Below are 222,098 nucleotides of genomic sequence, written 5' to 3'. Positions count from 1 at the left end.
ATTGAGTTCATTAGTCCATGACTTTGGGCTCTGTCTGTGATGGCGGTCACTCAGGACAGGAGAGGTGGTGTGTTGTGTGGAGTTATTGGACACCAAAGCCAGCTCAGGTTGGGTCACTGCTGCACTTGCACTGCTTCTTATAAGGCTTGTCCTCCATTGGTTCAGGTGGTTCCTGCTATAGTCATTCCTATAACATGCAACTCAGATCATGAGTTACAATAATTTAAAGGTGTTTCCATCACAATCTCCACCCCATGTCCCTTTAGGCCAGGTTATAGGGTTTAACACTGCAATGAACTCCTCCCCTTGCCCCTGCTCTGGCTTGGACTTATTCACAGACTGCAGTACCTTAGGGGAAACCTGCTCCAAGTGGAGCTTTGTCTATGAGCCACAGGCTCTCCAGGGGTATACCTGCTGCAGCATAGACTTATCCACAGCCACAGTCACTTAGAGGTGCACTTGTTCCACTGTGGCCGTCTCCATGGGCCACAATGCCTTCAGAGATAGACCTGCTCTGCATGGCCTTACCCACAGCCACAGTCCCTCCAGAAGTACACCTGCTCCAACATGGCCTTACCCATGGCTGCAGTCCCTTGAGGGGAGTACCTGCTCTGTCATGGGCCACATGCTTTGGCCCACATGCTTTGAGGTGCTCCAGCATGACCTCATGCACAGCCACTGATGCTTCAAGGTGTAACTGCTGCAGCATGGACTTATCCTTGGGCCACAATCCCTTCAGAGCTATACCTGCTGGGGCACAGATGTGGCCACAGACATTTCAAGATGTACCTGCTCTGGCATGGGCTTATCCATAGCCACAGACGCTTTGGGGTGCCCTGCTCCCACACAGACTCATCCACAGGTCACAGTCCCTTCGACTCAAGTTCATACAGAGCTCCAGCCTGCCCAGTACAGCAGCAGAGAAACAGCACCAATGCCCTGGCTGTCTGCCAGCCCAGGCGCATGGCCATTACTGTTATCAAAACGTTCCCAGGCACAGCAGAGTAAGGTGATAAGCACTACAGCAAACAGTGAAAGCAAAAAGCATCCACTAATGAGCATTAGACTATTATACAGCAGGGCAAGCAAGCCCCATGGCAAGCACAGAAGCCTGCCAATTAATAGCTAAACAGCAATAACAGCTATAAATTTGATCTAGCACATTCCAGTCCAATCTGTTATTATCTTGAACCCTTTGAGCCCCACACTGGGCGCCAAAAACAACTGTTATGGTTTAACCCCAGCTGGCAACTAAGCACCACAGAGCTGCTTGCTCAATGCTCCCCAGTGGGATGGGGAAGAGAATCAGAAGGGTAAAACTGAGAAAATCATGGGTTGAGATAAAGACAGGTTAATAGGTAAAGCAAAAGCTGCACACGCAAGCAAAGCAAGGAATCCATTCACTACCTCCCATTGGCAGGCAGGTGTTCAGCCATCTCCAGGAAAACAGGGCTCCATCACGCGTAACAGTTACTTGGGAAGACAAACACCATCACGCCGAACATCCCCCCCTTCCTTCTTCTTCCCCCAGCTTTATATGCCGAGCATGACGTCATAGGGTACGGGATATCCCTTTGGTCAGTTGGTGTCAGCTGTCCCAGTTGTGTCCCCTCCCAGCTTCTTGTGCACCCCCAGCCTCCTCACTGGTGGGGTGGTGTGAGGAGCAGAAAAGGCCTTGACTCTGTGTAAGCACTGCTCAGCGATAGCGAAAACATCCCTGTGTTATCAACACTGTTTCCAGCACAAATCCAAAACATAGCCCCATACTAGCTACTGTACAGAAAATTAACTCTATCCCAGCCAAAACCAGCATACTGGAGAACCTACCCAGGAAGAAGCAGCATTCAACAGCCTCCTAGTCCAAGGAGGTTCATGTCTACATCTCTCACTCCACAGAAAACTGCCCTGCCCCTACAAATTATTGATGCACCCGAGAGCAACGTGAAAGTCCTGTCAACGTCACTTGTATTTGTGCCACAGGCGATATGAATGGGAGCTTGGCTTCATAGCATGTCTAGTCCATAAACATTCTCAGGAGTTGTTTTACGCTCCAGTGCTATTCTAACCCAGAGCTAGCGTTTTGAGCACTGCTGGTAATCATGACTGTTTTCTCAGTTGCTACCTAGTCTTGTGGGAACCACTACAGGGCTAAGATTTCTACAGGTGGCTACATGCAGAACCATCAGCTTGCCGAAGGTGCCAAGGGGATGTGCAAGGCTGCCCAGCCTAGCAGCCACCTCATGCATGACTCCCCATCTTTTGGGGTTTGGTTTGGGTTTTTTTTGTTGCTGTTGTTGGTTGGGGGTTTTCTTTATTGGTGATGCCTCATCTAGGACACATGCACCTAATGCTCTTCCCAAAAGACTAATAGGGAAAAAAAAAACGCAAGCAGCCACCACCTGCCTGATATGCCAATAGCTCATAAATTCATATCTCTCTTCCGCTTAGAGCTTTTGAGCCAGCCCTAGGCTGGTGACATCCAGGCTAACACACAGTAAGATCAAGTCCCTGAAGCAGTATTGCCACCTCACATCGTCATGGAAATGACAATCCACACACACAGGGTTGCCATGCAGTATATAGCCTATGCCACTTGCAGCTCTGGTACTACCTACCTGTCACTAGGCTGGAGGATCTCAGCATCACACAGCACTAACCCTCACCTCGTGATCCCCTCCAACGGATGGCTTCCCATGCCACATGGTTGTTCCTCTCTCAGCTGCCTGACTTTCCTTCCTTTGCACAGAGGTGTTCAAATGCCTGAAGTGTAATGCCAAAAATTGCGGTGCTTCAGCTTCCCTTCCAGGACAGGAATTCTACTGCTCAAGACAAAGTAAAACAAGTGGAATGTTTTTTCTATTACTAAATGCTATATTGCCTCACAAATTCAAATTAATCATAATATAGTGTTCGTCAACTCCATTTTGTTTCTGTAATCCAGTATACTGCATACATCTTTAGTGGTAAGACTTTCAGGTAATAAATAACAGGTTATGATCCTCCAGCAGGTCAAGACCTGTGCTAAAGTAATGTTTTCTGCACATTTATCTTAGTGTGTAATATACTGTTGTAGTTTAACTCCAGTCAGCAACCAAGCACCACTCATCCTCCTGCCCTGGTGGGAAGGGGGAGCAAATCAGAAGGGTAAAAGTAAGAGAACGCATGGGTTGAGATAAGAACAGTTTAATGACTGAAATAAAATAATAATGATAAACTGTAATGAAAAGGAAAACAACAAAAAGAGAGATGCCCACCCAGTCCCTGAGCAGCAATCACTGCCCCCCGGCCAACTCCCCCAGTTTATATGCTGAGCATGACGTCATATGGTATGGCATAGCCCCTTGGCCAGCCTGGGTCAGCCGTCCTGGCTGTGCTCCCTCCCAGCTTCTTGTGCACCTGGCAGAGCATGGGAAGCTGAAAAGTCCTGACTTAGTACAAGCACTGCTTAACAACAACTAAAACATCAGTGTGCTATCACATTATTCTCATACTAAATCCAAAACACAGCACTATACCAGCTACTAAAAAGAAAAATAACTTTATTGCAGCCAAAACCAGGACATATGTTTAGAACAGTAGCACCAGTAAGTGGCTATCTGATTCTCAAATGGTTTGGTAAGTACCTGGCCTAATCTCCTGTTAATGAAGTACTTCTTTCCATTTACTCATATCACTGTTATCCAGCAGTTTTCCTAGTCTGCTTGTGGCCTGTCCTGCCAGCTATCAGCCCTGCACAATTCCAACCCAATCCACCCAGAGCTTCACCCAAGCAGAGAGTGTCTAAACTGAGTTTTAAACACTGCTTTGCAACCTCAATGAAGGCTCATATCCATTTCAATCCATTGGAGAAATCAGAACTCCCTCTTAACCACTTCACAGCTGAGAAAGCCACCTCCTTTTTAAACATTTTATCACACAATACAACTGCAAGGCTGGTTCAATTTCCATTGCTTTTTATGGACTTACAGAGTCCTAGGTGACACTGGTTTGGTTCAGATTCCGTCTTCTGGCACAGCATGAGCTGGGTCTGCTGGGAATAGGCTGGGCCAGTTTTAGTTGATTGTCCTGAGCAAAGACAACAGGCAGCTAAGGAATAGACATTGGCCTGCATCAGGATGATTTTGGGTGGCATTTCCTCATGGCTTTCCTCATTCAGGTCCATCCCTCCCTCCCATGTCTGCCTATTCTTCGGGGGCAAGTGCTGTTGTGGGGTGGATACTGATGGAACAAGTGCAAACACACGAGGCCAGACAGAATTCCCACTTTGAACTTCAGCTGGCTTTTCTGCAGGATGCCAACTGGCTAGACAGGAGTTGTATCCCCAACCTCAGCATGCCCCTTGTTGCACAGGAAAGCCTCCTATCTCAGGGGCTGCCCTGACAAGTTATACCCTTCACATGCCGGTGCTCCTACCTCAGGGGCAGGCAGGCATGATCAGCCCGGGCAGCAAGACCTTCCTCTAAGTTATTTATTTAAAAGACAAACCACCATGCCTACACAACAGCCTTGGGTAGTTTCCTTCACTTAGTAATAACTACAGTTTCAGCTAGAAGTTTGGTCTCAGTGAGTACATTGGACACCAAGTCTTGTCCTTGCTATAGAAGGAAGCCCTAATAAATCCCAACAACTGCTACGTTTTTCTTCCCTCTCTCCTGGGTCTCTGTCATATCTAACTTCTCATGCTTAGATCCAAACAGGTGAATAAATTCAGAGAGAAAATAATAATAAAACAAACAAGCAAAAACCCCACAAGCCCACCTCACCAAAGCCTGCGTGCAGGAGGCTGAGCACACAAGGCAATTCCTGCATTCAAATCCTGGTCTGTCTCTCACATTCCCCAGACCCAATTCAGAAGCTCCTGCTGCTAAAGCCCCCTGGCCAGGTTTCTCAACAAGGTTTCTACCCAACCTTTACTGCCAGGTACTTCCAACATGAGCAACCATACTCAAGCTTCCCTTCCTTTGCTCCAACAGCTCTGGCATCAGTGATTGCCCCCTGTTCCTTACCCTCCCTTCCCCTGGTTTTCTCTGGTTTCATGAGAAAGCACAACAAGGGACTGTTCTTGTCCTGGCTTGCCTCTTGCTTTCCAATGTCCTTCACCTTATCTTGGGGGGGGGGGCAGGGAAGAGAAAAAAAGAAAACCTGCTCAGCAAACACAAATTCAGGTACCCTCCCCAAGCCACAGCTCTATACTCGGCTCCAGAGCTGTCTCCTCCTGTCCCAGCAGCAGGTTACCTCCTTGTGGGGGGCTGATAACAAACTTCTTGTTCCCAGGCTCTCCTTACCACCATGTCCTCTCTCCCCGATCACCCAGGCGCTGCGTGCAGCTTGCATCTGGCTGCAGACCCTTCATGTGCCATTTTTCTGGAGAAGAGGCTTCTCTATCCATCCCAGGCTAAAACTCCCAGCACTCAGTTCCTGCAACATTCTTTTAAATAAGTTGGCCGCACTGTGTAGTGATAGTAACCAGTGACATTTCATGCCTCTTTTTCCCCACAATAAAAAGCATAAACTTTCTTCAGAAAGACAAGCATTCTGCTCTGTATTTAGAAGCACCTAAAGCACAGAAATCCAATCGATCCCTGCTAAAGCATTATAGCAATAATGAGTCATCTGCACATGTAGATATCTATTGCCCTACTTGTTTTTCCTCTGCTAGGGACAGCATGTCTTAACTAGTGCTTATACATCACACCCACTACACAGCTCGTAGACAGAATTACAAATTTTGTTTGTACATGAAACCTTCACAGAAATTAGCTCATAACCAGGGAAGGCAGAGAAATTAATAACACTCCTACAATAAAAATCAAGGAAGAGAGCCTCAGTGAGTACCTCTTTCAGAACACCACTGATATGCCCAAGCAAAAGCATCCTCTCCTTACCCCAAAACTCCTCTGCTTCAAGAAAACACTCCGAATAGAAATCGCCTTCCCTTCTGCTATAGTACAATGGATTCAGACCAACTAACTGGTGCTAAATGATAAAAAAAATTAAACACTTACCTGCTTATTAAACAGCCACAGTCTTAGACTATGTATCTCCAAGACCATCCTTGCCTACCACAAGCTAATCTTCAGACACTTAAATACATAGCAGTTTCTGTATTATACCCTTAAACCAGAAGCTGACTGCCCATAACAAGGTTTTTCTTTTCCAGTCGCTTTTCAGCTGTTTTCTATCACTCCCTTTTGCTTTAAATCATCACCAGCTGTGCCCCAGGAGCCCTGATCTAGCTATTTGAGATACTTTGCCTCTCTAGGGCAGCTTTTCCTCATCCTAAGCTGAAAAGCTGCTTGAAGCTTTTAGGGAGGAAAAATTCCCCAGCCCATCTTGAATGGTGTTAATTTATAACTCAATAGATATTAGGTAAAATTTTGAGTGTTCATTTATTATTTTCCATTTCTACTTCATTTGTTTGTTTGCATGCGTGGAAATACATGTGGATATTTAAAAAACCAATCACAGCTCCTTGTGATATCTTACACAGCACCAGTTATCCTACTAGTCATTTGCAGACCTAAGACAAAGGTCTATCATATCATGCCCATCATACAACACGCACATTCAGGCATAGGCACACCTGGAAAGCTGTGCCCTACAGAGGTCAAGGTCAATGCCTGTTCCTGAGGTGAGCAAGGCACCTGGCCCAGGTGAAGCAATTTTAAATTCCTCTGGGATTTGCATCTAGGAGAATTGCCAGGACATCTCAAGAGATGGTGCTGAAATGGCCCTTTCTACTGATCAGATAGGAAATTCATTCTCAGTACTGTGATATTTTCCATCAACCATAGTCTGCTATGTTGAACATGCTGCACGTATGCTGAAGGAATTCTGCTGTCCAGTCTCCCTTGTCATCTTTTAAAAGGTTGCTAAACCTTTTAAATGTTAAATTTGATGTGAAAATGCTGTGTTCACTCTCTAGTGAGGAACGAGGCATTTCGCAAAACTGACCTATCTGACGTTTTGGCTTAAATCTGCTCCTGAGCCACAGAGAGGGGAGCCCCCACTGAGGTCCCTCTGCGTGCTGCCCCGTGCCTGAGCCAGCCCCAAGCCCTGAGTCCTGGTGGCCGAACCCCTGGGAACCAGGGTGTCCTCGGGACCCGACGGCTCCACCATGCTGGTGAAGCGAGTATGGGGACAGCCCCAGGAGGACACACCTGGTCCTTGCATCCTGCCGTATCTCCCAATTCTTCACTACCCTACAAATGCCCTAGTACACAACAGGGGTTATGCTTTCCCTTTGTGGATGCTCTGGCCAAGTCATCCTTCCAGCTCTCACCAGCTCAGCTTTTTGACCCAGAACAGCTTCTGCGATATTATCTATCATGTCCCTGTAGTAAGATTTTTTCATTGATTGACTCTCTCATTAATTACTTTTATTCAAAAACTACCCTGTGGTGTGTCCTGAAAGAGATTATTAATTAAGAGTGACAATGGCTGAGTAAACGTAGCTCCAAACATTCCTCCCAGTACGGCGCGACAGGTCTTCCCCTGCAAGGCACTGCTTCGTGACAAGCTGATCGATGTGAGAAAGGCCCAAAGCTTTACACTAAACTGCGGTATGCTGTGATTCAGCCCTGTCACCTGTTACACATGGCTGAGACATCTTAACAGCTTTAAAAGTTGCCTTTTGGGGCTTATACCTCTCTGACTCACATCCAAGAGGGGCAGCTGAATATGGCTTGGGAACAAGTTAGTTTTACTAGCAGAGGAGGAGTGTTCGTGCTGCTCCCAGGCAATATCCGTATCCATCACAGGACAACTAGTCGCAACAGTAGAAGACCACTTAACAAGCAGAATCTCCAAATTCACCAGGAACCAGAGCTCTCATTCTCTGAAGGCGCTAGTGATGACCTTTAATGACACACACAATTAATCTGTCCGACTATTTTCCAGTTATTGATTTCAACAGTGTTGCTTTCCTAGCTGTGTATATCTCAGCTTTATAGTCACTGGTGCCTGGCTACTTTTTCTCATGGGTCATTCTTCCAGCTGCAGATGTATGTCCTAAATGTACCAGCATGCAGCGCTTACACCCAACACATCAGCACCACTCCATGTGCGTATATACCCAAGGAGAGCTGGCCTGGCTGCTATTCTGCAGAGGGAGAGAGGTATCCTCCATCCCTCCCCAGGATGAAGCCCTGTGATGGGGTGCCCCTGAACACTGGGTTGTTTTCTCTCCTCAGCCACCTCAGCAAATGCTTTGAGTCCACTTTATTGAGGGCTTTGTTGGGATTGTGAATGCATGGCTGGTGGTCACCTACCTGACTGGGAGGCATGGACAGGAGGTGCTCCATCACATCCATGACCATGAGGCATCTGGAGAAGGACGGCCAGCTCCCTGAGCCTGGGCTTAAGATGCCTCGCTGTGCTCACCAGGTGTTTTGTTTCACTCCAAAGGAAGTAAAATGGATTCCTTTCCCTGCATTTCAAGTTAGTGTTGAAATTACTGCTGATGAATCCAAAGTGATCTCTTCCTGCTGTGATGTACATGCAGTCATTTAACGACCAGCTCCGACCTGTCACCTAGCCCCAGTATAAACTTCACCTCATCTGACCCCCAGAAGACCTGCCCTGTTTTGGAGCTCTGTTCCTCCAGCCCCACTCCTGCTCTGTCTGTGATTCCTCAGTCCTCAGCATCCCAGGCTTGCAATGTGGGGGAGGGAGGGGAAAAAACAAAGTATCATTCCCTGCCCCTATTTTTCCCAAGCTGGGTGAGCATCAGCTTGGGGGTTCCTTGGTTGAGCAGCGTTGGCATGTTTGAAGGGAGGGGAGAAGAGCTGTCCCGAGCACACAGGACTGAAGGCAGAGATGGGGTCCCACCTGAGCCACAATGAGCTGCTTGGGATTTTTCCTGCTCCTTTCCTCTTTCCCCTTTCCATGAGAGAGCTGTCAGCTCTGAGAGCAGTGAGGACATGCCAGGCTTAGCCAAAGGCAACAACCAGGCTAAACAGATTTCCCCAGGACACACTTAGACCTCCTAAGTTTCTTTCAACTTCCAGCGTACGAGCCCACGACCTGAGCCATTGTGCTGTGTTTTCATCAGAAATGCTCCTTGTGTCACACCTGTCCCCAGGTAGGCGCCAAAGGACGCTCTGCACCTAGCGGGTAGGAGTAGCCATATGCTTCCCACTCTGCTGGGGAGGGTTTGAGACTGGGTTCTATCACAGTCTTTGAGGAAGACAGAGAAATTACATTGATAGGTACCTTTAATAGTATCTTTTCAGGCAATATAACAGGTGGAAGCAACAAGCAAGAGTCCACACCACGTGTTTGTATTATACAGCAACACCAGAGCTTGCTTTCTGCTGGCAACCATTTGAGATCCAGTGCCTGAGGCCATCGCATTAGTCAGTTAAAATAGGGCTTAATGCTACTTTAGTTCACACGTGCACCAATTTTCCTAATGTCAATTATGGTTGCATGTTGCCTAACCAAGGGCAGCATTCGGTCCATAAATTGTTTGCATGCCCTGTAATTTGTGCTTTTTGCATTGTGTAAAAAACCCAATCTATCAACTGTGGTGTTGGTTGCAAAATATCTTCTCCTGTAATTACCCTGATTGTTTATGCTGCGGTAATGTGTCCTTAGACGTTGAGCAGTGTAAAAAGATTGATACACCCCAAAAGTGTAAATGGCAATTAGGGAATTTCATCAGGTGCTGAGTAAGACAGAATGCTTGTCATATTTTAATGCTAGCCTTCGCTCTGTTTCTCCGTCCGGTTGAAACACTCAGATCTCAGTTGTTAAGGGAAACCTGCTTAGGGACAGCTAAATGAAAATCAGTGTAATTACTATCCGATATGCAAAGTAAACACTCAGTTCTCTCATATCAATCACGTTTCCTTTGTAGTAGAATTGTAATAAAGGGACTAAGATCTACAGAGTATTCACCATAAAAATATCATGAGTGGGTTTACACGTACAGCGTCATGCCTTTGGCATGTGGCAACACCAGGACTGGCCATTAGCTAGAGGAAAAAAACCATCTGAACACAGATAAAACACTCGCATGGAAGCACAGCGTATTGAAATCACGCAACTGAAGTGTGGCCTGGCATTCCCTGGTGTCTGTACAGAGTGTATCCTCCCTTACACAGCTTCGGAAATAGTGGATTTTTGCTCAGTACTGCTCATTATTTATTTTTAACTGAGGGGGTCAGATCCTTGCTGTTGTGTGTTGGTTAAGCTACTGCCAGTGGTACTACAGCAGTCTGCACCCCCAAATAATTTTCTGTAAATCAGAGAACAGCCTTTTTCAGCGGTGTGGCCAGCGGCCACCTTGGGGACCTGACTGGGTGCCCACCACTACATGGTGAGCTGAAGAAAGAGATGATGAAGCATTTAACCTGCATTTCTGACTGATGAGACCCCTTCATGGTAGCAGGCTGCTGCAGTTAAGTGCAGCATTATCAAGAATTTGAAACTGGGGGAAGTGAACGTGAAACTTCAGCAGAGGGTAGAAAAGCACAGGAGCACCAGAAGGAGCTGTGGACAGCATGGTTAAGTCGCAAGCAGAGAGGAAGAGGCCTGCAACCAGCTGCAGGAGCAGCTAGGCAATTAGCCGAAGCATTATTTTGAAAGTTTGCAAGGTTTCTGGTCCATGCAGCATTTCATGACATGCCTGCTGTTAAATACCTATAAGCATTGCTGAACTTTGCTCTAGGAAGCTCTGCAAAGAGTTTGGAAACGGTGAGATGGATGGCACAACCTGTGCGTGTTTCCTGGATGCACTTTGATTCCTGATGGACAGTGAGTCATGGAGGGTGATGGCACACAGAATTACAGTATTTCTGCATGGGTGTAAGAAGCTGTACGTTTTAAGTCACGGGCCTAGGGTGCTTAGTGCTTACATTTTTAGAAGAAGACAGTTTACACTGTAGTGCATAAATATTTGTGTTCTAAGAAATACTTCTGTTATCTTCATTTCACTAAAATATGGTGCAGTTGGGAATGACAGTTGCTTTTGGGACTGGTTCCTCAGCTACTGTTGAGCTTATAGTTAGGAAGTCTAATGACCTTTTTAAATAATCTTTTAATAATCTTTTTCATTTAAGGAGTACTTTTTATTTCTCTTCATCTGCTTAATTTTAAGCTCCATAGGTCACGCGTGATTAAAAAAAGAGCAAGATGGCTATTTTTTTCCCAGTTTTAAGCCAGACATCACTCAGGTCACAGGATATAAGAAGCATTTTGGAAACACTCTGTTGGCCACCTTTCATGCAGAAGGGAGAATCTGAGCCTAGCATAGCGATAGATATAATTTTCTATAACTCCTCGTGCATCCTGTTGCTACAACAGCCCTGGCTTTGCTCTCCCACACTTACCTTCACTGCGGACAGTCTGCAGAACCCTGCCGGACTCAGGTGAAAATGCTGGGGACACAGGCCTCTGGTGGTTTTCTTTAGTGCTTGATGCTAACCTCATTTCTTGTACACTGCATCAGCTCAGGCTAGAACGTGTCTGCATATTTCTTTTTCTGCAAGCTTCCATGATATGTATATAAACAGATATTATGAAAAGATCTTATTTTTTTAAAACTTCTCTTTATTTTTACAGTCAATGCACGAGGACAGATAAGATGAATATTCATGAAAAAGTATAAATCTGTATACTGTCCTCAAAACAGTTAAAAGATATAGTGTTTAAGAGTTTAAAAAAGTATTTTAGAAACTTTGTATTTCCAAAATTCCTCATTACAGAAAATTCAAATCTTTTAGAAAAGTAGAGTTCAATATCCTTGTGCATTAAGCCATATTATGAAAATACGTAGGTGTTTTTCATCTTTACTTCAAGAAATATGTCTCTGTATTGCTAACAATCTTTACGTAACCCATTGATGGAGCCAACAGCCTCCACAATACGCAGTATACACAGTTACAAACAATTTCAAAAGTTATATTACAAAATATACAGTTGTTCCTTTTTACATTTTATAGATAAACATTGCATCGTTTTCAAATATGTAATATATAACACAATCACGAGCCTTTTTCTGTATAACTTACGAAAAATTCTGTACACTCAAATAATTATAAATAAAGTGTAATCTTTTGGTAAGAGTAGGGGGGAAAATATGCCAGGATGTTGTGCTGTCAAGTGTTAAACAGAAATCTTTGTCAGAATCTGCCTAAAACAACGGCACAATAGGGCCTGGAGCAAGGAGAGAGGAGAGTAAGACCTGAATATCCCATAAGGGAAATGTTACAATGAGGAACTATAACATACTGATATGTCTGACTATTAATTATTACCCTGATTCTTTTGTAAGAGCTGCTTTCCCACAGTTTTTATCACTGTGCTTGACGGTTTTACCTCAAGATGCAAAATAAGGTGCATGTTGTTTAAGAAATCAGTAGATTAAAATGTTTCCTGTTTCAATGGGTGGTCAATGGAAACTTGAGATAACTTGGAAAGAGTTCTGGATACTTTTCACATATTTTTCCCAAAGAAACAGAGCATAGGAAATGCATGCTGGGATTTAAAGAAACAGATTCTGAAAGCATCCAGAACTGTGAGAATAAAACAAAGAAGAATTATTGAAGGTATCAAAATTCCACTTTAAAAATGAGATGCTGACAAAATTCTGTTTCAACTATAGGAAGGACAAGGAAAATAATTTTTAAAAGAATAGTTTGGCATAACTCTGCTCTCTGTTACTGAACCCCAAAAAAGCAGAACTATACCAAATCTAGATGCTTTGGGAAATTCACTCTGATTCTAAGCATTTTATCACCGGCTCACAATTACAGAAACAGTTGGAATCTCAGTATGAATGCAATTTGCAAACACATTTTCAGCAACATAGTTTGCCAGTTCAAATGTCAGTGTAAAAAAGTAAATGAAAACCATTTTCACTTCTAAAATGTACATATTTACCTGATAGCCAAATTAAGCCTACTGAATTCCAGAGCTCTGCAGAAAACAACTATTCAGAAGTAAATGTGTTCTAGCAGCACTGAGTGGCTACGTTAAACTAAAGGTCTTCTCAGCATTTCCATTACAAATTTAATCTGCAACTCCGCCATGTAAACTGGCTTTAAATAACACTTGGTCTACACTCAGCCACCTGATCTTTTTTCAACGTTCGTGGTTGGACTTCAGATATTATCCCATACTCGCTGATATCTAAGCTATTGCAAGCCAGCAGAAGTACTCAGTGCATCTTTGAAATGCTCTTTTTCTGGCATTGAAATTATGCCTTGTGTCAGCCCATGATTCAGAGCAGCCTCACGAGCATTTGCTAAAACATCAGTAACGGGAAGGTTTGAGCACAAGCAGCTTCTCACCAAGTGCTACACTACCTATGGATTGACTACATATGGTAGTGACTACACTACTTATGGGTTTTATTTGGGATTTGGATTGCTATATACAATTGCAAGTAAAATTCACATTGTTTCCAAGGCGGGTGGTTCAGAGCACAAAGTGATGGTGCAGAGTGAACACTCCTTTCTCTCCAGTAAATGTTACCGTATGACCTGCGCCAGCCATAATCTGCTCTCCAGGTTCCCTCTTGTGTAGCTCTAAAGCCAGTCTCCACCGCTACTCTGAAAGGTCATTTTGTGGCTCAGCCAAATGGAGCCACAGTTGCACACAGATCTCCTGGCGTCAGCCCAGGCTTGGGCAGCTGTCTCCTCCTCTACACTGCACCATTCCTCTGATTGCGCGGTTACATGGTGAACAGGATTGGAGAGGACCATCCAGAGAGAGGAATGGCCACACAACCACATCCTGAGTCCATCAAGCCCTTTGGTAGCCACTCAGTGTCTCCACATGCGGTGCTTAACCTTCAGCAGGCAGAGGGATCAGCAATTACTTTTATGGACTTTAGCTTGAGATAATAAAAGATTATAACTCCTGTCCCTGGTGTTAAAGGAGACAGAGTGGGCTCAAAATGGCCTTATGCACACCCTTATGCCAAGGTAGGACTCCCAGAGCTTCTGAAGTGTGTCCAGCATTTTGTTTTCCTCCACACACATAGAATAGATTTTGTCCATACTGAGAAAACTACTATTTCCCATTTTGACCACTGCAAACAGGTCAATGAATATGTTAGGATTCTCTTTTTTTTTTCTTTTTTTTTCTTTTTTTTTTCTTTTTTTTTTTTTCCATTTCCAGAGCTTTTTAGGTATTATAAAGTAACTTCTGCTGAATAAGCCAGAAAGGGTGTTCTACAAGTGCATTGTTTGTTTGTTTGTTTTTTAATTAAGTTTCAATTGATCACCACTCCTTTCATCCTTCTCTTCATGGGACTACATCAGGATTTCTTTTCTTTGCTATTGATAGCATTGGATGAAGGTACTGCATAGGAGATCCTCTGTAAGCAAAACTGCCATTAGCTTTTCAACTGATCATAGATTGTCTAGGGACTTTGTCAAGCTTGTTTGACTCCATTCCTTGATGAGTGATATATCACTGGCTGCAGGAGCCTAACAAAATGTTCACTCTGTCCTCAGTGCATTGTCCAAGGTGGTTTTCAAGAGCCTGACTGTCCTATGCTGTATCTCTGCTAATATGGGTTGATCCGCTACTATAAGGCTGTGTTGTTTGTGCCTGTTATTTCAACACAAGCTGCAGCTGGTGCCTTTCTTCCACCTCTTTCTTCATCAGCCATTGCAATGGTGTTTTCATAAACCTCCATAGTTTTTAGCTGCTTCTCTTTGGCACCCTCCTGTTCTGCATTCACTTTGCAGCACTTGCAGAAGCCGCAGCAGTGTTTCCCGCAAAAGGAGAGCGAAGACATAATTATATTGTCCCAGGGCTCTAGGGAGTGCATCCAGATGGGTAGGAAATCCCAGTTTTGGAGCTTCTCAGGCAGTAAATGTGGTCGCTTCGACTGCATAACATTAATTATGATCACAGCAATAAAAAGAGCAAACAGGGGAAGGCAAACACCCAAAAGGACTGGCCAGCCTGCCAGTGACAGACCAAATATAAACAAAGGCAAGAGAAAGAAGCAGACGAGAAGATAAAATATAGCAAACCATCTGTACTTGGCTGTTATGTTTCCCAAGGTCTTGCACATGCGGATTGGCAGCCGGGTAAAAGGTAGTGGGTAAAACAGAATAATCCCAGAGATATTGAAGAAAAAGTGGCACAAGGCAATCTGAAAGCAAACACATTTGAGAAGTTCATTAACTAAGATGCCTTTAAATGCTCCTACTCACATGGTAATAACTTCCAGTGGCACTAAGACTCCATAGTTTCCCTTCCCACTGTTTTTTCTTGTCTTTGATGCCATTTCACTGCAAGGCCTTTCCTAGCACGAAGCAAGGACTCGGTAATACCTCATACCTTGTGAAGATCACTGCCTACAAACAGGGGACAGTGTTTAGAAACAAAGCAAGCCTAAAGGGGATGACATATCTCCCTGCAGATGGAGAAGCCTTAAAATGCAGCTTTCAACTGCAAGAAATGGAGTCCATCAGAAATAAAGCTGACAAACCAGACAGCTATCAGAAAACAGTCCTGTTGTCAGTAAGGCATGAGAACCACACGAGAACTGTTCATTATTGGGTTCTGCATCCTAAGTTTTCAATTAAAAGATGGGAAGTGTAAATTAGATATTGCATACAAGCTATTGAGAAATTGCTAATGGTACAAACCTGGATTTTCCAAAAAAATAGCTAAAAGCTTATAGGGCACTGAGGAGATTCCTGGAATGTGACTTTGTCTGGGTCTTTTATAATCATTTGATTCACATTCTTCAAAACTGTTTTTTTAAAAAATAAGTGAAGAGACACCTACTTGCTAAAGCTTTCAGAAGTCACTTAGAGAGTATAAGCATATACTGAACAAAACAGTACATTCCCTGCTCACCTTATCTTATTTTCATTCTGTAACTGTTATCAGACTAAAGTAAACATGAAAGTACATGGGGTTTATTTTTCAAGTATGTTATAAAAACAGCAAGTTATCATGAAATCTGAGCTTGGTCAAGATAGTATCTTCTCATGATTACATCTGTTATATCATGCCTGAAGAAAATAAAATTACTTCTGTAATTTTCTTAGTTTATTGTGGCTAGTAAAAAACGTTAATCGTATTCACAAAGGAAACTTCATTATCCTTCCCCTCTTTGATGCAGAGGGTAACTTTCAAATGTTATCTTCTGTCTAGAATGTTCTTTACTGGGTGGTAAATGGGAGCCCAAGGCCAGGCTGCCTATTTTTCAGTAGCCTGAAGCAACGAGGAATTCAGTAAAACCCATTCAGATTAGATTTACAATAAGAAAACAGATGTCATGACGCTCATTGCAACCTCAGGTAGGTAGACAGCTTGGCATCTTACGGATTTGTACAGCCTTCACTTAGGTTACAGGAGTCTCTATACACTGCATGAACAGAGTTAGGGTCCTGAGGAGGGAACTTACAGAAATTAGTAACCCTCATAGGGGACTACCTAAGCGGTCTGTCAGAAATGTGGGCACTGAATTCTAAGCTGCAGAGACCCCACGCTCGGGGGTCAAGTGGCCAACCCTGTCTCAATTCTGAATTAATTCAATCAGATCAAGCCCACTTTATAAAAGCAAGATTTTACTATATATCGACATTCTGAGAATGCTTATTAAAAGCTTTTTGCTCTAGTGGCTGAAATTAATGAGCTGACATTAATAGCTCAAAATCAAGCACGACATCCATGGCATATTTGCATCAGAGCCAATTTTGTCAGGTTTTTCTTCAGAGAAGTTGCAACTTCTAAATGAAGTCAAGGAAGCATTGGTTTATACTGACCTGTAATGAATATTTTAATGTACTCCCTGGACTTGCTAAAGCTGCAAGTATAGCTGTTGTGGTTGTGCCAATGTTAGCTCCTAAGGTAAGGGGATAAGAACGCTCAATGCTTATAACGCCAATGCCTAGGAGAAAACAAACAGGATTGAGGGGTTTCAGAATGATGGAGAAGATAAAACATGAATGAAGAATACAGTGTTGACAACTTACCAACAAGGGGTGTAATAGCAGATGTGAAAACAGAACTACTTTGGACGACGAAGGTCATACCAGCCCCTGCGAGCATAGCCAGGTATCCAGCCAGCCAAGTAAAAGGAAACGGGAAATCTAAAAAAAATAGAGGGAGAACATTGTCTTTAGGATAACAGAATGCTCTATGTAACAGTAATACAGCAGTGAAAAGACTATTAAGCATTTCAATTGCAGATATATTGCTTGCATATTGTCTCTTACATGACAATTTTGGGGTCAGAGTCAGTTCTACTACTCTAATTTACCCTGTTTGCTGTACTCCCTCTCCAGCCTTCCACCACTGGATACACTTTGAGATCGATGCTAGACTAGGTAGACATTTGTCCTGACCCAGAGTAGCATTTATGTTGTACTACAGTTAGGTACCAGAAATGTTTCCACAGGGGTCAACACAACACCTTCTAGGTGTCTTGAGTGCCTTGGTTTTGGCAACCAGGCACCTGTTGCATGGATTGGATCTTCAGAAAGCTCTGAAGAACATCCTGAGAAAATCAGGTTGTTTGTTCTAAGTAGTTTCAAGCAGATCACCTCCTAAAAACTCACTTGTTAACTCTTGCAAAGAAAAGCTAATCACACTGATTAGAGAAACTAGGCACAATGGTCCACCATGATCTGCAGATTTATGAGTGAGCCAAGAAGTGAGGACTTAATCAGTCAGGAAGATACAGAGGAACACAGAGTAGATCACAAATTAACAGTAATGGGCAGCTGATTACTTTCTACCCCTCATTTTTGATTGGGGTAGTGTTCTTTGCCCAGCAGAAGAGAAGACAGCACGGGGATCATTTTGTTGCTTTCTCCATTTCTGTGAACCCTCTCTTCAACCACAACCAGAGATGTCCCAGGACTGCTTTTCTCTGCGACAGTTCTAACCTCGCCATTCAAGGGAGGGTGAAGAAAAAAGCAGTCAACTGAAAAGTAAAAACATTTGCACTCAACAGATCCAGGCTGAAAAAACACCTGGAGAACACAGGGAAAGACAGAAAGTACCACTATTCAGGGCTGCCATATCCTTCTGAAGAGAGGGTTAAGGAGTGGAACAAGGCAAACAAAGGGAATTAAATCATAGAATCAATCATAGAATCATAGAATCATTTAGGTTGGAAGAAATCCTTAAGATCATCAAGTGCAACCATTAACCTGGCACTGCCAAGTCCACCACTAAACCATGTCCTCGTTAATCACTACAAACTTTTTTTCAACTTAGGTTAAAAGAAACATGCAGGCTCTGTGCCAGAGCAGGCAATCACAATCTCAGCACTTCAGCGCTATCTTTTGAGGATGGGACCATTACATTTCCAACAGCTAATGATTATACATCAAGAAACAGAGCCTGGACTTTGGTCTCTGTTGCTGTTAATTGCTGCAGTTCACAAGAAAGCTGTTCACTAATAGATTTTTAAAAGAAAGAAAATAACATGCTGAGGAGAAAAAATGTTGGGGAGGGGGACAATTTTGGTTTAATACTGTTTTCTTTAAAGTATTCTATAATATCTGCCAGAACAGGAGATATCAATAGACACGCTCAATGTCCTTGTCATTCCTGAAAACAATCTTCAGGAAAAGCAGGTAATTACCAGTGTTGATTGTCTTCTTGATAACACTCGCCACTTGTCCTTTAAGCACAGAGTTTAATAGCTTAACGATCATCACCAAACAGGAGCACAGAACAAGCAGGGACAAAGCCAGGAGGATGAGACCGATGGCAAGATCAGGCAGGTCTGTGTTTGCAAAGAGATGCCGGCCTGAAAAAGAAAAGGAAAATTAATTGGCCTCGCCACATTTTTGCTCTGATCCCAAGCCCAGCTCAGGTTTTCATACATACCCCTAAGAAAATGGGACCAAAGTACACACAGCTTGAGGGGGTGATGCAAAGAGTGAAACCACCACCTCCCTTGGTCCACAAAAGCTGTGCCTGAGGGGGGCAAGAGGGGCTCTTGTATGGACATGCTTATAAAATACACAGCGGGCACCCCCATGGGGCAAGCAGGAGCTGGGCATTCATGTGCAAGGGAGGGGAATACAACAGCGTGAGGAAATTTTGGTGTGCTCTGAGCCAGATGGTGGGTTGGCTCTTCCCAGATGTGGCTGTGTGCCTGAGAAGGGCTGTTCAAAGTCCTGAAGGACATGCATAGGGATGGAGATATCCAAGCAACCATTACAGCAAAGTAACTGTAGCTCCAAGTCACCTGAACAGCAAGGGTGACATGATACTGAAGACCTCAATTACTGATATCAGGGAGCATGGAAAGAGATCTATCTGCAGCAAGATACCATGATGATGATGCTGGCAACTCCAGCTGTGTAGCTATAACAGAGCACGGGCTGCTCTGACTGCACCTGCAGTAGTACCTTGTGCCCATATAGAGGCACGTGCCTCTCGATATACCTTTGAAGTGGTCCGTTAACACCATTAGAAAGCTATATACATTTGTAAAGATATTACCAAAGGAGAAATAGTTCTACTACTTACATTTACTGATATATTCTGTTTCAGTTACATTCTTGATAGCCCATGTCACGTTTCCTTCAGTCCAGCAAAGGTCAGGAGATGTGCAGTTTTCTGAAGGTGGAATTGTGACATTCTGCAGTGTCTAAAGATTGCCAGACAAAGCAGATAGTTCAGTCACCTACAATCCTTCATTAAGAGCTCATGCAAAGTGCTAGGTTTTTACTGCAACCAAGCATTCATCAACTAAAGGCAGATTTGTAAGCTGGAGCGTGAGCTGGCACCACATTAATGACAAGGCAAAATTGCTCGCAGTCTTAAAATAAATGGTTGTGCTGTTACCCAAGTCAATCAATACAACATTTAAAGATTAAAATATCCCCCAAACCTTCTTCATTGTAATAACCATAGCACTAAGTCATCAGTAGCTAAGAACCTTAACTGCTGATGTCAGGGTTTGTGGAATGAGGTTCATGTCTGGCTGCAGGTGGGGAACAGCGGCATTCCTTTTCCAGCCAGTGCCACAGTTTCCTTGGGTCAAAGAAAGACCTCTTTGCTGTCATCTTAACTGCAATTAACGGCCTGGTGAGTATCAGGACTGTGACTCAGAATACTACAATACTAGTGCAGCCTCTGTTGCTGGATAAGCACGAGCTGCTCACGTTGCCCTTCTGTGCCTCAGTTTTCCTATCTGTTGAAACAGAAGTGCTGCTACTACTTTACTTTTTAAAGCTCAAATGCTATCTAAGAGCTAATTACTAGCACTATGATTAGCATTAATATCACTGAGCTGAACCTGAATTTCTATCTATACTGCAATAAAAGCTTCTTTATAAGAGCTCCTAAGCCCAGATGTATAGCATTCTGATGCCAGGTCTATAAGTCCTTACGCAGATTAAGGAAAAGTTTGCTGACTGAACTGTACTTCCCCACAAGAGCAGCTAATAGCCAAACAGACTCCGAACCACACTGCTGAACAGGAGGAATCTTTAAGATGTGTTTGAGTGATTCTCTTTTGCAGAAACAGGGAAAGAGAAATCACATTTTCTTTGTGGGCACTGCCTGCAGACACCCGCATACGCATTCCCCCTCCAGCTGATACAGATGGACAAAGCCAGGGGTGGATGCAGTGCCCCCGCATCTTCAGGGAGTGCCCGGTCTCCAGTCTGCCCCAACACATCGGCCTCTACAAACTCAACACAATGATGTTTCTTGCCTTCCTGAAGTTTTTTCGGACATCTGAGTTTCAAAGCAGCTGCATTAGATCAAAATGTTTATCCTTATGTTTTGCTTTAAACGTATGGGGTCTGCATGTATTTATCCCTGCCGTAAGTCTGTTTAATCATTTTTGCCAGAAATGATCTTAACCATTTAGGAATGTAAATCATTTAAATGATCTTCCTCTTCCCTCACCAAGTTCAAGTCAAGCTTGTAGAGATTTCTTGTGTTTTTGTAATTTGACTATATGCTCAGGCAGTAGTTACACAGTCAAAACGTAGACAAACACAGAAAAAATTGTGTATACAGAAAGGTAACCCTCAGCCTACGCTTCCCCTGTAACTGCTTGTCTTCTAAGAGTGGGGGGACTGTAGGGCACAGGGGCTCAGACCTCACTGAGAGTCAGGCTGTGCCTGCAGAGGCAGTGCGGCGAAAGGGTAGCCAAGTGCAGGCTGGGGGGCCTGAAAGCAGTACAGCTGCCCAAGCATCATGCCTCCCCTGAGATGAAATACCCAGCTCCTAGCAGTGTAACCTGAGCAGAGTTTCACATTAGCACAGCTCTGCTCCTGGCACTATCTCCCTAGCTAGCGTTTCACTGGCCATCCAGACTGTCATTCAATAGGAGCCAGGCTCCTCTAAAAACCCAAGCTCTTAATTTTAACCTCTGCTGTGTGTCCTTAAATATCTTCTGCCTCAGGACTTCATGAATTACTTTTCCATACATACCAACAAGTAGAATAGTCTAATTAGAGATCCAACGGATATTTAATGCTCTAATTGTTAGTTAGCTGAAGAGCACAAACCGCTCAGCTCCACAGTTTACCAAAATACTCATTGGTGTTGACCTGGGCAGCAGATTCCTTCAAGCTGCAGTGTTGCTTGGGTGAAGAACAACGGGACGTAGTCCCACAGAGGCTTTCTCCGAGGGCAGCTTTCAAAGCAAGCTGCAAATAACCAGCTGCCACCAGATCACCATAACACACATAAGACTAGAGCTGGCTAGATGAATAGATAAATGGTGGGCAAAAAGATATTTTCTTTGGCCTATATTGCAGAGTTTTTCCACTCTCAGGGAGTCAGTAGGAGTACCGGAGTTTAAAGGCATTTGGATGTGAAAGGAGTAAAAGGCTTGGCTCCAGACCACCAGTTCTGATAAGCAAGGGCCTGCATGGTATTAAAAGCAACGAGGTCAAGCTCACAACTGGTATGACATCCTTGGTTTAAATGAAGAAAAACCTACATTAAATTGTTTTCATTCTTTTTCTGCTGCAAAAAAAAATACTCATTTAAAAGTCTAATTTCACAATTCTATGATAAGGAGTGTCAGTCACAGATCAGTAATGTATTTTCTGAGGAACCTGACAATGAATTTAGCATGATACTCACCACGTTGGTTTCAGTTACGCACCAAACTTTTACCAGGCTTTTGTTTTTTGCTGATTCATCATTTGTAGCAATTGCATTTATTACTGATTTATCAAGCTTTAAAAAAAAAAAAAGTAAAAAAAAAAGCATTATTCCAACTGGCATCATACACTTCTGTTCAACTCTACTCAAATAACTCCCTTGGGAAGCTCAGACACGTAAAGCCTGCGTGACCATCGCTAATGCTGGAGCTGCTGCCCAACAGATAGGAGGGGGTTTACTCCCAGAAAAAGGTACAACTCTATGCACACAAACACTGTGTCTCATTCTCCCCACATCATCCACCACCTCATCTCACCCTTTCTGTTTAAACAACTATGACACAACTGCCTAAAAGCATTTACTGTCATTTTAGGAGCTGTGCACATCCCCTCTGGCCTCCATCTGCCTCTCTAGATGTCTGCGAGTTTCCCATAATTTCAGTGTCATCTCTTCAGGTCCTATGCAGATTGGTCTGGATGGGCTAGGCTGTCGCAGCTAGTACTGTCTGCCAATGTTTAGGCAACAGACTGCCATCCCATCCATTCCACATGTCTGTAGTTGTCCTCACCTGCCTTCCCAGTCCTTTTAGCTAGATCTATCATCATTAAAGTGAAATGAGGGGGAAGCAGGAAATATAGAGCTGGGGCTTTATGAAATGTGAACAAAAAGAAGAATCCATCTGCTAATGAGCTTTACCCCGAGGACACAAAGAAGTAAGTGGGAGCCCCCCCATAGTCAGAGCATTTTGATTAGCTGTGACAGAACCAAGTAAACGGCTTCCTTGAAAAGAGAAAGAGCTTACCTCAATGATGAGCTTTGTAAAGGGGTCTGTGATAACTTTTAGTAGCTCAGGGGCATCCTCACCACTTTCAAGATGAAAGGACTCAACTATAGCATTGGTGAGATGGTAAAGATAGCCAGAAATAACTTCAATGGGCAACAGTGCAAACACAGCGAGCCAGTTAAAGAAATCATGGATTGTTGCCCCAGCAAAGGCCCTGCAAGAAGAAATTAAAAAACAGAGCTGCTTTTAATTAAACAACACGTGCACAACATCAGTTAAATATGAAATCATAGAGGTGGGGATGAAGCCCATTTCAAGATGGGAATCATTTCATTTCTGGGGTCACAGGAGATGGCTGCTTTGCTATAGAGCTCTGAGTTGTCTCCACACTGTTGACGGAGTGAAAGAGCCAGCCAAGTGAGTGAAACAAGACAAACTAGAAAAGGCAAAAGTGTTCCTTAACACGAGGCTGCCAAGAGTACTTGTCTGAAGAAAGAAGTGGCTGTACAGCCTACATTTGTTTTGCCTTTCACCCGTTTTTGGTACATTCTTAATCCTCAGGCAGACATTGCCTCTGGGACCTGTTCTCCCTGACTTGTGGGGGAAGATGGCTCTCTGCAGCCCTCACATGTTCTTGCAAACCACTGGTGTACAGCTCCCTTCCAGGTTCTCCTCCACAACCTGAGAAACCACTGCTCTTCCCTCAGAGGCATTCTTTCCCACCTTCCTAATAGCTGCTGTGGTCCTTTTAATTCTCTGCAATCTGCCTGTATTTGTTTTAAAATATAGCTCCTTAAATTAAGTGTTGTGAAGGAAGCAAATGTGGAGGAAAAATTCCTGGAAATGCTAATCCTGTAATTTACGTTCCCACTGACAAACTGCTTGAGAGGAAATCAGGGGGAACATTCAAAGTAGGCCAGCAAAACTGACAGTGCTACCACCTTCAGTTTACAGACTGAAGTGGTTGTTAATGATGTTAATGAATGTTAAAAATCAATTTCTTTCTCATTATTATTTAAATTCTTTTCCTGACCAGATACTAATAGGCTCCTTTGGTGCTGGAATTTAAGTGACAGAGAATAGCACAACCAAGGATTCAGAACAGTAAATCTTGGAGAAACATGCTTGGGCTAGGTGCATTTCATACATCTGGTATGCCATAAATGACAAGGTACCAAAGTCTCATATCCCTCCCAAGTTTACTGCCCATCTCCAGTAAGCCATGAGCTCTCCCAGCGATAATGTCAAGTGTCAGTCTGAAAGTTGTCACTGTATATATTTGACAGCCAGAACACTTCATTTCCCTACAGTTACCAGCTCTTTCTTACTGTAGACTTAAAAAAACTGTCAACATTGAAGTGTCTTTTAAGGACAGTAGACCAAAATACTGTAATATTAACTTCTTGTACAGCCCTCCCATATTTAAGAGATAATCAAAGGTGAGTGGTATTGTGGGAGCAGTTGAAAATTTATCCTTGTGTAAGATCCAGTTAAAAATGGTGGATTCTTACAAAAGCACAAAACTTTTAAAGGAACTCAGTATGCTTTTCTTCAAGTATATGAAGCCATATATCTAGACAGGATTTTACCTTAGCCATGGCCGTGCTTGCGACTTTCCTAACTAGTCATTCAAATTTTGGTCAATAGAAAGGCTGAAGGGCTGTAGTAGTGATAGGGAATATAGAAGAAAACTTACGAAGAAGGAAGAAAAGCAACTTTTCAGATCTAGTGTTTAAGGACAATACCTTCTAAATTCATTCCTGTCCCCGGCTTGCATGAGTGCCACAATTGTGTTTGTAACTGAGGTGCCAATATTTGCCCCCATTATGATAGGAATAGCTGATTGAACAGTCAGCACTAGAAAGCAGAAAAGGAAGCATTTAATTAAAAAAATGAGATCATCAGCAAGCTCTTTGCTCCAATGAAAATTAACATCTATTAATATCACTGGAACCCCGACTTCCCTTGATGTCACTGGGATTAGGCGCTCCAATCCCGATGCGTTTGCTTTAATCAAGCCCCCTGGGAACATGGTACTCCCATAGTCCCGTGACCCCCACTGAAATTGTGGCCCATGGTTATCCCTTTTCACCACATGTTGGAAGGACAGAGTAAGATAGTGTCTTTTTTTTTCCCAGGCATTTTCCTATTTACTGCAGAATTTTGAAATGATGCCACAGAAACAAACGAAGTTCAGTAACTGACTAACATGAGGAAAACATGCAGGTACTTCGAAAATTAATGCATTTAATGCCAAGGCTTCCAACAATTTTCATTTCAGTTATGGACTTACTAGTACTAGTACCACTACTACTATTTTTTAAAATTATTATTTTATATCTTATATAAGGGTAACAGCTGTGAAAATCTTTTCCTGCAGTCTCTACCCTTACACTCAAAGCTTCTACAACTTCAACACAAGTTTGCACCCCAGACCAAGATTTATGAGTGATCTCTAGGAAGATACTGTAAGCAGACTTACGTGTGGAGGACACCATGCTGACCACAATGGATGAAGAAGTGCTGGAGCTCTGGACCATAACAGTCACCAGAACTCCAATCACCAATCCCGCAACAGGATTAGACAGCACTGAATCATCTTTAAAAATGTCCCCTGCTGCCTTACCTACAAAAAACATATTCTCAGAGTGAGGGAAGTGCAAGGTAAAGTCCATAGGAACTATCAGAGCATTTAATTAAAGATCATTCAACCATTTAATTGATATATATATAGCCATGCCGCCAGCCAAAAAAATGTACAAGGTGATGTAGCCGAAGGATCCAAATTCAGGTCTTGAACTCTCAGCTTCTCAATTATCAGAGAATAATTTATATTCTCTTATTTCAGTGACTGAACAAGCTCTACTGAACTCTGCAGAGAGCCATTTAAAACCACAGCCATCAGAGGAAAGACTGTAGGACTAAAAACCACACGTGCATAGATTTAGATGTTATTACTGCCTTGATATTTTTGGTTACTGCATCAAGGAAAACTATTTAATAATCCTGAGTAATTCTGTTCCTGTAGCTTTCTGTGTGGCCAGAAATCCAAAATACTTCCACAGAAGCTCACATATTTCTCTGATAAGTGCTTCTGAATCCATCAGCAGAATTCAGCCCTTGGAGATAGGTAAATGTAAAAAAATACATTTCAATAGTTTTCATCTTTGAAGGATTTGGGGGACATTTCAGTGCTGGATGCTTTGATCAGGAGCACAATTTTCGTATTTCACCTTGCTGAAGTGTCTTTCACATGGGACAGACTTATGCATAGATGTATTCTTGTAAACTGTTACTAAAGTAACAGGAACCTACTAAGCAATCAGGGCCAATAAACCCTACATCAACAGCTCCTTGGAATTTGAGAAACAAAGGCCCTTTCAAAGAAATGAAGATCAGTCTTTAATCAGAGCTACTTCCTTCTGAATCTATATCTCAACACATAAATCTATGGAGAATGTTCTTGAAGAGTGATACTTGTGATTTAGTCACTCAGATGAAAATTACTGCCTCATTCATAGTTTATTCTTGATATTTTAGACATTTTCATACCTCCTACCAGTTGAAAAGCGGAGCTCAGTACATCCAGAGAACAGACAAACAAGTAGAGTAATCCAAGTAGCATAATAAACTTCCCTATCCCGTAGAGCACACGAATGATTTTCCCTTTTCTATCCAGTTCTGCAAAACAAATACATTACACATAAAAGACTTGCTTGATGTATCTGGTGTTCTCTTTGGAACAATCTAGCGCACAAACAGAGACTACAGAGTGAAAGACAGTGTCGTGACCCCAGTGTGTGATTAAACCCAAAAGTGTTCTTCTTAATCAAATTTTAACTGTAGAAGCAGGTAGTTCGTTTACCTAGTTTTACCATGTAAAAGCTTTTGGTATATGACAAAAGCCTTATGAAGCCTGAGATTGACCCTCAGTTTTACACAGTCATCCTACTGAGTAAAGAAAGACAAGTAGGAGCCTGGATATAAAATCATATTAGTTTTGGATTGTTTTCCATATACCTCCTTGTGTTTTAAGGAGGGTAAGCAGCATGATTTCCAGATTCTTCTTAACTAAATATACTATCCCCATTCACTGTTGGGGAAGGTGAGACAGAGTGTAGAGCCTACATCTGAAAACTTGTCAAATCTTAAATTCAGTTCTGCAGCAAATATCGTTTCAGAAAAATAACAGAGACAAAGAGAGCAGAAGTGATGGAAAAAGTAAATGCAGGTAACTTATTTACTGAGGAGTGGCTACCTGACCACTTGACCCCAGTGTCCTGCAGTTCCGGCAGAGCCCATGGGTCGCTTTCTTCTGGCCTTGTCTCATCTATCAAGGCTATTGTGGAAAATGCAGGTTGAATTTCCCCTTTATTTCCAAGTGAAGCCACGTTGCCTGATGAAATAGAACATTAAAAAAATGGTTTAATTACTTTCCATCTTCCCCAAGGAGCCCCAAAACTTCTATATCTCTGTAACTCACAGGTGAGCACACATTACCTTTGTGATTTTCTCCTTCTTTCCCAGCCATGTTCTGGTTTTGTTTGGAAGACTCCCCAATATAGTTATTGGTTTCAGGCTTTTCCACCTCAGGCCAGGGAGCCATGATCTGTCACTAACAAAGTAGGGCTGATTAAAATGCGCACACAGTCAAAATACTCAACTTACAACAGGGTGTATGAGAAATATGATTAAAAGCAAAAGAGATGGAAATGGAATGGAAGCAATTTGACCTTGAACACAGCTTTTTACTAATCTCTATGAATTATTACTTTATTTGCAAAATTGATTTCTCAATTATTTTTTAAATCACAGTTGATTTATTTGTGCAATTTACACAATTAAAAAAAAATATTTCCATCTCGTGCCTGTATTTTTGTTTACTTTTAACTGTCATGAAAGCAAAGATTCCTCTGCTTTCCAAACCTTAGGCACTTCTTTTCTTTAATTCATTTTATCGCCTTTCAGCAAAAAGTCAGAGGACTGTTTAACTTTCTTCCACCTTCTGGATTTAACTGACTGCCTTTACCAAACTGGTAATTCAATATACAGACCTTAGCAAAGAAAGTTCTTCCCTAAAGCACTGCCTAGTTTGGGTCATGTATGCTAAACAGTCTTCTTGTTGCCTTTGCTGATTCATTCCCATGGAAGCATGGAGGGGAGCGTGACCTTGGACAAGGTGGAGGAACCTTCCAGAGTTTCGAGCTCCAGAATGATGCTTGCTGAACGACTGGACAAGAGTGTAACTAGACAGCAGTTGCCATTTGCAGGTCCATATTTGCCTGTAACTCACAGCTGATGCTGCAAGTGAAGCTGAGTTAGTGGCAGCAAGGTCAGGCTCACCCATCTCACGTAGGCTCTCTGCCTGAACCCCTTCTTTCCTGACCCCTTTTGAGCACATTTGACATGCATTGCAATATTAACAAATAATAACTTAAAAAATAAGACATCACATGGCCAAATCCTGCTGGCACTGGTACAAGCACATGTGACAGACCTAGCCCAGGCACAAGCGGAGGAGACAGCGGTTCCTTGAACCAAAACCTGGAAGAGTCCAGCTTATTTACTTCACCAATATCAGAAGCCAGAGGGAGGGACACAAAAGAAGGGGAAGGTGACCTTGGGGAATGGAGGCAATATATGATAATACTTCTACCTTTCCAGGCTTGTAAGGCTGTTGGTTAGCTCAGCCAGTGTGACTGAAAACTCAGTGGAAAGGATGGGAGAAGTGAACCCCACCCAGAAAAGCCTCACCTTCGGGTCTGTCTCTTCCACCCTCTTTGCCACACGAGTCAGTCAGTGCCACGGGCAAAGCTGCCCCGTGGCCACCACGTCTGGCACCCGCATGGCTGAAACATTGGTAAGCGAATTGGCCTGCAATGCTCCTTATCAACAGGGCACCTGCACCCAGCCTCCAAAAGTCAGTGCCAGAGTTGGTATCATGCTCCCGTAAACAAGGTTCATCTGCATTTAGCAGCCACTCTAAGGGAGTATAATTAATCATTCGTTTAATCATAATCCTTTATGTAGCTGATGGTGAAAATATTTTATCCCTGCCCATGTCAATAAGCCACACATCCTCCTCCTTTAGCTGGGAAGGAAATGTCACACTCATGTCTTACTGTAACAGAGGAGGGCATCATTTTCCAGTGCTCCGCAAAGGAAAGAGTATCTCCCCTTCCACATTAACAGGAAAAATTATTCTACAATCCCATTAGCAAAAACTATGCTTTTATACATTCTTCATCTGTGGCGTAAGATCCAGAGCGGCTCCCAAGATACGCAAAGAAAGGTCTCAGAACAGATGAAAGAAAATCACTCTTACTTGTTTGAACAAGAGTTTCCATTTGCTTGGAGCAAATTCTCATATTTTCACCCATGCCAGAACAACCTCCAAGCCCCACCCATGCCAGAACACCTCCGTCTTGTTAAACGAGTTTCATTTATACATGTTCAGCATTTAAAGAGCTCTAAAAAAAATAACTGCTCAGCACAAGTGCTTCTTAAGTGAAATGCAATTGTGTAAATGCGATGGAAATTCGGATGTGAAGTTGCATTGACAACATATTCCCACCATGGAGAGAGACAGAATATGCTGGACACCACCAGCCCTAGAGATGCCATCAGTACTTTTACAGCTCTTCTGTTACACTCAGTATGGAAATGAAGGATTCAGCCTGCATGATTACTGTATGGAAACTGAGCTGATGCATTCACTGGAGAAACTGGAGCTTGAAAACTTCAGCAGACAAACAGCCTCTATGTCTCCTAAATAAACTCTCCCCATTCAAGAATTCAGCAGGGCATTTTTTCTTAATAAACACCTCTCATGTTCCAGAGGTGCTCAGGATCCCACAGGTATGTCATGTATTATTATTGTTTTTGCTTTATGTGATTAAATACCCTAGAATGAGAGGTGACCACCTCTGTGGAGGAAGTTTTTTTATAGGTATGTATATGAAATTGTTCATATGAGTCCTAGTCAATCTCTGATTTGGGAAGGTAGACTTGAATACCGGAGGTCTTTACAGTATTTGCCTTGTGCCTTTGGGTTTGCAGAGGTATTACTCGAACAGCCCATTCTGTGTGAGTGGTATCAAGGACTGATGAAAGTAGAACATCTAAATCCTTGAAGCACTACCAAAGCTGTCAGCTTTCTCCAGATCCCAACTTTTGTTAAGAGGGACGGCTGAGAAGATAGTTTACAGCCACCTGATACTCTGTTTGCTAGAGTCCTGGCCACAGCTACTTACTGTTAATTAATCGCTGTGCTACAAGGATAATCTACATTCTACAGTTTTCCCTTCAAAGAATTCTTCCTTGGCCCAAATACAGACATTAACATCTTCAGAAAATACTCAGAAGAAAATCTGGGTGCTGCAGAGGAGCAGAGCAGCGGGGTGACAAAGCTAACTGCAGCATTCCCTGGCAGCTCGTGTTAGCTGCATCTTTGGAAAGGCTGATGTCAAGCATGGTATAAAAGGCCAACATCATTTGACGCAAGATATAAATGACAATGAAAACCCTAATAGTGGTTTACTTTTGAACACCGAGGACATAACTACCCTGTGAAGGAACATGTTAGAGAACGGGCAGAGGATGGGCCAGTGACGACGCACGCCGCAACAAGGAGCTACGCTCAGCTGGATGCACCGGTCCAGGTCCAAAGGCAGGATAGCCACAATTGCTGGATGAGGTGCCCGGGGTGGTGAGCTCTGCCCATCCCCGTGCCAGCCCGGCTGTCTCAGCGCCGCGCGTCCGGTTCCCGCCTTAGCTGGCAGGACGCCAGCCAGGGTGCCTGCACCCAGGGCATAGTCGTGGAGCTCACGTCCGGATAAGCATTGGCGCTTTGGATTTCCACCTGTTCGGAGCTGTGCTGAAATGGGAGCTGATTTCCTCCTGAAAGTGGCAGGTCAAAATATGCTATGCATATTGCAAAGGTCTGAAAACTAATGCCTACACAAACTGTAATCCGGTCCGTTTTGGTGAACCTCGTGGCAAATCCTCTCACACCATCGTGTGTGCTCCTTTCGGTGTAAGTATAGTCTTTCCTCGCCTTCGGAAAATGCTAACTACGTGTGACACCCTTTCTAACTCCAAAAGAAACTGAAACTCCTGCTCCTAAGAGGGAGACAGACGGAAATGGTGGCATTCAAATTCTGAAATAAAATGTGAGAAAGTCGAAGCCAAAGTGGGCTCCCGTGGTTTTTATAGCCATATTCGCTCTCTCACTGCAGTATTTTAAAGAGTTAAAGTCTCTGGGGAATTATCTGAGCAACACTAGGTGTCATGCAGTTGCCCTATATTGCATTCCTCAGTGACTCATTGGACTGTAACAGCATTGCCTCAGTTGTAGGGCTAGACCCTCAGTGCTTTTCAGTTTTAAATCAGAAACAGTTGTAAATCTATTTATTTTGCTGGACTTAACAGAGAATATGAACTACCACTTGCACATGCCTGGACGGTATTGTTTGTACCTCTCCACCCGTGACAGCTCACTGAAAGGCCATGTTGTGCCTGAAATAATAACTACGAATTTCTTAAAGAAATCTAACCTCCAGGAGAACAGACCCAGTCAAACCAAGATGAAATAAAAGTACTGGAGAAAACAGCAGTATTTTCAAAACCAACTGGTAATAACTGCAACAACCACCAATGTGACCCTACATGTGCCTACAGGTTGCTTAAGCAGCTCCAAATCAAGTTTTGGGTTCAGCCAGGCTTTCCGCTCTCTCGCTCGCTCTCCTTCTCTCTCAGCTTTTCTACAAATACACATCATTTTCTTGCCATTCACCACTGCGCTACGGTTGTTATGTTAAAAACAGATTTATCAGCTAATCTGATATCTGACTGTATGACTTCGTAAATATGAATATTTACCACACATACTTCATAGGAGTAAATACCAAGCTACATAGCAATCCTTCTTATACACAGTTTGAAGAAATATTGGGGTTTTGCCCCTCAAAATTTATCATTTCCAACATAGAAGCACATTATGCAGAGACAGGAAAGGGAAGATCCTCAGCCAGCACAAATTCATTCAGTAGCTTTACATCAGCTGGCAATTTTGCCCCAGAACCTGTTCCATGGCAGCCACAAAGCCCCGGGTGCAACAGAACAGGCAAGGACTTAAATAAACACCAGCAATGATTCAGCCCTTCTAGGAGCAAGTCTTGCCTTTGCTCTGGCACCAGCTGCTTTCTTGGGGCTTTTTCTCTGAATAAGTTAGCAGGCTTAGCCAGGATGTAAACTTCCAACTAATGTAGTAGTAAAGGCAAAAATAGGTATGTGAAAGCTAAAAAAAAAACAACCAACAACATTGTGCTCACTGTTTATTCCTTATCGCTCACAAGCTTGAATCTAACACATAGTAAAACTGAAAAAAACATATAAAATGAGCTAGGAAAGAGAACTAATTTCTAAGCAAGCGCAGAGAGAAAACAAATCCCAAACATTAATTTTTGTGTTCACAACGAAGCAAAGCACTGGACCCTGCCACTGAGGAGCCAGAGCCAGGAAACATCGGTGAACTACTTGAAATGCCTACTCGGTATTTAAATAAAAGAATTACTTTTTTAGAATAAAAAAACAACAACAAAAAATAACCCCAATAATCCATTTCAACAAGGAAATACAACAGATCTACCCCACGCTGAATGCAAAACCCATAGTAAAGAATCAAGAGAGGAAAAAGTAATGACATTAAAAAGACTTACTGATCTAATGGCAGAGCTGCTAATAAAAGTTACTGAGAAACCAGTTGATTTCTGCCTACTGTCACATTAGTTGAGCTAACTACATTAGACTAATGTATTCCTTTTACCTCCATGTATCAAACCGAATTAGCATAAGAAAATGTTTCCATCAAGAACAGCCTGACACGGCCGTAGTGCAGCACACAGACTTTACGCACTATCTATGCTAAGGCACGAACTGACAGTATTTCCTTCCAATGTTTCATTAATCATATCCTAGACATTTTCCAGTATCCAATAGCACTGACTACTATGACTTAAAATCTCACTTCTTTTCAATCCAAATAGTAGTTAAAACAATACTTTCTTCTGCTATAGGCAGTTATTTCTGTTTTTTTCTGACAGCTGCTATAAAATGCTTTTTTTCTTTACCATATTCCATAAAAATAAATCTAGTTATTTGTAGAGAAAAAGTAGCACAGTTTGTTTTTAAAACTATGATTTTTTTATCACTTCCTTAAAATATAAATGCAGCCGAAAGAACGCAAGGTGAAAATGCTAACAAGTGGATGACATTTCACATGCCACTCCAGTTCCCCACATTAGTTCTCTGTTGCCGTTCCTTGAGCTGCAAAAGCAGAGCTTTGGATTTATAAGTTACACAAGTTCAAAAAAGAAGAAAAGAAAACTTGGTTTTAGTTGTTCTTACTTACCACTTCTTTATTCCCAGACAACAGAGCGAACGGATCAACTGGGCAGTCACTGAAACCTGCAATATATATAGACAGGTGTTGAGCAAAGTTTGCTTTCATCACTGCACACTAACATTCCTATTTTACAGTCCAGAGGCACTGCCTACCTGCAACTTATTGCTCACAATCAACCTTTTTTTAGCAGGAGTGGGCAGCAACCAAGACTGATAAAACTACAAGCTATTTCACACTTATCACATTCTAAAAAATGTCCCATCAACATTTAAGTACGAGTTACTGATGTGTTCATGTGAATGCTGGGGAACGGTTTGTTCCAGCCTGAAAAATTGCCGTCCGCCTGATCATTCAGTAATCTTTTTTCCAATAATAATTTTCCAAAAATATTTTGCAATCTCAAAAGTCTGTCAAAAGGGTGTGAAGAAGATGTAGTACTGTTATTTGTCTGCTCAGGTGCCTATTAATCTGCCTAAGAACAGAAGTGAAGGAGAATCAGATAAAAAGCGGTGTAAGTAGGAAACACGTAAGAACTTCTTTGAGAACAGAGGATGGAGTTTCATTCTCATCCGTGCTCAATGTTTACAATTAAGGCGAGCTCATTAGCATTTTGGCTGTGGCTCTCCTTCTAAATGAGATTTAAAGATGTAAGGACACCTTTGACAATGGCATTCAGAACGCTAGCGAGGAAGAAGACTATACGATAAATAGATACGTTATTCAATAAATACAGTATGGTATTGCAGATTAGACAAAGCAGTTACTAGCACTGCTGTCTGTTCTGCTGATGAGCTTAATGGGGAGCTGGGGGACGGGTCTGCATTAGGCACTGTAGCTTTATTATCTTTGATTTTTTTCTGTTTCAACAGTCAACTTATACCGAGAAAATAAGCTGTAAACCATCAGCCTAATCAGCAGATTGCTTTGTCTGCGTGTACGTGGTCATATCTCCCAGCAGCTTAGTGACTTAGTAACTTAGAAAAATAAAACTCTTGCTTTTTGCACCTTTCAGTCCCGCAGAGACGCCCAGCCTTTGGAGCTGTGAGTCAGAACTTACTCTTCACTTACGTCGGCATCAGAAATGTTTAATAAGTGGTGATTGTAAAAGCCTCCGCAGCCCCGTACGCAGCACTGCATCATGGCAGCGGAACCGCCGAGCACCTCCCCTGGCCGCAGTGGCTCTGCTGGTGCATACCCCACCACCCCCCATTTCCCTGGGCACGGCTGACGCTGGAGCCCAAGGATGAAAACACCAGCCCTGCCTCGCCCTTCCCAGCTGCAGTTTGCACAGAGATGGCTAGGGAAAGGAAACCGTTTTTTTTCTGTGAGAAACGGAGAACAGTCCAAAGTGGAAAGAAGTGATGGAAAATGGACCCAAGGTCCACCTTGGTGGTTCACAGGCTCAGTTTTCTTAACAGAAGTGTGCTTTAACATGGCATCTAAAAATAGCAGTTTTTCACTGATGCGCTACATGTAGGGAATCAGATTGAGCTTTTAACTGGGAACCCTTGTGTTTCTCTGAGCTGTGGCTTATTCTCCTCTGAGTCACTGTTTGTGAAACCCAGCTCTGACAGGGAGAAGGTAGGAGATGGGCACGTTCCAGGTACCCGGTTAGGGCTCAGCCAGCGCGTGGTGACGTCTTCCACAGCATTTTTATTCCAATGTTGCTCATTCCATTTGCTAAGCACAATCCTATGCGCTGACCATGTTAATGTTTTAGGAAGGCAATCCTAGATCAGACCCATTGTATTCCCAAAAAAACCTTTATGAAAGAAAAACCAGTTGCTCACAGAAAGGCAGGCAATCTACAGTCTGTCTTTGGAAGTCCAGGGTGGACCTTCTGCAGAGTCAGTCTGGAAGAGTCTCCATAAGGAGCTAGCCACAAGGGATGAAGGTGGGTGTTATTTGTCCCAGAAGCCTTTCCCTCATTTAGGATCAGAGGAGAAGAGGCTGAAATTCTTCCCAGGACACCAGGACAGTCAGAGAGATAGTCCAGAGCACTTTTCATGCATCCAGCACAGATTCAAAAGATGCTGCTGCTAAGGAAGAATAACCCAATGCTCTTTTTTCCCTCTTTAGGGTTTACTTTGAAGCAGCTGACCTAATTTCGAAAAACATTCTTGGATAAGGAACATTTAATAATACAAAGCAAGCAGAAAAATTTCAAGGCTCCCAATTTCCTATCACAGAGGTGCTGGATTACTCTGCAGCTACTTGGAATAGTACCTGCAATAGTCTAGTATTTAGCAGGAGGTGCAACCACAGAAAATGTCTCGAACACAGAATGAGAAAAAATTCCTGGCATGTGCAAATTCTGTGAGAGGTGAACTTTGTCCAGTCACTGTTATATGTTGCAAGAAGTTATAACACAGGCGGGAAACATGTCTACATAACAGAGATCTGCGCTACAAGCTCCCTTACAGATCTCCCACACAAAAGGGATACTTGCTGTGCAAGTGTCAATCCCATTCATCTTCAAGACCCAGGCCCTAGTACGGTAAACCAAGTGAACCTAAGTCACAACTAAAATAAAAATAATTAAAGGGAAGTAAAAGAAATGGTCATCCATCCTGCACAGGTATCAGAGCAGCCCAAGATATATATTCACTAACCATAATATTCACATGGTGAGGTTTGCTCTTTTAGTAGATGCAGCTTCAAAAGACAGCATGCATGAGCAAGACTCTCAGCTAACATCAGGAGAGAAACCATCTCTCTTACAGTTTAATTTAATTTTCAGTGATGTTCCACAAATCCAAAGAACGCACAGCTAAACACTTACTGTGCATTCGAGATGCTGGGACTCTAGAAAACAGTTACACAGCTCTTTACTGAAGAGAGTTGTTATTGTTTCCGTCGTTTGGAAACAACATTGTCTATTTTACCTTGTTCAGAAACCTTGAACAAATCTAGTTGTCTACATTTGGGAACTGCGTTAGTGTAAATTAGCCTTCGCTCTTCTGGCTATGTAAAACACAAAGCCCTGATCATTGAAGAGAGAGACCAGTGCTGATTTCTGTATGAATTACAGCCAGAACAGTTATTTGGTTAAGGACTTACCCCTGCTCAGCTGAAGAACACCTTCCTTCTTTGTGCAATTTAAGCCCTGGCTTTCTCTGTTGTCTGAAACGTATTCTGCAGGTAAACATTTTTACAATGCAGTTTATTAATGAAAACACACAGTCAGATATGTTTTGTGAATATTAAATTCCACATTGATATACACCTGGGTATTTACTAGGAATCAATATTTGTAGCAAACTCTCGCCCTGGCATTATATAGAATGCTTTGATTTTGGAACAGAATGTAAATGCTACATCTTTGCAGTCGATATTAATTAATTTATTTTCCATTAAGAAGTGTAAATTTGTCTTTGAAGCTTCAATGCCTACCAGGAAATTGTCTGCTTTTAGCTATCCTGTACTCTTCTGCTTCAGGTGGGTATGGCTGCCATGCATCCGCAGACCAATTTTTTGCCCAATATTTCTACCATAGTTGGAAATAGTAAAGAAGAACTCCTAAGACTACTTTGACAGCAATAAGAAAACACCTAATCTAATGTATAAAGAACCTGAATCCTATCACAAGGTTCTGTATTACAATACTGTGCATTTCGTCTCACACAAACGATACGCAAAAAAAATAATGGAGTTAGGTAGTTAACATACTTCCAGAGCTGAGTAATGAATAAAGTCACAAAGAGGCAGCATTCAACAGAGCCAATGCCAGGAAGAGGAGGGGGAAATAAAATGTGAAGTGAAGGAGTCACAAAGAGAAAAACTACAGGAAGGGCTTTCACAGATAAAAGGAAAAGAAATATTTCAATACAGGCAAGATTTTTTTATGAAGGAATAATATGGCCAACCAATTTAGGCAGATAGCCGTGTTTGAAAGGAAAAAGGGACTCTGTTTTGGTCTTACAATAATTGAGCAGCCCCTTCACCACAGAACCAGCTTATTCTCATTACAACCATGCCTCAAATGTTTTTGACAGTACAAATGCATCCTTGGGCTACAAGCTAGTGGGGTTATTTCGTTCACATCCTCTGTGAAAGCTGTGTTTTCCATTAAAGTCACATGTTACAGTTGTTTTTATTCTTCCTGGAGTATCTTATTTTAACTTCCTGTTTAGTCGATGTTTTGCTACTATCAGTACCCACTCTCGACATTTACCAAAATGTCAGGGACTGCTCACCCCGAGCCTGCGGTACAGGCACAGGGGGACCGTGGGTTCGGGGCGGTGGGAGCTCTGCCCAGCCCGGCAGTGAGACAGCAAGCGCTTCTTACCCTCTCCCTGGAGAGGCAAAATGACAGGCAAAAAGGCACAGACTAAAACATGGCACATGTAAAAAAAAATGCACCAGTACTAGCCTGAATTTGATTTCAGCTAGAATGCTGAAAATATGAATTTTTAGCATTTAGTATCACCTGCTTTGAAAACCAAAGCCCAGATACATTTTCAAAGCATTTTTTATCATAGCTGCTCTAAACTTTTATTGTTTGTTTTGAATGTTTAACTAAAAGGTTTAAGAAATGTCCATTAAAAAACCCCAACCTCAAAACAAAGATCTGCTGATGCTTTAGGGTAAGAAATTTTTAATCACAAAAGAAACCCAATATTATTCCCCTCTTGCTAACCTTTCCTTACTCTTTTTATAGTCTCTCCCCTTACCTCGCCCCCACCCACACCCCCTCTCCTCCCTGCTCCTCTTCACTCTCTTAACCAATCTTATATTCCACATCCTCCCGTTGCCTCCCCCTTTGGACACATATTCATGAATGCAAATAGCACCGTCCCAACAAAGAAGTAACGGGGAAGAGGAAGAAGAGAATAAGTGAAGGGAAATGTGAGAGCCCTTAAATAAATAATAATATTTACACTCTTATGTAAACCTTAATTTACAGATCTCAAAGTGCTTCGGGAAAGAAAGCGTTGTTGACTCCATTATTATTCACAGCCAGTTCAAAGATGTTTTTTTAAGAAATCCATTGTTTTCTTCCTACACAATTTGTTAACCCTTGGCTGACACTGGATGTGGTGTTGCCGGTAGCAGGATGAGCAAGTATAGTTACCAGCCAGCCAGCTGAGCGTGTTTACGCTGAAGAGAAGACTCATCTCACATTTCCAACCTGTCCACTTCTTCTGCACCAGCGTTGCACAGCCTGCTGGCCTCCACGCGCTGCCGATACAGCAGCTGCTCAGCTGCAACAGTCACACGCACAACACAATAAGCGTGCAACACTTATTTCTCTTCTACCTAAATGAATTCTGCCTAAAAGGTGGATTTGAGAATGACTTAAAATGAGGACTCTTGCCAAAATAAATACTCTCCCACAAACATACTACTCTTCCAAAGGGTATATATGCACTAATTCTATATAGAATCGTACATTCCAAATAAAGCATTAAACACCTCAAACTCTAGTTTAAACATTGCAAATTATTTCATCAATGACACCGTTTGTTACTTATTGTTGCAAAATGCTTGGCAGTATCTCCTTTCTTAGTCTTCATTGCTGAAACAGCCTTTGGACAACTCTAGTTGTTGAGTTACCTAAAGGCGATCTGTTGCCATAAGGTGAGAGAATAAATCTCTTTTCTTTGAACTTACTTTGCATACAGCTAATTATCCAACATACTAATTCTGTATATATCTTTAAAACTTTAAATCTTTAAAACTTTAAATCTTTAAAACTTTAAATCTTTAAACTAAATCTGAAAACTTGACACCAAAATTAAACCATTTGGTATTTAATAAATCTCAAATACAGTAACTTTCCTTAAAATATAGCTTATGAGCAATTACCTATTATTATCATCTACTATTTCTGCCAGAATAATCAGTAAAGGATCTCAGGTCAAGATGGGTGCAAGGACAGCCCTCTCTGGAGTGAGCACTACAGTAATTTTCTTACTGCATTGGGAAAACTAGTTTTGCTGCATAGTTGTGAGATCTCACAATTAGAAGACCTCTCTGTGCCACACATTGGAAAAATTTTCCCCTTTTGTCGTAGCAACTTCTCCCAGTGACGCCTGTGCCACCTAAACTGTTTTGATGCAATCCTACTGTCACCTGTAAAAACTGTGGCTGGTTTTGGAGGATTTTATTCTCGTAAGGATGACACTGTATGTGGTGCAGGAACCACCCCCAGCCTCCTTGCAGTTTAAACTGGATGTTGGTCCTCAGCCTCCACAACAAATTACACATGCAGAAATGTAATGCTATTTTTCTTTAACGTAATTCTGTTCCCATGGATTTCCTATAGGCTTCAGGTGCCTGTCTTTAAGATGCATGCAATGAGTGACTCTGCCGGAATAAGAAGATAGTCTCCATGTGTTAATGGCATAGCTCCTTGTAAAATATTGAAAATTAAAATCTACCACAGACACATAGTTACACTTCCTATTGACTTTTAGAAGAACTTACATATATGTATGCAAGACATCATATGGACCAAGGGCACACAGGCAGTAGCTGCTTTTTAATTGTTTACAGTTTACACTTTTACACAAATACTTCTGGCTTTATAAGGGGTAATAAAGGAAGTAATGAGACCAATATTTGCTTTTCCAAAGAAAGACTTTAATAGACACAACATAAACCTGAAGAGGAATCCAAGACAGAAAGCATTTCCTCACAGCCCTCAGCCAATATGCAGGGGTTTCCCTGCCTGTTTCCATTAAAAAACAGAAACTGATGCAAGTGTTTTTACTGAAGTTGTGTCTCTTTACAAGGAAAATACATAACAGCCTTTCATGCGGGGATACACAAGACAGAACTTAAAGGAATTGAATAAATCTCTGAACCTTTGGGCTCAGTGCTGGCAGAAAGAGGCTTTGAGCAGTGAGGCAGGGAAAAGTAACAGAGGGATTTAAAAACCACATCACAGCAAAATATTCTGTGTCCTGTTTTTAAGCTGAATTCATGGAACAGGAATTTGAACATTTCTTGGAAATACAGAGGGATACTTCAAGGACATGTAACTCCATCATTACCTTTTTTTCCTGAAAAGGCAAACAGATCCAAACTTTAGCTGATCACTCAAGTCAGAAGAGGTAATACTACAGCAGAGACCATCTTCTTGCTGTAAAAGGTGGATGTGGTTAACTATTAAAATAATTATGGACAATTCTTCTGCATAGAAAAATATAATTTTACCTCTCTAAAACAGATTGATCAGTAAACCTCTGGATACATAGTTTGGCTGCTCTCTAAAGCCTCTTCAAACTTAAGCCCAAATATGCTTATTGATGAGCATAAATTTCCTGGCATAATATGACCTAATAAGGTGTTGCTTTTGAGTCTTGCTAAGTATCTCTATCACTCTGTGGGAACACAGTCTTAATAATCCATTACTCGGTTAATGCACTTCCATTAATATTGTTGCAGTATCAATAAAAATGACAATATCACAAACATAAGACTTCCATTACTTTAAAATTTTTTCTTTGTTTAAGTAACAAGCATAAATTAGTGCAGCGAGAAGACAAGAATTGCTTCTTAATGGTACTGGAAGGACTTTTTTTTTAACCTGAAGGTAACAAGTGTCATTTTGCATACATTAAAATTTAAAGAGATGCCTCTGTTACAGCTGATGTGTAACTCAAGACTTACAGAGTTGTAAAACTGTAACTTTATGCTAATTTAAATAAATTATTTATAGCCCATTTACAAATACGTTACCTGCTGTCCTTGATCCCCACATCATGCTTGGATTGGTGTATTTAGTTATCGGCTTGGTCTCCACAGGCCTCATAAACTGTTACTGGTTACAGGAAATAAGATTTGACTTATCAGCCTTCTCCCCTGTTAGTCACAGCAAGGGTCTTCACATGCCATATACCACAGTAGCACTTCGGTTTGTTATTACGTGAGCTTGAAAAAAGTCTATAGAGCTGCTTTATTTGAAAAATGTAATTGAGTAAAATAAAAGAGGATGAAATATAGAGCTTGTGGTATTCAGAGATATTCAAAAGAGGCATTTCAGAATAATTATTATTTATTACTTTTCCACAGACTGAAGCCCTTGATCAGATTTTATTGACCCATGCTTGCAGTTATTCTTTTCACTGAAACTTAGCATCACGAATAGTGACCAAGACTTTTTTCAGCCCAGGTGCATTAAGGACAACAGGGCACACTGTGCCTGGGATGAAAGCCTGTCGGAGGCGCTCGCTGGGAACCGCAGCCTGCAGGAACAAACGGTGCTGGGGGTGTGGGTTGGAAGGAGGCACCCACCTGTGCTGCAGCCCCAGATGTGCCCTTGCTCCTGCGAGGATGCTTAATGCACACTCTGACGGCTACACAAAGGCCTGGGGGCAATTGAGCATCAGTTTCTAGATGTGGTGCCTTGGGAAACACATGGCTATTTCTTCATGAATGAATAAGTAGTGTGAGGGAGTACAAGCCATGGAAAATGGGAAAATGGGAACACAGTGAACTGTCAAGGTTTTCAGTGGAGGTTACAATGTGATTGCATACACCAAACATGTGGACAAGACTCGATCCAACTCCCTCCCCTTTTACTCATAGAAGAAGCCCACATAAATGCTGTTACCAGTTGCAGTTTGTCTTTCATGTCTGTGCTACGTCATGCACCTGCCTGCAAAGATGAAGCACTCTTATGTAGCAGGATATTACAGAGATGAAGACAGCAACCCATCACAGCAAAGGACAGCATGAGGAAGGAGAAATAGTTCCTACAACCTACAACAATAAATATTTGTAATAAGCGCATTATTGTGTCTCTTTTACTGACTTACTGAGAGTCGCTCTTGGCCAACAGCAAATCCAGCTGTGCTGTAATTTGTTGCCACGCAGAAACGTTCACCAGCTCTAATACAAAGTGTGAGACGTGCAGACCTCATCCTCCCTGAAGAGTTTACCACCGGCCAGAAGGAAAGAAAGTTCACAGACCTGGAGGTTCAAGGCATAATAAATGCAGGTTTTTGTGGGGTTTGGATTGCAGGGATTGCAAGAATTGTTTGCAAGATACAGCTCCACTTTTTCTTTATTTTTTCTATTCTCAATTAGGACAACCAGGATGCTAAGACCATTTCTGCCACAGTGTTAACTTTGGCAGGTGGAACAAGCCTCACTAAAGGAATTTTAGCCTCGGCTTGAGATTCAAGAAGTTAAATTGTGGCATTAGAGCTACAGTGGAGTTTCTAGTGTTGGAAGAGGACTCCTTCAGTGCTACAGAAGAACAGGGAGCCAGAATTGGCTAGATAAGCTGCTCTCCCTATACTTACTTCTCCAGGTAACAACAGTTGACTGCCATCCACCCATTTTGTATTTTATATACGTTTAGACTGATTTCTAGTACTGTAGTCCTCTGGGTTTTTTGGTATGATACTCCATGACTGATATACATCTGTCAGATACCTCTTCACCAACATCACACTTCTCACACTAATACTTCTCCTCCAGACTTAGATATTACTTCTGAGAATATCCTCACAGTTTCACAGGAACACGGATAAGGAATTCAGCAGGCCTAGAAAATAAATGTTTTTATTAAAAAAATTTGTGGGTTAGCACAACCCACCTGCACGTGACTTTCTGTTTTATCAGCCTCCATTTTTTAAATAATTCTTGCCTTAAAAATTGTTCTGAGACCTTGCACACTACAACATACCTGTATCGGTTTGATCCCTGTTTTCTCCCTTCTCACATGGATAACGTGCTCCACTTGTTATTTCTAGTCCTGTTGTCTTCCTCTTGGACTGGCAGAGTTTTAAGCTCTCTGACCCACAATTCCCTCTGCCCATTATTTCAGAATTTCGGCTCACAAGTAACCAGCCTCCCCAGTGCACTGCAGCTCTTGCTGCTGTTTCAGATATGGTCCACATATTCCCATACCTCTGACCCTAATAGCTACCCTATGTTTTCCCCCAGGAAGAGCAGTCTTTTTCTTTTTTCCCCTCTAAGATACACTGTTGACTTGATGATCAACAGGAGACACAGACACCCACATAGCCAAATTTCTTTTAGTGGTAAAAAAAGGAAGAAACCATTTGAGCAACATTTAACAAATCCACTTACCTAAAGCTCATCGTGGAGTAGATCCTCCCTGTGCTAGGTGTATAAGCAAAGACAAATTATCTGCTATTTCAAGACAAAACACACACCTACCATTTCCACAGCCAGAAAAGTGTTATACAGAGGATTTGTTCTCTTTTACACTCGTGAGCCTTTTAAGGCTCCAGGCTTTTGAACGTAATATCACTTTCTAAAATTCTCTTTTTTTAGGTAGATCTTGGAGATGAGAACTGCCTTATAGAGCACGTCATCACCTCAGCTGCTGTACATCAAATAACGTTTAAGAGCACACTGTATCTAGGATTGCACGTGCAGCATGGGAACTTGTTGGAAACCCTTATTCATGAAATGCAGTTGCGTACAAAGCAGTGTGTCAAAAATGCCTGAGAAACAAAATGGGGGACGCTTTCCGTCATTACAGTAAATACTTTCCTACCTGACAGCAGAGAAATTTTATTTAGTGTGTCATGCAGAGCAGCTGGCATAGCCTTCATCTGGCGCCAAGTCACACAGCTCGTGCCTCTGAAAGGTATCTGCTGAGTTCAGGACTACTGCTCACAGCCGAAGACACAAGCAGACAGAGCCAGCTCAGGATGGCTGCTAAACTTGCAGTGGCAGGTCTCCTGTGCCCACCCTGAGATGAAAAGACCAGGAGAGAGGAAGCCTCTAAGGAGGAGGAAACCATTCCATAGCCCTTGAGTACAAAACGAGAAGCTGGAAAAGGTCACAGGAAAGTCCTCCCACCTTTCCTAGGAACTTGGTCAGGCTTACCAGCACAACTTGAGCCTTGCCCAATACAGAAATCACCAGGCAGAAGAACCAGCATAACAGATATCAGAGATCCAGGAGAAGAAGGAAGCCACTCTACCACCCTCCACCTTTAAGCCCTTTCAATTAACTTTGGTTTTCTTACATTTGGTTCAAAGCAGCTTCTATAATTTATTACTCATATTTTGTAGAAGGCCAGCACACAGTGAACATGGGCTTGTATTCAACCATAGTGTACATAAAGGTAATCAGGAACTTGGAACTGAAATTAGATATGTCAAGCCACTCATCGAAGCTTGATGGAACAATATAATACTCCAGTGTCTCACAGGCCATATATTCAGGGTTTTGTTATTTGAGTGCTTCAAGAGAAATGGGAGCAGATCAAGCTGCCTTTCTGAAGCATTGCCTAAAACCCCAAGGAGTCAGGAAGGGAGGTTAGAGTTGGAGGTAGGTGATTGGGACCTTCCACTTCTTAGGGAATGCTGATTTCTCAAAACTCTTTGTGATTCATACATTTTATAATGATAAAACTTCTGAAGGAAAGGTTCCTTGGACTGGGAATTAGATTGTTGTTCAAAAAAAGAGGAAAGGTTTGTGGGATGTGAGCCCAGAAAGTTTAGTTCATGAGTAACTCCCAGTAAGGCTTGACTGTACATCCTCTTCTAACCACAGCTATTCCAGGCAAACATCTGTGGACAGGGTCATTTGCATAGCAATTTCTGGGGTCAAGAGCTACTTGAGCTCATTTTCACTTGAAAAGACTAGGAGTTGATAACCTGAGCAACTCAGCAGCAGAGCTGGCTTTGGAGCAGAGGCGGCCATCTAGCAGGGGCCTGAAGATACACCTCATTTAGCTAACGCAGTTGCCCTTCATACAATCAGAAGTGACTGAAATTTTCAATAGCAACCAGCATATCAAATTTTGTATGTTTAACACCAAGTACAAATTGCCTGGTGAGTAAGACTACAAAGGAAACATGATAAGATTAGAAGTGTAAATCTTATATTCACATAATGGTCAGAAAATAGAGAAAACAATAGCCTTTTGTTGTTGCCCATATTGGATGTGTATCATTCTTGGATGCAAAAAGAATTGAGGGCCCATGTGTGAAAGAAATTTTGCATCTTAATAATAGCAAGCCACAGCAAAGCTCAGGAAATTAAAAAAAAAAAATCACTTATAGGCAAATAAAACATACAGGTCATAATAAATGAAAGTTTAAAAGTTAGAAGTTCAAAGAAGGGAAGGAGGAGAGAAAAAAGATAATGGGTATAGACAATAATTACAGTACTACGTGAAGAATGTGGTTAAATACAAAGCTTAACATGCTTTTAAAAAAACCAAAACAAACAGATGTACAAAACAGAGTTTCCAATTTTGATCATTTCCTTAAACGTGTCTCTTCTACTGACTCATAGGAGTAATTTGAGGACAACGCTTTTAAGAGATGCTTCCATGGAAACACCTCCCTCATGCTGTTGCTTGCTGTATATTCCAGATACATAAGCAAACCGTAAGATAATTCCCCCTTTCTTTGAGCATTAATTCATGTTAAAATTCCCTTTTCTCAACACTACTGCTTTTACATTCACATGATTGAGATGTTTAAATCTGATTAGATCTAACAGTGACTGTTTATAGGAATAACAAGCAATTGCCAAGAAGAGGTAAAAAGTTCTTATGGATGTGATGAGTATCATCAAAGAACTCAGACATCTGTAGAGTTTAATAGCATTATTAACAGGTGGCATTTCTAGTGATATAGACCAACAAAAAAGTACATGACCTTTAGTGCTGATCTTAACTTCTTCTGTTTAGAAAAATGCAGCTTCTCTGTAAATCCCTTATTCCCACTGGAGAAGAACAAAAAGAAGATATTTCTAAATCTGGTATTCATCCAAATGCTAGGCAATGAGACAAAGTGAAGTCAGTTCTTGAAAATTTAAAAAATGTTGAGCTGAAGAGAGAAAGAGGTCAAGATTTCAGCCAGTCTTTTCAACACTGGAAATTGCCCTCTAGTAGCTTCTGCTCCATAGAACAGAAATAAAGGACATTATTGTTTTTACATGGAAACACATTGAATATTTACTTTAAAACCAGGATTTTAATTGTAATATATAGTTACTGATCTGTAACTACTTCCAATAATTTCAGGTTGCATTCCTTATTTCAAGATGACCTAACTACAGAAGTGATACATTTTGTTCTCATAGTTCTCTTGAGCTGGTTCCTTGTTCTCATCCTTTCCCTCATCCTCCCAAGTGTAAAGACCGTCTGACCACAGAGCAACAGAAATGCTTAGGTTCCTTTCTAGTCACTGGAGAAACATGGATACCTCCAAAAACTGTTTCAATCACCTACATAAAAAACTTTACCTAAAATAGATTGATCTGCCTTCTTGTTAACTGTAGGCAGCATGGACTACTACTGGTCTCTTCAGAGGCTAAGCTCTATGAAATGAATACTAGCATCATAGTCACTGTTTTGTCATAGTCTAAAAAAAAAAAAATCCTTACAAATTCCTGACATCTGTATTATACTTACCTCCACATGAGGACTCTCCCTTTCAACCTATGGATAAGAAAGCTATGAAAGCACTAAGCAATACATGAAGGTGCTGGAAGCAGTCCATCTGCATCAGCCTGGCATCAGACTGAGCCAGTCTACCTTCAGGTACTTGTATTATGAAAGTTCTTTATATAGCTTTACATTGAATGTGTTCAGGCAAAAATAATTATGGATTTTTTTATCATGTAGGGTTTGTTCTGACGACATATACCTTCACTGCAGAAAGTCTTGGGGGCAATTTGGAAGATGCAGCAGATAAAAAGGCACAGCAAGAATATTTGGCATCCAGAAAGAAAAGAGAAGCAATTGAGAATTGCAGAAGGGCACAGGGCTGCATGTTTGTGTTAAAATGACTGTTAGACAAGTGATGTAAAAAACCTGAGAACGAGTAACCAGGCACTGAAATAGCTAGCTTTAGCCTCACAAGGTTACTCTTGCTAGTTTCCAGTCAATCACAACCAATGGAGAGAGACCTGCTCTTCCAGGTGGTGTTCAGTGTAGCAACTTAACACAGTACCACTGCTTTTTTTGCTGCTAACTGAAGAGACAGCCTACAAACATTTGCTCATTTGAATTCTTTCCCTAAACTCATTTTCTGAACTAAATCAGTATACTGTGACCCCTGCTGACTGATGGGTTACATCAGCAGGATAACCTTGGTATCTTGAGCTCCTAGAAGGCAGTGATAAGCAACTTTCCTGTCCACTGGACTAGGTTGAAGGACTTGATGACTTTAGACATAGCATCAGTGAGGCTTCTCCTTGGGAGGGTGGGCCTTCCTGAAAGAAGAGGACTAAACAGACCAAGCCTACCCTTAAGGCAGTGGGGTAAGGCTGGAACAGAGGAGAAGCAAAGCACTAAGAATATTAAGGGATGGTCCCTCAAGAAGGAGAAGAAAATCAGGGGAAAACCTCCCACCATGTTTCCAGTTATGATGTAGGCCAGACTGCAGTTTAAGCTTGCTGTCTACCAATGACCTTTGCAGAGATCTGAGATAAGTTTACATGCCCCATGGAGTCAGTATTTATGTTTGTTGACCTACTGCCAAACCAGCTCCAGAACTAAAACAGTGTAACTGCATCACCTAAGTAGCGCTGCAGAGACGACATTTTAATTAGTCTGGAGATAGTGCCATCCTACAGCAGCAATACTCTTCAGGTGCCCTTGCGCTGCAGCCACATTAGTGCATTGTACCACACTCACCTGTCTTGGAGAGTTCAGCTAGGACAATGCACAGGGCTTTGCAAACATCAGCAGATATCACAGGGTGAAGAAAGATTGGGTGTTGACTTTTGAATTACACAGTTCAGGAAAGAAATGTCATGGGGTATTTAAACATACATAAACTCAGGAACTGTACTTTATGTCCAACTCACAAGAAGGAAGCAAATAACAGTGCCCCAAGCCTAGCGGCATGCAAAGCATGACAAAGGAAAGATTCCCCATTGCTCAGCTGTTGATTGTAGATGCTACAGAAACTTCAGCTTTGCCGCTGGTGACAAAGAGCATGCAAGGTACGAGGAGATTACAAGCCAACACTCTATGATTGCAAGCTGAAAAAAAAAAGAACGAAAGGATAAATTAGATGTTTCCTATCAAAGAAGAAATGCCATTCTCAGGAAAATGGCTAACTCCATAAATCATGTGGTGCAGCAGAAGTAGTTAAGAAGCTCTTCCTTCCCTTTTAAGTAGTTTGGGGATTACATCTCTGTACAGTTAAGGTCCCAAACCAAGCCAAACCTAAGAAAGTTTGCTTGATTTAAAGCAAGTGAGAGGAAGACTAGGTTTAAAATAGACACCCTAAAATATGTGTGTCTTGTCTAACTCCACTGTTTTTATGTCTCTGCAGTAGTAGAACTTTTTAGGTTAAAAAAATAAGCATAACGGCCCAATAGCATAACAGCCTCTTGTTCAATATAAAGAGTAGTCCAGCTTCACCATTCCCATCAGCTCAAGTTTGTAGTTTGGATTTTCTGTAGTGTATTTCTGATATTTTTAAAAGAACCTGAAAGAAGTTTCGTCAGCTTTGTGCTCTAAGGAGCTCTGCCTATTGCTCTGGATCTGTGTCTATGTTGCAAACTTCTTTTATACTTATTTTAACTACTGTTAAAATTCAACATGTATTCTAAAGCAGTTTCAGTTATTCCAGAAGAAACATTAAGACTTTAAATAGATGCTTTTACCAACTTTGTACACCATAGTGCTGATTAAGAAATACTGATATATGTAGGCCTAGATATGAGAATTTGTTGCTCCACCTGTAAGCCTATAAAAATGTATAGTCATGCAATATATGACACCCAACCCCAAATGTGTGTCTTTAGCCTATTTATTCACATTCAGAAATGTGATTATTGATTTCTGTTAGTCTTGTGCTACTTTCATAACTACACTGAATTTAAACTATACCCAATTGCCAAAATCAGAAACAGACTCTTTCCATCGACATCGGTGGGATGAGGTGTTAACAGCTTCTGGAGGAGCAAGTGCTGGCCAATGTTTGATGGGAACTTCAGAGTATTCAATACAAACATAAGACTCATTTGCATCCACAAAGTGGGAAGGAAATGGGCAAGTGTTACATATCTGTGGTTTTCTGTGTCAATAATAATTAATGCCAGACCCCTCTTTTTTTCATCCAAGTTTATTCACTAAAAGCTTCATCCTGCTCAGACTTTTCAAATGGACTCCCTGACTTCCACAGAACTAGTCTTATATCTAAAGCAAGTAGGACTGTAAGAAAAATTGCTTCATGAGATTACAGTGAAAGTGCCAAGGAGCACACCTAGTTGAACAGCAGTGTGTGTCTCAGGCTCCTTGCTTGCTTACATTGGTCTCCATGAGCTGCTGAAACAGAGCACAGATACCTCTGAGGGAGCAGAATTCAGAGGGATTAAGTGATGCTGCCACATCAGCGCTAAGCAGTGTCTGAACTACTAGGTCATATGTGATAGGGTGCAGCATTTCTCTAATGCAACTACCTTGATTTTGGATCCAAGCACCCAGTTCTGTGCAAAGGCACTGTTTACGAATAGATGAGCTTGGGTTGGCACTACTTCAAGTCTTTTTGTGGCTGGCGCTGACCTTTCCTCTGTGAATTAGAAGCCCAAATTCCACAGACATCTAATGAGACTGGTTTTGACATTACCAAGTGCTTCATTTTGCTGTGAGGTAGGCTGTGAGGTACAGCTCTCCACAGCTCTGTTGCATGGGCAGCAGGACTCCACAGTCACACCTTGAAGCCCCGCAGTTTCCAGAGCAACACAGAGGATGCTCATAATTAGCTGATGAGAGGCTTAACCCTTGAGGCATTGATGGTGGTAAATACTAAAATCTAGGCTCCATGCATTTGCTTGCACTTCAGCACAAAACCCCTGCAGAACCATCCGTCTCCTTTTCTGTGGCCCTATATCCCTGCTATTGACTTGTTAAGCTTTTCACCAAACACAGATAATAAATTTTCTCCATCATTTATAACACTCATGTTCGGAGGATTTTGCTAAGAGCTACTTGTTCTGCTTTTGTATTTTATCCTCTGTGCTGATAGCCTCGTAGCCAACAAAGCAGATGGAGCTGAAATACAGATGCAAATAAATAAGTAGAAAAGTGATATTAATGGATTCCCCCCATTTCACAGAATGAGAGAAGAACATGAAAAATATCTGCCAGAATACATTTTTTTACATCAGTTCTGCTTTTCTTCTATTTTGCAGTATCTGAATGACCAAACGCCTCCAGCTGGGGTGGCAATGCACCGCAGGTTCATTGTAAAGACAGACAAAGAAGCTGAGAAGCCTAGATTTTTTCTGGCCTCTGAAAATGTCAGATTCTATGGGCTAAGCCTCTCTTGAACATTTAACATTGCTTCATTCCTGCAAAGTATCACAGAAGACTGCTTTATGATCCAATTAAAAAAAAAGTGTTTTGTTTGAAAAGCTTGTTAGCCTTTCAGATCAAGTCAGCTTAGCTGCAAACCTATCTATCAAAGTTTCATTTGATTACAAATAAAAAATCTAAATAAAAAGGCCAAACAAACACCAGCCAAACCTGAAGACTTGCAGGGTTCCCAGATTCTCTCTTTGTTTTCTTTGGCTTTGTAGTCATGCTTATTCATTACTATTTTTAGCACCAGCAACCTGCTTCTCTGAATACTAACAAAACAAGCAGAGTTGCATTCCTACAATGAAAGGAAAGCCAAACAGACAATAGAGCACTCCAGCCTAGTTCTAGGAAGACTATGCACTATGGAAAGAGTAAGTCCAAGTAAATGAATAACACCCCCTGTGAAGTTTGCAAGTACTATGCCTTGACCAGACATGTGCAGGCACAAGCCGGCATATAATAGGACACAACTATCTTGACTCCTGGGCCAGTGATCAAAGGGCAGCGTGTTTCTCCGTCAGCAATGCAGGCTCACCACCCACTCACTTCTCAGGGAAGAGCTGAAGCTTCCGCCCTTGCAACCAAAAAGAAAACAATATCCAGAGAGATGGCTCTGGACAAAACCACCTTTGCAAGAAACTACTTTGGGAACAATAACAAATTAATGCTGTGTTTTAAAGCTGCAAAACACCCAGAACTGCAGGTATCCACAACACAAAACGGCATGCTCAGAATGTCTAAAGAATAAGTCTTATTTTGGAAAATTGAGAAAGTTGAGAGAGTACAAACCAGTGAGCGCTGCTTTGCATAACACACATTGCAGATAAGAGGGGCAGGTAAAGGGCTGCATTTTCATGTCCTCACTCACAGTAAGCGGCATTTTTCTCACTACAGTAGGCCTATTTAAATCACCTGGCCTATAGAAAAGATTTCTCAACATAAATGTCAGAATCTAATGGATGTATTTTCCGTTTACAGACCTGGACCTGCTCCAGAAAGACAAGAGGAAAGACTCCCCTAATAACCCAGAAAGGAAGAACAAGCAAAGCATCTTTAGGTGATTTGTCCCTGGTAGAGAAAGAAGCAATGGCACTGGCATTAGTTTATTAATAGGTTGGAGATTGCTATCCACTCTGCTTTCGCCTCCAAACCAGAGACTGCAGCTGTCATACCTTGTTGCTTAATTGCGATGATAATTTTAATCGTTTCAGTACCTGAGAATATGCACCATACCCTTGAAATACATTCAAGAAAGCTTAGTTCTATAAAAACAACAACTGAGGAAATATTTTGTATAGATATAAGAGGGAGTGATTATTTATTATCTCCTCTGATTTGCACAACTGCAGTTTCTGAATTTGACCAAATGACTTTCCATCAAACCCACAATTTTAGATTAAGTTGAAGTATCTAGCTTACAGAAAACACTTAATCTTTGTTTAAAGTGACTAGATTATGAGAAAGCCAATACATCCCTGAATTAACTGTTTCCAGGGTAAATGATCCCTCACAGTTAAAAACGTGAACTGTATTCCAAGCCTCTCTCTGTCCATCCTTAAGATCTTGAATAGTTTTCTTGATGCAATGAAATTAAATACCTGGTACTATTCAAGTTCTAGCTTAAGCATACTTAAAATTGTGTCTGCCAGCCTGCCAAACTGAAAAATTTACATAGGAGTTTAAAAGAAAGGATTTTAAGGGCAGAGCAAGTAATTTTTCCAAGATAATTTTTTTACTTCAGACCTGAATGCTATAGTCAAATCCATGCACAAATCTATTTTTCATTTTCTGTATTCATCCTAGCACGTTTATAGTTAGAAGATAAATTTAAATGGGTTTAAAATTGCAAATAGAGACATTCACAGATAAGAAATATAAATTATGCTATCATGTGGAAGAAAAAACATTGCAAAAATTAAAGAATAATTTCTATGTCTATTTGTTTTGTTCTCTGGTTTCTCCTCCATTATTTACTTTGCACATTCCTACTATCAGACCTTTCCCATGTCGGGTCAAATTTTGATTAATCTTGGCCGTGTATTTATATTGAAGACTACAACAGCAGTGGCTGAAAATTGGTACGTGTACTAACACGCTATTTCCATAGCTGGTAAAATTTTAATTCATCTCTGCCATGTATTTACATTTGAAACTGCATCACCTGGGACCGACTGACACCACCTATGCTGCCTGTTGGTCAACGGACTCATTTCCCAATGAGCAAGCAGCCAAATCACACAAACCTTGTTCGTATTTCAGCTCTGTTCTCCATCCCTCAGTTATAACGTCACCAGAGATGCACTGAAAGACTACATTATTCCTCACCTACAAAAGTGCTTCCTTCCAGAGACAGCAGATCGATATTGTGGCCATGGAGATAGGGCAGCCCCTCTACCTAAGAACAGATTTCTGTAAACCCACAGATGACAACCAAGCATCTTCTTTTGTTACTATATTTGCCTTTCTGTTATCTTTGTTCTTTATATAAAGTATTTATGGACATAATAACAAAGGGGAGTTTAGTAATAATGAGTGCCGGGTTATGCACAGATGCCCCAGAAGAGACATAGGGTGTGAGAGGTCCCTCCCCTGCCCGCACGGAGGAGGGTGGTGTGGCTAGAGACCCAAGGGTGCTGTAGCTCTGCACTTAGCGGCACAGCCCGAGCCAGGTACCCGGGCTCCCCTGCACAGGGCCTGCCAAGGACCGTGCACCTCCAGACGTTGCAGTAGGAGAGACCAAGAAATCCCCACCACACCCCGCAGAGCAGCCGCCCACTTCTAACCTCTGTGATGGGTGAGCAGGCAAAGGGTTTGTAAAGGGGGTCCCATACTGCCAGCCCACACCAGCCCACGTTTGTGAAAGGCTGGCTACTCCAGAAGCAGGATTTCTCAAACTTGTTGCTGTTACATCTGTACTTACTAAACAAAAGGTATTGGGCCACACCCTATCTCATGCTAGGTGACATTCAGATGTAATGCAATATTTAATTTCATGAAACCTGTCTTGTCAAAATTTGCAATGACCTCAGCCTAGGTGCTGCATCCTCACCTTCCTTTGACACAGGTGCTTGCACTCTCCTGCATAAGATGTTGCCTTTCTTTTGCTTCACTGCCAGCCTTCTGCTTTTTCTTTTAAGTCTCTTATAGTTCTGATAAAAGGTGTTTGCCTTTCTGAGTCTTCTGCCACTCTCCTCCACTTTCTATTAGCGTCCTACAGGCCTTTACCTTGGTTTCTTTCTCTTCACCTTCAAAAATTCCTCCTAGAATCTCAAGTGCAAACAAATTACAGCTACAATTTCTATGCCACTAAAGTGCTATGGGTAGAGAAGGTCTTAGGATTTTTTTTTTTTAAAGTTAAACTCATTCACAAAGTAAAAATAGCATCTTGTGTTAGAGAGCTCCTCCAATGTTTTAATGACTGGTTTTGTACGTGACTTCCCTAAAACTTTATATACAGTATAAAAAATTAAACAAGCCAGAGCTACTACAGAACTAATTAATTCATGTCCAGTCTTACAAGACGCACTTCAGTCTCACAGAATATCTTGAGTTAGAACGGACCCATAAGGATCACCCCCCCAAAAAACCTGGGAAAATAAAACCTGTCCTGATAGCATATTATTTGAGAAATGGTATGTTATATAACAGAGACTTACACATAATAAGCAGCAGCATAAATTTGACATGCGCAGGCTTACATGGCTGTATTTTGACTTCCGAGCACTGGCTACAGGCTTTTTATGCTTTCAGTTAATTCCTTGAGAAGTGCACCCACAGGTTACCTACAGAGATAACTGCAGCGTGCTATGCTTTGAGTGTTATGAGCATAGGAATAAAAAGCTATGACCGTTGTGAGACAAATCTTGGCCCTTCTGAAGCAGGTGTCAAAACCTCTACTGACAACTCCAGCTAGCCTTTCATCATCATGTTTAAAGCCAATGTAGCCTATTTTTGAAGCTTGATAGAATATGTACAGTCTGCACTAGATGAGAGTATTGCCATGCTTACAGTAACCATAAGCACTCCCAAAGAGAGCAGAACAACACAAAAGCCCTGAAGAATACCAAAAATAAAAAGAAGTAACGGGTTTTACCCTTGAAGTCATCAGAGCTGGCTCCATCTCAGCACAGCTTTGTACTCTGTGTGCTCCAGCATTGCAGAGCACACATCAGGCCAAAGCGGCAGGAGCGATGGCAAGTGGAACCAGCACTGGAGCTAGGACCGGGGAAGCCTGGTCTCCTACGCTCGTGGTGGCCTTGGTGATACTGCCCACCACCAGGGCAGGGAGTGCCATTTAACCTGAACAAAGGCGTGTAGAGACAACAGATCGGGAGAGGAAACAAATTAGAGTCTGGCAAGAATCGATTATCTAATAGTGAGGAGTTGCAGTCATAGTTGGTCATGGGGGTTGGCTAGATAGGGAGATTAGGGTTTAGAAACTGAATTGTCTAGGATGAGCAAGAAGGGAGACAGATCTGAGGAGGAGTACTGGTAAGGCTGGTAAAGACTGTGAGACAGAGCCAGGAAACAGGGAAGCTTTGAATGGAGGAGGAGACGGGGGAAAGAAATTATGCTTGAGAGGGAGGGAAAGATTAGGAAAAAGGGCAGTTAGGTGCAATAGGAATCAGCTAAACAAGCAAAATGAGAAAAAGATATTTGGGCACTGATGGGGGACAGGACAAGGGCACCCCAGAAAGGAGAGTGGTGTCTGGGGAAGGGGAGAGGTTTTCAGGTAGAAAGCTCAAAGAGCTTGGGTAGTGATTTCTGTAGTGAGCTCAGGAGGACATCTGGGACTGGCTGGAGAGGGACACCAGTAGAAGATACTTAAAGAGAACAGAGGAGATGACAAAGCAACCAGGGTGCACAAGGGACAGGGTTAGGTCAGGCTCAGAGATGCGAGCAGCTCGGGGAGAGGGAAGACATGAAGGAGCAATTGAGTCTGTGCCACCAAGCACACACTTTTCTTCAACCCCTGGGATGCAATCCAGCACTTAGGAGCCTTTTGAGCCTTTCCTCATATCCAAGCTACAGTGCTACCTTCTATTTTAAACAGCAGCACACTTGCTTTGAATGGGAGTGCCTGCAGGAATTAGGAGTTCATATCGTGTTATTAACCACCACCTCGCCCAGAAGCTGTTACGGATCTCTTACAAGAAATTTGAGGGTTTTTTGCACATTACTTCTTGATCTTTGAGTTTGAGTGGTGGTTTTTAACCCAAGTATAATGCTGTTTATTATACTAATGTTTATTATAGCAAGCGAGAACACAGAACTTGAAAAATTGTAAACAAGAACCATCAACATTATCTAATCATTCATCTAGCCTGGTTAAGGAAGATGTATAAATCATTAAGTGTATTTCGGGAGTTGGTTTGTCATAAGAGATAAAGCCAGACAGTTGACTTCTGCAAGGAACATTTTTTTCTCATTATTTTAGTCTTAGAAAAATATTGGAATTACAGAAAATTGTAATTAATCAAACCTGTTTATTAATTTCATTAGTGCGACAATGAATTAAATACAGTTATCAGAGCAGGAAAGCACTTCTAAATTACTATTTATCAAGAAAGATGAAGTTGAGCTCAGAAGAGATCATCTGAAACCAGACAATTAGACATCAGCTTGATGAATTTGTTAATTGCCTTTCTAGTCTGGCCAGCAGCAGTTACCAACAACTAGCTACAGGGTGAGAAGGTACAGCCAGTGCAGGGGGAGGAGGACAGGGCTGCACCTTGGTGACAACCTACTCTCAGATCAGTTTACACCAGCAATGAAGACTGACCCCTTTGAATATATGAACCGACTGTAGACCTGTATTCCAATAACTCTTATTTGTGCTTGAGAGAGCAGGCATTACATAAAACTGTTTCACTTGCATAAGAAACCATTTCTCTTGCATTTAGGGAAAAAAAAAAAATAGCTTTTTTAAGACCATACAATGACAATTTGAGGACCCGGTTTTCCTGTTATTCTTGGGATATATAAAACTTATATCTGGCAGGTAAATAGGAACAGTGTTGACAATAAAGTGATTTATTTTTTTGGATGTGAATCAGATTCTTTTTGCTACACGTATGTTTACATATACATGTGCAAGTGTTCTTTGCGAAAGACAGCTTGATAGCTGCACATCCAGATTGTTATCTTTCAGGAAGGGCAAAACCAAACTAAACGTACAGCAACCATAAAAAAGTGTTTACTCACTAACCTGCACTGATATGTTTATGCCAAAACCAGATGAGGATCATGCCCTCCCCTCAAAGGCGGCATTCATTATTTCAGGATGCCCTGTAAAATTGCAAGTTGTATCTCCTGGACTTTCCTGTCCCTCCCCTACTTACTCCAATATCTAGAACGCCTTTCCTTGTGCAAAGGCCCTCAAGTGGTGGTTTAAGGTTTTCCCCAGAGCAATGGGGAGTCACTCTCCTGTCTGTCCCTTGCAGGAGAGACATTTGTTTTTGGTCTACCCCAGTGTTGTCCTTTGTGCTATCATCATTCCCCACACTCACCTGACCATGGCCCTCTCACAAGGGTGTCTGAATACATCCTTTCCCCCCCCCCCCCCCCGCCCTCCCTCCAGATTTGCAGCCTCCAAACTTTGCTGTTATCACCCTGAGAGTCCTTGTCCCCTACGGTGCCAAATGATCTTAAAGACAAAACAAACAAAAGCTTATTTAGGAAGATTTCAGGTAAGGCTAGGAGACTGAAAACAAAAGTATCACAAGTGTAGAACACAACCCAGCTGATATTTAGCTGGGTACCTTCCGAGATGCTTTTGCCTCCCTTGCCTGAGAGTTCCCAGACGTATCTCATTAGCTGGAGCCAGGAACGCGAGTTTTACAGCACCAATGTATCAGTCACATGTGGGCCAAGTTATGAAATTGTCTAAGGCAAGTTAGAAGAGGAGGGAAGGTTGGGTCCCATCCTCTCCTCCCTCCATCAATTTTACAATTAGCATTACAACTGTAAGTTCTATTTAGTACCTTCTTCTCAGTATAAGCAGCCTTAATATTGATAAAGCTTCCTGACAATTAATTCTATGTCAGCTTTCAGTGTTCCCTTACTGTGTTTGGGGTTAACATCTTAAAAATAAACAAGTTGCTAGTTTTGCTTTGTGAGCAGGAAGAAACTCCCTGGATGACACCCTGCCTCTACTTTATGACTGTTAACTAATGCCTACACCTTATCATCACACTGAATTATCTGAAGACTGAACCCTGATCTCATGTAGAAGATATTGTTGGACTTAGCTTCTGTTCTGGGGTCTGATTTTCTCATTTAATGGCAAAAATTCTGATATCCTAGATACATGGCTTCATCCTACATCATTTGCTCATCTCACAGCAGTTACAGGTTCAAAACATCAGTAAAATTATCTGTGAATTTTTCCATGTTTAACTATCTTCTTCCAGTGATGATGTTTTCAAGCTTTTGTTTTATTTATTTATTTATTAAGTTACAGCAATATTGTGAAAGTTTTCATAACAAAGCATTAAAAAAATAATTTTCCTTCAAGGGAAATGCCTGGGTTAGGATGTGTATTTCCAGCAGCAGACTCCTTGTAACAGCAAATAAAACAAACAGAAATTATTAGTACAAATTCCTAATTCAGTTTCCTTCCTGCGACATCCCTCACTCCAGCCAAGTTCCTTCAGACTGAGACCTCGAAGTATAGGATAACACATAGTGGCTTCCTCCCTAGAAGAGCCAGGAAACAAACAAACAAACAAACAAGAATTGCTCTCATTTGTTCATTCTCCTTCTATTTGCAGCACCCTCTTCTTCAGAAACAAAGCTCTTATACCTTGTAGGTAGGAACTTGCCATCATCCCTCCCACACACTTGAAGCCCCTACTCTTTCTCTGGTACCAGAGCTACTGAAATCAAATCAGGTGTAAGGAGAAGACCACGGAGCATTGGCCCAGACACAGGAATCTGACCAGTTTTGTGCTTGGGCTGTCCCGTTTGACATGTACCAGAAAGTTGCTAAAACATCCTAAGAAAGATTAGCCACTTCTGGCTGCTATTACAGAATCTAGGGAACCAAGGACATGACTTTGCAATCTGAGTCTGCTTTACAATTAATAGCAACTTCTTTCAGGATGCACTTGCATCCACACGTAGGTGGACTGCAATCCAAATCAGAGCTGAAGAACATTGTTAGCTTCAATCAGGAATCCAACATTGGATCAACAGTGCTTAGCAACTCTGGAAAATCACCCCTAGAACAAATAATTCATAAAACTTGTGGTGTTTGGGGCTCCACATTCAAAAGGACACTGATTACTTTTATCAGTTACAGGAGGGACTAAGTGTGTACACTTGCTGAAACACACACAGTAAAATATACAAAACAGGCAGAAGGGACACAAGTGCTGTGCTGATTGGCGTGCTGAAGATTTTGTTTTTACCTCTATAAAATGAATTAATTTTGATCTACTTCTCCAACACAGCTACATTACTTTCATGCACATGCTGTGTTTCTGCTCACTCTCCTGCCTTTTACTTTAGCGGTGTTTGCCTCCTTCATGTCCGCACTTCAGGGATGCTGCAGAGCTCAAGAACTTAAATATTAGCAGTTACATATTCTAAGGAAGTATCAGGAACTGAGGATACTCACTCAAGAAACATTATGCATCTTACTGTCTGCAGTCTCCTCTGGAGAACAGTCGTCCTCCACCTCTTCCTCTGCGACCACTTAAAGAAGATGAATCAACTCATAACTTGACACGCCTAATTATTACATGCTGCTAACATTCAAGGATGCTGTCAGATAAAGAAGAGGGTGTAGCCTCCATGCAAACATGCTTTCCTGCTCTCAAATCAAAGGCCTTCCTTTAATTAGAGTCATCTAATTAATTTAGGTCCAAATGAAGCTTCACAGGCAAGGGCAAATCCAGATGAGGCATCATAAATAAGCAATACAAATCACTCATTCATCCTATAATTATTAGATGTTTTCAAAACAAGCCTTACAAGGAAGCTGAGGTCCCCTATTTTCTCTATCAGGAAAGGAAGAAAAAGCTTCTTTAATCACCTTATTTTGAAATATATTTATATAGCAGATGACTGAATGAATAAATACAGTAACCTAAAAAGTTTAGAAAGCAATTAAGAGAGACTTTAAAATTATTTAAAACAGCTAAAGCTATTAGAATGATGCACAATCAAATCCTTCCCCTTGAAACAGTTCTGGCAATTAGTCTGTATTTCCTGATTTCCTGATTCTGGAAAGGCTGCTTATATTTTATTTTAGGAATTTCTAACAGAGGGAATCATTAATCCACCCCAAACATCACATTTCACCGCAGTCAGAGATTTGTACTGGATGAGTTTACATATTAACTCCAAAATTCAGTGGTATTCTGGTACCGAGTGACGGGTCAGCAGGAGTAGATTATAAAGACCTTGGAAGATGGTCATTAAGTTTTTCCAAAAGGCAGGCCAAACAAATATTTAAAGAGAAGTAATATTTTGGGTTTTTTCAACCAATAATTTGCTGTAACAGACAAACTTTCAGAGACTGAAGCAGTGCTTTTCTTCCTTAAAGCGACTCTGCTTTTTTTCCAGCTACACCTATTGGTCTGATAAAATATATTAGTTTCTCCCTATAAATACTGCCTTTCAGAACATCACAGACATATCAAAATTACCACTACAATAACTGATTGTGATAGGTTTGTATACTAAAGAGCCATTTTAGGATAAACTGTGAAGGAGGATTAAACCTGTATTTCTGAAGTGCCAATAGTATAGCCACAGCATTTCAGACTACACAAATGAAGACCGTACAGATTTAAATAGGCCAAAGGAAGTTATTAGTAAGCAAAGTACATTTCCTCAAAGCACTTTTAGGATGAACTCGAAATGGTCAAAGCATGGGACGAGATTACTGACACTGGCTGACCTACACACCGTCGTAGCAGAAGATTCCCAAACACAACGATTAGGTCAATAGAGAAAGTGTAACGAGGCTCCAGCAGGTCATTAAGCAGAAGACACTGGCATTTGAAGTGCACGTCCGATATAAATAAAAACATTGGTTGAAGGCTCCCAGAAATACATGGTAGGAATTCAGTAGCAGCCTTTACAGTTAGAGAACAATGAATCCTGTAAATATTTTCCACTCATTAAAAACAAATCCACCTAATCTGTGTTCTCATTTTCTGCACTTGTTCTCTATTCTTACTATTGCAAATGATTTAACTAGGTGGAATATTTTCAGAAACTGACTTTTAAGCAATTACTACAAAGAGATCACTTTGAACTTACAGTGCTAAATATACACACTGAAAGCAGCCTGGACAAGCATAGCCTAAACAAGTTGGGGGAAAAAGAAAAAGCACTTCTGTGTAGTCAAAATATGCAAGTAATAAAAGTAATGGGTAGAGCTGACTTCTTAAGGCTCATATTCACTCCAGCTACATGCTCCCCCAGCTCCTAGTCTCCCCAGTAGCACGGTGGTTTGGAAACCAAAGAAGGTTTCCGAAATCAAACTTCACAACTTAATTCCTCCTTTTTTCCCCCCCTCCTGTTTCATACAACAGGGTGGATCTCATGGCTTCTTCTTAAACAGCTTCATCTGCTCAAAGATAAAAATGCTTTTGTCTTTCTTCTCCACTTGGGCTCTCACACTCTTAACCATCCCAGATCTATTCCTAGCTGGGTCTAACAAGTGAAGGACCAGCCAAGAAGGCATGGTAATATTCCTTTAGCATCACATCACAAATAGTCAGAAATGGGAAAGTACGGGTTTAATCAGAAATCTTAAGTCACAAACATGGTCTTCAGCTGAAATAGAAATTCCTTTATAGGAAAAAGGACAGTATCAAAAGCCCTCCATAGTTTCTGTCCCCTGGTACAAAGTTAAAGTTTGGCTTTGAGAAAGTAATGAACGTGCCAAACACCTGAACCTTCAAAATAATTGTAGTGCTTTACGTACTAAAACATGCATATTATCCAGCAGTCAGGAAGCAGTACCACCAAACTTCTGAGGGTTTCTTCCCATACAGAGCCTCTTCTTCCCCTCTAGGTATTTTATTTGGTCATTTCTCTGTGTTTTCTGGATGTAAGGTAACTGCTGCTCCAATGGGGCTATCAAGTATCTAGAAATCCTTGATAAATGGCCACTCTGCATATACAGACCAACCCTACAATGTGTGCACAGTCACTGCAGCAAGGAGGTTGAAGGCTGGCAATTTTTTATCCAGAGGCAGTAAAAATAAAAATCATGCCTTTCACCAAACCCTACACCAATCCGTTGCGAGCATGCATCAGGTACACACGTATTTCAGACGAGCTCATAACGACAGGAGCACGTGCCCAAATGCTTCAGTGCCATTCTCAGGAAAACATTCCTGACTGAAGCCCCGATTTTCAGAGGTACCTGCCTGGCGTGCAGAACCTCTCACAGACACGCAAACCATCCAGTTAGTCCTGGCGAACCCACGAATAACAAGAACCAATGTAGTTTCACATCATCCAACAAAAGTTGAGCATTTTTTCCTGCACATACTCTCCATGTGCTCATTAGAATTATACTAAAAAGAAGGTTCAGGATGGTCTTTTACCAAAAACAATTCTACTTGATAGAAAGATATTAAGATATGACTACCTAAATGAGTTGCTGTAAGCTAAGGTAGGGTGTGGATTTACGGCCCACTAGGCATTTCACAAAAACTGCCCTTGAGCATGGCCTTATCGCATGGTGCCAGTGAGCTGACACGTGCTACCAAATGAGAGTTGGGTATGTAAGCACTCACCAGCCAGTAAGCCAGTAGCTTTTTTTTCTTTTTTTTTTTTTTTTTTTTTTTTACACGTTCCAACGCTTCCACCACTATGCCGTATTTTGTTTGTGGATCCATACACACCGGTCCAGATTTTTAAAGGAACTTAGGCATTTAACTTGGCCATTAGGCATTTAACAGATTGGCACAAAGCAAGACTATGTTAAGCCACTGCATATGCTACAACAAGGACAACTACAATTTCGTTTTTGATTAAGAGATGCAGCACAGGACTTTTTAAAGCACAGCCCCACCTGCCTATGTGAACCTTTTGACAGGCAGCCTTATTAGCACTCAGAAACAGTACTGGGAGACACCAAAAAGATGTGCTCTATTTCAATCCACATTTTTCCAGATAGGTAAGAAACTTCAGTTAGATTTTAAAAAAGAGGCATTACCTATTTGGCGTTGCATTAGTATTATCAGTATTTGCCTACAACACTTTGAAAATAAACCTTTCATTATGTCCAGACATGATTTACAGATACACTCCTTCAAATAGAAACACTGTGTTAATTTTAAGACAAATCCTTTCTTATGTCCAGATCTGATTTATAGTTAATTTCCTTCAAATAAAAATGTATGACGCAGATTTCCATTTGCTTTCTGCCAGAAACTTCTATTTTTAGATGCAGGGCAACTTTATACTCCTTTAATATGCCTACCACTCCTGTATAGCAAATGGTGCACCTTAGCAAGGGCTGACACATTCTGTTAGATAAATAAATTTTGCAGAATTGCTGACAATATTGTATCAACATTGATAAGAACAGCAACGTGTTTGGACCTCCTACTTGATAGAAGTCTGCTAAAGAAAATTACTACTTTTTTTTTTTTTCCCTTTTCTTTCCCTTTTTTTTCATTTTTTAATTGTCATTTTTATATGTGGAAATAAACCAGAAAAAGAAATAGCTCTCTGGGTACACTCCATACTGGAACCAAATTGCTCTGACACAAAATCTCCTTCTGCATCTGTCAAGTTGGGGCTGCTCTAGAAGTCTTCACTGGCTCCCATCTTCAAGGCACGAGGTCTCATGTCATCAGCTTTGCACAATATTGTCTCCACCTATGTCTCTCCCATTTCCTCCCACACTCACGTCCCACTCTCCATGCTCTGCCCAAATTACTGATGACTGACCCTTTTGGATTCTTTATCCACTCCCAACTATGGACCTTCTTATATCTCACTCATGCTAGTAGAAACAACCTCTCAGCCAGTATCTACCATATATTTTCCCTCCATCAAGAGCACACAGAAAAATCCTGTTCTGAAAAACACTCCACTTTTAAAGATTATGGGGATATGTAGAAAACATGAAATTATATGTACTGTACCTTGTGTCTGATCCTTCCTCTGGCATAGGTTTGGTAACATACGGACAATACAGATAAATATTTTGCTAGCTAAAGGAAAGTACTGAAACAGTTTTCTTGTTTTGCTTTTCTGTTTCCTCAAGTGACAAAGCTAGGTTTAGTTTTTCAATAAAAGTGAAAATTTGGCCCACATTTGATACACATATATGGGTTTTTTCTTTTCCCTTCCCTATCTCAATATCAAGTCAAACGGAATTTGCTTGATTAGAAAAACAGTTGTTCTATCTGTCTTGTCTTCATGATGGCCTGTGTTTTATATTTTATGAAATGATGACAACTTCAAAAACATGTATTTGAATACATAATGTGAGAGGAACATGCATTTACTGCTCTTCCTGAAACTAAACAGCTTATTATCCAAAGTGTGGAAACACAAACAAAAAGGACCTCATTTACTAATTTCATTCTCCAGAAGGCCTCTGCAACACAAGTAATGTCAGAGTGCAGTGAAGATCACGCAACTCAAATACTGTGTTTCAGGGATCCGTAACACTCCCTGCTGCAAGCTTCTGGGAAAGAACCAACTTCTTCCGGTAAGAAGTTTTTCTTCTATTAGCTAAATGATTTTGAGTTATTTGAAACTATGAATATTTGTCCAAATGTTTACATTACTGAGCAAATGTTAGGTAAATTCCATCCAAACAATGAAGCAACTCCCAGCAATAAGTAACAGAAATAGTGCCTCCCTTACATATTTACTTCAGTAAATGTCTAAAAGCAATCCCATAATCAGGTATTGCAGTGAGAAACGAAAGACACTGGGAGGATCGCAACATTTGGAACAAAAACTCTTTCAGCATAATGTAGATAATGTCTGTGTAGGAAGAGAGACTTTGTACTCACTTTCATTTCTCATGGATGTTCTCACTTATCTATTCTTCTCAACACTTCCAAATTATTTCCTGCTTTGACAAAACAAAACTATTTTTAGAGAATTTCTCAACTCTGGAAAAGTGTTTTAAAATAACACTTGGAAAGCCTACTAGAATGAAAAAAAGACTTCTCCCCCACCGCCTCCCCCCCCTCCCCTTAGTCTAACTGGCATTATCAAATATTTCCCATTTTATTTAGAAAACTTCCATAAACTGAGAAAACAAGATTGTGCAAACAATTATACTTAAAATAACCCACAATTCTGATTGAATACAAAGTCCTTTGAAAACACAAATGCAATCTCCCTCACATTAACAACCAGTTCTTTCAAAATAATCTATTACAGGACGACAAGTGTTTAAAATTAAGCATTAAATTAAGATTTTGGTCAAGGATACAGTTATATAAGCATGTCCTTACTATTACTTGTGTTAAAATTGGAGAACATGAGTATGGAGTATGCAGAAAAAAAATCAGAACTGAGTTTTACCTGTAACCAAAAGTTTAAGTTAACTAAGGAACGTACTAGATCACAAAAATACTGTTTACTTGTTTTTGCCATATAACATTTTCTCTATTTTCTACAGAACTAGTGAACAAAGTTGAAACAAGAGCGTCACCTATGCAGCTTATACAGCCATCTGCAACACCATGAATATTTTTTCAAAGTCAGCGCCTGAAATTTTTGCTGGCTACCTATGACTAATACATTCCCTCACATCTCAAAACAGACCTCCAACCATCACAGAGCTACAGCGCCTTGTGTCAGCCCCACATTTTCAGAGGGCTTCGAGATATGTAGGAAGAGTACTGAGATTTTAAAATGAATGAAAGGTCTTCCTTCTCTAAAGCAAAGAAAAAAAATCACGTCATGATCTAAAGCATTAATAATAATGATGTGTGGTATTTAGGAACATTACTGTAAATAATTATGAAGTTTGCATTAGGATTAAATAAGGTTATGATAGACACAGTGGAAGCAGTTTCCAAAAATTAGACCAGAAATCAGCAAGCCAGTGCCCTGATTGCAGAAACCAGTACAGGATTTCCACCACTGCTGTTTCCCTTTGGGCAAATCCCAGACCCTTAGAGAAGGCAAATGCCCACCTCATATTAAAAGTTGGCTTGAGAAGCAGACTTTCACTGTAGAAGTCTGCTGTATCGAAGTAGCAGCTAGAAGAATAAAAGACGAGGAAGGTAACGTATGGCATGATCCATGTCCTGCGACAGTTGTTTCTCATCCTGCAAAAGAGATAATAATACTTCCTGACCTCAACGTGTCACAGTGATGATATTTTCAGATATTGCCAAAGTGCTGACACACAACACTAGTAACTCAAACTGTATTTGGCAAAGAGATTGAATTTAAAACAAAACTCTCTCTTGGGAGAGGGAGCTCCAGGAAACAATCTCAACTGACATCACTTCCCAGTGCTGACACCTTTAGTGACATAATACCATGATGAAGCTTTATTTTACTGCCAAGTCTGGTATCCTCTTGTGAATCTAAATTGAGTAAAGAGGTCATCTTCCCTGCATGCTTACTACTACTCTTCAAGCACAGGCAGCAGAAAAGTTCTTGTGAGCAAAGACACCTGGATCAGCTTATGCTGGATAGAAAGTGGTATAAGCAACACTGACTTGGCAATAGATCACCTAAGGAACAGTCACAAAATCCATCCCAGAAGTGATAGCAACAAACAAAAGGGCAATAGTGAAGTGCTTGGAAAGACAATATAGTTACCAAGGCAAACATATGTTCAACCTTTAGTGAAGAATCAAGGAAAAATGCTATCCCCTTGAAACACCAGTGGTGTTCTATGTAGCACCCAGAAGTCTCTTATTTGATTCCTGCCTCAGTCCAGTCATACTTAATTTCCGAGACAGTCACAGCAGTTTGCTATAAAATGCTCCCCAAATCCCTTTTAAGGACTGTTAGAGCTTTGAACTTATCTACCTCTTTTATATTAGGTTTGAAAATGAAGTCATAAAATTACCTGATAAAACACACATGCTATAAATCCATAGACCTAGATCACAAATGACACTATAATGGCCAACAAAAAGTGATCCGAGTTTAAAAAAAAAAACAAAACACCAAAACACACACCAAAAAAACCCTCACCAAAAAGCCCCACATGCAAAACATTCACAGAACAGCTCCATAAAGTTAAGTTGCTCTCATTCTGTACTTCAAGCACCCTAAGGTGTTCAAAGCCACATGACACCCAAATGCAAGAAAAAATATTGTCATAACTGGTAATACTGAAATCAGGGCATGAGCCTGGACCTTGCGGAACATCCATCAAGTGCTGATTTTGCAAAAGTAAACTGGATTCGGTCTGAATTTGCACATTCTCCTTGAAGTCCTGCGGAAGTGAGGCAAGTATACTTTCCAGATTTAAACCTTTCTCTAATGTCAACTCAATAGCTTGTGGTTTAAAATATCATTAGTTGAAGACAAACATTGGCTATCTCCCCAAGATATAAAGTGTGCAGAAAAAGAAGTATGTGTCCAGTCTCAAGTTGCAGAAGGATCCCAGCCTGAGAGAGAATTAAGAACAGTGAAGACAAGTTTCTGTTAAAAGCATTTGCGGATGCGTGCAAGGGGGCTACTTCATTCACTGAGAGCGATCTGCAGCTTCTCACATGATCAAAATATTACACTCAGGAACAGCCTGAGAATACAAGAGCTCTTTTGTGAGCTCAGGCTGTTGCCAGCACAACTTTGGAGCTGCAGGGCAGAGGACAGCAGTTTTGCTACAGCAAAGTCCCACCCATGAACCAGAGCTTAGGACCACACTGTATGTGGCCTGTAACACGACCTAATGAGCCAGCAATGCCACTTCCAGCCCGATGACTGCACTGAGAACTATTCTTCCTGTGTACAATACTCCTTGTACATACTTCGTGTAGTAGAAGGGGGACACAACCACAGCAAACTGAATTAACCTTGCTGGTGTTTAACTGAAAGTGGCTCACTACAGATTGGACAATCCCACTCTAGGAAGTCGAGTTCAACTCGGATTACAAATTCAACGCAGCAATAACTCAGCCGCCTATGCTGTTGTCATGAGTACACGCATGTTAGCATGTCTGAGAGACGTTATGGAATAAAAAGTATATATAATCTCTAACGCAAGCAGAAAAACTAAAAGGGAAGTTTGGGTTTCTTACAGAACCTTAAATCTGAAAGTCTCCAGTTGTAACACAGAGAAAGAACATTGTGGGAAAATGGAAGGTGTAAATTTCACCTACATTTGTTCCGGACCCCTCTCCAAATTATAACTAGCAGAGATGCACTAGTTTTGAAGTTCTGCCGTGGTTCACTTTGAGACAGCTCAATTCCAACGTGCCTGCAGGGACTTTGGCACAGCTTCGCTTCGGTAAGAGAGCTTTTGCGATTGGACCTCCTGAGGGATTTTGTTCCACAAAATATGTAATTGGTGCTTTTGTTAATGCACTTCATTTCAACAAATTGTAAACATTTTTCTTGTATTTGTTTACTACTCCTCTTTGATGCCTATTGACTGTAATGACTTGCAGATTTCTGCTGATGTTAATGTTATGAAGTGAATCAGATGCCTGATGACTCATTCACTGACGTCTTCTAAGCTTTGCTTTTGTAGCTGTTCAGTATTAAGCCAGGAGGGAGGAGAGGAGGGAAGCACTCTCCCCGTGTTGGGAGATCTCCTTCAACCAGGACTTTAGAACCAAAGGCTGACCCTGGACCAGTTTTTGCTGGGTTAAAGACAAGGTGGCACAGGACTTTGGCTAGAGCTGAGATCATGCCAGTAAAATGTCAATATAACCATTGACATATCTGACCATCACAGATAAGGTGGTTTCTTCACTCAGTACTGAGCGATCAAGATTCAGGCCGAGGAATTACCAGTAATCCACAAAGATAAAAAATACTGGGGAGACACGGAAGAGGAGACAGAGTGTCTCTTCACTCCCCTCCACCTGCCATTTGTTTAAAATCCCTTACACTTCGGTCATCTCAATCTATCGCCTCCCTGAAAACCAACTCAAACCAACTCTCAAGCGTCATTCTTCCTGAGCGAGCCATCAGACTCAGATCCATTGATTTAAATCAGATCCTACTTTCTCTCAACCTCCAGTAACTTCAAACTTCTCCAAAATACGGACCGCATCTTTATAAGAGGATATCACATCCGTTATTTGACATGTGATCATTTCAATACTTCTGCCAACTACAGGGATTCTTCACATCAAAAAATAGTCATTCTATTTTAAAAAGTATTTTAAATTTTAAGAGATAAGAAAAGGGAGAAAATCAAGGCACATTGTAATTAGCCACGTATTTATGGATCACCAGCAAAAGTCCTTGAACGTGAATCTCCCAGGTACAAATCATATCTTCTTATTTCGGAGCACAGCACACCTAGCACTGTAGATCTCCCTGCAGCTGAAATAATACTCGAAACTTGTAAGGAAGAAAGTAATCTGGGTGTGATGTAACTGAAAAATAAAAGCCCACTCATACAGTCACTTCTGATTTCAGATTAGCGGCTGCTTTTATTAGAAGGCAGAGATCAATCCTCAGACTTATCTACTAAGCAGGGAGCTTCAACTCAAAACATAGGTAGAAGTGAAACGTGTAGTTGGGAAACTGAAAGCCTTGGTCACTTGTTACTTGTAGGGCATCATTTTAGGAACATCAGTGTCTTATTAAATTCCTACGAAGCACTCAGCTCTGCTGGTTTGTATCTTTTTTTACAGTAGTCTGGACATCGATACCGAGTACAAGGAATTCTTTTTATCCTTTTATTCTAAGTCACGATATCATTGACCCTGCATGACCACAGTATGTCCAATCTCTGTCTTAAGTTCTGGTGAGAAACGAGATGAAGAAGTAGGTCTGATCTAACTGTTGCCATAAACATAGTAGGAATTTAACAAAAAAAATCTGCTTTTAATTGTGTCCAGGAGCCTCCAGTGAGCTTTTAACAGGGATAATCAAAGACGGAATTTGGCCCAGAGCAATTTGCTTTTAAGTTGCATTCAAACATCAAGATGATTAATAGATACCACGGAGAAATCAACATACCCCTAAACTCTGGACTGGTATTTTAAGTCTTCCAAAATGATCTCATCAGACACATTGCCAAAAAATCTTTGCATCCAGTTCTTTCTCTCCACTTTCCCTTCATGCTCTCTTTAGACTAGGTCCATCCTTTCAATCTGACTACATCCATCCACCCTCTTTGCCATTATTTCTTATGTAATCAATACTGCAGCAGCAACATAGCAAACCATAAAGCCAGGCAGTATAAGAAGGGATGCTGATTTCATTTTACAACAAAACTGATTCCATTCACTCACACCCTCATATCCACATACTTAGAAGCACCTGGAAGTGTGTGTCCAAGTAGTCCATGCAAAATTCAGGTGTCAAGACTCTTGAATCCAGGAGGTCTGTCTAGGACTCCTTGTGACAACGCAGAGAAAAAGGGACACCAGGTATTGAGCTCTTACCACTTCGGGCTCTTCTTAGGTTTTGGATAGGCCTTTTTGTACCCTTAGAGAACTGTCAATAATCAGTCTGCCCATCTCGTCCTGCCTCCAGGAGTCATGAGGATTTGCTCATTTGCTCAGGTCCTTTGCCTCCTGACCACCTGCACATGGACACATGCTAGGATTTTGATGACCTGCTAATCTAAGTGACTTCAGCATCTGCCATTCCTATAGCCCTTCTGCTGCTGGTGTTCCTTCTGCTACCTCCACTCCCAGACATTCCCATTCATGCCAGTCTTACATTCCCATTCATGCCAGTCTTAACATGTCTGTTACAACTCTCCAAAATTTCAGTGATCACCAACCACGGAAGTGAACTACAGAAATTAAAACCCTCTGCAGAAGAACAAAGCAGAGTACTTGTTTCAGTGCACAGCAGAACTGCACAGTATTTTAAGACAAGGAGTGAACCAACCATAATTTGGTCATAGGTTATAAACAGGTTGTCTTCTGATACTAGTTTCTTTAAGTCTTCTAATAAGACCATATGCATTCCATGTTGTCTCTCAATGCGTTACTATACATTGAAAACCATGCTAGAAAATAAGCTAATTTAGAAAAGATTTATTTCTAGGTACCACAAAAAATCCAGAACTCTCATCTGCTTTACTCAGTAGATCATCTTCCTGCCTTAATAATACTTTTTAAAAAAATAACTAGAGATTAGGGCAAACAACAGTAGTACGTTGTTTTTCATGCAACTGATCAAAATAACATCACCTCAAAATTAATATGCACTATCTGGAAACCACAGTGCCCACTGATGCCTTCTAGCCTCCTTCTGCATTTCAATATTCCGAACATTAGCTAAGTAGCTGGACCATGGAGCCTAGTATAGATTAGCTGCAAGAGAGGGGACATTCACAAATACCACACATTTCTAAAAGAGAAAGCAAAAAGCATTGTCCATTTGCTTCTAGTCTAGTAAGATTCCACTACAAAGGGAATATGATTAATTCAACATGTTGAAAGACAAAATTTATTGTTCTTCAGAATATTGTAACATTTGAAAGCTCTGGTCTTTGTGTTATCCTCAGGAAATCGTAGGTTACCTCAACAGTCTCAAATAAATACGTGACCAGATGAGCAAATTCCTTACCTTTGCCCCGTGGGTCTTATCTGTAGTGGCTGTTTAGAAGATGATTTTCACTGTGCCTGAGGACAAGTCTTCATCTTCATTACAGAATTTATATTTGAACTCTCTTGAGAATTACAAGAAGCAACATCAATCTCTGAAGACTTTATTTTAATAACTAATTTACAGAAAAAATGTACAGGGAAAAATGATGGCACCTCCAAATCTGTAAAAGAATCACTAGGGTGAGAAAAAGAGGGTTTTTTTTCAAATCCTATTTTCTGGTCACTTTGGAAGGCAGCCTCGAACCTCACTTTCTCAGGTGGCTAGCACATACCCTAATCTCCAGACTGTAGAATCAAACATTTTTCAGTCAAGCAAACAAATAATTGGTTTGTTCAAAGCAGAACAGATTCAGTGACCTACTAAGAGAACTCCAACACCAGATCCAACATGTAACAGCTCTACTGACATGGGACTGAATTCCTCTTGTACAACAGCAAGAGTATGGATTTGAAAATGGAGTCTTTTATTTCCTATACCAGGCCTTAAGTAGTTCTTTTCTTTTTTTCTTAGTAAGATTAGGCTCACTCTAGGAGGTAGGGCTCCGGGTGAGAGCTGTAAGAACTAAACCTGATAGGATTCTTTACTTTATCCTCTAGGTTAAGTGTGAAACTGCATAAAACCACCCAAGGTCGTCTGATTCACAGGAGCAGGCACAATTACATAGTTTGCACAGAGCTGCCAGCAGAGCTATAAAACTGCCAGCTAGGAGGAATAGCCGTATAATACCCCCTGGGGGAAGAATGCTGGAACACCCACGCTACATTTATATCCCATTATAACTTACTTCAACTCTGGACTTTGCTGGCAGCACTAGTCTCCAGACTGATTTGCTAGCAGGTCTATTACTTAACCTAAAGGTATAGTTAAAATGCATTTATTCACCTACAAGTGGCATTTCTTCTCTTCCACTTCCAGAGGTGGCGTGTTTGTTTTTTTTTCCTGAGAATGCCACTGTGGAGGAATTCTACATAGAGAGAGATGTCATTTTGCATCTCCCTCCTTGAAACTCACCCTGTGACAACTCCTTTCATCCTCTCTCCTCATTCATATGCATTCTCCTTACTGCTTATTATAAAGTGATCCATGGTGAAGTCTTCCTTGCCCTCTCCAAAATGTCCTTCTTAGACTGCTACCATTGCTCCATAGCACAAGCTAAGCCAGCTCTTCCCCTAAACCAGCTTGTGAAGCAAGAAATTAGAGTCATAACTCCAAGAGCAACAGCTAGTTTAAGGTACCAAGAGATATCTTCTCAGATATTACTGCAGTATGTAACAAGATACATGAGCCAACTCTGACTACAGATATTAACACAGGCCACAGAAACTTACTAAAGAACTTAAGTACTTACATAGATGGCTTTCCCATTCTGTCAAGGTTTACACATAGGCTTAAAGCTTTTTTTTTAAGTAGGTTTTTCAAAGCCAAGCAGCACTAGGACCAACTGCAGGTATTGTTACAAAAATACACATCCCTTCTCCTCTCTGCAAAAAGAAACAGTTAACTAAAGCAAGCTTTTGTTCACTATTTCTCTCCATCCAGCTCCTGTCTTTTTGAACAGCTGAAGTGGTCATTCATGAAGGCAGGTGTGAGTGTGCAATGAGATCCATATACGTGGGAGGCAACAGTACCATGGCATGCCCAGGTTGGGAAGCAAAACAGCACCAACTGGTGAGAGACTGAGACAGAAACTCAGCAATGTGGCAAGTTTTCAAGTCATGGAGATCAGTCAGAAAAGGCATGGACAAAACGTCTGGAAAAGGGATTACACAAGGTGAACAGCAGAAAAAAGAAAAGCTGCCCAAGATCTTTAAAAAACTAGAAATGCCACATACAAAACAGGTAGATGTTAAAAAAAGAGGCAGCAGTGAATGATTCTTAGAGACCTAAAGATTAATATTACAAAGAGTGGATTGCGTGCACACTTGCTGAGAATATAAGAGTTCTTTTGACTACAAAACTATCATGAAAGAATGAGAACTCACAGCAGAAAAAGGTTGAATGAGCCTTCAGTTAGCATAAAGAAAAGGATGATGAAGAAGAGATCAAAGTGGCAAGTGAGATCATCACGTCCAGACACCACCAAAATCCTGAAAACCTTCTAAATCAAGTATTCCATATCGCCCTTTTAAACACAGATGCATATGCACATTACTGACACATTTATTATTACAGAAATCTGGTAGCAAAATAAAAATAATTTCGACAGAAGGAATCAGCAATGCAATCAGAAGCACTGACCTAAACTGGTGCATTCATATCGTGTCACTATGAAATGTAGAAAGTGCACATGTACTCATCCAAGCCAGAAACAAAACTCGCATTGACTCAAGTATATCCAAGACTGGACTGGAAAGATGCACAGAATAACCTCCGGGAATATTTCTGAAGGGCATGCCCCTGTGGCACAGGACACACCTGCTATTAACACAAATTTAGAAACAATTATGGGCAGGACAGATCAGATTTCCATATGCCCATGGACTAAAACTACTTAGCAGAAAGCACAGCAAAACAATTGTTTCCAAGCACTCTAGCGTGACAATTCTTAAAGTTAGATCAGAAGCAAGAGTTTCCTGGAAGAACACAAGGCCAGGCTTAAGCTGAGTGGGTTCTGTTGTAGCAGCAATTTCTCATCAAGAGTAACTGCTCTACACAGAAAATCCACAGCACTTTTGAATGGGCATTTCTGCCCCTCCTGTCCTATAGCTTTATTGTGCCATCAGCCATTAGCATCTGTTAGATGAGAACACTGAACACAAGCAGCTTTCAAGGAGGTTGGTAAGGAAGGAGAAAAAAATAAGAAGTCTCTCTCAAAACTGAACAGCCTTGTTTACAACGGTGTCCCCCAAACAGTCAAAAAACTTCAAAAGTCCACTTTAAAAAAGTTACTTAAAAATGGCATATTTCAAAACAAGAGAAAGAGGATAAGTCTAGTGTTTGATTTTTGCAGTGCCAAATAGCAATTTCAGAAGATTTATTTATTTTTGAAGTACAGGATGGAGCACATGCATAAGACCTGGTCCTCTTCACAAATACAAGGTACACTCACTGTTCTGAAGGAAGATCATGCATTTAGCAGCATTGTTCATTCAAAGAACTGAGTTTTAAGTCAGCTAAGGCTCTGACAGCTAGTAGGGAAGAAGAAAACATTTTAGATTTCTAAACACTGTTTCTAGCTTTTACTGCTTAGCACTATGCCATTCCTACAGCAATATATAAATTAGCAAGGAACATGATTATGCTGAAGCCTATGCACGACATACAATACCACATCAGAATAAAAAAAAAATAAAAAAAATATATATATACTCTCTATTGTAACATTTCATTACAAAAATACCAGAGGGAGAAGACAGAAGTTCAGGAACAATCTCACAGAAACTAGGCAGGCTGAGACATGCAAACATTTGACAAAACATACACACAGAAAAATGTTGCACTGAGGACTAAAGAACTGCACAGATTGAAACACTGTGTTACTGAGGACAGATGTTATCAAAAGTTTTTAAAAGCATGTATTTAAGTAACAATTGCTAAATTTTGTTGTCTATGTTGTCTTATGCTGATCTGCAAGCTTGTTGTTGGCCATACACACTCTTAAATTACAGCTCTACAGGAAGCTTCTGTATCCATTACTAGAACACGAAGTCTGAGAAGAAGAGAATTCGGTCCTGAGTTTTGTTGTTTTCACATACAAGTTCATTTTATCTTCACAACCTGTTCAGTCCTGAATACTGTTAACTACAAAAACATCAGTTGGTATTTCTTTTTCTCCTCACCTATAAAAAAAAGGAAATGGAAAAGCTTTCAAGGAAATTTAGCTCATACCAAACCATGTGCCAGACAAAAAAGGGTCAAATAAACATACTCGAGAACACAGACAGCCTTAGCTGAGAAGCAATACAGAATTCTGACACACAACATCCTGCTGCAGCTGCTTGAGTAGGTACAGGATACATCATCTCAGCAGCCTGAAGTTAGATTACAGTCTTGTCCCTTTACCAGTATAAAAGCCTATGTCAAGGATCCAGACTTGATTCATGTTCTTCAGTTTCATCAGGTAGTTCTTCAGCAGGTGCACCACACACATTGTCCTGGTTATCTGCTGACTGGTTTAGCTCATCAGGTTCCCCAGCTGCGATCTGAGTTGTTTCTTCTTCCTCTTCTTCCTCTACTTCCCCATCATCCTCTACATCCATCTCAAACACCCTCACATGTCGGAGATTTGAACTGAGCTACGGAGACATTAAGAAGTTTCCGTTAATAAATAAATAAATAAATGCATGCACCAATACCATTTAAAATGTTAGCCAATGGCTTTCAAAATAGCCTTTATCTTTGAAATGGAGGTATCGGGGGAAATAGCCTTTTTTTTTTTTGCTCTGCAAGCTGAAAAGTAAAGCAAGTAGACCTATTAACTTCTGTTAAAGTTTTTCCATGTTGTCTTATGAGAGGTATGACTGTATCCTGACACACTTTTAATAGATTATGAGAGAATAATCTATTTTTTATTTAAAAAAGAAAGTTTTGATAAATCTCACTAAATTAGCAGAAGCAGGTTATCACTCTCCCCAGTCATAGTATGCTTTCTTTAATAGCTTACAGGCTTATTCACAGATACTGTACTTACCACACAGGAAACTTTTCTAATGCCATTTACAGAAACATACTGAGCTTTCATATTCTCCAGCACTCTCCACTGATTCTCCAAGAAGACAGTACGTGTGGATATCTCACCACTTTGCTCATCCAGCCTACACACAGCAAGAAGAAAAGCACAAAGCTAGTACATAAGAAACAATTCCAGTACTAAGAAAAACCTCAGTCAGGCCACTTTTTTATGCCTAAGTTTTATTATATCATATGCAACAAGCAGATAAGCATTTGAAACCATCATGACGCTGCTACAGATATTCTAGAGCAGGGGATCCAACTGTGGAGACACAGCATGTTTCAACTGAGATAAGATTACAGCAGGTAAGCAACAGCTACAGCAGGAGGATGAGGATGGCCTTCCTCCAAAACCCTCCTCTGCAAGAAGAGGAGTTCCTGAACAAAGTCCTGGAGGTGATGCCTCCACTTACACAGAAGTTTGACCTCCATGATCTGTCAAAGATGTATCACCCCAGTTCAGCCCCACTCATAGGGACTGTATGAAGGAACTCCCTGCCTATTACAGTGGCCAGTATTAGTTTGAACTTGCTTTTAATATTTTCTGTTCATTCTTCAATACACAATTTCTTTGTGGCATTAAAAAAAATTTACAGTTCAGTATGGCTCTTTAAATGTACCTTAAGCAATCCTATGCCAGAGAGGCATAGGGAGAAAAAACAAAAAGCAAGTGAGGCACAACAACTAAAAGATTGGATTCACTGCTTGAACTACATTGGCCTTTTCTGTGTGTGTTCACTTCCCCCAGATGCTCTCCCTTCCCTATGCCAACACAGAGAGAGGCACCAATTCTTATGTTTCAAGGCTAAGCTCACAATAGTTTTAAGTGTGAGTACCAGGGGAAAGACAAATAAATATCTGCGTATCTTTATTACCAGGCAGAGGTATATGATCAACTATGCTGAAAACATCCTAAATTCAAGTATTCTGACCAGCAAAGTTAGCATCCTCTGAAGAAAATAAGATTTCTGATTCTACAGGATGTCTTCAATTGGTCCTCCCATTTCACGAGAGCCATGTACACAGGTAGTATTCAGTCTCAAAAAAGCAAAACCAACCCCAGCCCAATCCCCCCCAAAATCACAAAACAAACTGTTTAGGAAGCTTCCATCTCCCCACCCCACTCTCCCTGGCACAAAAAGAGTTTTCATCTTGAAAATATTTACACATACACACACAAAGCATGAGTAACCGTACACAATTGGAATATTTGCTTAAACCGCTTTTCAGTTCTGCATTTTCAGACTTGCTGAAAGTTTTTCAGTACCTTTTGGTAGAATCCCAGATGAATTCCCCATCTTGGTCCTCATCGGTGTATACTGAAGATAAAGGCAGCTGAGCCAAGACTCTCTCCTTCTCCTCTTGTTCCACACTCTCCTTCAGTACTACAGTTACAGTTTCATCATCATAGAAATGTGCATCCAAACAACTGTAGCATCTATAGGAAAACAGTTTAGAAAGCATCAAGGAATAAAAGTGAATACAGAGCTAAAATACTTCTAAGCTGCACAGCATTCACATTAAAAAGTATTCAGTAGTTAACAGTGAGCTTTACTGTAAACGATAAAAAAGGTCAGTCATGCAGCTAAGACACTGAAAGACAGCCATAATCATGGCAGACTCCTGTATCATGCAGGAAAAATTATTCTGAACGACAAAAAAAAAAAAAAAAAAAAACAACCAAACTTACTAGCAATCTTATTTTTTCCCATTTCAGGTGAAATGTAAGAAATGGTAAACAAAAACACCAAAGAAAATTTAGAAACACAACTGAAGGTACTGAGGGCAATCACATCTGGCCTTTCCACATGAAAAGGATGAGCTTAGTCTGCCATGCGTTCTAAGATGCCTTCATTCAGGCACATTAAGTCTCACTCCATCTTACTTTAAGAACATCACAGATAAAGCTAGCTGGAAACAGCTCTTGCTTATGTTTCTTGCACGTATGCTAAAGCTCTAGTTTTCAACTAGAAAACTAAGATTTACTTGACCTTGAGATGAAGTGCAAAGTAAGACTCCTGCAATCCTGCAGCTTCATGTACTTGTGCCATTTCTTACAGCCTGACTCACCCAGGGACTACAAGCTGGTCCAGCATCTGAAGTAGTAACTTGCAGGATAAAAGCCAAACCATAATGCCCAATAAGTTAACTTAATGTAAAAATAAACAGTAGAAAACATGGTCTTCAATTTAGCAAACTGCAATTCTGGAAGAAAAATCAAATATACTGACCTGGAGTCTGAGCTCTCATTTATACTGTTATTCAAGAAGTTTCCAAAATCTACTGCAAGAATTCCATTACTGACAGACCTAGAAGAGCAGTGTTCATCATCTCAGTGACTAATTTCTTTTCATTCATAGAGAATCCAAAATCTCTAGCAACAACTGTGGTAAGAGATGGCGTAAGCCTGTCTGAGCTTAGTGCAATACACGGCTACATCCCAAAATGATGTAACTGGTGGATGGGAACCTTTTGATTTCTTCTGCCCCTCAGCAAAATGTGACTAATGGAGTCAAGCGGGGAAGCGCATCTGGCTTGTGGGATACAGTCCTTCTTTGCTGAACTCTTGGCTCAGTTGTCCTAGTCTCAGGTCTGTTAAGTTACTTGTTACTCAAATCTACAGAAAACTACTTTAGACTGTTTCAGACACCAATGAGGGAGGAAATAGGATGGAAACTATGCCACAAGGCTGTAATTTTGTCATCGGCAGCTCTCAACTGGAAACACAAAAGATAGCTTCACCATGTGTTTTCTTCAGCAGTCAAACTGCTTTAAAAATTCCCACCCCTATCACAGTTCATTATCTCCTCAAATTAAATGACACAGATTGTAAAAATCCGTATTTTAGAGAGAGAAGGAGTTTTTGTTGTTTTCTAAAGGCAGGTCATTTCAGTGATCCTACTGACAGAATGCATCCTGAACAGTTGTATAAGCAAAACTAGGCAGTGACAAACTGCATCTTGGACACAGAAACTCCTGAAAGTACACAAAACTACACCCCAAAGAGATGTATTTTATTTGTTACACCTATGAGTCCACCTCCCATTTTTCCTTAGAGCATTCAATTACAGGTTGCAAGGGGTTAATCAAAGAATAATATTTACAGTAAGACGAAGCAACACTGAAAGCATGATACCCTGTAATTTTTCACAAGTTTGCACAAGCAAGTAATTCTGTGAGGAGCAAAACTAAGGGAGACTGATTCTTTTTCCTAAGCCTAAAACCATCTTGGGTCTTATGATTAGATTTTATGAGTCTAACACAACACAAACTCCTTCTGCAGTTTCCTACTGCACTTCCTAATGTCCTCCTCATTTTTTCTAGTATCCAAGAAAGACTGTATTCATGCTGCTCATTTCTTCTTTTTACAAAAAGATTCAAACTGTAATTGTCTCTGGACACATGTGCCGAAGCTCACAAGCCACTTTTTTTCCCCTTTTTGGCTTACCTGGAAGTATCAGTATGTCTCCTCAAAATGTATATTTTAGAAATAGAATTTTCTAATATAGTGAAGAGAACATAATGTATATTGGATTTTTTGTCATTCCACCTGTAATGCAAGGGGAGGAAACAAAAATTTAGGTCAAGTTTTAATAATTGGTAAATTACACAGAAAAAGGAATAGCAGCATACTTACAGAAATGGTAGTTTAAACAATTGAGGTGTGGAATCTTCACTGAAAAGGAAAAAACAAACCAGTTTACAAAATGCTACTGTAATTTTGTGCAACTCAGCTTTAGAAATAGTGTAATGAAATACCTTTGCGAAGTTTTGTAGAGAGACATGCAGACTGCTTGATGCACTGACTTTCCAATTACATCCTAACAGATAAAATGAAAATAGGCCAAAAAATGCAGGCAGTTATTCATAATTATACACCTTTTTAAGACAAAAAACCCCAAACAAACAAACAAAACACCTGAGTACATCTGAAAGAAAAATCCACCAATATTTATGCTGGAATAAGCATCCCTAATGTAAACACTGCTGTCACTCGATACACTTGTTTCATGTTTCTTCATAATATATAGACTATTGTATTGCCAACTAACACAGTTATCTAGTACATAATGCATACACCAAGATAATTCATGTTAAAAGTAGATCCCAATAATGTGGGCATAGAAGACATGAAACAAAAAATCCCCCATTACGCTCGCCCTAGCCAAAGGCTTGAGACATCCCGGCAGCGGTGAAGCTGGGCTACATGCTACCACCTAAGTTGTAGGCACTTGAAGGCAAAGATTAAAACTTCAGGCCTTAATAAGCGTGACTACTATCTTTAGTTGACTGCTACCCCTAAAAAAGTTATCATTTATATAAACTGAACTTACCGCTGGCTTTTGTAAACACTGATCAATGATGCCTTCCATTTGCCTTTTGACAAAATGCAGTGATTTCTCAGGATAGTAGGGAAACAAAAGTGGACTTTCTGTAAACAGACAAAGTTCATTTAAAAAATGCTTGTATGTCTTTATAGACATACTACACTGTTATTATAGCGACAAATCGGAATGAGTCCAGTGGAGGGTCAATAAGATGGTCACAGGGCTAGAGCACATGCTTTACGAGGAGAAGTTGAGGGGGCCGAGTTCATTCAGCCTAGAGAAGTGAGGGCTAACAAGGAGGAACCTGTTGCTCTCTTCAGCTGCCTAAAGGAGGAGTCAGAGAAGACATAATTTTCAAAGCTCCACACAGTGAGAGGAGAAGACGTAACAGTCATAAGCTCCAGCAAGGGAAATTCCAATCAGGTATAAAGAAAAAAGTTTTCACAAGGACTAACTAGTCACTGGATCAGGGTGCCCAGAGAGGCTGCGGGGTCTCTATCCTTGCAGGCATAGAGGACTTGACTGCACAAAGCCTTGAGCAACCCAGCCTAGCTTCAAAGTTAGCCCTGCTTTGGTTGGATTAGGTGACCACCTCAATTATTCCCAGATTATAAATTCTAACTCAAGTAACTAAGTGGATTACAATATGAAACAAGGTAAATGAATGAGAAATGGATGCCTGCCCGCCCCTTCAGCTTTTCTTCAAAGTTCATTCAAAACTGCAAAAAGACAGAATTGCTTTTACCCAAGAACTAGAAACACAGTTGTCATAAAATATCTTGTTTAAGCAAAACAATTTCCATAATTTTTATAGTAGCTATGATTTGGCTTCAATAGGACCGATTCATTCTTATGAAATGAAATACTTTGTAAGAAGACATTTTGCTTTTGAGATAAATCTCACTACTTGTTTTAAGTACATAACCTGTTTCTTTTCCAATGTTTAGCTCGAAAAACGATAAAAATTACGTCAACCAACAAAGCAATATAAACCACCAAAGAAGGGTGGAAAGTGTCAATGACAGAAGCATTATTTGTCCTATAAACCTTACAGTTCTGAGAGCAAGACAAACATCTCAAAACTTGCCAAACTACTTACTTACTTAACTTACAAACAAACACTTACAAACCATCTCTACAATCAACCACAAAATCTTGGGTAGTAACAGAAATGACCAGTCAAGTAGTCTACACATTTGAAGTATCTAACGTATTTTCAAAGTATGTTTAAAAAGACATTTTCTAAATACTACTTTGCCAAACAAAAATGCTACTGCTTCCCCCCTTTTTACTGAATTAAATAGGCAGAAAAAGGCAGCTATAGCAAATTCTATTACAAGACAGCTTATGCTGTAGAAGTTTTACAGTCTATGGTTTCTAAAGTTAAACAAGAATCATTTTCACCATCACCTTGTTATAGTCTCTTACTTCTTTTTCACCACTAATTAACAAAATAGTCTTAGACTCCAGTCAAAGAGAACAAGTTAGGACACTTCCCCCAGGTATGACCTAAGCATAATTATTACTTCCTTGAACTGGAATTAAGATCTCCTAAAATAGACATCTCCTGGGATTCCTTCCAAGCCAACATTTCTGAAATCGGTACATAAAAGGTAGGAAACTCCCAATACTCAGAAAACTGTAATTGATTGGTGGTAAGCAGCTACATAAAAACTATAAAATAACAAGGCCCATTTATTTTATTCCACTCAGATGGAGACCCATGACTAACACTATAGAAATAACTCATAAGCATGAAAAAAGTTTACTCTTCTACATTTGTTACATTCTACGTATATCTTTGATTTACTTTTTCCTGAAGCACACATTACCTTTAAGATGAGTACTATTTTTAAGAAAGTTAAACCACTGGTTTCCCTCTGTATTAGGTGGCGATACAAGGTCATCATCTTCATCTTTCAAGTACTAGAAAAGAAACAGACATTTGTAAGATTGCATTTTAAGAATAAGGGACATTAAAATTCACCTCCAACATTGCCCCTCACGAGTCTGTTAAACACTTTGTCTTAATTTAACATGCCCTACTCTTGAAACTAAATATTCTACCCCTTCTTGAAACAATAAGAAAAATCAACTATTGTCTAAGTTCATATAGTGATATTTCCATAAGAAAGTGATTTTTTAATCACGTTTGAGCACGTTTTGAAATCCAGTGATTAACGGCATAAAGACAACAAACACATTTCAGTTTTACATTACTATTGCTGACTGCTAACAAGTTCCATCTTTTTCCTAAAAATACAGCATGTGTAAAGTAAATCTATGTTTTTAAACACTCCTTTTCCTAATAGTAATTAAAAATAATTAAAATACTCTCCTTTACCATTACCGGAATGTGCAACACGAAGCAAAAGGGACAGCGAACAAAAGCGAGCACAGCTTTAAAAGCTTCTCCATCTACAGATTTTCTCATTTATTCTTTTCCCATTTACTCCCTAGTTCTTTACCTGGCCAACTCTCTCCACATTGAAGTATTTTCCTTTACGATTGTAAAGTTCTGGTGCCTGAAAAAATAATGCAAACAAAACCATTATTTAAACCCAAAGTTAATGAGAAGTGGTGTACAAAAAGATGATTGTATTATTTTATTATAGTATTTTTCAGATTCAATTATTGGCAGCAAAATTACAGTCAGATGCTATACTTGGCAAACCAATACAACTTACTTCATTGAAGTGTTCAGTAAGAAAATCAGCAACAAATGTGATATCTTTTTGAGTCATCTAAAAGAAAAGAAACAGTGAGAAAAGCAAAGGATAAGAAATCCATTTCGATGAGCACAGAACACAGGTTCTGTAAGCTGAACAAGCACTGTTCCCTCAGCTTGTCCTCACAGGGCAAATGCTCCAGCCTGCAACCCATTTGGGAGCCCTCTGCTGAACTCACTCTAGTTTATTCATGTCTGTCTTGTAGAGGAGGGCCCCAAACTGGAGAAAGTATTCTAGATGTGATCTGATGAGTGCTAAATAAGGGGGTAACTACTTCCCTTGACCTCCTGGCCGTGCCCCTGTTAGTACAGCCCTGGTTCCTCTTGGCCGCCTTTGCTGCCAGGGCACACTGCTGGCTCATGCCCAGCCTGCATCCACCAAGATCCCCAAGTCCATCTCAGCAGAGCTGCTCCCCAGCCAGTTGGGGCCTTGCTGTGCAATTCCAGGGGGTTACTCTACCCCAGGACAGAACCTTGCATTTGTCCTTGCTGAACTTCAGGAGGTCCCCATCTGTCCATCCCAGCCTAACTATTTCCCTCTGGAAGGCACCTCTGCCCTCAAGCATATTAACTGGTTCACCCTGCGTGATGGTGTCTGCAAATCTGATGCAGGTATATTCTATCTCCTCTACCAGGGCATTGGTAAAGATGTTAAAATTCCATTCTGGTTAACCTAGTCATTTAGGGCATATAAAGAGCTGCTATACACAGAGGTCCCGCATTCACATATAGTGTACTAAAAAGAGTAGTATTAACAAAGAAAATAGAAAAAACAATTCATGCGAGACAGCACATTAGTGTAAATCTGCAGGCATCAACTTTCTCAAAGAAATGACACAGACACTATCCTTGAAGTTTTGGAACAAAAATAAACCTTTAATCTTGCCCTCTAAGTCAAGCAGAGTATACCACAACAGAGTATACCACCATTTATTAGAAAATGTTACTACTACCTTGTTCAGCTCTGGAAGCACATGATCTTCTGACATCCTCAACATGGCTGAGGGAAAAATTATATTCTTACTGCATTAATATGTTTTCCTAACATTCTTAATTTTCCATGGCTATGTAATAAGACACTGCTGATAAAATAGGAAAGATTAATCTGCCAGAAGCAAGAGAGTCTGGAATGAAGAATTATGAATGGAGACTGAAATTAAGCCTTATTTGCCCCACTAGCTTACAATACAAATCTTGAAGAATTTTTCTCTTTTGTCTCTTCCAACTGCATTGTACCCTCTACGAGACTGAGATAAGATTATTATAAAAAGGGTTCATAAGAATTTATTCAGGTATATCCTAAGAGTAGCAAAATAGATATATATAAAATACATGAATGCTGTCATGCCCAGAATAATGTGTCTTAAAAGAATTGCACAGAAGTAATTTTAAATCAGTGAGACTTAGATAAACAGTTCTCTGTTTAGTTTCAACACAAGGAAACATAGTGAACATTTAAATTATTAAAGTTCTAATGTTATGACAGAGAACTCTGATAGTTCTGCATTATGCAATTTTTAAATTTAAAATTATTATATTCCTGCTAGTAAGTGCTAACACTGCATTTCTGGTGCTTTTACAGTATCCGGTAAGACTGCTTAGTACTTTGTAAAGTAGTTCTAAAAAGATCAATTAAAAATTATAAACCTATTCATAACCACTTTATAAAAACAAGCAGGCTAAAATATAGCGTTCTGCACTTCCTTCTAACATTTTACCTGCAGCTACCCAGCTACAACTGGAGGTGGCTATTAAGTCCATCCGGACATTCAGAGACTGTTTACATCTGTGCATAACCTTACAGCTAACTAGGTCTCCATGGGAGAAAATAGCAAGTGACACAGTAAAGGACAGTGAGACTATACTTCAAATTTGGTGTAAATGAAATAAAGTCCTTTAATTTCTCCAAGTTAAGACCAGCAAATTGCTCACGAAGCAGACAACGGTTTGGAGTAACATTACAGGATAAGTATATACAATACCCATGGTACACACGCTAAGTTTAATTGAGAACTATCAAATTTATGATCTATGTGTTTAATATTATAATTATTCTTGCCTTATCAACTGTAACCTTTTAGATGTCCAGAAAGTTTCTATGATAGAAATAAATAGATGGTTATAACTGAAACTGGCTTAATTACTTGCCGACATTTCAATGCTTACAATACAAAACAGATACTGGATGCTTACTATGTCATCAAGCTTACCAACATACAGCCATCGAAAAAATGCTTTGAAGTTTTTCATACTACTGTCAATAACTCTGCGCAAGAAACAAGAAAAGAAATTACTAGATCTAAATGTCACAAGCTGCTCCAGGCTTAAGTCCCATCTTTACTATAGAAAGGCCTGCCAGCACTATCAATTTTTTTTAAAATGGCCAATGCAACCTTCCAAGTAAGACTATTCTTGGGGTATGAGTCTATGAGATGCAGTGAGACAAAAGCTCACCACCAACAGAGGAGCCTTGCTCTCCCAACTTCCTCTATACCCAGCCACATGCTTCCCCTTAGATACCAGACTCAATAGGCATGTTTTTAAAATTCTCCAGACTTCATACTTACTGAAGCAGCTCATTTGCTTTCAGGATGAAAGAACCAACAGCAGTAATAGCCTCTGCAAAAAGAGCTAACCATTATTATTAAGCTTTCAAAAATGAAATCAGAGTGGGTAAGTAGCACACACACTACCGTACCTTCAATTCCAGATGCATCTAATCCCAGAGACTCATATTTCTGTTTCCATAAAGCCATTCCTTTCAATTCACTCAAGTGGTATAACAGTGCCTCAGAGCCACTAGAAAGGCAGAGCAAAGAAGTATAATCTTTTAGTGACCCTTCAGAAATTCACTGCTTCACTGCATGCTACATTTTTATCATTTAATGTGCAAAGTGGAGAGCTTTATAAGATGGTCTGGCATATGAGTTCAAGTATCACTTCACAGAAAAGCAAATATTGTCCTAATGATTTTAGCCCCCACACAAAGTCGGTGTGAATATTTTGCATATATCCTATAAACACAGGAGGCAGTGATACAGAGGTGATGTGTCATGGAGATTGTTCAATAGCTGTCCATTACCCAAAAGTAAAATTAATACATTTTGCCACGACCACGGTTTCCACACCAGCACACCTACATACAAAGAATCACCAATACAGCATATTGCCTTTTAGCAAAGCATATAATATGCCATTTTATCTATAATTCATTGGACATTCTGTGACTTACCTCTGCAAATGACTTATGACCAACTTTTGTATACTGGAATAGGAAGACTCTATGGACTGACCCAGTTTTTTTAAACCCTGTTAAAAAAGAAATACGAACATATAATCATGTTCTGTTAACTTAACAGAACAGTGACTAAAAGATATTGAAATAGATTATTTTAATATGTTAAAAAATATTAACATACCTTTACAGTCAGTTGGTTCATTAGTAATGCCTGAAGTTCCAGACTAAAGAGGTAGGGGAGAGAACCAAATATGCCTTCATTTTGTATTTCAGTATCAAATGCAAATGTATGCTCAGACAAAACAACAGTAACTACCTTGCTTTGCCCCATAACAACAGCTGCATAAACTCATCCTGAACAGAAGTAGTTGTATTCTTTTCCTGTCAGTCAAAACGATTGAAATAGATTGGTAAAGAGATTAAATCCAGGCTACCAAATAATCTCACAAACACTTCAATTAAAGTATGTCAGAAAACCCACCCATATCCTTGAATGCTGAAATCAGACTACTGATCACGGGAAATCTTCTAGTGTTTTAAGTTATTTTTAATTGTATTACCCAGTAAAAAGTCTAAGCAGTTTGCCATCACCAAGACTCTCTTCCAAAAAAAAAAAAAATTTTTTTATTCGATTAACTTCTAGCCATGGTCAATGACAACAAAATTTAAGCAAATCCAAGAGCATCTTAATCATAGCTGTCATACATGCTCCATTCGACTAAACTGTAAGTGCTGGTGGGCTGTTACCCAACATTTACAGTATTCAGTTTATCAATGACTGAAGTACAAAGAGCACAACCTTAAATAGAAAGCAACTGATCAGTAGTTGTGCAAGCTGAAAACTATCACTTTTGAATAACTTAGGATAAATAAGTATCACAATACAATTGTGCTCGATGGTACTCAGATATCTTCAGTGTCAGAGCACTTGACACACAATAGGTTCCAGGTTGCCTCTGAACTCAGAGATTGTTATCTGGAGGCATTATACTTCAACATTAAGATATGCAGTATGTTAACATGAACAACAGAACTACTGCAAATGTTTTTCCAAAAGAATGGTTAATACTACAGTACCTGTACAAACTTTGTTAGCCGTGAGTCCATCTGCATCAATATTTCTTCCCACGCTTCACACATGCACGTCAATGACAACTTTATATACTGTAATACAGACATTAGTGTTATTCCCTTTTTCCCCCCTTCAAAACACATGCAAGAACTGGATGTTACAATACAAAGGGAAGATATACTGTAGATATTATATAAAATTTATTATCAAATTCCAAGTTAGAGCTCTACATTTACTTAAAACCAACTTAAGCTTCCTCCTATAAAACTTTTATTTTACTTGCATTAAGAATATCGAAGCCTGCAAGAACTGTGATATCAAAAAGATATCGTAACACAACTGTACCTGTAAAAGAGTTGAAATGTGAGTAAACTTCCGTGCCATTCGAGTTACCTCAGGTAAGTAACTTGATAATAGACTAGTGTCCAGCTATAACAAATGAAACAAGCAACAGTTAACAGATGATTTTTCTTTTAAGAAATTTTAGATTACAGAAACAAAAAGACAGACGGGGAGGACCCACAGAAAAACTGACATTTCTCATTTCCTTAAAGTTGATTTTAATAGGGAAATGCATTTAATTCAAAGGGGCAATAAATATTTTTAATACATCTATAAAAACTCCAGATGAAGTTCCTCATTTTGGAGTTCTAAGAGTAATAGTTTTAAGAATGACTGTTCTGGATAGACTGGATAATCAACAGCATTTCTCCTATGCCTTTGTGTGCAGAATGAAGAAAATCTGAACAACTGTAACTGAGTAAATGAATGTTGTATTTAAAGTAATATTTTAAAAGAATGCTTCAGATCATCACCGTCAGTCTCATCAGTGACACTGGTTGTTAACGTGATAAATCCAAAAGCTAAATCAGGGTGTATTTCAGAAAGGCTGGAAATAGTAGTTGTGTTTTTTCTGCAACTAATAGGAAAGCAATAAAGCTACCAGAAAGTAATTAAAAAAGCAGTTTTACTTTTAAAGAACATTTTAAAATTACTTTACTTGCCTGAAAATATGTTATCTCTGCTTCACTGTCTGAAGAATCTTGTATCTCTGTAATAACTGATAGTGATTTCAAATCACTAGACAAACATAGTCCACGACAAGAACCTGCCACCTGAAGGATTCCAGTTTAAAAGTTAATGAAATACTGCATTTCCGCTCAGATGTATTTACTGCTCTAACACATTCACACACAAAGAAGGCTGCGTTCAACGACATGTAAAAACAAAGTGGAATTTTCAGTTACTGTTCAGGAACAAAAGCACTCTTTTTACTGTGGATTAGCATTGAACTTTGTTTCATTTGAAACAAGATGTTAAAATCGACAGTTAGAATGTCTTTCCAACAGTAACCACACAACCCAAACAAGAGAAACAACTATTCCTTTCTTTAAACTTCAACAACTCAGTTTCACTTATGTGTAAACATGCGTATGTATTTTTTCATTCAATTCAGCTGTAGCTTGGCATATGATGAAGAAAAAACATGGAAAGGAACAGAACGTACCCCAGTTACTGTAGCAATCTTGAACATTCCATAAGCATAAATCTCAATAAATCCTGAGCTGCCACCAAGGACAAGAGCATTAAGCCTATAAAAATAGAAGAACACGTGTTGATGGGCATACTGAAACAAATTCTAATGTATACAAATGTGATTGTTAATACTTAAATTCCATCCCTTTACTAAAGATCCTCTAAAGAATCACTGAAAAAAAAAGAAACACTGTACTACTCTGTACGATTCAAGAAATTTAAGAAAAAAACCAATTATTAGCTTGGATTTCGCTGATAAGACCTGCCTCTAACATTTACAGAAAGAGTATCAATTACTAAATTAACTGAGAGAATAGGGAAAAAATAACACAATTTAGGCACAGAAGTCCTTCTTCACTAACTTTATACCTTCTAGAAGAAAAAAGTAACAGTTTCTAGCAACATCCCACCTACCAATAAAGGCTGCAAAGCATTCTTGCAAAGCTACTTTCGTATTCCCCTGAGTTTATACTAACTACATGCAGAGTAAGTTTGTCACAGTCACTCGGGGGCACTCCTCAGCAAAATCTCAAAGGCAATAAACATTTGAAATTGATGCAGCAGCAAAGAACAGCCAGAAGCAGACAGCATCAGAAACAGAACCTAGTTCAAAGACAGATTTGTGTTACGCTCACTTATTAAAGCCAACTTGCTACCATGACTTGGGAAAAAGCTTCTCTATGACCTCTCCCTTTTTGTCTATGTTTAAAATGTTAAACTTTGGACAAGGAGGTTGTCTATGGTCATCATACATCCATACATCTTCAACTACACATATTTGCTTACATTACAGTGAGCAGTAATGCTCTCCAACATAAAAAATGAGAATGTTTTGCACGTCCCCTTATAAATACAAGAAAATTAACTGCAACTTCTGCCTGTTACACCCCTAAATATATGTTAAAGGAGAATGTTTCTGTCAAAACCAAGACAGAACTTAACAAAACAGTATCTGAAAAACTTTTGTTTTGATTAATTGAATGGATGAAGGAGCACAGAATCCGGAAGGCTCCTACACCAAACAGCTGCCACATCTCTCTTTCTAGCAAGGAAGTCCTACTGTAAGAAGAGATACCAAGTCTTAAAAAGGAATAACTGGTGATAGACAGAGATGCAAATTTTGAAATAAGGAAGATGATTCTCAGTGGTGGGACTGTCAGGAACAGTGAAAGAAAGCAAATGGAAAAACAAGGCACAGAGGTTAAGCGCCCTCCTCAAAGATGCACTACAAGCATTCCACAAAGCCAGTCTCAGCCTGCTAAACTATACTTCCTCCAGCCGCTCCTCATGTGTTTCCTAGTAAGATACATTTACTTTATTGTAAAGTAACCCTAATACAGCTCATTTCAGAGCTAATTTTAAGTTTAGCTTTGTCACGCTCATGCAAACCCACAGAAATTCCCCGTCTGTAACAGGCATTCACAAATGTCTCCAAGACCAGCTTAAGTAATACAAACAACATGGCCTTCAAATGCACCCCAAGAAATCTTCTTCTAAGAAAAAGAAGATAAGGTACCAACAGCAGTTGCTGATAAAGTGCCTTATAATCCCTCTAAATTGAGGAGAAAAGGTGTAAGCTGATGGAAATTTTTTTTAATATATTCTTTGAACTTTATCTTTGTACATAAAAAATAGACATTCCATATCATTTCTCCAAGACCCTTAAAAACAGATTATGAATAACTTAAAAGTAAACCCACTTATCCATTATTTTATAGCTTCAAAAAAACCACCACCACCACCAAAAAAACCCCACCACAACAACCGACATATGGAATTTACCTTACATCACCCAGAAGCTTCATAATCTCATCTGACTTTTCTTCACTGAAAAGACAAAACACATGATTGGGGTTTACATAGGCTGTCTCAATACCAGAAAACAAAATAAAACAAAAAAACAGAGAGATATAAGATGAAAATTTCTTACCTGAAAATTTTTGCAGTGGTACTGTAACTGAAAACAAAATAATTATTCTCAATAACAACGAGCAGACATCTAATCCAAAGCATCTGTAGAGCATTAAAGGTGAATAACCAAAACAACGACAACAAATGACAAATTGTATCTTTTAAAGCTTATAGTATAACGCTTACTTTTTTGGTAGCGCTGGTAATTTAGGCAAAAGGAGATTTGATTCATCCTCAGCATTGTAAAAGGAAGTAAGAACACTGAAAAAGAAGTAAGACTGTCTTTACCACCCAAGCTGTAAAAATGAGGGGAAAGAGGCTTTCTTTCTAACTTCAAAGTTACAGCATATACTCAATACATCACGTATATTAAAGAGTTACAAATATCAGAGGGTAATCCCTTATGGGGCTTTTAATAATTTATCAAATGATCAAACTAATAAAATAAGTCTGATAAACTTTTTTTTTTACTTCCACCAAAAGAGAATATAAAGTTTGTATCTGCTGGCTCCATAGCTTGCCACCAAAACCCTCATCACCTGTAATGCAGTTACTGACTGAGACTTTCTGTTTAAACCCTGTACAACCCTGCAGTACAACCTACCTACACCTCAAAAAAGCTTCACTCTAAAGACACATTGCAGTGAGAGGAAGACTAAAGTGCAATACTTAATACCACGCCTCCGACATGCCAGAAGGATGAGAGTCCCAATAAGGAGATAAGTCTATCTCCATCAAGAGAATGCTAGAGTGATTTAAGATGTAGCTATTTTCTTGCTATTTTAAGATTGGTGTTTTCTGGAGGTGAGGGGAAAATCCCCAAGTCAGGCTTATACCACCTCCCTTTTTTAAATAAATGTTTTCCTTAATTATTATCTTGCACTGCAATAAGGTGCATATCAGAGGTTTTTGTAAGACCACAGAAATAGGGACCACAATGTCCTCCAGCTCACAAGTGTTGCTGAGAATTGTCTAATGCCACAGAGCTCAGGGTCACTAGGGGCAATGCGACTTCCTGAAGCCAGTACACCCACAACAGAGCTGTCACTGGGGCTGGATGTAACACCAAAGGCACATCGTGAAAGATGCGAGCACCAAACTAATGATCTTGAAAACACAAGTGAAGAAAAATTTAAATATAATACTTATTGTGACTAACAAAAATCGATGAATGTAATAACACTATTATAATTAGCTCAATAAATTAATTGGTATTGAAGTAAACTGGATCAGAAGACAGGCTGTACAAGCTAACACTAGATTAAGCAGCTCTTAAAAGGTGGGCGCTCAAGATCATGCTGAAATTTTTGTGTATAACCCAAAGAACCACAAGACTAAGATATCAGCACTAAAAATAAGCATACGAAAAGTGTCTATTCTAACCAAAAGGAAAATTTTAGCCAAGTGGTTACAAAAGCCAGAGCTACATAATATTATATTATTCTATATGACTGCTTATAACATACTAAGTATAAATTATTAGTAAAGTGGCACTACATAGCCCATAATTTACTTCTAGAGTTTTTCGGACTCACCTGCTTTCCTCAGTTACTTCCATCCAATGCATATAAGTAATAGATGAGTCCACGGAGAAGGAGTGCAAGCTTTCAGGTTTTTCTACATCACACAGAATAATCCGCTTGGTATCAGTGAGGCCAAAAGCCAAAACTAGAGAAAGATGAGTAAAACGTACGAACAATCAACATGCAAAACTTCATAGTTACTTTATACTGAATTAGAAAATAATGTGGCTTCAAAGCCAACTACTGGACAGAATTTTCTCTTTGTCTATTTACAGTCCTTCCAAATTCTCATTTGAAACCTACTCATTAAAATTTAGGTGATAAATTTAAGTCACCGGCATGATCCCACAACTATTTATCTACATGTTGAACTGAACACCCTTTTAACAATTCTAACAACAGTTCTGATAAAGCAGAGGCTTCAGTTTTTGCAAATTTGAGGCCAAAATTATACACAAAGACTGTCCACCAGGAAGGTTTGGGTTTTATTACAACAAAATACAGTTTAAGACTTGCTGAGCAACTTTTGTGTCACCTTCTTCTTAACTTTATTAATCCATAAAAGCATATGGCAGGCAAAGGTTTCCATGCTTACTTCCTTGTAATCACAGGCAACCAGCTTAAAAAGAAGTTTCATTAAACTCCTCTGACTCCACCATAAAACTATATAGGTATTTTTTACCTATGTCATGGAAGAAGATTGTCCCCATTCTCCAGCCTCAAATGGGTCAAAAAATTAACTAATGTCTAGCTTAGGTTTATTAAGCTACTAATTTCAACATTATTTCTGTCGATAAGGAAAAGGCTTCTTTTTCTTCTCTGGTGTATTATTAGGGCAATTTCAGCCTCTGAAGTTCAGTCTATGCTAAACAAGCTAAGCTCTTCAGTCAACCCTGATCAGACAGCCTCTCTCTCTACTTGAACAATAAATTTTGTCATTCATATTCTGCTTAGTTAGCAACTGGAATTTTTGCTATATCTTGAAAAGCAGTATTTTGGACATAAATCCACCTTGCAGAACTTTCTTGCAATTGATTTCAACAGTGTAACTCTCTCTATTACTCTGAATAAACGTATATAAAATTAAGCCACCCTTTTCTTTAAACACAGTTTACTTGAAAATTTCCTTCACAGATAAGAGCTATCATCACCACAACTTTCACTGATTTCCAGTGAGATTTTTATTGCACCATATCACCTCATCTACTTGACATTACTTTTGCCATCTGGTCTCCAAGCAAGAGCGGTCACTTCTTTCCCTGTATTTTCATTTGGAGGCAAACTCCACACTCGCTGAAAGTTTGCAAGCCGATGAAGTAAAACCTACAAAGCCAACACATTGAAGACAGAAAAATAAACCACGTTCTCCTGTTAATACCAGTTTGTAAATCAGTTCAAGATGCACTTTTTTTACCATTCTTTAATAACTCCTACATCTTAAATATCACTGCTCCTCTAGTAGATGATTGACTCCTATGTCATTTTAGAGGACAGTAGAGTGTTTACTAAACAGCAACGTGGAGAAACGAGCTGTGCCTTGTACAAGCCTAGAAGCCTGTAACCAGCAGGGGTTACCCACGCTTCCCCAGCAACGACGGCCCGAAAGCCCAACAGTCTGGCTTCACGCATGATCACGTACGGCAGTTCCAGGAAAAAAACACCTGAAGATAGATTTAAATTAAATAGGAAATTTCCTGTGCTTTAAAATCCCACTGACACAGGCGCTATCATCAGCAAATTTGTTTGGAAATCAGAAAGTAAAATGAAGAAGAGCGATAAGTATTGAGAAGCTTGATAAAAAATTTTCTGTTCCTAAGTGCCTGGCTAAGCTTACAAGCATTACGGCACAGGTAACAGCACAGGCATCTCAGCGGCCGCACGGAACAGGCAGCGCTCTCCTGCTAGCGGCAGCCCCCCGACCCCTCCTGCCAGCCCACGGACGCGGCCTCCGGCGCGGCCCCGGGCTCCCCCGCACTCACCTCCCCCGCTCTGTTGGCCAGGGCGATGAGGTCCCTCTTGGGGGACCAGGCCATGAAGACGACCTCCTGGGGCAGCTGCTTCTCCCCCACTTGCCGGAAGGCGGGCATGGCGGCGGGGCGCTCCGGCCGGACGCCGGCGGTGCTCCAAGCCGCTGCCGGGGCCCCTTCCCTTTACGCCGGGCGCCCCCTGACCCCCACAAGGCCGCCGGCCTCCCGCCCTCCGCTGCCGGCTTCCGGAGGCGGCGCTTCCCGCCGCGGCGCGGACTGGGCCTTGAGGGGAGCGGGGCGGGGGCGGCGGGGAAGCGGGTCCGGCTCTTCCCGCCCTGCTCCTGGGAGGGAGGAGGCTCCCGCCCGCCGGCTGCCGCTCGGCGGGGCAAGGCCGCTCCGCCGGGGACAAGGCCGCTCCGCCGGCGGGGCTCGGCTCCCTCCCCTCAGCGCGGCGCGGGGCTGAGGGAAACGCCCGCCTCCGCACCACCGCTCAGTTCCAGGTTTACAATATAACCCACCTCCGTCAGCAGCGCCAATCCAAAATATTGAAGCTAATTTTTTTTTTAAATTTGACTGGTGGAAGTAGTTTAAAAATAAATTTAAATATGCTTACAAGGTCACTTTTTCCACTTACCAAGCTTCTGAAGTACATTTAATTTTTTGTTCTTAGGCTTTTTTCCCGTTGGGAGGGAAAATTAAAAAAAAACAAAACCAACCAAACCAAACCCATACTGCGAGAGGACTGGACCTAAGAGCGTGGATTCCCACGAATTTGTGCCCTCCCACCCGCTCCCTTCCCCAAGCCCCCAGTACCCACCCCAGAGCCCCGGCAGCCACCACTGCCTCACCTCCCTGCGGTGCTCCTCCCAGCACTTCAGGCTCCCACTAAACCAGACAAATAGCTAACCCTAAACACATCAAATTGCTATGTTATACAAAGACACAGTAAGCGTGTGGTTTACTTAGCTTTTTTTTTTTTTTTTTGTGCCAGTAATGATGTAAAATAAGAGAACTGTCACTTTTAATTCAATCAGGTTTTATTTTGGATGTTAATATTAACATTTTTAGAAAATGGAATCAAAGGCTGGCCATAAAAAAAAAACCCCGATGTATCAGCAAGCAAAGTCACGTCTTTTTTTTCTTATTCTTTACTTTCTTTCTGGAGAATATGGCATGCTTCATAGCTGATCTTTTCCAGATCCCCATCCTTACCCTCTTCAGAGTTTTCTGCCTTTGCTTTTTGTCAGCTCTGTAAAGCAAAAAAGGAAGATACAGATTAGAATAAAACGGAGAACATTCTTCTGCATTTGCTGGTATTTTAAATAATCTGTCTCTTAAGTATATGAACTTAGAAGTACTGTCACAGAAAGTACAAGGAACATTTCATCTTACAATGTTATGACATTTAATCTTCCTAAAACTGTTTTTCCACTTTATTGCCATTCATTATTTTTCATTTATGCACTTAGTCAGCATTTACCTTTAAACAGATGTAGAAAACTTAAGAAATGCCACTGACCAAGTATAAAAAAGCACATACAGACTTTTGTGCTCAATATATAATGCATGAATATATAATAGAAAGGCTTAGAAGAAAGGACATAAAGTTTAACAACATTACAAAGACTCTTGCAAATACAGGACCTAAATAGAACTAGCAAGTGGATTGTTTTCTGTCTCTCATAAGGGATGTATTTCGTAACACAAAACATGGAATAATTTTAACGAATAAAACATACAGATGTTTTTATTAGAAGAAGAAACCTAAGTTATCTTCTGTAATAAATCAACAAAAGAAATAACTGATGGCCTGAAAGGACTAAACCATTCCAGTACAATATATACTTGACAGAAGAAACAGATGAGGTTTCATGAAGTATCCTTTTTACTTTTCTAAGCAAAGAAAAAAAAGGTTAAGGGAGGAAATTTTTAAGAGAGAAATGTAAAATGAAATATTGCTACATTTTAGCTCTAATACTCCATAAGCAAAACTCAGATTAATGTCACAGCAGGACAGGAAGCAGTACACCTGTACTTTTCTACCATCCAGCAAGCATCTGGTGACTCTCTTGATGCTGATCCAAGAGGTTAACTATCTGAATCTCATTATGCAACAGAGGTACACCTTTTGGGAGGGAAAGTTTGCATTTCCACTGTTACATCCATTCAAGTCAAGAATCACAAACAAGCCCACACACTCTGGAGAGGAAGTTACAAAAGTGTGGGCCAACTATCCCGAACTGGAAAGCCTGAGCCAACTGCTGGATCATTGCTTAGCAAATCCCCTCTCCTCTTTTCAGTTAGCTCCATCTGAAGACCATCACATGCAATTTTTTTTGTCTCTTGATACATACAAGTATGTGCTTGTGTATGTTACAGAAGCACAATCATGGCAGAATAAAAGAGCTTAATGTGCCCCTCTTTTAATAAAGATCTTACATGGTGGAGATTTAGGCCATACGACAGAGAGCACCTGAAATACCAGATGGAAAAAAGAAAAAGATGCCACAACACAGCAAAAGAAACATGAAGCAATAAAAACAGCGCAGTAACTGTTTTCACTGCCCTTTCATGAGGAATCCGAAGGGGACTAAAGTGTTTCATCACTTTAATTTTGAATCTTCTTGACAGAGCTATCCTATGCACCATTCACCAAGTTTGAGATCCGTATACATCAGTTTTGAAAAAAAAGCCACAGTTAAGGAACTGGGAACCAGAGCGAGTGACCTGCCTGGTTTTTTTATCATATCCTCCTTCAGTATGTACTCCCCAGCAATAGAGCAAGTGGACAATAGTGAAAGCTGATGACAGCACCCAAAGCCAAAAATTATCTCTTTCTAAATAATTTCCATGAAAAAAAGATCTAATCTCATCTGAATGCTATCTTTTATTACATTAATGCAATATCACACTTACTTGCAAGCTGTTCTGGTGTGGGAGAGACTGGGACAGGTACTGCGTTTGTGACCTGCCTTGCCACAGACAAAACAGCCGGCATCAGTCTTCTCACAAGTGTGGTTTTGAAGAGCGCAGCAGTTGCAATTGTTACAGTGAAACCAAGCTGCAAAATAAGTAACATGATTTATGATCTTGAAAAGGTTTAGAAAGATCATTCTGAAACTAAGCTTTAAATATAGGCGATATTACCAGGTTTTTAACTTTGCTTTAGTTTTACAGAGACGGATGTAGTCAGTTTCTAGTCCCTGACCACATTTCCTAAGGCAGCCAGGTACTTCATTAGATACATTGTGTAACTTTTTCAATATAACTGAATTATTTCGCCATTAGAACTATTATCCTGTATGTGATCTTAACATGAAAAAAAAGTCCAGATGTTACAATGGACTTACAAATTGCAATTTCTGTATCAGTAACAAAAATGAGTGCTTCCGCTATTTAAACACAGCTATAAGTACAACTGCATTTGTGTATGAAACATGACTTGATCATGCCCTCTCAAACACTTCAGTAATTGCCTGTTCATTTATAAAATTCTAATGAAAAAGTTTATAAGATCAGGAAACACTTGTACGACAAATCAAAATATTTAAGTTTCCCCGTAACAAATATAACCAGGATTTAGTATGCCTTGACAAGAATTTATCGCATTTCCACACAGTGCAAATACACCCAAGTTATCTAATGGCAACTCATGTGAAATTGAGACTTTTCCTTTACTCTATGTCTTCTGCATGATTACATTCTATTTCTTTTACAGAATATTTTCTCTTCTGGTTTGTCATCTCAGTTTCTTTGGACTATATCTTAAACAGTAAGTGTGTTTTTATTTAGAAAAGTATGGTTCTGTACTCACAGGGTTTTACACATTTTTTGCAAAGAACACAATGTTTCCATCGTCTACCATCCTACAAAAGATGAATAAATGCAGTTTGTTTGTTTTAAAAAAACACTGATTCTGTCTTAAAACTGAACTACTTATGTATGGCCCCCATTATTTACAGAAACAGGTCCTCTGTAGGAAGGACTGTAACTTAAAACCAACAGTCCTGAGAATCTGTGACAACTGCAGCAAAATGGCTGCATTTTGAAATTAGCAAGCTCTGCAACTTCTGAAACATAAGAAGAAATGTATGCGTCAACAGACCACTGATGAATAAAGTATGGTGTAAGTGGAAAGTAGTAAATTTTTCCTTTCCCCTTTCCAACACAAAGGAATTGGGGAAAGAGAAATTAATTCACAGGAGGTTATGAATGATGTCCTGTGAAGTTAATAAGTCTACGAAACTGAACTGTTTGCGTATTCCCAAGGAAATCGGTATCAGAATAAGTTTTTACCAGAACAAATATTACAGAAGTTATTATTTGACTACTGCTAAAACTGCCATCCAGAAAGAAGTCAAAATACTTACTTTTGATGTACATGAATTGCACGCCTCACAGTGCTGGTTACCAGAACTAACATACCGCTGACATACAGCGCAGAACCTGGAAAAAAAATTTATAAATGCACTGGTCCACTATTTGCTCACGAAGCAATATAAATTAATTTTATACAAGCTCAACAATAAATATAAGGATTGCAAAATCACTTTGCTAAATTAAAGATGACATTTTTAATGCATAAAATCACCACTTAGGCCCAGAGCTTCATAATAATTTAGACACAGTACATCCAAATAGTAAAATTCAGGTGCTTGAATTCAAATTAGCAACACTATCAGCAGTACATCGAACCAAATCCATTTTTTGTCCTTGACACTTCTCTTAGCATTCATTTTATTAACTACTGTCTCAACCAAGCTGATTATAAGGGATAGCTGTAAATGTCTGTCTCTCGTAGGCGTGCACAACATTTCCTATGGACTAGCTGAGGAATCCCATCATTCCACGCTGGAAAATGTAAACCTCTTTTTGGGTGCCCAGCTCTCCTACGCGTTGTTTATAAACATGCGACCTTAGAATGAGACAGAGAAATGTGCTCTTGAGCCTGGCATCCAAAAGTTAGGCATGACAACACTGAACAGCACCATCCCAAAGTCCTTTAGGGACTTTATGCCCTAATTAAGCACAAACTCACTCCTTCAGTCACTTGAGAGTTAACGCATCTTACCTATAGCCCTCTTCTACAGGAAGTACAATCATACTTGGGGTAAGGTTCGTGAAGATACGGACAGGGGACTGTCTACGACCTGTCTTGCCGTGTTTATAAAGTGCATGATTATCATAGTCTACCTATAAAAACAAAACCATAGAAAAAGAGTCTTAAACCGAATGCTAAGCACAGGCAGAACTATTGACATATTTATTATCTTTATATGTGTCTTAGAAAATTTTCATTTTTGCATAAAAGACTCTAACCCCAAATTAGATTACAAGTTCTACAGCAAGTATTTTGTCTCATTTATTTTTAAATTTGTGCAACCATAATATCGCGCTAGATTCAGGAAACTAAGTTCCCAACACTACAATAATCCTATTTTACTTATCCCTTTTTGCTCTTTTGCATAGGGATATCTGAGATAACATTGCACTTGTTTGTTCTACGAAAGAGCAACCCATTAAAAAAAAATAGAACTATACTGTCTGGTCTATCAGGCAGTACAAGAGTTGATGTGCATCTTAACCTATCTCAGAATAATTACAAAGGTGTAAATCCAATCAGCACTGCTTTTTCCAGCACTGCCTTCAGAGACTTCTCGCAAAAATTCTCATCTCTGAACAGCAGCAGGAATGCAGAGTCTAGCCAATCACGAGTTTCCAATTTTCTTCCACAAATTTCCATTCTACAAGATATAAATATGTTGTCCAGAACACCCACGTGAAACTTTATGCAGAGTTGTTATGCGAGAAAATAAAACTTTTAATATCATGAATACCCATGACTGATCTCTCAGGTCACTGACGGATACAATATTGGAGAAGCTGATACCAGATTACTGCGTTATCACTGACAACTTCATTTCTTACACAATTCCAAAAATTTCCATTGTTGTAATACTACTCTGGTCCCAGCAGTTTTGGAGATTAAAGACCTTGATTTTTTTTTTTTTTTTTAACCAGGGCTGGGCATTACCCACCAAGCTAATGACATTTCAACATCTGGGAAAAATGAAACACTCTTCTTCAAGTTACCTTTCACCTCTGCAATATGCACTTGTTGAAATTCGTGCAAATTTTGTCACACTGAAAACTTTGTAGAAGAAATTAGTTAATAGACAGGTGACAGATGAGTTAAAGGAATGTAACGAACTGTAGGAGTGTGACAAAGTTATCAAAGGTACGACTAATACAAATAGAGAATCTGGGCTTCAGATGATGAGCACCACAGGGTTTGCAGTGCCTCCAATGCAGTCAAAATTAAAGTTCAAGAAGGCGGCCCATCTACAGACAAGTGCTACCATTGTATCTGCTTTTATTCATATTCCTGTTCACACTGCACACAACTAAAATTTAGCAGATTCACTGGGTTCAGTTATACCTGGTAATCCATCATACTGAAGCTTGGGAAAAATTCCAGAATACGAGACTCAAAGAAGTATGGAAATATCCAGAACATGGGCATCTCCTGGTTGTTATGACCTACTAACGAAAAGACTTAGATGTACATTAAAGAAAAACAAGGTACATGAAGCATGAAAAATTTACAGTAAATGCATAAACAAGTATATGTATGTCATGCTGGGCATAAGAACTAGTTCCTTTAGGTGACAGAAAGTTTTGGTATATTTTATATATGCGGATCTGTAAGCTCCACTTAACTAACACCTCTTATCACCTGCCTACGCTGGTAAGAAATGGTACTGGTTTGACAGCTTATTCTTCTCTACCTTTAAAGTCCATTTTAATTGCAAAGTAGATTTTTAAACAATTTGTAAAAATTTTCAAGAGAGACTTACAGAACTGGGTATTATTAAACTAAAAGTATCAGGAGAGTATATGGGATATATGGTAGTTCATCTTTAGAAATTATAACATGAGTGTGTTCACATTCACCTGAGTAGCAAGAATCAGACTTTTAAATAGGTATTTTTTCTTACAGTGACATTACAGCTCAACCCTCCTATCTGGTTGTAATACATACCCTCTTTTTCTGGCTCCTTCCACATTGCCATCAGTTTTTTAAAACTAGAAGCCAGTGCTTCCACTAAACCTCCAAATGGGGGATCAGTTACCATAATGACTCTTTCACCATTGTCTTGATACAAGAATTTCCTACAAGTTTCATGTGCAGCCTACAAGAAACAGAGGTTAATTTCCAGAAATATAGATTCAAGAACTGTAAAAATATTGTATCTGACAATACAATGATTATTTTAGAAGTCTCAATTTTGAAGATGTAGCATTTAAAAAAAAAAAAAACAAACCAACTAGATTTGAAGCACTGAAAACAAGTGCCCTGTTCAGTTAGAGGTAACATTATCAAGGGCAGATGCAGTTCAAGCTTCCTAAGATAGTCTTCTTCCCAAGGGTACTAAATTTAACTTGGAAAAAAGATGTTACTCATAGCAAGAAAACAGAGTTCTGGCTTAGAATATATTTTATTCATGCCCTGTAACTTTAGTTTTATTCTGTAACACATTATCAGAGTAACAGGAAAAAATTCAGTCTACTGAAAACTGATTCAATCCATACTGGTTATAAAAATATATAGTGTTCAAATTTTAGCAATCCAACCTGGACTCTATTATTAAATGAAATGTAAAAAGTATGGATTCACTGCCATCTTGCAGTGCTCTCTCATCTATTACTTAGATTCTATTGCATTCCAAAAGCAGGTTTTTAACACTAATATGCATTCAAAAGTGCTGCAATTCAGTCCTTGAAGTGCCATTACAGGTGTCACCTTGTCACACCTTGAAAAGAACACTGCAGTGTTTAAAATGCAGATGAACAGTCTTTTGTTTTAATTGAAAAATACAAAACTTGAATAACATAACGGATAAAAAAATTCAAAGGTAAGGCTTTCAGACCAGCCTCACATTTCAATCTAGATGATTCTTTTTATTTTCAAGATCCCACTCAAAATTAGACTTTAGAATGGAAAAAAATCTGAAAATTACCTTCATAGTGTGAAAGGTATTACAATAGACATGTCTATGCAAATCAGTGGTGGCTTACTAATAATAGCAGGGGAAGAGCAAAGAGTGAGTGAGTATGCTATTGGGATAAATGTTTGAAATTCGTGTTTGGAATTGAATTACACTGTGATTCTCTGTACAAAGCTACAATAAATGTCCTACTGCAGCTGCAGGTTTCCTTATGAACTCAAAATTAAGCACTTAACGTGACATTTAAAAAGAAACAAGAAATTCAGCATTTTTTTAACCATGACACTAATTCAACCTCATTTTATGACAAAAAGGTTAATCTTTTGACCTTGCTCGTCTGGAATAAAGCAGGAAAACCTCCTCTTCCCTCCCACCTCAAGTACCAGTGAACAAGTCACATGGCAACCATTGGGCTTGTCCAGGCTGGGAATGAAACAATTAATTCTGTTGTAGCAACACAAGTACAGGGCTAATGAATACTTATAAAAGGCAACAACTCACAATGAATTGTCATTTTAATAAAAGCAGCAGTTAAGGTGTGTAAGTAACATTAGTTAGCATAAATTTAATAGGCCGCTTTATCTTTGAATCAAGTGGGAGATAATTACTGAAGAGGCACTGTTATTCTTTGATTTCCACTACTGTTGACCATTTTTATCTCATGGCAGTTGTTTTCTACTAGACTACTCATGACTTTCTTACAAAATTCTGCATCAACAACATGTACTTCTTTACAAAGCACTCAAGAAATACTTGGCCTTACCTCTCCACCAAAAAAATAATGATTAAACATGTTGTAGTGGCAGAATTCGTCTTCTGTGTAAAACTGTGAATACCTGTAAAATAAGTTTTAAGTAGTACAAAAATATAAACAACTTCTTGCCTGCCCTAAGGGGCATTTACAGTGAAAACAAGACCTTAAGAAAAACATCATCTTTGGGTTTTGATTACTGACAACACATACCAATGCTAAGAATTAAGTATAATTACTTTTCTGATAGACTGGATGTCAATTGTGTATGTGTGCAGGAACAGAGATGCAGAGACAGGAAAGGGAAAACCACCACCAATTTATCTTTTAAAGCAGTAAGAACACAAATCTTTGTACATACTCTTCAGACAGATAAATGTTTATCAAAACCTACCTGAAATCAATATCTAGCAGAAGGCTCCTAACCCTGAAATCTTCTTCTTGTGATGCTTTTGACTGGATCATTTCATGAAGCCTGAAGTGTAATTGGAGCAAAGAAATTTAACACATAACCATTGGCTTCAGAAATTATCTTGCAAGACAAGAATGTCTGGTACTTTACTAAACCTAAAACCAAACAGATAGAGAAAATGGAGTAACCTGAATTTGGATTATTCCATTTGGCTAATATTCAAAGTTAGAAAAACATGTTAGTCTTAAAAGATGAAAAGTCAGTGGAGCCTATTGGATCACCATGAACAAAACCACCCCAAACATAAGAAAAAAGAAACTCATTGTCACTTCTGTAAGAAACAAAGCAAGACATTTAAAGTGTGTATGTATGTGTGTTACTTGCAATGCAGCTACAGTCTTCTCCTGTATCTTATGAGCTCAAAGCAAGACCCCACTAGATGCTTAGATAATCCCAACCAATTAAAGCAAAGTGAACATCTTATTACAGGAGAATCCTTGATCATTTAACTATTAGTAAGCTGCAGTTCTGAGACAGAAATATTATTTAAAAGTGTAACAACTCTCACTGACGTACCTGGGTGTTCCAACAGAGAGCACTCGTCTGAACCCTAAATCAATAATAAGATCCAGTAGGAACTGGCAACTTCTGTCTGCAAATAAATACTGTGCATTTGTTTTTTTATTCTCCAGTGGATACAGAAGTTGACTGGGACTTTTTAACTGGGCAGTGGAGATATCACACAGGAACTGATGATCCGAGTGTTTCTCCCATTCAGCTGGCAACAGCAATTGCTGGCATTCCTGGCAAAACCTCCTCTTTGCTAACGGCAACAGAACAAAATTCTTGTACCTTTAAATGCAAAAGACAATAGGGAACAAACTTTGAAAAAGCCTCTACAAAACACATGAAGGGGAGATATGAAGGGGGTTTCATATTTTGTAAGAGTTCAATTTAAACAGGCAATGTACTTTAAGCTGCTCTTGCAAAACTCCACTATCTACATGTCAATGAAGTAATATTTATGAAAAAATATTCAAAGGACACTTTGAAAAAGCCTCCCCTGAAAGCAAGCAAATAATATGCTAGCCAAATATATTGAGAGTCACCATAAAATAACTGGATTAGAGAGTGAAGACTCTATATCAACAACCAGCAAGCAGTCTCGTATGTTTATACACAAAACTTGGAGATTATGTGTTACTGGATTACCTTTGCTTCTTTTCACAGTGTAAGCCTGTTACTTTTGCACACTGAAGTCATGAATAATTTTTGAACTGAAACTGCTACTGACCTGTTGGTAGCACATTATGAGCACTAACGTAAGAAGAACTATACATACCAAAAAAAAAAAAAAAAAGATACAGTTCCCGGGTTGGAAATATCATGCTCTAGTTAGATGTTTCATGCTATTTTCCTGTTACAGTCAACCAGTTCTTATTTTTCCAAGTCCCTCTGGCATGTTTTCATATTTTGAAGAATCCCGAAATATTATCCCTACATTCAGAGTACCTGAACTTGCATTACTTGATTTTTACTGAAGAAAATATACAGAACAATACCTTTCCACATTCTGTCTGTGTGTAAAAAAAGGCTGATGATTTCTATTGTACTCTTCACGTGCTGCAAGCCTGGTTTCTGACACCTATAAAATGTATGTTCATAAAAAGTTACAAAATGAACCGATATCGCTCTGTATTGTAGATTAAATCTCAATATTAAACAAAAAGGTTGCGTCGAAGGTCTCGTGCTTTAGCTACTCTGCATAGAAAAATTATCACATTCTTTGGATTGTTGTTTCAGAAGAACAAGCATGACTGCAGCACAGAGGCATGCTGCATAACAACATGAGTCTCATTGTGAATTTAAACTGCAAAAAATAAATAAATAGAAGCATTTTATTCTTCTACCACACGTAATACTCAGGGAAAAACTCAAAACACGATTATGATCAAGACAGAAAGAGGTATACTTTGCACTAATGCCTGCCAGCAGTTGCAGTCCCTCTGAAGAACTACGAACCAATCCTGGACAACTGATGACAGCGGAAACGTTGCCCAACTCTTTTGTGTGTTATTCTTTTAAAAGCATGACAGCTCTTCTCTGAGTCTTCTACTTCATTCCCACAAAACATACTCAACGGTTTCACAGTTTCACAGGGTTTCAAGACATTTGTGCAAAACTCATGCAACTGATTTGTTTGAAGGGGGAGACAGTAAAATTCAATAGAACAAAAGACACCTACAAAAGATACAAGTAACATTCAAAATGACACTTCACTAGGAATACCATTTAAATCTACACAACTGAGTGATTAACCACCTCATTTTCTCTTTATACAACTTTTCAGTAGTAACCAGCACAGCAATGAAATGCTTACGAACGCGATTAAATCCCAGCCTGCCAACCTGCTGAGGGCAATGACCGCAACACAAGATACTCATTTAGGAAAAAGTAAAGCAAAACGCAGTGGACAAAAAACACAGCAAGCTCTCCATGAATACATATCAATCCCTGTTTTGTTACCCTACAATTATCTGACCAAAGTTCTCTAGACAAAAAGAAATTGTTGCAGATGTTCTGAGACTACTGAGCATCACGCAGATCCCCACCGTCTCACTATTTTGTATATCCCATTGTTCGCCTGTATCCACCAGATTTTCTCTTAGTCATGGAAAATGAGGACATCTTGGGATCAGAACTATGCTATTTTGTTCAACGTTGCATAACAACGCCAAACTTCATAACCTGAATTCCTAAGTGTTTTGGCAATACTAGTTTTGCTCAAAATGTACGCAGCCTTCCTTGAAAGTTATACTTGGAACATGCTCTCCCGACAGAAATAAGTGCTCTGCTAAATATAAACTATTAGACAAAGCTTACAAAACAGCAATTGCCACAGATTTCCAGAAAAAAATATACTTCCCCCCCCCCCCAATTTTCTGTTAAATAGAGAAGAAAATCCCCAGTATTTACCACAGTTTTAAGCAGTGCTCTCTTACCTTCTCATCTTCCCACTGGAAAAAGTTACAATCTCTTCTATCCCTACAAGCTGAACAAGCATAAAATCTTCTTCCTTCCTCTTTTGCTTGGCCTACCTTTACAAACAGAAGAGCAGGACCTAAAGGACAAGCGTAATTATAAATGACACACGGGACACCAACACATCTGTTGCAATGCCTGCGCTGCAAGCGTCAAGCTTCCAGGACCGGACGCATTAACAAAGGCTGCTGTAAAACGCAGCCCCTCGCAGGGGAGCCCAGAACGCAGCTGGAGAGGAGCCACAGAGACGCTCAGGCAGGTGTCAAGCCCCCCACCCCCCGGCAACCGCGGCCGCCTCAGTCAGCCCCGTCAGAGCCCCCGGCCGGCCCCGCTCCTCCCCTCGGCGCGGCCCGCACCCCCATCCGCCCGAGCGGCCTCCTCACCGTGCGGGCAGCTGGGAGCGCCGGGCGCCAGGCCGAGCAGGGCCAGCCCGCCCGCCCCCGGCCGCTCCGGGCCGCACAAACCCTCCGGCTCGGCGCCCGCCATCTTACCGCCTCCTTCCCGGCAGCCCTCCCCACCCGTAGGGCAAGGCAGGCGCGGGGCAGCCGGCGCTGCGGCTCCCCCCAGCGGTGCGGCGGCCCCACCGCCGCGGCAGAGGACCGGGCTGGGGCCGGGGCCGGGGCCGGGGCCACCTGCGGCGGCACCGGCACCGGCACGGCCGCCCCGCCCCGCCCCGCGCGTTTGAGACGAGGACGTTTATTGTCTTCGGTGGCATCTCTGGTACATAAACATCGTCTTTACTATTTTAATAAACTGTTCGGGTAAAAACAATCACGGGAAGGTTATAGAGGTGGTCATTTCAGTCTTATTTTGATCTCCACCGTACAGTCAGTTTTACATTTAAGGCTCAAACCTTTCAGTTAATCATGTGAATTGCTGACATGCTACATCAATATTTACATCCACTCAAAATTATATAAAATACAAGCATTTCGTTATTTTTGAGTTCAACAGTATTGCTTAGAATTACAAAATACAGCAATGTCTGAAATTCTGGAAGTTTCATAAAAGCAGCAATTTTTCTCCCATTCCCAGTCTTAACTGTCCAGAAAATTACTAAAATAAAAATATCTAACATTTTACATAAGCCACAGATTTAGGAACATGACCATCAAGTCTTAAACTAGGTAACTTAAACATAAATGCAAATGGCAAGGGGCAGATGAGGATGACATTGCTAAGGGTATGATAATAAGTGTCTGTGCTCTAGGTATCACAGTCTCTTTTTTTTTTTTTCCCCAGTCAAAAAAATAACAGTGTGTTTAGATAGAAATTTAGAAGGCAGACTGGCTTTGTGATGAACATATCAGTGCTTCTGTCATTAGTAGTGCAGGACCACCTTGGTGACTACTGATGAACACATTCACGTGCACATGGCAAAACAAACCTACAACAACATGGTGCGATTCTTTCGTTGTGATGGATCTATAAAGAAATACCACAATTTTCCATACGTGTGCTTAAATACACTAAGTTGTAAAAGCTACAGGTGAAATTTCAACCTGTGAAATGTACACTCAGTTTATTTTGTCACAGTAGGAACTATGTGTACTTGCTCAGGTTGAATTTTGCTGTAATTCAACTATTTAACTATTTTTGGTCCCCACATGCAAAAAACCTATTTGGAGCATGCTTTCCCCTTCTCCCTTTCTTCACTTGTTTGTCAAGGATAGATTGATTTTTTATTTTTTTTATTTTTTTTTTTTTTAGTGCATGACTTTAAGGAACTAGCCTATGAAAATCTATAAACAGCTTAAAATATCAGGAAGAAGTTCCAAGGAAAAGCATTTTCACAATCAAAGATAACATTCTGCACTTTTTTTTAAAGACCATATAAAAAGAAATTGATAGTGTATAGGTTCTCACATTTATATTAAACAAAAAGAATTCCTGTTGTATTCAAAAGTAGTTTCTCAGCATATCCAAACTCTGTGTTCTCCCTTATTCAGAATACATTAATTTAGCCTATAAAAATACAATATGGACAAGTTCTTCTCATTCCCTGACATAAGAATTCACAATTTTGACACAAAAATTGTAAACTTTTATTACATTCAAAATACATTTCTTAAGTCTTTAGAATTTAAGTTCTGAGGTGTCGGCAGTCAGAGCTCTTGGTATACAGCAGAGGTACGTTATTGCAGAGCCTTTACACAGAAGTAGCTTTCTAAAGTTAAGAGGAACTTACTCTTCCCACATTTTTTTGTTGCTACCAGGAGGAAAAGAAAGGCTTCCTGCTATGAAAGGTCTGTGTGAACGCATTACTCAGATGAACGATCCGGCCCTGACTTCCAGTGCTACTTCGCTCCACAATCACACGTGGCATCTGAACAAGCTGAATGGGACTTTTTTCATCCTTCAATGCCTGAGTAAGGTTTAGGATCTAAGAGAGTAAAAATAGGTAAGGTGAGGGCACACAAAGAAAACTGTGGCTAGCAGGCTTATAAATTTAGGTGCCACTCTTAAATCAATTCTGTAGAGGATGGCGCTGTCAAATAAGTTATTTTTAAAAAAATACTCTATTGCAAGTAGAAATATTTTATTTATATGGTAACATTATGACATCCTACTGCTATCTGACTGTCAGTGCTAAAAGGCATCATTTGCCGATGTACTTCCAATCACATCCCAGAATAACTCATTATCTGCATTTCTTCCCTAAATCCGTGCCTGAAAAACCTGACATCTCCCACAGTGAAACATTCTTCTATAGCTAGAAATTTAAAACAAACAAACCAAACCACCACCAAAAAAATCTCTGCTGAAATCCACCTCAGGGAAAGGGTGTGGAGAAAGGGTCCAGATGCAGCCTTTATAGTGGGAAATCAGTTTAGACAACCTTAGCTAGATATCTCTCAATTATATAGATCAGGTTTTTTTCTTTAAGCCTTTTCTTAAACAACAGATTCCCTGTAGCCAATTGTCTCATCACAAAAAAGCTACTTAACACAGTTTAAGATGGATGAATACTTCAGAAGTGACCTTCCAGCGACTGCACAAATTTCTCAAAAAAGTTATTTCAGAAATAACTCCTATAATTCAATTTAATAAGTAAGGTTTGCTGGCTTTTGGCCACCACACATAACTAACGTTAACTGGGATTATGTTTGACTAAGCAGAGCTGCAGTCTTGTGCAAGGTACTTTTTGATATAGGAAACTCTACAGAGAAAAGGTCGGATTAAGCCACTCTAGGAATTGTGAATGTCCGGCTTTAAACTATCCATGTTGAATTCATGAACACAGAGAAGTCGGTTTCAATAAATTCAGGGCAAATGGGACTATTAATTTATCTAGTCTAATTCCCTTACATTTTCACAAATCACTATTTTATGCCTACAACGAACTAAATTTGTTCTTAGCTAAAGCTTATTTTTCAATACATCACACCAGTCTAAATTTTAAAACAGCAAGCAGATGGAAAAACCCTTCTCCTCTCTTGTTTCAGTGTTAACAAAAACCCCAAAACTTAATCATCAAATTTCTAATCTGAAAATGGCTGGACTGGTTCCAAGTATGGTTCTGACATTTGCTAGGATAAAGAAATTTTATTACGTAATATTGCTTTCTTGTGAAAGGTATTTCAATAATCAAGTTAACCCTCCAAAATGAAGTCACATTTATTTTAATAACATAACAAAATTAGCCACCAAATTTGCCATCGAAGTTTACGACTCTTCTCCAGTGTTTAATTTTTAAAATACCTTCTAAGAATACATAGTTAAGTCCTCCCCCATCCCCCACAAAACCAATAAAACCCAATTATTTACGAACATCTTCTATAAAAATCAAAAAAATCAGTATATACTTTCTGCTATCTCATCTATATGCAAATAAGAACAAACTCTAGAAGAAATTTAGTCTTCTCAGATGAAAATACTTTCAAGTGTCTTTCGATTCAACAGGAGTCAGTTTTTGCCACTCTAAAAAAAACAGCTGAGAAGTGATGACAAATTAAATACATAAATAAAAATGTAAAAAAGCAGTCTTACCTGCCCCCTCATAACGGACATTTGGTTTTCAAAAGTAGACTTGTCAAATCCTTTATCAGTCTTTATTAAAGAAAACAAACAGTTATTATAGGAAATGACCCATTTCTTTTTAGCTATATATTTAGCACACAAATTCATCAATTTCATAATACACAGCCATATTTACCAACATTATAACAATTTTCGGAAGCTTCCAATAGTCATAGTATGACCCACAAAAAGGTCTGTTTACTGCAGCAAGTTTACATATGTGAAAATGAAGGATGTTCTACATCCTAAGAGTAAAATACATCAGTGGATACCACTTCAGGGCATTGGTAGGTAGGCTTAATACCATCACATAACATTACACTGCTCTGTCTCTCACCTTTACTCGGGCAAATGAATACTTCCTCCTTCAGATTTATTAACTACTTCAACTTCCACTGGGTTTAACAGACAACCCAGAGTCACTCTGAATACAACTGAGTCAAAGATGCAAATATTGCGAATGTGTTTCAGGATCTAGTTTTGACGTTACAGCTGCATTTTCATTAAAAGTTTAAAGTTTCCATTTCTTTCCATCCTGATCATTTGGATTATTTCACTTGAACATCTGACACGATTGGTTATGGAATGTTTCAGAGAAGGACACTTCTTTTCATGTCAATATTGTAGCACAGTTTCAGTGTCTTTAAAATAAGTTTGACTTACTTTAAACATGGTCAAAATTTCAGCATCAACTTCACACAATATATGTATGTAAAATTAAGTATATGAAAGGTATGCGGGTACTTTAAGTTACATTAAATATGTGATTTCCTCAGGTTGCTACAGTTAAGTGTATACACACCACACAGGTATGTTAAATAAGAGTTTTTACACAGATTCGTGCTATAAAAGTTAACTAGCTTTAAGTGATTCTGTGAAACTTAGATATCTAAAAGGTAATTATTTTTTCAGATGAGCTGATTACTATCAGTTAGCTAGATGAGTGATATAGTTTCCTCTTAGTTATATAAACCCTTTCTACCATGCAAGTGTTAAAGCTAAAATAGCACAGTATCATGACATACAGAAGTTAAATTCATAAGAAGAAAAAAACATCTAACTGTTCCATTACAGGTATCAGCTATTTCAGTAATGCTCAATTCAAAGAACCGCTCAATTCACCTTAAATAGTTCATAAAGATCTTCACAAAGGTCCTGTACGAAGTTCATATCAGAAATGCGAGGAAGAACTAAGTCTCTGGTCTCCTGAGAGAAAGGAACTTTTGCTTGAGAAAGCCAAGCCCAGTGAAAGGGATCTAATGCGGAAAAACAGTACACTTAATCATTAACAACAGGCAAAAATGAAATTCTCAAGTGCTTACCACTGATACAGTACTCTGCTGCCTACTGGAAGATCTCAGTAACACACTATTTTTCACAACATTGTTACCCCATATACCTCTTTTGGCTACAGTTACAAAAGCAGCTTTGCAGCTACTCAGCCTTTTTTCCAAACAGTGAAAAAATATTTAAGTAATAAATATTTAGTTGAAACAGTAAGTAAAAGAAGTATATAAATTAAGTACTGTAAGCAACAGTAGAGGCCTTCTCCTAGTTTAGTAATGTAGTTTCCTTTGGAGTAAAATAATGGCTGCAATCAAATAGAAATCTTTCAGACATTTGACTCATACTGAAGAATTAACAAAAAAAGTAGCTACTATTTTTTAATAAAGTTTTTAGTTAATTAAAATGTCTTTGAAGCATGCTGAGAAAAACATTCTTAACTTTTCCCATAATTGCTATTAAAGAACTGTTTCAAGAGCTATTGTAGGAGTAATTAATATTATCACATGTTAAACAAGACACCAAACAGTATCAAGTCAAGGAAAATCAGTATTCATTGCCCTCCTCTCATCCACTGAACCAGTCATCTTATCATTAAAAGCTGTCTAGTCAGTCAAGTACAGTTTGGCCTTGTTAAATCCATGCTGGCTTCCCTATCACCTTCTTGTTGTTCATGTGTTTGAACATGGCTTCCAGGAGGATTCACTCCACAGTCTTCATGGGGACTGAGGTTAGACTGGCTGCTCCTTCATTCCTTGTACCCTGCATCTTGCCCTTCTTGAAGACGGATGTGATGTTTACCTTTTTCTAGTCATAGCAACCTCTCCCATTACTACAGTCTTTCAAGAGCGACGAGAAAACAGCCTCACAACATCAGCCAGCTCCCGTCATGTTTCCAACGCATCCCATCTACTCCTATGAACTTCCATATGTCCATTTTGCTTAAGTGCCCCCTTTCTTCTGCTTTGGGTGTTGTCTCAATGAATGACAACATTCATTCTCAGAGGCTCTGCTTATGAGCTCTGACACCTAAAAGCAAATCTTACAAGTGAAAACTGGGGCAAAGTCAGCACTGAATAACTTGTTCTTCCTTATGCCTTTTGCCTTTAGGTCCTTGCTGCACTTTTTCTCAGTCCCACTCTCACTTCTAATTTACTTAACCCTTTCTTGTTGCCTTATGTCCTCTGCTACCGTTACTCCAGCTCAGCTTTGACTTTCCAGACTCCATTCTTGCACTTTTGGACAAAGTCTCTATTTTTCCAGGGGAGCCTCCACAATTCATTTTTTTTTTTAAATGTACTTAATTTTTGTGTCCCAGTTCAGTCAGGAGTTCCCTGCTCATCCATGCTGGACCAACTTCCTCCCTTTTGGATAGGCTGTTCTCTGGCTTTGAGGAGGTTATCCTTGACAATCAACCAGCTCCAGTCATCAAGAAAACATGCTCTACCCCTCAACAGCCTGCAATTTTAAACAACATTATGCGACAAGTTTACCTTTCCAGAATTGTCACTTACTTGTCAAACTGCAAAACAATTCTAAAAGATCATCCAAGTTTATTACTTTTGATGCTGAAGTAAAAGATGGTATAAAATAAGCAATAATTGCCATGTCTCTAGAACAGCTGCAGAAGTGACTGTAGCCAGGAGATACATAGTACAGTAACTACTGAGTATCAAGATGTCTGGGACTATACAGAGCTCTGGGTGGGGTAATTAACTAGCCTTTTGACAGCAAAGCTAGCCCACACTTAACTGCCATAATTACCTGATTGGCTAATAGTCCACAGAAATAACTGTAAACCCTGTTGGGCACTTCCCTCTAAAACTATAAGTAATCAGAGATGTGGTCAGATGCAATCTTGCTTTAGCAGTAATACCAATTTTCAGTCTGCTCAAAAACACTAAAGATTAACTCCTACAAAGTAAGCTAAAGCTGAGAACAAGTAAAAATAACATGCAACTTGTCTACTCGTTCACCTACAACAGTACCCTTTGTTTTGAAATATAAATTTGGCCATTAGAGAGACAACTTGCATATCCTTGCACTCAAGTAACTTTCCACCATGGTTTTCAAGAAAACAGACATGAGAAATATGTTGCTAAATTTTTCCAATTCCACCATCAGTCAGTTTACATACAAACATAGTATGTTTATGAATACCTATGTATTAATATTGTTTAAAGGTATACAGGTAAAAAATATGAACAAGGACTAAATGACATATGCAACTGCAAAAATGTCATTTGTTGCTAACTTCCTGAAGTACCTTACTTAAAAATTCAGTATACAGTGATGTTTCTTAGTTTCTTACTACAACAACCCAAACAAAAAATACTTATTTAGAAGTTACTCTCCTGAAAGGAAGATGATTGAAGAATGCAATACTTACATGCCCTCCACTCGTCAGGATGCTTGAAAGGAAATGCTAAACCATTGTCAATTGCAGCAATTTTAATAGTAGATTCTTTAGTTATAGTCCATTGGCTATCCTACAGAAGGAATATTTCAAAAATAAGTGATACCTATGCACTTACAAAAATAGTGAAATACATTAAAAACACTAAATAATATACTTTTTAGCTTCACTGCTTAAAGTCAACTTAAACAATATAAAGGAGTATCCAAGTAAACTCCAGCACATATAATTCTTACTCTACCACCATTAAAAAGGAGCTCTTCCCCCAAATAGAAGATAAGCAGAGCATATAAATAGCTGAAAAAGTGTGCTTGAGCAACAGTGAGCAGTTTTATTATTATTATAGCCCAAGCTAGTAAAGAAAAAATACACAACAATAAAAACTTCTAGCACTGTTCTATCCAAACTAGTTTAATCCAAATTGCTTTTCCATTTATTCCTCCTAGAATAATTTGCAGTTATCATATTTCTTGAGACCATGCACCAGGATTAAAGCCATGCACTTAATCCCCTGCAAGACCAAGTTATAAAATTAAACAATTTAAAGAATCTAAGCTTCAGAGTACAATTTTCTTACCTTATCTGACAGATCAAGCCCATCATCTTGTTTTTCATACCTGACTAACCAGTTATCATTACCTCTGTCTTTAAACAGGAAAATGCATGTCACAATATGTCATTTATAAAGAAATCATCATCTAAAGTCACATACAACAACTAATATTGTAAATTGAGAATTACCAAAGTAGTCAGGCAAAACTGTTCAAAAAGTTTTTTCCATCGCAATACGTGTGTTTTAGCTGTGCTGAAATGTTTCAGGCAACTGAGTTACTGGAAAGACCAAAAATTTACCAAGTGTTCTTAGGCATGTATTACTGCTTTAGTTTCCCCAACTGGCAGCAAAATATCAAGAAGGCTAAGAGAAACTATTCTCATCCATTTTATGCAGTAAGATTGGCTGTAGTGTGCACTTTTCCTGGGGAAATAATTAACATACTTTACTGACAGAAATAAAGCATAATGAAAGTATTTGTTCTTGAATTCTTACATTGGTTAAAAATATCAAGTAACAGCCAAAAAGTGTTGTTTGGATTTTGTCATATTGCAATATTTAATGTTTGAATCCAAAGTCAGTTTTTTAAAGTTTAAAATGCAACATTCTGGCCTTCAATTATGAGAAAAGCATCTGAAATGCATTAAAAGCCTTCAGCAGCAGCTTTCAGCCAGCATTGCTTACCATTTCTGCCTACAAAAGTACATGGATACTGAGACACACTAACAAATACCTGTATTTCTGATGACATAATCCAAGATAACCAATCTTTCAAACTGTGACTGAAATTCTTTCCTTGTATTCTCAGGTAAAGGATCAGTTTCAAACTTCCTGAGCCAGTAGTCAGCTTCCTTATATCCTTCAACAAACAGCTGGAAGGAGCCAACCTGAAACATTAAGAAACTACATTTGGAAAATGCACTTGGGTAGGTCTCATAACTAATCTTAACATTAACAGAAAAACTGATTAGGTACTTTAAAAGTTCAGAACACAGGAAGTATGACGTTAAAAAAAAAAGATTACTAAGTGTTTTCTCTTTCATTCCGAAATTCTAAAAAAAGTAAGACTCAAATCATTAGGGTTTTTTCTAGATTTTTTGGTGTGTGTGGTTTTTGTTTGTTGGTTTTTTTTAAATATTTGTTTAAGCACTCAGCAAGTTTACCAGGAATAAAATGTAGCCAGACAGCTCAACATAAATTAACACTCAGTATTACAAACAACATTTGAAACAAAAGAGAAAGAAATAACATCTATTATCTTTTTCATTGGAAACACTTAGTTCAATAGTTCATAGGAAACTCACCAAAAGTTACAGGAGAAAAATCTTCCTCTCTGAAAAGCTTGTATGTTTCATGGACAAGAACAGCAGCATTAACCATTTTTCCAAGACAGACACTTTTTGCATGAAAATGGCTGAAATACATTTCCCAAAAGAGTCCAAGGAAGAAAACTACAGATGGCATAGGCTCCATATGTGTGGGCAACAGGAAAGGTGCTCAAGAGTAAAATTCAAAAGAGGACTTATATTTGAGAAGTAAAATGCAGATAGATGTACACATGCAGAGACATGGATAAACAGATAGCATGTAGAATAACCATGCTGATACAAGCTTGCATAATGTATGTCACATGGACCAAAATTACTGGGAACTGACACAAGTGGATTACTCAAGCTGTACATAACCTGTGTTTTAAAAGTTTAGGAGTAGAACACCATGGTGATATTTTGGGGATACAATAAGGCTCATAAGGCAAGAAAGATGTGAAGTTTTAGTCAGTGGAGTACTGCACACAAGATGAAAGGAAGGTAGGATGAACACAATAGGATGCCTAAAAGAATAAAACAAACAACAGAAGCAGGGGGCGGAGGGGGAGATTTAGGAAAAATGAAAGAACTAAATGAATTGCAGGGGAGAAAAAGTTAGGCAATATAAAAACATGACACTGAAAGGAAATGTACTAAACAGTCAGAAAAAACCACACAGTGAGCAATGTTGTACATTTTAGCATGTTACTACTCCTCCAGCAGAAAGCTAGACTGCAGACCAGTATAAAAAGTAGCGAGATTATTAACGTAGTTCAAACAAAGGAACGATGTAACAGAGTTAATAGATTTTGCATAGAAGCAGTCATTTATCAAACTTCAGTCATTCAGAGATAGTTTTCAACAAGCAACAAGGTTGTTCTACTGTTGAAGTTACCTATAAATATTCTTTTTTTTTTTTTTAATTCAAAGTTTTGTATAAGAATCGGGAAATGCACAAATCACTTATTGTTCCTCTTACCTTAGGAGGTAGTCCAATTCGATTAAACTTTTTAGCAACTTTTGGCACTTTCTCTAAAGCATATTTTTTTCCTCTTGACTTTGCACGATCTATTGCACTGTAATTAAAGGTCTCACTGACAAGCCAGACAACCTTAAAATATGAAAGTTAAAAACACAGCTCAGAATTCCTTATTATTTCAATTGTAAGTTTACAGTAAATTTTATGCTTAGTTGTCAAAAAAGCAAAAAGGAAGGATCATGCACTTCCAACAGACAAATTTTATATGACAAGGTGAATATTTGCTATTTTACATATCTCAAACAAAAATGTGGTAAAAGACGTATAAGTGGGAATCTTTATATGCTGCTTTTTGCAATGCTGATGCATCTCACCAAAACATGAGGCACAAAAGTGTCAGAAAATGCTAGAAACTGAAGTGATTCCAAAGAAGATATTCAATTCAGATCACAAACCTATCCTTTAAAACAAAAATCACAGTCACTATTTCTACACCAAGCCACTGTGCCTTTGGACTTGCAATAGTTTATAAATGACTTGGGGATAATGAATGATATACAAGCATGTCTCCACAACTACAGTCCAGAGACTGATGAACCTGTCACTATATATTTTTTGCATTCGATAATTTACATATTTTAACTTTTACCTTAGTTTTAGGTACAACTCCAAGCCCCAGCTTGTCATCCACAAGATAGGCACCAGCTTCAGAGAGGTATCCCTGATTTGGAACGAGGCAGCCTCTGCCAAAGCAGCAAGGACAACAAACTTTGTGAAAATATTTGGTCCATTTTGGATTTAGATGTCCATAAGGCTCTTCAGATTTTGGTTTGAACACTCCAATAATTTTCTAGGATAAATAATATAAAATTAAAGTATGAATGTTATGAGTTGCAGAAGATTAACCAATACTTTCAAATAACTAATTTCCGAGTACATTTTAGATACTATACATTGCATTTTACAGTTGCTCTTTTTAGATGATGAAATAATAAACTAACAAAATGGTATTCCAAATAAATTTATCATCAAATGCTTGTCTAGAAGTAGTACAAATTCAAAATAAGCTCTTCATAAGAGAAAATCAAAACCAGCTAACATTTACTGGTCTTTCAAAACTAGAGGACTGCATTTTAGAATATACTTTTTTTTATATTCTAAGTTTTTAAAAAAGGAGGTTTTAAAAGTAGTTTTAAAAATAATTTTGAGCCCGCCAATTAACTCATTGACAAGATATTTCAGACGAAGACATAATGATTCCAGGAAAGTGACAAACATACAGAATGCTAATAATCAAATGTTACCTTTACTCTTTTATATCTATTTTATTTATTGCTTTAAGTTAGAATAGATCTGCACTTCGCAATTCCAAAGAGTGGTGGTGTTTACCACTGCTGTAGATTCCTCAACTGAACACTGACAATGGTTCACACTACCAGCCACCGTTTACATTGGAGACATGTAAATGCTTAAAAGCTTAAAGTTACTCAGAGTACTGTGTCCAATTTTGGACACTACGCTTCAAGAAATCTGTTAACAAACTGGAAAAAGTTGAAAAAAACCAATGAGAATAAGCACAAAAAATGTGAATAATGAAAGACTGCATGAACAGGGATTGTTTAGCTTAAGAGAAAATGGGGCACAATGAACTATGCAATAGGTTTCTGTAGAGAAAAAAGGAACAACACATTTACTGTTAACGAGCCAAGAAATGATAGGCTTAAATCCCAGCAGATAAATTGCAAAGAAAAAACCCTTTTGAACCTTAAGAGTGGCTCAAGACTGGAACAGACTGCCAGGTTGTGGAGTCTGCAAAACAGGATGTCACAGGATGCTAACAGGTTAGTCAGACATTCATCAGGAATCATGTTAAGATGATCCTGCTCCACAACACAGGCATTAAATAGATGATTTCTCAAGGTGCCTCCTACACGATACTATATTTGTTAACTTCAAACCACAAGATTATTACCACACTAAAATATATAACCTTCCAATTGTCTGTGATAAACTTTAGCTTAGTACATAAAGTCCACGTAATGACTCTTCTATAGCTCAAGTGAAACGTTGTAGAAATGCTGTATCTTCATTCCTTCTCCCAGGACCATGGTAAGTAAATCAAATTCTTATCTAATAAATATTTAAGAACTGTTTAACAAGCATTTTCACATATTAGTACTTTCCTGAATCCTTATCAAAAAAGTGACTATCTCGATAAGCTAAACGCTGCCTGTTGTTGCACCAACATTCATAGCTGATTTACACTCTTGAGTCACTGACAAGTTTGCTGGCAGTCAGAAACGGGCATTCTGCTTCAGTAACTGCTGATTCAACTAGGTTAGGGAGAGGACCTGCCTAGTTGTTCTAGCTTCTAGAGAATTTTCACCCACTTTGTCCAAGACGATCTAACTAGTCCAAGGTTGTCCAAGACAATCATGCTTTGTCCAAGACAAACTAACTACAGAGAACTTTCATTCCATTTGTAAACAGAGTACACAAGACACCAGGTATCATCACCTGTCTTGCCCACCTATTTTGTTTCATTCCCATCAACCACCAGGAGAAATAAGTTACAAAATATCACTATTTGCATTCAACCTATAAAATAAGTTTCCTATGAATAGGGGCAGGAAACAAATTGACAAAAATTCTCTTGTTTTCAGCACGCTATTGTCCGTGATTCTAAGGTTACATTCAAAATCATGGGCAAGTTGTATGCAACTGCACAGATGCAATTCAGTTTAGACCTACACAAAAGGTTATGCTTACAATAAATATCCCACGCAATGTGAAAGGCCGGGATGTTCTCTGAACACTTTTTTTTTTTTTAAATCACAACACTTTGGAAACTGAATTTACTTGGTATACTAGTTTAGTCAAAATTCTAATGTTAGGTTTAGAATTGTTAAAAAGTTTTTTTTTTTTTGGTATTGAATCACAGGTATCTACTTGCTCAGAATAAAGCTAGCAGCTTTTTATTTCCCAGAAACATAGTGGTGTATTTGGTAATATATGCCAAGCCATTAATTATCTCTTTTCTGAATTGCTCTTTGGATAATACTTCCTACAAACTGCCCATTTTAAAAAAGAGCTTAGCTCATTCCATTACTTGCCTGGACCATAGTGTGCTATACTATCAAATCTAGATATGGTTTTCAAGGTTTCACTGGAGTTAGAACCTTGCTAAATTTTGCAGACACTGATGTTGAGGACCAGAGTAGAATCTGAAAGTTCAATATGCAGACAACCTACCAAGGCCAGTCTTAATGTTGCAAGTCAAAACTAATTTCTAGACTGACTCCATTGGCATTACCAACTAACCAATAGCTAAACTGCCAAAAACATGTTGCAGAACAGCTTGTAACAGACACAATGTCTTTTACTTTATTGGTTACACAATGAACAACAAATGCAGAAATATTCAACACTCAGCAACAGTGCTGCTTAAGTACTGAACTGCTTCATATCAGTATACAATTATGCCAATAAATGCAAAAAGTTAATAATTTTAATTAGGCAATTTTAGTTTTATCTTTCTGATAGACCCAAATCAGCAAATAAGATGACCTAACGGAAACAGGTTATTTTACCTGTAACTTGGTATTAGTGTGGGAAACACTTCAGAACCTGACCAGTAAGAAGGCCTAGCATGTCTTTAATAAGCTCTTTCCCAGCATAAGGAAGAGGAGATTACTCAAGGAGAAAGCAAGTCACAAAACTGGTCTGAAGTAGAATGATGCAATACTCTGTCAAATAGAATGTGAAATCCATTCTACAAATGGGAGTTGCACTATTGACAAAATGAAGTTTCATGAGACCTTTAATATGGATAATAAATTTAGATAAGCTCTAAATTTAGTGCAAAGAATAAAAGCAAAATTGAAAGTCTGCTAGGAATTCAGTATCGTTATTCTCAAAGTTCCATGTTGGCAAATACTTTCATATTTTGCAATGAAATTTTTCTGGCCCACTTAAAAAAAAATAATGGTGTTTTTTTAGTCTTCATTTCTCCTACTTACATTCAAATCAATGACCTGCATGAAGGGGGAGGGCAAGTTACTACTAGGAACAAAAACAACACTTCACTGCAAAACAGAAGTAAAACCAACAAGAAAAGCGCCAGGTAAGAAACAAGGAAATAAGGTGCTCCACCCAAAATACTATGGTTACAAAAATGATGTGTAAGTATTCTCTCATTAGCCCCAGGGCACAGTGAGTCTCTCAGGCAATTGCTAGTCACCAAAAAACTGCAAAATCAGTCTGGAGAAGTGTCAGACAAAACAGATTTGCACATATGGAAATCCAGAACAAGTATAATTTTTTCCAAGTAATTTCTCTACTAACTAACTTTCTAAAAATAAAAGATCTCAATTGCACAGCATTAAGAAAAACTCCAAAAAACCCCACTTAACCAGTCTTAAAGCATTTTTAGCATAACACTGTAGAATACTCTTTAGAGACATCACGCATGGCATTTTTGAAAAAATAGTGATTTAAACCAGTATTTGGTTACTTACTCAGATTTTTTTCCTGTTGCATATTAAATAAGATATAATCCTAATTTAAAATACCTTTTTAAAAACAGTATGAAGTTTGAATATGTATATATAAGCATGCAACCTGAAAACCTACAAAGAACTAAACTACTGAAGTAGGTAAGTGACCTGAAGTTTAAGAAGTCTGCTGAAACTTTGAACAGGTTTTCATATTAACATCTTTGTATGCGACAGCAAGAATCCCACAAAGCGATTAGAGAAAGAGTTGGTTGGGTTTTTTTTTTCCTTCCAGTTTCAAAAAGAGAGAGACCCTCCCTCCCAACCCTCTCCTCCACCAGAATGAAGGGAGTCATTATTAACAAATGTTCCTGGAACACAGGAGTATGAACTGCAACATGCAGTTCTTAGAAGATTTTGAAGAGGTAATTCTGCTGCTTTCCATCTTAGAATTAATACAAATAAATATATGAATTTATGAATTTATTTCTAAAAATCACTCACTCAAAGTGTAAAAACTATTATCAGAAAAGCAGCATTAAAACAAACCAAACATGTATGATAATGAAGTAGCAAACCAGAAATATATTCTGTAATGACCAATAATATGAATAAAAGCTAAACAAAAAAATAATACTTCCTAAACGAATGGGAAATGACCATTTTGGGGATGCAGGGAAGAACAATAATCTTGAATATGTTCTGAAAACCTAGGCCCTTAAGTGTTACAACTTCCATGTCCAACATGACTGGGATCTTTAGGATTAATGAATACCTACATCTACTTAAGACCAGAAGACTGCTGATTGAGCTTAAAATAAAATCAGATATGACAAAAGAACAAAGGTGTGAGGGTTGAGAGTCCTCTTTTTTGGCACAGGTCAGTAAGCAGACAAAGTATTTCTGATTTAAAGAAAACTATGTGAACGTATGTCTGAAACATCATTTTCTCCTACTAAATAATGCTAACCAAATGCTACTTTTCAAGCAAGATATTCAGGTAACTGTTACTTCTCTGTCTCAAAGTAACCTTAGGACACGTCTTCAATGATCACTATTCAAGGTACCATTTACCACTAGCGGAGGGGAAACCAAATCTTCCAAGTTAAGATTCCGCAGACAAGTACAAGTAAGAAGGTAGAGTTGTTTAAACCACTCTTCTTGCCCATCTACCAATCATATAGGAAGAAGGAGAGATGACCTAAATAAAAGACTATCTAAACAGGAAAGAGATAAAAATATAGGAGGCTTGGCTAAAGAAACCTAAACAGTATCCAAACCAGAAGCTCAGTTGTGTCAAAATCAATTAAAACATACAAAAGAATCCCTGAATTGTTTTCAGATGTTAAAGAGGCCCTTTTATTTTCTCCTTATTTCTTTGGTGCAGATCATTCAAAACATGGTAGAACTGCAACAGAGAAATAACAGTTATTTTGGCTTAGCTTATGCTGCAAGACATAATTAGAAATCTAAATATTACTTGCGTTGATTTTGCCAACATAGATGTTGGCATACCATAAATTATTAAACAACTTATTTAAATGAATTTCCATTTAAATAGAATTTTTAAATTTCCATTTTAAATTCATTGCTGATAGTGTCTCTGACTTTGCAGTAATATGCTCACCCCTTTTGGATCCTTGGCAAAGTAACTTCCACTGGATCCTTGAGAGATTCTTTCTGGAAAAACTCCACACTCTATAGCTTGTTCTGCTCTCAGAATAATTTCTGCAAATTCTGGATCATCTAAAAATATATTCATATCAGCAATATGTCCTGTATGGCCTGAAAAATAAGAAAACAAGCAATCTTAAGTGTAATTTGTACTATGAATTAAGAACATAAGTAAACACACTGAAAAGCTAACAGCCTTCCCTGCTAAGGCCTATTCAATAGCAGGCTGAAAAATTTGGTCCATTAAATCAGTGCAGGTTTTCCCACTCATTTACCCGCATCTAATCAACCTTTTGTTTAAAGTAAATCAGCCGAATCTGCAACAACTAATTTGAGACTACCACTGCAAAGCATTTATACTTTTCAAGGATTTTTATTTTTATTTACATAAGGAAACATATAAGAAAAAAATCCCTTCAAAATCATACCTGTAAAAAAATGCTAAAGATTTTTATTAAGATTTTTGTGTCCTTTTGTAGAGAAAGCTACCTGAAAGCAAACTGTCCATTACCCGCTAAGGTATCATACCATTTATTAAACAGCTTGGCTAACGTTCATTATCTGCTAAGTCACAGCGATGCCATGCACAAAACAATCTGTTACATGTAGCACTGACAAGTGGCACCAATATCCCAGTGAAGTACTGCATGCCATCACCATTCCAACATGAAAACACTATCAACTACTTGTAGAATTTCTTTGCATACCAACCAAAAGATCAGCTCTATGCAGGCATTTATGCAAACTCTATGCAAACATTTAGAAAGATAGCTAGAAGAGAAGTTGCCAGGAATAAACACTTCTATTGCTCTTTAAACTTTTTCAAACTATTTCTCTGCAAGTTTTGAAACTGTAGATTTCTGTACCTTGCTTTTAAGGCTAGGATTATTCCACATTCTTACTGAGTGCACTTTAATGCGTCTGTACATTAGGGATCATTTCTGCATTAAGAAACAGCTACATTACTCTAAATTAAACATTCACAGATAAAGTAGCCTTGTTCCCATTTCAGCACTTGAAGTGTAAGATAAAACAACACGCATACATTCTTCTGGAATGACAACTGACACAGAATCCATTCAGAAAAGATACTCCTAAACAGTCTGTGGATAGCCAAATAAAAAATAAGTAATAAAAATCACTCTTGTTGTTTTGGAACGCCTTTTTGTAGCACAGGGCATTCTTTCAAGTTTTCTAGAACATCATCATTTGCTTGCATGAACCACTAACAAATAACAACATGGCTTCCAAACAAAAAAAACTAAAAAGGATAAAGCATAGGAAAACTTTAGTATAAGTTGGCAACAGGAAGAGAAGCCTTAAAACTAGTAACAGCTCATTCTTAAGGATCAAGAACTACAACCCATTGGATCAGAATCTGTTAGACTACTTGGCCAATACTTCTGTGATAAACTACAGTTTAATTTTAAGACTTTTTTTGGGACTGCCAGGGACAATCAATAAACTGCATTTCATAGAGTCAGCCACCAAGAGAGAGGGAAAGGGTTCTAAGATTTCCCTGTCACAAAGTACTTAAGTGAGTTAGGGAAATAAACAAACAAAAAAAACACAATACACTTATTTTTATGGAAAAAAGTCACTTTGAATCAGTGGTTCTTATTTCATATTCAAGCCTCAACTATCTCTGCACAAGAAACATTACATCATACAGCTGAGCTGTGACTACTATACATTTTTGTCAGTGAATGCAAAATCAGGGTTGTGCATTATACCGTTACCAAACAAAATGCGACACCCATATTAACTTGTTCTGCACACTGATCTTCCAGATGAAGAGGACCTACAGATGAACTTTCTATCACAGGGACTGAAGTGGTCTATGCAGAAGACAACTTTCTCAGAGGTCAGGTTTTAATTTCTGTGCATTCATTCCAGAATGTAAAACCATAAGAAGTCTCACTGTCTGGAGGAAATTCTTCGACCATGTCTTTTCTAACATAAAGGATAACTGCAGGAAAAATATATTCAGTGAAAAATCAAACTAAAAACAAACAAACCGCATTATGCTGTATGCTCAAGGAAGAAGAAAAAAAAATAATTTTTGAAACTTATGATTTGTTCCTTATTGCTACTGTGCTGCTAGAAAGCCTTCTGTTACCACAGTGATATGGCCATACAAAAACATACAGGCTGAAAACAAGGAAACCGGCAGTTTTAAGAAGTTTCCTTTCGGTTTATCAACACTCTCCATTTTAATTGAAGCTGGTATTTGCTGAATGTGGCAGGGTTTTTTGAGTTGGTTTCTTCTCCAAAAGTTATTTTAATCAAGTTTTCCACTGTGAAAGTATGTTATGGTCAGAACTTACTCCCAGTACAGTCTCTAAACTTAGAATTCTAACTAATCAAGGTTTTTTTCTTGCAACCGCTCTTGAAAGCTACTCTTCTCATTAAACTCCCACTCAGGAGATCAGGGCTCACACATGCACAGTCTAACTACCAAGCTCAATAACTTTTTTCAAATTAATTTGGACAAGGCCTTAAGGCTGCGAAGCTGCTATACTTGAATGACGAGGACATGCCAAAGAAGATACAAATGCTATCATTCACGTATGCACCTCAACCTGTTCTTCCATCAAGTTAACATGACATAAGCTAAACTACGACACTTTGTAAGAGTAACATGTATGAACTCCTTCAATACTAAACCAGCTTTATACTATTTCATAACATTAACATAATTAAAAGTAGTCCCTTCAATCAATTCCATCTTTTTCTATACAGAGTCTCATATTCTGACCATAATTCCATTACGAAAACACTCTCCGTGTTGCAATAACATGCACAAATAACATCTGCTGCATGTTTGTTCCACCTGACACACAAAGCAATCCTGCACCTTCAAGCGTTAGACATACAGAAAAGGTGAGGACAAGCAAACAAGAGCAAGAGGTGAGATGCTGCGATCAATCACAGTTCTGAGATTTTCTTACATGCTCTTGGGGCAGACCCCAAGTAGTACCCTGCATTCACCATCCTAATTGCCCCAGTGGTGCAAGACCCACGGCTCTAGTCTCCACTCTGAAGCATTAACTCCTATGTTTTGCTAGAAGCACTGTCTCATTAACACATCTTAAGTCTTGTGGGAACAAGACAGGAGAACTCTTAACATTTTAATGGCATGTTTGCATTACACGTCTGGTCTATGCTTGGGACCATTGGTTAAACGATGAGATTTTTTTTTCTCTTATGGTTAAAAACAGTACACTAGCAAAAGCTCTCTATGGCTACTAAAAAAAAAAGTTACTAGCATAACTTATTTTGCTCAAATTGATGGGGGTTTTGTTTGGATTTTTTTTAAATGCTGTTGTTGCAAAAGGAACAATTTTTACAAGTCTCTGGCAAGAAATCCTACAGTATAATTACAACACTAAACACTATTAAGTGATAGAAGTCCACAGATTTCCGTCAGCAAACCTCTCCTAGATGTACATCTATTTACAAAGTTGTACAGAATCAGAAAGCTTGAAAGCCTAAAGAAAAAAGTAAGCAACAAATATTGTTTAGTTCATCATCTTGCCTGTATCTTTAGAATTAGATAGTGGCCATGCTTACACTTCTTTTCAAATTCATAACTAAGTTATTGCATTTCTGAATTTTCACTTGTTTCTCTCTTTAAGACTGGATTTCAAAACATGGAAAGCAGATTAATTTTTATGAAAACCAAAAGTATGACAGAAGAATCCACATCTAAGACTCTTAATACATGCGATGGCACAAAGAAGCGAACAGATGATTAAAGCAAAGAACAGAAATAGAGTAAAATTTTTTTACAGCATGAAAGGATGGGGGTCACAAGGAAGTAATTGCTGGAACAGGCAAGATAAATAGAAAACTTGACAGGGTTCGCCAAGTGTTCAGGAAGCAGCTGCCAGTCCCACCACAGAACAGAGTCTGTAAAACGTGCAAAGCCAGAAGTTTCAAAAAAATATCACAGAAACAAAGAAAGCAAGGCCCAACAAAACAGCAGACAGAGAACAAGAAGTAACAGTGGAGACGCTCATGAAGACGTAAATGAGTTCGTGCAGCGCTGCACATAAAGACAAAGCATTTGAATTTCGAGCCCTCCACAGCACTTTCCCCTCAGACGCTGTTAGTCAGCGAGCCCGCACGCCGAGCAAGGGCAGCGCACCTCTGCCCCTCGCTGATACGACGCCTTCCGATAAAAGCTGGTCGTGAGCCCCCTGTGACACCCCACGGAGGCACGGGGCACGGCACATCAGGCGGACTTCAGCCCCTACAGCTATTTTTTTTCCAGCCTCACCGGCAGGACAGGACAGGGGGTACCGCTCCTCTTGTCCCGGCGGCACCCAGGCAGCCCAACCCGGGCACAGCCCCCCTGCCCCTCGCCGGCGCACCCCCGCACCCCCCTCCGCGTTCGGCCGAGCCCGGCGGGGAGGCGGCGGCGGCGGCCCCGGGCCCTACCTGCGGCGGCTCGGGGCTCCTTGTCCCAGGCGGCGCCCGCTCGGCGGCCGCGGCCGGTGCCCGACGCCCGCAGGAGAGGCTCGTCCTCTCCATCCCCCTCGGGCCCCGAGTCCTCCTCACCCTCCTCCTCCTGCAGCCCCAGCTCCCCACACAGCCTCACAGCCCCGCCGGGGGCGGCTTTCACCCCCTGCGCCCCCCGCCAGGGCGGCCCTCCCTGAGGCGCCGGCTCCGCGAGGAGCAGCAGCCGCTCATCGGGGTCCTCAGCACCCGGCTCCGCCATGGGCGGCCGGGGCCCGAGCGCGGTGGGAGGCGGCGCCGCCGGGCGGGCTCAGGCCCCTCCGCCGCAGCCCATGGCGCTCCGACTCCTCCGCCGCGGCTCCTGTCACGGCCCTGCGCGTGCGCGCGGCACCAGCGCCCCGCCCCGCCGCCGCTACCTGCCTTAAAGGGGCCGCGGCCCCCGGCGGCAAACTGTCTGGCGCGTGCGAGCGGCCACCGACGCCGGGCCTAGGGGGGGGCCGGTGCGGGCTCCCAGGGCTTCCCCGGGCCAGCGACCGGCCACGGGGCTGGCAATCAACGCGCAAAGAAGTAATGCGCCGCGGCAAAACTGCAGCCGGGGAACCGGGGAGTTTGTGCGATGGAGCCGCTGCTGCGGGTCAGCGGGGAGGGAAATGAGCCCCGCAGCGGCATCATCCGCTCCCCGTCCTGCCGGGAGATCCCAGCCGCAGGCCGCCCTGCTTGCGCTGTTCTCCCCGCTCGCCGCTTACCAACAGCACCCCTGAAACTTCCCTGATCTCCGTGTCCGAAACTGGCCTCTCTCCCGGCCGCCGCTGGGCGCTGGCCAGCTGCTCTCCCGCCCCATACTTCAACCTCGTTGTTCTACACCACCACGGTAGTTTCCAAAAGGCAGCCTAAAAACAATAAATGTGAAAACGATGCGACTATATTGTCATTATTTCCACGTTCCCGCAACCATCCTTGCGTTATTAACTGGAAGATGGCGAATACAACTATAACGCCAACGCACTGCTTCGGGCCTTGGGGCGGATGCCTCCCCCCCGCCTCCCTACGGAAGAGGGGGTCTCCTCAGTGCGGTACTCAAAGATTTTGGTGAAATATGGGAGAAAGATGGGAGTACTCGCATAGAACTGGGATTCTGGGTTATACTGGGACCAAATCAGTTCTCAGCTAAATTAGTAATTGCGTGTATTTATTATTCATTATTCTCATAATTATTCATGATATAAGGATTCATTCTGTACATTACTGGGATCACGGAAAGAAAATTACTTTGCTTGGTTACTGGCAAAACAAACCTGACTGAAATGCTCGACTTGTGTTTGTCTCGGGTTACCTGTCAGCCAGTGGACTTTGGAACTAAGCAGAGTGTCATTCACTTGTGTAACTATTAATATCTGGAACACTTGATAAAATCTGTTCACACTTGCTTTTCTGTTTCCATTCCTTTCTATTACAAGTGAACATATTCAGTCAGCCGTGACTCCAGATGAATAGCCATTTTACACCTAGTAAACAAGTATATGAAGGTTACAGCAACTGGATGTAATTTTCTGTACAGAAGATTATACCGATGTTAATTCCTGTGTGAAGGAAACAAAAAGATCGGACTAAAATGGGAGAAGTGTGACATTTTGCCCAGCAGACCATTAAGGAAGACCACATCTCCCTTGAGCTACATTAGTTACGAGTGAGTTGTGGCTGTTCCAATAACGTTCTGTTAAACAGTTCATCCGTGGGTTTCTCAAAAGTTTGGAAGTTCTTTCTTTTGAATAAACTAAACAAGAAATAACTCATTAGTTATTTCTCCTGGTTTAGGGATTCATCTACACATGCTAGTGTATGTCTAAATGCAGTTCACTGTTAGTTTTCATCTTCTACTGCAATGAGAATTTTGTAACTTGCTCACAGGCCTTGATCTAACAAAGTCTTTACCTTGCCTCAATCTTCAGTAGTGCAGAGTTCAAACACAATGACAGCTCATGGTGAAACAAAATACACATCATCATCATAGTTATTAACAAACTATTAATTTTAATTCTGAGTAGCTAATACTCTCAATTAGCCACCTGGATTAAAATTACTAACAATTAAATCATGCAAATAAGTTGGATCATTTTTCCTCATGCTAACACTTTTGTCTCTATCCTTCTAATCCATAAAGGATACTTTGTCACCTGTTTATATATCTATCTGAGAAACACTGGAGTGGAAAAAACAGAAGGAAAAAAAAAAAGGGAACACATGCACAATCGTGCACTTTTAGCTTTAGGTGAGCGCCCTCTTGTGATACTTTAAAATAAAGAACAAGATGAATAGCTGCTCAGTATTTCTAAAGTAACAGCAACACGACACATAACAACCCAGATGCAGCACGACTACAGCGCCTAAGAAGCCGGACAATTCAATCTGGAAAGTTCTTTCCTGTTCAAAAGGACTCAGAAACTGTGTTGATTATAGTCTGAGCCAACAACTCAAACAGGTGTGTAAGATGACTCTGTCAGAACACCTGAAAGGTCCTGATCAGGCTAATTAAACCTACAGAAGCAGGTCGGTCACTATGTACTTTTCACATATTAATTAGCCGTTTGAGCTTAAAAGTGTAGAACAGAGGAATCAGATAAGACCTTCATAAACAAATTTAGTTGACCAGGTACAGGCTGGTTAAAACTAAACACTGGAACACACACACACTGTGTACTTCACGCACCTCTTCCATTTTTGCACGCTTCCTACTGGTTATTTTAGGAAGGCAAATGGCAATCCGCCAGGCCCCACGGCTGCCTGAGCGCAGAGGGCAGTGGAGGCAGCCAGGAGCTCAAGCGCCCTGAGGAGCCCCTGTGCTCAGGGTGGGCTTCCACTCGCCGAGTCTTCACCGGCAGTTCCCGGTAAAGGTGCAATGCCTGTCCCAGATTTCCTAGTGGCATGGCTGTATCTTCCCAAACAACGTGAAAAGAAAGCAAATTGGATCTCTCCCAGTGCTGCGTCTCTCTACCCAGCCCCGGCGGGTAGGCCGAGCCGCAGCGAGCGAGCGGGCTACCGCCGTTTGCCGTGGGCAGCCGCACAACCGCCTCCGCTCAGAGGGGCGCTGTGAGGAGCGAACGGCTCTTACCCCGACAGACGCCTGCAGGGGAGTTACGTGGCCGTTCTCAACAGCCTAATGCGACACTTCGGAGCTCAGGGAAAAAACAACCCAGGAACGGGTTCCTCACAGACAAGAAGTTTCTGGTGGGCTTCCCCCCCTGACGGCGGGAGGTCGCCGGCTGCCTGGGGAGCGCGGAACACGGAGGCCGCCCCCGCCGCGGCTCCGGGCAAAGGCCGCCGCGGGCCCGCGCCAGCCTCCGTACCTCTAGCAGGGGGCGGCCCGGGGGCCGAGGCCTCCCGCTGGCTGCGCCGGGCGGAGGCGGCCCCCGAGGGGGCTGCCCAGAGCACGGCAGCCGGCGGCGGGGCGGGCGCGGCCCAGCCTCCCTGAGGGGCGGGGCCCCGGCTCTCCTCGGCGGCTCATGCGCACTGCCTCCGCGCCGCTCCGGCGGGAGCTGAGCGGCTGGCGGGGCTCGGCTCGGCTCGGCTCGGCTCGGCGGCCGCGCCGGCGCTGACGGGGGAGCGGCGGCTGGAGCCCGCGCCGCCGGGAGCCCCTCGGCCATGAACGCGGAGAACTTCGGCTCCAGCGAGCGGCTGGTGACGGCGGCCTACGTGCGCCAGGGGGCGCAGGGCCGCCGCGCGCACGAGCTGCGCCTGCGGGCCCTGCTGGAGCAGGTAACCGGGGCCCTCCCCCCCGCCAGGCCCCCGAGCTCCGGGGCCGCGGAGCGGGGGAGAGCAGCACGGCGCCGCTCGCGGGCCTGGGCCCGCCCAGCAGCACGAGTGAGCCGCCCCCGCCTGTTCTCCGCCCGGCGGGGGCACGGCCGGAGCGTTCCCGCGCAGCCCCGTCGGCGCGCAGGCCTGCCCGCCCCCGCCGACCCGGGCCGCTGTGCCCGGCAGCTCCCGCGCTGGTTTTCCGGCCCCTTGCTCCCGCCGCGGCGGCGGGCCGCGGGCCGGGCGCGGCGGCTGGGGCCAGCTCGGCTGGCTGTACCGGGGTGGCGGAGACTGACGGAGCCCCGGGATGAAAGGGCACGTTGGGGCGTAGAACAGGTTGCCTTTGGCTGTGCGTTGGCTGAGAACGGCCCGGCAAACAGTTAAAGGATAGTAACATATTGTTACATGAGGTAAAAAACGATACTTGTAAGGTGCCAAAACAATATTTCTGTGTCTCCAACGTACAGAAATCACCAATGAATTCTCAGAACATCCCTAGTCACATCATCCACTGTTTCAAACTTCACTTTCGTACCGCGCTTCAGGAATGAATCAGTTTACTGAGTTCATTACTGTTACTGGGACATGTAAAAAAAAAAAGCCCCTGAACTGTTGAGCTTCGTGGTAGTAATGCTTCGTGGGTTTATGGGTACCTGTCCTCTGAGGACCTTTTCTGCAGTTTGCAAAGATGAGTGCGGTTCTTAACGCAGTAAAGAAGAGCACAAGAAAGAGCGTGTCTCTGGTTGCAGGCTTTGACATGTTATATTCTGTAAGTGGTTTCCTTACCTATTAGATAATAACTGGAAAGGAAAATATGCAGATAGGATGATGTGTTACAGGTGAAACTATATTTCCCTTCAGCTCATAATTAATATTTTTGGTTCTATAATACCCAGTTATCTCCCTTTCATCCAGTTTTCTCTGTTGAATTGCTGTAGTAGTAGATTCTTGTCTAGAGAATACATCAAATAATCTATAGTCTTCTAGGAAGTAATTAACATGTATGTGCCGCAGTGGTTTTGTGTGTACCTTAAAGAACACTTGAAAGTGAAAAATACCTGACTCTTTTAATATCAGGATATGCGAATGTAATTGCACTTAATATATGGAAAAATCATTATTTGACTTTTCTCTGAATACAGGTTTATAACATTACATAATATAAACCAGCATAATGAAAATACAAACTGCTGTTCAGTGTGGGAAAGAAGGGTAACATTCATCAAACAAGTTGCATAAAGTTTTGTTCATTTTTCATTTCCAAGTTTCATAGTTACCTTTATATTATTATTATTATTATTATTAAGGGAAAATGTCCTGAAGATGGATGGGATGAAAGCACCATTGAACTGTTTCTTCATGAACTTGCTATAATGGATAGCAATAACTTTCTGGGCAACTGTGGTGTGGGTGAGAGGGAAGGAAGAGTGGCATCAGGACTCGTTGCCCGAAGGCATTACAGGTACAAATTGTTGGCAATTTGAATTATTCAGATTTATTATTAATGCTTTCAGATGGCATATTGCGTCTTGTTATCTGAGACCTTGGTAGCATTTGAAAAGAACAATATAATGTGAATTGATACAACTTTCTGTGTTGAATTTTCATTAGTAACTCATTGGAAAGTCTTGAATGAAACAAAAATGTTTTGTCAGGGTTATGTCCTGTGTGCTGAACTGGTAGGAGCTTAAGACATTGAGTTGACTACATGTAAGGGAAGCAGAGATCTTCCTGTTTTAAAATAACCCATGCATTACTTGCTTTTTTCAACACTGTCCAGTTTTTTTTATCTGTATATTATTAAAAAACTACTGTGTATTGTAGTTGTAAAGTATCAAACATTCCTAGTGAACAGCTGTTTTTATTGTCTTGTATTCACTAATATCTTTATAATGTGATTAGTTGATATGCACATGAAAACCCAGTCTATCTATAATAGGTTTTATATGAAGTAAGGAGATCTATAAAGACAAGAGCTTTTAATAACTTGTAGCCCTTCTTACACTTGATGGGTATGTTGGGTGCTATAATTCTAGAGGTTTTGTGTTAATTTCTTTATAAATATACTTTTTTTTTTTTTTGCATAGAGTTCTGTGCCGAGTACCTTGCTGTGATGTTTTATCTAAGAGGAATGAAAAAAAGTGACATTTCCTGGAATGTTTCTCCTTGAAAGATTAGACAAAAACATATGAGAGACCAGAAATCTAGGAAGCTTTACCCTATGGAAGTTGAATTACTTAGGCTTAATGGCTTTCATAAGCCCTACAGTACCATGAAAAATTAATGAAGAAAGCCAGTAATACATCAGTTTGGCTTTTTTGTTTTCTGTGCTGCTCTCTAGTCTAGGATATGTGTGGTGAGGGAGGTAGAGGGGTCACACTGGGGAGAGTATCCGAGCAAGTATTGCTTTCTGACAATGCTGGAGAAAGCATGCCCAGCTTCTGGTACGAGAGAGCCTGGGCTGGCGTTTAGCTACTGTTGGTCTGATGCAGCTCTGTCTCCTGGCATCTCGCCTTCACCTAAGAGCGTCAGCAATAGCGAGGAAAGGCGCAGAGGTGTCCTCCACTCCACTTATTTCTGCAGTAAGTTTTACAGGTAACTTTGGGAGTGATGGAGGTAGCAGGAGATGGTTCTCAAGCTGTCTTTCCTTTCAGCTTAATAAATTCAAAGGGCCAGTCTTAGGGAGGGTTCCTCCTCAGGAACTGGGTACATATGTGCAGAAAAGAAAAAGTAGTAGTATGAGAAAGCTATAACGAACATAGCAGCAGGAACGAGGGAAGAAAATAATTTTGATGGAGTCAGGATTATGTGCAAGTTTCAATTAATTATCAAGCTATTATTGATTTCAACGTATAGCTTGAAATGGGTAAAAAATTTAAGCGGTAAAACTATGCTCCAGGAGGTCCTGAATTCCATACATTCATCAGACTGCATTTTACTCTATTCCTAAGACAAAAACAGAATTGAAGCCATCAATAGATGTGTGTTGTTACTAGCTTACTTGAGCAACTGCTGCATTTCAGCCATGGGTAAAGTCAGTTCTGTAAGCTTATATTTTATACACAATTTCAGGATCCTCCACTCCTGAAAGGTGCTAAATAATATCTAGCTTTTATAAATGCAGTTTATAAACATAATTTATAAACAGAATGCAGAGAGAGATGGTATTGCATGATGCATAATATTGAATAGTAGAATGAGGTAGATGAAGTGAAGATGTAGAAAAAGATGGGCAAGGTGATACATTAACCTAACTGTCTCTAAGGACGTTTTGTCACAGTGTGTATTATTTCTTTGCCCTGTGGAGATGAAGCATTTGTCAGGGGAGTATCTGCGTAATACCACTATGCCTATGGTATGCTACACTATAGGCAACTGATTTTTTTCTTGGAGTTGCGTGTCTGAACATGTCAGCATTTATAATGCTAATTCAACAGACATCCAGAAGTGCTGAGGTACACTTAAAAGGAAGCCTGCCAGATGCTAAAGGTCTTGCTACTATGGGTCTTCTCAAAGTTTTTACTAGCATACTGGAACATTGTTAATCTACTGTTAAAAAAAAAAAAAAGAAAATGACAATTTCATACGATTCTATGTAGTTTGTTATAATGGAACTCATCGTGGCAGATATTGATGTTGCATTGGTGCATAGGATACAGCATTTTCCACAATTGTTTATCAAATTAAATTATCTTCGGTCAGCAAGAATTATTGCTTTGGGATGTGAAAAAACTTGATGTATGTTTTCAACCTTTTTTGTTTAGGTTGATCCATGGAATTGGAAGGTCAGGTGATATTTCTGCAGTCCAGCCTAAAGCAGCAGGGTCTAGCCTTTTGAACAAACTTACTAATTCAGTAGTTCTGGATATTATAAAGCTGGCTGGTAAGTGTAAATCTGAAAATATCTTTCGTTTGTGGGGGCATGTCGTGGGTTCTTCATGTTAATTTCTGACTTGCTTTTTATGTGCAGGTGTCCGGACAGTGACCAATTGCTTTGTGGTTCCTATGGCAACTGGCATGAGTTTAACTCTCTGTTTTTTAACATTGAGGCACAAGAGACCAAAGGCAAAATACATTATCTGGCCACGTATAGACCAGAAATCTTGCTTTAAATCAATGATAACTGCAGGTAAGGAGGAGCTGACTGATTACGCAGTGTGTTCTTCTAACAGATATAAAACTTCATCTGATCCGTTCATATGCTTGCAGTAAGATCCAGAAAAGGCCTAATGCATAGTAGTTCTAAGTGCTTTATTTGTACACTCATGATTTCTAACGTGCAGTCACACGTATGAGTTTTCTTCCTAATGCCTTGTAAAATGTAGGCGTATGCTGAGGTACAGAGGTGTATAAAGTAGTCAACAGAGAACACAATACTAAGGAAGTTACAGTTCACTCTTGGAGTTAGACGCCTAATTTGCTGTCCTGAGAATTATGTAAAACCAAGGCTCAAATCTCTCTCTTAGATTCATGCAAAAAGCATATGTGTCCTAGGAATTGTGATCAGAAGGTAACAAGCTGTCTGATTTGCACATTCTTTTCTTTTAGAACATGGAAAGTGTTACCTCCCCTATTTGTTTTTAATCTTGCAGTGTCACTCAGCTTACTCAGGAAATTAGTTTGGTGCCTTTCCTAGTTTAAACCTTAATTTCTCTCAAATGGAGTTCCTTGTTTACCAGTCTATAAGTAAGTTAAGGGTAGAAGTCTGTCCCTGCACTGAAGCTGTCCCCTCCTGCAGACAGATGCATGGAATCAAGGAAAGGGCAAGTAAGGGAGACCATAATTTTCCAGCTCAGTGCACATACCTGCAGGTGGTGGCATAGATTCTGGTCCTAGTTTCTAGGACACATTTATTTTTTGCATAAAAGAATCATTAGATAAAAATGGCTAAACAATTGGAAGCAGGAACTGGATTCTGTCCAGGTAAGATGCAGCAAGGATTTAAAAGGAATCAGATCAGAACAAATAGGACGTGTATAGAAGAAAAGTGGGAGTGTTTTCAGAATATTATGCTCAATTTAGAACATCAAGCTAAAGAAATTATGTTTATAATAGAGAAGGTTGTGAAGAAATATAATTGATCTGTTCTTTTTCTTAATAGTTAAGACAGCTATCACAAAATTAATTCAAAGAACTATCAACTAAAAATAAGAGAGAAGCAGGTATCAGACATCTAACAACTGTCTATTAAATGCAATCTCTGTCTTCGGGATCACTAATTGAAAACAAGACTAGGGCTAACAATGCTAATAAATCATTCGAGTCCAAGTTCTTGTGTAGAGTTTGAGCCTTACATGTCAGTGTTAAGGCATGGTGTTGAGCCATGAAGGCAAAATTCACATAGCTGCTGCCATGTTACACTGCTTTGCAAATTACTCTTTCCCTTCCCCCCCGCCGCCTTCTCCTTTACTTTCATTCAGTAAACTGAACATCTCTCTGTTTTTTAGGAAAGTAATAGTCACTTCAGCTAGCATGATGTTGCTGCCATGCCACACCTGTTTAGGGAAGGGAATATATGGTTTCCAGTGTTCTATTCTGTAAACAAACCCCTTCTGATTGATTTATTTATTTATTAGCTAGAAATTTGAGCAACTACCATGACAGGCTCCCCTTGTTAAGATAGAAAACTCTTTAGGCGCTAGGTTAGATCAACCATGCTTTTGTCTAGCTGAATCTTGAAAATCTTTGAGGATGGAGATTCCACAACCTGTCTGGATAGCAGTTCCAGTGCTGTGCTGTCCTCTGAATGAAAAAAAGTTTTTCTTACTGTTTATTCTGAACCTCTCAAGCCAAAATTTGTTGCTGTTGCCTCTTACTATATCCTACCAAGGAGAGTTTGGCTCTCTTGTCTTTGTAATTCTCTTTCAGATGGGGGCTGCTATCAGGTATTCTTCTTAGCCTCTTCAGGCTTGAAAAGTCGAGTTCTTACAGCCTTTCTTTCTAAGCTGTGTGTGCTATACCGCACCCATCTCGGTAGCCCTCTGATGGACCCTCTCTGGTTTTTCAACATCTCTCCTGAGCAGCCCGTTCCAAAACTGGAAACATTCCAACATTTAGAAGAAAGGGATAACTTCCTTTTTTCAGACGTTTCTCATATGTGTCCTTGAGAAACAACCTTATGAGGTTCAGCTGTTGTACATCTGAGATACAACTTAAACTGGAAACTTAAAAAAAATAAAATAAAAGACTTGGGAAATAGCTTGGATTTTATGATATGACAAAGTTCACTTTGAAAATGAGGTCAAATGTGGACGTTTTTATCTTTTAAGAAGTAATTTGGAAGTTTATGGATTGAATAAAGCAGAGGCTTATGATGAAAGCCAGTTCATAATCATCATTATTGCATTGCTACATCTAATGGCATCCTTTTTTAGAGAGGCTGTTTAGTATGCTAATGCTTTACAAGACTGCCACTCAAACACTGTAATTGGGAGGGAAGAGGTTAATCTGTTTTTAAAACAATCTTCAAACCTGTTGCTGTTGCATGCAAAGAATGTCAAGTGAGCTTTTATCTGGAGACCAATATTTAACAGGAATATTATTGTAGTTTTTAGCTATAGCTAAAAAACAGTTTATGTATCTCTTCTTAATCCAAGTCTGAAAGAATCTGTTAAAACAATAGAAGCAAGAAGATTTTTCAGATTTATACTGGAACTAAAACCCCACAATTAGTCAGAGGTTTGAAGATACACATTCAGGTCTTGCTTTTTTTGGTCAGGTTTTGAGCCTGCGGTGATAGAAAATGTATTAGAAGGCGATGAGCTACGGACAGATGTTGAAGCAGTGGAGGCTAAAATCAAGGCTCTTGGTGCTGAAAATATTCTTTGTGTGCATTCTACAACATCTTGCTTTGCTCCAAGAGTACCTGACAGGTAAGGAGTCTTTGTAAGAAGTGTGTTATTTGTTACTGTAAAAAAAAAAAACAAACAATCCAAAAACCAAAACAACTCCCATTTTTTGAATGTCCATCTTCCTAAAATTGCTTAAGTACTGCCAACACTTAGTAAAGATACTTGAATCCCCTTTCTTAAGGAAAATGGCAGGTTGAAACGATGTTCCACTTTCACAAAAGTATATTAAGAAAGTGAGAATAATGCAGAAGGTCTTCCTTCTGTTATATATCTGAGGTTAATGATGATCTCTTGTGGTGAAATGAATGTCAATTTGGCAGTGGTTTTCTTATAGTTTCATGGAAGCAGTAAAAGTAGACTTTCATAGAAACATAGTCCAGGAAGTGTAGTTCCATACCTAATGCCACATTTTAATACTACTGTTGCCTTTTCTAGCCTTCTCTAGCCAATTATGAATTTTCCTAGGCTGTTAATACAGTTAAAAAAAAAAAAAAGCTACAGCTAAATTTAAAATCTTTGCTTGAGTTACTCTTTCCTGTATTATACTGATGTTTATATGGCTAATTAAGATATACTGATACAAGGAAACTCTTGGAAGCATCTAGGGCATATGTGCTGTACGAGTATAACATATGATTTACCCTGCCGTAACTTATCTTGGTTTGAACATTTGCTGCCTGATTGCATGATGACGCTTCTTGTAATTTCCAGCTGTTAAATCACCATTAAAAGAAGCTTAAAATACATTGCATTCTTTCCTAATATTGTGTGTCCGTATACATAACTTCTGTAGTTGCTACAAAATGTCATTCAAGCACTAGCTGAAGCTGAGATGAACATTACAGTTATGGATGGGGAATAGAGTATCTGAGACATTATTTCAACGTGTAGCTTGGTTATGAAATATTTGAAAAACTTCTCAATCTGAAAATGATGTGTTGGAGGAGAGGTAGCTAAAGGACTTGGTATACTGAGTCATTTGTCCAAAATGAGCACCATTGTTACTCGCAAAACCTGCTTTCTCTATTTGCTTACAAAAATAAGTATCAAGAAGCAAATTCCTTAGGTTTTACGATTCAACAGGTATATTTTTATGGGCTTGTATGTAGTACGCTGAAGTATGAGATATTAGTAAGATGTCTTTTTTTTTACATGGTTTTAAATGTAGTGTCTCAATTGTTCCACTTTAGTCGTTTTTAATTAATCACAAAATTGAAAAGACTTATGTTTAGAGTTCCTGTGCAGTGCATGCTTTTTTGTTAATTACTTTGTTATCTGGAAAATTTAGTTGAATATTTGCAAGTGTAGGAAAGAAACATTGTCTCTGAAACATGGCAAGTAAAGATATGTTTCATTCTGTTTTCCTACCTTTAAAAAAAACCAGTATTTATCGTAGGTTAACCCAGTTGCTAGAGGGAAGTTAAAACCATCTAATTCTGTCAGAATACTATGAACATTGCTTGAAGTTGACTTGCAGATTTATTGGCTAACTTAAATCACAGCTATCAAAATTGAATGGTCTATTTTATAGCTTGGGTAAATGAATCTTTTCCTTATCTGCCTCCTCTTTCTGACATGCGATTGTTTTGTCCTCCGCAACTAAGAGATGAATTATTAGGTAGTGGCACTGTGTTATGATATACCACAGATATAGGAGGATTTGAATGTACTTTCTATTTAAAGGATACTGTCAACTATTGAAGGCCATAACATTCATCTTCCTACATGAAGGGAAATCCCGTACAGCATTTCTAGAGGGTACCGTTTTAGATGTCGATTTTTAAATATCTTGCATTTGTAAGGCTTTGTTTAGTGGTGGTGGTGGTGTTTTAAAATTTTAAGTGGCTTAGGATTGTTAAAAGGTCAGGGTAAGAGTTCTATACCTATATACCTACAGCTTGCATTTAAAGTATTATTTAACTTTATGGGAATAATTCACTAGTGTATAAAGCCCCGTCCTTGGGGTGACATCAGTTCTCAGTCTCTTACCTGCTGTTGCTGTGAGTTGTCTCTGAAACTACTGTATTTAAAAGAGAACTAAAAGGAAAAATGTGTCTTTTTCGGTTAGTTTATGTACTTAGCAGAACTCTGTATCTTGTTATTTTATTAATATTAAAAGAAAGAGCAAAGCTTTCTTTTTATGAACTTTTATAAACAGGAGAGAAAGAAAGAATACATTGGAAAATACTTCTGTAAATCCTGTTTGTGACTTCTAAGAACTTGAGTAGTAGCCAAACTTACATTAATGCTTTATTTTTCTGGTATGACTAGCAGCACTTTTAATGGTTCATTTTAAGCCGTGGAAGCAGACAAGTGGTGTGCATAATTGTTTGCTTCCCTTGCATAATCACATATTCTTTTCAAACTGTAGCACTCTCATGCTATACTGTAATGTAGATCTAATTGTTCAATAGACTATTTTTAGGAAAAGAAACTTTTCTGGTTTTGGTACTTGTAGAAGCTAGCTTATTGCTCCTTTAAGTCTCAGGAGGTGAGAAAGGCAAACATAGAGAGCAGTACACCCTCTGTGTTTCCAGTTTGGTGAAATGCTCTACCTGCACTTGAAAAGAAGCCTGTAAGAGGGGAACTGTTTTTCTTTGAGTCTCTGTGGAAGGTGAGGAATGAGTCTGATTAAGATCAGCAGATCAGAAGGCAAAAACTTTGCCCTGTGTAGTATTATGTTTCCTGAAGTATTTTGTTAATGTTACATAGTTCAGGATTCGGGATGTTGATAAATGTGAAAAATTATTGGACATGCAGCTCCTGCCAAATATCTTGACTGTAGAAGATCGATATGTACGTTATACTACTGGTGTTTCCTAATCATTAAATGCTTGTGATTTCTTTAGTGATAATACTGTGATAATGATGTTTTCCTAAGGATTGACGTTTAGAAAATTTAATCTGAGATTTGCAGCTGAATTTTGCGTTACAAAACGACACTAGGCAATGTAATAGAAACAGAATGCAAAGGAATGTCACCTCTTGGAAAATGTTTTCATACTCTGTCACGTTTTATATGAATGTCAGTAAATTACAGTGAGAGGCTGTACAGAAGGAGATAGAGTAAAAATGCATTGAAGGTTTAGAGTTTCCTGATCTTTTTTAAAAATAATATTACCTTTATCATTACTTTAAATTATTATATATTACCTTATTTTTTCAAATAGATTTTATTTCTAAAATATATTCACAAGTTTGGGGGAAATCATGAGCTTTTTTAAAGAAGAGAGCATGATTGGAGTGCTTCAAAAAAGGGTACTGAGTACATGTATGTTTAAAATGTTGAAGGACCTTACCCAAAATGACCTATGCACCCACATAAATCCTAGTTTGACTGAGAAATCAATCCAGGCTGAGCTCACTGTGATTTTGGGGATTTCTAAAGGCAAGTGAAGGGTTGTCTTTGTTTCTGAGTAAACAATTGAACAAAGTTTTAATTTGTTGATTTCCACATTCAGACATTTTAGGGCTCTCCATTCCTTGAAGAATATCTTTTCTGTTAATCAGTTTATCTGAAATATGCAAGTGAGCTTTCAGCCAAAGGGTTGAAATATTAGTTCTTTGAAATAAACAGAAGCATTTAAAGACTTACTGTTATATGGTGCTTTTGATTCCCAAGACACATCTTGAAACTTCCATTAGGCCATTTTCAGGTTGAATATTAAAAGAAAAAGAAAAAAAGTGTGAATAGCTAAAGCTCTGTTAGTTATCATTAAAGTAGTATAAAAAATATTTATGTCTGAAGCAGAATGGTTTGGGATCTATTTACTGTGTTCCAGACAAAACTTTCAGTGATGCATGAAAAATTTCAGCCCAGGTCAACAATTTGTAGTATATATGAAAGCTAACAGAATTTTTTCCTTAACCTTTATAGCTTAAGGTGACAAGTGCTACTTTGAGGAACTAATCAAAAAAGTTTCTTTTCTCATTCTGACCTCCTTGTAGACCTTTCAGTCTTTGAATGGTCTGATTTGTAACATGAGTTACAGTTATCGATACTTTTCTAAATTACAATTTTATGCCCATAGACTGGAGGAACTGGCTGTGATTTGTGCTAATTATGACATTCCCCATATTGTCAACAATGCGTATGGAGTTCAGTCTTCAAAATGTATGCATCTTATCCAGCAGGTAGGAGCTGTGTATTCAAATAATATCTTTTTTAACAAAGATATGTAAATCTCTGATTGTAGACAACGCTAGCAAATTTTATCAGATATTTCACAGCTTTGAGACTAATCCCGTGTGTGTCCGATAATTGAAGAACTTTCTGAGAAAGCAGAGCAGAGGGAAATAGAGCTTAAAAATAATATTTGTTGTTTCTATTATGTGCTTTTTATGTATTAAAACCCAATTTATTTGCGTTTTCTTTATGTTCAAGTGTCTTTCATAATGGAAAAATGTCTTTAATAAGCTTTCTTTATAATATTTCATAAACTTGACTAAAAATAAAATGTCATAGAAAATGGCTGAGGAAACTGAGTTACGTTCAGTGTTGTGTTTGAAAAATTTCTGTTCCTGTTTAGTTTGAAAAGAAGGTTGCTTAATATGCAAGATCAGCCATGAAACTTAGAAGTCTTGCATTTTTACTCATTGCAATGTACGTGCACTGTTTCTTCATTATTTCTCTTTTCTCTCTGTTGCCCATATCAAAAGAATAGGGGAATATTTTTTTTCACACGATCCAGGAGATCATGAACTATTACGAATTTAAAATATGCTGGTCATTTTTTTTCTAATTAAAAAGACATGTTATTAATTGGGCACAGACCAACTTGATATATAATTATGACAGGAATGTCATGTTGGCATTTCTAAATCTTGAGAGACTGAAAGAATTTGACAAAACCTGAAGTGATATGTGAAGAAGAAAATGGCATATGCTTTATTTGTAATGTACTTGGTACATGTTTATTGTATTTAACTTGCACAAGTCTAGTGAAATTCTGACATGAGGGGGGCTGTGGAATTGCTGAGTTTTACTGCATGAAATATATCTAATGATAATCTTTTCAGACTACAAAGCTGCAAATAGAACTGTTATTGTGTTGGTTTCTGTGTTTTTTTTCTTGGCTTCTTGCTAGGTTGTTTGGGGTTTTTTTGTTTGTTTGTTCTTTGATTATGCAAATGTATACATTTGAGCTCTGATTTGTTTTACATTCATTTACAAAAATGTGTTTCCTGCAATACAAAATGTACTGTCTATGAGGAAGTAGTTATTAATGAATACTTGGGAATATGTACATGCTGAGCACAGTGTGAACAAAACTTGCTAGAGTATCACAGGAAAGAGCTTTTGAGACCATTACATTTGCCATGCTTTTCCTCTGGTGGTCTCCTGTCAATTAAATCAAATGATAGCTGCTGGCATTCATCTTCCCATCAAAAAGCTGACAAATTTGGAGTGCTTCTTCCCATCTCCCATGCACTAAGCTATTAAAACGTAGAAATAATAACGGGAGTTTAGTTGGATCTGCTTTTTTCACTCTTTTTGCCATAGCTATTCTATTTCTTGGTTTTAATATGTAGTACTTTAATATGTATGTATTTGAATATACTTTAATATGTATGTTCTTTAATATAGCTATCAGGTTCTGTTATGCTGCATACTTTTTAATTGTACAGTTCACAGTAGCATATTACTCAAACTGTGGATGTACTTAAGAATCTACATTTTTTTTTTCCTTTAAGAATATTTGAGTGGCTAGGTATAAGGACATTTTGTTTTCTGGGAAGAGGAAAAATCTGCTACAGGAAGTTATCTTGATTTTGCAAGCAGCCTTATAAGAAGGAGTGCTGTCACAGCCCACTTGTTTTAATGCAAATTTATACATGTATCAAGAAAAATCTTCTTTTCTAATGAAGCATTAACCTGTAGCCCTTTTTCTGGGAGAATCTCTGAAACATTTTGGGTTGTACAGTTTTAACTGTATTAATTCCCATTAAATTCCAAGGGTTTTCTTTTTGGTTGTTGTTGAAAGTAAGCTACACTTAGACTTGCAGGAACTAAAATCGATGTTTTAAATCATAGCAAAATAGGAAATTATAAGGTACTATGTAAGCAGACAATGGTAATAACAGTGAGCAATGCTAAGAAAAGGTATTACTATGATTTCTAATTTTTCATCACAAATAAAATATCTGAGTGAGTTTCAGGAATTATATTTATTTCAGTTACATTGGTGTGCAATTAAGATGCTATCACGTGTTTCCTTTTTCCTAATGTACGTTGTGGGGTTTTTTTTGTTCCTTTTTGATACAGGGTGCTCGAGTAGGCAGAATAGATGCTTTTGTTCAGAGCTTGGACAAAAATTTTATGGTTCCAGTAGGTGGTGCTATCATTGCTGGCTTCAATGAGTCCTTCATACAGGAGATCAGCAAAATGTATCCAGGTAACTAGTTCATGGACTGATTTTATCCATATGAAATAACTGTAGAAAACTTGATTATCAGCTTGCTTTCACATAAAATTTATTTTTGCCAACTTAATCTGTATATTGTTTTTTTCAGGAAGAGCATCTGCATCTCCTTCTTTAGATGTCCTCATTACGCTTCTGTCTCTAGGTACCAGTGGCTACAAACAGTTACTGAAAGAGAGAAAGGTAAGCTTTTTGGCAAGCAGCGCTTTCTTGAAGTCGGCTGTTAACAAAGTCTTGTTGCAAAACTGCTTTGTGTAGTAAATCCAGTTTCTATCTAGAAAGCCGTTGAATTTCTTCTGAGCTCACGGCTCTGAATCTGGAAAGGCAGTATGATATAATTACTTCTTGGCCAAATAGTACTCATGAGTAAGCATGATTTCCATGTTGTTTTGCAAACCAGAAAGCTAAACTGAGGTCCTGTACCACCTTGTACAGTGTTCATATTTGTTCTAAAGTGTGACTGATACAGTAGAATTTTGCCTACAGAAACCTAATGTGAGTAGTACTGTGCTATGTTATCATGGTCACACTGCTTCCAGGACTAAAGTGTGAGATCAGACAGTCAGAGGTAACCCAGGGGTCTCTGCTCTTCTTCATTTGTCCCTATTGTGCCTTTGTGCTATGATAGTGTTCAAGTAAATTTTTGTGTACCACATTCTCTGGAGAATCACACACAACTGGTTAGGTTATAAATACTGTGCATGGCCACAAAAAGCAAAAAATACTGTCATTTAAGGTATTCATCTAGATACAGAACTAGGTTTCTTCTCTGCCTCTCACAGGCTATATGTTTTATGTTGGGTATAACTGCATTGCACAAACATTAAAGTGGTCTAAGGTTGGAGCCTGTACATCTTGAGTTGTCCTTAATTCTGGACATAATACAGGCCTGATTTTGCTATCTTTGTACATTAACACAGAGGATTCTTTTTGTAGAGGGTTTTAGGTAAGGGAATGCTGTGAATTAAGTGCTGTTAAGTTAATAGTCTTAAATCCTGCATGATCTGTTCCGTTATTTTATTTAGAAACTACATTCTAGTTGTTTCCTGCTACGGCTTGCTGTTGCCTCTGATTACCTAGCAGGGCAGTAGTGCTGGATGCTGTGACTTCTTTCTAGCTGCTTGTAGAGGCATCCAGAAATTCTGCACTGGAACTGAGATCCCATAGGAATAGCTAGACTATAGAAAACCAAACCAGCTTAGTGGCCTTACAACAACTAAAAAGTGATCTGTGCAACTAAAGTGAAAACATGGCTTATGAAACGCTGAAAGTAGCTACTGCTTTTGCCACTATTGCAATACAGTTTCTAACATTTTATTCTGGACTATTGTATGTATTGCCATGTATGGTTTGTGTCTTCTTTAAAAGCAAATTGTATTTATTTCCCTCTTCACTCTTGTCTCCAAAAGAACCTCAAGTGAATTTATCGTGTCTTCTGCAAAGCTGATTTTGATGTTAGAGTTACACTGGTAGCAGATACATAATGGGCAGCATAAATATTCTCCAAGTCATAAATAATAATTCTTTCATAAACAAAACGTCTTAATGAATAGCTGTACATTTTTAATCATGTCATTTTCTTGGAAGTAGAATTCTAAAGTGCATAAAGCATTATATTTTCACAACTTCAGGTCTTTTAATTTCAAATGTGAGTATACTCTATAAACACAGCTTCATATATGGCATAAATATGTTTCTTTTATTGGATTTGCTGTAGAAATAGAAACCTTTTTCTGCTTAAATCTGTTTGTTCCTGAATTGTAAAAATCTAATAGTGATAGTTCATTGCCCGCGCTCTGTGAAAGCAGAGGCAGAGCTATTAGGCTCCCAGCAGGAGCTATTTATAGCTTGACATTGAGTACTCCTTTTTATATTGGTGCAGCTACACCTCCTTACACAAAAAGTCAGCTATAAAAAACTTCAAGTATTTTTTTTTCTTTCTCTTTTTACCTTATCCTTATTCACATGGGTGTTACTTCAGGTTATTTGAGCTCAAGCCAGAAAGACCAGAATGTTACTGAGAAGAGATTAATCTCGCATAACCAAGGCAAGAAATAGTCTGCCCAGTTTTTCTTTTATGCAGATGAACTGCTTAATATAGGAAGGGAAGAGATTATATGAGGGAGAGGAGCATGTATATAGAGTGGGATTTTCTGTCAAGCTGGCAGTTGTGGAGTGTGCAATTGTCCAAGAGTATGAGATTATATGTTATGATATGAAGGAGTAAAATGGTGCAATGGATCTGAGGACAGAAGAGCAAGGGAGTAACACACACATGCTGTCCAAGTGTCTGAAAGAGGTGGCCATATACGAAAGCTTAATAAGGAATGTTTTCAACAGTTGTATTTAGCCTTGATGTTTCAAGGGAAAGGATGGAAGACCACCACCAACAGTAATGTTTTCTCACTTGTTCTAAATTTTCAGTATTCCTCTTTATATGTTTACATGGTGTTTAGAGCAGTGGTTTTCTGATCTCAGGAGGAGATTCTGGGTCCTTTTGTAATGCAGATAACGACAGCTGACCCATAGTCAAATTTCTTAATAACTTTGCTTTTAAAGAACTCACAATATTATGTAAAGGGTATGTTTTTGTAGCTGCTGCTTTGATTTCCTCGGTACAGGTTGTGTTGTGTCTCATATTCTGTGTTGCCAGCTCTTAAAACTCTGTTTTCCTGTATGTATTTGTGCGTGGGAACCAGACCACATGTAGCAAATATAGTGGTTACACCGTGTAATAGCATAAACAGTAGACTTCAATTGTCACCTCAGAACTGACGGAGAGCAAGGACCCTACATTCAGGGTTTACATTCAGGACCCTACATATCAGGTTTAATGCCTGTTAACTATTTTCCAATGTGGTCCATTTAATCCATTTAACAAATTATTATACTGGTGTTACTGAAGAGATGATGGCTTCATTTTGTTTTCAGCAGTTATGGATTTCCTCATTAGACTTTCCTTAACAATCTAACGATCAAGATAATTCTGATTTTCTTAAATGTATTTCTGTGTTACTTGGGACCTGATGGAGCTTTTTATATCTGTATCCATCTGTCTGTATACTTTCTAAGAGTGATTAACTGAAGTCGCTTTTATGTCCTTATGGAGTATGTATCTAAAATATTTAAAATCACACCAAGCGGGGGGAAATGGTTTGGTTTTTACAAGTCAGTAAAATACTGGGTTTACATTTCATCATTTATCATTGATGTAGTTATTCTGATAGGAATAAATTATTTGTACAGCTCAGTGTGAGTTTATATTGCTGCTCTACTTATGATTGAATTTAAGAATAAGAGAAAAGCTATTTAATGCAGGATATTAAAAATGTAAAAAAATCAAATAATCTTACAACAAGACAGACATTTGTTACTCTTTTTTTTTTTTTTTGTCTAGTCAGTTTGCTACACTGTAGTTTATCAAATGTGTGGGAATATTGCACGTTTTTCCTCATGTGAAATATGTGGAACCATTTTGAAATTTTAGAGTGGCTGGAGGCAAGATAGTTTAACTGAATGTAATCATTAGCTTAAATGGTGTTGTGTAGTTAAACAAGTGCCAAGTATGAATGGAAGCTTCAAAGAGGCCTACGTACTCGAAGTGTGATGATTGTCGGCTGTAGTGTTACCATATCAGGTTGGCAAGACTTACTGGGCAGTTTCTGTTACTTTTATATGCTATAAAGATTTAAAGGTTCTGTAATTAATTTCATATTTTTAAATTTTTCCAGTATATTACAAATTCAGAACAAAATTCTCAACCTTGCAATGCACAAGAATCTATATATGGGGGTATGTGGTATATGTAGTTATCACGCACGTACACGTGCAGTTTCTGTCATGTATTTGAATGCGTTTCCAGAAAGTAAGCCTTCTACTGGGGCTCTCTGGGGCATGCACTAACGGGCCTCCATGCTCAGCACTGCAGCCTCTCTGTCTGCGTGAAGTGGTGGGCCAAGCGGTCTGGTCAGATCACGGGTCGGATGCAGCTGGGCAGCCTAATACACAAAGCAGAAGAGAGGCTATGACGGTTGCGTTATAAACAGCTCCTGCTGCAAAGTAATTGAAGATGGGACCAGATCAGTCTCAGGTACAGCATATGAGAGCTGGCAGTCTGTATCTAGTGCAAAGAGGTTGTAAAATTACTCTTCTGCAGTGTCGTCTTCAGCACCATAAACAGCTATAGGGCTGCTCTCTGAGGACAGCTCATCTTTTCAGATGACAGCAAAACAAGGAGGAAGGCAGAGTGTTACGGAGTTGGAGCGTAAGCAAGCTGGGTGGTTAGAACCAGCTAGGATAGTTTCAACCACGCACAAAAAGCTTTCTGGCCTTCATCAGTTGTCGCTTTGTCATCTGATATGGGACTAAATACAGTATGATTAAAATGTTTTTAATAATTGTTACAAAGCTTCTTGAAAATGTTTTTTTATACATATGTGGAAGTAGGCCATTTTGTCCAAATAATTGAGTCATGTGGCACATTTGATGCATACGCCGTTGTGGACTTGTTCTTCGTATTTTTTGAGGTATTTTATTGTTGCAGGTGCTAGAAAGACCAGAAGAAGTGCAAGACATTTGCATGTAGTTTAGCATTCATTTCCCTAGCCTGGTGAGGTTTTGTGATAAGGTTCTAAGGGGAAAGAGTGAATTAAATAATGAAGCTTAACTGACATTTAGTGTGGGGTTGTTCAATGCAACTTTAGCATAATAGTTAGCTTCACTGGAGACAACTTGAGAGACTACCACAGAAAATCAATTATGTAAGAGCTCATTTGTATATAACTGCTTAGGGTGCTTATAAATTTTCCACAGAACAGAAATATTTTATAATAGAGGTTGGTTATAGATTTGACCTCACAAAAATATTGCTTTTTTCCTTTTTTTTTGGAAAGGCCGTTAATCTATTTTGCAACAAACTGCTTAACTTCTGAAACTATAAAATATCTAGAGGGCTTCCAATGGAAAGATGCAAAATAGTGTCGTTCATAAAAATAATAAGTTTTGAATTTGTGCTCAGGTAGCTTCAGTCAAACTGATGAAAATACATAATTGGATTTTTTTTTTTGTTATCTTTCTATTCTCCTTTGTTTTAACAAATTCCTATGTATGTAAAGGCTCATCTAGTAACCTAGGCATTTAATCCTAATTTAATTTAATACATTTATACAGTGGGTAGCTGGTTATACCAATTTGCAGTCCTTTCAGTAATAAATACTGTAAGAGATGCAATAGAGAATTCCCTGAGTACAACACGCAAAAATTAATTACTTGGGAATTTGTTCCTGTTCCAGTACAGGTTTTTCTCAGTACCAATTTCACCAATAATATCTCCATAGTAGATACAATTTATGTATATTTCTGTAATACTTTGCTTCAGTTGTAGAAGTAAATAGCCAGCAGAGGGAGCACGAATTAATTTATGATTTGGATTCCAAAAAAATACTAATAAAATGACTAACACATTGGTGATGCTTATTGTGGAAAGCAAATAGCAAATGAGTAATGCGCTTATATTCAGTGAGGGACCAGAAGCAAGGCAAAAGTGTCTGAGCTTTTGAAACATAAATGTTTTTCAACTTCTGCGAGTGAACTGTAAATAAACTCTGATGAATTGAAACCATAAAATCACTTGATTTACAAATGCCTCTGAGAAATAAGAATGATTTTTTACAAATTTCAAGTTCTGAGAATTAACCATAGATGCCTTCCAAAAGTTTTGTTGTTCCAGGTATTACAGAAGCTTTGTGCTCTTGTTGGTAGTTGAATCAGTAGTCTAATTCATTTAGACAGTAACACGGTACTTTTTCCTCTCTGGCTGAATTCATTCTATGGTATTAGGAAGAACAGGTCAGGAGCTGTGTTCATTTGGTCCCTCATGAAGTGAGACTGGGTACGCTGCAGTAGCTTAAGAAAAGCAGCTGTAACATTCTTCTAAGTTAGCTGCCACAAAGCTCATTTGGTTTCATAAGACCTTTGGGAGACAGCTCAAAACCATAATTTTGATCACGAGCTATAATTTGTATCTGTCAGAGTGCACAGGTCAGAGCAGGATACTGGGCTACAAACAGAAGAGGCAACTCTATTTAAAGAATGAAAAATCACTTGTCAGGTCCAGAAATTGATGAGGATGCTTAAACAGGCAGTCACATTGAAGCAGATGAGCAGCACAATTTTTATGGCCAGAAAGAGGAAAAATCTGGTGTTTAGTATCTTTTAAAAAGACTAGCCAGTATCTGTATCTTTTTGCTAGTTTTTGAGAGAGACTAAGCATTAAAAAGGGTGGAAAAGAAGCCAAAGGATAGGATAACAAGAATGGTGTTTATTCTCACTCTGTCCATAAGTGTTTTGAGCTGATATGTGAAGAGGAAGATATTAAACTGAGGGAGACCATGAGCAATTATCATAGATTACCACTGGGGAAGAAGGAGGAAATAAAATAGGGATGAAGTAAGAGAAACAGCCTTTTATGTGCAGTGTGACTTGTATCTGAGCCAAAATATTTATGAATCTCAGTTTTATGATACTTTCACAATAAAGGTGCAGTCTAGTTAAGTGATAGCAGAAATTCAGATCTCTCTATTCTTTATAGTAGGCTTGAACAGGAGGGGGTGGTCCTGGGAAGGGGACTGGCTAGACAATAGAGCTGAGTATTCAGGAGAGTATATATTGTGTGAAACAAAATACCTTCAGATGTGTACTCACAGCCTTCTCCTTAAGAGACTGTATTGCCATTCTCATACAGAAAAAGAAGCCTGCGTAGTAGTGGTAATTGTGATCGTGTGAGACATGGCAACAAAATGCACTACTTTTAGTCTGGAATGTAGTAATAGAGAGAAGACAAAGTAAGGAGCAATTTGCCATCACATGGCCATCTGTGATGGTCACAGTTCATTCTCTGTGGCTCAGGGTGCTAGGGTGGGGGGAAGCTCTTGCAGGACTGCTGTGCAGTGGCAATCTTGTCAAGATTCCTAGATTTCAACCTTCCTAGGTTTCAGGGCCACAGAGAAAGTGCATAGATTAGACGAGATAGAGAGCTTTGTACCAGCTTGAGGGGGAAGAACAGTGTTCAGGAAATGGAGCTGTTGCTTTATAGAATGATTTCAGAGAATTGTCTGGTCCACTTACTTGGTACATGTGAAAAGAAGATCCGCTGCGCACCTGTAGGATATAATGGAGACTTAACAGTTTTGTGAAATAGGTACTATTTTCTCTGTTTGATAGCTAATAACAAAAATATTCCATCTTTTTTTCCAGGAGATGTTTTTCTATCTTTCAAGTGAGCTGAAGAAACTGGCAGATATCCACAATGAGAGACTGTTAGATACACCACATAATCCCATTTCCTTAGGTAATTGTTTTTTACCTTTTTAAAAAAAAAATCTTGTAATCAAGGCAGGCAGGAGATGTTAGTATGTAGTAATATTTTATAAATAAATAGATTTAAAAATAAATAAGGGCATAATTATTTTATCCATCACCTTACAGTCCTGTAAAAGAGATTATGGAATTCCTATTCAAGATATTTGTTCTAACCAAAAATTCTGCTGAACACCAAAGTAATATTGCCCACGTGTGCAGAATGTCTGCCTTACATACAGTCTAACCAAAGAAGTAATCTAGGACAGCTTGTGGGAAAATTAAAAATGGTGAAATGTAGTATTCGTCTTTCTTTTTTTCTTTGTATCTAAACACAAATATTTGGCTAGATTTTTATTGTTGGAAAAAGCTTGTCCTCTGTGGTGGTTCTTTGGAGAAAAAGAAGCTTTGTAGTAGTTTTAACCTGACCTTTTGTTACTTTAGCCATGTCACTGAAGAATCTAGATGAAAATAATGATGCTGCTGTTACCCAGCTTGGATCTATGCTTTTCACAAGACAAGTTTCTGGAGCAAGGTGAGGATGCTATGAATTTGAAAAATTTGGGGGGTTAGCATATATTTTATGAAATCCTGTAATATTTGTTCTGTACCGATTGTCTCATGATTACAGATTACAGTCTGACAATAACAAATCAGAGTAATACACCCTTCTTCATCACTGTTATCTACTAATAATGTCTACCTGCCTGAGTTAGCAATGAGGCCCTCTTTGTTAGCTTTGGTAGGCTAAATAGATAATCTATGCCCATTTAATTTAGTGTCATTATTCCTTAGTACCCTTTGGTTTCATTTAGTTTCCAGCTGTTCCCTGATCTTATAGTTAAGTTGTAAGCTACTTAGGGAAGATCTTTGTTTTGTTTATTGCAGCACAAATATGGTTGTGCTGGATGTCAGGGGAATAAGCTTTTAATACCCTACATAGCTTTTTGTCATATAGAAGAAAATCCTGCTTTCCGGAACTAATTGTGTTTAAAAAAAAAATAAAAAATTTTAAAAATATAAAAATCTACAACCTGAATCAGTCTGAGTTGAATTTATTCTTAGAGACACTGGTACATGGAAATGCAAGCCAAATAATTTTTAATGATTTTGGTTTAAACCCTTCAGAAGAAGAGAATGATTTAAAATTTGTTTTGGCAGGATTCCTTAATCTGTGTATTACTGCTGCCATGCTAACTTCTGCCATAGACTTAATGTCATTTTTTTGTAGCAGAGCTGAATGTTTCCTCATCAGAAGGTATGCTTCATTAGCTTGGATTATTCCACTTCCTGCACAGATGAATGACAGTAAATCTATACGTACTGAAGTTAGATGCTCTTTTTGATTTGCCTGTCCTAACCTTGGCTTGTCCTGCAATTTCAGCCATCTTTGGCTGAAATGATTCAAGAGGTTCTATTTTTGAAAAGTTAAACCTCTCCAGTTCTTTGCCTGATACAAAGGTTTCAGGTTTTTCCTTTTTTTATGTAAGCGAGTAATTCTTTTGTAGTATATACACTGTTTGACCCAGTATTTCAACAGATTTTAAATGTTATGCTTGTGCTGAATGTCAGTGGTAGGAATAGCAACTCCCTACTTCACTGGTGTACAGGCTTTTGCATAACCTGTGGTCTGAGGACTCGGACAGAGGAAGGCCCTGCTAATCCTAGTGGTATTTGTCTGAATGCAGTTTCTTTTATGAACTGCAGGGAATGTCTCTATAGAGGTAGTAAATTCTTATCAGTTGATTGGTGTTAACTGCTTGCATAGGCTTTAACTGTAGCCACAAGGCGAGTTGTTCCTTTAACAAGTAAGGATGTGGATTAGGGTCTTGATTTATCAGGGAATGGATATGTACTGAAAGTGCTGAGAATTAGGGTGTAAGAGGTAGAGGTTCTTAGTATGAGGAAGAGGTAAAAGTGGTGGCAAAAAATATCCACTACAAGGAGGGAATGAATATGAGCTTAACATCATAGGATGGGGGAAAAGGGAGATGCAGTAGAGAGGAAGGGATGGGAGGAAGTTGGGATTCTGAGCCCTCCGAATCCCTTGAACCCCGACATTTTGGACTGCAGTACCCTATGCCAAGCAGATGTCTGTACTAAGCCTGCTGCCAATATGGTGACCTGGGGAGCTCAGGGTCACCAGGTTGCCGAAGGAGGGGTGAACAGGCCCAGGTCAGAGAGAGAGCAGGTCAGATAGTTAGGGCTTGTTATGGAATAGGAGAGTTTGCTGCAGATGTCTTTTCCCCACACACACACTGGGAAGCTCATAAATGCCAGTAATGAAGACCTTAGTAATTTAACTGAAGAAGGGAAGGGATGTATGCATATGCACACAGACTCGAGCTAATTCAGGATCTGCTACTACGGTCACTCCTAGGGATGCTTGGGCACTAACCTGGAGAATGCCTGATCTAAGCCTGCTTACGTTAATTTGTTTAGAGTTAGCAGATATTACACTGTACAGGAACTTGTGTAAATGTGTTCATAATAGGGTATCACGTAAAATATCCAAGGCATCTTTAACCAAATCACAATTTTGTTTGTTTGTTTCAGGGTTGTTCCCTGTGGGTCTGTACAAACAGTGAATAACTACACTTTTAAAGGCTTTATGTCACATGCAAATGACTATCCCTGTGCTTACCTCAATGCTGCCTCAGCAATTGGAATTAAAAAACAAGATGTAGATGTATTCCTAAAGAGACTCGACAAGTGTTTGAAGACTTCTAGAAAAGAAGCAAAGAAAGAAAAAAGTGTAAATGAAATAAGTAATTCTAATGCAGGCACAGAACAACTTGAAGACTAGAAGATACAGATTTAGTAACACAGGAACATACACATTTGCTTGAAGTATGTCAGGTTTGTATTGGGTTAGCATTGTGAATATGCAATGGAGAAAATTTATTCCTGATCTGAAAACAACAACAACAAAAAAAAAACCTTGGGTGAAATTCAGCTTTAAAGAAAGTAGGTGATACTCTCTCCAAGAGCGAGGGCCAGGCACAAGTATTTTGCAGCACAAATATGCACTTAATATCTGCCAAAGTAAAGCTTTACATTCATGAAGACCTTGAGCCAGCCTTTCAGTCTGTGGGTGACTATTTGGATGGGTGTTCAGCAAATCATAGAATGCTTATTCACATATTCTTGATTAACAAGATTTTCTGTGGCAGTGATTGAATTCCTTCCTAGGTACAGACCATGCAGCAAGAAATGTTTTACTGCTCTAAAAATATCTTGTTTCTCATCAGCATATGTGCCACTTTTCATTTCTTTTTGAAGATTTATGTAAGTGTTGGGATAGCCCTTACTAAATACAATATTAAAACTGCATGAGGAAATGATAGAGTTGGAGGAGTAGTGTTTTCAGGTGTTCTCACCTCTCAAGAACTGGCTAGAACAAAGCAGCCCTCAGTGGCAAAGAAAAACCTAGAATACCTGATATCCTGTCAGCACTCAGCTCTTGGAAACATGCATAGTTCAGCAGCCCAAAGGAATTTTAGTAATGAAAGCAAGGGCTTGTGGAGTGGAGAGGTACAGTCATCTTTTTTGTTTTCTTTTTTCTTTTTTTTTTTTTCTGTTTTCCGTTTCTTCTTTTTGGTAGGGTGATCAGGGCAGAGACCCACTGAAAAGGAGGAATGCCTTGTGGGATTAATGCGGCAGTTTCAAGAGCCAGTGAGACCTGAGGGTATTTTGGCATTTTTAGTCCATTTTTTATAAAATTTATAGACTTCCATTTCCGAAGTGTCTCTTGCCATTGGCACTGTTGCTTCTGTGGCTGTGTGCAGTTGCAGATTTGAATTCATTAAGCAAACAACAGATTCAGAGTCTGTCCTGAAACAAAGGTTCCATATCACCGGAGTGACAGTGCTGTAGGTTGCAAAACTTCTAGTTAATTATTCTTAAATGCAATTACTACATTGTATGTAGTTTTTATGTCATTTACTGTTCAAAATGAAATATCTTTGAACATTAAGCTCTTTGTCCGTCTGTAATGTACTTGGGACACCACAATTAATGAGTTCTAAACGTCAGGAAATATTCTAGCTACTTTGGTGGGATCTGAGACATGTATCCTTCAGAGCCCTCTGTAAATTGCTTAATCAAAATAGTGGTGCTTTTGAAAGGATTGTCTAGCCAGCGTGTTCAAACGAATTAATGCAAGAGGTGATGTTAATATGCGTAAGTTAATAGTATGCTATTATCATCATGAAGGTGCTGTCACTTAGTGAGGTCCATCTTAAGCTTAAATTGAACTGCTGCTTCTACATTGTTATTGCTAGAGTTACATGTTAGATTGATTAAAGCTGGTGAAGGTATGGCTCCCCGGACTACAGTCCAGTTGTTATTTGCTGTACAAACACGTCCTAGGAGAAACGTAATATAACTTGACCACTGAGTCCTTGTGGCTATAAGGAGATGTAAATTTCTCTCCTTTTTTTTTTTTCCTTTTTTTTTAACCCTTTTCTTTATTGAGAGCATGCTATACCTCAGTTTTCCAGTCAGTTCAGCATTTCCACAAGCTTGGGAGCCAAAACTCTGCAGCTCAGTGCCTCAGTATTCAGTATATTGGAGCAGCCAGTGAAAACCACGAGGCCTTAGTGATACCTTTCCTCCTGGTTTTCCATATTGCTGTTCTGTGCCTGAAGGAGTATAAATTATTGATTTAGATGACTAGTGACATAGCGCAAACGTTAGAACTATTGTTACAAGAGTTTAGGGAGGTGTATGGTAGCAGCTAAAATAAGCATTTGATGAATAATATCCTGAAACTGAATAAAGAAAACAGCAGTTGCCTTCTCTGAGAGGAAGAAACCTCTGCCTTTTACGTTCTCATAATAAATCGTCTGCTGCATATAATTCACTCACTTCTACTATAGATTGAACTGCTTTCTCAGGTAATGTTTTTTCCATCTTCAAAATGTTTCCCATTTGAAATCAAAGCTCAAAATTCCAACAAATCTCTATAAACAAGTATCCAGGGAAAGAATTCAGTGGTTTGTTCTGATTTTGACCTTGTAAACCTTTAAGATGATGGCTTTAATTGGAAAAAAAAAACCCAACACATTTTTAATTTGTGTGTCATTACATCTCTTTGCAAATCTTAGTGATGGCACCTGAAGTTAGGAAATTTAAAATATTTTGAGAAATGTGCCCCATCATGTGTATAAACTCTTGAACTAAATATTTGTGTTATGTTACTTTGGTAAGCAGTTTTCAGTTTTGTTTGCTTGCTTTGTCCCCTTAAATGTCTTCACTTAATGTTAAATTTTTAGAGACGGAAGCATTATATAATGTCATTATAAGTATAATGAAATTTTAAGTAATTGGAATAGCAATATACTTTCAGGTCAATGGAGAATAATTGGTTATTTAGGAGATTCAGTAGATAAAAAGTATTTTTCAGGGAAGAGTATAAATCACTTATTCTCTATTCACTACTATCTATAATAAAGCAGAGAAATAATATTGGAACATATGCCCATGAGCAGAGTTTTCATTTCCTTTGTATAGCAGATATGGGGAGATTTCATGGCTATGGCAGGTCTCGCCCACTAAAAGTAGTACTGTGAAAGATGGTAATAGCGTGGGTATAGGTTTGTCAAGCTATGCAGAGTAAAACAAATATATTAACAATATTTGCCTTCTATGAAGATCTTTCTAAGATTGTACAGTGAAGTAAGAAGCTTCTTAACTAACTGTGCAGCCCTTTTCCTAAGCTCTACATAGGCGCATATCACTAGAAGCTTCCCCATACCACAAAAATCTGCAAGAGCCAACTTGCTGTCTCCAGCATCCACATTACTAGTGAGACATCTAGGAAGGCTGCCTGGGCTTTGGAACATACTTGGGATTCATACAGCAAGAATCCTCGTAGAAATACCAAGAACAGATGCCCGTTTAGTAAGGCTATCTCACAGCTACTATTTATGTAGCTACCTATCTCTGTCATCTTCTAGGTCACAGCATGTGGCTACCAGCTGTGAAACAGGAATGGGCAGGCACTTGAAATATTCCAGAAGAGCTGAGGATTCAGAAAGAGAAGTTCAGGAAGTTACCATTCTTGCTACCTAGTCTGCTGCTCTGCCAAATGTTACTGCCCCGTAGCAGAGGTAGCAAAGGGATCTGTCTGCTTGGCAGCTACTGCAGTTCATACAGTGTATTAACAGATACTGAAACTGAGGTGTGTTTGAGCATTGCAGGTATGAGAAGCAGTGGCAGTAGGGCTAGCACATTTCCCATTTGCTTCTGCAGAACATATATGCTATGGATACTTGCTTACTGAAGACAGTAACCTTTGGCAGCAGGGCAGGGTGCATGGCACCTCTCAAATTGCTGCAGTCTGAACTGCCAAAGTGACTTTCCTCCCTTATGGTGCCTGTAACTGTTCCGGGAGATGCTTTTCTTTCTCTCTGATACTACGTCTTATGCTATCTGGATCTATATAGGTGAAAGAAATGAAGAAGCAGATGGACTTGCCTTATAAAAATAGCACTGGGATAATGTAGTGCAAGCAAACTCACACTGAATGACCGACGCGTCTTGCAGGCCCACCCTTAGTTTACTTCTCTTGTAGTATCTGAGATCATGAACAAAACAAAGGACTGTTTGAGCAATAATATTGCCTATTCACACTTGGTTCGTAACGATTGCCTAAGATGCAAAGCAAATAAAGTAAAATCTACCAGATGCGGCAAATTCTCTTGAGCCTAAGAAAGCAAAATTGTAATGTTGCAAATGTAAATGCTGGCATTGCAGCTTAATACACATATAAACCGAGCAATCTATATTGTGCGATCATCATTTTTTAAGAAAGGCTGGAGCCCAGAGACGAGCAAATGTTCTCATCTGCAGTGTATCAGCAGTTCTCAGTCTTCAGCTGCTGTATAGATAATAATTCTAATTGAAGAATCATTACATGAATCCATATGTGAATGATAGATGGGCTATAGCCGTTTGTTCATGATGCCTTAAAAATTGAGTTGCTGTTTTCACTTTTTATAAGGGATCATTAGATTGCCTTTTTTTTTTTTAATGCAACATTTTAATCAACCTGGCTTGACAGGATTTGGAGTCTGAAGGAAAAACAATTTCTGTAGCTGACAATTTTTTTAAACAATACCTATTTAAAGGCTTGAATTGGTTACAAAGTGACTCCACAGAGAGAACCTTTGTTCAAATGTTTTTAATTCTGAAACCAGTGCTTGAAAAATTGTGCTCTATGTGCTCTGTAATAATTGGTTTTCATGTATTATACTTTTTTCCCCTCAAAGATAACAGCATACACTTTAGTGCAGTTTAATAATTTTTTTTTCAAATCATAGTTAAAAAGGCCTTTGCTCTGTCACTCATCAAGCATCTGTCATATCAAAGAACTAGTAATGTATTTATCTTGATGGATAAGCTTCAGTGTTCTGGACCAAGTTCAGTGTAACTGGACCAAGCTTTCAATACTCCTTTGGGGATCCTAAAGTCAAGTTCATGATCTAATTAAGATCGGTGTGATAATTATATCTGCTGCTGAACAGGACTCTTTCATCATACTGCATTTCAACTAAACTCTTTAGTGTGGCATCAAAGCTGATCCAGTTCAGAAGCTGAATTGCTTTCTTAACGTGGATGGTGAAATTTAATTTGCCTTTAGGTCCTGGATTCAAATCCAGGCTGAGTCAGCTATAGCAAAATTATAACTGCTTTTTTTTTTAACGGAATGCGAATAGAAAGAATACAGTGGTTTCAGCTGGGTGCTGTCTTTCCTATTACTTGTTCTCAAGTAACATTGCAAACATTAGGCTACCGTCTTACACTTACTGCTGGTTGCGGGGGGAAGTTGGTCTTGTGCAAATAACATGACAGCAACAGAGGTGTGTGCATTATTAATCTTTCTCTAGCCATCCTGAGTAGGAACACACCACTTCATTGGGAATTCAAGAGAAACATAGTGTTTCTACTGATCCGTTCTCCCCAAAAGCTGTTTCTCAGGCACATTTCTGGTGATTGAAGAGTACCCGAGGAGCACGTGGCCAAAATACAGGGGAAAAGGAACAAGGTCTCCAACACTTTGGAAGGTTTCTAGGTTGGTTATATGTGTTTGGCTTTTGCTATGTATAAAGCTCATATTGCCATGTAAAACGCTTGAAAAAATGTCTGCAGCCATTCTCATCCCTTACCTAAATTGTTTCTGAACTGCATTCAGTGCAGTGACACCTCCGTAGGCGCTGGGACAGAGGGTGCCGCGCCAGCACCGCAGCTGACGGATGGCTCTCTAATGCAGCGGCAAGGGCTGGATGCAGGAGGAGAATTCGGTGCCCACACAGGGGAAAGCATTCCCGCTTTGGTTTGATACTGGAGTGCCAAGCAGGTGTGACAAGTAGAAATAATTTGCATACACGGATACTGTTGAGCAGTTAGTTAATCCTAGAACTAGTCTTTCTGGAGTCTGAGGAACTGCAGATGGAAAGAGTGCTTAGTTTGGTCTGTAATATGTCAAACGAGGAATGTAGCTATTGAGGAAAGAAGAATCTGTCAAATGTAACTAAAGAGAAGCATCTTTAAAAAAAATTTCTGCAACGTATTGTATAAATTCTTGATTAAATACAAGTTGCCTTACTGCTCTCAGTGTTTTCTTCTGGATCCCTCTGTAATGAAGCTACAATGCAGGTTCTGGCTTCTGATTTTATACAGCATCTTTTTCAGTAGTGGTGGTGAATTTGCAAATGGCTTAGTGGGTGGAGGAGCTTGGGATACAGTTCAAGATACGTTGTTTTTTTAATGGAAGATGAGGAAAGTGTCTAGGAAGTTTATAAAAATAGAAATAGCCTGAGATGCTTGCTGTGCAGCTGAGGAGGTAGTGAGTCTTCAGCAGGATCTGAGTATGCATAGGGAAGTCTTGACCTGCTGCGCAGTGCAAGCACCAGAGAATGCAGTCAAAATACAGCTCTCATTTCGTCGCAATAGTAGCCTGCCTCTAATAGTATTAATTCTAGTACTCTGTTCTCCCCTCACCCCACTGAGTATTTTTAGGTGGCTTTTTTTAGCAGACTCTGCTGTACTAATGCATCAGAAGAAGGATGGAGAGGGGGGAAGGATGCCTACCAGTGTATTGCCATCCCCACTGATGCAGAACTTCATATGCAGAACTTCATGGAGCACACAAAGGCGGCAGGTGCAAGTGTACATGCTGCTAGCTTTTTTTGTTGAAGGGTTTATAATCAGTAAATGGATTTGAATATAAAAATGTTTTTTTAATAATGGTAACTGATGCTCTTAAAACTCAAGCTCGTATTCCATGCAGATGGCACAAACTGTCACACTCTGGTTTTCTCTTTGGTTTTGTTTCTAGAAATTTCAGCTGAATGTTAAATCTGTGTCAGGGCAGCACTTCAGGTTTCGGAAAAGATGGACACCATGTCGATCTTCTAGCAGTAGATGGTGTGGTCAGGGCCACACAGTTCCTTTCCCCTCTCCGAAGGCACGCTTAGGAATTTCAGCCTCGTTGGCTCCCAGGCCGTTGGAAGCGAGATGTTTTTCAATGATTCTATGTCTTCAGAAAGACTCCGTTGTGCCTGCTGGAGGTCTTTGTAGGCTATGTATATTCTTCACAGTGCTCGTGGCGACTTCATGCAATGACTTCTGGATCCATATGCTCTTTTACAGGTAAATAGTTTTTTGGTCTCTTTTTTCACACTGAGATGGGCAGGACAAATGCTTCTTTATTGCTCACACACCCTTATCAGTGGGTGAAACACTACTGCCGCCCCATAGCAAGGCTGTAAGGCATGTGTGGATTTGCTGACAGAGTGGAGCAGGGCTAAGGGTGTTCCAGCTGTGGTGTTAGCAGCGATGGTATGCTTTGTGCTCCGAACAACGAAACGCCATTGCGCTGCCGAGTGCGGCGCGGCTGCGGTGGCCCTTCTGCAGGTGTAAGCTAGGCAGAAGTGAACTGTGCAGCTGGCCTTCAGTTATTTGGTCTGCTGATCCAGAAGGGAGTTGTGTTTTTTTCTAGGTGCGATGGCTCTGCAGTGAGCTCGGGAAGAGGCAATAACAATGTATTTTTGTCATGGAAGCAAGTAGCTGTGACTCACAAGGCTCCTGGGGCACCATTTAGCGGAGTTAAAAGATGCTGTTTTCATTTAGTCGGTATATAACTGCATTTTTGAGTCTCTGTTTGCTTCGTTCTTGCATAAGCCCTTCTTGCTGCATTTAGAGGCCCTAATTTTCCCCTACCTTGCACTTTCAGTAGATTTTTATATCTGTGCAAGTGGTGGTAAAACTCAGCTCTTTTGACGTGGGAGCATTTAGCATATATGCTGCATTTACTTAGCACAGCATAGAAGGCCATAGCAGGGGCAAGGCAGTAGGGAATCAGGCCAGTTGTTTACATCCTCCTCCAAAGGACTGGTAGGTCAAACATCCTTCTCCTTGTCCACAATACTCTGCCATTAACAGCTGTTCGTGAGTGTTAGCGCATCATATTTTTTTCCCCTCGAGGCTGAGCACATTATCTCTACAACACTCCAGCACCTTGCTGGGAACATGCCACAATTCTGTTTTCAGAGTGTTTTGTAAATGCTAGTGACCTTGGTGGTGTGACCACAACACCTGCTTTACCTGATAAGATCATTAATTTTTTTTCTCTGCAGCCTTTGTGTTGAGCGTAAGCAAATCTTCATTTGTACCTGGAAAACATTGCCCCAACATCAGCTTACTGGAGCACTGACCTGTGTCTCCTGGTATTTTTTAAGGCGTTAAATGGGCAATTAGAAGAAATCACTTCAATAAAAGCGGAATGAACACAAGCTCCTCGTTAGCTGCAATGGAGCAAGACGGTATTGGAATCAATCGCGCAGCTCTTCAGCTGTCACTCTGCCGCAGCGGCAGCTGTCTGTCAGTCGAGGTGACAGCGGAGAGCTGATCTATACTCTTCTCTGAGCTACAGAGATAAGCTGCACATGCACAATGAATGTGTTCCCAAAATAAACACGTTGGGAAGAGCAGGGTATTTTTTTAATGATAAATCTTCTCGCCCTGCTAACAGCTCCTCCTCCCTCCTCCTTTGTTAGTCTACCAGGTTGCTGTCACCCCCTGCCTTTTTTCTTACAGTGGCTGTGTGTTCTCCTCCTGCCTTTTACCTTACGGCCTGGTTTTTCTCCATGCTGCTGCTTTGTATTTCTGCGGCTGCACCCACCTTCTGCATCCCACCTTCTGCTGCATCCCACCTTCAGTTGAGGTGGGGCCCACCGCAGGCGGCGCTGCCTCCCGGGCCAGCGTGACCATGGCTGGCAGTGCCGCGGCTGCAGCTGGTGTCCACAAAGCGCTGATCGGAATTGCTCGGAAAAGGTTTAAATGGATCTGAAATTAGGTGTGGAGTAGAGGAGCTGTAACTCCAGAGCTCTCTGAAGGGGCTAGCCCTAATTCAAGCCTTACCCCAGTCCTTTGTGCAGGCAGGACGCCAGGGGGTTTCTATTTGCTTTTGCGTCTTTATTGATCAGGCATGAATTTATTACATGATAAGGTGGCTTCATCTTCCCTCTCCCCACTATTTGCTCCAGTTTTGTTGTTCCACCACAGCAGTGCTGATATTATTTGCATTTATGGGGCAGTCCTGAAGCTCCTCTCTCTCTTCCTCACCCCTGTGTTGGATGTAGAGAAACAGATTTCCTTGGCAGAAATCCTGTGCTATGGGACTCGCTCGTGGCCCCGTGCACAAATATATCCTGGTCATATGTCCTGTGTGACAGGACTGTTCAGGCTGCTCTGCTCTCCAGTCACACTGGGGTTGAGGTTGCTCCTGTTTTTCTGCTTTACTCTACAGTAACAGGCGTTTGTATTTAGGAGCCTGTGAGTCTTGGATGACCTCATTTCCTCAGTAAAATATAGCAGTGTAAGCATTGTGTCATGAAAGTGCAGGGGATGACAGTGGCTGGGAAGATTGATTGTGTCACTGGTCCAGACTAAGAGCACGTACATCATGAGGGACTTGCTTCAAGGCCTTCCAAAAAGAAAAAGAAACTAGCAGAAACTAGCGGCTGGCATAAAAATGGCAAAAGCCGATCTCAGAGAAGCCTCTACACGTACAAAAAACCCCTAAATCTTCTAATTTAAAAATTCAATTTCATGATCTTGATTGTACAACACTCGCATGTGTTTTTTAGTTTTGCCTGAGGTCTACAAAACCTGAAATGGAAAGCATGGATTTCTCCATCATTCTGTGAGATGGAGCTAAGTAAGTATCTTTCCCATTTTATAGGTAAGAAAGTAAAGACAGAAGGATCGCCTCCGAGTGCCAGTTGCCTTTTGTGTAGCTGTGCTGGTTGATGCTGGTTATGCCCTTTGGTTCCACCTTGGAGAGCCCAAAGTAGCAGGTCAAAGTCTGATGCCCAAGACAGGTAGCTCAGGACACGTGCTGTTCCTGTCCTTGCGTCTCTCTTTAAGGTGCAGATTACTTCAACTCTTCCATTTTTAACTGTTTTCTACTTAAACAAGAATAAATGCCCTTTTGCCTGAATAAGGTTTGCTATAGAATTCACAAGACCAAATACCACATTTTGGCATGTACAGGGGTAAAAGCAGCAGGTCCCGTTTTCCAGGCTGGTGGCTTTGACTAGCTGACTCCTTTGATAATTTCAAAGGGCCTAAGATCTTAGATCTGAGAGCTTAGAAAATACAAAGACCTCTGATTTCCTTCCAGAGGTACACTGGAGGAGCAGGGAAGTGACACCGAGCCGTCACCATTTCTATAGCTCTCAGTTCACTGAATATGCACTGCCAGAAAATGCCGGTTTTCAGACCTGTCAACAGATATTTTTCTTAAGTATTTGAAGTACCCCAGCAATGATAGTTACATAGCCTCTTGCACGCTGCCAATCCTACCTTTGAAGTCTCTGGTTTTAGGAAAGTTTAATACAGCTTGCTTAAAGTTAAGGCAGAAACTTATCCTTATGCAATGGAAGTCTGGTCATATTATAAAATGTCTTTTTTTTTTTTGTTTTAAGCTGTTACTTGTAGCTTTCCAGAAAGCAATGTGTCTAAAATAAGATTTTGACAGCAAAAATTTCAGCACTATCAGCTGGAAACATTAATTTTATTTCTGGTGCTATCTCAGAGTAGATCTTTTTCTTTGCATTTTAACAGATAGAGAGTGCAGAACATCAGCAGCATACGCTGCATGTATACAGAGATTTGGGTTGTTTTCCAGTGAGGTTATAATTTCTGTCCAAACTTAGGGCATTGCCGAGCTCTGGTTTCAATTTTACTGCAAAGTCTCAGCAATAAAATAAATAGAAGACATACAAAAATACCTAAAATTAAAGGCAAAAATTAACAAAACGAGTCATTTCTGAGATATATGTTTTAAAAAATCCCAATAGTTTAATTTAAACTATTCTCTTAGTAAAAACTGAGTGCCGTAAATCCTGATCACCTAAACCACACTTAATCCATACCTACACAAAATTTCCCTTATGATTTCACATTTTACATGAATGCTTTCAGTACACAAATACCTTTCCAAGATTTTTGTGAAATCCTGATATTTTTAATAGCTAATGGAAATAACAACTGCATTCAGAAATGTCAGACATTAAAGAATTAAGTAATATCCACATGCGGTAGACAGACATAAACTGCGCAGTCTGCGTTTCAGGCCGCCTTGCGTTTGTACGAGAGCTGGGACATCAGCAGGTTATTGATCGCTGCCACGCCGCTGGGCCAAGCGCAGGCAGGTCCCAGCAGAATTGTTCACTCTTGCCTATGCCCTTTATTTAACCAATTGTTAAATGCAAGAAAGATAACCCAGGCATGAGATAAAACAACGCTTTTTGGGAACGCCTTTGAACAAATCCAATTAGATGCTAATAGAGCTCGCAGGAGCGGGGCCTGATCCTACCGGCTGTTGACAACCAACGAATGAACTTCAGGGAAAGCTGAGGCTTGCGCTGGTACTTGGCATCAGCCTGGGCAACGACCACAGCTCCTGGTGGACCTTAATCAAGTCTCTCCACATAGGCTTTTCCCACTCATGTTTAACCTGTCTGAACTGCAGACCAGTCTGGTTCCTCTGAGTGGAGGTTTCTAGCTAACAGGCTAGCAATAAAATTTAAAAAAAAAAAAACCCCAAAACAAAAAACAAACAAACCCAAACAAAAAAAAAGAGGCAAATAAAAGAAGATGGGCGCAGGGAATAGACAAATTAATGCATTTAAATTGTAGGCCTACTAGGGCAGCAACTGTATTGCTCCATGTCCAAGTTACATGTGCCACTATAGAAACACCTTCACTGTTGGTAACCATTCAGTAACCATTCCTATAACAAGGACAAGTGCTAACTTAAAGCTCCTGAACAACCCAAGATTGGTTGTAGGTCCTAGCTTGTTTCTAAACAGCTCCCAAGAGCACTGATGCTAAGATGGATGGCACCCTACTTGAAATCTCCTTTCCCGAAAAGCACAACTGCCAATATCTGTAAGCTTTACTCACACAGGTCAGCAAATATAATAGGCAAACATGCAGAGCAAAATACATTTTGATTGATTAGATGGGCTTTGGAGAGAAGGCACCGAGTTCTTTATTGCAGATATTTACCTTGTAGTCTTTTCCACTCTGCTGCTTGTTAGTGCGTATGGAGTTTTTTGCATGTATTTTTAAATACCAATAAGTGTGAGAGACACGGGGAAGGCTTCTCAGTGGATTTTCTCTTATTTTAATTGAAATGAGGTCAGATATAATGCTGGCCTAATCATATCTTGTTAAGCTCAAAACTATGTATTTTCCAAGTAGTTAGGGCATTATTGAGAATCAACCTAAAGTATGTCACAAGGAGTGCAACTAAGAATCTCATCTTTATAAATATTTCAAGTATCTGTTATAAAAACAAACATCATAGTGGCAATAGCTTTTCTCTTTTATCTGCATAAGTGTACTTGGGAATATGCCAGCATTTTCCCATCTAAAATGGTCACCAATAGGTGGTGCTAACTATTTCCAAATTCAGTACAGGGTTCTTCCCATTTGTTCCTCAAGCAAATTCTCCTGCCTGCCTCATCTTCCTGGCAGACCTTCCTCAAAGCCTATTCTTGATAAATGCGCAATTCCCAGCAGATTAATCTCATCTTTCCATATTCCTTCTTTGCTGCTATGACCTTTAGTCGCTCTTGCATGCTGGTCTGTCGGTTTTCCCTGTGCTCCAGTTGGTTGCAGCCAGCTGTCAAGCAGGAACTTCTGGGAATGTGATTCCCACACCCAGAGCTTTGGCTGCACTCCCGAAGAGCTTACCTTTGTCTTTGTTTAAAGTTCTTTGATCTTGACTGTATTTTTCCATTCTTTCTCGAAATGGGTCTTAGCATTGTTCCAAAACAAATAAATCATTTTCACTCAAACTCATCTTTAATACAACTTTTTAAAAATTCTGCTTTTGAAAGCAAAAGGGACAATGTAGAGAAAGAAAAAGGTGATATAAACATAAAGCAAAGTCAGTTGAATGGTATAGAATAACTCTGGTGACTTCAGTCTTTTATCTTAGGCAAGGATATTCTTTAAGCTCATTGATTCAGAACTCAAACCAACAGATATTTTCTGTTTTCTGTGACTATCTGATTCAGAGCAATATCCCGTTACTCTGGCTAGCAGAAACTGTAGTGCTAATTCTCCCCATGCAAGTCAGGACGTTAGATTTGCACCGATGGGGAGAACCAGGTTTGTCACCGTTCAGCTGTCAGCATGGCAGGTTACGTTGTCTTGAGCCCTGCACAGGAGCCAAGCAGTGCCAGTAACTGCTGGACCAGAGAGGGACTGCATGAGCCAAGCCTTCACACCGGAGACCAGCATCCCTCCTTTTGTAGCTGTGATACTCAGGGTACATATTTGCATTTGTAATGGCTTTGCTAAGCCTCTTTTTTCCAGTGTGGTCCATAAAAAGCCATAGACTCAACATTGAGGATGTGCTAACTGGGGTACTTCTGGGTGGTGTCTATGAGCCTGGGTCTGGAGTGGGGCATAACCTATAAGAGGAGGAAAGCTGCCATCTCCAGCACCTCTGAGGTACGGTATGGCCACTCCACGTCCCTCAGCTCCCTTTGATTCCTGCTAGAGGGTATGTCTAGGCCAGAACACTTTTGGTAAGAGACTGCTTCCCTGGAGGCTTATTTCCTAATGGTCAGAAGCAAAAAAAGACATGGGTACCTCAAAGTGCAATGCTGCGCTCCCTAACCCCTTTGAATGGCATCCACAGGCATCCACAGTCCCCAGAGTCTTTATAAAGAAGCTGCCGGAAGTCTTTTTGACCTAAAAATATAGGAACCGAGCCCTATGATATATCCGAAGGATCGGAGTGCCTCACTTGGAGGCGTGGGCAGCCATGGGAACTCTTTTGGCCAGGCCTCAGCTGGGGCACCTACACCACTCAAAGAGCAGTGGCATCCTTGGAGCACTGCCCTGAGCCATCAGGTCACCAACCTATTCGTTCTTTCTGCTCAGTTTAATCAACACTGAAGGGATTTCCCCCCCCCCCCGCCTTGGCACACCTGGAAAGATGAAGTACATCCCTCCTCTTCCTCCAGAGGAGACTCTAAGCCTCAGGCTAAGACTCTTCCCTCGAGGCTTAGAGAATTGCCTGGGGCAAAACTGAGTACAGATTTGTCATTTCCTTGAGGAATAGTGATCAGAAAGCTGTTCAGGGAAGCTGACACTTATAATGATATTTTAAAAGTAGTGGCTGGAACTGTATTTCATGAAGGCCTTGATCCCACGGTATGTTAAGGTGCTCTAAGAAAACATAGTGGCTCAAGGCTTTCATGGGGACAGAGGCAAAGAAATGTCCTGTTTCTGTATCTCCTTTGAATTTAAGTATGCCTGATCTGGAGCCCTAAGTCTTGGGCAGTTTTGGGCATGGCCACGGCCACCTTTTGAACTTAGGAGCCACCAGAGTGAGGCACCAACCCTGCCATTCGAGAGATGGCCACCTCACTTCTGAAAACCACATTCTGTAGGTGATGCCCAAATTCCCAGGCTGCGCAGCCTGCTTGACTGCAGACATAATCATTCTTCTCTGAAAGGTCAAGGCACCAGAAGGGATGCCTCAATCATTTAATCTAGCACCTCCACATCAGGTTTTCGTTTTTCTCTCTCCAGCCTACCCTGAGTTAGCTGTTGTTACTGATCCGTCCTCCTGCCCTTTGGGAGGGAAGAGGCCTGTGCCCTCCCTCAGGTGGCCTTCAAGGTCCATCTGATACTTTACTGAGGTTTCAGCACCTAGACCTCGTACAGAGAGCTATTAGCTTACTTTCCCAGCCTGTCTTTTTTTCTTTAACTGAAACGTACAACTCCTGAACTGCAACTTCTAATGTGCGTGCATTGCTCTAGATAAGATCTTGCTGACCCTGTAAGAGACTTCACAATAAAAGAAATTATTTTGCTGCATAAGTATGATTTATGAGTATTGAAATGTAGACAAGGATCCTAGCACGGGAAATAGAAATCTGATAAGAGGAAAAGAGATGCTGTTTGGGTACACAAATTGGAAACGTTGATGTCCTTGTTACAGCTCTGGAGAAACTGGATCAGGTTAACCATATGATCCAAAATGTAATGGAGTGTCTGCATTAATTTTAAAGACCGCAGTAAATCAGTAAGTGTCTTGAAGAGTGAAACAGATGTCCTGAGCTTGAATAGTCATCTTTGTTTCCAATAGGTTTTATACTAATCTAGCTGTGTTATAGAAGTTAGTGAAGCAACCGTCTTTCACTTAATATCAGCACCAGACACTGTATAAGACGTATGTAAATTCTCTGAAGAAACAGAATCATGTGGGAAGAGGAACTTTTCTGATGCTTGACTATAGATGCAAGGGAAGAGAAAAACACAGAACTGAGCAGAAAGTCAGACCTACCCTAAATAAGTGTGACCCTAAGAAAAAGCCCAGAGGGGCAGGTTTGGAAATACACTGTCTGGAAGAGACTTGGTAGAAGCACAGAAACTGTCTTTGTTTACTTAATCCCTCCAATGCCCGAAGGAACAGGGCTCAGAAATTCTGTAAGAGACAGCATTACATCAGTTTCTCCTAAGCAAAGTAACTTCCAGGGCCTCCATGTTTTTGGCCAGAGAGAGTCTTGGATTTGCTGTTTTGCAGCTGCTTTAGGATCAGGTTTGCAAACATTTTATAACTGCATCCTTTTTTCCCCAGTTTATTCCATTTTATCAGGCTTGTCTAGGATTGCTACATGTTGTCCCTCCTCTGCCAAGTAGGAACAGATTTGAAGCTTTGCAGGTTGCTGTCCTGTTGAGCAAGAAACCTGTGCTTCAGGAATACGTTTTTTTAAATTTCTTTGCTTTACCTGCAGACACTGTGTGTGTAGCTACAGACAGAAAACAGATTCAAGAAAATGCCTTGCCGAGCTACGTGCAACCAACAGCACCGCGCGCTCCGGCCGCACAGCCTCCAGTGGTGACGAAGCCTACCTTTTGCTGTTTGTAAGTCACTGGCTTGTATTGACCGCTACGTGTTTAGTCACTTATTTAACCTTGATAGAGATTGAAGAGAACAAAGGTTAAAATAGAGATGTACAAAAGATTACTTAGTACCATTAAATTTAATGTCTTTTCTACTAATAGATAAGACAATTTCTGTCTAAAATATTTTTGACTCAGTTGTAGGCTACAGCAGCAAAAAAATGTTTATGTCTTTCTGCTGTTTCCCAGTTCAGATGCTTTCTTTTATTCACTGTTTTATTTCTTTCCTTTGTATTAGACTGTTCCAACATTTTGTCTTGTTTTTCCTATTTTTCAATGTTCCTAATAAAAACTCCAGCCATAAAAGAGCAATAAAAGGTAAATTCACACTTCAGCTGGGATTTTATCATATATTTTTCATGCATTCCCAAATCCCCACCCCCAAAATCCACAAATAAGGAACAATGATATAAGTTTAGGGATCGTAGCAGAAGGTACAGGTGATGGTATCTCCCAACCTTTACTCACATCATTAGGCAAATGGGAATAATACTTGGAATTAGCTGCATAGGTGCTTATTTTGTAAGCCTCCTGCAAAAATTGTTATATTTTCTATTACTTTACTGTGGAATGACTGAACAATCATATTTTTGCTCCAGTCCGTAAGTGTTACTGTGTAGGCTTAATGCTACTCATAAGACTATATGAGCCACACGCTGAAGGAGGGCCGAGTACACGTAACAAAATCAGAGTCTTAAAGTGTCACCGTTAGACTTAGATCAACCACCTACAATTTAAAAATAGTTCTCTCTTCCTACCGGTTATTTAAAGGCAGAGGGCAGGCTGCTCTGCCGGCCGGGTGACGGCGGCAGCAGCACGGGCGCTGTGCTCGGTGGCCCTGGCGCACGCGGGGAGGGGACAGCGGGGCAGGCACCAGCCGCAACACCAGACACGGGCAGGCGATGGGGGCTCGGCCTGACCCGCTTGTCCCTCGGCCAGCGCTGCCGGATTGACATGAGCGGGATGCAAATGTTTAGTCCTTTAAAAGGCTGTCGCAGTCCTCTCCTTGCTTCCCTTGAGCACGGCTGAAGCATTTTGGCCAAATTGGCCAGAGCACCCTTAGCCAGGGCAGGTCCAGCGCCTGCTGTGGGGCAGAGGGCTTGTCCCCAGGGCTGCGGGTGGGCATCGCACCCGCACACAGCAAGGCTTCACCATCCTCAACAGAGCCACGGCTGATGCACGCACACGAAGGAGGATGTGGTCAGCTGCTTTTCTGATCAGCAAGCCTCTGTCTCGCACTTAACAGACTTCAGCTAATCAGTCCAGGGGTCCCAAGGAGTTAAATGCAGATACAATTCTTTCTCTCATAGCAGGCTGGGGATCCAGGGCCAGGGTTCAGCCATGATGCTAAAATCCCATTCAAGCAGAAATGTCACGTTATTTACTTACTAAAACAATGCTCTTATTACAAAGACATGTTAGGACTGAAAATGTGACAGCGTCTATTTTAGGTTGTCATTGATCTTTAATTTGCTGTGACCTGAAGGTTTTCTATGTAGTCAGTGCTTTTTGGCCAAAATATATGACTGCAGGGAAATGAGTAAATGAGTGCCAGAGATGTTCTTTTTTTCCTATGAAAAGACTGAAATTGCTTTGTGTAAATGTGTGGAAAATGCTGATATTTTGTTTCTATAAATACTTTGCCTCCTGCGTGCTGTATTTCATTTGTGCTGTTTCCTAGGAGTATTTGGCTTCTTATCACTTTTACGCAGGGTGCTGAATACAAATGAGCTCCGGTTTACCCAGCAACCAAGCTGTGGAGCATTTGTGACTGTTGTGCATTTCCTGAGCAAGAGTAACTACTGAATGAAGCAGATTACCCTGTAGCCTTGCAAAACACTGAGGATTATAAAACATGCATTTAGTGGATAAATACACAGAGGAAAATGCACAGACGCTCTCTGTTTCTATATATACGGACGTGCGTGTATATGAATATATCTGGGTGATGTAAAAAAAACCCTGAAATAATCCATCATTTTTAATGAGAATTTAAATATAGGGAAGGCAAAAAAAATCAAAGTTGCATTTCTTATTCTCAGTGACACCACCTACAACCAGGCTCCTTGTTTATGGAGTCTGTAAACAAGGCTCCATTACCACAGACTCATGTGATCACAGGATGATTTAGGTTGAAAGGAACCTCAGGAGGTCGCTGGTCCAACCTCTGCTCAGAGCAGGGCCAGCTCTGAGGTCAGACCAGGCTTCTCAGGGCTTGATACAGTTGTTCCTTGAAACCCCCAAGGACAGAGACTGCACAGCCTCTCTGGGCAGCTGTCCCACTGCCTGACTGACCTCTGGGGGAAAACCTTTTTCCATATATCCAGGCTGGACCTCTCTTGTTTCATCATCTGTTGTCTCTCGTTCTCCTACCGTGCATCTCTGTGAGTGAAGACCCTGGCCCTGCCTCCTCAGTGACCTCCCCATAGATGCTGGGGGGCTGCTGTTAGGTGCCTCCAAAACCATCTCTTCTCCAGGCTGGACAAGCCCACTTTCCTCAGCCTGTCCTCACAGGGAAGTGGTCCAGATGCCGGCCAGCCTGGGGGCCCTCTGCCGAACTCACCCCAGCTGATCATCCTCTTTCTTTTATTTGAGGGGGAGAAAAAATGGACACAGGACTGCAGGCATGGTCTCACTACTGCTGAGTAAAGGGGTTTAGTTACTCCCTTGGACCTCCTGGCCATGCTCCTGCTCCAGAGCCCTGGTTGCTCTTGGCCGCTGTTGCTGCTAGGGCACACAGCTGGCTCAAGCCCAGCTTGGCCCTGGTTGTGTCATTGCAGGCGACTCTTCCTTCCCAAGTGCAGGACGTCACATTTGTCCTTGTTGAATTTCAGGAGATGCCTGCTGGCCCATTCCACCAGCCTGCCCAGGTCCCTCTGGATGGCACACCTGCCCTCCAGTGTACTGACTGGTCCCCCAGCTTGGTGTCATCCATGAACTTGATGAGAATGCACTCATGGTGTCATTGATAAGGATGTTAAACTGGACAGGTCCCAGGGAAGTTAAGCTGACTGGTTTGTGTTCCCCAGGTTGTGCTTTTGGCCTTTTCCAAAGACAGGTGCAAGATTTGTCTTCCTCCAGCTTCTCCAGCTGCCCTGCTCTCCAAGACCTTTCAAAGGTGACACTGGCCTTACAAGGGCAGCAGCCAGCACTGTGAGCAGCCTTGGGTGCAGCCTGTCAGGTCCCATGGACACCTATGGGCCGAGTTCTCTCGAGGTCCCTGGCTTGATCCTCACCCACTGCTGGTCGTCTCCTCCTCTAACCCGACCTCTCAGCGCTGAGGTGTGGCGTGATGGTGGCAGCTGGGAAGTGCCAGGGCTGGTCTGGATACGGTTTGTTGGAGCAGAGGGAGGTGTAGGCAGATTGAGGTAACTCCTGGCACGTTCCAGCAGTGGGGTGAACGGAGAGGGCAGGCTCCCTTTGCTGGCAAGGGAACAGGCTAGGAGAGCCAAGAAGAAAAATTCAAGTTTTGTCAAGAACATTTTGGGTGAAAAGCCTGGACAGCTTTTAAAAAACTTTTCAAACAATGGCAGGAAGCTTTCCTGAGTTGGGTAATTAGCCATGGGCAGAGCACGGCTAGGAAAAGCGCACTTGGAGCTACACACCTGAAGTCATGACCCACGTCAATTTTAGCTTTTGCTCACTCAAAGCCCGAGCAGGGACTTTGCGTTGCCTTCAGAGGGGAACGGCAGTGTAAGTGCTGAGCTCCTCAGCCCTTCCCACGCGTGTGCCACTTCTTTAATTGCTAAAATACACACGTGGATGTGCCTGAGTTTGTTACACGGGAATGTTTGTACTGTTTCAAATCAATTTAAATGAGTCTTGCTCAGCTGTTTGACACAGGTAATACAGACGGACTTGGCAATTTTATCCTTTGCTTAAATTAAATTTCAGTCTGTGATATAGCTTGCCAAATTAGGCAAAATGGTGTTATGATTATGGTAAGCTAGTGGTCTCCATATCATTATTTCCGCCTACTTCATACTTGCAGTTTTAAACCTGCCTTCTTTGCTATCTATCATACATTGGGATAAGCTTTTCAGTGCACTGGATTAGGTTGCATGTCATAGTAAAATAAAAACATATTTTATAAATATAAAACATACTTTTACATAACGTAGCATCATTAAACACAGAACATACTTAGTGAAAATACTACTTACACCCTGTAGCACAGTGGTTACCGTACATGATTTTCATGGGACTGGAATAAGAGAAAATGAAGGGAGGGACTCTCACATGGAAATGAGTATAAACGGCATCGGAGGAGCCTCCTTCCATCCTGATGCTCTCCATGTGGGCAAGACAAGTGGGAGGGCATCCAGCGATGAACAACCCGCCTTCAGGTAGTTGCTTTATGAAGAAAGAGCTGGAGAAGGGGCAGAAACATCTACAAATATTCCAGTGTATAAATACTGTGGTGGAAACGGAACAGAGCAGACTTACAAGGGAGAGAAAGGAGCAGGCAGGACTTGACAGGGCCCCTTCCCCTTCAGCCAGCACTGCCCCCTTCACGCTTCATTTAGCATGCCCAGGCTGCACAATGGACCGAAACCACATAGAAATTAGGAGGAAGATGTGAAAAATCTAGCAAAGATGGCACCTAATGCTATGCTGCCAATATACCCAAGCTGCTCCGCATCTCTTCGGGTAATCTTGGACTGTTCTGCCTGTCCTCCTTTGCTCAGCAAATGGGGTTTGACTTTCCTGAATTTCAGAAGATATCATAGCACTTTCTAGCATAAATAAAGCTGTGTCAGATTAAGTCTGACTACTTCAAATAAACCTGGTGTTTACAACCTACAAGCTGAGGAATGTCTGTTGTGTGACGGACATAATCTTTAGCTTCATCTCAGATGTGCAGAAGCCAATGTGGGGTCATTTTCAGGGAAACTGGGACCGCAGAGAACTGGTCCTCTGCTAAAACCTGGTGACTGTTTTTTCCATAAGGGTGCTGTACCCAGCAGTCCTGGTTTGAATGGCGAGATTTGAAGTAGTTCAGTGCACATGAAATCAATAAGCTGAACTGGGATGAAATGGTCAAGGAACTGCAGTTGATCAAACGGCATTAAAATTTATTAGCCAATTGTACAATTTGTCAGTAAACAGGTATATACAAGGCAAAATCTAGCCTTCTTCATCTAATAGTCCCTTGACATGATTCCCACAAAGCCTGCTTTCCTTCTCCCACAGCCTCCCTGTCTCTTTTTGTGGATTATCTGAAATTATGGGTTATCTAAGGATTTCTTTTCAAGTGCCTATGCTTTTGAGGGACTGCAGGTTATCTGAGCTTTGGTCATACATGGAAAAAGATACAGTAATTCTGTTTCACTGATTTCAAAGGACATAATCCACCCACGAGTGGACCACTTTTTCTGTAGCCAAGCTATAGATATTCTGTCCTTAAGAATACAAAGGATGAATTTTACTTTCATTCACAAGTCTAATTTAGAAATATTTTTTTCCGAATTTAAGGTGGAAAGAAAAAAATTAAAATTCCTTACTGATTTTGGGGGGGGTTAGGTGGTCAAATAGTATACCAAATTTCACATCGCGAAATAGTGAAATGCAGTCATCGTGCAAATACAAAAATCTCTTTTTCTCATAGAATTTTCATCCTCTCTATGGGGTTTTTCTTTTGCCTGGAGTCCTAAAGAAATGAGACTTCTGTTACTTGCACTGTCTGTTTGCATTTGGGTCTGTTTGCCAGAACCCTTTGATAGCTTTGAACTCATTCTGTTTGAACCAGTTTGGAGATAAGGACGGAGAGCGCAGAGATCCCAAGTTCCCACTGGCAGCCGGTGGGAGGAAGAGAAGAGGGGCAGGCAAGGAGCGCTCCACCGCTCCCCGTTCTGCTCACCCTTCGCAGCACCCAGCGCTCGGCGGCAGCCGGGTTCGGCACACCCAGAGCCCCACACCAGCTGGAGGAACTTCCAATTTCTTACCCACCTGGCAGGCACGGCAATGGGGCACGGGGCTGCTAGGAGGGAGGGCAACCATTGCACGAGGTCGCTGAAACTGGGGTAGCGGGGAAGTGCAGATCCCAGGTGGGTGAGGATGCTGCAGGGAGGGGAGGCGTGGGTGGGATGTGGATGCACAGCCTCCATTAGGTCAGACTCCATTCATTTTGCTCTTCAGGGAACAACGTGCAGCTCCTTTAGCGTCTGAGGCATTCCCAAGTGAAGAAAGAGAAAGGCATGTGGATTGTCATACCTATTAAGTTTTTATTCCACACATGGTGCTAATATACTACTAATACCTTTTCTCAAGAAGACTTACTGCCGGGTAGGACCGCAGGCGAAGCTTCGTGTGGAAACCTCTGGGGCACCCCGAATTGTGCTGCCTGTTCCTCTTTCCATAGTGAGTCCTTTCCAGATCTGGGGGTTTGGAGCCACCGTGAATCCCTGTTTAGGGGCCTTTTGGAAAACACGAAAGCAAGGACAGTATGTGTGACCAAGTCCTCTTTTCCTGGTGTAATGTGAATAACACCTCCACAACACACGGCACGCAGCACACCTCTGGGGTAAGAGATCGGGGCTGGTGAGCAGGGTGTCACTGCAGAGGACTTGCCAGCTCTCCCAAAGCAGGATTTGGCAAGCTGTACTTTTGTTTGATTTCTGAGAATATTTGTTCAACATAGTTTTCATAAAAGCCTATCTTGTAGTGCTGCATCTCAGCAAAGAAAACTGCTTTTGCACTTCTTTAAAGGAAAACTGCAGTAACATACCAGGTGCACGATCTGAAATAGAAATCTTTGGAAGTCAAACGCAAAGGACATTTAATCCTGACCAAGCAGACTAAACATTTGGTATGAAACCTGGAGAACATTCAAGATAATAATAATGTACTCTGCATGTTGCAGTACATCTCCTCTAGCAGCTGGAGTCCAAAAAGGTCACATCAACCATGAGTGAAGAAAGAAAGAAAGAAAAACACTCAGCAAGATGAATATTGCTCAGAGCATTAATTTTCCCATACTTTCTTCCACAGCAGGGTCACAAGCAATTAAGAGTCCTCATAGTGGGAACACTTCTACTGACATACTTTCCTCTCACCCACCATTTTTTTTCAAATTTCTTAATTTGGGCAGGTGGTCAATCGTGATCCAACAAAACTCATTTTTATTTGCAAATTAACCTAGAAATTAAATTTTCTCAGACAAAAGGTTGAAGTGTTCTTTCCTTCTGTACTCCTTATTTTATATGAGGTGAGCAGATCAACAGCTTTCTGTCCACTAATGTCCACTTCTGTCAAGCTACTGGAAAAATACATTAATACATTACATTACATTGCATTTATATTAATATTATACTCAATAAAGCAGGGGCTTTATGAAAAAAGGTTTGAGAAGCAAAAATGAGGCTGTGTGAGAAATACCTTCCTGAGCTTGAAGAAACAGAGCTGACAACTTTCACATCAGAGTATTTATTTTAATATTTATGTGCTCCTAAATGTTTGTCTGATTCCATTTCTCTTTGCAATTCAAGATAAATATCCGAGATTTTGGAAAAGAGGAATAGTCATCGTGATAGCAGGAATGATGGTGTTAACGTAATACATCAAAGTGACAAGATGTCTGAGCCATACTCACCTGGGAATCAGAATATTTTCCATTTAGCCTCCACTTGGAGGATCACGTGCAGCGTTGTACATGTCCGCACCGGGGTACACGCGGTGTCCCAGGGGTCCCGCATGTTCCCCTGCACACTCGCTTTTGGTGGCTGTTTAAAGGCATGGCATATCCTTGCACCTCATGTACCTGTTCAGATTTTTATATCATGCCCATTGACGTGCTGTCTGAGTGCTTCTTTGATTGTGTTACCCATTTGAAATGCCATTTTATCTATGGGTATCTGATAGCACAATCATTCATATGCAGTTGACTGCATTTATTTGTGGCATGACTTAAATGGATGCACCTGCAAGTCTACATAAAAAATCACCTGAGCCTATGAACTGGAATTTGAAGGAAAGCAACAGAATGCACATTTCAGTGTTGTTTCTCGTTCTTTAGCACTCTATTTCAATGTCATTTTTCTTCTCAAAGAAGAGAGAGGATTTCATTTTTATGCAGGGCTACGGTATGGATACAATAGACATCACTTTTGAAAACAAGCAATTTTTTAATGTTCTTTTAGGGAAATGTATATGTGCGTATGTATATGCATATTTATATTTCAACCCCCACACACACACCTGTTCTCTGTCATTTGAATATTCTAAAACAATCATTCATTTTCAGTTTCAGCACGACAGGGCCGTCTGCTGCGTCCTGCTGGCGCTCCAGGCTCTCTCAGCCTCTGACGAAGCCTTCGCTCTCCGTGCCGGCTCCCTCCTGTGCAGTACCCCGGCCCTGCTGCACCTGCCTCCCCTTCCACCTCATCCTCCTCTGGCTCACAAGGAAGGCTCCTTGACATCTCTGAGAGCCCTGGAGAGCGCGGTCTGTGCCTGGCAGCCCCTCACTGAGTGGAGCAGGGCTGCTGCAGGCAAAGCTGTGTGAAATGCCCCAGGTGAGGACAGCAAGAGAAAATCCTCCTTCCTCTTCCTCAGGGAGGGGGAGATGATCGCCAAATAAATTGCAGTTAAATCAGAAAACACCCTGTCTGCAAAATTAATTGTGGGCAGTGATAGCAGGCAAATAGGCTTCCCTTCTGAAAAGCGCCCTGAGATTTTTAGAGGTCTGCATGAAACAGCTGAGCACGAGCAAAAGTTGCAGAATTGAGTCACAGAATTGGGATCCTAAAGGCTTTGGGGTGAAATAGGTGTGTATTTTTTAGAGAAGGTGCTTTACATACCAGTATGGCATTTGCAGACATTTAAAACCTTGTAGCGATACCAAAGCCCAGACTGTGTTTCCTGACAGTGTGTTGAGTGCCACTTGGAACGGGTGGACGCATCAAAGGCTTCCCAAAGTGACATCCCTGGATGGCCACAGCAGCCGTGCTTCATGGAGAAACGTCTTGTCTGGTTCATGGGAACAGCACAGCTTTGCTGCCGTTTTGGGAAATTATTGTTGTGCCTTTTTTATTTCATAGAATCATGAAATCACAGAATACCTCAAGTTGGAAGGGACCCATAAGGATCACCAAGTCCAACTCCCTGCTCCTCGCAAGACTACCTAAAACTAAACTATATGACTAAGAGCATCATCCAGATGCTCCTTGAACTCTGACAGGCTTGGTGCTGTGACCACTTCTGTGGGGAGCCTGTTCCAGGGACCAACCACCTTCTCAGTGAAGAACCTTTTCCTAATGTCCAATCTGAGCTTCCCCTGACGCAGCTTCATTCCATTTCCTCATGCCCTGTTGCTGGTCACCAGAGAGAGATCAGCACCTTCCCCTCCACTTCTCCCCATGAGGAAGCTGTAGACTGCAATGAGGTCACTCCTCACCCTTCTCTTCTCCAGGCTGAACAAACCAAGTGACCTCAGCCACTCCACCTAAGTCTTGCCCTCAAGGCCTTTCACCATCTTGGTCGCCCTCCTCTGGACACACTCTAATACTTTGATGTCCTTGTCACATTGAGGTGCCCAAAACTGCACACAGTACTCAAGGCGGGGCCGCACCAGTGCGGTGTAGAGTGGGACAGTCGCCTCCCTCAACCAGGTCGCTCCGCTGTGCTTGATGCACCCCAGGACACAGTTGGCCCTTTTGGCTACCAGGGCACACTGTTGACTCATATTCAACTTGCCGTCAACCCAGACCTCCAGATGTCTTTCCATGGGGCTGCTCTCCAGCCTCTCATCCCTCAGTTTGTATGTATAACCAGGATTACCCCATCCCAGGTGGAGAATCTGGTACCTGTTTTTGTTAAATTTCATACGGTTGGTGATTGCCCAGCTCTCTAATCTATCCAGATCTCTCTGTAAGGCCTCTCTACCCTCAAGGGAGTCCACAGCTCCTCCTAGTTTAGTTTCATCGGCAAACTTACTTAATGTACATTCGACTCCCATGTCCAGATTATTTATAAAAACATTAAAGAGCACTGGCCCTAAAAATCAAGCCCTGGGGAACCCCGCTGGTGACTGGCCGCCAGCCTGATGTAACCCCATTTACTCTAAGTCTTTGAGCCCAACCTGTCAGCCAATTGCTCACCCAATGTATTATGGACTTGTCTAGCTGCGTGCTGGACATTTTGTCCAAAAGGACACTGTGAGAGGCAGTATCAAAAGCTTTTGATTTCTGGAGGTGTTCTAGTATTTATTTTGGGGGATTTACAGTGACTTCAGGATAAAGCACCCGTGACCCAGCCAGAAGAGAATGACAGGAAAATCCAGCAGGGCTCACGGTTCGCAACAATTTCTCTCTGCTTGCCAACGAAATAAACATCCTGAGATTATTGCCGTTGTTGAACTAAGATGCAGATGTGGCGCATAATAGCTCCTGCGACGAGATGTATTACATGAATCATTAAAATCACTGAAAAGATAAAACCAAGCAAAGAAAACTGGGAATATCACTGACCTCAAATCATTTCTCTGCCTTGTTGCTACCTAATCAGACGATAAAGGAATTAACCTGTTCACTCAGGCGTTGCTCATGCTTTCTGAATTTTTGCCTCCCGGAGGGATTATGTATGGGTGGCGATGACAAGACCTGGGTCTGATCAGCATGAAGAAGAGAAGTCTTGCTGCTGTCTTCAACTACCTAACGGGAGGCTGTGCGGGAGCTGCGCAGTAAACGGTGAGGGGCAGCAGACACAGGCTGCAGCAGTGGAAATGGTCACCAAAATTCACAGCTGGCCTGTGCCGACCAAGGAGAGGGGCTCAGACGCCAAGGACAGAGTTACAAGAGTAATGCTTTTATTCATGCTCGTGAGGTGTCCCATTCAAATTGGGGGACCCCGAATGCGGTTTTACACATGGTTCTTACACCTTTCAGGCATTCAGATACACCATGACTTGATCAATCGCTAGGGACCACACGCACACGACTGTTCCGCAAAGCAACTATAATTCTATGGCGTCTTCATCCACCTGCTTCTTTCTTGATCTAGACGTCCCCGGAGTTGGTCTTGCCGCAGTTACTATGATGCCAGATGACGGGAGGGCTCCACGGAGGTGTGAGAGGGGCGAGGATGCTGGTGCTGTCTCAGTAGTCCGAGGGGCACCCTTTTTTCTTCGGGCTGGGGGCTGTCATCCTCTTCCTTGGGGTCCTTTAGCAAGCATGACCATGCAGTATACAATGCAAACTGTATATACATATGTGTGAAAGTTCATATGATTTCACACTACAAGGATTAATAGGGAATGAGATTTTCCCAAACCAAATCCAGGCTAGCTAGGAGGAAAATAACTCATCCCAGCGACAGCGCTCGACCCGCTAGCACCGGTTGCCCTGGGAAGTTGTCATTTCAGCTGATATTTTTTGTCGCTCGGGAGTGAGGAGCCGGGGGCCACCCACGCGCTCTGCCTCCCGACGGGGCTTTGCCCCGCCGGGAGGCAGAGCGCGTGGGTGGCCCCCCTGGGCCAGCATCGCCCGGGAGCCGGTGGCCACCGCTCCGCACCGCCCCTCGCAGCGGCGGGGCGGCGCCGCGCTGATGTCAGGGCGCGGGAGGCGGCGGGGGAGCGGCCGTCGGGCAGCGGCGGCTGCGGGATGGCGGCCCCGCTGCGGCGGCTGGTGGCCCTCTGCGCCGCCGCCGCCGTGCTGGCCCTGGCGTCGCCGAGGAAGCCCCCGCGCTGCGCTCCGCCGTGCAGCTGCTGGCGGGAGTCGGCGCTGTGCGTGGGGGCGGCGGGGGCACCGCGCAGCTTGCCCGCCGGCCTGGGCTCCTTGTGAGTGCGGGGTGCCCTGGGGAGGCGCGGGGTGCGGGGCCGCCGCTGATGGGTGACTTCTCTCTTTCCAGGAGCCTGGTAAACGGGACCTTCTCCGAAGTCAAGGACAGGATGTTTTCCCACCTGCCCTCCCTGCAGCTGCTGTAAGTATGGCACTGGAAGAGATCAGCGGCCAGGTAGCCCTTTGCCCCTTCCCCCTAAAGAGAGTTGCGGGTGCCCTTGCAGAAAGGGGGGTGACGGGTGAACCCCCAGCTTGTGCAGCCCCGCTGCCGTTTCGTAACAGAGGATGCATTTTCCACTCATAAACCACTTCATAAAACATATATTTAGCTACTGAAGGAGGACAAAATGTTTTCTGATGCCCTAAGTTCCTGGTTTTAAAAATTACAGCTTTAATAAGTTTAGGGCAGAGTTTTCCCCCCGGTGCTTCTCACTCGCGCTCACTCTGTGCCCGTGAGTCTCGCGCTGGCTTTGGGATGCTGCAGGCACGATGAGGGGCGAGCAGAGGCCGCCGGGACACACCTCAGGGGAAGGCTGCCGTGCATGAAGCGCTGGCGTTGTCTGCAGCATGACTCTGTGCTTCAGCGTCCGACTCGGAGGGCAGCCCCTCAGATGCCTGCTGACCTGATGGACCTACAGGCGGGATGGTCCTCTGCCCCCGGGGACAGCAGTCCAGCTGCCGGCGCTCTGCAGCCCTCCCTGACCTCAGACAAATCGCTTGGTTGTGCCCGCGTTGCAGTCAGGTGTGTGCCCGCAGCTCCAGCAGCTTCCCAAACTTGCTTTAATTTAGCTGTCCTGGGAGGCAGTAGCAGGGTCGGCACAGATACGGGGTGCGGTACAACCCCCCTGGGGAGCCCGGGTACTTGTTTCTCTGGTAGTCTGCAGAGGAGCGTGCCGCTGGCTGTGCCCTGGCCAGCCCAGTGCAGCCCGCCTGTAACGCCCAGTACCAAGCGGGCCCTCCACACCTCCCCCTGTAAGGACCGGGTTACCCCCAAAGCAAAGACACGCTGCAAAGAAAAATTTGGCAAAAAGATGCGAGGCACGCCAGAAACCCAGGCTAAGCGCCTGCCACAGAGCTAGATGTTAAAACTGGTCTTGGCAAGAGGTAGTCCCTGGAAGCATTTGGCAGCACGATGGCCAGCCTCCTCTCCTCGGGCACCCCCACCTCATTCTCAAAGGCCTGTCTTGCTATCTGGGGGGAGCAGCACCCCATGGAAAACACTGGGGACAAGCAAGGGGTGGAGGCTTTCACCTTCTTTAGCGTGGCACTGGTCCCAAACCCAAGTTTTTGTGGGACTTGGGGGCCAGCACGGAGCCCTGGGCAGAGGGCAGGGGGACTTTGCCCAGCAGTGAATGGGGGCAAACAGCAGACCTGTGCCAGCTGGGGAGGAAAGGGATGAATCCAAGGGTGGGCTGAGAGAAACCGTGGGCAGAAAATGAGAGATGGGGGGAGTCTGGCTTGTTTTGGATAGGGGCACTGGGAAGAGGGAGGAAGAGCAGCTGAAGGTTATCCCTTTTCCTTAGCTGTAGCAGATTTCCAGGAGGAGATGTTGGGGTGCATGGGGTGGTGGGGCAGGGGTCAGTTGCTGAGAAAGTCAGAAGTTGCCCATCGCTTTATGCAGTAGACCAGACGTGGGAGCGAGAGGGGTTTGTCACCACAACCACCGCCACCTTGGGCCCTGACAAATTTTCTTGGTTAGTGTATTTGTGACTTTTCCCTTGAAACATGAGGAAAAAGAATGATTAAATGACAAAAGAGATACATGCATAATTGAGCACTTGGGTACCTCAGGACTCTGTCTTCTGTGGCAGTAGCCATGGTAAAATAGTAACGCAAGGATTTATTTTTGATGGCAGTCTGTATCTTTGTCAGATTTCTTTGGGATAATTTAAGGAGCATTTGTCTAGTATTAGCATAATAACTGAGGATCAGAGGGAAAGTTTGCATTTCGTGTTCATTAGTCTTCTAAATTAATTTCAGTAAAATGCCTAAAACCATACAAAAAGAGGATTAATAAGTTACTCTAATAAAGCGATTAGTGCAGACATATTCACTCGTAGCAGAAAACTCTGAGATTTTCCAAAAGTTACTTCTTTTGAGTAGCGTTGGATTTTTAGACCACATACGAAGTTTTCCTGTTTTCTTAAAAGGAGATCGCTCTCTGTGCCTTTGAACATCAACATTGGAGATCATCCGCTGAAGTGCTTTGATACAGCAAAGAAGGAACTTTGCTGGCAAAGCCTTTCCATAGCATCCTTCTCCCTGACCGCCTTGTCCTGGCTCAGGTGACAGCCGCTCCGGTGCAGCTCTAACATGTTTTGTCCCTGAAGTTCACGCAGGAGGGCAAGGCAGTGCCTGGAGCAGGCAGCACCGGCGCGCTTCCTCGCTGCCTGCGGACGCGGGGCTTTGCTGTGCTAGGAGAGCAGGACTCTGTCTCTGGCGGTTTGGGCATGCCTGTGTTTCCAGCTGATGAACCGGCCGCGTGAACCGTGTGCTGTCCTCCCATGCCGCGGGCCGTAGCCCATCTGCAGGTCAGGCTTGGAGCATCCCCCTGGGAGTGCAGAATGAGCATGTGCTGATCCACCGAGATCAGCATAAATGAGAGCTGGTGCTCGTACAAAAGGGCTCCCCCCATTTCTGGGAGCTCAGGAGTGGCACTGAGATGGTCTCTTGAAAATTTTCGGTGTGGCTGGAGGGGTAGTGGGCAACTGGGGTCCCCGCTCAGCAGACCTACCCTCTAAGGATGGCTTTTCCTGCTCGGGGGACCAGAGAGTCGAGGGCCAGGTTGCATTTAACCAAGGTGAATGGGACAGCGAACATTTTTCCTGGGGAGTAGTGGACATTAACTAGCATCACATTATGCCTTTAGTGTTTTTTTTTTTATAGACCATTCCACAGTATTTTATGTGTGCTGCATTGGTGGGGCAATATGGGCTGGAGTCAGTAAGATTAGTTTGGTCAGTAAGATTAGTTTGGTCATGGGCAATAAACACAACAGGCATAATCCAGTGTGTCAGGTTTTAATGTGCTTTCCTAATGCGTGCTCTCCATTTTCAGCTTGCTGAACTCCAACTCCTTCACTGTTATACGAGATGATGCCTTTGCTGGTCTCTTCCATCTAGAATACCTGTAAGTTTGGTATTTTATGTCTTCCCCTGTCCTTTATAAATCAAGATGGCTTGATAAGTTGCCGAGACTCCTGCCATGGAGTCTTAGTCTTTACTGTGATTCCCAGGAGCAGGGGAGATGAAAGATTTATGGTCCACTCCTGTGCAAATGTCCTTTATGGTGGCTCACCATTTTTCAGAGGTTGCAGTGGATTTTTAAAATATGCTGTGAGTGCAAGGTGGCTCTGTGCAATTACAGCACACCGAAAAGGCCCTGCTGAGCGAGAGCTTGTCCTGGCTTTCCAAAACAGTGCCATCCCTGTCAAGGGGTTTTGAACCTCAGGAAGGAGGTGGGGAAGCCTCTCCTGGCCTGCTGGCAGCCTGAAGAGGAGGTGTGGAGTATCCATGGACTGCCCAGAACAACCATGATTACCAGACTGCTTCTCTTCCCCCAAACTTTCCTCTCCAACTTTGCCTTTTTTCTGATATCCCATTTAATGCCTGTGGCATTTATCTTTAAATAATTATAAATATATAAATATATATTTCATATAATATAAATTATTGTAATGATTTATATTATTATTTAAATCTATTTAACTTTCCTTTTCCTTACTTAGTTCACTTCTTCGTTGATTTTTGCATTACCTTCATTTCCCGATTTTTTTTTATTTTTTTTTTTTAGGTCACCCTTTTTTCTTTTAAAAAAAGTATTAGCCCTGGTACCAGGTTGTCCTCACTTCATACTCCAAAGGACTGCCATTTCTCTGTGTTACTGGACATGAGCTGGTATGTTTGAAGCTGAATATGACCTGCAAAAAAATTCATCATTCCACCCACCTTCCTGTGCTGAAAAGTAGCTGTGGAAGACATTGCTGTCTTTTTCTAAAGGAAGGCCAATGCTCATAACACTGACTCTTGCTAAAGTCTTGCAGGCGAGTGGGTATTAAGGCGGGGTATGTTCAGGACTAATAGTCTGATAGGTGCGGAGCAGCCAACAATGGGATTTGCAGACCAAGAAATAGAGAATAATGGTAAATGGTATATGCTGAAGTCCACGATTCAGCTACATCTGGATTTTTCAGCAGTAGCGAGTTATCTAATCATTCTCTTTTCCATGTGTCTACAGGAAAAAAAGCAATTTGCAGAATGTTTGTAAAAAGGAAGAAAAACTTTTGTATTGTTTCAGTAATGACTTGCTTTCAAGTGCTGATGAGTCTAACACAGAGCGTGTCCCAGCAGCCTATGCAATCGTAGCGGTTGCATTGGTAGCTGCAGCCAGACCCCTGTCTGAACGAAAAAATCCTGCCCCTCCCCAGCTGCTTGAAGGGAAAATCTCTGTCCCTGGTTGCCAGCTGCAAACCAGGGAGCAGAGGGAAGACTAATAAAGCCTTGCAGTTTCAATTTCCTTCAGTAGCAGCTAAACAAGTGGTCTCAGTTAATGGTTGTGGTCACCTCCCTGCCAAGTCCACAGAGCGCTTCCTCTTCCCAGCAAATCACACCTCGGCCGTGTGGGAACCGGGGGCGAGTGGCCTTTCTCTGGGGTTGTTTTTGGCCATGCAGCCGGTAACACCATTACAGCTTCAATAATTCATGTCTCTCAGTTACCAGTGATCAGACCAGACCTTACAGAGAATAAGAAAACCCCGCTGATGAAGAAGAATGACCAGTTTCTTTGTGTACAAAGCAAAGTCTCCAGATGAAGAGCAGCTGGGGAGCACCCACAGCAGATACATCTCTCTCTCTCTCTCTCTCTCTCTCTCTCCAGCTGTGTCCTGCTGTGCTTGCAGCACTGATAGTGGCATTCAGTGCACCCTTAAACTAACTGGCTCCGTGTACAGAGTCTGGATAAGAGAGGTCTGATAAAGACAGAGCTTTGCTGGTGATCAGAGTGGCGTTCCCAGGGTAGCATCCCTTCGAGGCCAGGTTTGGTGACTCAGGAATCTGGCAAAGTACTGAGCCCCAGCCCAAATGTCCATCATCTCGCTGCAGTGTGTTCCGTGAAGCCGTGTTTATTTGCACGGACGGGTGAGCTGGCACTGTGCGGCGATGCCAGGTGCCCGTGAGGGTGGCGGGAGGCAGTTCGGCTCTCTGCTCTGCGGATTGAATTCCTGTCCCCAGGCAGCCTTGTAACGGCTGACCCGCTTCTAACATCTTCCGTGTAGACACAGCACCTTCTGATCTGTACCCTTTGTGTGCAGTCAGGGGCCCGGTCACTTCGTGAAGGATTTTGGCTATGTCTAAACTGCAGAACCCAGAGCACTTGTCATCCCCTGCATCCCCATCTTGTCTCTCTTGAGAAGAGCCCTTGGCTCATAGCATTTTTCCTCTGTTTCCCTGGAAGGCAAACAAGGACGCATAGGAAGAAGGGAGACACTTCTATCTCATAAAACCTTTTAGAAATCAGCATGCAGTTGTCTTCATCCAGGTACAGCTGTACCATGCAATATCTTGATGGCCACCTGGCTGCAATCGCTTTGCAGGGCTGATGGTGTATTTAGGGATGCGTCCTCAAGTGCTCGGGGGTCAAGATGCTCAAGTATCAGCTCTTTCTTTAAATGCTGACGTGCAGTCAGGAGGAGCAGCAGGCTCCTGGAATCGATACGTGCCTGTCATTATTCCCCCAGCGCACGAGGCTGTGACTTGTGTGCAGCTGGGCACCCTGCAGAGGTGGCGTCCCGGCTGGAGAGACCTGAACTGCGGCAGCAAGAAGAAAAACAAGGCAACGGTCTTGCCGTTTATGCCAACTTCGGATGTCTGCAGTCCACGCCACAGCTCTGTGGGTGCAGGGGTGGCACTGCGCGTGCAGCCACAGGAGCTCCCCATCAGAGCATCTGGCTGCAGCCGGGGCCGCCCTGGCACCGCTCTGCTGCCCCGTGGTTTTAAAATGCAGGTGATTTGTGAGAGGAAGGTAGGACTTTAACTTCTAAAGTCCCTCTCAGAAGCCTCTCCTACGCAGGTCTTGCCTCACACAACATACCCTGAGAGGATTAACCAACAGAGGAACGATGTTTTTTGCTCTGTTCACTTTGTTCCTCTTCTGCTGGATGTTTGTGTCATGTGCTCTCCCTTGCGCTGCCTGGTACCTGCATCGTTCCTTGCGGTCCGCCCGAGGAAAGGGGAAAAGGGAACGTGCGCAGCTCCACCGAGACTTCCCCGCCTTTCAGTCTGAAGGGGCTGCCCAGGAACCTGCTGATTTGGAGACCATAGCTTAAAGCACTGGTGATGCCAATAATAATGTTAATTAACATCTTTTAAAATACTTTTTTTTTTTTTTGCCTAGATTCATTGAAGGAAACAAAATTGAAACCATTTCAAGAAATGCATTTCGTGGCCTTCGAGACCTGACTCACCTGTAAGTTATTTAACACTTGGTAGAGTAATTTGTACTTGAACAAAACTCTTCTGGGGTACCACTGCTTTTCCTGCCACATAGAAAACCTCCCTTCTCCTCCGTGTGTCAGCTTCCTCCCGCTGTTGATAACGTGCCTTCCACAAATTAAAAAATGGCCTTTAAGAAATGCCTGCTCAGGGAGCACTGCGGCATGTTCGGCTGCCTGCGCACACTCGCGGCTTGTGCTGGGGTGTGGCTGTGACCTGTGGATGCTGCACCGGTACCACCGTGATACCACCTACTCGTCATTAATGTCCCTGTTTCTTTTCAGTATGCTCAGTGATTGCTCTGTGTGTTACGTTTGCACCTGGGCCATAAAGAAGCTTTATATATTTTGCTTTCACGTGAGCTTCAAGCAATCTCCATTCTTGAATGAGAATAATTAATATGTGCCTGTTCCTTGCAACTGCTGTTACCAATGCCAGTGGCTGGACAGTACCAGTTCATTAACAACCTGTACGTGAGCTCAGGCTTAGGAAGAGTCAGCCAGACAAGAGATGGCAATGATGCTAAGCTCTAACTTTCTTTTCTAGTTCTTTGGCCAATAACCATCTCAAAGCTCTGCCACGGGATGTCTTCAGTGATTTAGATTCTTTAATTGAACTGTAAGTAATGAGAATCTTCCTATTGACTGCCTGCTTCTGTCACTCTGTTACTCTGAGTTTTATGTTCTGCGTTTGTGTGGTGCTGTATCTGATACCTGCACGGAAAAGAAATGTGCGTTTTGTTGTTCTAGCTTTTCTCGTTTTAAAATTGTTTACTTGTTAGACTCCTCTAAAATAACTGCTATTTCTCAAATCACTGTTGCTTCTCGTGATGCTGTACATAGCTTGCATTATTGTCCTTCTTTCTGATGTTTCATATAAATTGTTTTTTAGGGAAAGGGAGACAATGAATTTTAAAACTACAATTTCTCTGAACATTTTTTCCTGTTATTGTTGCATGTATTCCCTGAGATTATTTTAGCAAAAGGCATTCATTAAAAAAAATGCTTTTTTTCTTGTTTTTGTGCAGTTATAGCATATTGCTGACTTACTGTCAGTGTTTTCTTGTATAACTGAGCTGCTAGTCAGCTTCCCCTATTTTTGGCCTGGCTCTCCCAAACAGCAAAGCATAATTGTAAGCTACAAAAATTGCCAAGGGATCGAAGAACAGGTACAGTGTTGAAATTGCACATACATTAGTAGGGGGAGGTTAAATTGACTCTGCATCAGCAGTGACTCTAAAAATACAAGCCTTACATCTGTTCTTGAATGTAACACAGAAACGGTACCAGCAAGGCCACTCTGTCAAGCAGCGGTACCAGAGTAGTTTAGTGAAGGAATGGGCTTTATCTGTGTCAGCGGTAGGTAGATGGTGGGACGGAGGCTTGCAGCAGACAGCCACACTGCAGGATTTGTTACGTTACAGTCCTCATCCTATGAAAACTTATAAACCTGAGTGACTTCACACGGGAATCCCAGTGCTCTGTTTGTTAGTAAGATTATACGTGGGCTTATTTCCTAGATTGAAACTGTTTTTCAAGGACAACACTCAGTGAAGGAGAGTCCGTAGTAAGAGAGTCCGAATAAAACTTAAGAAACTTTCCTGTTCTCAGCTCAAAACCAATTCAAGGCTACTCAGATATTTTTAAATTCAGCATGTCACGGTGATAACAGTTCTGTAGTATTCATATTGCTATCAACCTTTTCAAACATGTTTATTTCTGTGTGTTTTTTTAGAGATTTAAGGGGAAATAAATTTGAGTGTGACTGCAAAGCCAAGTGGTTGTTTTTGTGGTTAAAGATGACAAATTCCACTGTTTCTGATGTCCTGTGTATTGGTCCAGCAGAATATCAGGATAAGAAGTTAAATGATGTGACAAGTTTTGATTATGAATGCACCACTACAGGTATTCAGAATGTATATTTCTAAGCACACTACAAATGGTTAAATATCAGAAGTTTAGACTATACCCTTTCGCTTCTGTGAGCATGACCTGGGGGGAGGAAAGGGTTACATACAAAGCACTTCCGAGTACTACAGCAAGCATAAAATGGGAAAATTACATTTCGAAGCCAAAGTAAGTAGCGAGTTTTTATTTGGATTAAGTGATAATGGGAGAAGAGCTCTGACTATTCGTATTCCAAAAGACTTGATTATGACTCACTTTGTGACTTAATTTTCATCACAGAACGCTTTCTATTATCTGGAATAAGGCCATATAGTTATGGCAGATGAGCTTCCCAAAATCTCTGTATTTCACAGAAAGCAATGAAAAGAAGTCCAAATAATGTGGCTATATCTGTTATCTTTATTCAATAGGCCACAATTTAATAGCATCAAATGTGGCAGCAAAACTGCCAGCAGTTCTTCACGGAACTCCATTAAGTTGAAGAAAAATGTCCAATAATATTCTGACTACTGTAATAATATTCCGACTACTGTCTTGTTTAGGATCTTGATTTTTATTTTAGGGAATGTCAAGCATGCTGAAGGAAGTGAAGAGAAACTTGCATGTGGTTATGCTTATATTTTATGACTGAACAGCCGCAGTTACCTATCTTTAAATGTAGTCACATCATGTAACTGAGAATATCAGCTGCGAGTATTGTTTTTCATCTTTCATGTATATGATGTCAGCACTCTGCCTTTTTTCTATACAGTAGTATCAGAGGCATTCGAGCTCTCATCTGTCATCAAGGCAGTCATCATCATTAAGAGACAATAGAAAAGTTGATTACTAGTAATGTAAAATAAAGTTTCAGTACAAGGTATGAAAGGTAATCCAAGGGCAGTATGTAAAGGAAAAGAGAATGAACTCAGAATTCAAAAATATGTCAGAAGAGCAGCAGAGGTAACGCGCGATTATCTGCTGCATGAAAGCATGTCAGAAGCAGGAAAGCAATGTAGCTTAGACCGGTACCAAAGTTACGTTCCTGTGTCTGCCAAATCACCGAGATGCAAAAGTACAAAGTAAAAGCAGGCTTTATTTCATTTCAATCTGGTTTAAGCAATTGCGCAGTACTAACAGTGTGCGCAAACAAGCCTTACCTACCTGATCCTCACACCTATACTGACCTACCTGCCCTCTGTCATCTCTTTGTACCCAGAAACCTAACTATAAAGTTGCTAGAGGCAAAGTTTGTCCTTAATGTTAGTCCCTTTGTCTGCTGTAAGCGAAATTACACCAAGCATAAATCTTATTTCACATGCTGTAGAGTTTGCTGGGCAGCTAAGGCGTTACAGGGTGCAAGGACTGCCCAGCTGAATATTTGTTCAGATGCCATCAGACAAGTGCTCTCGCAGCACGGCGTGTAGCTGTAATACACTCTTCAGATAGTAAAGGACGTTTTCGAACCAGTCATTCCCTGGCTGCCGTGAGGGGAGGCTGTGTGCCTAACCCCTCTGGCCTGGGGGCAGGCGGCAGCAGGCTTCCCAGAGCTCCAGGGCATAGTGAAGGTGGAGGGTGCAGAAGACGTGGAGCTCTGGCATCCTTACAAAGTGTCTGAGAGGGACAGAGTGCATGCAGAAATAAGCTGTATGAGACAAACCAGAGATAAGTAGAGTAGAAATGCAGATCTTCAGGAACGTGTCACCTCTGAGACAGCATCATGTCCCCTGCACTGAACTGGAAGTTACCTTGCTCGAGCTATAACCCTGCGGTGGCCCTGGTGGTCTGCGGTGGCAACCCACAGCTGCTTTTTCCCTCTCTGCCATTGCCTCCCCCAGATCCAAAGAGAGTGTAAATATGCCCATAGTCATTCCTTCAGGACTGATTAGTCACAAGCTCGGGCTTATACCACATTTTGAAGTAAAGCAACATATCCTCTTGGTGTGTTCTCCTTTCCCACTCAGTGACAGGCAGTGCTCTGCAAACCTCTTTCATTCGTGTTAGTCTTCAGTATTGTATTTCACGCCTTTGCCAGGCGTGATCAGACTCTCCACCATTTCTGCTTTCTGGTACTCTGTGTCGAGCATGACTGGACGTAGGATGTGGTAACAAGGCAGTTTGCTTGGTAAAACGTGCATCTCGGTGGCTCCATCAGTTCATTGCGTCCTCTGAACTGCTACAGTGGTAACGGGAGGAGAGATGTAAAGAGGTGCTGCCGCATTAAACAAAGAGCCAAAGAACAAAACGCTCCTATTGCTTATTCACAGAGAAAGTGATCCACAGTGTCGCTGATCTGCACTTTTAACTCCTTTCGTGATAGCATCTCTTCCATTTCTCACAGAAGGGAAATTCTCACGGACTCCATTGCATCACAGAAGCAGGTTAAGCTGTTTCACTTCGTTTCTTGTCTTTCTCCCACAATGGTGTGTGAGGGGGCTGTGCTGTGGCTGTAAGCATGGCAGGGGAACGAATACTTACTTTCAGAAGACTGGTAAACGGGCCTCGCACTCCCACAGTCACTGGAAACAGGTTGTGTGTGTGCCTGGGACCTGCTTTGCCCAGACCTGCCAGCAGGGATCATCTCGCCGAGCTTCGAAAGCTTGGTTTCCCCTTTCTTTACCTAGCTGGGACTGTCTTCTGGAGGTGGTCCTCTCTCCCCACTGGCTGGAAGGAAGGTAGTTTGCAAATTAAGAGTTACCTGCTCCATACTCACTCCTGTGCTGGAGGTCACCCGTGCCACCATGGTGGGACACAGGAAGGGATGGCTAACTCTTCCTGAGAGCACCCCAGGTCCTGAGTTGCCACACCTAGAGCAGAAGTCTCCACCGTGGAGAAGAAGGGCTGTGAGAAGAGGGGAATGACTGGTGGCTGAGTTGCAGGATGCAGTTTAGGAGCTGCTGCCCAAACAGGTCATCGGTCCCCTTTCTCTTCAGTGTCCTCCAGCGTCCCCCGTGCGCCTCCTCTCTGCTCTGCCAGCATCAGCGCTCCTGTGTGCTGGGATCAGCCAGAGCAGAGGCTGCCAGGAGGGAAATCAGCCCAATAACAAAAGCGTTGGGTCCCTGATCCGTGACAGCTCGTGACGTTCAACAGCCAAAGGAGCGGAGGCAGAGCAGGCGGCTGGAGGATGGGGGGACCACCCCGGCCCTCAGCCGGCAGAAAGCAGTGTCAAAACCATGTGTCTTGAGCCAGAGAAAGTATCGGGGTGCACTGGGGTGAGAGGGAGACAGCGACAGCCCGTGCGGCCAGCGGCACGGGGGGAAGCGAGGGCCACATCCTCTTCCCTCTCCCATGAAGGCCGATCCAGCTTAACAGAGAAAAATGTTGGGAAACACCCCCCTCCAACTCTGTATTTACTGTATGAGCTCTTTCTAGCATTAAAGCAAGGCATGTGGACCTGCCTGTAAAACTAAATCAAGCCCCTAAGACCTACATTTTTAGCAAGCCTTTTGTGGCAGCATCTCTTTACTGTGTAACCCTGTTCCACATTAGTCTGGTATTTCCAACTGGTGCTAAAAACGTTTATTGCTTTTTACTGATTACGACTGATTTTGTTACCCATTTTTACTCATCGAGTGACATAAAGAGCCCGATGACAGGTACAAGTAAAAATAGCTGTGTTAACACTGAATCATTTCTGAATGAGCAGTGGGTTATAACACAGACTGGTTTGTTTTAATTCACAGATTCCCTCTAAGTGATTTCAAGAGGTGTCTTTTTCAGCATTAGTTTTTTTGTTTTTTTCACAAGATTTTAAAAATATTTTTATTTTCTGTGACTGTATCTGCTATTGTTCCATCCTTAGCTACCTTTCATGATTTATCATACTTTTACTTTCTGCATACTTCAGTGTCAGTTTTCTCCAGTCCTTTTATTTTCCCAGTGAGAATGAAGATAACTTTCTTGTTTTCCTACGAGCATTTATGAATCAAGCCCAAACTCTATTTATAATAGTCCCTCGAAGAATGGAGGCTGTCATTTCTTTTGCAGCTGTAGAATCTGCTCTGTTTGTTTAATGGTAGTCATCTGTCTTTATTCTCCAGAAGTGTAACTCCTCAAGGGCAAGGCTTTCAAGCATGCAGAGACAGAGTTCTTCATTCAAAAACAATTATTTCATAATGCACCAAAATGAGGGATTCGAGTGAGGACTTAATTACCATTTCACCAAAATCCCTGGGTGCTCAGGCCCTTCCAACGTAGGAGTGCATGGTGAAAGCATCTAGCAAATGGAGCTTGATACAGAGCGGTGCGTGGTTCTGCAGAGAAACTCCATCGTAGTGGAAGATGCATTTCCTTTTCTATATATCTATATCCATACATCACTTCAGCGCAGGCCTTCTGCCACACTCTAGACCCAAGTGCTGGCTTGTCTTTGTCAGCTCTGCTAGACCCGTTTCTTTTTCTGATAATAATGACCATGCCCAGCTGTCAGGCCAAAGATCAAATTCAGACCCAAGTCTCCTCGCTTTTCCCCAGATTGACTCTATGCTGACTGCTGACGTAGCCCAGGGCGAATTTTAGAGTTAAATCTACAAAGGCATTTTGATTTTGAGAGGAAAGATTTTGAGAAGAAATCTTGAATTTTGGAGTTACACTCTTAGTCTTTACAGGTTGCTCCAACTCCTCAGTCTTAGTATCCAGAATAAGTTTTCCACTGGATAGTAATTTGCAGGTTGGTTGTATTTTATGCCTAAACTACTTTACAATGCCCCATAAAACGTTACGTTAACTGAGTTTTTGATTACACCATTTTGTCTATGGTCTAGCCGAAATGGGGTTATCCCCAGGCAAACTTCAGATTATCATTTCACTTTCTGCCTGGTTTAGCATAACACAAATTGCTAGTGATTAAATTTGCATGACTTAAGAAGTTATTTGACTTCAGCTGGAAGTTGCTGTCTCTCAGCTTGAAAGTGATTCTAGCAAGGCCATTTCACTTGACGGGAAAGCAACTTCCAGCTGTGGGGAAAGAGACTTCTCTCTCGATATCCTGATTTCATTGATACCAGCAGGCCTAGCTGGAAAATCTGATTTCTGCCACTATTTACCTATTTGATCTCCTTGGCAACTATATTTCCAGAGGACAGTTTATGAAGCCTAAAGCAGGAGAAGCTTTCCCCTGTTGCTGCATGCCTAACATGAGCACTGACACTTCCATGCTAGTGTTCTACAAAATCCAGAGTATTTAACTCATTTTTCAGTGTTAATTGTTGTAATCACTAACCACTTACTCTGTGTTTCCAGCAAGGATGTATCCTAATTGTTGTAAATGTATGTTTCTAGATTTTGTTGTTCACCAGATTTTGCCCTATCAGTCAGTTTCAGTGGATACGTTCAACTCAAAGAATGATGTGTTCGTAGCCATTGCACAGCCCAGCATGGAGAACTGCATGGTGCTGGAGTGGGATCACATTGAAATGAATTTCAGGAGTTATGACAATATCACAGGTATATGAACACTGGGATTCCAGTCATTGATGAACTGTTGGCGTTTCGCAAGGATGAGATTCGTAAATGGGACCAGCTGATGGTTTTTGTCCTGAATCTCTGTTGAAATTGGCAGATCAAAGTGTGTAATGTTTGGACATGAGTGACTTCATGGCGTAGTGCATCTTCTTAATACATGCACATTTAACCTCGCTGTACCACACAAACTAGGCTTTTTTTTGTCTGATCTTGTGAACTGTTCTGAAGGCACAAACACTTGCTGTGAATGTCACACCGTGGCCCAGCTTAGACGCTCGCTGCCTGAATCACACTGCAAGTTAAAGTATAGGCTAAAGGAGCTCTCACTCTTGCCAAAGTGCCTGCAAAATAGAATAGAAAAATACTCTACTGCATGTAGAAGGAAATAGGTCTGAAGGATGCATCTAGGGTAGGCTGGCCAGGAAAGCATGTTTCACAGCTGAAGATGACATAGAAATATTTAAACTGTGTTTGTTACCTAAAGAGATGTGCTATAAAGCTTTCATGTTTACTTTCCATTTATAAGCATCCTGGCCAGATTATTCATCAAACAAAAAGCCCATGTGGATGCCAGGTGATTTTCTATTGCTAACAACCATTCTGTCCCTAACCGACACTCATGGTGCTATACAGAGCTCAGTCACACCATGACAGCAGGGACAGAGCATTTAGAGCTGTTATATGCTGCCCAATTTCCCAACTACTTCAAGCTACTGGTTCTGAGGTCTCAGGAGCTAAATCTATCTATGGAGAACCCTTCCCTCCTGTTCTTGTTACGTGTGATAGATTATTTTTTGCCTTGCATTTTGGGAAACAAAGAGTATGCTGCATCCTCATCTAGTGTTGTGGGAAGTCTACAAAGGCAGCAAGCACATACCTCCTCAGATCAACTGTGTGTGCCACTAACGAAAGTTTACAAAATGCTACCCCTCTGTCAGGAAATTCTGGAAATGAAAAATTTTGCTCTTTCAGGTTTTATTGTGTTTTGGTAGCTTAGGGGGAAATACGTACCAGTGGATGTAAATTGAGAAGTCGATGGCCCAAAGAGAGCTAGCAGAACTCCAGAAAAACTCTGGAAATGAAGTTGAGAGTTTAGGTCATTTGCAAATACATCCAGCTGTCTTCTGGATGTATTTCGTCTTCCTGTGAGTGACATGATTAGGAGACATTTCTGCTGGGGACTGGTGTCGTGGCTCCACACCCAGCGTGCATGCTGAGACTCATTTCTCGAACAAGTGTCCTGTGTTCCTGGAAGGCCTGAGCTTAAGCTCTGGACTCTGAAATGTAAGTGAGCTAGAGACTTTGCCAAGGGACACAGGCAGGTAAAGAGCCTTTTGTGGAGCCTGAAGAGCGTTTTGTAGAGCTCAGGAGCCAGCTATGCGCTCCATGGGGAGTTTAATTACTAAGTATATGCTTGGCATGTGGATGGCCAAATTTAGCCCTTTATGACATGGGCTTATTGACCTGAACTAGTTGTCATGATTGCCTTTAGAGTCAACATGCAGAGAATAGGTGTTGCTATGCTCTGCAGAAGGAGACATCTACAGGCAAGGTGAAATCTTGTCTAGAGTGCTTTTTGACTAAGTTAGACCAAAAAGAGCCTGGATAATCAGCTTTAGCATTTGTGTCTACGCTGCAGATATCTTATGGTGCTTGAGATGAATCCCACCCCTCCAACATTGGAAGGGTGGTAGATCATCCGAGGCTGGCTGTGAAACACCTATGGGTAGGGGGCCAGCAGAAATGCCAGGGCTTCTCCCGTAGTGACTGTGACCGTGCACGCATAGAGGAGCATTGGCAGATACTGTGCCAATTTTACTGCTTAAACTGTGCACTTCAGAGAGGAATTCCTCTCTTCTTCCAACAAAACCTTTCGTAAGTAGTCTGGTTGTTACTTTTTTGATGTGGATCTTGTATAGGGACTGGACATTCTCAAAACAGACCACAGCTCAATCTAATCTAATCTGGCAACTGCAGTATTCCTAAATATTTCTAGTTTAACATAATCTCAGGAAGACTTAACAGAAACAACAGAGTTAAATTTATCTTTTTCATCCTGCTGTCAGGTGATATATCCACAAGACACATCAATATTTCTATTTAGAGTACCAAAAAGCTGACTCTGGCCCTCTTGGAGCAAGAAAAATAGACTATCTTTCATTCTTCTAGTTAAACTGGAAAAATAGACCTTCCAAGAATAAGAGAATTTGAGATTCCCACTGAGTCATAAGATAACAACTCTTGTTACTTTGGAATAATAAAATTTGGCTTAAATAATTGTTTTGGATATTAGGGGCCCCTGTTTGAACAAACAGAGAAAGAAAAAGTATTCTGGTTAAAAAGGAATGAGCATTTTAGGGTGCATCATACTTGCACACCTTGAGGGGTGTGACATTTCCAATATTTGCAGTCATCTTTCCAGTTATTGGGGAGAAAAAAGTATGGAAAGAAGCTCTGACAGCATGTAGTAAAAGACAAAATTATGAGATGGTGAAGATTTTAAAAAAGGGGCAGGGTGATTTGGTAATATCTCTGTGGTTTAAAAGGTGCTTTGTACTGTGCTAATATATGTGCTTTTTTTTTTTTTTTCCTTTGGGCAATAGGTCAGTCCATAGTGGGATGTAAAGCCATTCTTGTTGGTGACCAAGTCTTTGTGGTGGTGGCACAGCTCTTTGGTGGCTCACACATTTACAAGTATGATGAAAGCTGGACAAAGTTTGTCAAATTCCAGGATATTGAAGTATCTCGCATTTCCAAGCCAAATGATATAGAGCTTTTTGAGATAGACAGTGAAATGTTTTTTGTCATAGCAGATAGCTCTAAAGCAGGTTTGTCAACAGTGTACAAGTGGAATAACAAAGGATTTTACTCATACCAGTCCCTTCATGAGTGGTTCAGGGACACTGATGCTGAGTTTCTCGATATAGATGGGAAATCCCATTTAATCCTCTCTAGCCGCTCCCAGGTTCCCATTATACTCCAGTGGAACAAAGTTTCCAAAAAGTTTGTGCCACACAGTGAAATCCCCAACATGGAAGATGTCTTGGCTGTGAAGAGTTTCAGGATGCAAGATAACCTGTACATCACGCTCACGAGATTCATTGGTGACTCCAGAGTTATGAAATGGAATAGCAAACAGTTTGTGGAGATACAGGCTCTTCCATCCCGAGGAGCCATGACGCTGCAGCCTTTCTCCTTCAAGAACAATTACTACCTAGCCTTGGGAAGTGACTATACCTTCTCCCAGATATACCAGTGGGATGCTGAAAAGAAGCTCTTCATGTTATTTAAAGAAATTTATGTGCAAGCCCCACGGTCTTTCACAGCTGTGTCAACAGATCGAAGAGATTTTTTCTTTGCCTCTAGTTTTAAAGGAAACACTCAAATATTTGAACACATCATCATTGACTTGAGTTTATGAAAAGCTGCTGGAGTGAAATTCATGTGGAATGACATTTATACACAAGCAAAACAAAGAGAGACCCTTCCAAAGACAGGGTGCACCTATGGAGTGTGATGACATTTTCTGAACTTTTCAAACTTGCATATTAATCAGGGATTGCATTTACTTGGTTACTGCATGACATGTCCGTTTTATCCTTTTTCAAAGACACTTTGTAATCTGCAGTCATTCAGAGGTGAGTGCAGTGCTCAGGATTCATGTTGACATCTAAGAGAATGATCTAAATTTTACTCAGAAAACTACCTTGAATTGAACATCTTGTAAAGAAAGTGAAGAGTAAGCCATACAAAGCATAGAAATGCTCTTGACTCTTAAACTAACATGTTAGTAATGATTTTAAGATTAGAGCCAGTTCTTCATGGTTGCTGATGAATTGTGAAAGCAAACAGCAATGTTCCAGAATACACGTTATTTTGGTTTCTTGAGGTCTGTCTTCAAAATCTGTCTTTGTGGTTTATAGTAAGTCTGAGGCATTGTTTTAATTTGTTGAAGATTAAAAGGAATGTCAAATGTCAATTCCATCATTCACTATTTCAGCAACAAATTGTGCATAACAAATAGCTCAGCCCACAGTAACTGGGTAGCCAGGAAAAGAAGGGCATGTCACTTCTAGACTGTGAGATCTTAACAAGATAACATAGACAATAACAGAGGTCTGCTTGGTGCCATGAATGAATCAACTACAAATTCCATCCACTTTCTGTTTGAATAGGTATTCCAGAAATTCACCCCATTTTGCCCTAATTCATACTCTTCTTGATGATCCCAGTAGGTTCTGGGATGTTTTAACAAGTAAATCTGTTGTGATCTCTCATTCTAGAAAGCACAGCTTAAGCTTAGCCTGAAACACACATCTACATCCATGTACTCCGTGCTATAGCTCATCTGTATGCAATGAGATGATTTCTTTTCCAGCATTCTCCTCCCAGCACAGCTCACAAGGAATAAATTCAGGTTTTGGTTATCACAACCTGTATTTGGGGAATCCTCCTTCTGCCTGAGGTCTAGATATGACTTCAGTATCACTGAGTCTTTTGAAACAAAGGCAGCTGGAGCTGTTTCGGGCTAGACCTAACCCTGCCTCCAAGAACTAGGGTTTCCTTTTGGTGGCTCCAGGCTTTCACTGGGTTGCCAAGCCGTTGAAGGTTAAACAGGAGGATGTGAACAGCCCATGCCCCATTGGTGTTTTGGGTGGCTACAGACTAAGGCATTCAGTCATCCTAAATAGGGCAGTCCTGGCACACAGACCCTCTGTTAGAATAAGAGCAAGGGACCATTTTCCTGGAAAGGCCTCTCCACCATCCTTACCCACAAAGTTGTGTATCCGAGCCCTTGTTTGTTCACTTACACAATATGTTTCTTTAAGTTTTCACATCACTTAGCATATTAGGTTGTTTTATCATGTCTTGCTGCTGCACTGCTGCCTTGGATAAGAGGGAGGCTTTCCGTAAAGCAGGCCGAGCAAAGGAAACTGTCCTTTATTCCTTCATACTCAGGGCTGCCTCACCATCTCTGTGCTGAGTGAGCTTCATTTTTTGCCCTGGACACGTGAAACATGGTCTATTGTCACAAATAGAGATGTTCTCACTGGCTTCCTGACATCCAAGATGTGAACAGTGCTGCAGAAGAGGATTATGCACAAGGACTGCCATGAGGAGTCATAACCTGCCAGTGACCTGGGATATCACAGCCTTCCCCAACGTTTGCCTCGCTGCTATGAGATAAAATTATTACTGTCAGAGACATAACTAATTTTATTTTGTTTTTAAATGATGTGTTAATTTTTTCCTACAGAGACACTCATCCTGTTTTTTTTTTTAATTACATTGGCAACTTAGCCCAACCAACCATCTGAAGTATTGCACTCTGCCTTCCAAATCCCAATGCGCTGTCAGTCCCGTTGGTTCAATCAGGCCAGTAGATGCAAACCAAGCCTCTGCAGCAGGTTTTAGCAGTAACTCTCTGAGGATTAAGCTAACAAATCTGACAAAACGAAGAGATGATTCGTATGTCTGCTAGTGAATGCAGTTTCTTACCATGTTCCCAGTTTACTTTTTAAAGCGGGTATGGCTGGCAAGCGATGTTTCTTTAAACTGTGTTGTGGGAAGGCAATTTTTTATTGCTTTTCTGTCCAGCGTGCATGTTTAAATAGAGTCAGATATGCTGCCAAGGAGGGCTATTTTTCAGTGCGCCAGCACTTTCTTTCAGGGCTCACTGCTAGTACCATTCCCTCAGCAAGGGGAATCAGTCAAAGAGGTAAAGGCTAGTTTAGGGAAATTGGATCTTGACATTTTTTACTTGAAGGAAAGGAAGAGGATGGAGGAAAAGGCCTTGTGTATCCAATACCAGGAGATTGTACTGTTTTGAGAGCCAAGGGGATTTTGAGACTTGGCTATCAAGTTGAATTAAATTAAAATGGTCTCTGCAGAGACAGGCTTAATAAAGAGGCTAAAGTGATCCACAGGAGTCTAGCTCATTCACATGGGACCAGAAGAAGAAAGTGAGGGAAATGAATTCTGCAGGCAGGCTGCCGCTTCTGCTGAGTGGCTGTGTTGGTTGGTTGGGAAGCCCAGCTCAGCATCCCTCCCAGCTTCAGGAGGAGCCTGGAGTCAGACGCCGGCCCGCCTGTTCTGCGGAGTTAGTGCACAGGAGGTCAAAGCAGCTAAGAGGGAGGGCAAAAAGCACCAGTCGATGAAGAAAAGGGGTTACGGTACATTTCGCAGGACTAAACAAAGGCAGGGTCTCAAAAAGAGCCCTGTTATGCTATTCCTGCTCCCAAGGAAAAGCTGCAGGATGCAGCCATAACAACAGACATCATGAAGCACTGAAAATACTTTCTACCTTTCCAAATGCAACAACGGTTTTGTCTCAATGGCCTATATTCTGTAATAGAAATTGTTTTGAATAGTGAATAAACTATGCATATTCATGATTTATTGCAACTGTTAGACCATCAGGACAGTAAGAAAGGATAACAGAACATGCCACCTGGTAATTTTTAATGTATTCTACAATACAGACAACTATGTAAAGAACAGTAGTTTATATAAGCGTAGATTTAATATGATGTGCTAGCTACAGTGGGAGCATTTTAAGGCTGTATATACATTGAGCTTTTTTTAGTAAAGAGGAGCTGATGCAATCTGTGCTATGACACATGTATGTACTCTTTCAATATATGAATAAAATGTAGTTAATGAGACTAATAGTGGTACGTCGTGCGTGTTAAAATATCCATGCTGTGAAGGTCCACACTGCCAGAGGGATGGACAAGGTGGGCAAACGGGTCCTTGTCCATCCATGATCGGGTTTGGCTTTTGAAAACGTGGAGCAAGCCGTGCTCAGCTTAGTTAAATTCAGTTTCTCTGCCTGAGGTAGCTCGGACCTCCAAGGTTTTGCTGTTCCCTGGCTTTCCCCTTCACTCTTTCCTTACACCCCATCTAGTGTTAGCAAGAATGTAATGCAGCTGTTACTACGATTTTCGGTTCATATTAACCACAGTTGTTTCCTTTCTTTCTTTCCTACTGCAAAACCAAGAGATCTTAACTTTCAAAATAATTTTCAAAATGTAAGATCCTTAAGCAGGTTTCTTACATGAAAAGTGGATAGAAACCAAGCCCTAAAATTAATCCCTAGATTTTCAGATCTTCACTGTGGGGTCTCTTAAGATTTGTTAAAATTTCACTGAATCATTGGCATTTACTCTGAAATTGCAAAAATAAATATAAATCTATCATCAACAGTGAATACATTTGATTTAAAGCAAGCCCTGAGCATTATCCGCTGATCCAGCTAGGCACTAACACAGGGAATAATTATTTTTGTTTCCTCTTCTTTCTTCAGAGACAGCGCAATTCTCTGTAACTAATTATAGGCTTCTGCAATCAAAGACATGTCTGACATACCATAATGGATGCAATTGCTCCGGGATCATTGCTTTCCTTTTGGGTATTCCACTTTTTTATGAGTCAGCAGCCCTTGTGGTGTGGTTCACTGAAACTCCATCATAGCTCAAACATCAGCTTCAAATCAGCACCATTTCCCTACCTGCCCTCCCCCGGTTTCTTTGCCCTTGCCAGGTGAACATTTTTTTTTCCACCCTTTACCACCTTCTTCAAATCTTCCTCAGAAAGCTTCTATTCCTCTTTGAAAGTCACAGCAAGATAGATACCAAGAGAAAAGCGTTCCCAAAGAGCAACGCGGGGATGGTCACTCCTCTGCAAATTTCAAAGGGGAAGAGAGAGTGGGCTCTTTTTGAAAGTTCAAGCTGAAGGCAGATGTGTAAGAAACAGCTGTAAGAGTCCCAGTCACCCCCTCTGAGTCCCAGTCACCCCCTCTGAGTCCCAGTCACCCCCTCTTAAGTCCCACTCCCTCCCATCCTACAGACCTGAGCTGCTACCACCTCCTGGCAGCAATGCTCACAGCCAGGAATTACTGAGACTTTTTTTTCACACCCTAACCCAGAAGAAATGGAGCTGAGCTGCTAACACTGCTTTTTTTCCTAGTACCTGGAAACCAGTCCCTTAACCCCTCTTGCATTCCCCATACAGTCCAGCCTCCATTTTGAGAAACTGCAGGCTAGATGATCTAATGGGCTTCAAAACTGACCTTCAAAATCTGACAAAACCAGCTGGCCGCATGGTGTTAGAGCCTCCACAAAATAAAGGACTGAGACTGTTAAAGCATTTCAAATGATAGCTACATAAACTTAATCCACCCCCCAGTACCACCTTCCCCATAAGCTATTGCCATTCTTGCCACAGAGCTGTGTGATGACCTGCAGAGGTGTTTTACGAAATCTGGAATGGGAGGAAAGCTGCTGTAAGATGAGGTCCATGTCATGAAGCACTAGGCAAATTCTGTTACCTTTAGGTCTCAGTGGATGGTTTGAAGCCATCCATATACATGGTGGGTAGCTGCATATGTTGCAAGTTGGATGGGATTCCTTACAAAGCCACGCACAGCAAAATCAAAGGCAATCTGAACCTAACATCATGGCTCTGGGTGAAGAAAATGTTGAAGGGAAGCATCTGGAGTTGCACAGTGCTGCCCTGGAATGATTCACAGAGGGGTGTGATGCACTTTGACAAGGAAGCAAGGGAGATTTATTTTTCACAATCTCTGGGATGGGTTGAGAGAGATGATACGGGTCTTGGGAAGACTGGATGAGCAATTTCTATAGGCATCTCGTTATTCCAGTTTTGCCATGTCAGTGAGGTAGCCTAGATGGAGTTTGGTGGAAAGCAAGGAAAGCAGGTGGCAGAAGTTTAATATAAGTAATATTGAAGTAGAGATTAGAAAACTAGAAATGGTGGGGCTGTAGACAAATGTTTAGCTACCTTGAGGGAAACAAATCACATTTTCTAAGCACAGAGATAAATCAATGTGAGATCAGGGAATCAGGGAGAACAAAAAATATGTTTCTAAATAAAGGAAAGGAATAGGAGTGACAGCATATGAAGTGTGAGTTTACTTAATTGCTGTGTAGAGAAAGTATCTAAGTGCCTTTCCAAGGTCACTCAGAGAATGCAATCCACATCATTTTCCTTTCCAGAGTCACCCTAGTTTATGCTTAATTAAACTATGCAAGCTCTGCACACTCTAGAAAATGCCCTTTTTATTACATTGTAGGCAATTTGCATTTCTGAAGGGCATTTGGGAACCATGACATCACCAGAATGAAGGGCTTCTGGTAGCGTTGCTCCCATTTTTATTCACTTGCAATTGTTGACTTTTATTCCAAAGTTCATTTCTATTTCCTGCTTGGACATTAGCACTGGATTGTACAAGAATGCTCATTTTCCAACTTCAATGGCTGTTTCAGTTCTTCTGACTCAGCAGCCCCTTGGGGCTGACTCATCCTCCAGCTGCAGGTGTGCCCTGACAATTAATTCTCCATTTTAGTCTCGTGAATGGAAGGCCAGGGGGTCAAGAAAGTACTCACCACCCATCGCTGCTGGGGTCAATGTGGATGGAGCCTGAGCGGGCACATGGAAGGAGGGAGCAGCACTGCTCTCTGCATGTTGATTACTCGCTCTCTTCCATTTTTTTTCTCTTCTGGTCTTGCCAGTATGGTAAATGGTTTTGGCAGAGCTTTACAAAAGCAGCATACCAATGAGGCCAGGATGGTGCAGATTTACTTGGGATGCTTCTGAGAGCAAGCTAGAAATAGAAAGGGGAAATAGAAGTTAAATCAGCAACTCTGAGTAACGGCATCTGCCTACTATTTGTTTGTAAACTTGGTAGCCCAGGGGTCTCCTTGGATGCCCAGCTTCTCCTGGTTCCTGCTGACAGCATTTTCTGACTCTGCTTTGTACCATTAATGTCTGGGGAGAAAACTGCAGGCCTTTCGTTTTGGAGGAAGGCCTCTGTCACCTCGGGATCTGATTACGGTGCTGGGGTTGCACCTTGAAATCGTTACAATTAAGACTTAATGAAGTGAGTAAATACAGAGTCCTGCAGTTACTCCCCACCAACTTATTGCATCTGACTCTATCATAGGAATAGCTACCACCTGATTTTTACAATTTTTAAAAAGTGAAACCTCATGTTTGGAGTTTTTCCTGTAAAATCCCACATGACTGGGACTCTGAGAGCCTGGGCATCTCTCCTTCCTTGTCACGACCCAGACTGGGTGAGCTAGGAGTACACTGCTGGCTGAAAATGGGTACAGGTAGGAGGAAAAAAACCATTCACTTCCAGCTTTTTTGGGCTGGAAAATGATAAGGAAATCCTGGGTGACAACTGTGTGGAGAGGACTGAGCTCACATCCATGCTGAATCCCAGTCCCACTCCATGCAGCAGTGCAGGTACAGAGGTGTAGGCAACCCGTGTGCCTGAGCCAGCTCATTCCAGCGCTGTGGGAGCTCCACGGCTCCCACGTGATTTATCCCAATGTGCATTAAGGATGTACCTGACCTAAGCCAAGAGAATAAAGTAAAATATGAAACTAACGCATTTTAATGCCTTCTTGCCACCCTTGGCTTGAAATGGAACATACATGTGTGCAGATGCACTTCCCAATCCCGTGCTGCCCCGCCAGTAACAAATAGTGATTTGTTCCTTTACTTTTCTCAGATATGGATCAAGACAGATTTGGGGGTAAAATGGAAGGTAATAGAGAGTTTATCTCCTTTCAATTTTCTTTCTTTCCCCTTTGCCCCCAATTTATTTGCCTCTGTCTTCCTAATCGCTGGGAGATTATTATGTCTGAATCATCAGATGTGAAGAACTGTATGCTATTTCCCCTTAAATGACAGCTGAGATATTTATCTTTATTGCTGTAAGGAGACTCATATCAACATCTGCAGGTCAGATGAGGATAATTTGCCTTTTGATATTTTTGATGGACTATCAGTGAGGACCAACTGGTGAAAATTGTGGCCCTTTGGTGTGGTGGGCAGAGGAGAACAGAGGTTCTTGTAGCTTGGCATCAGGCAGCTCTGGGCCCCTTTGTTCTTCCCCACGGAAGATGCGGAGGGAGATGATAAACTACCTATCTATGAAAGTAATGAACTAAAAAACCTCTTTTAAAAAGACATTGACTTCAGTGTCTTGTTCTACTCTGGAGTACTTTGGCAAATGTGACCGGGACTTTGAACATGGTACTGGTAGCCTCTATGATGTTGCTTGGTACAGGGGTTGTGGAAATTATTTCTAAAATGCCTGGAGCTTTAGGAGAGGCAGAGATTTAGTAGCAAGGGTCAGGAGGGGAATGCAACTGGGAATAGGTTACTTTCTGATGTGCTAACAGCTGTAGGGGTAGGGGATGAGAATTACCCTTTGAATTTGGGAGCTCATGAAGACGCTGAAAGCTCTAGGCTGCCAGGTGGAGCTGTACACGTCTTTGTCATCGGACAGTAGGCACTGGGCCTTTTGGGAAGATCCTGTTCAGTAGGCACTGGGAAGGAAGAATCACTTGCAATATGTGGGCCATAAAGAGAGGCATGCAAGTCAAGAAGAGCTGTCTGCAGTGAGAAATGCTGGACGTTTGCTGCAGTCATCAGTCGAGGCATGCTAGATTTCTTAGGAAAAAAATGCAGGAATGTTCACCTTTTGAGTTGTTATTCAGTTCCTTATTGGTGTTGTCTTTAGTGTTTGCTTTTCTGAGACTCCTTCTCCAGGTTTTATTTAGTGAGCTGAATATTAATTATGTTTTCTACCTTCTTTTCTATTCTGTCCATGTTGGTCAGGCCTGTGATAGGAAGCATCAGCAGAGATGAGGCATTCAGGTATTGGAAAGGCTGTCAGATCATGACCTGAGCCAAAACAGAAGTCGTTGCAGAATCACAGAATGGCTGAGGGTGGAAGGGACCTCTGGAGATCATCTGGTCCAGCCCACTGCTCAAGCAGGGTAACCTAGAGTCAGTTGCTCAGGACCATGTCCAGACAGCTTTTGATATCTCTGAGGACGGAGGCTCCACAAGCTCCCTGGGCAACCTGTGCCAGTGCTTGGTCACCCTCATAGTGAAAAAGTTTTTTCTTTTGTTAATTTTTTTCCTTATGTTCAAGTCCTCCCTATGGAAGGAGAGCAAAGAAGAAATATACTGCTTATAACCACTTGCATAGAAAATCCAGCCATTCTAAGAATATTTAATTCTCTGTTCCTCTTATCCTTGTCAGAATGTGTATAGATGAAATCACTTCCATGTCATTTGCAGCACCAAAGTGTTCCTAAGTATAGACTTAGCTTAGTGACCTTGTAGTGAATGTCAGCAGTCAGTTAAGTCACCACTTAGCACTGACACTGAAGCTATTTAGGAAGTAATGAGTTGGCACAGCATACTAACTTCTGGAATAACTGGGAGCTTGCTAATGTCTGATGCGTGCCCCACGCAGTGGTATAATTTAGGGAAGAGAGTGAGTCACTCCTACTGCTCCCAACTGCAGCCCGAGGCATTAAGTTTGTCTTCACTAAAAACACCTCAGGCTCAACCATGGGCTTCTTCCCTGCTGTACTTCACCTTCACTTGTCTACACTGACAGCTAGCTCAGGATCTTCCCTTTCAACCCAAGAAGACCAACTATCCATGAATACTGTGACATTGAGGTAAACACTATAAAAATTATCTAGAGTCATAACAACGATGACGAAACGGTCTACTGCAAACGTTCTGGTCTGAAGTAGGTCATGAGTTGTTCCCAGGGTCTCCCCATGGGTAGGCTAAAGAAAATGCTTATTGGGCCCTCTCTTATTTGTAGGAGCTTGGGTGGTAGGAAAGCTCAACCCTCCCCTATCCTGAGGGAAGACAGGGTCTGGTAGCCCAGTCCTGGGGCTCCCCACAGCCTACACTTGGAAATAAGAATAGATAAGCAACCCTCTTCTTTCCTGGGAAACGATGTGTGGTTGTTGGGCACAGGCAGCAGCCGAGGGTGTGCAGGTCTTTGGGCATAGCACCGAGTATTATAAGCAGCGGCTTTGAATTCCTCTGAGCAACAGAAAATGGGGATGTGAGCTCCTCGGGGAGCAGCTCCTCCTGCCTGGAGAAGGTACAGCATGGTAACTGCTCCTGCAGCTTATTTTGTACAAAGCAAGTTTCAGTCAGAAGCACCTGATTTACATGAACAATTCAGCAAGAGAAACTGGGAGGAAGTTTGCTCCAATTCATAAGAGTGGGGTTTGGGTCTTCCCTTCCCTAATTTGATAAAAACTGATAACTGTTGTCGCAAAGAAACCAAGGCACAGCACAGAGTTACAAACCAGTTTGTGTGGGAGAGCAGAAAGGACGCCTGGATGCTCACACCAGCTTTCAGCACTCCCTTCTTCATGCAGCACAAGTAGGTACTTTTTTGTACTTTGAGTAGGTACTAGAATGTGCCACCTCAGTGGGCCGGCTGGTGACCCTCCAGTTACGGGCGCTACCTCCAGTAGGTATCACACCTGCATAATTCCATATTTTTATTTCATGTTCTCAAATCAAGACTAGTCTTCCAACTGGTTGCTCTATGAAGATACAAATATACTCCTGTGAGGAGTACATAGGTTCAATCTGAGGCAGCTTCTGAGCAAGACAGACTACCTCTTTCACTGAGTTTGTTCTCTAGTGTCAACAAATCAAATCTGAATTTGCTCAGTTTAAACATATTTTCAGAAAAATACACCGTTGGATAGATCCTATTACACAAGTGTATGAAAATCAAAGTAAAAATTATTGGGAAAGGTTTCTTTTTTTTTTTTTTTACTATTTCTTCTCTCTCTGAAATCTTTCACATGCAGATGTTGATGGTATGTCAAGCACACAAAAACAGCTCAGTTTCTGCAGATGCAAGGAAATGGAATACCTAAGGAAATGGCAAAGCGTAGAAACAAATGAAAGATCTTTTTCAATAACATGCAAGGTTATGGAAAACAAGGATATTCATGAACCTTCCAAAACTGAATGCAAAACAATGACGTATTTACATTAACAAGAAAGCTTTCTTTGCCTCTTTGTATTTAACCCCAAATTATTTGCACTGCCTCCCATGGCAACAAATTCATTCCTTTGGAAATGTATTTGCCTTTTGCTAGTAATATCTATTACAATAAAACATATGACATTTATTGTCAAGAGCTGTACAGGAGATAGATACAGATGGAAATTCAAGAAAGGTAAAAAAGAGCTATTATACCATGTGTTCAGCACACCAAACGTCTCTAGTCTTTTGCTCTTCAGGTCAGCAGACATTTGAAGTGTTGCCAAGATAACATACTCCTTTTGCATGGACTAGAGATTGCTCACAAGTGACCTCTCTGTACAGTTAAAGGCTGGACTGAAAAAAGACTGCGTGTCTCTAAGGATTTCTGCCTCGTCCTGCTTGGCTGCATACTGAGAAAGACGGTGCAGGTAGTAATTACCAGCAGGCTGTTAGATGCCTTTCAAGAAACAGCATGAAAGAATGACTTCAGTTGGTGCAAGTTGTGTTTGGTTTACTTCTCAGCAGATGGCTAGGTAGATAAGAGAAACACCAAGAGCACTGTGTTTGATCTGTGTGATTGCGGCACCGCTGGGGCCCAGGAGGAACAGGCAGGCAGGGAGGTTTGCCCATCCAACAGGGTTGGATGGCTGAGGCAAAGTACTGCACCAACACAGCACTGATGGGCTGGCAGATCCTCAGGTCTCCGCACGACACATGGGTTTATTGGGCTGGGCATCATTGCACTGTGCACTGCTGGAGGTGTGCCACTGTGCTTCAGTGGCTGTAAATTTGGTGTCCTTGCCAGAAGCTTCAGAGGTAAAGAAGGGGTCCTCCTTTTTTGCTTCTGACTCCCTGATGAAACGGAAAAGGCTGTTTCAAAGATCTTTCCTTGCATAGTCCACCTGTTCTCAATTCCTCTGATCACACCTGAGATCTATGATAAGAAACATGGGGTCATGAGTAGCTCAGGGAGTGGAAGGAGCCCTGTTCTGGAGACAGAGAGGGTTTCTGACCAGGAAGACCACACATTGAACTGAGCCCTCTCAGCTCCTCTCCTTGATGCAATCCATGGTCAGAGACAGGATGGAGCAATGATGCAGACCTGTACCTCTGCAGTAAGAGATGGTGCTGGCTTGGGAGGGGAGCAGAGCTGGACTTCAGTGAGTGCTCGTGTTTTCAACTTCCTAATAAATTGCATCATTACGGTAGGCCAAGCAGTGACTTGGAGCCCTTGAAATGAGAAACAGACCTGCAAATACCAAAGGACTACCGCTGCAAATTGCAAGGAGGGAAGAGTGGATGGGGAGGCAGGGAGGCCAAAGAGCAATTACCTACTTGGGTGGGAAGGAACCAAAACCAGCCATCAAAGAGGGGGAAAGGATGTTCTGCTCTTTATTTGTACATGTTTCCTGCTAACTTCTGAGCTTCTGACTGCATTCACTTCCCTCAGGCAAGATATCCTTCTTCGTACATAGTTTCAGGGAATGCAGTCAGATGTTCTGGACACCCACCGTGGCTGCATTCAGTCTTCTACTACTCATTAGGTTGTTCGAAGTACCCTGAACCATAACCATCTGATAGCATGGCAATGTAGTCAAATATTCCCAAGACAGTAGTGGAATACACAATGGATTCAGTGGAAACCTCTGCAGAGTTCAGACACCTAATGTTTCCACCTATGACTTGCATCTTACCCCATTGTGTGGTTGAGAATAATGGAGATTTGAGACAATGTTTTCAGGCAGTTTCTCTTCTCATACTGTTGTGCAGTCCTGAGAGGGCTTTTTACTCTGAACCCTGCATGCCCCCAGAATTGCAACCAAAATATGCTTAAGAAAACCACGAAACTTAGTAAACGTTGGAGATTTTCCCACGTGATTTTCCTGACTATCAGTCTGGTTTATGCTTCCAAAGAGCACCCATTTATCTCCTCCTGGCTGTTAAAGCTCCTTTTCTCTCTTGTTTCGTCTTCTTACTGCTCTTTCACCCTACAGCTGGTGGGGGCAGCTAAGCTGAAAGAAAGAAAAAATGGATGGAAGAGAAAAGATGAAAGATCTCCACCAGGAATCTCTCGCTGATGGAAACTTGAGGTATCTCTGTGGTAAGAAGGTGTTTCCAGAGGTCTTCCTGTCTTTGTCTTTATTGTCTGTCATGGGTATGACTTGCAGGTGAGTGAAGCAGAACTAAAGTGTTAGTCTGAAATGACTAAATCCCTCAAACCATCATGGGGTGGTAGCATTTCAAATGGGGCCGACTTTGCCTGGTCTCTGCCAACTCCACCTCTAGGCCCATTCCCAACACCACTCTGAGCCACATGAGCATTTTTCAGCAAAGTAACCCCCACAGGCACTTCTTGCCCCCTCTCTGTTAATTTGATTAATAGGCTGGATTGAGCAGCATCTTCTTCTCAGAGCAACCTCACATCACTGGGAGGGTGCAATGGCTAGTTTCCAAACCACACAGCGTGGAGCACTAGGGCTTAAGAGACGGCTTACAGAATGGTCCTGATAAGCAATGACAAAGGAAGCAGGGACATTAGTCACAAGGAGACCAGGGCTTTGACAGTGACAGCTGATAATGTACAGCACCTGCATTTGGTTTGCAATCAGTTCAGGCTACACTTCAAATGTTTAGGTGTCTTTTTGGTTTTTGTTTTTGTTTTTTTGTTTTGGTTTTTTGTGGTTTTTTTTGTTTTTGTTTTTTTAGCATATCCACAGAATTATGCACATTGCTCCAGTTGCTGTGTATGTGCCAGACTGAAAAAGTGTTCTCTTTCAAATCCCCGGTGGCCTCCTAAAGCCCCAAAACAAGCAGCAAGGATTAATTCCTCCCCAGATATGATTTTCCTAAATCCTAACAGATAATTTGTTTGAAGTTTAATTTTAGTCTGTTATTACACACACGGGCCTTATCTTCATTCAGAGTCGTTAGCAAAATTAAACAAACCTCTTCAAACTGGAAAGGGAAGCATAGCAAGAGCCCGAGCAAATGAGCGAAATGTGGGGCTAATGACACTAACGGTAGGCTTATGCAGTGCTGGCAAGCCCGAGCCCTCAAGGAACCTCCAGTTTGTCATGTTCTTGCATGTTTGACCCATATGGTAGGGGTACACCCTGCCCTCTGGAATCTCATGATGCTCAAGCCACCTCTGCTGTGATCCATGTTAGGGTACCTATGCCCTGCCCCTCCTTCTAGTTAACAGGATGCCTCACTCCATGGGTCCCCAACTCTTGCCCATCTCCCTACACTGCAGCAGCTCTGGGTTTGTTTCCTTAGGCACCAGAAGAAGTTACAGCAGCAGTGCACAGTGGAACAAAGAAGAGAAGAAAAACAAGACCATGTCAGATCTTGTGTAATCCTTTAAAATGTGCACTGTACCAGTGATACCACTGGTTGAAGTCTATCCTAATTGCTTTGCATGGTGAATCCATATCTCTATCAGTGGGCTGAACTCTTCCCCTCTAGCCACTGTGACACAGGAGCCTGTGGAGGAGGTCATCTCCTCGTTGCACCACTCCGTAAATCGTATTTGAGCCCTCAGTCTCAAGGTGTAGAAGAGTGTTTGAACATGATAGCATTGCAATGTGCTCCTGATCAGGGTGCTGTTTAAGGGAACATCTAGACAGCTGCCATTTTTATGCTATTTGACCGCAGTCAACAATGTCTGGACCAGAGCTCAGCTGACCATGTCAGTATTTCATATGTAGCCTTGTCTTTATAAAATGCAAGATTCTCTTCAGACAGTGCTCCGAAAGTCTCCCTTCCCCAACTGCAGTTTGTACAAAAATGCCAGATCTAGAAAAAAAGAAAAAGGGACTAAGATTACTAGTGACTTAAACCAAGTTGGGAAAAGAGCAATGCTGCTGGTCTCTGCCTTTCAATCAGTTTCTTTCTTCTTTAGCGCTGCTAGGACCACCTGGGCTCCCTCTAGCGAGTACAGGACAAATTCTTCTGTGCTGAAGCTATGAAGGTTACCTGGAGCTCATCAACTTTGGCATATGAAACTGTGGGTGACAAGGTAGTTAGGACATGGTATCTATAAGATCAGGCCTCAGGACAGGATGCTGAAGACCTAAGTTGCATTTTCTGCTCTGTCCTCAGTCCGTATGTCCATGATCAAGTCACTTAGGGCAAGACTGATGGGAATGTCAGGGGGATGCCAATGTGTCTCTTCAGCACCCAAACAGCCTGGGGGCTGCCCCTGACCCCTTGCACAGCTCATAGGTAGAGGCGGGCACCTTAGAAGAGATTAGAAATTGTGGTGGCCATCCACAAACCGCTCTGTGGGGTTTTCCCCTCTCAGGATTTAAGCATTTAACCCTGGCCTCCCTGCAATATGCAGATCCCTGTTATCAGGAGGTAGGGTTTCACAGCCTGAGCCTCTCCTGGAGCTGGACTGGTGATGAACCCTATGGGCAAGTTTCTGTGGGATGAGCTAGATGAGTGCCGTCACCGCTCCAGAGCACCTTCGTGGGTGCTTGCTCATATCCTGCAATGAATGCAGGATTATGCAGGGTAGCTTGCACCTCCATGAAAGTGAGGAACTGTATTCATCTGGGACCTATCACAGGTAAAATGACTTGCTTCAGAGCTGCACCCTGCATCACCCCATGAGAAATGTGTGTGATTGATTGCTCATCGGTGTTTGGGGGCTTTTAGGTGGAGCAGAGGTCATCCGTATCTTTAGTAGCTTCTCCTCCAGTACTGCTTTTAAAGTAAAGTGGTTGTGATCACTGTAGACATATCAATTGTGTTCTGAGACACAGTGGATCAAGTCTAGGGGCTTAACTAGAGGAAAGCCATCTGGAAGTTTTTGGACAGACTTAATCATGAGACAGACATGGAGTTGTTCAGTCCAAACGGAAAGGTGGTTCTGACCACGCGCACAAGCATAAATGCAGGTGCCCAGCAAACTTCATCTGCAAAATTCACACTGTCAGCTAGGGCATGGGGGATTGCAGCCTTAGGCAGAACGTAGGTGTCCAAGCCCAAGGTCCAATGCACGCGCTAAGTGTGGATTTTGGCATTAGTCTCACTTTACCTCAGTTCCTAACCTTAACCTTTGATAATTGTATTTCCTAATCTTCCAGATGTATTACAGAGGTAGCCACCCAATTTATTATTTACCTATAGGTATAAAAATCATTACGATGAAGAGAATTCTTAATTTTTAAATCAAGGATTATAAGCCAGACTCTCTTTTTAACCCAGTTAAATAAAAATTAAGCAAACCAGATTAAGGATGTACAGTAATCTCCCTTCCACATAGTCTACCTATATGTTCGCTAATATAAATACATTTGTAACTACTCACTAGCAACTTCAGTGGTTACGGGTCTGCCACATGTGTTTTAAGGACAAAGTAGAAGAGTGAGTGAATAACACCAGTTCCTCTTATTTCTCATAAACATGAAAAATCTACTTCTACCATAGAAATGAAGACTTGTTAATCCTTGTAAAGGCAGCCTTGAGGCATGGGAAATCCCATATCTGAACACCAATGTGATGCATCAATAAAAACCATTGAATTCAGCCATTACCTTCTGATAATGGAGAATCGACTGTATAATTTAATTTAGGACAGCCTGCAAAAAGAAACTGTAACAGCCAGAAAATATCTTCATTCTTCCTGCCTTGTAATATGGGTAGGTCTGTGTGGAGTTAGATGGAAGAGAGAATAATTTTTCTTCTAAGTTTAAGTATTACACAGCAAAAGGACAAGAGGTAATAGATGCGAGTTGCTGTAAGGGACATTCTGGTTAGATATAAGAAAAGAAATTCTTCTCAATAAGTATGGTCAAACACTGCATCATGTTGCCCAGGGAAGCTGTGGGATCTCCATCCTTGGAGATACTCAGCACTTGACTGCACAGTGCCTCAGTAACCTGCCCTAACTTCAATGTTTGCCCTGCTTTGAGCAAAGTGTTGGACCAAATGACCTCCAGAGGTCCCTTTAGCCTCGATAATTCTATGATTTTATGATAGATACCAAAGTCCTTTTGACACATTAATTGACAAGATTTTTTATATTACCAAGAGGGGGCAACATGTTTTAATTCACGCACACATATGCTGGAAGTAGGCAGGGTGAGTTCTAAAGGCAGGACAAAAAAACCCCATACGAACTCGTACATATTTACATGTAATTTCATGTCTTCAGAGAGCAGCCTCCTGCTCTGAGTCTCAATGATGGATTTTGAAGTCTGCAGTCCGGCTATTCCTTAGAGGTCGGACCACAGCTTTGTAAAGTGGCTCACAGACAGAGTTGTATAGGTACAAGTGAAACTGAAAATAATTTGTCCAGAATGCCATTTTCAGGCTTTCTACTTGCACTAATCTGGAGCTTTCTTTTTTTTTTTTTTTTTCTGGAAAGAATAGACTACCTCTGAATAGACTAGGTAGTATTATGCTCCTCTAAGAGATCACTAAAATCAGGCCAGTTCTTAAGATGTTATTAACAGCAGGTCATATTTTCAAGTTATTTCTGTCACGGTATTTTCCACAAATTCATTTTGAGCTTTTTTTTTCTTTTCCTTTACAAAATGACCCATTTTGATACCAAAACTATTTAAAAATTGTATATATTCAAGTTTCTGTGAAAATACTACAGCGAATATACAAGTGCATGTAAGTTCCTCCTTAGGTTCCATAGTCATGCTAGCCTATTTGCTGTAAACAGTAACAGCATGTTGTACCTTCACACTGGGAAGAGGAAAAAAGCATTTTCAACAGCAGCCTGAGCAGGATCGTAAACAACATAACAAGCTGCAGAAAGACTAAAGGGATGCTCTCTTGCTGAACAAAGACCTCTAAAGACAGATAAGCAAGGTAAGGTACCAGGATACCAATATGGCTGGTGCAGATACGTGCTGAATTTGAATTCCTCTGCTATGGAAGTGTGCACCCCCTGTGAGACGCAAAGCATGCCTTTCACAGATGAAAAGCCATTCTGATTCAGACTAAACATTGTAACTCACTCTCATTAAAAGTGAGTTAGGTAATTTAGATTAGTCTCAGGTAATTTAGATCTCCAAATCCAAGGTTCAAGTGACCAAGCAAAAATCTTCCTTCTTTTCCTCACCTTGATTTCATATCTCCTCTAAACAGTTTGAAAGTATGAGCTAGTGGAAACTCAGTGTTCAGAGACAAGGAGACAAAAAAAACCCCAATGTTGTGACTCTGATGAGCAGATGACAAGGCAGCAGGAAAATTCAGGTATTTGGATTGCCAATGGTGTTGATATCATGAGTGATTTCTCTTTATTGTGATCACTTTTTATCTCATTGAAATGGTTTTTGTGGGTTTTTTGTTTTTGTTTTTGTTTTTTTTTTACTTCTGTACTAGTCTAAATTTGATATTTTTTCAGTATTTGGAGATTCACACATATTCAGGAATGGAATTATGGGCAGTATTCCCTCTCATAGTTCAACTTTACACGTTGTTTAGGGTCATAGCTAAGCAGAAGTGTTGTTAGTTTTTGTGGGGAATGATGCTAGCTCTCGTGGTGCAAGTGTTGAACTATGTTTTCTGAAAGCACACTTCGGTAAGTCTCTATGCCAATAGGGCTCTGGGATCAATCAAACCTTACATGCTCTCCAAATAAACTGTATTTGCAGACCTTTCAGTTTTATGTGGTGACGGGCACAATCCAAAAGAAAAACCGTGCTCCAAACACTTCAGACATTTTGGGAGCTAAGTTTGAAACTCTCACCCTAATATGGGGTCACCTTTAACAACTTTATTTATGGAAGCAAAATTCTCTCTGATCGACACCATGGTCCTGAAATCTCTAATGGGATCTGATTTGTGTGGTTTGATTTCATCTGGGGTTTTAAGACTGTTGGTTCTTATTTCTTCGTGTGCTATTAATTTGTGTTCCCTGACAGAATAAGCACAAGATTCATTTACATGAATAACCCCTGAGGGTTGAAATGGCCCAATACTGTAACAGAATACCTCATTTCTATTTATTTTTTGTGGCAGTGTTTTTTTTTCCCCACTGGTTACTAACTGCTTTCTTCCTACCATTATACCAGTGTAAAACTTGGGAGCCGATTTAAATCCTTCTCTTAACAAAAAAAGAAAAATGATAGCTGTAGTGGCAGGCATGAACCCAACAGGCAAACTGATGGGGGGTTTCACTCCCACACCGCCTCTTGCCGGTGCAGTACACATGGTCCAAGTCACAGAAGCAGCTACACAGCCCTACTGGCACCAAGACGGCTGTGGGGAAACATCTCTGGTGCAGCCTGCACGGGACAGCTCGTTGCCTCTTATGTAGATAAGCCATAGCGTAAACACTATCCTGTGGACTGCTCAAATTCATGAACTTTTTCCCTCCTTTTACCATAAATCACTTTTGCCACTATCATTTGCTAACATGCTTAGTTATTGTAAAATTCAGTAAAAGTATGATATATGTGGAATGGATCCCTGAGCAGAGAATGTTTTACAGAACTGTCTATACTACTGCTGCTCACCTGAAGCCCAAAAATCGTGAGTCAGACCCCTGAGAAGTCACAAAATCCTGCCCTTTTATACTTGCACATAGGATCACATAACACTGCTGTAGTTGGTACAGTATGCAACTCACTCCTCCATGCCAGGACCCCTCTGCTTGGGCTGGGAGCTGAGCTGCTTGGTCTCCATAGCCCTCCTAAGAATCTGCCTCTCCTCAGCTTTCTTGTACCACTTTTTCCTGTTGCTTGGGGAGGTGTTTAGTGCCTGCACCCAGACTTGCTTGCTGGCACTCATGGCCTGGTGCTTTGACTGCTGTGGAAACACACTTTCAGCCAAGCTTGGTGTTGTCCAAGTTGCTCCTGCACCCTTTGTAAGTTGTTCAGGTGCTGGTTCTTCTACCTGTCAGCCTCTGCTTGGCTGCCTTTTAGTCTCTGAAAGGACTACAGTGACAATCCACCATCACCAGCCCCCTTCCTCTGTTCTGTGCCTGTCCTTCATCCCTTGTGCTGCTTGGCGAGGATGCGCTTCCCACCGAGCCGTTCTGCAGCTGCCCACCATCACCACTAACTGACCTCCTCCGTGCGCTCAGACGTGCCAGGCTTTGCATCGCGTGCCCGGACACACCTCTTGCCGCTGTGAACAGAGGGCAGCCCAGCTCCCAGAACCGGAATACAACACACCACCAGTATGTACAGCCTGTTGTATAAAGGCAAGAACCATCCTCTGGCTTTTTCCCAAGTAATAGCCTCCTTTTTTTTTCTTTTTTTTTTTAATTTTCTTTTTTTGGCTGTTGAGATGGAAACAGTATTGTCTTCATATGTTAAACTGTGCCCACTATAGTCTCAGCTGGATATTCAATGTACTTGGCTTAGCTCAAGCCTATAGCTTTTACATCCCTAGCTTTATATGGTAAGTATTCATCTTGTTTGGTCAATTCTTGTGCTTTCCATCATTAGCTGGCAGTTTTCAAAGTCCTGCCTCACATACTCAGCCCACCCTCGCAAGGAGTGGAGTGAACTCCCTGTGAAAGCTGCGGACTGATCTGCTGGACCCAGCTCTTGTGTATCGCTCGGAGTCCTTCTGGGAAAGGCGATGGTCCAACAGCACACTGACAGACCTGTGTTTGTCACACAGCCTCTGCTTACACCCTGGTCTGAGTGTGCTGCTCAGTCTGCTGCTGGTAGTTACTCTCACGGACTGACTTTAGCCTTGGCTCACGTTACTGGAGGCTCGGGTACGATGTGCAGTAGTGCCTCGCAAGTGCTTTCTTCATGATGTTCTGCAATGGCTTCTGATCAAACTGCAAATGCACCTTGTGCCCAAAAGTAACTGCCAGAGTTACAGCAGAGACAGCAGTCTTCACTCTGGCCTCGTTTGAGAATGAGATGGGAGCCATGGATGGACCAGTGACAGATCTGGGGATTCAGGAGAGGAAAGCCTCTCTGATCTGGACTTTTGTAATTGTGAACTAGTCCTTCAGCCAGGCCCTGGGGTGGAGAGCACGGAAAGCTGCTCAAAGGCAGACACACAAAATAAAGTCAGAGAGAAAAAGGGCCCATCTAAAGCCAAAGGGCAGAAAGAGATCAAAAATAAAATACAAAGAGGAGGAAAAGGAGCCAATGCAACAAATACAGGAACATTTAGAGTAGATTTATTGTAAAGAGGGGGAAAAAGGGAAAGGGAAGCTGAAAGCTAGAAAATTACCATTAGGCTAATAAAGGGCAGGTAGATGCACATTCTCAGGTTCTAATTGTCCCTTCAGTTACGCTTTCATGCTTTTGTTTAGAGTTAAGAGAAGGAAGATGGACTTGTCGGCACATAACGAGCTACTATTTTAGGTCATGGTGACTATCTTAGATCTTGCAGCCCTAGGGATAATATTTTCTGTATTACTTGTGGGCTATCTCTACAGCACTCAATTCTGATGTAACCATGCCACAGCATGCAAAAACTTTCATAACTCCTGTCTCAAAAGGAAGGATTGAAACCTTGGCCTTTCTAACATCAATGAAAAAACTCTATTTCGCTTCAGTGTGAATTCAAGATTTCATCTCAAACATGGAGTTTGTTCAATGCTTGAATGCTCGGTGAACTTCAGGTCATCAGCAAAGCCAAATCTTGGGAGTTCAGGTGTTTTTTCCCTAGAAACTAATGTAAGTTGGCAGGAGTTGCTCCCATTCCTCCTAAGTGGAGAGGCTGTCCCAGGGTTAGTATAAAACAAGCTGCAATTCTTCTTACCTGGAAGAAGCATTGCTCTGTGTGGTGTAGCAGGGGCAAGTTTCACAAAGGTGATTAGAAAACAAGCATTTGCACACAGGACTTTCAATGAGGACGTTATCTCCTCTAATCCGAGAATTCTCTCTTTTTTCCTGGCTTGGGGTGTGCAGCGCTTTACAGGCAAACACAAAGGCAAAACAGCCATGTGCTCTGAATAACTTACATTCAAATTAGATTGACAACATAATGAAAGCTGAATAATGTTATATTTGGAAGTCGTTGATAGAAATCATCCCCAGCTCGTATCTTGAGAGGATAGTAGGATGAGCGGTTATCTATGCCTCTGCTGCTTCTTTCACAGTCATTTTCTTTTCTCATCTTGCCCAGCACTCTTCAAAAATAGCCTCTTTTAGATATGAAATTTATCTTTATTCTTCTAAAAAAATATCCTCCTAACTTTCTGGATGGACTCTTATAACGCTCCGATTATGTTTTAGAGTTGGTGTACTCAAATCCTCACTGATTTCCAGGATGGGTCTTAAATCACACATTATATACCCTTATCCCCCAATACTCTGCTTTGGATTTACAGTTCCAGTTAAAGTTACCTCTGTGAAGGAAGATGACATCTTGCTGCTCCCTATCCTTTTAAAATACCAAATCGATTTAAGGGCTTAACTTATTGTTATAGTTTATCCTGAACCTTCTGAATCAGTTCATTGAATTTTAGCTGTAGCTATATAAAATTCTATACAGTGAAATTGTTTGACCATACTGAGAATGCCTATGTCATGATCCATCAGTGCCACTAACTGCCAGCAATAGAGAAATCCTCCTTTGTTTGCCATTCATTTCAGTGAATTTCTAAAACTACTATTGAACACCACGAGTATATTTTACTGGGTTTTAATTTTTTTCTTCTTCTTTTAAGGAGCACATCAGTGATATTTACCTGAAATGCACTTCACTGTTTAGTGGCTTCAGTAGCTGTCAAAAGGAGACACTGGGAAGACCCAACGAAATACAGACTTGTAAGACTGACTGTAGTAGTGAGTGAGATAATGGAAACATTTATAAGGGAGAAGATTACAATTCAGTTAGAGGTGTGATTTAGTAAAGGGAAAGCTGCATGGTTCTGTTAAAAGAAGATCATGTATGACAAATGTATTAGGGTCATTTCAATGCATTGCTGAATTGATAAAGATGAAATCGTTGACATAATTCATCCAGATTTCAGGAAAATGTTTGTTACAGACTGTACAAGAGATCGATTTACAAGGTCAGAAAGCTGAGCATAGGGGACAACTCTTGAAATGGAATACAAATTGGTTTAGGCACAAGAAACAGATGGTGTCAGTAAAATGAGACAATTCTGGGTGCGATGAGGTACGGATATGCCTGAATGCGAATACTGAAT

General features: G+C 41.0%; 6 protein-coding genes across 17 annotated transcripts; 2 read left to right on the top strand and 4 right to left on the bottom strand.

Moving 5' to 3' along the window:
- Window positions 1-11,667: 11,667 nt before the first annotated feature.
- On the bottom strand, window positions 11,668-33,534 carry SLC34A2 (solute carrier family 34 member 2). 3 transcript variants are annotated; one of them, XM_087736490.1, is made up of 14 exons: window positions 33,410-33,534; window positions 33,264-33,319; window positions 27,353-27,467; window positions 27,111-27,248; window positions 26,405-26,533; window positions 25,335-25,478; window positions 24,598-24,709; window positions 22,871-23,066; window positions 22,048-22,143; window positions 19,468-19,588; window positions 18,572-18,739; window positions 16,953-17,069; window positions 16,743-16,867; window positions 11,668-15,115 (listed from the first exon to the last, which is right to left on the bottom strand). In XM_087736490.1, the coding sequence occupies exons 3-14, from the start codon at window positions 27,456-27,458 to the stop codon at window positions 14,540-14,542; spliced, it is 2,028 nt and encodes a 675-aa protein (XP_087592616.1). In that variant the 5' UTR covers window positions 27,459-27,467; window positions 33,264-33,319; window positions 33,410-33,534; the 3' UTR covers window positions 11,668-14,539. The 3 variants fall into 3 exon arrangements, with proteins under 3 accessions (XP_087592616.1, XP_087592617.1, XP_009472828.2); XM_087736491.1 differs by having other exon boundaries at window positions 27,353-27,461; XM_009474553.2 differs by lacking the exon at window positions 33,410-33,534 and having other exon boundaries at window positions 33,264-33,394.
- Window positions 33,535-73,380: 39,846 nt separating this feature from the next.
- On the bottom strand, window positions 73,381-94,621 carry ANAPC4 (anaphase promoting complex subunit 4). 3 transcript variants are annotated; one of them, XM_009474552.2, is made up of 28 exons: window positions 94,225-94,621; window positions 93,463-93,568; window positions 92,258-92,390; window positions 90,909-90,983; window positions 90,742-90,768; window positions 90,594-90,638; window positions 88,783-88,867; window positions 88,280-88,390; window positions 87,621-87,704; window positions 87,281-87,367; window positions 86,520-86,584; window positions 86,385-86,427; window positions 86,198-86,274; window positions 85,664-85,764; window positions 85,533-85,584; window positions 85,176-85,231; window positions 83,919-83,965; window positions 82,925-82,981; window positions 82,706-82,762; window positions 82,070-82,163; window positions 80,244-80,341; window positions 79,669-79,730; window positions 79,547-79,585; window positions 79,358-79,459; window positions 78,141-78,218; window positions 77,177-77,347; window positions 75,869-75,992; window positions 73,381-75,473 (listed from the first exon to the last, which is right to left on the bottom strand). In XM_009474552.2, the coding sequence occupies exons 1-28, from the start codon at window positions 94,330-94,332 to the stop codon at window positions 75,258-75,260; spliced, it is 2,400 nt and encodes a 799-aa protein (XP_009472827.1). In that variant the 5' UTR covers window positions 94,333-94,621; the 3' UTR covers window positions 73,381-75,257. The 3 variants fall into 3 exon arrangements, with proteins under 3 accessions (XP_009472827.1, XP_087593334.1, XP_087593335.1); XM_087737208.1 differs by lacking the exon at window positions 78,141-78,218; XM_087737209.1 differs by lacking the exons at window positions 93,463-93,568; window positions 94,225-94,621 and having other exon boundaries at window positions 90,742-90,824; window positions 92,258-92,303.
- A 589-nt stretch (window positions 94,622-95,210) lies between these two features.
- ZCCHC4 (zinc finger CCHC-type containing 4) lies at window positions 95,211-107,023 on the bottom strand. Of its 2 annotated transcripts, XM_087738023.1 has the most exons (13): window positions 106,810-106,925; window positions 106,387-106,505; window positions 104,947-105,029; window positions 103,961-104,236; window positions 103,367-103,447; window positions 102,985-103,057; window positions 101,255-101,405; window positions 100,652-100,752; window positions 99,284-99,405; window positions 98,583-98,658; window positions 98,027-98,078; window positions 97,129-97,273; window positions 95,211-95,461 (listed from the first exon to the last, which is right to left on the bottom strand). In XM_087738023.1, the coding sequence occupies exons 1-13, from the start codon at window positions 106,910-106,912 to the stop codon at window positions 95,338-95,340; spliced, it is 1,506 nt and encodes a 501-aa protein (XP_087594149.1). In that variant the 5' UTR covers window positions 106,913-106,925; the 3' UTR covers window positions 95,211-95,337. The 2 variants fall into 2 exon arrangements, with proteins under 2 accessions (XP_087594149.1, XP_087594150.1); XM_087738024.1 differs by lacking the exon at window positions 104,947-105,029 and having other exon boundaries at window positions 100,652-100,755; window positions 106,918-107,023.
- A 134-nt stretch (window positions 107,024-107,157) lies between these two features.
- Window positions 107,158-130,714, bottom strand: PI4K2B (phosphatidylinositol 4-kinase type 2 beta). 3 transcript variants are annotated; one of them, XM_087738026.1, is made up of 12 exons: window positions 130,321-130,714; window positions 128,947-129,118; window positions 127,596-128,503; window positions 123,106-123,263; window positions 117,635-117,835; window positions 116,986-117,117; window positions 115,433-115,586; window positions 114,724-114,791; window positions 114,120-114,219; window positions 111,569-111,702; window positions 110,417-110,476; window positions 107,158-108,809 (listed from the first exon to the last, which is right to left on the bottom strand). In XM_087738026.1, the coding sequence occupies exons 3-12, from the start codon at window positions 127,873-127,875 to the stop codon at window positions 108,636-108,638; spliced, it is 1,461 nt and encodes a 486-aa protein (XP_087594152.1). In that variant the 5' UTR covers window positions 127,876-128,503; window positions 128,947-129,118; window positions 130,321-130,714; the 3' UTR covers window positions 107,158-108,635. The 3 variants fall into 3 exon arrangements, with proteins under 3 accessions (XP_087594152.1, XP_087594153.1, XP_009472826.2); XM_087738027.1 differs by lacking the exon at window positions 128,947-129,118; XM_009474551.2 differs by lacking the exons at window positions 127,596-128,503; window positions 128,947-129,118; window positions 130,321-130,714 and adding an exon at window positions 127,303-127,485.
- An 11-nt stretch (window positions 130,715-130,725) lies between these two features.
- SEPSECS (Sep (O-phosphoserine) tRNA:Sec (selenocysteine) tRNA synthase) lies at window positions 130,726-170,505 on the top strand. Of its 5 annotated transcripts, none has more exons than XR_015700166.1 (12): window positions 130,726-131,366; window positions 132,710-132,864; window positions 135,167-135,285; window positions 135,373-135,531; window positions 138,121-138,274; window positions 142,285-142,387; window positions 144,519-144,648; window positions 144,767-144,858; window positions 151,930-152,023; window positions 152,476-152,566; window positions 154,588-154,890; window positions 170,367-170,499. XR_015700166.1 is itself a non-coding variant. In XM_087738029.1 (12 exons), the coding sequence occupies exons 1-11, from the start codon at window positions 131,253-131,255 to the stop codon at window positions 154,835-154,837; spliced, it is 1,461 nt and encodes a 486-aa protein (XP_087594155.1). In that variant the 5' UTR covers window positions 130,726-131,252; the 3' UTR covers window positions 154,838-154,881; window positions 170,367-170,505. The 5 variants fall into 5 exon arrangements, 4 of the variants coding, with proteins under 4 accessions (XP_087594155.1, XP_087594154.1, XP_087594156.1 ...); XM_087738029.1 differs by having other exon boundaries at window positions 154,588-154,881; window positions 170,367-170,505; XM_087738028.1 differs by lacking the exon at window positions 170,367-170,499 and having other exon boundaries at window positions 154,588-155,097.
- Window positions 170,506-182,101: 11,596 nt separating this feature from the next.
- LGI2 (leucine rich repeat LGI family member 2) lies at window positions 182,102-202,808 on the top strand. Its single transcript, XM_087738022.1, has 8 exons — window positions 182,102-182,305; window positions 182,377-182,448; window positions 185,364-185,435; window positions 188,697-188,768; window positions 189,341-189,412; window positions 190,529-190,698; window positions 195,961-196,125; window positions 198,747-202,808. Exons 1-8 carry the CDS (start codon window positions 182,130-182,132, stop codon window positions 199,562-199,564), a joined length of 1,617 nt encoding a protein of 538 aa, XP_087594148.1. The 5' UTR covers window positions 182,102-182,129; the 3' UTR covers window positions 199,565-202,808.
- The last annotated feature ends 19,290 nt before the right edge of the window (window positions 202,809-222,098 follow it).

The sequence above is a fragment of the Nipponia nippon genome, unplaced genomic scaffold (genome assembly GCF_047370975.1).
Source record: "Nipponia nippon isolate SJK-2023a ecotype South Korea unplaced genomic scaffold, ASM4737097v1 scaffold_6, whole genome shotgun sequence".
Lineage (NCBI taxonomy): Eukaryota > Metazoa > Chordata > Aves > Pelecaniformes > Threskiornithidae > Nipponia > Nipponia nippon.
Note: the sequence above shows the minus strand (reverse complement) of the source record. Positions and strands in the feature narration are given on the sequence as shown.

Bases quoted from the DNA above. Each gene is read 5' to 3' on its own strand.
- ANAPC4 (XM_009474552.2), bottom strand. From the start codon at position 94,332: ATGCCCGCCTTCCGGCAAGTGGGGGAGAAGCAGCTGCCCCAGGAGGTC. The intron at 85,232-85,532 runs GTAAGTATGAAG...TTTCTTGCGCAG, and splicing joins AAAGCAAATGAGCTGCTTCA to AGTTATTGACAGTAGTATGA. The intron at 75,993-77,176 runs GTACTGAAAAAC...TGCTGTGTGTAG, and splicing joins ATCTGGGATTCTACCAAAAG to GCTGGATGAGCAAAGTGGTG.
- PI4K2B (XM_087738026.1), bottom strand. From the start codon at position 127,875: ATGGCGGAGCCGGGTGCTGAGGACCCCGATGAGCGGCTGCTGCTCCTC. The intron at 123,264-127,595 runs GTAGGGCCCGGG...CTTATTTTTCAG, and splicing joins GGAGCCCCGAGCCGCCGCAG to GCCATACAGGACATATTGCT. The intron at 114,220-114,723 runs GTAAGAAAATTG...TTCCTTCTGTAG, and splicing joins GGCTTGATCTGTCAGATAAG to GATAGCCAATGGACTATAAC.
- ZCCHC4 (XM_087738023.1), bottom strand. From the start codon at position 106,912: ATGGCGGGCGCCGAGCCGGAGGGTTTGTGCGGCCCGGAGCGGCCGGGG. The intron at 105,030-106,386 runs GTAAGAGAGCAC...TACATTTTATAG, and splicing joins TCCAGTGGGAAGATGAGAAG to GTGTCAGAAACCAGGCTTGC. The intron at 95,462-97,128 runs GTAAGTGTGATA...TTTGCTTTACAG, and splicing joins CACACCAGAACAGCTTGCAA to AGCTGACAAAAAGCAAAGGC.
- SLC34A2 (XM_087736490.1), bottom strand. From the start codon at position 27,458: ATGGCTCCCTGGCCTGAGGTGGAAAAGCCTGAAACCAATAACTATATT. The intron at 19,589-22,047 runs GTGAGTATCATG...GGCAATCTTTAG, and splicing joins GCGTAACTGAAACCAACGTG to ACACTGCAGAATGTCACAAT. The intron at 15,116-16,742 runs GTCAGTATAAAC...GTTTGCTTTCAG, and splicing joins CATTAAAATATTCATTACAG to ATTGCCTTGTGCCACTTTTT.
- SEPSECS (XM_087738029.1), top strand. From the start codon at position 131,253: ATGAACGCGGAGAACTTCGGCTCCAGCGAGCGGCTGGTGACGGCGGCC. The intron at 142,388-144,518 runs GTAGGAGCTGTG...TTTTTGATACAG, and splicing joins GTATGCATCTTATCCAGCAG to GGTGCTCGAGTAGGCAGAAT. The intron at 152,567-154,587 runs GTGAGGATGCTA...TGTTTGTTTCAG, and splicing joins AGACAAGTTTCTGGAGCAAG to GGTTGTTCCCTGTGGGTCTG.
- LGI2 (XM_087738022.1), top strand. From the start codon at position 182,130: ATGGCGGCCCCGCTGCGGCGGCTGGTGGCCCTCTGCGCCGCCGCCGCC. The intron at 185,436-188,696 runs GTAAGTTTGGTA...TTTTTTGCCTAG, and splicing joins CTCTTCCATCTAGAATACCT to ATTCATTGAAGGAAACAAAA. The intron at 189,413-190,528 runs GTAAGTAATGAG...GTGTTTTTTTAG, and splicing joins TTAGATTCTTTAATTGAACT to AGATTTAAGGGGAAATAAAT.